The 288358-nt window shown below is 46.5% G+C and overlaps 3 protein-coding genes across 3 annotated transcripts in view; 2 read left to right on the top strand and 1 right to left on the bottom strand.

Annotated features, from left to right (window-relative positions):
* Window positions 1–10354: 10354 nt before the first annotated feature.
* Window positions 10355–46593, bottom strand: LOC309559876 (uncharacterized protein; the record flags this gene model as incomplete). Its single annotated transcript, XM_082263303.1, has 7 exons — window positions 46512–46593; window positions 38661–38766; window positions 35570–35764; window positions 32340–32418; window positions 19814–19875; window positions 16023–16167; window positions 10355–10471 (listed from the first exon to the last, which is right to left on the bottom strand). The coding sequence occupies exons 1-7, from the start codon at window positions 46579–46581 to the stop codon at window positions 10355–10357; spliced, it is 774 nt and encodes a 257-aa protein (XP_082119429.1). The 5' UTR covers window positions 46582–46593.
* Window positions 46594–103258: 56665 nt separating this feature from the next.
* LOC309559710 (sodium/hydrogen exchanger 2-like) lies at window positions 103259–239901 on the top strand. The gene is made up of 12 exons (XM_082263119.1): window positions 103259–103507; window positions 114657–115117; window positions 126342–126592; window positions 136585–136802; window positions 165591–165787; window positions 201805–201894; window positions 209098–209168; window positions 211310–211471; window positions 222982–223084; window positions 224268–224396; window positions 235412–235478; window positions 239644–239901. The coding sequence occupies exons 1-12, from the start codon at window positions 103273–103275 to the stop codon at window positions 239748–239750; spliced, it is 2091 nt and encodes a 696-aa protein (XP_082119245.1). The 5' UTR covers window positions 103259–103272; the 3' UTR covers window positions 239751–239901.
* Window positions 239902–273064: 33163 nt separating this feature from the next.
* LOC309559714 (transmembrane protein 182-like) overlaps window positions 273065–288358 on the top strand; it is a 22766-nt gene continuing 7472 nt past the window's right edge. Inside the window, exons 1-4 of the mRNA XM_082263129.1 lie at window positions 273065–273306; window positions 278345–278462; window positions 281655–281753; window positions 286493–286630. Of these exons, the coding sequence (XP_082119255.1) occupies window positions 273163–273306; window positions 278345–278462; window positions 281655–281753; window positions 286493–286630 (499 nt within the window). The 5' untranslated portion in view covers window positions 273065–273162. The remainder of the gene's footprint in view (window positions 273307–278344; window positions 278463–281654; window positions 281754–286492; window positions 286631–288358) is intronic.

Below are 288358 nucleotides of genomic sequence, written 5' to 3'. Positions count from 1 at the left end.
GTGGGGGTATAATATGATACACATGGGTTATTGATCAGTGAATTGAATGGAGGAGGGGTATAATATGATACACATGGGTTATTGATCAGGGAACTGAATGGTGGGGGTATAATATGATACACATGGGTTATTGATCAGGGAACTGAATGGTGGGGGTATAATATGATACACATGGGTTATTGATCAGGGAATTGAATGGAGGAGGGGTATAATATGATACACATGGGTTATTGATCAGGGAAATGAATGGCGGGGGTATAATATGATACACATGGGTTATTGATCAGGGAACTGAATGGTGGGGGTATAATATGATACACATGGGTTATTGATCAGGGAACTGAATGGTTGGGGGTATAATATGATACACATGGGTTATTGATCAGGGAACTGAATGGTGGAGGGGTATAATATGATACACATGGGTTATTGATCAGGGAAATGAATGGTGAGGGTATAATATGATACACATGGGTTATTGATCAGGGAAATGAATGGCGGGGGTATAATATGATACACATGGGTTATTGATCAGGAAACTGAATGGTGGGGGGTATAATATGATACACATGGGTCATTGATCAGGGAACTGAATGGTGGGGGTATAATATGATACACATGGGTTATTGATCAGGGAACTGAATGGAGGAGGGGTATAATATGATACACATGGGTTATTGATCAGGGAAATGAATGGTGAGGGTATAATATGATACACATGGGTTATTGATCAGGGAACTGAATGGTGGGGGTATAATATGATACACATGGGTTATTGATCAGGGAACTGAATGGTGGGGGTATAATATGATACACATGGGTTATTGATCAGGAAACTGAATGGTGGGGGGTATAATATGATACTCATGGGTTATTGATCAGGGAACTGAATGGTGAGGGTATAATATGATACACATGGGTTATTGATCAGGGAACTGAATGGCGGGGGTATAATATGATACACATGGGTTTTTGATCAGGAAACTGAATGGTGGGGGGTATAATATGATACTCATGGGTTATTGATCAGGGAACTGAATGGTGGGGGTATAATATGATACACATGGGTTATTGATCAGGGAAATGAATGGTGAGGGTATAATATGATACACATGGGTTATTGATCAGGGAACAGAATGGTGGAGGGTATAATATGATACACATGGGTTATTGATCAGGGAAATGAATGGTGGGGGGTATAATATGATACACATGGGTTATTGATCAGGGAACTGAATGGTTGGGGGTATAATATGATACACATGGGTTTTTGATCAGGGAATTGAATGGAGGAGGGGTATAACATGATATACATGGGTTATTGATCAGGGAATTGAATGGAGGAAGGGTATAATATGATACACATGGGTTATTGATCAGGGAACTGAATGGTGAGGGGTATAATATGATACACATGGGTTATTGATCAGGGAACTGAATGGTGGGGGGTATAATATGATACACATGGGTTATTGATCAGGGAACAGAATGGTGGAGGGTATAATATGATACACATGGGTTATTGATCAGGGAACTGAATGGAGGAGGGGTATAATATGATACAAATGGGTTATTGATCAGGGAACTGAATGGTGGAGGGGTATAATATGATACACATGGGTTATTGATCAGGGAAATGAATGGTGAGGGTATAATATGATACACATGGGTTATTGATCTGGGAACTGAATGGTTGGGGGTATAATATGATACACATGGGTTATTGATCAGGGAACAGAATGGTGGAGGGTATAATATGATACACATGGGTTATTGATCAGGGAACTGAATGGTGGGGGTATAATATGATACACATGGGTTATTGATCAGGGAACTGAATGGTGGGGGTATAATATGATACACATGGGTTATTGATCAGGGAACTGAATGGTGGGGGTATAATATGATACACATGGGTTATTGATCAGGGAACTGAATTGCGGGGGTATAATATGATACACATGGGTTATTGATCAGGGAACTGAATGGTGGGGGTATAATAGGATACACATGGGATATTGATCAGGTAACTGAATGATGAGGGGTATAATATGATACACATGGGTTATTGATCAGGGAACTGAATGGTGGGGGTATAATAGGATACACATGGGTTATTGATCAGGGAACTGAATGGTGGGGGGTATAATATGATACACATGGGTTATTGATCAGGGAACTGAATGGTGGGGGTATAATATGATACACATGGGTTATTGATCAGGGAACTGAATGGTGGGGGTATAATATGGTACACATGGGTTATTGATCAGGGAACTGAATGGTGGGGGTATAATATGATTCACATGGGTTATTGATCAGGGAACTAAATGGTGGGGGGGGGGTATAATATGATACACATGGGTTATTGATCAGGGAACTGAATGGTGGGGGGGTATAATATGATACACATGGGTTATTGATCAGGGAACTGAATGGTGGAGGGGTATAATATGATACACATGGGTTATTGATCAGGGAACTGAATGGTGGGGGGTATAATATGATACACATGGGTTATTGATCAGGGAACTGAATGGTGGGGGGTATAATATGATACACATGGGTTATTGATCAGGAAACTGAATGATGAGGGGTATAATATGATACACATGGGTTATTGATCAGGGAACTGAATGGTGGAGGGTATAATATGATACACATGGGTTATTGATCAGGGAAATGAATGGCGGGGGTATAATATGATACACATGGGATATTGATCAGGGAACTGAATGATGGGGGGGTATAATATGATACACATGGGTTATTGATCAGGGAACTGAATGGTGGGGGGGGGGGTATAATATGATACACATGGTTTATTGATCAGGGAACTGAATGGTGAGGGTATAATATGATACACATGGTTTATTGATCAGGGAACTGAATGATGAGGGTATAATATGATACACATGGGTTATTGATCAGGGAACTGAATGGTGGGGGTATAATATGATACACATGGGTTATTGATCAGGAAACTGAATGGTGGGGGTATAATATGATACACATGGGTTATTGATCAGGGAACTAAATGAAGGGGGGGGTATAATATGATCTTTGTGATTATGGGGGGGGGGGGTATTGTTTGTTGTGTATGGAGGGGGGAGGCATTATTTGGAGGTTATAGGGGGGGGCGAGGGGTTAATATATGGAGGTGATTGGGGGGGGGGGGGGGTAATATTCGTTGTGTAATGGGGGGAGGGGTATTATTTTGTGTGCAGAGGGGGGAGGGTAGGGGTATTATTTGGAGGGTGGGGGTAGTATATAGAGGGGAGAGGGTAGTATACAGAGATGATGGGGGGGGTAGTATATAGAGAAAATGGGTAGTGTATAGAGGTGAGGGGGAGGGTAGGAAGGGGTAGTATATAGAGGTGATGGGGGGAGGGGGTAGTATATAGAGGTGATGGGGGAGGGGTAGTATATAGAGGTGAGGGGGAGGGTAGGAAGGGGTAGTATATAGAGGTGATGGGGGGGAGGGGGTAGTATATAGAGGTGATGGGGGAGGGGTAGTATATAGAGGTGAGGGGGGAGGGGTAGTATATAGAGAAAATGGGGGAGGGTAGAAAGGGGTAGTATATAGAGGTAATGGGGGAGGGTAGGAAGGGGTAGTATATAGAGGTGATGGGGGGGAGGGGGTAGTATATAGAGGTGATGGGGGAGGGTAGGAAGGGGCAGTATATAGAGGTGATGGGGGGGAGGGGGTAGTATATAGAGGTGATGGGGGAGGGGTAGTATATAGAGGGGAGGGGTAGTATATAGAGGTAATGGGGGAGGGTAGAAAGGGGTAGTATATAGAGGTGATGGGGGGGAGGGGTAGTATATAGAGGTGATGGGGGAGGGTAGGAAGGGGTAGTATATAGAGGTGATGGGGGGAGGGGGGTAGTATATAGAGGTAATGGGGGAGGGTAGGAAGGGGTAGTATATAGAGGTGATGGGGGGAGGGGTATTATTTGGGTTGGGCAGTATTCGGTGTATTATCCAGTTTTCAGTGATGGGGGAGGGTCGGTGCTAATGTTGGGGTGTATGTAGATCCCGGTGACGGGTTGTAGAGGGGGTCCCGGTAATGGGGGAGGGTGTATGTAGGACCCGGTGATGGGGGAGGGGTGTAGATGGGTTTCCCGGTGATGTTCTCGTACCTCTCCCCTCCCCCAGGTTCTCCTTACACGTCACGCCCGGTTTCCGCCATCTTCCCCCGGTGTCCGGTCCCTCTCCGGTGTGCGGCCTGTTCCCGGACTCTCCCCGGAGCTCCTCCCCCTCCCGGTACGTCACCGCCGGGCAGTGCAGCCCCCCTCCCCGGGCCCGCGGCCTGCTGTACGGTGGGGTTCGGTCACCATGGAGACGGAGTACAGGCCGCACCGGGGATGATGGGAGTTGTAGTCTTTACGGCTATGTGAGACATGGTTGGGGTTGGGTTGCTATGGGGGGACACTGAGGCTCTCAGGCTTTATTGGGGGGTGCGGGGGGGGGGTTATGGTGCCCCCCCCCCCGGACATTCCTCGGTGTATATTCTGTATTGGAAGGAGCGCCGGGTGTTTATCTCCATCTGTGACCCCCTGAGGAGATTTCACCTCACTTCCTGTCCCTGGGACCCCTCCATCCATAGAGAGCAATACAAATACATGACAGGTTCTATTATTATGAGGGTCTCCATCAGGTTCTATTATTATGAGGGTCTCCATCAGGTTCTGTTATTATGAGGGTCTCCATCAGGTTCTGTTATTATGAGGGTCTCCGTCAGGTTGTGTTATGAGGATCTCCATCAGTTTCCAGTATTATGAGAGTATCTATCAGGTTCCAATATTATGAAGATCAGGTTCAACTAATATGAGGATCTCCATCAGGGTCCGATAGTATGAGGGTCTCTATCACGTTCCTGTCAGGGTGCCAGGAAACCGGACCACACGAAGATACAAGTAAAATAAAGCGATTTATTAATGCAACAATAATAATCGCAGAGCAAGAGAGAGGAACAAAATCAGGAACAGCCGGGGTCAAGTTCTGAAGTAGGTAGTCATCCAAGCCGGGATGGAGTCCAGGAACGAGTAGTCTGCCGAAGCCGGGTCGTCAACCAATGCAGGGTCGTCTGCCAATGCGGAATCCAGAGCCAGGAAGGTCGTAAGCCAAGCAAAGTCATGCACAGAGAAACTACAGAGGACTGCTAGCAGTGATGCACTTTGGAGCACAAACACAAGGGCAAGGTCTGAAAGCCATCAGGTGATAGATATATATATATATAGTCAGGTGTGCAACATCATCACTGAGCGACACCCAGGCAGCAGACAAGTGATAATGCAAAGAGTTTATTAGAGACACCTGACCTCGGACGAGACGAAAACCCAAGATGTTGCTAACCTCATACTCCTCATTTCAAAGATGGCTGCCAACAGGAAGGTAAGGTAAGACCTTGACAGTACCCTCCCCTCAACGGCCCCTCCTCCGCAGAGCAAAAAACGGTTTCTGAGGAAAGCGAGCATCGAAAGCACGAAGAAGGGCGGGAGCATGAACATCAGTGGAGGGAACCCAGGAGCGCTCCTCAGGACCATAACTTTTCCAGTGAACCAGGTATTGAACCTGACCCCAGAATAGACAGGAATCCAAGATGTTGCTAACCTCCTACTCCTCATGATTGCCCGCAGGAATGGGACGAGGGCGAGGAAGTGAAGTATAGCGATTGCAAACCAGTGGCTTCAAAAGTGACACGTGAAAGACATTGGAGATATGCATGCCAGGAGGAAGATCAAGGGCATAGGCCACCGGGTTCACCTTACGGAGGATGCGAAAAGGGCCGACAAAACCAGGTGACAGTTTGAGTGGGCACCTTGAGGTTGCGATTACGGGCCGACAACCACACCCTCTCCCTGGCCTGGTACGAAGGAGCAGCTAAACGTCTCCAGTCTGCCTGGAGCTTCTGACGCTTTGCAGAGACCCGTAAAGACTCTACAAGAGAACGGAGGGCACAAAGGCGATCCTCCACAGCCAGAATGTCCTGTGGCAAGAAGAACTCGGGCAACATAGCCGGTTGGAACCCATAATTGGCCAGGAATGGAGACATTCCGGAGGAGGAGTTGACGGCAGAGTTCCTGGCAAACTCTGCCCAGGGTAGCAGATCAACCGAATTGTCCTGATGGTCAGAGATCTAGCAGCGGAGAAATTGCTCCAAAGCTTGGTTGGAAAGTTCAGCGGCACTATTGGACTGGGAATGGTAAGCCGAGGAGAAGGAGAGTCAAGTACCCAACTGAGAGCCAAAGGCGCGCCAGAACCTAGAGACAAACTGACTCCCATGGTCCGAGACAATCTCCTTAGGCAACCCGTGTAGGCGAAAAAGCTCCCTGGCAAACACAGAAACAAGCTCCTGAGCGGTAGGCAGCCGCCTAAAAGGAACACAGTGGCACATTTTGGAAAAACGGTCGACAACCATGAGGATAACCGTGTAACCTCGAGACGTGGGAAGTTCCACAATAAAATTCATGGCCAGGTGAGACCAGGGACGCTCCCCATTGGGAATGGGATGCAGTAGGCCCAAGGGAAGGTGCCGCAGAGATTTGTTCTGGGCACAGACCGAACAAGCAGCCACGTACAGAGCAACATCAGTGCGGAGAGATGGCCACCAGAACTGACGGGAAATAGCCCAGAACATCTGGTTCTTACCAGGATGACCGGCAGTCTTGGAATTGTGGTACGTGTGCAACAGTCTGATGTGCAACCCCTCAGGTACAAAACATTTGCCAGCAGTGATGCACTTTGGAGCACAAACACAAGGGCAAGGTCTAAAAAGCCATCAGGTGATATATATATATATATATAGTCAGGTGTGCAACATCATCACTGAGCGACGTCCAGGCAGCAGACAAGTGATGATGCAAACAGAGTTTATAAGCAGTCTGCACATGTCCAAGATGGCTGCAAACAGGAAGGCAAGGTAAGACCTTGACACCATCATGGTCCAATAATGAGGGTCTCTATCAGGTCCCATTATTATGTGGATCTCCATCAGGCTCCAGTAATATGAGGATCTTATCCGGGTCCAATGTTATGAGGATCTCCGTCATGTTCTATTATTATGAGGGTCCCCATCAGATTCTATTATGATGAAAGTCTCTATCAGGTGTTATTATTATGAGGATCTCTGTCAGGTTCTATTATTATGAGGGTCTCCGTCAGAGTCCATTATTATGAGGGTCTCCATCAGGTTCTATTATATGATGAAGGTCTCTATCAGGTGCTATTATTATGAGGATCTCTGTCAGGTTCTATTTTTATGAGGGTCTCCGTCAGAGTCCATTATTATGAGGGTCTCCATCAGGTTCTATTATATGATGAAGGTCTCTATCAGGTGCTATTATTATGAGGATCTCTGTCAGGTTCTATTTTTATGAGGGTCTCCGTCAGAGTCCATTATTATGAGGGTCTCCATCAGATTCTATTATGATGAAGGTCTCTATCAGGTGCTATTATTATGAGGGGCTCTATCAGGTTCCATTATTTTGAGGATCCCCATTAGGTTCCAATGTTATGAAGGTCTCCATCAGGTTCCGATATTATGGTGTGTGCCTGGGGGACCCTTGGATTGGTCTTGTTTCTGATTCAAGTCTATGTCTCCCCAAAACACACAGACTCTGGGAATCTAGGTCCGGGATCCATACTTAGGGCCTAGATGCCCCAGCAATGGCTACTTAAGATTGTAATACTCAGAGCAGATGTTAATATCATCAGCTCAAAGCTACCTGATTTTTGAGGTCTTCTGCTATAATCTGTTTTTAGGTGTTATGTGTCTTTTTCCCATTGTATCATTTCCCCATTATGTGCCTCCCCAGTGTGCATTCCCATTGTTCTCTTGTCTGTCTGATCATCTCTTGTAGATGAGATTAATCTTGTGAACACTTTAACTTATTATGAAACTATTGTGTGATGTTATGTGTTTATACTTATGATAATGTGTAATGTTATGTGACCCCTATGACTCCTGTGTCACCCTGTGACCCCTCTTACTCCTTTGTCACCCTGTGACCCCGGTGACTCCTGTGTCACCATGTGACCCCTATGACTCCTGTGTAACCATGTGACCCTCTGACTCCAGAGCATCCTGTGACCCCCATGACTCCTGTGTCACCCTGTGACCCCTATGACTCCAGAACATCCTGTGACCCCCCTATGACTCCTGTGTCACCCTGTGACCCCTATGACTCCAGAACACCCTGGGACCCCTATGACTCCTGTGTCACCCTGGGACCCCTATGACTCCTGTGTCACCCTGTGACCCCTATGACTCCAGAACACCCTGGGACCCCTATGACTCCTGTGTCACCCTGGGACCCCTATGACTCCAGAACATCCTGTGACCCCCTATGACTCCTGTGTCACCCTGGGACCCCTATGACTCCTGTGTCACCCTGGGACCCCTATGACTCCTGTGTCACCCTGTGACCCCTATGACTCCAGAACACCCTGGGACCCCTATGACTCCTGTGTCACCCTGGGACCCCTATGACTCCTGTGTCACCCTGGGACCCCTATGACTCCTGTGTCACCCTGGGACCCCTATGACTCCAGAACATCCTGTGACCCCCTATGACTCCAGAACATCCTGTGACCCCCTATGACTCCTGTGTCACCCTGTGACCCCCTATAACTCCTGTGTCACCCTGTGAACCCCTATGACTCCTGTGTCACCCTTTGACCCCTATGATTTCAGAGCATACTGTGACCCCTCTGACTCCTGTGTTACCCTGTGACTCCGCTGACTCCTGTGTCACCCTGTGACTCCGCTGACTCCTGTGTCACCCTGTGACCCCTATGACTCGTGTCACCCTTTGACCCCTATGACTCCAGAGCATCCTGTGACCCCCATGACTCCTGTGTCACCCTGTGACCCCTATGACTCCAGAACATCCTGTGACCCCCTATGACTCCTGTGTCACCCTGTGACCCCTATGACTCCTGTGTCACCCTGGGACCCCTATGACTCCTGTGTCACCCTGGGACCCCTATGACTCCTGTGTCACCCTGTGACCCCTATGACTCCAGAACACCCTGGGACCCCTATGACTCCTGTGTCACCCTGGGACCCCTATGACTCCTGTGTCACCCTGTGACCCCTATGACTCCAGAACATCCTGTGACCCCCTATGACTCCTGTGTCACCCTGTGACCCCCTATGACTCCAGAACATCCTGTGACCCCCTATGACTCCTGTGTCACCCTGTGACCCCCTATAACTCCTGTGTCACCCTGTGAACCCCTATGACTCCTGTGTCACCCTTTGACCCCTATGATTTCAGAGCATACTGTGACCCCTCTGACTCCTGTGTCACCCTGTGACTCCGCTGACTCCTGTGTCACCCTGTGACCCCTATGACTCGTGTCACCCTTTGACCCCTATGACTTCAGGGAATCCTGTGACCCACATGACTCCTGTGACCCCCTATAACTCCAGAGAATCCTGTGACCCCCCCCCCCTATAACTCTAGAGCATCCTATGACCCCTATGGCTCCAGAGCATCCTGTGACCCCTTTGACTCCTGTGTCACCCTGTGACCCCTATGACTGCTGTGTTACCCTGTGACCCCTATGACTTCAGAGCATCTTGTGACCCCTATGGCTCCTGTGTCACCCTGTGACCTCTATGACTCCAGAGCTTCCTGTGACCCCTATGAATCCAGAACATCCTGTGACCCCTATGACTCCTGTGTCATCCTGTGACCCCCTATAACTCCAGAGCATTATGTGACCCCTATGACTCCTCTGTCACCCTGTGACCCCCATGACTCCTGTGTGATCCTGGGACCTCATGACTCCAGAGCATCCTGTGACCCCTATGACTCCTGTGTCACCCTGTGACCCCTATGGCTCCTATGTCACCCTGTGACCTCTATGACTTCAGAACATCCTGTGACCCCCCCCCCCCTATGACTCCTATGTCACCCTGTGACCCCCTATGACTCCAGAGTACCATGAGCCTCCTGTGACCCCTATGACTGCAGAGCATCCTGTGACCCCTATGACTCCTGTGTCACCCAGTGACCCCCGTAAATCTAGTGTGCATTGTGTCTTCCAGTGAGTGTTTTGGGTGCCCGGTGCTCGATGACGTCTCCATATACTGGTCTGGACATTTAAAAATCAATGCAGGATTTTTACCACCATTTTTAATTTTCAGAATTGGGTCCCCACATTACGTAACATTACTCACATATAAACTTCTTAGATTTACAATTATCAGTAATAAAATAATTTATTGATAACGATCGTCCATCCTGGATATATTCAGCAATGGTTTGATAAATCAATAGTTTATTGGAATTGTGTCGGGGGGTCCTAGTGCCCTGCCTGAGGTCACAGAGGGGACCGTTTCCTATTCGTAGCCGTAGTTGACTTGTGGACGCCTGAAGGAGAACGGTTGGTTCCCCCAGCCGGGGTTGGGACCGTCCTCTCCATAGTCAGCCCGGGGAATTGGAACTGCCGCAGATCTCTGCAAGAAGATGAAATGTGGACCATAGATAAGTATGACAACGTATGCATAGAACAGCTAAGAGACAGCAAACGGCATACAATGGGGGAGGATTTACTAAAACTGGAGGGTGCAAAATCTGGTGCAGCTGTGCATGGCAGCCAATCAGCTTCTAACTTCAGCTTCTTCAATCAAAGGGTAACTCCACTTTCGTGGGGAAAAAAATAGCAAATAGAGAAAAAACAATATAGCGTATACAACTGCGACACAAATCATATTGTGATTGTATGTTATTAAAAAAATATCTTTCCTTTTCAATCTGCAGCCGCTGAAATTTCCTGAAAATGCAATACAATATGGCCACCAGGAGGCGCTCTGTACATAGAATGTAAATTGACCACACCCCCAGAAACATCATTTCCTGCTTGTTAGACATGTGCGGTTCGTTTCGTTCCGAATAAATATTTGCACAAATTTTTTCTTTATTCGGATATATCCGAATACTCGAATTACAGTATAAAGGAAGTTTACTGAATGCTCTGAATAATGAAACAAAATCCGTCCGAATTTCAGAAATTCGAACCGAATTCGAACTGTAAACATATTTCTGAAATCAAATACTGTGCGTGTTATTAGAGCACCATTTCCAAATAAGAATGTTTTTGTTAAGCTAAAGATGATTTAAAGAACTTTATCACCGGAGGATTTTCCTGCTTAACGTCCAGGCCACTTTTTGCAACTTGGTACTGCGCGACTTTAACTGACAATTGCGCGGTCATGCAATGCTGTACCCAAACGAAATTTATGTCCTTTTTTCCCCACAAACAGAGCTTTCTTTTGGTGGTATTTGATCACCTCTGCGCTTTTCATTTTTGGCGATATTAATAAAAAAAGAGCAAAATTTTGTGAAAAAATTGACATTTTCTACTTTGAAAGTTAAAAAATATCCAATATATTACATTTTTTGTCATATATTTTGGCCAAAATGTATTTAGCTACATGTCTTTGACATAAAAATTCTCAATGAGCGTATTTTTAACCGCTTTAAGACCAGAGGATTTTACCCCCTTCCTGACCAGGCTATATTTTGCGATTCGGCACTGCGTTACTTTAACTGACAATTGCGCGGTCGTGCGAGGCTGTACCTAAACTAATTTGATGTCCTTTTTTCCCCACAAACAGAGCTTTCTTTTGGTGGTATTTGATCACCTGTGCAATTTTTTTGATCATGCGCTATAAACAAAAAAAGAGCGTCAATTTTGCAAAAATAACAATATTTTTCACATTTTTTTATATGAAATTCCCCCCAAAAAAAATGTAAAAATCAAAATCTTTTAAAATTTTCGGCCAATTTGTGTTATGCTACATATGTTCGGTAAAAAAAAAATCGCAACAAGCGTATTTTGATTGGTTTGCGCAAAAGTTATCGCGTTTACTAACAAAGGGAAAGATTTTTGTCATTTTTGTTGTTTTTTTTTAACGCGTAATGGCGGCGATCTGCGATTTTTTTTTTTGCGGGACTGCGACATTGCGGCGGACAGATCGGACCCTTGACTGACATTTTTGACACTTTTGGGGTTACCAGTGACATTACTACAGTAATCGGTGCTATACATATGCACTGTTACTGTAAAAATACACTGGCAGTGAAGGGGTTAACTTTATTTGAGAGGGAGGGGCTGTGTGTGTCCCTAGGGGCGTGATTCTAACTGTGATTGGCTGTGGCTTGAGCTGTAGAAACAGTGATCAACGGTCCTACATAGTAGAACCGTGTGATCACAGTTTCTACACAGGGGAGAATGACAGGCAGCTTGTTTACATCAGCCGCCTGCCTTTCTCCCTCTCCCCCGACGATCGCTGAGTGACCGGCAGACATCGGGTCCGCCGGTCACACGCGCGGGGGGGTCCGTGACCACGCGGGAGCGCGCCGCTGGCAGCGCGCACGCTCCCCAGAGCCTCACAGGCTAGTGATGTACCCCTACGTCACTCTGCCTGTGAGGGGCTGACCACCGCAGTATATCTACTTGCAGCGGTCGGCAAGTGGTTAACGTCCAGGCAACTTTTTGCAACTTGGCACTGCACGACTTTAACTGACAATTGCGCGGTCATGCAATGCTGTACCCAAACAAAATTTACGTCCTTTTTTCCCCACAAACAGAGCTTTCTTTTGGTGGTATTTGATCACCTCTGTGCTTTTCATTTTTGGCGATATTAATAAAAAATAGCAAAATTTTGTGAAAAAATTGACATTTTCTACTTTGACAGTTAAAAAATATCCAATATATTAAATTTTTGTCATATATTTAGGCCAAAATGTATTTAGCTACATGTCTTTGACAAAAAAATTCTCAATGAGCGTATTTTTAACCGCTTAAGACCGGAAGATTTTACCCCCTTCCTGACCAGGCTATATTTTGCGATTTGGCACTTCGTTACTTTAATGGACAATTGCGCGGTCATGCGACGCTGTACCCAAACTAATTTGATGTCCTTTTTTTTCCCACAAACAGAGCTTTCTTTTGATGGTATTTGATCACCTGTGCGATTTTTTTTTTTTTTTTTACTTTTTGCGCTATAAACAAAAAAAGAGCGACAATTTTGAAAAAATAACAATATTTTTCAAATTTTTTTATATGAAATTACCAAAATAAAAAAATCTAAATTTTTTAACATTTTTGGCCAATTTGCTTTCTGCTACATATGTTTGGTAAAAAAAATAGCAATAAGCGTATTTTGATTGGTTTGCGCAAAAGTTATTGCGTTTACTAGCTAAGGGAAAGGTTTTCGTCATTTTTAGTTTTTTTTTTTTTTAACGAGTAATGGCGGCGATCTGCGATTTTTTTTTTTTTGTGGGACTGCGACATTGCAGCGGACAGATCGGACCCTTGACTGACATTTTTGACACTTTTGGGGGTACCAGTGACATTACTACAGTAATCAGTGCTATACATATGAACTGTTACTGTAAAAATTACACTGGCAGGGAAGGGGTTAACTTTATTAGTGATCAAGGGGTTAAGTGTGTCCCTAGGGGCGTGCTTCTTACTGTAAAGGGGCGTGGCTTGTGATGTAACCACAGAGACATACAATCCTACATAGCAGGATCATATGATCTCTGCAGTTAGATCAGGGAGAATGACAGACGGCATTGTTTACATCAGCCGCCTGCCTATCTCCCTCTCCACCAGGAGGTCGCGAGTGGCCGGTGGACATCGGGTCCGCTGGTCACACATGCGGACTTGTCAGGGAACGAGCAGGGGCGGGAGCGCGCCTTCGGCGGCGCGCGGTTGCCCCCTAGAGGCTCACAGGAGAGCGACGTAGTACTACGTCACTTTGCCTGTACGGGGGCTGACCGCCGCAGTAAATGTACTTGCGTCGGTCAGCAAGTGGTTAAAGAGTCATTGGCACATTTGAATCGAAAAAAAAAATCTAAAGTTTTTTCGATTCGACCGATTCAAAATGTATCTATTCGAACGTTTCGAATAGAAAAAAAAAATCAGTAAATTTGAAAAAGACATAAAACAAATTCCAAATACGAATCCCGAATATGAATTGAATGTAATGAAACTAAATAACCAATCTAAACGAAACTAAACTAAACAAGTTTTTCCATCATGCACGTCTACTGCTTGTGTGATTGGCTCGCCAATTTTCCCAGAAGTCTGCACTAAGATACAAATCAGATTTCTGGCATCCCCTGCAACATAAATGTCATTTTTGGTGAGACACTCCCATTAGGAACCCGTCTAAAGGGATGCAGACCCAGCCACGTTCCTCATTGGTGCCCTGCAGGTGCACAGCTGATTGATAATTATGAAACCACTTCCATTAGATCAGGGGTCTCCAAACTATAGCCCTCCAGTTGTTCAGGAACTACAATTCCCATCATGCCTAGTCATGTCTGTGAATGTCAGAGCTTTACAATGCCTCATGGGCAGGGCTGCCATCAGGGGGGTACAGCCCATACACATGTAGGGGGCCCGGGGACTCTGAGGGGCCCAGCCACCCAGGTCCCAACAAACCAGATTGAGTTGTTGCTGTAGTAACTAGCAATTGCTAAAGCAGGGTGGCCGCAGAGTAAGCCGATGCAGCTGAAGGGATGTCTCTTTGCTGGATTGGGCTCTTTGCTGACTATTTGAGGCCATCTCTTTGCTGGATTGGGATGTCTCTTTGCTGAATATTTGGGGCTGTATCTTTGCTGGATTGGATTCATTTTCATATATTAAGTTGTAAGAGTGTTAAAATAAAAGTGTGTGGACTGAAGGACTGAATATGCAAAAAAAAAAAAAAAAAAATCATGGAGGGGGCAAATACTTTTTCAGAGCACTGTAGGTGATCAGACTATGATGTCTCGCCATTCTTTGCTGCATTCCCCTTCTGAAGCTGTTGTGGCCACCATGGGTGTCCGCAAGGGGGGGGGGGGGGCAAGTGCTCCCCCCCCCCGGAGATTTTCTGGCCTGCTCTGAGAGGGGAATCTATGGGGACCCTGCTCTAAAGGGGGATCTATGGGGGACTCTGGCCTGCTCTGCTCTAAAGGGGGATCTATGGGGGACCCTGGCCTGGCCTGCTCTGAAGAGGGATCTATGGGGACCCTGCTCTAAAGGGGGATCTATGGGGGACCCTGGCCTGGCCTGCTCAGAAGAGGGATCTATGGGGACCCTGCTGTAAAGGGGGATCTATATGGGGACCCTGGCCTGGCCTGCTCTGAAGAGTGATCTATGGGGACCCTGCTCTAAAGGGGGATCTATGGGGGACCCTGGCCTGGCCTGCTCTGAAGAGGGATCTATGGGGACCCTGCAGTAAAAGGGGATCTATATGGGGACGCTGGCCAGGCCTGCTCTGAAGAGGGATCTATGGGGACCCTTCTCTAAAGGGGATCTATAGGGGACCCTTGCCTGGCCTGCTCTGAAGAGGGATCTATGGGGACCCTGCTCTAAAGGGGGATCTATGGGGGACCCTGGCCTGCTCTGAAGAGGGATCTATGGGGACCCTGCTGTAAAGGGGATCTATATGGGGACCCTGGCCTGCTCTGAAGAGGGATCTAAGGAGACCCTGCTCTAAAGGGGATCTATAGGGGACCCTGGCCTGGCCTGCTCTAAAGAGGGATCTATGGGGACCTGGCCTGCTCTAAAGGGGATCTTGGCCTGCTCTAAAGGGGGTCATATTGGCTAAATATATATATATTCTTTGCAGGGAGTGCCTGGAGTACCTGGTGGTGCAGGAAAACCTGGTAGCATGGGGAATATAGGTGAAAAGGTAAAACTAAAGAGGGATCTATAAGGACCCTGGCCTGCACTAAAGGGGAATCTATGGAGGCAAAAAGAGGCGGAGCATAAGTGACCTTAAAATGATGCCCCCCCCCCCACCCTGAAAAAAGTTCTGCAGACCCCCATGTTTGCCACCATGTGGGCGGTGCAGAAAGCCGCCTTCTCTGTATTACCTCATGTTCTTTTATTGGTGTTGTGTAGTCACATGACTATCCTGCGGGAGGATAAATTGGCCAATCCTGCTTCACCGTCTTCCCATAACACCCGATGTTCGTGTTCTTACTCAGGGCTGTGCAGGGACTTACCGCGAACCGCTGGGGTGGGCGTTGGTCGATGTCATAGTCCTGATCCGGGTATCCATACGATGGTCTGCCCTCATTCCGGGACTGCTTACGTTTGACCTGGGCGTATAATGCATTATTACCAGCAGGGGGCGCCTCAGGGTAATAACTGCTGGTAAAAAGAGACACCATGGTAGTTGTAAATCAAGAAGATGATAAACAATGCAAATATTACAATTGTAAATGTTTCAATGAAGAGCTACAGAGCCAAAAATCTATTCAAGTTTCTATAAACCCGAACAATGAATGTCTCTTATTTGATCCCTTTGGCCTCTGAAATATCCAATCAAAAGCATTTTGTTAAATGTGTTCTGTGCTCCTCAGCATGCTGATACAATGTTAAAATAAAATCTCTGTTTACATTGTATACCTTATTCTAAACCTAGTGACATTATCGCTGGTCTCTGTGCTTCTCTATCCAATCAGTGTTCATTTTGGCAGCAAATTTCAATTTAGTTTTAGTTATAGTCTTTTGACTAAAATGCTTTTTTAGTTTTAGTCGTATTTTAGTCATCTGAATTGTTTTAGTCATATTTTAGTCGACTAAAATCAAATGGTTTTAAGTAAATTGTAATGCATTATTTAAACATTGCTCTAGAACTTCCAAACAAATGATATACTCCTGGAGTAAAAATGTAATAATATGTTATTGTTTATGGTATTAGAGGTTGAACACGCACTACAGACACAGATTTAGCCATTGTGATATACAGTCTCTCTCACAAAAGTAAGTACACCCCTCACATTTTTGTAAATATTTTATTCTATCTTTTCATGTGACAACACTGAAGAAATTAGACTTTGCTACAATGTAAAGTAGTGAGTGTACAGCTTGTATAACAGTGTAAATTTACTGTCCCCTCAAAATAACTCAACACACAGCCATTAATGTCTAAACCGCTGGCAGCAAAAGTGAGTACACCCCTAAGTGACAATGTCCAAATTGGGCCCAAAGTGTCAATATTTTGTGTGGCCACCATTATTTTCCAGCACTGCCTTAACCCTCTTGGGCATGGAGTTCACCAGAGCTTCACTGGTTGCCACCGGAGTCCTCTTCCACTCCTCCATGATGACATCACAGAGCTGGTGGATGTTAGAGATCTTCCCCTCCTCCACCTTCTGTTTGAGGATCCCCACAGATGCTCAATAGGGTTTAGGTCTGGAGACATGCTTGGCCAGTCCATCACCTTTACCCTCAGCTTCCTTAGCAAGGCAGTGGTCATCTTGGAGGTGTTTGGGGTCGTTATGTTGGAATATTGCCCTGCGGCCCAGTCTCTGAAGGGAGGGGATCATGCTCTGCTTCAGTATGTCACAGTACATGTTGGCATTCATGGTTCCCTCAATGAACTGTAGCTCCCCAGTGCCGGCAGCACTCATGCAGCCCCAGACCATGACACTCCCACCACCATGCTTGACTGTAGGGAAGACACACTTGTCTTTGTACTCCTCACCTGGTTGCCCCCACACACGCTTGACACCATCTGACACCAAATACGTTTATCTTGGTCTCATCAGACCACAGGAGATGGTTCCAGTAATCCATGTCCTTAGTCTGCTTGTCTTCAGCAAACTGTTTGCAGGCTTTCTTGTGCATCATCTTTAGAAGAGACTTCCTTCTGGGATGACAGCCATGCAGACCAATTTGATGCAGTGTGCGGCGTATGGTCTGAGCACTGACAGGCTGACCCCTCCCCCACCCCTTCAACCTCTGCTGGAAGCACTCATACGTCTATTTCCCAAAGACAACCTCTGTATATGACGCTGAGCATGTGCACTAAACTCCTTGGACTGTATGGTCTTGGCCACCGTGCTGCAGCTCAGTTTCAGGGTCTTGACAATCTTCTTATAGCCTAGGCCATCTTTATGTAGAGCAACAATTCTTTTTTTCAGATCCTCAGAGAGTTCTTTGCCATGAGGTGCCATGTTGAACTTCCAGTGACCAGTATGAGAGAGTGAGAGCGATAACACCAAATTTAACACACCTGCTCCCCATTCACACCTGAGACCTTGTAACACTAACGAGTCACATGACATCGGGGAGGGAAAATGGCTAATTGGGCCCAATTTGGACATTGTCACTTAGGGGTGTACTCACTTTTGTTGCCAGCGGTTTAGACATTAATGGCTGTGTGTTGAGTTATTTTGAGGGGACAGCAAATTTACACTGTTATACAAGCTGTACACTCACTACTTTACATTGTAGCAAAGTGTCATTTCTTCAGTGTTGTCACATGGAAAGATAGAATAAAATATTTACAAAAATGTTAGGGGAGTACTTACTTTTGTAAGATACTGTAGATGTTTACTTTCAAATAGTTCTTTCTCAGGTACAGAGAAAACCTGGGCAGGGGATTATTCTGTAACGTTGAGTCGGAAACCCCTTGTAGGGCCTGTTTCGGTGGTTTAGGGCCAGTTCACCCCCAGCATTCTGTCTGGACTGTCTGTTGGGGAAAGCTATACCCGCTATATCACTACTATACCTTTGGATTGTCGCTATTGGGAAAGTCTACTTGTTATTGCTACCGAGACCAGCATAACTTGCTACTATGGGGGAAAAGGACATTTCTAGCGGCGAGATCTGTGTTCCTACATGGTGGGCCGCCACAAGCAGTTTAAAGGGTTCTTTACTGTCAGAGTGGTAAGGATGTGGAATTCTTTTCCACAAGAAGTGGTGTCAGCAGGGAGCATCGATAGTTTCAAAAAACTATTAGATGGGCATCTTAACGACCACAACATACAGGGGTATACAATGTACAACATACAGGGGTATACAATGTACAACATACAGGGGTATACAATGTACAACATACAGGGGTATACAATGTACAACATACAGGGGTATACAATGTACAACATACAGAGGTATACAATGTACAACATACAGGGGTATACAATGTACAACATACAGGGGTATACAATGTACAACATACAGGGGTATACAATGTACAACATACAGGAATATACAATGTACAACATACAGGGGTATACAATGTACAACATACAGGGGTATACAATGTACAACATACAGGGGTATACAATGTACAACATACAGGGGTATACAATGTACAACATACAGAGGTATACAATGTACAACATACAGGGGTATACAATGTACAACATACAGGGGTATACAATGTACAACATACAGGGGTATACAATGTACAACATACAGGGGGTATACAATGTACAACATACAGGGGTATGCAATGTACAACATACAGGGGTATGCAATGTACAACATACAGGGGGTATACAATGTACAACATACAGGGGTATACAATGTACAACATACAGGGGGTATACAATGTACAACATACAGGGGTATACAATGTACAACATACAGGGGTATGCAATGTACAACATACAGGGGGTATACAATGTACAACATACAGGGGTATACAATGTACAACATACAGGGGTATACAATGCACAACATACAGGGGTATACAATGCACAACATACAGGGGTATACAATGTACAACATACAGGGGTATACAATGTACAACATACAGGGGTATACAATGTACAACGTACAGGGGTATACAATGTACAACGTACAGGGGTATACAATGTACAACGTACAGGGGTATACAATGTACAACATACAGGGGTAAACAATGTACAACATACAGGGGTATACAATGTACTACTGATACAAACACACACTCATCATTGGTTGAACTGGATGGACTGGTGTCTTTTTTTTTTCAACTTCCCTAACTATGTAACTTCCATATCACAGAAACAAAACTTACTTTGACCTCTGTGGTGCGTTCCAGGCCGTGGCTCTCTGCGGGGATTGTGGCGGGATATCGGACTTAATTAGGAAAGAGAGAAGAGAACACAAGATTAATATTCAGTCCCTAATCCAAACTCTGCTTTTCAGGAAGACCTGGAGACAGCAGGAGGTAATGAATGAGATCAAAAATGACCGATTCCTATAAAACACGATCTAAAGAAAAACTTCAGACTAATTTACCACTTCACCTCTGGAAGATTCTCCCCCCCCCCTCCCTTAACAGCTTGGACCACCCGCCGCAAAAATACTGCGGCTGGGTGGCCCTCCTGCGCGAACCGTCGTACGTCGGTGGCACGCCTGCAGCTAGGAGGCGAACGTGTGCCGCCCTCCCGCCCCCACTCAGCAGCGGGGACTCCGATGCACGGGGCTGGCGACTCCGATTGCCGCCTGCCACCCGCCATCGCTCCCCGCTGAGAGAGAAGGGCGGTCGGATGTTGTAAACACAGCTGACTGTTCTTCTCTCTGGAATGATCACAGAGCGCCTGTGATCCTTCTATATAGGATCACAGGTTTCTATGATGATTTCACAAGCCGCGCCCCCATACAGTTAGAATCACTCCCCTAGGCTCACATTTAACCCCTTGATCACCTACAGTGTTAACCCCTTTCCTGCCAGTGTCATTAGCACAGTGACTGTACATATGTTTAGCACTGATTACTGTAGTAATGTCACTGGTCCCCCCCTAAAGTGTCAAAAATGTCAGTTAGGGGTTCGATCTGTCCGCCGCAATGTCGCAGCCCCACTAAAAATCGCAGATCGCCGCCATTACTTGTAAAAAAAAAAAAAAAAACAATAAAAATGACTTACATTTTTTTCCCTAGTTTGTAGACGCCAATAACTTTTGCGCAAAGCAATCAATATACGCTTATTGGGATTTTTTTTTACCAAAAATATGTAGCAGAACACAAATTGGCAAAAAATAATGAAATAATTTGATTTTTACATTTTTTTTTTATTAGGAATGTTATATAGCAGAAAAAGAAAAATAGTTTTTTTTTCTTTTTCAGAATTGTCGCTCTTTTTTTGTTTATAGCGCAAAAAAATAAAAATCGCACAGGTGATCAAATACCACCAAAAGAAAACTCTGTTTGAGGGGGAAAAAAAGGACATCAATTTTTTTGGGGTACGGCGTCGCACGACTGCGCAATTGCCAGGTAAAGTAATGCAGTGCCGAATCACAAAAAAAGGGCCTGGTCATTAAGGGGGAAAATCCTTCCTGTCCAGAAGTGGTTAAAGTGCAAATCTATTTATAACTTTTTTGAAATGCGTTTTTCTGGATATTTTTGTTGTTATTCCGTCTCTCGCTGGTAAAATAAACCGACCAATAAAATTATAGATTGATCATTTCTTTGTCAGCGGGCAAACATACAAAATCAGCTGGGGGGGGGTCAAATACTTTTTTCCTCCCCTCATTGTAGACCCTCCAACACACATATAAGTCTTCCTGCATGCATGCTTCTCTGCATTGCTCCACCACAAGACCTCTTAGTGAATTTGAAAGTGGTGCCACAAAGCCCTGCCCCCGTTTTACTAATATGTGAATGGCTTCTCTGCTATAACATATAAACGGATTGAGCGTCTGAAATGTATTTCATCCCTTTTGTTGGTAGGATTGGCATTTCTTCATCTGCCCTAAGTTCCTGGGTTCCCCAGAACAAGGGAATTAAGAAACTAGGACTTCCAGGGTTTGGTACTTTAGGAATTAGTCTCTGAGATGGACAGGGCTTGACCACCTTGGCACCCCAGATGTTTTGGAACTACATTTCCCATGGTGCTCATCAGGACTTTTCTTCTCAGAGAAGAGGTGCAGGAACCCCTTCCATCTGAGCAATTTCTGCCCCTTACCCACCTCTGAGCACCATCCCTTGGTTCCACTCCCTATCCACCGCCCTGTACCGCCCCTTTTAAATAATAAGTATAATTTTGTGCTACTCGGTAATTTGTATGGAATTTAATAGATCCCACCTCAGCAGCAATAGATTCCCCCAGCAACAAAGTACAACCCCAGCAACAATAAACCCCCAGCAGCAACATCAGATCTCCCAGCAGTCAGCACCAATAAACCCTCCAGCGGTAATACACTTCTCCCTCAATGGTAGATCCCTCCCAGCAACAATAGATTCCCCCAGAAACAATGGATCCACAGCAACAAAGTACCACCCCCGCAACAATAAACCCCCAGCAGCAACATCAGATCTCCCAGCAGTCAGCATCAATAAACCCTCCAGCAGGAATAGACCTCTTCCTCAATGTTACATAGTTACATAGTTATTGAGGTTGAAAAAAGACATCAGTCCATCCAGTTCAACATATGATGTGTGTGTGTGTGTTTGCTTTTAACTGTACATTGTATACCCCCTGTATGTTGTACATTGTATACCCCTGTATGTTGTACATTGTATACCCCTGTATGTTGTACATTGTATACCCCCTGTATGTTGTACATTGTATACCCCCTGTATGTTGTACATTGTATACCCCTGTATGTTGTACATTGTATACCCCCTGTATGTTGTACATTGTATACCCCTGTATGTTGTACATTGTATACCCCTGTATGTTGTACATTGTATACCCCCTGTATGTTGTACATTGTATACCCCCTGTATGTTGTACATTGTATACCCCTGTATGTTGTACATTGTATACCCCCTGTATGTTGTACATTGTATACCCCTGTATGTTGTACATTGTATACCCCCTGTATGTTGTACATTGTATACCCCCTGTATGTTGTACATTGTATACCCCTGTATGTTGTACATTGTATACCCCTGTATGTTGTACATTGTATACCCCTGTATGTTGTACATTGTATACCCCCTGTATGTTGTACATTGTATACCCCTGTATGTTGTACATTGTATACCACTGTATGTTGTACATTGTATACTCCTGTATGTTGTACATTGTATACCCCTGTATGTGTGTACATTGTATACCCTTGTATGTTGTACATTGTATACCCCTGTATGTTTTACATTGTATACCCCCTGTATGTTGTACATTGTATACCCCTGTATGTTGTACATTGTATACCCCTGTATGTTGTACATTGTATACCCCTGTATGTTGTACATTGTATACCCCCCTGTATGTTGTACATTGTATACCCCTGTATGTTGTACATTGTATACCCTTGTATGTTGTACATTGTATACCCCTGTATGTTTTACATTGTATACCCCCTGTATGTTGTACATTGTATACCACTGTATGTTGTACATTGTATACTCCTGTATGTTGTACATTGTATACCCCTGTATGTGTGTACATTGTATACCCTTGTATGTTGTACATTGTATACCCCTGTATGTTTTACATTGTATACCCCCTGTATGTTGTACATTGTATACCCCTGTATGTTGTACATTGTATACCCCCTGTATGTTGTACATTGTATACCCCCTGTATGTTGTACATTGTATACTCCTGTATGTTGTACATTGTATACCCCTCTATGTTGTACATTGTATACCCCTGTATGTTGTACATTGTATACCCCCTGTATGTTGTACATTCTATACCCCTGTATGTTGTACATTCTATACCCCTGTATGTTGTACATTCTATACCCCTGTATGTTGTGGTCTCTAAGGTACCCATCTAATAGTTTTTTGAAACTATCGATGCTCCCTGCTGATACGACTGCTTGTGGAAGAGAATTCCACATCCTTACCGCTCTTACAGTGAAGAACCCCTTACGCATTTTAAGGTTAAACCGCCTTTCCTCTAGTTTTAGTGAGTGGCCACGTGTCTTATTGTATCTCCTTTCTCTGAATAGTTTGTTCCTTATGCTAGGGTCACCAGTACAGTATTTGTACATTGATATCATATCCCCTCTCAATGGTAGATCCCTCCCAGCAACAATTGATCCACCAGTATTTTAAGACCCCCCTGCCAGCAACAATAGATACCCCCCCCCCCCACAAAAAAAGATCTCTACCAGCTACAATAGATACCCCAGCAGGCAGCATCATTAGACCCTCCAGCACACCCCAGCACTCCTTGCCATAAAATACATTCAGTTCTGGAGGTTCCCCCACGTTCCCGCTGAAAAAAAAGCCCTGGTGCTCATGCTCTCTGCAATGTAGTTGAGCATCATGGGAAATGTAGTTCCAAAACAAGCCAAGGTTCGCCATCACTGACCTCAGGGCTGGCCCAAGGCATTGTGCTGTCTGGGTCCAAGAATTAAATGCTGCCCCCCCCCCACAAAAAAAAAAAAATCACACCCACCAAAAGGCCCTCACATCCATTATTTTATATAAATATAAAATTTTGAAAATATTATATATACAGTAAACCCTGCTCCATCGCGGTTCAGTTTTTGCGGTCCCGGTATATTGCGTTTTTTTTGGAATGTTATTTTACTATATAAATCATTAAAAATGAAATATTTTTGTGTTTTTCATAGCTCTTGCTATGTCTCTAAGTATCTTTTATGTGTTTAAATGAGTTTCTATTGTTTTAAAAGTGTGTTTAAAGACCTTAAAATGCTTTTAAAAGTACAGTGACAGTAAAAAAACTGCCTACAGTGTATTTTAATAGGGATTTCTATTTCGCGGATTTTCACTTTTCGCGGCTGGGTCCGGAACGTAACCCCCGCAATGGAGGGGGGGTTTACTGTACTGTATTCTTCCTCCATAACTCACCACTGTATCGGTCCACCAGCTGTCTGTCCTCAGTCCTGCTGTCACTACTGTGTCTGCCACCCAGAGATGTATAGTAACTAAGTAGAACTACTTCACTACTGTACTTAAGTACCGAAATGCGGTATCTGTACTTTCCTAGAGTAGAATTTTTTTCTCCTACTTCCACTTTTACTTCACTACATTTTTTCAATGATTTCAATACTTCTACTCCGATATTTTTTTTTTGTGCTGCATAGTTACTCGTTACAATTATAAAAATGACCACTGCCAGAACAGTAGATGGAAGTTTCATGAAGCTCAAAACATTGTGTATTATCAGCGCATACGAAAATAAATGCTACTGTATGTATAAATAAAAGCTGCGTTTGAAATAATAAAAAACAATATGATGTTCAAACTTTTGACTTCTTTCTTTAACCGGTTGCCGACCGCCGCACGACTATATACTGCGGCAGTCAGCCCCGGCCAGGCAGAGTGACGTAGGGGTACGTCACTCGCCTGTCACTGACTTGTGAGCTAATTGCAGGCGGGCACGCGCGCGCGCGCGCGCGCCCCGGCTCGTTCACTGACAAGTCAGTGCGTGTGACCGGTGGACCCGATCGTCCACCAGTCACACTACGATCGCTCCGGTGAAGGGAGAAAGGCAGGCGGCTTATGTAAACAAGCCGCCCGTCATTCTCCCTGGTGTAAAAATGAAGATCAGACGGTTCTACTATGTAGAACCGTTGATCTCTGTTTTTACACCAATAGCCATGTCCCTTTACAGTTAGAAACACGCCCCTAGGACACACTTAACCCCTCCCTCTCCAATACAGTTAACCCCTTCCCTGCCAGTGTCATTTTTGCAGTGACAGTGCATATGCATAGCACTGATTACTGCAGTAATGTCACTGGTAACCCCAAAAGTGTCAAAAATGTCAGTCAAGGGTCCGATCTGTCCGCCGCAATGTCGCAGTACCGCAAAAAAAATCGCAGATCGCCGCCATTACGCGTTAAAAAAAAAAACACCAAAAATGACAAAAATCTTTCCCTTTGTTAGTAAACGCGATTACTTTTGCGCAAACCAATCAAAATACGCTTTTTGCGATTTTTTTTTTTTTTTTTTTTACCAAACATATGTAGCATAAAACAAATTGGCCGAAAATGTTAAATTTTGATTTTTACATTTTTTTTTGGGGAATTTCATATAAAAAAATGTGAAAAATATTGTTATTTTTGCAAAATTGACGCTCTTTTTTTGTTTATAGCGCATGATCAAAAAATCGCACAGGTGATCAAATACAACCAAAAGAAAGCTCTGTTTGTGGGGAAAAAAGGACGTCAAATTCGTTTAGGTACAGCGTCGCACGACCGCGCAATTGTCCGTTAAAGTCATGCAGTAAAAAATCGCAAAAAAACCCCCTGGTCTTTTAGCAGCCAAATCCTCCGGGGCTTAAGTGGTTAATAACTACATAACACAGCACTTGTACTTTTACTTTCAGTACTTGAGTACCAAATTAAAAAAAAAAACTACTTGCAATACTTAAGTACAAAAAATGTTGAATACTTTAGTACTTCTACTCAAGTCACTTTTTGATCGAGCACTTGTACTTTTACTCAAGTATGGGTTTCGAGTACTTTATACAACTCTGCTGCCACCGCCCTAGAAGATCCAGCCTGCCCTGCGTGAGATGGAGTGCGCTGAAGTCGGACGTCATTGCGCACACCACAATCACGTGAGGGACGTTCCCCTGAGCAGATGCTCCGCCTCCTCATACTCATCAGTTTGCACTACGGGCGGCAGTATGAGATGGGGAAATGTCACCCGTAACGCAACGCAAACTGATGACACACAAAGCTGCTGGGAAAAAAATCCTGGGAGACAATTTGCTGCCCCACTCAAAGTTCTGTCCAATGGACCCAGGGGGGCCCATGGTAGGGCCGGCCCTGACTGACTTAGGCTGATCAAGGCTTGGCCTTTTAGAAACAGTTCCCTGTGCCAATCATGGTTTGAAGCCTAATAAATCAGCCCCTAGGCAGGCCAGGGCTTGGCCTTTTAGGAATCAGTCCCTTGACCTGTTGGAGCTTGGTCCTTCAGGATGTTGTCCTTTGGACAGTCAGAGCTTGGGCCTTTATGAGTTATAGGTTGTCTGGCTAGGGTTCAGTATTTCAGGAACAAGTCTCTTGGCAGGTCAAAGCTTGATCCCTCTGGATTTATTCCCTTAGCCAGCCAGGTATTGGTCCCTTGGCAAGGCAGAAATTAAACTTTCAGGATTTAGTCTCTTGGCCAGGCCTTGGTGCTTCAGGTATCAGTCATGAGCTCAAAGCTTGATCCTTAAAGAGTTAAGCTGGATACACACTATACAATTTTCTTTAGATGTTTTCCTTTAGATTTACCAAAACCATATAATATGAGGTCAGAGTGCATGTCAGAGCACAAACCAAGCCATGAAGTCCAAGGAATTGTCTGTAGACCTCGGAGACAGGATTGTATGGAGGCACAGATCGGGGGAAGGATACAGAAACATTTCTGCAGCATTGAAGGTCCCAATGAGCACAGTGGCCTCCATCATCCGTAAATGGAAGAAGTTTGGAACCACCAGGACTCTTCCTAGAGCGGGCCGCCCGGTCAAACTGAGTGATTGGTGGAGAAGGGCCTTAGTCAGGGAGGTGACCAAGAACCCGATGGTCACTCTGACAGAGCTCCAGTGTTTCTCTGTGGAGAGAGGAGAACCTTCCAGAAGAACAACCATCTCTGCAACACTCCACCAATCAGGCCTGTATAGTAGAGTGGCCAGATGGAAGCCACTCCTCAGTAAAAGTCACATTACAGCCCACCTGGAGTTTGCCAAAAGACACCTGAAGGACTCTCAGACCATGAGAAACAAAATTCTCTGCTCTGATGAAACAAAGATTGAACACTTTGACCTGAATAGCAAGTGTTATGTCTGGAGGAAACCAGGCACCGCTCAGCACCTGGCCAATACCATCCCTACAGTGAAGCATGGTGGTGGCATTATGCTGTGGGATGTTTTTCCGGAACTGGGAGACTAGTCAGGATGGAGGGAAAGATGAATGCAGCAATGTACAGAGACATCCTTGATGAAAACCTTTTCCAGAGCGCTCTGGACCTCAGACTGGGGCAAAGGTTCATTTTCCAACAGGATAACGACCCTAAGCACACAGCCAAGATAACAAAGGAGTGACTACGGGACAACTCTGTGAATGTCCTTGAGTGGCCCAGCCAGAGCCCAGACTTGAACCCAATTGAACATCTCTGGAGAGATCTAAAAATGGCTGTGCACCGACCCTCCCCCATCCAACCTGATGGAGCTTGAGAGGTCCTGCAAAGAAGAATGGGAGAAACTGCCCAAAAATAGGAGTGCCAATCTTGTAGCATCATACTCAGAAATACTGGAGGCTGGAATTGGTGCCAAAGGAGCTTCACCAAAGTATTGAGCAAAGTGTGTGAATACTTATTTATTTGATTTTCAATAAATTTGCAAAGATTTCAAACAAACTTCTTTCACATTGTCATTATGGGGGGGGGGGGGGGGTTGTTTGCATAATTTTGAGGAAAATAATGAATCTAATCAATTTTGGAATAAGGCTTTGAATACTTTCTGGATGCACTGTATAATCGAGTGTCCATAGATAATCCTTTGGATAATGTGCTATAGCAGTGATGGTGAACCTTGGCACCCCAGATGTTTTGGAACTACATTTCCCATGGTGTTCATGCACTCTGCAGTGTAGTTGAGCATCCTGATTCCAGGGAAATTTAGTTTCAAAACATTTGGCGTGCCATGGTTCACCATTACTGTGCTATAGACTTATATCCTTCCACACCATCTGAAATCTTCCACCGAGATGCCACCAAACACAGGGTCATCCCTGTGCCCAATCGTGTGTGTCACCTGGAAACGTGGACCCCTTAATTCCTTAAGCTGGTCAACAGTGCTTTGGTAACATAAGCCTTGGTCAGCAGCACCCCGTTCTTATTCAATTTCCAATAGTCCACAGTTCTTACACAGGTGGTTCAGAACATATATCCAAATATTGTAATATTGCCAAAATGATTTATTGATTAAAATAGAGTAAAATAATTGCAGTCACATTTAGAAGAGAGACATACTCGTGTCAGATAACAGCATGTACACGCACAAAGGCATTAGATGGATTTATCAATGTGGTGCCTGGCTCTGCCCAGCATGATGATGTCATAAAAAGTCCCGCCCATTTCCCAATGGTTTGTTAGGGACTGGTCTTTAAGGAGTTAGCACTTTTTATTGTCCTTCACAAGTTAATCCATTGTCTAGCCAGTCCCTTGGCAATGCAGGGCTTGGTCCTTGAAGAATTAGGCCCTTCAGCAATTCAGGACTTGGACTATTTGGTTCCAAAGTTTTGATCCATCAGAAAACCAAGCTCTTGCTGGCTATCACGTTCCTGGTGCTGGAGGCCAATGGAGAGAGGGCTTCCTTTGCTGCTGAGTTCCAGACCCCCCTTGGGGTTGAAACAGGAGAGGTCAGGCCCAAAGTGGCATGGGTCACCTGCTGGACTGTTAGCAGGGAGTTCCAGAGTACAGCTGATCTGCTGAAGTGGTCATGGAATCAGCAGACAGGTGGCACCAGTGAGACATGGCAGGTTTTTGGAAATGCAGAGACTGAAAAGTAGTCGTAGAAAGCCAAGGTCAGGAGCCAGGTGGGTTTTACAGCAGACATAGTCAGGTAGATAGCCGGGGTTAAACACAGGTTAAACACAGGAGGAGAGCAGGAGACAGGTCCAGAACAAGCCGGGTCAGTATGGCACTTTTCCACTGCATGGAACCGAATGGTTCGGCTCGCTTTTGTGCTTTTCTACTGCTGGTACCGCATAGTACGGTGTAGGAACGGTTCGGTACGGTACGGCTGTACTTTTCCACTGCATGGAACCGAACGGTACGGCTCTCTAAAACAGTACCACCTCGATTGTGGTTCCAAGAGGTACCATACTGGTACCATATCCCACAATCCTTTGCATGCAGTCACTACTAGCCACTGATTGGTTAGAGAATCGTTGTTATCCCACCCACTTAACTTTAGTACTACTTTAGTGGAAAAGCAAACCATACCAAACCGTACCGAACCGTTCCAACACCGTACCATGCAGTACCAGCAGTGGAAAAGCAAACCGGGCCAAGCAGTGCCGAGTAGAGCCGAGCCGGTACTTGCAGTGTAAAAGTGCCATAACAGGAAATCACAGGAACAAAGGAATCACCGGGATAACGCACGGGAAGAGCCGAAGATCAACCAGCAACTGTAGCGACTGATAGGCTTCCTTATAAAGGCCATTTAGTGCCAAACTACGTTGGGGGCATGCGTGATTGTGCGCCCCCGTTCGCCAGTACGCATGTGTGTGCCAATGGGCATTCTTGTGCGCATTTGTTATGTGTGAGTTCCTACAGACATGAAAGTTACTGGCAGGGATGCCAGGTCTTCGAGCAACTCTATTGCGGTTGGTGCCCTGACACAGGCATGGTTCTACCCAGAGGTAACCGTCCCTACCCTAGGTCATTGCTTCTATTGTCCGAGGTAGGAAGATACCAACACACATACCTTTACAGAACTTACAAATCCAGTTTAGGAATATTAAATTTCCACCCTGGTGCTGGATAACCTTTCATATAAAAGAAATATAACTTGAAGCGTCTACTCTATTTGTTCCAGCAGGGTGGGATCATATCCTGTATCTAGTCTGCTCATTGTCTCTCTATGGAAAATCACATTTCTCTATTGTTCTTTGATGGACACAGCTTCCTATCTTCATTGACCATTGGGTTTTGCTGCCCCCTACAGGAGTAGGACACTAGGTGGAAAAGAATTGACTGTGCTTATAGGGCAGTCCCAGGGGGTATACTGCCACTTCCTGCTATAGGAGCTCAGCCTTTGGCCACAAGGTTTTTGCAGGCCGCTGTTGCAGAGGTTACGGCCTCTTGAGGGTGTTTTTTTTTTCTGGTAAGCTGAGCTCCAGTTCTTGGTTGAGCTCCTGGTTTCCTGGTTAGCTACGTTTAGCCCTTTTTTGGGAATTCTGTCTTTTTGCTGTGTTTCCCATACCTCATGATGACACTGCTTTGGGACGTCCCAACCAAGGGAGGACTGGGCCAAGGGGGCAGTTGCCCCCCCCCCCCCCAGGCCACTCTGATGCTCCATAAAAAGGCTGCACCGCTTATGCTACAGACATGTCTAAAGAATTCCTGGTGACGAGAAGTAAAAAGTCCCCGCCGCTGATGTACTTGAAGCGGAGTTCCGGGCACAAAAACGATATTTTTTTTTTGTGCCCCTCCGCTAGTTCGAGATCACCTGAAAAGGAATTGGATAGTTATTTTTTTTTTTTTGTTTACTCACCTTTTTATTGAAGATCGCAAATACTCACCTCAGAGTACTTCCTCCCTCGGAGCCGCGGCTCACCCCATCACTTCCTGTCTCGCTATGATTCCTGGGAGCTGAACGTCATCCCAGGAATCAATGCGACGGCACCGGCCCCGCTCGTCACTTCCGGGCGATGCCGCATTCCCCTGCTAAACAGCTTCTGGGCATGCCCAGAAGCTGTTTAGGAATGCGGCGCCGCACCGGAAGTGACGAGAGGGGCCGGTGCAGGCGCATTCTGGGACAAGAAGACGCGGAAGAAGACACAGAAGAGGACCGCACCGGCTTCAGCTGCCCACAAGAGAGATGGAAACGCTGTGGAAGAAATTTTATAAGTAAGTATTTCTTCTAAAAGGTAAGTGCGAACCGGGACAGATCAGAGGCTAGCCATTGTGGAATGTGCTAGCCCTGACTGTCTTGGGGGTATGTTTATTAAAAAATGACTTCTGTGCCCGGAACTCCACTTTAATGAGGGATGAAGACAAGGACAGAGCGCAGGCCTCCCCCCCCCCAGCATGGATGGCGTAAACTGTGTCTGAACAGAGGCCGGTTCCATGCCCCACTGGAGACTCTCCTCCCCCATCCAGCCCCGACCGAGCTGTCCCAGCTCCCCCCAACTGCTCCCTGCTGGCAAGGTCAGGAACCCGGATTTGGCCAGTAAGTAGAGAGTACCTGGAGTGGAGCTTCAGCCTGGAATGGGGGTCAAGAGGAGGCCGGGAAGAGGGAGAGTGGGAGGGGGGCCGAGTCGCTGCACCATGGGCCTCTGGTTTGTACTTGTACCCTGGGCCAAAGGTTGCCAGTCAGCCCCTGGTCCCAATGATCAATGAAGATATGAAGCTGTGTCCGTCAATGAAGGAAAGAAAACTCGATTTTTGTCTTACCGTAAAATCCATTTCTCTGATGTTCATTGAAGGACACAGCTCCCGCCCCTCTGTGGAGTTGGGTTATGTATTCTTCTAACACTGCTTGTTACAAAAACTAAGATCCTATAGCAGGAAGTGGGAGTATACCACCTGGGACTGCCCTATAGGCGTAGTCAATTCTTTTCTGCCTAGTGTCCTACTCCTGTAGGGGGCAGCATAACCCAATGGTCAATGAAGATATGAAGCTGTGTCCGTCAATGAACATCAGAGAAAAGGATTTTACGGTAAGGCAAAAATCTAGTTTTTGCCCTTTGCGGTAAGCTGGACAGTTTAGCTTGATGCACTTCCATTACCAAACTCACAAAACAAGCACAAGCACAAAGACTTTATCTGCTGGTAGAGTGTACATCAGTTATGTCCAAACTATGGCCCTCCAGTTGTTCAGGAACTACAATTCCCATCATGCCTAGTCATGTCTGTGAATGTCAGAGTGTTACAATGCCTCATGGGAACTGTAGTTCCTGAACAGCTGGAGTGCCATGGTTTGGACACTACAGGTGTACATGATGTACAAGTTACATACCAGTGGCAGGTCCACAAAGCGGCTGTTTCGGGCTGGCTCTTCCTGGAAAGTCTCATTTTGGCGGGACTCACTCTTACTCCTGGAAAAAAGAGAATTAATGACATTTTACAGTTACATTTCTGTTTTTACATTTATGCTGCTATTATCAACAGTCTACTTGCCTGTACAGCAGTGTTTTCTAGCCTTTTATCAGTCCCGACACCCTTAAATGTAATGTCCATCAAATCGAGGGGTGCTCAGCCCGTGGCCTGTGGAGCCCCCTGATGTGGCCAATGACGTCAAACCAGGGAAGGGCATGCCCATGCTCTGGGATGGCAGGTTGTCAAGTTCCAAAGATGGTCAATGGCTCGCCAACCCGCCATTCCAGAGCATCAGGGTGCATGGAGCCAGCAGCGGCTCCTGTCCTAGGCGGAGTGATACCAAATGCACTTCACTTGGGACCTTTCTAGCAGCTTGGAGAGCAATGTCAGCAAAAGCTGGAAGAGGAAAAGTTCAGTGTAATAAACATCACAAACACTGCACCTTTACAAAGAGCATATTACCTGCAATGAGCCATAGACTTCTATTATATCCTGCGGGTTTGCTGCGTAGAGCCGCGGAGGGCGGGGGCAGGAAGTCGCTGGGATAACGGCCAAGCGGCTGCTGAGCCACATCGGTTGTTATTATCAGAAAGCCAACCGCCGACTCTAAAAAGTGGTACTGGGATGACGCCTGCAGCTGCAGATCATCCCACAACTACCACTTCTCCAAGCCGACATACAGGTCTGTTGGTTTGCGGGAAGTGGTTAACTCACCTTTGGCTTAACAAAAATAGCATTATTTTGAAATGGTACTCTACAGTATCTCACAAAAGTAAGTACACCCCTCACATTTTGTAAATATTTTATCTTTTCACGTGATAACACATACCCTGAGTAAAAATGTCCAAATTGGCCCCAAAGTGTCAAAATTTGGGTGGCCACCATTATTTTTCAGCACTGCCTTAACCCTCTTGGGCATGGAGATCACCAGAGCTTCACAGGTTGTCACTGGAGTCCTCTTCCCCTCCTCCATGATGACATCACAGAGCTGGTGGATGTTAGAGATCTAACAGATGCTCAATAGGGTTTAGGTCTGGAGACATGCTTGGCAAGTCCATCACCTTTACCCCTCAGCTTCTTTAGCAAAGCAGTGGTCATCTTGGAGGTGTGTTTGGGGTCGTTATGTTGGAATATTGCCCTGCGGCCCAGTCTCTGAAGGGAGGGGATCATGCTCTGCTTCAGTATGTCACAATACATGTTGGCATTCATGGTTCCCTCAATGATCTATAGCTCCCCAGTGCGGCAGCACTCATGCAGCCCCAGACCATGACACTCCCACCACCATGCTTGACTGTAGGAAGACACACTTGTCTTTGTACTCCTCACCTGGTTGCCCCCACACACGCTTGACACCATTTTAACCAAATAAGTTTATCTTGGTCCCATCAGACCACAGGAGATGGTTCCAGTAATCCATGTCCTTAGTCTGCTTGTCTTCAGCAAACTGTTTCTGGGCTTTCTTGCACATCATCATTAAAAGAGGCTTCCTTCTGGGATGACAGCCATGCAGACCAATTTGATGCAGTGTGCGGCGTATGGTCTGAGCACTGACAGGCTGACCCCCCACCCCTTCCACCTCTGCAGCAATGCTGGCAGCACTCAAACGTCTATTTCCCAAAGACAACCTCTGGATATGACGCTGAGCACGTGCACTCAACTTCTATGGTGGACCATGGCGAGGCCTGTTCTGAGTGGAACCTGTCCTGGTAAACGCTGTATGGTCTTGGCCACCGTGCTGCAGCTCAGTTTCAGGGTATTGGCAATCTTCTTATAGCCTAGACCATCTTTATGTAGAGCAACAATTCTTTTTTTTCAAATCCTCAGAGAGTTCTTTGCCATGAGGTGCCATGTTGAACTTCCAGTGACCAGTATGAGAGAGTGAGAGAGATAACACCAAATTTAACACACCTGCTCCCCATTCACACCTGAGACCTTGTAACACTAACGAGTCACATGACACCGGGGAGGGAAAATGGCTAATTGGGTCCAATTTGGACATTGTCACTTAGGGGTGTACTCACTTTTGTTGCCAGCGGTTTAGACATTAATGGCTGTGTGTTGAGTTATTTTGAGGGGACAGTAAATTTACACTGTTATACAAGCTGTACACTCACTACTTTACATTGTAGCAAAGTGTCATTTCTTCAGTGTTGTCACATGAAAAGCTAGAATAAAATATTTACAAAAATGTGAGGTGTATACTTACTTTTGTGAGATACTGTACCTGTCCCTTTTCTTATACCTGTCCCTGTCCCTCAGCTCAGAGGGACAGGTACAGAGAAGTGGTTGTAGCGGGATGATATGCAGCTGCAGGCTTCACCCTGGTACCGTTTTTTTAGTGCCGGCGGTTGGCTTTCAGAAGATAACAGCCGATGTGGCTCAGCAGCCTTTCATCCGTTATCCCAGCAAGTATAAGTAATAGAATAAGAATAAAATAAAATATTTACAAAAATGTGATGGGTGTACTTACTTTTGTGAGATACTGTAAGTGTCGGTTCACATATATGCGATGCGGGAACCCTGCCAATCCACTGCGGGTTCCCACATCGCATTCAAATCGCAGGCAGTACACACAGCCATATGTAAATCGCTGGGGGTGTCAATACAAAGTTAACGACACCCCCAGATCAGTTTTGCATATCCCAGTGTGAACTGTCAGTTCGGACATGAATCGGATCGCATAGGTGTGAACCACCATGCAATCCGATTCTGCTGCGGACCCAAAAAAGGGTCATAAATGCGATGCAAATTCAGCCATACAATCGCACAGACATCGTAATGTTATTTTCGGAGCTGTGCGCTGCAAATCACATGCGATGTCTGTCATCGCACTAATGTGAACCCGGGACTAATATCACACACAGTCTTTGATTTCAGAAATATGTTTACGGTTGGAATTCGATGTAAAATTTGATTCGAATTTCAATTAGAATTTCAGAAATTCAAACGAATTTTGTTTCAGTTTTCAGGGCATTCGGTAAACTTCTTTTATGCTGTAATTCAGATATTCGGACATATCCAAATCTCCGAATAACCAAAAATGTATCCGAATATTTAGTCGAAACGAAACAAATCGCACATGTCTGTAATCAACTGAACTGCTGAATGTTTTACTCTTCCTCCTATAAACGGTTCCCCTCGGCCACTTACTTTTTCGGCTTGCTAGTCTTGCTCTTAGAAGATGTTTTGCAGTGGTGAATTAATTGCGCTACGACAGCGACCACGAACGCCAAAGCGACTCCAGGAAACGCGACCATGATGACTAAGTCCCATGTACTCCACAGCAGGTCGCACTTCTCCCCCATGTACCAGTAATCAGTGTTGGGTCCTCTGTAGTTGGGGCAGCTGGAGGAAAACCAAGAGAATTGTCAGCACCTCCCCCAGGGGATGAATGAGAGTCAATATCGTTACAATGTAATTAAAGGATTAGAGATTTCATGTAAGATCAAAGCAGAAATTAGGCAACACCCTGCCCTGGGCAAATCTGGAGCCCCTTTTTTTTCCACAAGCTATGCACCTTTTTGTACCACAAACAATGATATTAATTTATTATAGCAGGTTAGTGGCGTCACTACGGGGGTGCAGGGGGGTACAGATCACATCCGGGTGACACCCACCAGAGGGGTGACACCATGGCCGGATCTAGAGAGGGTGCTGATTTTAGGGATTTTTACGAGGAGGGGGGTTTGTGCTGGGAGAGGGGATTGGGTGGATTTGTGCGAGGAGAGGGGATTGGGTGGATTTGTGCTAGGAGAGGGGATTGGGTGGATTTGTGCTAGGAGAGGGGATTGGGGAGATTTGTGCGAGGAGAGGGGATTGGGGGATTTGTGCTAGGAGAGGGGATTGGAGGGATTTGTGCAAGGAGAGGGGATTGGGTGGATTTGTGCGAGGAGAGGGGATTGGGTGGATTTGTGCGAGGAGGGGGGATTTGTGCTAGGAGAGGGGATTGGAGGGATTTGTGCAAGGAGAGGGGATTGGGGGGGGATTTGTGTGAGGAGGGCGGATTTGTGCAAGGAGAGGGGATTGGGGGGATTTGTGCGAGGAGGGGGGATTGGAGGGATTTATGCGAGGAGGGGGATTGAGGGATTTGTGCAAGGAGAGGGGATTGGAGGGATTTGTGCAAGGAGAGAGGATTGGGGGGATTTGTGCGAGGAGAGGTGATTGGGGAGATTTGTGCTGGGAGAGGGGATTGGGTGGATTTGTGCGAGGAGAGGGGATTGGAGGGATTTGTGCAAGGAGAGGGGATTGGGGGGATTTGAGAGAGGAGAGGGGATTGGGGAGATTTGTGTGAGGAGGGGGGATTTGTGCTAAGAGAGGGGATTGGGGGGATTTGTGCTAAGAGAAGGGATTGGAGGGATTTGTGCAAGGAGAGGGGATTGGAGGGATTTGTGCGAGGAGGGGGGATTTGTGCAAGGAGAGGGGATTGGGGGGGATTTATGTGAGGAGGGGGGATTTGTGCAAGGAGAGGGGATTGGGGGGATGTGTGCGAGGAGGGGGGATTTGTGTAAGGAGAGGGGATTGGGGGGATTTGTGCGAAGAGAGGGAATTGGGGGGATTTGTGCGAAGAGAGGGGATTGGGGAGATTTGTGCGAGGAGGGGGGATTTGTGCAAGGAGAGGGGATTGGGGGGGATTTGTGCGAAAAGGGGGGGATTGGGGAGATTTGTGCGAGGAGGGGGAATTTGTGCTAGGAGAGGGGATTGGGGGAATTTGTGTGTAGCACTGGCCCCTAGAGGACTGCTGAGAATTACACTTTCTGGATTCCCCTGGGTTACCCTTAGCAACTGATCGCAGATAAACAGCATTGAAAGTCCTTGGCTCAGTCAATAATCAATCCAGGGGATGTTGGTTTTTGTGTTTTTATTTATAACTGGGATAGGAGAAGGGATGAGTGGGATACTCCAACTATTAACTATTCACAGTCTTGAGGACATCTAACTGTAGAATGCGGCAAGGCCGCTGCTTCACCTTGCCACTGAAGTGAAGATAATTTTAAAGGTCCCTGCTTGGTTATACTCTTCAGGGTTCTAAACTTGGCACCCCCTTTACTTCCACTGCCTGTGTGCTGACATCCGTCCACTGACTCTATCCACTGGAGTGGTCCCCTTCCTGGGCAGACCCCCAGCAAGCTACTCTGTACTGAAGGACACTGTTTTTCCAGAGTCACTCTGCCTTCAACTCCACCAGTCCGCTTTCCTGGACCTCTGGATTCAGCACCATACTCCTGGCTCACAAGGCCGGCCGCCTGTGACCACCATCCACAGAAAACAGAAGGAGAGACAGCCATCACCCTCCTTCCGGGATCTGGCTTCTCGCCCAAAGACACCCTGCCACATGTGTCCCTGGCTTTTATACCCTATCCCATAATGCACCACTTTCAGTGCCAAACCCATAGGATAGCCTTTACACACATGAACTTTAATGGCCTCCCAGTCTTAGTCTGTAGTTGGCCCACCCTTTGCAGCTATAACAGCTTCACCTCTTCTGGGAAGGCCGTCCACAAGGTTTAGGAGTGTCTATGGGAATGTTTGACCATTCTTCCAGAAGAGCATTTGTGAGGTCAGGCATTTTCACACAACTGAGTGGGCTCAGGGCGCAGTACTCTGTGCTCCAAGCCCACCCTTTTTTTAAAGCAAATTAGAGCCTTAGGGTAAAAAAACATTAAAATCCATGTGTCCTGCACCCTGCATGTAGATTAGGGGCTGGGCGCATGGATTAGGGGGGCCAGCGCTCCTGCACCCCTAACAGAGTGGCCGCCACTGCCTGAGCCCCTACTCTATCCAGCGATGCTGCAGGAGAGAGTCGGCTGCCCAGGACATTCTCTCCTTATTGGCTGAGCCTTATTGGCTCCTACTGCTGTCAATCAAAGTTTAGTGAGCCAATGAGGAGAGAGAGGAGATGGGGCGGGGGCCTAGCCGCGACTTTGTGTCTGAATGGACACACAGAGCAGCGGCTCGGGTGCCCCCATAGCAAGCTGCAAGAGGGAAGGGCTGCTCTGTGAAAAACCATTACACAGAGGAGGTAGGTGTAGCACCCTACAGGTAGGTGCTGGGTAAATGTACAGAGGGCCTTGTCTGCCTAACAGCAGGGCTGTGATTTGTTAGGTAGGGTATCAGGGCTTCCAGATGTGCCTGCTGAGGGGAGAAGTATCCCCAGAGCTGATGCCCACAGAATGCAAACCGTTCACTTGATTTATCAAATATTGCCTAGAGTGCTCTTCTATTCACTAATAGTGAGGCTTACCTGCAGAACGCATATCCACCCTTGCAGCTACATTCGATGCCGCTGGGACAGAAGCCCGCCGTGTCTCCATTGCAGGATCCAAAGTCAGCGACACCATTGCAGCTCGCTGAAAAAAAATGAACACATTGCCTTTAATAAAGATTGCATTTGTCACAGCACGCAGCAGAGTGGATAAAAATCAATGATTTAAAAAAATAAATAAAAAAATTTGGATTTTTTTTTATTTAAATCTGATTTTTTTTTTCTTTAATCAAACTTATTTTGCTAAAATGTTTTTGGAGCAAAAATCTGTCTAAAGATAGTTTTCTATTTTATAATTGAGTTAATTCAGCATGAAATGGAGCTTAGTTATGTACAGGGACTGACTAGCAACTTTCGGCCCAGGGGGTAAGTACAAAGCAGTGGCCCATGGTGCAGCGATTCGGCCTCCCTCCCACTCTCCCTCTTCCTGGCCTCCTCCTGACTCCCATTCCAGGCTGAGGCTCCGCTCCGAGTACTCTCTACTCACCGGCGGAATCTGGATTTCCAACCTGGCCAGCAGGGGGCAGTTGGGGAAGCTGGGACAGCTCTGTTGGGGCTGGAGAAGAGTCTCCAGTGGGGCATGGAACCGGCTCCTGCTCAGACACAGCTTACACCATCCATGCTAGAGGGGGGGAAGGGGGGAGACCTGCGCTCTGTCATTGTCTTCATCCCGCACTCAGTAGGTCAGCAGCCGGGATTTTTTACTTCTCTTCTCCAGAAATCTTAAGGCAGAATTTGTGCAGCCTTTTTACAGGGCATCCTAAATATAGAACCATTTATCCAACTGCCCATCCAGAGCCTCTGGTTTATAGATCAGATACATCCTAAATATAGAGCCATTTATCCAACTGTCCATCCAGAGCCTCTGGTTTATAGACTGGATACATCCTGAATATAGAACCATTTATCCAACTGTCCATCCAGAGCCTCTGGTTTATAGATCAGATACATCCTAATATAGAGCCATTTATCCAACTGTCCATCCACAGCCTCTGATTTATAGTCCAGATACATCCTAAATATAGAACCATTTAGCCAACTGTCCATCCAGAGCCTCTGGTTTATAGACTGGATACATCCTGAATATAGAACCATTTATCCAACTGTCCATCCAGAGCCTCTGGTATATAGATTAGATACATCCTAAATATAGAGCCATTTATCCAACTGTCCATCCAGAGCCTCTGATTTATAGTCCAGATACATCCTAAATATAGAACCATTTAGCCAACTGTCCATCCAGAGCCTCTGGTTTATAGACCGGATACATCCTAACTATAGAGCCATTTATCCAACTGTCCATCCAGAACCTCTGGTTTATAGACTGGATACATCCTGAATATAGAACCATTTATCCAACTGTCCATCCAGAGCCTCTGGTATATAGACCGGATACATCCTAAATATAGAGCCATTTATCCAACTGTCCATCCAGAGCCTCTGGTATATAGATTAGATACATCCTAAATATAGAGCCATTTATCCAACTGTCCATCCAGAGCCTCTGATTTATAGTCCAGATACATCCTAAATATAGAACCATTTAGCCAACTGTCCATCCAGAGCCTCTGGTTTATAGACTGGATACATCCTGAATATAGAACCATTTATCCAACTGTCCATCCAGAGCCTCTGGTATATAGATTAGATACATCCTAAATATAGAGCCATTTATCCAACTGTCCATCCAGAGCCTCTGGTTTATAGACCGGATACATCCTAAATATAGAACCATTTATCCAACTGTCCCTCCAGAGCCTCTGGTTTATAGATGGGATACATCCTAAATATGGAACAATTTATCCAACTGTCCATCCAGAGCCTCTGGTTTATAGACTGGATACATCCTGAATATAGAACCATTTATCCAACTGTCCATCCAGAGCCTCTGGTATATAGACCGGATACATCCTAAATATAGAGCCATTTATCCAACTGTCCATCCAGAGCCTCTGATTTATAGTCCAGATACATCCTAAATATAGAACCATTTAGCCAACTGTCCATCCAGAGCCTCTGGTTTATAGACTGGATACATCCTGAATATAGAACCATTTATCCAACTGTCCATCCAGAGCCTCTGGTATATAGATTAGATACATCCTAAATATAGAGCCATTTATCCAACTGTCCATCCAGAGCCTCTGATTTATAGTCCAGATACATCCTAAATATAGAACCATTTAGCCAACTGTCCATCCAGAGCCTCTGGTTTATAGACCGGATACATCCTAACTATAGAGCCATTTATCCAACTGTCCATCCAGAACCTCTGGTTTATAGACTGGATACATCCTGAATATAGAACCATTTATCCAACTGTCCATCCAGAGCCTCTGGTATATAGACCGGATACATCCTAAATATAGAGCCATTTATCCAACTGTCCATCCAGAGCCTCTGGTATATAGATTAGATACATCCTAAATATAGAGCCATTTATCCAACTGTCCATCCAGAGCCTCTGATTTATAGTCCAGATACATCCTAAATATAGAACCATTTAGCCAACTGTCCATCCAGAGCCTCTGGTTTATAGACTGGATACATCCTGAATATAGAACCATTTATCCAACTGTCCATCCAGAGCCTCTGGTATATAGATTAGATACATCCTAAATATAGAGCCATTTATCCAACTGTCCATCCAGAGCCTCTGATTTATAGTCCAGATACATCCTAAATATAGAACCATTTAGCCAACTGTCCATCCAGAGCCTCTGGTTTATAGACCGGATACATCCTAACTATAGAGCCATTTATCCAACTGTCCATCCAGAACCTCTGGTTTATAGACTGGATACATCCTGAATATAGAACCATTTATCCAACTGTCCATCCAGAGCCTCCGGTTTATAGACCAGATACATCCTAAATATAGAACCATTTATCCAACTGTCCATCCAGAGCCTCTGGTTTATAGACAGGATATATCCTAAATATAGAGCCATTTATCCAACTGTCCATCCAGAGCCTCTGGTTTATAGACCGGATACATCCTAACTATAGAGCCATTTATCCAACTGTCCATCCAGAACCTCTGGTTTATAGACTGGATACATCCTGAATATAGAACCATTTATCCAACTGTCCATCCAGAGCCTCTGGTATATAGACCGGATACATCCTAAATATAGAACCATTTATCCAACTGTCCATCCAGAGCCTCCGGTTTATAGACCAGATACATCCTAAATATAGAACCATTTATCCAACTGTCCATCCAGAGCCTCTGGTTTATAGACAGGATATATCCTAAATATAGAGCCATTTATCCAACTGTCCATCCAGAGCCTCTGGTTTATAGACCGGATACATCCTAAATATAGAGCCATTTAGGAGGTGCTGTGGGCATGGTACAGGAGATGCAGAGGTGTGGGCATGGTACAGCATATGCAGAGGCTGCGGACATGGTACAGCAGAGGCAGAGGCTGCGGACATGGTACAGCATATGCAGAGGCTGCGGACATGGTACAGCAGAGGCAGAGGCTGCGGACATGGTACAGCAGAGGCAGAGGCTGCGGACATGGTACAGGAGATGCAGAGGTGCAGGCATGGTACAGGAGATGCAGGGGCTGCAGACATGTTACAGGAGATGCAGAGGTGCAGGCATGGTACAGGAGAGGCAGAGGCTGCGGACTTGGTACAGGAGAGGCAGAGGTGAGGGCATGGTACAGGAGAGGCAGAGGCTGCGGACTTGGTACAGGAGAGGCAGAGGCTGCGGACATGGTACAGGAGATGCAGAGGTATAGGCATGGTACAGGAGAGGCAGAGGCTGTGGACAGGGTGCAGGAAATGCAGAGGCTGTGGACATGGTACAGGAGAGGCAGAGGCTGTGGACATGGTACAGGAGAAGCAGAGGCTGCGGGCATGGTACAGGAGATTCAGAGGTGCGGACATGGTACAGGAGAGGCAGAGGCTGCGGACATGGTACAGGAGAAGCAGAGGCTGCGGGCAAGGTTCAGGAGATGCAGAGGCTGCGGGCATGGTAAAGGAGATGCAGAGGCTGCGGACATGGTACAGGAGATGCAGAGGCTGCACCCCCTCCTCCATCAATGAGCCTTCCCTCCCCACCTCCATCAATGAGCCTTCCCTCCCGCCCTCCATCAATAAGCCTTGGCCGCCCATGACCCTGTCACCAGTTGGCCGGTTTGTTTTATGTGAACCACTCTTGGTCGGTCCTGACCCCTGCAGACTGGGAACATCCCACAAGAGCTGACGTTTTGGAGTTGCTCTGACCCTGTCTTCTAGCCCAGTGGTCTCCAAGCTGTGACCCCGTCTTCTAGCCCAGTGGTCTCCAAGCTTTGACCCTGTCTTCTAGCCCATTGGTCTCAAAGCTGTAACCCAGTCTTCTAGCCCAGTGGTCTCCAAGCTGTGACCCCGTCTTCTAGCCCAGTGGTCTCCAACCTGTGACCCCCGTCTTCTAGCCCAGTGGTCTCCAAACTGTGACCTGGTCTTCTAGCCTAGTGGTCTCCAAGCTGTGACCAGGTCTTCTAGCCCAGTGGTCTCCAAGCTGTGACCCGGTCTTCTAGCCCAGTGGTCTCCAAGCTCTGACCCAGTCTTCTAGCCCAGTGGTCTCCAAGCTGTGACCGGGTCTTCTAGCCCAGTGGTCTCCAAGCAGTGACCCTGTCTTCTAGCCCAGTGGTCTCCAAGCTGTGACCCCCCTCTTCTAGCCCAGTGGTCTCCAAGCTGTGACCCCATCTTCTAGCCCAGTGGTCTCCAAGCTGTGACCCCGTCTTCTAACCCAGTGGTCTCCAAGCTGTGACCCCCGTCTTCTAGCCCAGTGGTCTCCAAGCTGTGACCCCCGTCTTCTAGCCCAGTGGTCTCCAAGCTGTGACCCCATCTTCTAGCCCAGTGGTCTCCAAGCTGTGACCCCATCTTCTAGCCCAGTGGTCTCCAAGCTGTGACATGGTCTTCTAGCCCAGTGGTCTCCAAGCTGTGACATGGTCTTCTAGCCCAGTGGTCTCCAAGCTGTGACCCGGTCTTCTAGCCCAGTGGTCTCCAAGATGTGACCTGGTCTTCTAGCCCAGTGGTCTCCAAGCTGTGACCTGGTCTTCTAGCCCAGTGCTCTCCAAGCTGTTACCCCGTCTTCTAGCCTAGTGGTATCCAAGCTGTGACTCCGTCTTCTAGCGCAGTGGTCTCCAAGCTGTGACCCCGTCTTCTAGCCCAGTGGTCTCCAAGCTGTGACCCCATCTTCTAACCCAGTGTTCTCCAAGCTGTGACCCGGTCTTCTAGCCCAGTGGTCTCCAAGCTGTGACCCCATCTTCTAGCCCAGTGGTCTCCAAGCTGTGACATGGTCTTCTAGCCCAGTGGTCTCCAAGCTGTGACATGGTCTTCTAGCCCAGTGGTCTCCAAGCTGTGACCCGGTCTTCTAGCCCAGTGGTCTCCAAGATGTGACCTGGTCTTCTAGCCCAGTGGTCTCCAAGCTGTGACCTGGTCTTCTAGCCCAGTGCTCTCCAAGCTGTTACCCCGTCTTCTAGCCTAGTGGTATCCAAGCTGTGACTCCGTCTTCTAGCGCAGTGGTCTCCAAGCTGTGACCCCGTCTTCTAGCCCAGTGGTCTCCAAGCTGTGACCCCATCTTCTAACCCAGTGTTCTCCAAGCTGTGACCCGGTCTTCTAGCCCAGTGGTCTCCAAGCTGTGACCCGGTCTTCTAGCCCAGTGGTCTCCAAGCTGTGGCCCCATCTTCTAGCCCAGTGGTCTCCAAGCTGTGACCCCGTCTTCTAGCCCAGTGGTCTCCAAGCTGTGACCCTGTCTTCTAGCCCAGTGGTCTCCAAGCTGTGACCCCTGTCTTCTAGCCCAGTGGTCTCCAAGCTGTGACCCGGTCTTCTAGCCCAGTGGTCTCCAAGCTGTGACCTGGTCTTGTAACCCAGTGGTCTCCAAGCTGTGACCCCGTCTTCTAGCCCAGTGGTCTCCAACCTGTGACCCCCGTCTTCTAGCCCAGTGGTCTCCAAGCTGTGACCTGGTCTTCTAGCCCAGTGGTCTCCAAGCTGTGACCAGGTCTTCTAGCCCAATGGTCTCCAAGCTGTGACCCGGTCTTCTAGCCCAGTGATCTCCAAGCTGTGACCTGGTCTTCTAGCCCAGTGGTCTCCAAGCTGTGACTTGGTCTTCTAGCCCAGTGGTCCCCAAGTTGTGACCCCATCTTCTAGCCCAGTGGTCCCCAAGTTGTGACCCCATCTTCTAGCTCAGTGGTCCCCAAGCTGTGACCAGGTCTTCTAGCCCAGTGGTCTCCAAGCTGTGACGCCGTCTTCTAGCGCAGTGGTCTCCAAGCTCTGACCCAGTCTTCTAGCCCAGTGGTCTCCAAGCTGTGACCGGGTCTTCTAGTCCAGTGGTCTCCAAGCTGTGACCTGGTCTTCTAGCCCAGTGGTCTCCAAGCTGTGACTCGGTCTTCTAGCCCAGTGGTCTCCAAGCTGTGACCTGGTCTTCTAGCCCAGTGGTCTCCAAGCTGTGACCTGGTCTTCTAGCGCAATGGTCTCCAAGCTGTGACCTGGTCTTCTAGCCCAGTGGTCTCCAAGCTGTGACCTGGTCTTCTAGCCCAGTGGTCTCCAAGCTGTGACCTGGTCTTCTAGCCCAGTGGTCTCCAAGCTGTGACCCGGTCTTCTAGCGCAATGGTCTCCAAGCTGGGCCCCGGTCTTCTAGCCCAGTGGTCTCCAAGCTGTGACCCGGTCTTCTAGCCCAGTGGTCTCCAAGCTGTGGCCCCGTCTTCTAGCCCAGTGGTCTCCAAGCTGTGACCCCATCTTCTAGCCCAGTGGTCTCCAAGCTGTGACCCCGTCTTCTAGACAAGTGGTCTCCAAGCAGTGACCCCTGTCTTCTAGCCCAGTGGTCTCCAAGCTCTGACCTGGTCTTGTATCCCAGTGGTCTCCAAGCTGTGACCCCGTCTTCTAACCCAGTGGTCTCCAACCTGTGACCCCCGTCTTCTAGCTCAGTGGTCTCCAAGCTGTGACCTGGTCTTCTAGCCTAGTGGTCTCCAAGCTGTGACCAGGTCTTCTAGCCCAGTGGTCTCCAAGCTGTGACCCGGTCTTCTAGCCCAGTGGTCTCCAAGCTCTGACCCAGTCTTCTAGCCCAGTGGTCTCCAAGCTGTGACCAGGTCTTCTAGCCCAGTGGTCTTCAAGCTGTGACCCGGTCTTCTAGTGCAATGGTCTCCAAGCTGTGACCCCATCTTCTAGCCCAGTGGTCTCCAAGCTGTGACCCGGTCTTCTAGCCCAGTGGTCTCCAAGCTCTGACCCAGTCTTCTAGCCCAGTGGTCTCCAAGCTGTGACCCCATCTTCTAGCCCAGTGGTCCCCAAGCTGTGACCTGGTCTTCTAGCCCAGTGGTCTCCAAGCTGTGACCCCATCTTCTAGCCCAGTGGTCCCCAAGCTGTGACCAGGTCTTCTAGCCCAGTGGTCTCGAAGCTGTGACCGGGTCTTGTAGCCCAGAGATTACAGTTTTTGCTCGGTGTCACAGTCACTCAGATCTTTACGATGACACTTTTTGCTGCTTTCAGCACTTCAACTTCAGGGAGAACATGTTCCCTCACTGCCTCACACCTCCCCCATTCACATTCCATTGTAAGCAGATGAACACTTTCCCTCTCAGTGGTCATAAAGTTCTGGCTGATCCGTGTGTACTGATAATCCCTCCAATGCTCCCTACACACCCCTCCCCTCTCCCTCCCGTCCGCTGGAAGTCTGTGCACATTTCTGCCACCTGGAAAATGCCAAACACCTGGCATCCGGGGTGACGATCAGCACAGACGACCTCAATCATCCTTCCCCAGCCCCTGATTGGACGGGAATCGTTCCTTGTAGGGGAATCCACTATCACAAATCTTATAAAAAAAATAATTTCTTACGTTCTGCGAATGTCGCCGTCACAAAGTAACAAATCCACGAGAAAACGAGACAAAGTCTCCCGGAGAACATGTTCACTGCGCTGCTGTGATCTCCTTCCCTCCTCCCCCTTCCTGATAACATTTATGAATCGTCTTCTATCAGAGATTACTGATTAACCCTCTGTGATAGCAAGACATCGATCGTTCCTCTCCCCCCCCATCACCCTGCTGTAGGAGTAGTCTGCAGGAGGTCGGACTCCACCCCTAACCAGGAGGTCACATCTCTTCCAAACTTATGAGAAAAATGTAAAACCGACCCCCCCCCCCCCGCCCCTGGGGGCTCAGCCTGCCCCCCCCCCCCCACACTACAACTCCCATGAGGCATTGCAGGGGGCTGACAGTTACAAGCATGACTCTCAAAGGCAGAGGCATGATGGGACTTGTAGTTCACCAACAGCTGAAGGGCCACCAGGTACCAGAAATCATTGCTTTTACCTTTTTCTCTTCCTTTGCTTTACCGCAATGCTGCGCATCTCCTCCGAACTCTTTGCAGCCACTTCCATGGCATTTCTCAGGGCGGCTTTCCTGATCTTGTCTGTGTAATGTGTGCTGATAAAGCTGCATGAAGTCTCATATACACATGGGTGACAACACAGGGGCCCCCACCAACACAGGGGGCCCCACCCTACTACAGGGGCCCCCGCCAACACAGGGGCCCCCACAAACATAGGGGCCACCCCACCCTACAACAGGGGCCCCCCACCATCACAGGGGCCCCCACCAACACAGGGCCCCCCCACCAACACAGGTTGCCCCACCCTACTACAGGGGCCCCCCACCAACACAGGGGCCCCCCACCCTACAACAGGAGCGCCCACAAACACAGGAGCCCCCACCAACACAGGGCCCCCCCCACCAACACAGGGGGGCCCACCATACTACAGGGGCCCCACCCTACAACAGGGCCCCCCCACCAACACAGGGGCCCCACCAACATAGGGGGTCCCCCCCACCCTACAACAGGGCCCCCCACCCTACAACAGGGCCCCCCACCAACACAGGGGCCCCCACCAACATATGGGCCCCCACCCTACAACAGGGCCCCCCCCTCACCAACACAGGAGCCCCCACCAACACAGGGGCCCCCACCCTACAACAGGAGCCCCCACTAACACAGGAGCCCCCACCAACACAGGGGCCCCCACCCTACAACAGGAGCCCCCACTAACACAGGAGCCCCCACCAACACAGGGGCCCCCACCAACACAAGCCCCCCCCCCACACACACAGGGGGCCCCACCCTACTACAGGGGCCCCCACCAACACAGGGGCCCCCACCAACATAGGGGTCCCCCACCCTACAACAGGGGCCCCCCACCCTACAACAGGGGCCCCCCAACCAACAACAGGAGTCCCCACCAACACAGGGGCCCCCACCAACACAGGGGCCCCCACCCTACTACAGGAGCCCCCACCAACACAGAAACCCCACCCTACAACAGGGGCCCCCACCCTACAACAGGAGAACCCTGAACTAGGACCCTCATGGCAGGATCACCAAATACTTCCTCCTTCTACAAAATCATAATGTACAGTCTGATCACTGGGGGAGGGGAGACTGAGGAAATACATCCTCCCCCTTCTACAAAGTTACAATGTACAGTCTGATCACTGGGGGAGGGGAGACTGAGGAAATGCCTCCTCCTCCTTCTACAAAGTTACAATGTACAGTGTGATCACTGGGGGAGGGGAGACTGAGGAAATGCTTCCTCCCCTTCTACAAAGTTACAATGTACAGTCTGATCCCTGGGGGAGGGGGTCAACACCTCAAATGTTGACTCTTTGCATAAATTTCATGTCATTGTCAGTAAAAGTCTGGGACATTCATGGAATGGAATTATATTTCAGTATCTCAGGAATATCTGACACAAAGATCTACAAACACCAAGACATCGGACTTTGTGTAAAATAACATTTGTGTCATTCTCTAAAATTCCAGTCGCGGCTGCGCAGTTATTGGGATTTTTTTTTTGCGGCAGAATACATTTTGGCCTAAATTTATGAAGAAATTTTCGTTTTTAATTTTTTTTTAATAAATATATTTTATTGCAGAATGTAAAAAAAATTGTCTTTTTTTTTTTTTGTTTATATCGCAAAAAATAAATAAAGAATAAAAATCGCAGAGGTGATCAAATACCGCCAAAAGAAAGTTTTATTTGTGTGAAAAAAATTATTATAGAAATGTTATTTGGGTGCAGCGTTACATGACAATTGCCAGTTAAAGTAGCGCAGTGTTGAAAAGCAAAAAAACGCCCTGGCTATGAAGGGGGGTAAAACCTTCTGGAAGTGAAGTGGTTAAAGTAGAACTATGGGTTAAACTTTTTTTACATTTTGGATAGAGTAAGGGAGGGACGGGGGGGGGGGGGGGGGGAGGGCAACGATTTGTGCTGAAAGGGGATTTGGGGGGGAGGGGATGTTTGCTAGGAGGGGACATTTTTGGGTTAGAGGATTTGTGCTTGGAGGGGTGAATTTTCTGTCAGTGATGAACACCGGGATCCTCCTATTTAGGAACACAGGTCTCTGTGTTCATGCAGCAAGCCCATCCCCCACACAGTTAGAAAGCACTGCGTAGGCACACGTTTAAACCTTTGATCGCCCCCTGGTGTTAGCCCCTTCCCTGCCAGTGTCATTATTACAGTGACAGTGCATATTTTTAGCACTGATTACTGTAGTTATGTCACTGGTACCCCCAAAAGTGTCAAAAATGTCAGTCAAGGGTCCAATCTGTCCGCCGCAATGTCGCAGTCCTGTTAAAAATCGCTGATCGCCGCCATTACTAGTCCAAAAAATATATAATAAATAAAAATGACATAAATCGTTGTAGATGTGATAACTTTTGCGCAAACCAATCAAAATACGCTTATTGGGATTTTTTTTTTTTATTACCAAAAATATTTAGCAGAATAAATATTGGCCTAAAAGGATGAAAATTTAGATTTTTACATTTTTTATTGGTAATGTTATATAGCAAAAAATGGAAAAATGTTTTTACACCGTGTTTACATCATCAGACCGCTGTTCTGTCAGTGCTAAAAATATGCACTGTCACTGTACTAATGACACTGGCAGGGAAGGGGTTAACACCAGGGGCGATCAAAGGGTTAGTTGTGAACCTAGGGGAGTAAGTCTAACTGTGGGGGGGGGGGGGGGGCGTGACTTGTGAAATGATCATAGAGACCTGTGATCCTATATAGAAGGAGCTCTGTGATCATTCCAGAGAGAAGAACGGTCGGCTGGGTTTACAACATCCGACCGTCCTTCTCTCTCAGCGGGGAGCGATGGCGGGTGTCAGGCGGAAATCGTCCCGTGGATCAGCATCCACACTGCCTAGTAGGGACGGGAGCGCTTGCGCGTGCTTGCCCCCCAGCGCCACGCGCCTGACTGACGTAGGACTATGTCGTTTCGCGCAGCTGAGCCAGTAAAACTGCGGCGGGCGGTCGGCAAGTAATTAATTACATTTATTAATTTATTTATTAATTTATTAATAATTTTTATTCACTTTGACTGTTTTACTTTTAGGAATTACAGGCTTACAATATAAAACGATTTCCATGGCATACAATGTATCGCTTTGACATTCAAAGATACTGAGATAATCAGACGGCGAGGGAAGATAAACCCAGAAGAATTCGGCCACCATTGCAGTCAGGAAACGATCGGGTAAATGAAAGTCTCCTGACTCAGCGATAACATCTTCTCCTGCTTATTGAGTCTCCTATCTGGTCAGGACTGCGGCTGCCTCTATCGCAGTATACGGCGTATTCTGTATAATCTGCAGGAGCCGTATCTCACACTGAAGTAGTCATATATTCAGTAGAATCCCAGATTAGAGGACTTTCCTATCTCCAGGACTTTGTCCTTTATCTCCATTCCTGAACCTTGGAACCAACAATGGATTATTATTTTCTTCTTCCTTCTTCTGTTTTAATGTCATTTCTTCCAAACCGGATTGTTCTGCGTGTTATTGGCTCTCTGAAGTATCAGACATTACACCTACATACATGACACATCCGTCCTCCTACCCAACCCACCATTCCCTATACACGGGTCTCCCACAAGGGCCACATCAGGCACTTTAAAGGAGTTTAGCCGGCCCACGGAAACTCTGATGTGATGGGGAAGGGGGGTCCTCTGATGCAAAAGGGGAGGACTCTTATGGAAGGGGACCCTAATGTGACGGGGGACCTCTGATTTGATGGGGGATCTCTGATGTAATGGGGGGACTTCTGATGTGATGAGGAGCTCTGATGTGATGGGAAGATCTCTGATGTGATGGGGAACTCCTGATGTGTTGATGGGGGCCTCTGATGTGATGGGGGACCTCTCATGTGATGGGGGGATCTCTGATGTAATGGGAAACCCCTGATGTGATGATGGGGGCCTCTGATGTGATGGGGGGTCTCTGATGTGAAAGGGGGGCTCTGATATGATAGGGGAACCTCTGATGTGATGAGGGGAGCTCTGATGTGATGGGGGAATCTCTGATGGGATGGGGGACCTCTGATATCAAAAGAAGAAGACTCTTATGGAAGGGGGCTCTGATGTGATGGGGGACCTCAGATCTGATGGGGAGACCTCTGATGTGAAAGGAGGGCTCTGATATGGGGGGGGGGGACTCCTGATGTAATAGGGGGACTCAGACTTGAAGGGGAGCTCTGATGTGATGGGGGAACCTCTGATGTGATAGGAAGGACTTCTGATGTGATGGAGGACCTCTGATGTGACGGGGGGACCTCTGATGTAAGGGGGGAATTCTGATGTAATGGGGACCTCTGATGTGATGGGGAGGACTTCTAATGTGATGGCGGGGACCTCTGATGTGATGGGGAGGACTTCTAATGTGATGGCGGAGACCTCTGATGTGATGGTGGGGATCTGTAATGTGATGGGGGGGACCTGTGATGTGATGGGGAACCTCTGATGTGATGGGGAACCTCTGATTTGATGGCGGGGACCTCTGGTGTAATAGAAAACCTCTGATGGGATTGGGGGACCTCTAAAGTGATGGGGGGACCTCTTGTGATGGCAGGGACCTCAGATGTGATGGAGAACCTAAGATATGATGGGGGAACCTCTGAAGTGACGGGGGGGCTCTTATGTGATAGGGGAACCTTTGATGTTATGGAGGACCTTTGATGTGATCGGGGACATCTTCTGTGATGAGAAACCTCTGATTTGAATGGGGACCTCTGATGTGATGGGGGACTCTGATGTGATAGGGGGACCTCTTATGCAATGGGGGGGGGGTCTCTGGTGTGTTAGGGGGACCTCTGATGTAATGCGAGGATCTGTGATGTAATGTGATGGGAGGACCTCTGATGTGATGAAGGGAAAATCTGATGTTATAGGGGACCTATGATGTATGGTGAGCCTCTGATGTAATGGAGGGACCACTGATGTGATTTGGGGACTTCCGATGTGATGGGGGAACCTCTAATATGATGGGGGGGGGGCCTCTGATGCTATGGGGGAATCTCTAAAGTGATGGGGGACCTCTGATATAATGGGGATATCTGATGTGATGGGGGAACCTCTAATGTGATGGGGACCTCTGATGGGATGGGGGACCTCTGATGTGATGGGAAGGGGCTTCTGATGTGATGGCGGGGACTTCTGATTTGATTTGAGGGTCCTCTGATGTGATGGGGGACCTCTGATGAAATGTGGGGACTTCTGATGTGATGGGTGACCTCTGATGTGATGGGAAACCTGTGATGTGATAGTGGGGACTTCTGATGTGATGGCAGGGACCTCTCATGTAATGCAGAACCTCTGATGTGATGGAAAATCTCTGATATGATGGGGGACCTCTGATGTGATAAGGGAACCTCTGATATGGTGGTGGGGGCCTCTGATGTATTGGCGAGGACCTCTGATGTGATGCGTAACCTCTGATGTGATGGGAGGACTTCTGATGTGATGGGGGGGGGGGGGGACCTCTGATGTAATGAGGGAACCTCTGATGTGATAAGGGTACCTCTGATGTAATGGAGGGACTTCTGATGTGATGTGGGGACTTCTGATGTGAAGGGGGAACCTCTGATGTGATGGGGGTGGAACCATGGGCGTCCGCAGAACTTTTTCAGGGGGGGCATCATTTGAAGGTCACCCATGCTCCGACCCTTTTCAACAATCTCATGAAGGGGAGGGGCTTAATCATTATACTTATTTTGAGTATTTATTTTTAAAAAGCAAACAGCAGCATTTATTTTTAAAGTATTTGTTAATCTAAAAAAAAAAATAATAATTGATCCTGTTCCCTTATGTTATACAGCACAGTGCATTGCTGTGTAATTTGGCCCCTTCTATCACCTAAAATACCTGGCTGATCCTGCCTGGCTATGTCCTCCCTTCTGTAAACTGACCATGGTATACCATGGCTGCTGAGCCCTGACACTGTGGTCAGTTTACGTGCTTCCGTCATCTGCAGCCCTCCTGTCCTCCTCTGTACTCTCCCCCCCCTCCCTCCCTCCCTGTCTGCTCCTGTGTAAGTGACCCCTCCTCTCCTGCTGCTGTAGTTTCATTTAAAGTTTCATATCCTGTCTACAGTCTGTTTAATAATCCTGTGTGCCCCCCGTGTCTGTGTTTTATAAAAATAAGCCGTTCTTTACCAGTTTTCAGAGTGCCGCTCGCCGCTCACGTGACCCGCCGCCTCTCTCCTCCTCCTCTGTCCCACCCGCTGCAGGCAGCTGTCAGACGGGGAGAGGAGAGAGCGGACGGATCACGTGAGCGGCGCTCGGCCATCTGAAAACTGGTAAAGAACAGCTTATTTTTTTAAAACCCATACACAGACACATAGTATTATTAAACAGACCAGACAGGATGGTATAACGTGGCTTAACAACCACTTGAAAGGGGAAGTTGAGATTCCGGGGGGGGGGGGCATTTGCTCCCCCTTGCCCCTACCTGCGGACACCCCTGGGTGGAACTCTGATGCTATGGGGGATCTCTAAAATGATGGGGGACCTCCTAGGTAATGAGGGTATCTCTGATGTGATGGGGGATCTCTGATGTGATGGGTGGATATCTGATGTGATGGGGGACCTCTGATGTGATGGGGGAACCTCTGATGTGGTGGGGGGGGACCCCTGATGTAAAGATGGGACCTCTGATATGATGGGGGACCTCTGATGTGATGGGGAACCTCTGATGTGATGGGGAACCTCTGATGTGATGGGGAACCTCTGATGTGATGGGTGGCCTCTGATGGGAAGCTATTTTATAATCATTTGTAAAGTATATGATCTAACCCTCTTACTGAAAATATTGGAAAACCTCTGATATGATAGGAGACCTCTGATGTGATGGGGGGACCTCTGATGTGATGGGGGACCTCTGATGTGATGGGGAGACCTCTGATGTGATGGGGAGACCTCTGATTTGATGAGGGGACCTCTGATGTGATGGGGGACCTCTGATGTGATGGGGAGACCTCTGATGTGATGGGGGACCTCTGATGTGATGGGGAGACCTCTGATGTGATGGGGGACCTCTGATGTGATGGGGAGACCTCTGATGTGATGGGGAGACCTCTGATTTGATGAGGGGACCTCTGATGTGATGGGGGACCTCTGATGTGATGGGGAGACCTCTGATGTGATGGGGGACCTCTGATGTGATGGGGAGACCTCTGATTTGATGAGGGGACCTCTGATGTGATGGGGAGACCTCTGATGTGATGGGGGACCTCTGATGTGATGGGGGGACCTCTGATGTGATGGGGGGACCTCTGATGTGATGGGGAACCTCTGATGTGATGGTAGGACTTCTGATTTGATGGGGAGACCTCTGATATGATGGGGGGGGGGACCTCTGATATGATGGGGGGGCCTCTGATATGATGGGGGGACCTCTGATATGATGGGGGGGACCTCTAATATGATGGGGAGACCTCTGATGTGATGGGGGACCTCTGATGTGATGGGGAGACCTTTGATGTGATGGGGGACCTCTGATGTGATGGGGAGACCTCTGATGTGATGGGGGACCTCTGATGTGATGGGGAGACCTTTGATTTGATGAGGGGACCTCTGATGTGATGGGGAGACCTCTGATGTGATGGGGGGACCTCTGATGTGATGGGGGGACCTCTGATGTGATGGGGGGACCTCTGATGTGATGGGGAACCTCTGATGTGATGGTAGGACTTCTGATTTGATGGGGAGACCTCTGATATGATGGGGGGGACCTCTGATATGATGGGGGGGCCTCTGATATGATGGGGGGGGGACCTCTGATATGATGGGGGGGGGGGGGAAACCTCTGATGTGATGGGGAACCTCTGATAAGAGGAGGGTACCTCTGAAGCTTTGAGGAACTTCTGATGTGATGGGGGACCTCTGATGTGATGGGGGGACCTCTGATGTGATGGGGAACCTCTGATGTGATGGTAGGACTTCTGATTTGATGGGGAGACCTCTGATATGATGGGGGGGGGGGACCTCTGATATGATGGGGGGGCCTCTGATATGATGGGGGGACCTCTGATATGATGGGGGGACCTCTAATATGATGGGGAGACCTCTGATGTGATGGGGGACCTCTGATGTGATGGGGAGACCTTTGATGTGATGGGGGACCTCTGATGTGATGGGGAGACCTCTGATGTGATGGGGGACCTCTGATGTGATGGGGAGACCTTTGATTTGATGAGGGGACCTCTGATGTGATGGGGAGACCTCTGATGTGATGGGGGACCTCTGATGTGATGGGGGGACCTCTGATGTGATGGGGGGACCTCTGATGTGATGGGGGGACCTCTGATGTGATGGGGAACCTCTGATGTGATGGTAGGACTTCTGATTTGATGGGGAGACCTCTGATATGATGGGGGGGGGACCTCTGATATGATGGGGGGGCCTCTGATATGATGGGGGGGACCTCTGATATGATGGGGGGGGGGGACCTCTGATATGATGAGGGGGGGAAACCTCTGATGTGATGGGGAACCTCTGATAAGAGGAGGGTACCTCTGAAGCTTTGAGGAACTTCTGATGTGATGGGGGACCTCTGATTCAATGGTGGGGACCACTGATATGAAGCTATTTTATAATAATGTGTAAAGAATACAATGTGACCCTCTTACTGAAAACATTGGATCTATAACACGCACATTCTCTGAAAACTCCCGGTCCCATCTGATCCTCCGGCTGTGCCGTATATAGAATACATTTTACCCGATTGTCATTTTCTGATGCTTTGAGGAGGAACACAACATACCCAGAGATCTGTGCCAGTGTTATGTCTTTATGACATGAAGGGCAAAGTCAAGTGGTTTGTGTGTTATTTTTATTACTTATTTTTTCCAGCAGATGGAGGAGAAATAAAAGATTGCACAGAGGAATAAAATGCAATAAAGTAAAGAGTAAAAGGATGATCAGTTTCCCGTCAAAGTCTCTATGAGATCACTGATGGTTTATACTGTATAATATAATAAGCAACATATTAACCAGATCTGGACCTCGGGCACCACTTCAGCAGCTCATTTCTGCCAATGATTTTCAGCTGTGGCCAATCACACACAGATTTCTGTGTTTACAAAAACACAGAACGTTGTGTGATTAGGAACAGGGATCTGGCTGTTTCTTCTCCATGCTTAACCACTTGCTGACCACTCACGTTGAGGGTACTGCGGCAAAGTGGCTCCTTATCGTCCAGCGACGTAGACCTACGTCGCTTGATCCCGCCCCCTCTCGGTGGCATTGGCGCCGCTGGAGGCCCGCTCCCACTGTATTCAGACACAGCGGGAGTCGGGCCAGGGGAGGAGAGGCGTCGATCACTGCCGCTCTTCCCCGATCGTCGGGGATCGAGTGAGGAAATCCGCCCACTTGTGTAAACAAAGCAGGCGGATCTCCTAAGTGACAGACAGGGACAGATCACAGGATTCAGCATAGCTTTGCGATCTGTGTCACACAATCCCCTCCCCCCACACATGTCAGTAAGCATGAGACATACATTTAACCCCTTGATCACCAATAAAGTTAACCCCTTCCCTGCCAGTGTCATTATTACAGTATCAGTGCATATTTATAGCACTGATTACTGTAGTAATGTCACTGGTCCTCCCAAAAGTGTCACAAATGTCAGTTAGGGGTCCGATCTGTCTGCCGCAATGTCGCAGTCCCGCTAAAAATCGCAAATCGCCGCCATTACTAGTAAAAAAATAAACAATAAAAATGAAAAATCTTTCCCTTAGTTAGTAAACCCGATAACTTTTGCGCAAACCAATCAAAATACGCTTATTGCGATTTTTTTTTACCAAAAATATGTAGCAGAAAACAAATTGGCCTAAAATGTTAAAAAATTTAGATTTTTACATTTTTTTTGGTAATGTTATATAGCAGAATGTAAAAAATATTGGGTTTTTTTTTTCAAAATTGTTGCTCTTTTTTCAAAAATTAAAAATCGCACAGGTGATCAAATAACACCAAACGAAAGCTCTATTTGTGGGGGAAAAAAGAACGTCAATTTCATTTGGGTACAGTGCTGCACGACCGCGCAATTGTCCGTTAAAGTAACGCAGTGCCGAATCGGAAAATATGGCCTGGTCAGGAATGGGGTAAAATCTTCCAGTCTTAAAGCGGTTAAAAATACGCTCATTGAGGATTTTTTTGTCAAAGACATGTAGCTAAATACATTTTGGCCGAAATATATGACAAAAATTGAATATATTTGATATTTTTTAACTGTCAAAGTAGAAAATGTCAATGTTTTCGCAAAATTTTCGCTCTTTTTTTATTAATATCGCAAAAAATGAAAAGCGCAGAGGTGATAAAATACTACCAAAAGAAAGCTCTGTTTGTGGGAAAAAAAGGACGTAAATTTATTTTGGGTACAGGGTTGCATGACCGCGCAATTGTCAGTTAAATTTGCGCAGTGCCAAGTTGCAAAAAGTGGCCTGGACGAAAAGCAGGAAAATCCTCTGGGGCTAAAGTGGTTAAAACAGCCAGATCAGAAAATAAAAGCAGCACATAATAGACATTGTTTGGCACACAGTTAACCCCTTGATTTCCCCTAGATCAGGGGTCTGCAACCTTTAAGACAAAAAGAGCCACTTGGACCCGCTTCCGAAGGGAAAAAAAAAAACTGGGAGCCGCAAAACCATTGCGACATTTAAAACAAATATAACACTGCATATATGCCCCCTTTCAAAGCAGTGACCAGTACATGCCCCTTTCAATGGTGGTGACCAGTACATGCCCCCTTTCAATGGTGGTGACCAGTACATGCCCCCTTTCAATGGTGGTGACCAGCATACATGCCCCTTTCAATGGTGGTGACCAGCGTACATGCCCCCTTTCAATGGTGGTGACCAGCGTACATGCCCCCTTTCAATGGTGGTGACCAGTACATGCCCCCTTTCAATGGTGGTGACCAGTACATGCCCCCTTTCAATGGTGGTGACCAGCATACATGTCCCTTTCAATGGTGGTGACCAGTACATGCCCCTTTCAATGGTAGTGACCAGCATACATGTCCCTTTCAATGGTGGTGACCAGCGTACATGCCCCTTTCAATGGTGGTGACCAGCGTACATGCCCCTTTCAATGGTGGTGACCAGTACATGCCCCCTTTCAATGGTGGTGACCAGTTCATGCCCCTTTCAATGGTGGTGACCAGTAAATGCCCCTTTCAATGGTGGTGACCAGCGTACATGCCCCCTTTCAATGGTGGTGACCAGCGTACATGCCCCTTTAAATGGTGGTGACTAGTACATGCCCCCTTTCAATGGTGGTGACCAGCGTACATGCCCCTTTCAATGGTGGTTACCAGCGTACATGCCCCTTTCAATGGTGGTGACCAGTACATGCCCCCTTTCAATGGCGGTGACCAGTACATGCCCCCTTTCAATGGCGGTGACCAGTACATGCCCCTTTCAATGGTGGTGACCAGTAAATGCCCCTTTCAATGGTGGTGACCAGCGTACATGCCCCCTTTCAATGGTGGTGACCAGCGTACATGCCCCCTTTCAATGGTGGTGACCAGCGTACATGCCCCTTTAAATGGTGGTGACCAGTACATGCCCCCTTTCAATGGTGGTGACCAGTACATGCCCCCTTTCAATGGTGGTGACCAGTACATGCCCCCTTTCAATGGTGGTGACCACCGTACATGCCCCTTTCAATGGTGGTGACCAGCGTACATGCCCCTTTCAATGGTGGTGACCAGTACATGCCCCCTTTCAATGGTGGTGACCAGCATAAATGCTCCTTTCAATGGTGGTGACCAGTACATGCCCCCTTTTAATGGTGGTGACCAGTACATGCCCCCTTTCAATGGTGGTGACCAGTACATGCCCCCTTTTAATGGTGGTGACCAGTACATGCCCCCTTTCAATGGTGGTGACCAGCATACATGCCCCTTTCAATGGTGGTGACCAGTACATGCCCTCTTTCAATGGTGGTGACCAGTACATGCCCCTTTCAATGGTGGTGACTAGTACATGCCCCCTTTCAATGGTGGTGACCAGTACATGCCCCCTTTCAATGGTGGTGACCAGTACATGCCCCTTTTCAATGGTGGTGACCAGTACATGCCCCCTTTCAATGGTGGTGACCAGCGTACATGCCCCCTTTCAATGCAGAGACCAGCGTGCGTGCCCCCTTTCAATGCAGAGACCAGCGTGCGTGCGTGCCCCCTTCAAAGCATCAGTTCACTTACCTGCCGTCACCGTGCTGCTGACGGGAGTCCGGTCTCGGTCGGACGTCTTCTTCTTCTTCCTCGACCTGCATTCGCGCCGCTGCCCTCCTCTCTGACGGCGGGCGGGAAGGGGACGTCGGGACGGTGCGTGACTAATGCACGCACTGCCCCCCACGCGATGTCACCCGGGATGTCCTCTATGATTGGTCCAGCCTGGACCAATCACAGCCAGGACAGCGCCACAGTGGGGGAGTGTCGGGGGGCGCGTTGCTATGCGCACCGATGACACCCAGAAGGCCGCCAATCAGCGGCTCTGAGTGATGCACAGTGCACCTCCTCCCCTCATTCGCCCCGGAGCCACGGCAAAGGTTTAAAGGAGCCGCGGGTTGCCGACCTATGCCCTAGATGGTGACCCCTTCCCAGCCAGTGTCATCAGTACAGTGTCAGTGTACAGTATTATCACTGATCACTGTATTGGGAACATTTTGTGGGTATACTTTATGGCTATATATGAGGTTGGACTGCCGATGTACAGTGCCTTGAAAAAGTATTCATACCCCTTGAAATCTCCCACATCTTGTCATGTTACGACCAAAAACGTAAATGTATTTTATTGGTATTTTATGTGATAGACCGACACAAAGTGGCACATAATTGTGAAGTGGAAGGAAAATGATAAATGATACAAATAAATCTGTGAAAAAAGTGTGGCTGCATTTCTATTCACCCCCCACCCCGGAGTCAATACTTTGTAGAATCGCCTTTCCCTGCAATTACAGCTGCAAGTCTTTTTGGGGATGTCTCTACCAGCTTTGCACATCTAGAGAGGACATTTCTGCCCATTCTTCTCTGCAGAATATCACAAGCTCTGTCAGATTGGATGGAGAGCGTCTGTGAACAGCAATTTTCAAGTCTTGCCACAGATTCTCAATGTGATTTAGGTCTGGACTGTGACTGGGCCATTCTAACACATGAATATGCTTTGATGTAAACCATTCCATTGTAGCTCTGGCTGGATGTTTCGGGTCGTTGTCCTGCTGGAAGGTGAACCTCCGCCTCAGTCTCAAGTCTTTTGCAGACTCTAACAGGTTTTCTTCTAAGATTGCCCTTTATTTGGCTCCATCCATCTTCCCATCAACTCTGACCAGCTTCCCTGTACCTGCTGAAGAAAAGCAGGCCCACACCATGATGCTGCCACCGCCATGTTTCACAGTGGGGATGGTGTGTTCAGGGTGATGTGCAGTGTTAGTTTTCCCCCACACATAGCGTTTTACTTTTAGGCCAAAAAGTTGAATTTTGGTCTCCTCTGAGCAGAGCTCCTTCTTCCACATGTTTGCTGTGTCCCCCACATGGCTTCTCCCAAACTGCAAACAGAACTTCTTATGGCTTTCTTCCACCAATGGCTTTCTTCTTCTCACTCTTCCATAAAGGGTAGATTTGTGGAGCGCACGACTAATAGTTGTCCTGTGGACAGATTCTCCCACCAGAGCTGTGGATCTCTGCAGCTCCTCCAGAGTTCCCATGGGCCTCTTGGCTGCTTCTCTGGTGAATGCTCTCCTTGCCCGGCCGGTCAGTTTAGGTGGACGGCCATGTCTTGGTAGGGGCTTGGCCGGTCAGTTTAGGTGGACGGCCATGTCTTGGTAGGGGCCCGGCCGGTCAGTTTAGGTGGACGGCCATGTCTTGGTAGGGTTGCAGTTGTGCCATACTCTTTCCATTTTCCCATGATGGATTGAACAGCGCTCCGTGAGATGGTAAAAGCTTGGGAGATTTTTTTATAACCTAACCCTGCTTTACACTTCTCCACAACTTTATCCCTGACCTGTCTGATGTGTTCCTTGGCCTTCATGATGCTGTTTATTCACTAAGGTTCTCTAAAAAACCTCTGAGGGCTTCAAAGAACAGCTGTAATTATACTGAGATTATATAACACACAGGTGGACTCTATTTACTAATAAGGTGACTTCTAAAGGCAATTGGTTCCACTAGATTTTAGTTAGGGGTATCAGAGTAAAGGGGGGTGAATACAAATGCAGCCACACTTTTCACAGATTTATTTGTATCATTTATCATTTTCCTTCCACTTCACAATTATGGCCACTTTGTGTCGATCTATCACATAAAATCCCAATAAAATACATTTACGTTTTTGGTTGTAACATGACAAAATGTGGAACATTTCAAGGGGTGTGAATACTTTTCTTCAGGCACTGTATATATGCTCTGAGTCTTCAGTACCACTATCAAGTCATTTATATCTGAGTCCCAATAAGACTTGGGCATTAACATATTTGTGCAGAGTCGGACTGACTCCCATACGGGGCCGCACATATTGGATAAAATTGTGCCAGTTCAATATACATATATAGATCTCTTTGGGGTGCTGGGTGCCCTTGGGTCATCTCCCGTGGGCCGGTAGGCATATGTGACCAACTTAAACCATCTTTATAATTGTGGACAAATTTTTTATTTTCTCAGCAGTGCCTGAGGAAGTATTTATATGATCACTTGTGTATTCCTGTGTGTGAAAAAAATCCTTGTGGGTCTTGAAGAAGCAATGTATCCGCGAAACGCGTAGACCTTTTCCAAGGACACACATTGGTGAATAAATTCCTCCACCTTAGTCTTTTACATGTTATATTTGGATTTTAAATGTATATTCAAATAAATGCGATGTTCTATAAACAGTATCTCACAAAAGTAAGTACACCCTCACATTTTTGTAAATATTTTATTCTATCTTTTCATGTGACAACACTGAAGAAATGACACTTTGCTACAATGTAAAGTAGTGAGTGTACAGCTTGTATAACAGTGTAAATTTACTGTCCCCTCAAAATAGCTCAACACACAGCCATTAATGTCTAAACCGCTGGCAACAAAAGTGAGTACACCCCTAAGTGACAATCTCCAAATTGGGCCCAAAGTGTCAATATTTTGTGTGGCCACCATTATTTTCCAGCACTGCCTTAACCCTCTTGGGCATGGAGTTCACCAGAGCTTCACAGGTTGCCACTGTAGCCCTCTTCCACTCCTCCATAGTGACATCACAGAGCCGGTGGATGTTAGAGACCTTGCACTCCTCCACCTTCCGTTTGAGGATGCCCCACAGATGCTCAATAGGGTTTAGGTCTGGAGACATGCTTGGCAAGTCCATCACCTTTACCCTCAGCTTCTTTAGCAAGGCAGTGGTCATCTTGGAGGTGTGTTTGGGGTCGTTATGTTGGAATTCTGCCCTGCGGCCCAGTCTCCGAAGGGATAGGATCATGCTCTGCCTGCGGCCCAGTCTCCAAAGGGAGGGGATCATGCTCTGCCTGTGGCCCAGTCTTTGAAGGGAGGGGATCATGCTCTGCCTGCGGCCCAGTCTCCGAAGGGAGAGGATCATACTCTGCCTGCGGCCCAGTCTTTGAAGGGAGGGGATCATGCTCTGCCTGCGGCCCAGTCTCTGAAGGGAGGGGATCATGCTCTGCCTGCGGCCCAGTCTCTGAAGTGAGGGGATCATGCTCTGCCTGTGGCCCAGTCTCCGAAGGGAGGGGATCATACTCTGCCTGCGGCCCAGTCTTTGAAGGGAGGGGATCATACTCTGCCTGTGGCCCCGTCTCCGAAGGGAGGGGATCATGTTCTGCCTGTGGCCCAGTCTCTGAAGGGAGGGGATCATGCTCTGCCTGCGACCCAGTCTCCAAAGGGAGGGGATCATACTCTGCCTGCGGCCCAGTCTTTGAAGGGAGGGGATCATGCTCTGCCTGCGACCCAGTCTCCGAAGGGAGGGGATCATACTCTGCCTGCGGCCCAGTCTTTGAAGGGATGGGATCATACTCTGCCTGCGGCCCAGTCTTTGAAGGGAGGGGATCATACTCTGCCTGCGGCCCAGTCTCCGAAGGGAGGGGATCATACTCTGCCTGCGGCCCAGTCTCTGAAGGGAGGGGATCATACTCTGCCTGCGGCCCAGTCTTTGAAGGGAGGGGATCATGCTCTGCCTTCGACCCAGTCTCAGAAGGGAGGGGATCATACTCTGCCTTCGGCCCAGTCTCTGAAGGGAGGGGATCATGCTCTGCTGCGGCCCAGTCGCCGAAGGGAGGGGATCATGCTCTGCCTGCGGCCCAGTCTCCAAAGGGAGGGGATCATGCTCTGCTTGCGGCCCAGTCTTTGAAGGGAGGGGATTATGCTCTGCCTGCGACCCCGTCTCCGAAGGGAGGGGATCATACTCTGCCTGCGGCCAAGTCTCTGAAGGGAGGGGATCATGCTCTGCTGCGGCCCAGTTGCCGAAGGGAGGGGATCATGCTCTGCCTGCGGCCCAGTCTCCAAAGGGAGGGGATCATGCTCTGCTGCGGCCCAGTCACCGAAGGGAGGGGATCATGCTCTGCCTGCGGCCCAGTCTCCGAAGGGAGGAGATCGTGCTCTGCCTGCGGCCCAGTCTTTGAAGGGAGGGGATCATGCTCTGCCTGCGGCCAGTCTCTGAAGGGAGGGGATCATGCTCTCCCTGTGGCCCAGTCTCCGAAGGGAGGGGATCATACTCTGCCTGCGGCCCAGTCTTTGAAGGGAGGGGATCATGCTCTGCCTGCGGCCCAGTCTCTGAAGGGAGGGGATCATGCTCTGCCTGCGGCCCAGTCTCCGAAGGGAGGGGATCATACTCTGCCTGCGACCCAGTCTTTGAAGGGAGGGGATCATACTCTGCCTGCGGCCCAGTCTCCGAAGGGAGGGGATCATGCTCTGCCTGTGGCCCAGTCTCTGAAGGGAGGGGATCATGCTCTGCCTGCGACCCAGTCTCCAAAGGGAGGGGATCATGCTCTGCCTGTGGCCCAGTCTTTGAAGGGAGGGGATCATGCTCTGCCTGCGGCCCAGTCTCTGAAGGGAGGGGATCATGCTCTGCCTGCGGCCCAGTCTCCGAAGGGAGGGGATCATACTCTGTCTGCGGCCCAGTCTCCGAAGGGAGGGGATCATGCTCTGCCTGCAGCCCAGTCTCCGAAGGGAAGGGATCATGCTCTGCCTGCGGCCCAGTCTCCGAAGGGAGGGGATCATACTCTGCCTGCAGCCCAGTCACTGAAGGGAGGGGATCATGCTCTGCCTGCAGCCCAGTCTCTGAAGGGAGGGGATCATGCTCTGCCTGCAGCCCAGTCTCCGAAGGGAGGGGATCATGCTCTGCTTCAGTATGTCACAGTACCTGTTGGCATTCATGGTTCCCTCAATTAACTGTAGCTCCCCAGTGCTGGCAGCAGTCATGCAGCCCCAGACCATGACACTCCCACAGAGGATGTTGTTACTCGGGATTTGGGAACGAGCCAACCTGCCACAGTATACAGTATTTACGGCGGCTGGTCGGCAAGTGGTTAATAAAGTTAAACCAAGAGATATCCATTATTATTTACCAGCAAACGAATCCCCAATTTGTCCTGAAAGAAAAAAAAACCCGTTATAATCAACCTGGATATACTAAGTCGGTAAAACCATATATACAGTTGCAAGGTCCGTAGCAGAAAAAAAATTGATAGTTCTGGTCCATAAGGGCTGTACAGGAGTGATAGATGAATTCATTAGGGAACAGACGGCTGGGGTTGCCTGTGTATGGGTCTCTTTATGACCAGCAATAAGCTTACCGCCTTCTGAAAAGTGATCTGTGCTGGATCGCTTTTCAGAGGGCGGTATAGCAGCGGCTGACAGGCATTCAGGAGGCACTGCTGCCGCCTCCTGACACCATCAGGGTTAGTGTTAGTAGTAGGGTTACCATTAGGGTTAGTATTAGTAGTAGGGTTACCATTAGGGTTAGTAATAGTGACAGGGTTACCATTCGGGTTAGTGTTAGCAGTAGGGTTACCATTAGTGTTAGTGTTAGTGGTAGAGTTACCATTAGTATTATTTTTAACGGTAGGGTTACCATTAGGGTTAGTGTTAGTGATAGGGTTACCATTAGGGTTAGTGATAGGGTTACCATTAGGGCTAGTGTTAGCAGTAGGGTTGCCATTAGGGTTAGTGTTAGCAGTAGGGTTACCATATGGTTAGTGATAGTGGTAGGGTTACCATTGGGACTAGTGTTAGTGGTAGGGTTACCATTAGGGTTAATGTTAGTGGTATGGATACTATTAGGGTTAGTGGTAGGGTTAGTATTAGGTGCAGGATTATCATTGGGTTTAGTGTTAGCACTAGGGGGGGAGGTTACCTTTAGGGTTAGCACTAGAACAGGCCCGGGATAGGTAAAAGGGGCCTCTGAGTCATAGTGCAGCCTTGTGGTGGTGGTGTGGTGGCGGCATTCCTCTTCTATTTTTTAGGCAAAGAATATTCTCAATAAAATACCTGTTGATCCTGCCAGAAATCCAGTGTCCTTGTAGCTTCCTGTGAACAGAACTGATATCTCAAACAACGGTATAAGCTTTCCCAGCCATCGTATGTGAACTACAAATCCCCCTCCCCCCACATGTAAGGAGAGTGGGAGGTGTTTGTAGTCCATATCTTGAGAACATCCAAGAGTGACCACCTTGCTCCTCCATAGATACAGCAGTACATACCAACCTCACAGGAAGAAATCCAGTGGCTTTCGGGGACCAACAATCCCCTTTCATCAGGGCTGAAACAAAACATGTGAATAATTATGATAAATATGAATGCAATGAGAATCAAAGTCACAATATTAACAATTAATAGTAAAAACCGGGGAATTGTACCGGTCCTAAAACAGAGGGAAATGAAATATTTAGTACAAGGCATACAAGCTGATAAGGTGACTGGACATAGGAATAAATACTGTATATGTATACTAAGTATATATCAGCTAAAGAAGCATGATATTGTACACATACAACTAAATCTGTATTTTCATGCTAAAGTGCCGTATACTGACAGATTGCTGTGAAATGCCTGAAAAGGGAAGAAAATCCGCATGGGGAAATCACACAAAGTGCTACACGGTGAGAGAGACTAGGAGGAGAAAAACCAAGAAGGCAAATAAATGTGAACCATGATGACCAATACAATATAAGTAGAAATAGGCCCATGTGCTATAAATATAAATTTTGTTTTTATTTGTTACATACAGTATCTCACAAAAGTAAGTACACCCCTCACATTTTTGTAAATATTTTATTCTATCTTTTCATGTGACAACACTGAAGAAATGAGACTTTGCTACAATGTAAAGTAGTGAGTGTACAGCTTGTATAACAGTGTAAATTTGCTGTCCCCTCAAAATAACTCAACACACAGCCATTAATGTCTAAACCGCTGGCAACAAAAGTGAGTACACCCCTAAGTGACAATCTCCAAATTGGGCCCAAAGTGTCAATATTTTGTGTGGCCACCATTATTTTCCAGCACTGCCTTAACCCTCTTGGGCATGGAGTTCACCAGAGCTTCACAGGTTGCCACTGTAGCCCTCTTCCACTCCTCCATAGTGACATCACAGAGCCGGTGGATGTTAGAGACCTTGCACTCCTCCACCTTCCGTTTGAGGATGCCCCACAGATGCTCAATAGGTTTAGGTCTGGAGACATGCTTGGCCAGTCCATCACCTTTACCCTCAGCTTCTTTAGCAAGGCAGTGGTCATCTTGGAGGTGTGTTTGGGGTCGTTATGTTGGAATTCTGCCCTGCGGCCCAGTCTCCGAAGGGATAGGATCATGCTCTGCCTGCGGCCCAGTCTCCAAAGGGAGGGGATCATGCTCTGCCTGTGGCCCAGTCTTTGAAGGGAGGGGATCATGCTCTGCCTGCGGCCCAGTCTCCGAAGGGAGAGGATCATACTCTGCCTGCGGCCCAGTCTTTGAAGGGAGGGGATCATGCTCTGCCTGCGGCCCAGTCTCTGAAGGGAGGGGATCATGCTCTGCCTGCGGCCCAGTCTCTGAAGTGAGGGGATCATGCTCTGCCTGTGGCCCAGTCTCCGAAGGGAGGGGATCATACTCTGCCTGCGGCCCAGTCTTTGAAGGGAGGGGATCATACTCTGCCTGTGGCCCAGTCTCCGAAGGGAGGGGATCATGTTCTGCCTGTGGCCCAGTCTCTGAAGGGAGGGGATCATGCTCTGCCTGCGACCCAGTCTCCAAAGGGAGGGGATCATACTCTGCCTGCGGCCCAGTCTTTGAAGGGAGGGGATCATGCTCTGCCTGCGACCCAGTCTCCGAAGGGAGGGGATCATACTCTGCCTGCGGCCCAGTCTTTGAAGGGATGGGATCATACTCTGCCTGCGGCCCAGTCTTTGAAGGGAGGGGATCATACTCTGCCTGCGGCCCAGTCTCCGAAGGGAGGGGATCATACTCTGCCTGCGGCCCAGTCTCTGAAGGGAGGGGATCATACTCTGCCTGCGGCCCAGTCTTTGAAGGGAGGGGATCATGCTCTGCCTTCGACCCAGTCTCAGAAGGGAGGGGATCATACTCTGCCTTCGGCCCAGTCTCTGAAGGGAGGGGATCATGCTCTGCTGCGGCCCAGTCGCCGAAGGGAGGGGATCATGCTCTGCCTGCGGCCCAGTCTCCAAAGGGAGGGGATCATGCTCTGCTTGCGGCCCAGTCTTTGAAGGGAGGGGATTATGCTCTGCCTGCGACCCCGTCTCCGAAGGGAGGGGATCATACTCTGCCTGCGGCCAAGTCTCTGAAGGGAGGGGATCATGCTCTGCTGCGGCCCAGTTGCCGAAGGGAGGGGATCATGCTCTGCCTGCGGCCCAGTCTCCAAAGGGAGGGGATCATGCTCTGCTGCGGCCCAGTCGCCGAAGGGAGGGGATCATGCTCTGCCTGCGGCCCAGTCTCCGAAGGGAGGAGATCATGCTCTGCCTGCGGCCCAGTCTTTGAAGGGAGGGGATCATGCTCTGCCTGCGGCCAGTCTCTGAAGGGAGGGGATCATGCTCTCCCTGTGGCCCAGTCTCCGAAGGGAGGGGATCATACTCTGCCTGCGGCCCAGTCTTTGAAGGGAGGGGATCATGCTCTGCCTGCGGCCCAGTCTCTGAAGGGAGGGGATCATGCTCTGCCTGCGGCCCAGTCTCCGAAGGGAGGGGATCATACTCTGCCTGCGACCCAGTCTTTGAAGGGAGGGGATCATACTCTGCCTGCGGCCCAGTCTCCGAAGGGAGGGGATCATGCTCTGCCTGTGGCCCAGTCTCTGAAGGGAGGGGATCATGCTCTGCCTGCGACCCAGTCTCCAAAGGGAGGGGATCATGCTCTGCCTGTGGCCCAGTCTTTGAAGGGAGGGGATCATGCTCTGCCTGCGGCCCAGTCTCTGAAGGGAGGGGATCATGCTCTGCCTGCGGCCCAGTCTCCGAAGGGAGGGGATCATACTCTGTCTGCGGCCCAGTCTCCGAAGGGAGGGGATCATGCTCTGCCTGCAGCCCAGTCTCCGAAGGGAAGGGATCATGCTCTGCCTGCGGCCCAGTCACCGAAGGGAGGGGATCATGCTCAGCCTGCGGCCCAGTCTCCGAAGGGAGGGGATCATGCTCTGCCTGCGGCCCAGTCTCCGAAGGGAGGGGATCATACTCTGCCTGCAGCCCAGTCACTGAAGGGAGGGGATCATGCTCTGCCTGCAGCCCAGTCTCTGAAGGGAGGGGATCATGCTCTGCCTGCAGCCCAGTCTCCGAAGGGAGGGGATCATGCTCTGCTTCAGTATGTCACAGTACCTGTTGGCATTCATGGTTCCCTCAATTAACTGTAGCTCCCCAGTGCTGGCAGCAGTCATGCAGCCCCAGACCATGACACTCCCACAGAGGATGTTGTTACTCGGGATTTGGGAACGAGCCAACCTGCCACAGTATACAGTATTTACGGCGGCTGGTCGGCAAGTGGTTAATAAAGTTAAACCAAGAGATATCCATTATTATTTACCACCAAACGAATCCCCAATTTGTCCTGAAAAAAAAAAAAACCCGTTATAATCAACCTGGATATACTAAGTCGGTAAAACCATATATACAGTTGCAAGGTCCGTAGCAGAAAAAAAATTGATAGTTCTGGTCCATAAGGGCTGTACAGGAGTGATAGATGAATTCATTAGGGAACAGACGGCTGGGGTTGCCTGTGTATGGGTCTCTTTATGACCAGCAATAAGCTTACCGCCTTCTGAAAAGTGATCTGTGCTGGATCGCTTTTCAGAGGGCGGTATAGCAGCGGCTGACAGGCATTCAGGAGGCACTGCTGCCGCCTCCTGACACCATCAGGGTTAGTGTTAGTAGTAGGGTTACCATTAGGGTTAGTAATAGTGACAGGGTTACCATTCGGGTTAGTGTTAGCAGTAGGGTTACCATTAGTGTTAGTGTTAGTGGTAGAGTTACCATTAGTATTATTTTTAACAGTAGGGTTACCATTAGGGTTAGTGTTAGTGATAGGGTTACCATTAGGGTTAGTGATAGGGTTACCATTAGGGCTAGTGTTAGCAGTAGGGTTGCCATTAGGGTTAGTGTTAGCAGTAGGGTTACCATATGGTTAGTGATAGTGGTAGGGTTACCATTGGGACTAGTGTTAGTGGTAGGGTTACCATTAGGGTTAATGTTAGTGGTATGGATACTATTAGGGTTAGTGGTAGGGTTAGTATTAGGTGCAGGATTATCATTGGGTTTAGTGTTAGCACTAGGGGGGGAGGTTACCTTTAGGGTTAGCACTAGAACAGGCCCGGGATAGGTAAAAGGGGCCTCTGAGTCATAGTGCAGCCTTGTGGTGGTGGTGTGGTGGCGGCATTCCTCTTCTATTTTTTAGGCAAAGAATATTCTCAATAAAATACCTGTTGATCCTGCCAGAAATCCAGTGTCCTTGTAGCTTCCTGTGAACAGAACTGATATCTCAAACAACGGTATAAGCTTTCCCAGCCATCGTATGTGAACTACAAATCCCCCTCCCCCCACATGTAAGGAGAGTGGGAGGTGTTTGTAGTCCATATCTTGAGAACATCCAAGAGTGACCACCTTGCTCCTCCATAGATACAGCAGTACATACCAACCTCACAGGAAGAAATCCAGTGGCTTTCGGGGACCAACAATCCCCTTTCATCAGGGCTGAAACAAAACATGTGAATAATTATGATAAATATGAATGCAATGAGAATCAAAGTCACAATATTAACAATTAATAGTAAAAACCGGGGAATTGTACCAGTCCTAAAACAGAGGGAAATGAAATATTTAGTACAAGGCATACAAGCTGATAAGGTGACTGGACATAGGAATAAATACTGTATATGTATACTAAGTATATATCAGCTAAAGAAGCATGATATTGTACACATACAACTAAATCTGTATTTTCATGCTAAAGTGCCGTATACTGACAGATTGCTGTGAAATGCCTGAAAAGGGAAGAAAATCCGCATGGGGAAATCACACAAAGTGCTACACGGTGAGAGAGACTAGGAGGAGAAAAACCAAGAAGGCAAATAAATGTGAACCATGATGACCAATACAATATAAGTAGAAATAGGCCCATGTGCTATAAATATAAATGTTGTTTTTATTTGTTACATACAGTATCTCACAAAAGTAAGTACACCCCTCACATTTTTGTAAATATTTTATTCTATCTTTTCATGTGACAACACTGAAGAAATGAGACTTTGCTACAATGTAAAGTAGTGAGTGTACAGCTTGTATAACAGTGTAAATTTGCTGTCCCCTCAAAATAACTCAACACACAGCCATTAATGTCTAAACCGCTGGCAACAAAAGTGAGTACACCCCTAAGTGACAATCTCCAAATTGGGCCCAAAGTGTCAATATTTTGTGTGGCCACCATTATTTTCCAGCACTGCCTTAACCCTCTTGGGCATGGAGTTCACCAGAGCTTCACAGGTTGCCACTGTAGCCCTCTTCCACTCCTCCATAGTGACATCACAGAGCCGGTGGATGTTAGAGACCTTGCACTCCTCCACCTTCCGTTTGAGGATGCCCCACAGATGCTCAATAGGGTTTAGGTCTGGAGACATGCTTGGCCAGTCCATCACCTTTACCCTCAGCTTCTTTAGCAAGGCAGTGGTCATCTTGGAGGTGTGTTTGGGGTCGTTATGTTGGAATTCTGCCCTGCGGCCCAGTCTCCGAAGGGATAGGATCATGCTCTGCCTGCGGCCCAGTCTCCAAAGGGAGGGGATCATGCTCTGCCTGTGGCCCAGTCTTTGAAGGGAGGGGATCATGCTCTGCCTGCGGCCCAGTCTCCGAAGGGAGAGGATCATACTCTGCCTGCGGCCCAGTCTTTGAAGGGAGGGGATCATGCTCTGCCTGCGGCCCAGTCTCTGAAGGGAGGGGATCATGCTCTGCCTGCGGCCCAGTCTCTGAAGTGAGGGGATCATGCTCTGCCTGTGGCCCAGTCTCCGAAGGGAGGGGATCATACTCTGCCTGCGGCCCAGTCTTTGAAGGGAGGGGATCATACTCTGCCTGTGGCCCAGTCTCCGAAGGGAGGGGATCATGTTCTGCCTGTGGCCCAGTCTCTGAAGGGAGGGGATCATGCTCTGCCTGCGACCCAGTCTCCAAAGGGAGGGGATCATACTCTGCCTGCGGCCCAGTCTTTGAAGGGAGGGGATCATGCTCTGCCTGCGACCCAGTCTCCGAAGGGAGGGGATCATACTCTGCCTGCGGCCCAGTCTTTGAAGGGATGGGATCATACTCTGCCTGCGGCCCAGTCTTTGAAGGGAGGGGATCATACTCTGCCTGCGGCCCAGTCTCCGAAGGGAGGGGATCATACTCTGCCTGCGGCCCAGTCTCTGAAGGGAGGGGATCATACTCTGCCTGCGGCCCAGTCTTTGAAGGGAGGGGATCATGCTCTGCCTTCGACCCAGTCTCAGAAGGGAGGGGATCATACTCTGCCTTCGGCCCAGTCTCTGAAGGGAGGGGATCATGCTCTGCTGCGGCCCAGTCGCCGAAGGGAGGGGATCATGCTCTGCCTGCGGCCCAGTCTCCAAAGGGAGGGGATCATGCTCTGCTTGCGGCCCAGTCTTTGAAGGGAGGGGATTATGCTCTGCCTGCGACCCCGTCTCCGAAGGGAGGGGATCATACTCTGCCTGCGGCCAAGTCTCTGAAGGGAGGGGATCATGCTCTGCTGCGGCCCAGTTGCCGAAGGGAGGGGATCATGCTCTGCCTGCGGCCCAGTCTCCAAAGGGAGGGGATCATGCTCTGCTGCGGCCCAGTCGCCGAAGGGAGGGGATCATGCTCTGCCTGCGGCCCAGTCTCCGAAGGGAGGAGATCATGCTCTGCCTGCGGCCCAGTCTTTGAAGGGAGGGGATCATGCTCTGCCTGCGGCCAGTCTCTGAAGGGAGGGGATCATGCTCTCCCTGTGGCCCAGTCTCCGAAGGGAGGGGATCATACTCTGCCTGCGGCCCAGTCTTTGAAGGGAGGGGATCATGCTCTGCCTGCGGCCCAGTCTCTGAAGGGAGGGGATCATGCTCTGCCTGCGGCCCAGTCTCCGAAGGGAGGGGATCATACTCTGCCTGCGACCCAGTCTTTGAAGGGAGGGGATCATACTCTGCCTGCGGCCCAGTCTCCGAAGGGAGGGGATCATGCTCTGCCTGTGGCCCAGTCTCTGAAGGGAGGGGATCATGCTCTGCCTGCGACCCAGTCTCCAAAGGGAGGGGATCATGCTCTGCCTGTGGCCCAGTCTTTGAAGGGAGGGGATCATGCTCTGCCTGCGGCCCAGTCTCCGAAGGGAGGGGATCATGCTCTGCCTGCAGCCCAGTCTCCGAAGGGAAGGGATCATGCTCTGCCTGCGGCCCAGTCACCGAAGGGAGGGGATCATGCTCAGCCTGCGGCCCAGTCTCCGAAGGGAGGGGATCATGCTCTGCCTGCGGCCCAGTCTCCGAAGGGAGGGGATCATACTCTGCCTGCAGCCCAGTCACTGAAGGGAGGGGATCATGCTCTGCCTGCAGCCCAGTCTCTGAAGGGAGGGGATCATGCTGTGCCTGCAGCCCAGTCTCCGAAGGGAGGGGATCATGCTCTGCTTCAGTATGTCACAGTACCTGTTGGCATTCATGGTTCCCTCAATTAACTGTAGCTCCCCAGTGCTGGCAGCAGTCATGCAGCCCCAGACCATGACACTCCCACAGAGGATGTTGTTACTCGGGATTTGGGAACGAGCCAACCTGCCACAGTATACAGTATTTACGGCGGCTGGTCGGCAAGTGGTTAATAAAGTTAAACCAAGAGATATCCATTATTATTTACCACCAAACGAATCCCCAATTTGTCCTGAAAAAAAAAAAACCCGTTATAATCAACCTGGATATACTAAGTCGGTAAAACCATATATACAGTTGCAAGGTCCGTAGCAGAAAAAAAATTGATAGTTCTGGTCCATAAGGGCTGTACAGGAGTGATAGATGAATTCATTAGGGAACAGACGGCTGGGGTTGCCTGTGTATGGGTCTCTTTATGACCAGCAATAAGCTTACCGCCTTCTGAAAAGTGATCTGTGCTGGATCGCTTTTCAGAGGGCGGTATAGCAGCGGCTGACAGGCATTCAGGAGGCACTGCTGCCGCCTCCTGACACCATCAGGGTTAGTGTTAGTAGTAGGGTTACCATTAGGGTTAGTATTAGTAGTAGGGTTACCATTAGGGTTAGTAATAGTGACAGGGTTACCATTCGGGTTAGTGTTAGCAGTAGGGTTACCATTAGTGTTAGTGTTAGTGGTAGAGTTACCATTAGTATTATTTTTAACAGTAGGGTTACCATTAGGGTTAGTGTTAGTGATAGGGTTACCATTAGGGTTAGTGATAGGGTTACCATTAGGGCTAGTGTTAGCAGTAGGGTTGCCATTAGGGTTAGTGTTAGCAGTAGGGTTACCATATGGTTAGTGATAGTGGTAGGGTTACCATTGGGACTAGTGTTAGTGGTAGGGTTACCATTAGGGTTAATGTTAGTGGTATGGATACTATTAGGGTTAGTGGTAGGGTTAGTATTAGGTGCAGGATTATCATTGGGTTTAGTGTTAGCACTAGGGGGGGAGGTTACCTTTAGGGTTAGCACTAGAACAGGCCCGGGATAGGTAAAAGGGGCCTCTGAGTCATAGTGCAGCCTTGTGGTGGTGGTGTGGTGGCGGCATTCCTCTTCTATTTTTTAGGCAAAGAATATTCTCAATAAAATACCTGTTGATCCTGCCAGAAATCCAGTGTCCTTGTAGCTTCCTGTGAACAGAACTGATATCTCAAACAACGGTATAAGCTTTCCCAGCCATCGTATGTGAACTACAAATCCCCCTCCCCCCACATGTAAGGAGAGTGGGAGGTGTTTGTAGTCCATATCTTGAGAACATCCAAGAGTGACCACCTTGCTCCTCCATAGATACAGCAGTACATACCAACCTCACAGGAAGAAATCCAGTGGCTTTCGGGGACCAACAATCCCCTTTCATCAGGGCTGAAACAAAACATGTGAATAATTATGATAAATATGAATGCAATGAGAATCAAAGTCACAATATTAACAATTAATAGTAAAAACCGGGGAATTGTACCAGTCCTAAAACAGAGGGAAATGAAATATTTAGTACAAGGCATACAAGCTGATAAGGTGACTGGACATAGGAATAAATACTGTATATGTATACTAAGTATATATCAGCTAAAGAAGCATGATATTGTACACATACAACTAAATCTGTATTTTCATGCTAAAGTGCCGTATACTGACAGATTGCTGTGAAATGCCTGAAAAGGGAAGAAAATCCGCATGGGGAAATCACACAAAGTGCTACACGGTGAGAGAGACTAGGAGGAGAAAAACCAAGAAGGCAAATAAATGTGAACCATGATGACCAATACAATATAAGTAGAAATAGGCCCATGTGCTATAAATATAAATGTTGTTTTTATTTGTTACATACAGTATCTCACAAAAGTAAGTACACCCCTCACATTTTTGTAAATATTTTATTCTATCTTTTCATGTGACAACACTGAAGAAATGAGACTTTGCTACAATGTAAAGTAGTGAGTGTACAGCTTGTATAACAGTGTAAATTTGCTGTCCCCTCAAAATAACTCAACACACAGCCATTAATGTCTAAACCGCTGGCAACAAAAGTGAGTACACCCCTAAGTGACAATCTCCAAATTGGGCCCAAAGTGTCAATATTTTGTGTGGCCACCATTATTTTCCAGCACTGCCTTAACCCTCTTGGGCATGGAGTTCACCAGAGCTTCACAGGTTGCCACTGTAGCCCTCTTCCACTCCTCCATAGTGACATCACAGAGCCGGTGGATGTTAGAGACCTTGCACTCCTCCACCTTCCGTTTGAGGATGCCCCACAGATGCTCAATAGGGTTTAGGTCTGGAGACATGCTTGGCCAGTCCATCACCTTTACCCTCAGCTTCTTTAGCAAGGCAGTGGTCATCTTGGAGGTGTGTTTGGGGTCGTTATGTTGGAATTCTGCCCTGCGGCCCAGTCTCCGAAGGGATAGGATCATGCTCTGCCTGCGGCCCAGTCTCCAAAGGGAGGGGATCATGCTCTGCCTGTGGCCCAGTCTTTGAAGGGAGGGGATCATGCTCTGCCTGCGGCCCAGTCTCCGAAGGGAGAGGATCATACTCTGCCTGCGGCCCAGTCTTTGAAGGGAGGGGATCATGCTCTGCCTGCGGCCCAGTCTCTGAAGGGAGGGGATCATGCTCTGCCTGCGGCCCAGTCTCTGAAGTGAGGGGATCATGCTCTGCCTGTGGCCCAGTCTCCGAAGGGAGGGGATCATACTCTGCCTGCGGCCCAGTCTTTGAAGGGAGGGGATCATACTCTGCCTGTGGCCCAGTCTCCGAAGGGAGGGGATCATGTTCTGCCTGTGGCCCAGTCTCTGAAGGGAGGGGATCATGCTCTGCCTGCGACCCAGTCTCCAAAGGGAGGGGATCATACTCTGCCTGCGGCCCAGTCTTTGAAGGGAGGGGATCATGCTCTGCCTGCGACCCAGTCTCCGAAGGGAGGGGATCATACTCTGCCTGCGGCCCAGTCTTTGAAGGGATGGGATCATACTCTGCCTGCGGCCCAGTCTTTGAAGGGAGGGGATCATACTCTGCCTGCGGCCCAGTCTCCGAAGGGAGGGGATCATACTCTGCCTGCGGCCCAGTCTCTGAAGGGAGGGGATCATACTCTGCCTGCGGCCCAGTCTTTGAAGGGAGGGGATCATGCTCTGCCTTCGACCCAGTCTCAGAAGGGAGGGGATCATACTCTGCCTTCGGCCCAGTCTCTGAAGGGAGGGGATCATGCTCTGCTGCGGCCCAGTCGCCGAAGGGAGGGGATCATGCTCTGCCTGCGGCCCAGTCTCCAAAGGGAGGGGATCATGCTCTGCTTGCGGCCCAGTCTTTGAAGGGAGGGGATTATGCTCTGCCTGCGACCCCGTCTCCGAAGGGAGGGGATCATACTCTGCCTGCGGCCAAGTCTCTGAAGGGAGGGGATCATGCTCTGCTGCGGCCCAGTTGCCGAAGGGAGGGGATCATGCTCTGCCTGCGGCCCAGTCTCCAAAGGGAGGGGATCATGCTCTGCTGCGGCCCAGTCGCCGAAGGGAGGGGATCATGCTCTGCCTGCGGCCCAGTCTCCGAAGGGAGGAGATCATGCTCTGCCTGCGGCCCAGTCTTTGAAGGGAGGGGATCATGCTCTGCCTGCGGCCAGTCTCTGAAGGGAGGGGATCATGCTCTCCCTGTGGCCCAGTCTCCGAAGGGAGGGGATCATACTCTGCCTGCGGCCCAGTCTTTGAAGGGAGGGGATCATGCTCTGCCTGCGGCCCAGTCTCTGAAGGGAGGGGATCATGCTCTGCCTGCGGCCCAGTCTCCGAAGGGAGGGGATCATACTCTGCCTGCGACCCAGTCTTTGAAGGGAGGGGATCATACTCTGCCTGCGGCCCAGTCTCCGAAGGGAGGGGATCATGCTCTGCCTGTGGCCCAGTCTCTGAAGGGAGGGGATCATGCTCTGCCTGCGACCCAGTCTCCAAAGGGAGGGGATCATGCTCTGCCTGTGGCCCAGTCTTTGAAGGGAGGGGATCATGCTCTGCCTGCGGCCCAGTCTCTGAAGGGAGGGGATCATGCTCTGCCTGCGGCCCAGTCTCCGAAGGGAGGGGATCATACTCTGTCTGCGGCCCAGTCTCCGAAGGGAGGGGATCATGCTCTGCCTGCAGCCCAGTCTCCGAAGGGAAGGGATCATGCTCTGCCTGCGGCCCAGTCACCGAAGGGAGGGGATCATGCTCAGCCTGCGGCCCAGTCTCCGAAGGGAGGGGATCATGCTCTGCCTGCGGCCCAGTCTCCGAAGGGAGGGGATCATACTCTGCCTGCAGCCCAGTCACTGAAGGGAGGGGATCATGCTCTGCCTGCAGCCCAGTCTCTGAAGGGAGGGGATCATGCTCTGCCTGCAGCCCAGTCTCCGAAGGGAGGGGATCATGCTCTGCTTCAGTATGTCACAGTACCTGTTGGCATTCATGGTTCCCTCAATTAACTGTAGCTCCCCAGTGCTGGCAGCAGTCATGCAGCCCCAGACCATGACACTCCCACAGAGGATGTTGTTACTCGGGATTTGGGAACGAGCCAACCTGCCACAGTATACAGTATTTACGGCGGCTGGTCGGCAAGTGGTTAATAAAGTTAAACCAAGAGATATCCATTATTATTTACCACCAAACGAATCCCCAATTTGTCCTGAAAAAAAAAAAACCCGTTATAATCAACCTGGATATACTAAGTCGGTAAAACCATATATACAGTTGCAAGGTCCGTAGCAGAAAAAAAATTGATAGTTCTGGTCCATAAGGGCTGTACAGGAGTGATAGATGAATTCATTAGGGAACAGACGGCTGGGGTTGCCTGTGTATGGGTCTCTTTATGACCAGCAATAAGCTTACCGCCTTCTGAAAAGTGATCTGTGCTGGATCGCTTTTCAGAGGGCGGTATAGCAGCGGCTGACAGGCATTCAGGAGGCACTGCTGCCGCCTCCTGACACCATCAGGGTTAGTGTTAGTAGTAGGGTTACCATTAGGGTTAGTATTAGTAGTAGGGTTACCATTAGGGTTAGTAATAGTGACAGGGTTACCATTCGGGTTAGTGTTAGCAGTAGGGTTACCATTAGTGTTAGTGTTAGTGGTAGAGTTACCATTAGTATTATTTTTAACAGTAGGGTTACCATTAGGGTTAGTGTTAGTGATAGGGTTACCATTAGGGTTAGTGATAGGGTTACCATTAGGGCTAGTGTTAGCAGTAGGGTTGCCATTAGGGTTAGTGTTAGCAGTAGGGTTACCATATGGTTAGTGATAGTGGTAGGGTTACCATTGGGACTAGTGTTAGTGGTAGGGTTACCATTAGGGTTAATGTTAGTGGTATGGATACTATTAGGGTTAGTGGTAGGGTTAGTATTAGGTGCAGGATTATCATTGGGTTTAGTGTTAGCACTAGGGGGGGAGGTTACCTTTAGGGTTAGCACTAGAACAGGCCCGGGATAGGTAAAAGGGGCCTCTGAGTCATAGTGCAGCCTTGTGGTGGTGGTGTGGTGGCGGCATTCCTCTTCTATTTTTTAGGCAAAGAATATTCTCAATAAAATACCTGTTGATCCTGCCAGAAATCCAGTGTCCTTGTAGCTTCCTGTGAACAGAACTGATATCTCAAACAACGGTATAAGCTTTCCCAGCCATCGTATGTGAACTACAAATCCCCCTCCCCCCACATGTAAGGAGAGTGGGAGGTGTTTGTAGTCCATATCTTGAGAACATCCAAGAGTGACCACCTTGCTCCTCCATAGATACAGCAGTACATACCAACCTCACAGGAAGAAATCCAGTGGCTTTCGGGGACCAACAATCCCCTTTCATCAGGGCTGAAACAAAACATGTGAATAATTATGATAAATATGAATGCAATGAGAATCAAAGTCACAGTATTAACAATTAATAGTAAAAACCGGGGAATTGTACCAGTCCTAAAACAGAGGGAAATGAAATATTTAGTACAAGGCATACAAGCTGATAAGGTGACTGGACATAGGAATAAATACTGTATATGTATACTAAGTATATATCAGCTAAAGAAGCATGATATTGTACACATACAACTAAATCTGTATTTTCATGCTAAAGTGCCGTATACTGACAGATTGCTGTGAAATGCCTGAAAAGGGAAGAAAATCCGCATGGGGAAATCACACAAAGTGCTACACGGTGAGAGAGACTAGGAGGAGAAAAACCAAGAAGGCAAATAAATGTGAACCATGATGACCAATACAATATAAGTAGAAATAGGCCCATGTGCTATAAATATAAATTTTGTTTTTATTTGTTACATACAGTATCTCACAAAAGTAAGTACACCCCTCACATTTTTGTAAATATTTTATTCTATCTTTTCATGTGACAACACTGAAGAAATGAGACTTTGCTACAATGTAAAGTAGTGAGTGTACAGCTTGTATAACAGTGTAAATTTGCTGTCCCCTCAAAATAACTCAACACACAGCCATTAATGTCTAAACCGCTGGCAACAAAAGTGAGTACACCCCTAAGTGACAATCTCCAAATTGGGCCCAAAGTGTCAATATTTTGTGTGGCCACCATTATTTTCCAGCACTGCCTTAACCCTCTTGGGCATGGAGTTCACCAGAGCTTCACAGGTTGCCACTGTAGCCCTCTTCCACTCCTCCATAGTGACATCACAGAGCCGGTGGATGTTAGAGACCTTGCACTCCTCCACCTTCCGTTTGAGGATGCCCCACAGATGCTCAATAGGGTTTAGGTCTGGAGACATGCTTGGCCAGTCCATCACCTTTACCCTCAGCTTCTTTAGCAAGGCAGTGGTCATCTTGGAGGTGTGTTTGGGGTCGTTATGTTGGAATTCTGCCCTGCGGCCCAGTCTCCGAAGGGATAGGATCATGCTCTGCCTGCGGCCCAGTCTCCGAAGGGAGAGGATCATACTCTGCCTGCGGCCCAGTCTTTGAAGGGAGGGGATCATGCTCTGCCTGCGGCCCAGTCTCTGAAGGGAGGGGATCATGCTCTGCCTGCGGCCCAGTCTCTGAAGTGAGGGGATCATGCTCTGCCTGTGGCCCAGTCTCCGAAGGGAGGGGATCATACTCTGCCTGCGGCCCAGTCTTTGAAGGGAGGGGATCATACTCTGCCTGTGGCCCAGTCTCCGAAGGGAGGGGATCATGTTCTGCCTGTGGCCCAGTCTCTGAAGGGAGGGGATCATGCTCTGCCTGCGACCCAGTCTCCAAAGGGAGGGGATCATACTCTGCCTGCGGCCCAGTCTTTGAAGGGAGGGGATCATGCTCTGCCTGCGACCCAGTCTCCGAAGGGAGGGGATCATACTCTGCCTGCGGCCCAGTCTTTGAAGGGATGGGATCATACTCTGCCTGCGGCCCAGTCTTTGAAGGGAGGGGATCATACTCTGCCTGCGGCCCAGTCTCCGAAGGGAGGGGATCATACTCTGCCTGCGGCCCAGTCTCTGAAGGGAGGGGATCATACTCTGCCTGCGGCCCAGTCTTTGAAGGGAGGGGATCATGCTCTGCCTTCGACCCAGTCTCAGAAGGGAGGGGATCATACTCTGCCTTCGGCCCAGTCTCTGAAGGGAGGGGATCATGCTCTGCTGCGGCCCAGTCGCCGAAGGGAGGGGATCATGCTCTGCCTGCGGCCCAGTCTCCAAAGGGAGGGGATCATGCTCTGCTTGCGGCCCAGTCTTTGAAGGGAGGGGATTATGCTCTGCCTGCGACCCCGTCTCCGAAGGGAGGGGATCATACTCTGCCTGCGGCCAAGTCTCTGAAGGGAGGGGATCATGCTCTGCTGCGGCCCAGTTGCCGAAGGGAGGGGATCATGCTCTGCCTGCGGCCCAGTCTCCAAAGGGAGGGGATCATGCTCTGCTGCGGCCCAGTCGCCGAAGGGAGGGGATCATGCTCTGCCTGCGGCCCAGTCTCCGAAGGGAGGAGATCATGCTCTGCCTGCGGCCCAGTCTTTGAAGGGAGGGGATCATGCTCTGCCTGCGGCCAGTCTCTGAAGGGAGGGGATCATGCTCTCCCTGTGGCCCAGTCTCCGAAGGGAGGGGATCATACTCTGCCTGCGGCCCAGTCTTTGAAGGGAGGGGATCATGCTCTGCCTGCGGCCCAGTCTCTGAAGGGAGGGGATCATGCTCTGCCTGCGGCCCAGTCTCCGAAGGGAGGGGATCATACTCTGCCTGCGACCCAGTCTTTGAAGGGAGGGGATCATACTCTGCCTGCGGCCCAGTCTCCGAAGGGAGGGGATCATGCTCTGCCTGTGGCCCAGTCTCTGAAGGGAGGGGATCATGCTCTGCCTGCGACCCAGTCTCCAAAGGGAGGGGATCATGCTCTGCCTGTGGCCCAGTCTTTGAAGGGAGGGGATCATGCTCTGCCTGCGGCCCAGTCTCTGAAGGGAGGGGATCATGCTCTGCCTGCAGCCCAGTCTCCGAAGGGAGGGGATCATACTCTGTCTGCGGCCCAGTCTCCGAAGGGAGGGGATCATGCTCTGCCTGCAGCCCAGTCTCCGAAGGGAAGGGATCATGCTCTGCCTGCGGCCCAGTCACCGAAGGGAGGGGATCATGCTCAGCCTGCGGCCCAGTCTCCGAAGGGAGGGGATCATGCTCTGCCTGCGGCCCAGTCTCCGAAGGGAGGGGATCATACTCTGCCTGCAGCCCAGTCACTGAAGGGAGGGGATCATGCTCTGCCTGCAGCCCAGTCTCTGAAGGGAGGGGATCATGCTCTGCTTCAGTATGTCACAGTACCTGTTGGCATTCATGGTTCCCTCAATTAACTGTAGCTCCCCAGTGCTGGCAGCAGTCATGCAGCCCCAGACCATGACACTCCCACAGAGGATGTTGTTACTCGGGATTTGGGAACGAGCCAACCTGCCACAGTATACAGTATTTACGGCGGCTGGTCGGCAAGTGGTTAATAAAGTTAAACCAAGAGATATCCATTATTATTTACCACCAAACGAATCCCCAATTTGTCCTGAAAAAAAAAAAAACCCGTTATAATCAACCTGGATATACTAAGTCGGTAAAACCATATATACAGTTGCAAGGTCCGTAGCAGAAAAAAAATTGATAGTTCTGGTCCATAAGGGCTGTACAGGAGTGATAGATGAATTCATTAGGGAACAGACGGCTGGGGTTGCCTGTGTATGGGTCTCTTTATGACCAGCAATAAGCTTACCGCCTTCTGAAAAGTGATCTGTGCTGGATCGCTTTTCAGAGGGCGGTATAGCAGCGGCTGACAGGCATTCAGGAGGCACTGCTGCCGCCTCCTGACACCTATTTTATTTATTTATTTTACATTTTACATTGCAGGAACGTGCCACAACTGCAAGCTAAGCGTTTGTTTCTCACGTCCAACGCAAAATCTACAAAAACAGAAATCTATAATGTGCAACAAAAGGAGGCGGACCGGACGGGTTTCTGAACTTCAGACGCGACCCGCAAAGTACAACTGATACAGAGAGAGGGAATTGTGTTATCATTTGTACTTTATAATTCTATACATTCTCTTCCTCCTTCCTAATCTCACATTGCTGGAGGTGGGGAAGGCGGTCAGTGATTGCACAATCCTCCCTGATATAATCATCTCCCCGTGTGACTACAACTCTGATTATACTCATAAAATACACCGAGATTAATGAGTCCAAATCACCTCAACCTTCCACTTCTGATGAAATGATTAGAAAATAAAAATATTTCCGCATTTCTCTGCTGTGTCTGCCAGGTCCGGAGTGCGCAGAGTACATGAGATTATTACTTTATTGTGCCAATATTTACCATCGCCTTTCCCAGAGATCTCCCAACCAATCACATCCCCTGCAACAGAGGAGCTTACACTCTAATGTCCCCCCACAGTCACACACTATTATTATACATTTATATAGCTCTGACATATACCGCAGTGCTGTACAGAGATCACTGAGCCAATCAAATCAGTCTCTGTACCAGAGGAGCTTACACTCTAATGTCCCCTCCCCCACAGTCACATCAGTCTCTGTACCAGAGGAGCTTACACTCTAATGTCCCCTCCCTCACAGTCACATCAGTCTCTTTACCAGAGGAGCTTACACTCTAATGTCCCCCCACAGTCACATCAGTCTCTGTACCAGAGGAGCTTACACTCTAATGTCCCCTCCCCCACAGTCACATCAGTCTCTGTACCATAGGAGCTTACACTCTAATGTCCCCTCCCCCACAGTCACATCAGTCTCTGTACCAGAGGAGCTTACACTCTAATGTCCCCTCCCCCACAGTCACATCAGTCTCTGTACCAGAGGAGCTTACACTCTAATGTCCCCTCCCCCACAGTCACATCAGTCTCTGTACCAGAGGAGCTTACACTCTAATGTCCCCCCCCCCCCACAGTCACATCAGTGTCTGCACTAGAGGAGCTTACACTCTAATGTCCCCTCCCCCCACAGTCACATCAGTCTCTGTACCAGAGGAGCTTACACTGTAATGTCCCCTCCCCCACAGTCACATCAGTCTCTACCAGAGGAGCTTACACTCTAATGTACCCTCCCCCACAGTCACATCAGTCTCTGTACCAGAGGAGCTTACACTCTAATGTCCCCTCCCCCACAGTCACATCAGTCTCTGTACCAGAGGAGCTTACACTCTAATGTCCCCCCCCCCCACAGTCACATCAGTGTCTGCACTAGAGGAGCTTACACTCTAATGTCCCCTCCCCCCACAGTCACATCAGTCTCTGTACCAGAGGAGCTTACACTGTAATGTCCCCTCCCCCACAGTCACATCAGTCTCTACCAGAGGAGCTTACACTCTAATGTACCCTCCCCCACAGTCACATCAGTCTCTGTACCAGAGGAGCTTACACTCTAATGTCCCCTCCCCCACAGTCACACACTATTATTATTATACATTTATATAGCTCTGACATATACTGCAGTGCTGTACAGAGATCACTGAGCCAATCACATCAGTCTCTGTACCAGAGGAGCTTACACTCTAATGTCCCCTCCCCTCACAGTCACATCAGTCTCTGTACCAGAGGAGCTTACACTCTAATGTCCCCTCCCCTCACAGTCACATCAGTCTCTGTACCAGAGGAGCTTACACTCTAATGTCCCCTCCCCCCCACAGTCACATCAGTCTCTGTACCAGAGGGGCTTACACTCTAATGTCCCCTCCCCCACAGTCACATCAGTCTCTGTACCAGAGGAGCTTACACTCTAATGTCCGCCCACAGTCACATTAGTCTCTGTACCAGAGGAGCTTACCCTCTAATGGCCCTTCCCCACAGTCACATCAGTCTCTCTGTACCAGAGGAGCTTACACTCTAATCACCCCTCCCCCACGGTCACATCAGTCTCTGTACCAGAGGAGCTTACACTCTAATGTCCCCTCCCCCACAGTCACATCAGTGTCTGCACTAGAGGAGCTTACACTCTAATGTCCCCTCCCCCCACAGTCACATCAGTCTCTGTACCAGAGGAGCTTACACTCTAATGTCCCCTCCCCCACAGTCACATCAGTCTCTGTACCAGAGGAGCTTACACTCTAATGTCCCCTCCCCCACAGTCACATCAGTCTCTGTACCAGAGGAGCTTACACTCTAATGTCCCCTCCCCCACAGTCACATCAGTCTCTGTACCAGAGGAGCTTACACTCTAATGTCCCCTCCCCCACAGTCACACACTATTATTATTATACATTATATAGCTCTGACATATACTGCAGTGCTGTACAGAGATCACTGAGCCAATCACATCAGTCTCTGTACCAGAGGAGCTTACACTCTAATGTCCCCTCCCCCACAGTCACATCAGTGTCTGCACTAGAGGAGCTTACACTCTAATGTCCCCTCCCCTCACAGTCACATCAGTCTCTGTACCAGAGAAGCTTACACTCTAATGACCCCTCCCCCACAGTCACATCAGTCTCTGTACCAGAGGGGCTTACACTCGAATGCCCCCTCCCCCACAGTCACATCAGTCTCTTTACCAGAGGAGCTTACACTCTAATGTCCCCTCCCCCACAGTCACATCAGTCTCTGTACCAGAGGGGCTTACACTCTAATGTACCCTCCCCCACAGTCACATCAGTCTCTGTACAAGAAGAGCTTACACTCTAATGTCCCCTCCCCCACAGTCACATCAGTGTCTGCACTAGAGGAGCTTACACTCTAATGTCCCCTCCCCTCACAGTCACATCAGTCTCTGTACCAGAGAAGCTTACACTCTAATGCCCCCTCCCCCACAGTCACATCAGTCTCTGTACCAGAGGGGCTTACACTCTAATGTCCCCTCCCCCACAGTCACATCAGTCTCTGTACCAGAGGAGCTTACACTCGAATGCCCCCTCCCCCACAGTCACATCAGTCTCTGTACCAGAGGAGCTTACACTCTAATGTCCCCTCCCCCACAGTCACATCAGTCTCTGTACCAGAGTGGCTTACACTCTAATGTACCCTCCCCCACAGTCACATCAGTCTCTGTACCAGAGGAGCTTACACTCTAATGTCCCCTACCCCACAGTCACATCAGTCTCTGTACCAGAAGAGCTTACACTCTAATGTCCCCTACCCCACAGTCACATCATTCTCTGTACCAGAGGAGCTTACACTCTAATGTCCCCTCCCCCACAGTCACATCAGTCTCTGTACCAGAGGAGCTTACACTCTAATGTCCCCTCCCCCACAGTCACATCAGTCTCTGTACCAGAGGAGCTTACACTCTAATGTCCCCTCCCCCACAGTCACACACTATTATTATTATTATACATTTAGAGTTGCGCTCTAAAGTTTGCCCCCCTTAGAGAATTGGTAATATACCGGATGTAGCGGGAAAACCCATTTCTTGTATCTCTTATGGGATTTCTATTCTGTTACTGGAGGTGATAACAGAATGGCCCAATCATAAAACAAAGCATGGCAACAAGTAAGCCAATGAAATCCCCCCCCCTCCCATTCAGAAGTCTGCACCCCCTTAGTACTTAATCCTGTGTTTTGCCCCCTTTAGCATCAATGACAGCAGTGAGTCTTCTGCATTAGTTGTCTTTGAGGCCCCCAAATTCTTGCAGGTGGTAGAGCTGCCCATTCGTCTTGGCACAATTTTTACAAGATTCCCCCCTGTGCCTTTAAAGCTCCCACTCCCCCAAAACATCAGTGTCTCACCACCATGCTTCACAGTGGGGATGTATTCTTGTCACTATAGGCCTTGTTGACCCATCTCCAAACATAGCGCTAATGGTTGTGACCATAAAGCTTTATTGTGGTCCCGTCACTCCAGATTGCATTGTGCCAGAATCTGTGAGGCGTGTCAGGGTGTTGTCGGGTATAATATAATCAGGCTTTTTGTGGCATTGGCAAATCAACCATGCAGCTTGTTCAAGTATTTTCATTAGTTCCTTGAAACAACCACACCATCTTTTTCCAGAGCAGCCGGTATTTCTCCTCAGGTTACCTGTGAGGCTTTCTTTGTATTCCAAACAATTCCTCTGGCAGTTGTGGATGCAATTTTTCTTGGTCTACCTGACCTTGGCTTGGTATTAAGAGATCGTCAAATTTTCCACTTCTTAATACGTGATTGAACTGTACTGACTGGCATATTCAAGGCTTTGGATATCTTTTTATCTCCTTTTCCAGCTTTATAAAGTTCCATTACCTTGTTACGCAGGTCTTTTGACAGTTCTTTTCTGCTCCCCATGGCTCAGTATCTAGCCTGCTCAGTGCATCCATGTGAGAGCTAATAAACTCATTGACTATTTATACACAGACACTAATTGCAATTTTTAAAAGCCGCCGATGTGGGAAATTAACCACTTAAAGACCGCCCACCACAGTTTTACTGCGGCAGGCAGCGCCTCCTGCGCGAACCGACGTAGGAGTACGTCGGTTTAGTGCCTGCTGCTAGGGGGCGAGCACGCGCCGCCAGCGGTGCACTCCCGCCCCCACTCAGCAGCGGGGACTCCGATGCATGGGGCAGGCGGCTCCGATTGCCGCCTGACACCCGTGATCGCTCCCCGCTAAGAGAGAAGGACGGTCAGCTATTGTAAACACAGCTGACCGTTGTTCTCTCTGGAATGATCATAGTGCTCCTGTGATCCTTCTATATAGGAACACATGTCTCTATGGTCATTTCACAAGCCACGCCCCCACAGTTAGAAACACTCCCCATGGCTTACATTTAACCCCTTGAGTGTTAACCTCTTCCTTGCCAGTGTCATTATTACAGTAACAGTGCATATTTTTAGCACTGATTACTGTAGTAATGTCACTGGTCCCCCCAAAAGTGTTAAAAATGTCAGTTAGGGGTCCGATCTGTCCGCCGCAATGTCGCAGTCCCGCAACAAATCGCAGATCGCTGCCATTACTAGTAAAAAAAAAAACAATAAAAATGACATAAATCTTTCCCCTAGTTTGGAGACGCGATAACTTTTGCGCAAACCAATCAAAATACGCTTATTGCGATTTTTTTTTTTTTTACCAAAACTATGTAGCAGAAAACAAATTGGCCTAAAAGTATGAAAACATTAGATTTGTTTTTTTTAAAAATGTTATATAGCAGAATGTGAAAAAAATATATATATATCGTTTTTTAAATTGTCATTCTTTTTATGTTTATAGCGCAAAAAAAATAAAAATCGCGCAGTTGTTCAAATACCACCAAAATAAATCTCTATTTGTGGGTAAAAAGGACATCAGTTTTATTTGGGTACTGTGTCACACGACCGCGCAATTGTCTGTTAAAGTAACGCAGTGCCGAATCGCAAAAAAATGTCCTGGTCATTAACCACTTAAGCCCCGGAAGATTTTACCCCCTTCCTGACCAGGGCCTATTTTGCGATTCGGCACTGCGTGACTTTAACGGACAATTGCACGGTCGTGCGACGCTGTACCCAAACGAATTTGACGTCCTTTTTTTCCCACAAACAGAGCTTTCTTTTGGTGGTATTTGATCACCTGTGCGATTTTTAGATCATGCGCTAAAAACAAAAAAAGAGCGTCAATTTTGCAAAAATAACAATATTTTTCACATTTTTTATATGAAATTCCCCCCCAAAAAAAATGTAAAAATCTAAATTTTTTAACATTTTCGGCCAATTTGTTTTATGCTACATATGTTTGGTAAAAAAAAAATCGCAAAAAGCGTATTTTGATTGGTTTGCGCAAAAGTTGTCGCGTTTAATAACAAAGGGAAAGATTTTTGTCATTTTTGTTGTTTTTTTTTTTAACGCGTAATGGCGGCGATCTGCGATTTTTTTTTCGGTACTGCGACATTGCGGCGGACAGATCGGACCCTTGACTGACATTTTTGACACTTTTGGGGTTACCAGTGACATTACTGCAGTAATGAGTGCTATACATATGCACTGTTACTGTAAAATTACACTGGCAGTGAAGGGGTTAACTTTTTTTGAGAGGGAGGGGCTATGTGTGTCCCTAGGGGCGTGATTCTAACTGTGATTGGCTGTGGCTTGAGATGTATGAACAGTGATCAACGGTCCTACATAGTAGAACCGTATGATCATCATTCATACACCGGGGAGAATGACAGGCGGCTTTGTTTACATCAGCCGCCTGCCTTTCTTCCTCTCCACCGACGATTGCGAGTGACCGGCGGACGATCGGGTCCGCCGGTCACACGAGCGGGGGGGTCCGTGACCACGCGGGAGCGCGCCTCCGGCGGCGCGCGCTCGCTCCTGAGACGCTCACAGGCTAGCGACATAGACCTACATCTACATAGTAGAACCGTATGATCATCATTCATACACCGGGGAGAATGACAGGCGGCTTTGTTTACATCAGCCGCCTGCCTTTCTTCCTCTCCACCGACGATTGCGAGTGACCGGCGGACGATCGGGTCCGCCGGTCACACGCGCGGGGGGGTCCGTGACTGCGCGGGAGCGGGAGCGCGCCTCCGGCGGCGTGCGCTCGCTCCTGAGACGCTCACAGGCTAGCGACGTAGACGTACGTCGCTCTGCCTGTGAGGGGCTGACCGCCGCAGTAAATATACTGTGAGCAGTCGGCAAGCGGTTAAGGGGGAAAATCTTTCCGGTCCAGAAGTGGTTAAAGTGACAGTAAGGCTTCTTTCACACGGTCCGCCTCCATGAGTAGGGGACTGAGAGGGGAGCACCTGGACGCACGAGCACCGAGCACTTTGATCATTTCAATGATGAGAGACAGCAGACAAGCACTGAGCACTTTTTGGATGAAGAGCAAATTCATTTATTTATATTTATCATCACTGAGCACTGGATACTTTAACATTGGAATGAATTATATGTTTACACAAATGAGCTATATAGCATTAATATACAGCACTTTATAATTTATTATAACATTTTTGGAGATTTTTTAGATTTTTGCATTTAAAGTTGTATACCAAGTAGCACTTTATCAATTATTTCACATGATATAGTATTTATTTTATAGTAATTCAAAGGATATTTTTGCACATATCGGAGTATATGTTGGCACTAGTCACATATTTATTTATTGAGCAGCGCTGATACCTATTTAACTTCTGTAAAAGGTTTTTCCTTTTTATCAGCAGCGGCTCATCTTCAATTATTTATATTTACTTACATATTGGCACTAGTTACACATTATTTATTTATTGAGCAGCGCTGAAACTTATCTAATTTATTAACCACTTGCCGACTGCTCACAGTATATTTACTGCGGCGGTCAGCCCCTCACAGGCAGAGCGATGTAGGTCTACGTCGCTAGCCTGTGAGGGTCTCAGGAGCGAGCGTGCGCCGCCGGAGGCGCGCTCCCGCTCCCACACGATCACGCCCCCCCCCCACGCGTGTGACCGGCGGACCCAATCGTCTGCCGTTCACTCGCGATCGTCGGTGCAGAGGGAGAAAGGCAGGCAGGTAATGTAACCAAGCCGCCTGTCATTCTCCCCTGTGTAGGAATAGTGATCATACGGTTCTACTATGTAGGACCGTTGATCACTGTTCCTACATCTCAAGCCACAGCCAATCACAGTTAGAATCACGCCCCTAGGGACACACACACAGCCCCTCCCTCTCCAAAAAAGTTAACCCCTTCACTGCCAGTGTAATTTTACAGTAACAGTGCATATTTATAGCACTGATTACTGTAGAAATGTCACTGCTAACCCAAAAAGTGTCAAAAATGTCAGTCAAGGGTCCGATCTGTCTGCTGCAATGTCGCAGTACCGCAAAAAAAATCGCAGATCGCCGCCATTACGCGTTAAAAAAAAAAAAACAACAAAAATGACAAAAATCTTTCCCTTTGTTAGTAAACGCGATAACTTTTGCGCAAACCAATACGCTTTTTGCGATTTTTTTTTTTTTTACCAAACATATGTAGCAGAAAACAAATTGGCCAAAAATGTTAAAAAATTTTGATTTTTACATTTTTTTGGGGGGGAATTTCATATAAAAAAATGTGAAAAATATTGTTATTTTTGCAAAATTTACACTCTTTTTTTGTTTATAGCGCATGATCAAAAAATCGCACAGGTGATTGAATACCACTAAAAGAAAGCTCTGTTTGTGGGAAAAAAAGGACGTCAAATTTGTTTAGGTACAGTGTCGCACGACCGCACAATTGTCCGTTAAAGTCACGCAGTGCCGAATCGCAAAATAGGCCCTGGTCAGGAAGGGGGTAAAATCTCCCGGGGCTTAAGTGGTTAAGAGGGTAAAACCTTCCAGTTCAGAAGTAGTTAATGTGTCCTGGAAATAAAGGGATGAGGTGGCTCATAGTTTGGAGATTTCTGTTCTGGATGTTTAGCAGTATGGACAGACCATAGATATCTGCTGTGCCAGGGTACACCTGTGCCCTCTAGTGGACATTTTGCTAATTGTCTTTTACATTTGGCCTATTTATCTCTGTGTTTTAGTGATCCTTGACGTAGATCTAAGTATTTACTGTATATGCAAAAGAAGGAGAATTTGGGACTTTAAATGAGGCACATGATGCCATGTGCCTCCATCCCTAATCATACGAAAAAGAGGGGGAGTTGTGGGACTTTATATGAGGTGTCACTAAAACTAATAGGTATCATATGCCAAGTGTATAATATCTACCAGAATACATAGTTGCCAACATTTAAATTTTTTTTCCAGGGACACTTTGCAGCACAGCTATCAATTACCACACCCACTTCCCCGAAGCTCCGCCCACTCTGCATAATTAATCCCGCCTACTTATCAGATTATAGAGTCTACTCATAATAAAGAGAATTACAGGAAATTAAAAAGGGAATTTGAAACTTAAGGCCACAGTAGCAGAGTTGGAATAATTCTCCCATTCAGCTGCACTACTTCTGCGTAACATTTATGGGCAGCCTGATTAACAGGGACAATATAAATTACCTGGGACAGGCTCCTATTTGCAGGGACTGTCCCAGGAAAAAAGGGACAGTTGGCAAGTATGAGAATATCATGTATAAAAAAACTGATGTTTATTTCAATAACATCAATAACAAATTGTAGACATTAATTATACATCATGGCTAAAGCAGTATAAATAACATCAGTCACAGATTATAAACATAGAATATACATCAAAGTTAGAGCCATGCATGTGAAAAAAAAAAAAAAAACATAGATATATTGATAAGATCATAACCCACTCACATGGGGATAATAATTATAGACTGTGAGCAAGATCTCGTTGAAAGATAGATATGGTACAGAATCTCACAAAAGTAAGTACACCCCTCACATTTTTGTAAATATTTTATTCTATCTTTTCATGTGACAACACTGAAGAAATGACACTTTGCTACAATGTAAAGTAGTGAGTGTACAGCTTGTATAACAGTGTAAATGTGCTGTCCCCTCAAACTAACTCAACACAGCCATTAATGTCTAAACAGCTGGCAACAAAAGTAAGTACACCCCTAAGTGACAATGTCCAAATTGGGCCCAATTAGCCATTTTTCTTCCCCAGTGTCATGTGACTCGTTAGTGTTACAAGGTCTCAGGTGTGAATGGGGAGCAGGTGTGGTAAATTTGGTGTTATCGCTCTCACTCTCTCATACTGGTCACTGGAAGTTCAACATGGCACCTCATGGCAAAGAACTCTCTGAGGATCTGAAAAAAAGAATTACTGCTCTACATAAAGATGGCCTAGGCTAGAAGAAGATTGCCAAGACCCTGAAACTGAGCTGCAGCACGGTGGCCAAGACCATACAGCAGTTTAACAGGACAGGTTCCACTCAGAACAGGCCTCACCATGGTCGACCAAAGAAGTTGAGTGCAGTGCTCAGCGTCATATCCAGAGGTTGTCTTTGGGAAATAGAGGTATGAGTGCTGCTTGCATTGCTGCAGTGGTTGAAGGGGTGGGGGGTCAGCCTGTCAGTGCTCAGACCATACGCCGCACACTGCATCACATTGGTCTGCATGGCTGTCATCCCAGAAGGAAGCCTCTTCTAAAGATGATGCACAAGAAAGCCCAAAAACAGTTTGCTGAAGACAAGCAGACTAAGGACATGGATTACTGGAACCATCTCCTGTGCTCTTAATGAGACCAAGATAAACTTATTTGGTGTCAGATGGTGTCAGGCGTGTGTGGTGGCAACCAGGTGAGGAGTACAAAGACAAGTGTGTCTTCCTACAGTCAGGCATGGTGGTGGGAGTGTCATGGTCTGGGGCTGCATGAGTGCTGCCGGCACTGGGGAGCTACAGATCATTGAGGGAACCATGAATGCCAACATGTACTGTGACATACTGAAGCAGAGCATGATCCCCTCCCTTCAGAGACTGGGGGGCAGGGCAGTATTCCAGCATATCGACCCCAAACACCTCCAAGATGACCACTGCCTTGCTAAAGAAGCTGAGGGTAAAGGTGATGGACTGGCCAAGCATGTCTCCAGACCTAAACCCTATTGAGCATCTGTGGGGCATCCTCAAATGGAAGGTGGAGGAGTGGAAGGTTTCTAACATCCACCAGCTCTGTGATGTCATCATGGAGGAGGGGAAGAGGACTCCAGTGACAACCTGTGAAGCTCTGGTGAACTCCATGCCCAAGAGGGTTAAGGCAGTGCTGGAAAATAATGGCGGCCACACAAAATATTGACACTTTGGGCCCAATTTGGACATTTTCACTTAGGGTGTACTCACTTTTGTTGCCAGCGGTTTAGACATTAATGGCTGTGTGTTGAGTTATTTTGAGGGGACAGTAAATTTACACTGTTATACAAGCTGTACACTCACTACTTTACATTGTAGCAAAGTCTCATTTCTTCAGTGTTGTCACATGAAAAGATAGAATAAAATATTTACAAAAATGTGAGAGGTGTACTTACTTTTGTTAGATACTGTATGTAACAAATAAAAACAACATTTATATTTATAGCACATTGGCCTATTTCTACTTATATTGTATTGGTCATGGTTCACATATTTTTGCCTTCTTGGTTTTTCTCCTCTTAAGGCCCGTACACACGTACCGATCGTCGGCATACAAACGTCGGTGGACGAAGGATCTGCCGATTGTACGCGTGTTAGTATGGTGCCTCCGACAGATGTCTGCGCACAATCCGCGGACAAAAGTCTTTCGTGCAAACATGAAAATATTTGTATGCCGACACCAGAACGGACGATTGTTCGCCTGTCAGTACACAATTCGGCCGACAGACCGCAGATTTGCAAGACTGGGCATGCTCAGAAAATAGAAAACACAGGGAAAGTTAACCATTACATGACATCACTTCTGCAGTCGGCGGACAAAATTCTTGTGCTGTCCTTGTGCTGTCTTTGCACTTTTCAGCAGACACCGACATCCCGGGGAGAAAAGAGGAACATTTGTAAGCCGACCATCGGTACGTGTGTACGGGCCTTAAGTCTCTCTCACCGTGTAGCACTTTGTGTGACTTCCCCATGCAGATTTTCTTCCCTTTTCAGGCATTTCACAGCAATCTGTCAGTATACGGCACTTTAGCATGAAAATACAGATTTAGTTGTATGTGTACAATATCATGCTTCTTTAGCTGATATATACTTAGTATACATATACAGTATTTATTCCTATGTCCAGTCACCTTATCAGCTTGTATGCCTTGTACTAAATATTTCATTTCCCTCTGTTTTAGGACCGGTACAATTCCCCGGTTTTTACTATTAATTGTTAATATTGTGACTTTGATTCTCATTGCATTCATATTTATCATAATTATTCATGTGTTTTGTTTCAGCCCTGATGAAAGGGGATTGTTGGTCCCCGAAAGGCACTGGATTTCTTCCTGTGAGGTTGGTATGTACTGCTGTATCTATGGAGGAGCAGGGTGATCACTCTTGGATGTTCTCCAGATATGGACTACAAACACCTCCCACTCTCCTTACATGTGGGGGAGGGGGATTTGTAGTTCACATACGATGGCTGGGAAAGCTTATAACGTTGTTTGAGATATCAGTTCTGTTCACAGGAAGCTACAAGGACACTGGATTTCTGGCAGGATCAACAGGTATTTTATTGAGAATATTCTTTGCCTAAAAAATAGAAGAGGAATTCTGCCACCACATCTGAAACCTGGAAGGCTGAACTGTGACTCATTTCTGTTTTTGCATTTAGATGTCCTTCACAGTGGCTTTTGGTGGTTTTTAAAAATAAAACAACATGTCCTGAAGGTTACAGAGCCCCCCTTTTACCTATCCCGGGCCTGTTCTAGTGCTAACCCTAAAGGTAACCTTCCCCCCTAGTGCTAACACTAAACCCAATGATAATCCTGCACCTAATACTAACCCTACCACTAACCCTAATAGTATCCATACCACTAACATTAACCCTAATGGTAACCCTACCACTACCACTAACACTAGTCCCAATGGTAACCCTACCACTAACACTAACCATAATGTTAATCCTACTGCTAACATTAACCCCTAAAGTAACCTTACCACTAACATTACCTCTAATAGTAACCCTACCACTAACCCTAATGGTAACCCTACCACTAACAATAACCCTAATGGTAATCCTCCCGCTAAGTGCTAAAACACTTACCTAAATTTACCTTTAATCCCAACACTAACCCTAATGGTAACCTTCCGCTAGTGCTAACCAGAATGGTAACCTTACCCCTAGTGCTAACCCTAATGGTAATCCTCCCCCTAGTGCTAACACTAAGCCCAATGATAATCCTACCCCTAATGTAACCATAATAATAACTCTACCACTGTCTCTAGCACTAATGGTAATCTTATCACTAACACAACCCTAATGGTAATCCTACCACTAACACTTAACATAATGGTAATCCTACTGCTAACACTAACCCTAAGGGTAACCTTATCACTAACACTAACCCTAATTGTAATCCCACCACTAAGCCTAACCCTAATGGTAACCCTACTGCTAACACTAATCCTAATGGTAACCCTACCACTAACACTTACCCTAATGGTAACCCTACTGCTAACACCAATCCTAATGGTAACCCTACTCAGTGGTGTATTTAGGTTTTGTGCTGCCCTAGGCCGGACTAAACTCGTGCACCCCCTAATTTAACTACGACCCACCCCTTCCTGTGAAGGCCACACCCTTTTATGTTTCAGACCCGCCCTGTCATCTGTAAACCCCACCCCTTCCTCATTAGGCTCCACCTTTTCCTCTTAGAGCTCCATCTCTTCCTCTCTGTACCTTAAAAGTGGGTACAAAGTGCCTACTTGTATATTTTGTGGTTTTGTATGGGTACGTCATTTTGGGGAGTGTTCCTGGGGGCCCCCGCTAGGCAGCGAGGATGCCAATCAAGAGAGAAATAAAGGAGGATGCCAATCCACAGGGCCGGTGGCTGCAATTGCCGCCGGGCCCCCGCGATCGCTCCACACTGAGAGAGAAGAGCGGTCCGCTGTTGTACACGCGGCAGACTGTTGTTCTCTCTGAAATGATCACAGAGCGCCTGTGATCCTCCTATTTAGGATCACATGTATCTGTGGTCATTTCACAAGTCCCCCCCCCCCCCCATACAGTTAGAAAACACCCCCTAGGCTCACATTTAGCCCCTTGATCACCCCTGGGTTAACCCCTTCCCTGCCAGTGTCATTATTACAGTAACAGTGCATATTTTTTGCACTGATTACTGTAGTAATGTCACTGGTCCCCCCAAAAGTGTCAAAAATGTCAGTTAGAGGTCCGATCTGTCCGCTGCAGTCCCGCTAAAAATCGCAATTGCCGCCATTACTAGTAAAAAAAAAAATGAAATAAATGAAAATGACATTTCTCCTAGTTTGTAGACGCGATAACTTTTGCGCAAACCAATCAAAATACGCTTATTGGGATTTTCTTTTTTTTAACAAAAATATGTAGCAGAAAACAAATTGGCCTAAAAGGATAAAAAAAAATTTGATTTTTTTAATTTTAATAACAAAATTAATAAAAATTGCAGAGGTGATCAAATACCACCAAAAGAAAGCTCTATTTGTGGGAAAAAAGTACATCAATTTTTTTAGGGTACAGCGTCGCACGACCACGCAATTGTCCGTTAAAGTAATGCAGTCCTGAATTGCAAAAAATGGCCTGGTCAATAAGGGGGAAAATCTTCCAGTCCAGAAGTGGTTAAAGCTTGGAGCACTTTGCAGTACATGAACTTTTACTGCCTGTGAACTGTTAAATGCATTTGCATTGATTTCAGCATGCATGGAGCACTTTGTACACGCTGAAACCAATGCAAACTCATTTACCAGTTCACATGCAGTGAAAGTTCATGTACTGCAAAGTGCTCCATATTTGTTAAAAATATATTTACTGCAAAAATGTAATGGAATTATTAATTTATAATTGTAGCAATAGCAGTGGGTGGTAACCTAAAATTGTGATTCCTACCTGCTGTCAGATGTCCTGACCTGGTTGGGGGTTCCCTTTTCCTCCTCTCTCTCCTCCTCCTCGACATAGATAGACCCTGCCCTGTGGAGAGGTTAGTCCCTCTTACATGCCGCGCGGAGGGTGGGTAGGTGGTATCCGCCCCCACCCACTCATTGAAGTGCATCCCGTCTGGCCACTCACTGCCGCTCTATGGGGGCAACAGTCCCTCCCTGCCTGGCAAGTATGTACGCCCCTCAGTGCTGGGACAAGGCCATCCAGATTCCAGCGCCCTGGGCAAACTGCGCCCCCCCATGTGTATTGACAGTTCACATCTCGATGTTAGTGTGACACTCGCTGGGAGTGAAGGCAGCTTCTCTTGTCTCCAGTCATGTGATATGTCACATGATAAGACAGTCTGCCCTCACTCTATAGTGGCACTGCGCTGAGACTGAGGCATTGCACGCAGTTCCGGGGAGTTTGCAGTGTGGCCCCATTCACTTGAACAGGTTGCCTTCAGCAGATGTTAGTGCATGCTGAAAGTGACGGGCGGTATAATTCCTGCCACTGCTGCAAATCAAAATATTACAGCAGTGGCATCTGTAAACCTCTAGCTGCTGCCTCTGGCAGGAGTGATAGGGAGCTGTATTATGAGGCTCAGCAGCATGTTTTATTGCCTGCCAACCGCAAGTGTAAATGAGCCCATGGCTAGGTTCACACTGTTACAGGTGGTTGCATGTGCGGGACAGCGTGTAAATGGCACCAATTCCCGCACCCACAACCACCTGCAGGAAAAATTCCCTGCTCTTTTACAGATGCCCAAGGCTGCCATTTACTCTTATTGGCACCCCCACACATCTGAAAATGCAGCACATTTTTTGGTGCGGGAAATTGCATGGTGCTTTTGCACCATGCGATTTCCCTGCGGCTGCGTTTTCCTAAAGGTGCAGGGACCTGTTTCCTGTAGGTACAGTAGTCTATTTAAATGAATTGGCTGCTGTGCCTGCGCAAATGTGAGTCACAGCAAACACATTAGTGTGAACATGACATAAAAGTCACCTAAAAGGAAAATACATACAGCAAAGTGACTCCAACATATTGTACTTACTAGCACAAAGTCACTTTATAAAATACCTCTGCTGAGTACTTCCCTAATTATCAATAATATACACAGTGCTCAGGTGAAAACAGCAGAATATCACTGCATTGTACCTGTAATTCTCAGAGTTCTCAGTGTCCCGCACATGCAACCACCTGTAACAGTGTGAACCTAGCCATGGGCTCATTTACACTTGCGGTTGGCAGGCAATAAAACATGCTGCTGAGCCTCATAATACAGCTCCCTATCACTCCTGCCAGAGGCAGCAGCTAGAGGTTTACAGATGCCACTGCTGTAATATTTTGATTTGCAGCAGTGGCAGGAATTATACCGCCCGTCACTTTCAGCATGCACTACCATCTGCTGAAGGCAACCTGTTCAAGTGAATGGGGCCACACTGCAAACTCCCCGGAACTGCGTGCAATGCCTCAGTCTCAGCGCAGTGCCACTATAGAGTGAGGGCAGACTGTCTTATCATGTGACATATCACATGACTGGAGACAAGAGAAGCTGCCTTCACTCCCAGCGAGTGTCACACTAACACCGAGATGTGAACTGTGAATACACATGGGGGGGCGCAGTTTGCCCAGGGCGCTGGAATCTGGATGGCCTTGTCCCAGCACTGAGGGGCGTACATACTTGCCAGGCAGGGAGGGACTGTTGCCCCCATAGAGCGGCAGTGAGTGGCCAGACGGGATGCACTTCAATGAGTGGGTGGGGGCGGATACCACCTACCCACCCTCCGCGCGGCATGTAAGAGGGACTAACCTCTCCACAGGGCAGGGTCTATCTATGTTGAGGAGGAGGAGAGAGAGGAGGAAAAGGGAACCCCCAACCAGGTCAGGACATCTGACAGCAGGTAGGAATCACAATTTTAGGTTACCACCCACTGCTATTGCTACAATTATAAATTAATAATTCCATTACATTTTTGCAGTAAATATATTTTTAACAAATATGGAGCACTTTGCAGTACATGAACTTTCACTGCATGTGAACTGGTAAATGAGTTTGCATTGGTTTCAGCGTGTACAAAGTGCTCCATGCATGCTGAAATCAATGCAAATGCATTTAACAGTTCACAGGCAGTAAAAGTTCATGTACTGCAAAGTGCTCCAAGCTTTAACCACTTCTGGACTGGAAGATTTTCCCCCTTATTGACCAGGCCATTTTTTGCAATTCAGGACTGCATTACTTTAACGGACAATTGCGTGGTCGTGCGACGCTGTACCCTAAAAAAATTGATGTACTTTTTTCCCACAAATAGAGCTTTCTTTTGGTGGTATTTGATCACCTCTGCAATTTTTATTAATTTTGTTATTAAAATTAAAAAAATCAAATTTTTTTTTATCCTTTTAGGCCAATTTGTTTTCTGCTACATATTTTTGTTAAAAAAAAGAAAATCCCAATAAGCGTATTTTGATTGGTTTGCGCAAAAGTTATCGCGTCTACAAACTAGGAGAAATGTCATTTTCATTTATTTCATTTTTTTTTTTACTAGTAATGGCGGCAATTGCGATTTTTAGCGGGACTGCAGCGGACAGATCGGACCTCTAACTGACATTTTTGACACTTTTGGGGGGACCAGTGACATTACTACAGTAATCAGTGCAAAAAATATGCACTGTTACTGTAATAATGACACTGGCAGGGAAGGGGTTAACCCAGGGGTGATCAAGGGGCTAAATGTGAGCCTAGGGGGTGTTTTCTAACTGTATGGGGGGGGGGGGGACTTGTGAAATGACCACAGATACATGTGATCCTAAATAGGAGGATCACAGGCGCTCTGTGATCATTTCAGAGAGAACAACAGTCTGCCGCGTGTACAACAGCGGACCGCTCTTCTCTCTCAGTGTGGAGCGATCGCGGGGGCCCGGCGGCAATTGCAGCCACCGGCCCTGTGGATTGGCATCCTCCTTTATTTCTCTCTTGATTGGCATCCTCGCTGCCTAGCGGGGGCCCCCAGGAACACTCCCCAAAATGACGTACCCATACAAAACCACAAAATATACAAGTAGGCACTTTGTACCCACTTTTAAGGTACAGAGAGGAAGAGATGGAGCTCTAAGAGGAAAAGGTGGAGCCTAATGAGGAAGGGGTGGGGTTTACAGATGACAGGGCGGGTCTGAAACATAAAAGGGTGTGGCCTTCACAGGAAGGGGTGGGTCGTAGTTAAATTAGGGGGTGCACGAGTTTAGTCCGGCCTAGGGCAGCACAAAACCTAAATACACCACTGCCTGCATTGCTTTAGTATCCTTAGCTCTGCCATGAGTCCCGACATTTTCTTCATCTTCTGCCGGCCTCTATCCCCGCCCACTGGCCCGCCCACCACGTATAGCACTTCCCTAGACCATAAACTACAGGTCTGATAGGAGGTGGGCGGGGACAGAAGATGCAGAAAACTTCGGGACTCAACCTGGACACAGAGCTAAGAATTCTAAAGCAATGGTGGTGGGCGGGCTGACGATCGGGGACAGAAGCAGAGAGAAGATGCTGACACTAAACCCGAGCCCTAAGCATACAAAAGGCTTGCAGGTGGTGCTCGCATTATCAGCACTTCACCTCCGCTGCGACCTCCCTCCCGCCCACCCCCTGGCGACGCCCCTTCACTAAAAGCTGGAGAGTGGAGACTGTGTGTGTGGGAGGAGGCGGTGACAGGCAGGCAAGGACCAGGGGAGCAGACAATGAGGCGGGACTCGGCACGCAAAGTGACAGGAGCACTGCAGGCGAGCCTCACAGAGCGGATCGTTTTTTTTTTTGTTTTTTTTATGCGGGGACGGCGGCTTTTTTGCCGCCCCCCCACAAAGTGCCGCCCTAGGCCTAGGCCTAGTCGGCCTAGGCCAAAATACAGCAGTGACCCTACTGCTAACACCAATCCTAATGGTAACCCTACCACTATCACTAACCCTAATGGTAACCCTACCACTAATGCTAACCCTAATAGTAACCCTACCATTAACACTTACCCTAATGGTAACCCTACCACTAATGCTAATCCTAGTGATAACCCAACAGAGATGTATAGTAACGAAGTAGAACTACTTAAGTACTGTACTTAAGTACCGAAATGCGGTATCTGTACTTTCCTAGAGTAGAATTTTTTTCTCCTACTTCTACTTTTACTTCACTACATTTTTTCGATGATTTCGATACTTCTACTCAAGTATTTTTTTTTTGTGCTGCATAGTTACTCGTTACTTTTAAAAAAATTACCACTGCCAGAACAGTAGATGGCAGGTTTCATGAAGTTCAAAAAAATGTGTATAATGTCATTTGTAAATCAGCGCATAGGAAAATAAAGGCTGTGTATAATAAAAGCTGCTATACCAAATCTTTCCAATAAAAAGAAAATATGAAACAAACAAATAAATGGTGCTACAGCGCTTAAAGTGCATCAAGAAACTACTAACAAACACAGGTTAATCATTTGAAATAATAAAAAACAATATGATGTTCAAACTTTTGACTTCTTTCTTTAATAACTACATAACACAGTACTTGTACTTCTACTTTCAGTACTTGAGTAGAAATTTTTTTTCAAAACTACTGGTACTTTTTACTTTTAGTACTTAAGTAGCAAATTTTTTGAAAAAACTACTTGCAATACTTAAGTAAAAAAAATGTTGAATACTTTAGTACTTCTACTTAAGTAACTTTTTCTGCGAGCACTTCCACTTCTACTTAAGTAACTTTTTGATCGAGCACTTGTACTTTTACTCAAGTAGAAATTTCGAGTACTTTATACAAGTCTGTAACCCAACTACTGTATCTAACACTAATGGTAACCCTACCACTATTATTAACCTTAATGGTAAACCTACCACTAACACTAGCCCCAATGGTAACCCTACTGCTATCACTAACCCTAATGGTAACCCTACCACTAATGCTAACCCTAATAGTAACCCTACCATTAACACTTACCCTAATGGTAACCCTACCACTAATGCTAATCCTAGTGATAACCCAACTACTGTATCTAACACTAATGGTAACCCTACCACTATCATTAACCTTAATGGTAAACCTACCACTAACACTAGCCCCAATGGTAACCCTACTGCTATCACTAACCCTAATGGTAACCCTATCACTAACACTAACCCTATTGGTAACCCTACTGTTAAAAATAATACTAATGGTAACTCTAACACTAACACTAACCCTAATGGTAACCCTACTGCTAACACTAACCCTAATGGTAATCCTACTACTAATACTAACACTAATGATAACCCTACCACTAACACTAACCCTAATGGTAACGCTAACTCTAATGGTAACCCTACCACTATCACTAACCCTAATGGTAACCCTACCACTAACACTAATGGTAACACTACCACTAACTCTAACCCTAATGGTAATCCTCCCGCTTAGTGCTAAAGCACTCACCAAAATTTACCTTTACTCCTAACACTAACCGATAATGGTAACCTTACCCCTAGTGCTAACCCTAATGGTAACTTCCCCCTAGTGCTAACCCTAATGGTAATCCTCCCCCTAGAGCTAACCCTAATGGTAACTTTAGCCCTAGTGCTAACACTAAGCCCAATGATAATCCTACCCCTAATGCTAACCATAATAACAACTCTACCACTGTCTCTAGCACTAATGGTAACCCTACCACTATCACTAACCCTAACGGTAACCCTAACACTAATGGTAACCTTATCACTAACACTTACCCTAATGGTAACCCTACCACTAACACTTACCCTAATGATAACTCTACCACTAACCCTTACCATAATGGTAACCCTACTGCTAACACTAACACTAATAGTAACCTTACCCCTAGTGCTAAAACACTAACCCTAATTGTAACCCTATTTCTACTACTAACCCTACCCTTAGCATTAACACTAACCATAATGGTAACCCTACAGCTAACACCGACCCCAATAGTAACCCTACCACTAACATTAACCCCAATGGTAAACCTAACACTAACCCTAATGCTAACCCTACCACTAACATTAACCCTAATGGTAACCCTACCCTTAGCATTAACACTAACTGTAATGGTAACCCTACACTTAATATTAACACTAACCCCAAGTTTAGAACCAAAGCCATGTGATGGACCTGTCAGCATTGTGGATGAACCTTCTGATCCCTGAATATAATATCCAATGAAGGAATTGATGATCTCACAGAATCCTGTACATTCTGTAAGGTAAGCTGTGATTTGTGAGAATATTTATAATTTTAGGGATAGGATGAAAGTGGAAATTTCCATTAGGAGGTGGAATGTCAGGACGGATTTGTGTTTTTGGCAGCCGCCTGTAATTCTTCATCTCAATTCCCCGAACAATGAGAAGCATCTCCAGTGTAGAATTTGCAGATCACACAGTCTGTGCAACGATTAGTGACGGGCGGACAGGATGAAGAACATTCCGAATATTGTCTCCATCTTCCTCTTCTCCCTCCTCTTCGCATCGTCTGTCCTGGGGGAGACCCTTCCTCAGAGGACGCACACCGACCCGGCACAGGAGGACCCCGGGGTCCCCCAGCACAATGCTACCTCCAGGCTGAGGATCATCTCTATGGACTACGGACACGTCAAAGTCCCACTGGAGATAACGCTATGGATTATGTTGGCATCACTCGCTAAGATAGGTGAGAGAACCAGAATGAGCACAAAGTCAACCCAACCTTTCCTTTTTCATATTATAAATTGGTATTGAAGAGTTTAGGCACTGTGCTGTAGTGCTGACTAAACCATGTGGGGATAGAGAGAGCAATGCGGGCGAGTAAGATTAGAGTATGGAAAAGAGAGGGGTTACAGAGAAGAGAGGGTGAGGACAGGTATTCCGGGGGCCACCAAGCCTAAAATGTTTAAAGTGGAGGTCTGGTTTGACAGGTGGTAGGTCTTGGTTAAGGATCCAGCACAGAAATATCAAGGTTTGGTGGGAGGAAGTGATCTACCAATGGTTGCCAAGTTTTGTATACAGTATCTAACAAAAGTGAGTACACCCCTCACATTTTTGTAAATATTTTATTCTATCTTTTCATGTGACAACACTGAAGAAATGACACTTTGCTACAATGTAAAGTAGTGAGTGTACAGCTTGTATAACAGTGTAAATTTGCTGTCCCCTCAAAATAACTCAACACACAGCCATTAATGTCTAAACCGCTGGCAACAAAAGTCAGTACACCCCTAAGTGACAATCTCCAAATTGGGCCCAAACTGTCAAAATTCTGTGTGGCCACCATTATTTTCCAGCACTGCCTTAACCCTCTTGGGCATGGAGTTCACCAGAGCTTCACAGGTTGTCACTGGAGTCCTCTTCCCCTCCTCCATGATGACATCACAGAGCTGGTGGATGTTAGGGACCTTGCGCTCCTCCACCTTCTGTTTGAGGATCCCCACAGATGCTCAATAGGGTTTAGGTCTGGAGACATGCTTGGCCAGTCCATCACCTTTACCCTCAGCTTCTTTAGTAAGGCAGTGGTCATCTTGGAGGTGTTTGGGGTCGTTATGTTGGAATACTGCCCTGCCCCCCAGTCTCTGAAGGGAGGGGATCATGCTCTGCTTCAGTATGTCACAGTACATGTTGGCATTCATGGTTCCCTCAATGATCTGTAGCTCCCCAGTGCCGGCAGCACTCATGCCGCCCCCAGACCATGACACTCCCACCACCATGCTTGACTGTAGGAAGACACACTTGTCTTTGTACTCCTCACCTGGTTGCCCCCACACACGCCTGACACCATCTGACACCAAATAAGTTTATCTTAGTCTCATCAGAGCACAGGAGATGGTTCCAGTAATCCATGTCCTTAGTCTGCTTGTCTTCAGCAAACTGTTTGCGGGCTTTCTTGTGCATCATCTTTAGAAGAGGCTTCCTTCTGGGACGACAGTCATGCAGACCAATTTGATGCAGTGTGCGGCGTATGGTCTGAGCACTGACAGGCTGACCCCCCACCCCCTCAACCTCTGCAGCAATGCTGGCAGCACTCATACGTCTATTTCCCAAAGACAACCTCTGGATATGACGCTGAGCACGGCACTCAACTTCTTTGGTGGACCATGGTGAGGCCTGTTCTGAGTGGAACCTGTCCTGTTAAACATGTATGGTCTTGGCCACCGTGCTGCAGCTCAGTTTCAGGGTCTTGGCAATCTTCTTATAGCCTAGGCCATCTTTATGTAGAGCAACAATTCTTTTTTTCAGATCCTCAGAGAGTTCTTTGCCATGAGGTGCCATGTTGAACTTCCAGTGACCAGTATGAGAGAGTGAGAGCGATAACACCAAATTTAACACATCTGTTCCCCATTCACATCTGGGACCTTGTAACACTAACGAGTCACATGACACCGGGGAGGGAAAATGGCTAATTGGATCCAATTTGGACATTGTCACTTAGGGGTGTACTCACTTTTGTTGCCAGCGGTTTAGACATTAATGGCTGTGTGTTGAGTTATTTTGAGGGGACAGTAAATTTACACTGTTATACAAGCTGTACACTCACTACTTTACATTGTAGCAAAGTCTCATTTCTTCAGTGTTGTCACATGAAAAGATAGAATAAAATATTTACAGAAATGTGAGGAGTGTACTTACTTTTGTGAGATACTGGATTTCGGAGTTTTAACCTGTAGGGTAGCTTCGACCTTGGCATGTGTTATGGCTTGGGTCATCTTGTTTCTAGTCACAAGCTGTAATGACCTGCAGGAATTTCAATTGGTCTGATGTGAACTCTGGTTGACGTTTATTCAGTTGGACAATCAATGGATTCGATCGAATTATAGTCTGGAAAAGGGTGGAGAACATTAACCCCTTCAATACCGAGAACTTTTTCCCCCTTCGTGCCCAGGACAACTTTCAGCTTTCAGCGCTGTCACACTTTGAATGACAATTGCGCAGTCATGCAACACATTTTGCTAATAAATAATTGTTCTTCATAAATTTAGCCCAAAATGTGTTTTGCAACATTTCGTGGGTGAAAATAACCTAAATCGGTGTTTTTTTTTTTTATTATTAAGTCTGTAGGAAATTTATAGAGTTTACAAACTATGGCATATACACTATATTACCAAAAGTATTGGGGCGCCTCTCTATATACACTATATTACCAAAAGTATTGGGACGCCTCTCTATATACACTATATGACCAAAAGTATTGGGACGCCTCTCTATATACACTATATGACCAAAAGTATTGGGACCCCTCTCTATATACACTATATTACCAAAAGTATTGGGACGCCTCTCTGTATACACTATATTACCAAAAGTATTGGGACGCCTCTCTATATACACTATATTACCAAAAGTATTGGGACACCTCTCTATATACACCATATTACCAAAAGTATTGGGACGCCTCTCTATATACACTATATTACCAAAAGTATTGGGACGCCTCTCTATATACACTATATTACCAAAAGTATTGGGACGCCTCTTTGTATACACTATATTACCAAAAGTATTGGGACGCCTCTCTGTATACACTATATTACCAAAAGTATTGGGACGCCTCTCTATATACACTATATTACCAAAAGTATTGGGACGCCTCTCTATATACACTATATAACCAAAAGTATTGGGACGCCTCTCTATATACACTATATTACCAAAAGTATTGGGGCGCCTCTCTATATACACTATATTACCAAAAGTATTGGGACGCCTCTCTATATACACTATATGACCAAAAGTATTGGGACGCCTCTCTATATACACTATATGACCAAAAGTATTGGGACCCCTCTCTATATACACTATATTACCAAAAGTATTGGGACGCCTCTCTATATACACTATATTACCAAAAGTATTGGGACGTCTCTCTATATACACTATATTACCAAAAGTATTGTGATGCCTCTCTATATACACTATATTACCAAAAGTATTGGGATGCCTCTCTATATACACTATATTACCAAAAGTATTGGGACACCTCTCTATATACACTATATTACCAAAAGTATTGGGACGCCTCTCTATATACACTATATTACCAAAAGTATTGTGATGCCTCTCTATATACACTATATTACCAAAAGTATTGGGACGCCTCTCTATATACAGTAAAACCTTGGATTGCGAGCATAATTTGTTCCGGAAACATGCTTGTAATCCAAAGCACTCTTATATCAAAGCGAATTTCCCCATAAGAAATAATGGAAACTCACATGATTCGTTCCACAACCATTTATTCATAAATCCTTCAGTTTATAGTCCATATAAAAAGATTATAGCATTGCGATAGGTTATATAACCATAAAATGTCCATCCACAAATAGCCGCTTCCACAAGGGGATTAGAAGCAAAATCCAGCAGGAGCTATAGAGTATCAAAGAGAAGAGAGGGCCTCTAAGTGTAGCAATATGGTTCCATTTAATGAAGGTACAACATCTAGCAACTCACATGGTTGATGAATAAAACAGGCACATCTAAGCATGCAGGCATCCGGGGTAAAGCTGTCCACATGGACTATCTTCTGCACCGCCGGCTGCCAGTCTGTAATCCTGACTGGGAAGACCACCCTGCAGTAAAGAGATCTGAAAGCGAGGGGCAGCATGGAAGAAATTATGTAGATGGCGGTGCAGAGGATGGTCCTATGTGGACAGCTTTAGCCTGGATGCCTGCATCCTTAGATGTGCCTGTTCCAATCATCAACCATGTGAGTTGCTAAATGTTGTACCTTCATTAAATTTAACCATATTGCTACACTTAGAGGCGCCTCTCTTCTCTTTTATACTCAGCTGTGACTTGAGGCTACTTGTGTATCAAGACATCGCTTGTATATCAAGACATCGCTTGTATATCAAGTCAAAATTTATTTGAAAATTTTGCTTGTCTTGCAAAGCGCTCTTAAACCAAGTTACTCTCAAACCAAGGTTGTACTGTACACTATATTACCAAAAGTATTGGGATGTCTCTCTGTATACACTATATTACCAAAAGTATTGGGACACCTCTCTGTATACACCATTTTACCAAAAAGTATTGGTACGCCTCTCTATATACACCATATTACCAAAAGTATTGGGACGCCTCTCTATATTACCAAAAGTATTGGGACGCCGGCCTTTACACACACATGAACTTTAATGGCATCCCAGTCTTAGTCCGTAGGATTCAATATTGAGTTGGCCCACCCTTTGCAGCTATGACAGCTTCAACTCTTCTGGGAAGGCTGTCCACAAGGTTTATGAGTGTGTCTATGGGAATGTTTGACCATTCTTCCAGAAGACCATTTGTGAGGTCAGGCACTGGTGTTGGACGAGAAAGCCTGGCTTGCAGTCTCCACTCGAATTAATCCCAAAGGTATTCTCTCTGTTTAGACACAGCAGGAGTCGGGCTGGAGGAGGAGAGGCGGTGATCACCGTCGCTCTTCCTCGATCGTCGGGGAAAGAGTGAGAAAATCCGCCCGCTTGTGTAAACAAAGCAGGCGGATCTTCTCTGTGACAGACAGGAAAAGATCACAGGATTCAGCATAGCTCAACCTGCGATCTCTGTGTCACACAATCCCCTCCCCCCACACACATCAGTAAGCATGAGGCACACATTTAACCCCTTGATCACAAACAGTGATAACCCCTTCCCTGCCAGTGTCATTATTACAGTGACAGTGCATATTTTTAGAACTGATTACTGTAGTAATGTCACTGGTCCCCCCAAAAGTGTCAAAAATGTCAGTTAGGGGTCCGATCTGTCCGCCCCAATGTCGCAGTCCCGCAGATCGCCGCCATTACTAGTAAAAAAAGAAACAATAAAAATGACATAAATCTTTCCCATAATTAGTAAATGCAATAACTTTTGCGCAAACCAATCAAAATACGTTGTTTTTTTTTCTCAGAATTGTCGCTATTTTTATGTTTATAGCGCAAAAAATAAAAATCGCACAGGTGATCAAATACCACCAAAAGAAAGTTCTATTTGTGAGAAAAAAAGGACATCAATTTTATTTGGGTACAGCGTCGCACGACCGCGCAATTGTCCCTTAAAGTAACGCAGTGCCGAATCACAAAAAGTGGCCTGGTCATGACGTGGTTAAATCCCAGAGTGGAGGATAACTGTCAGCACACAGTAAGGAGAGATCCGGCAAGGTGCGCACACCTGACAGTTCACCCCGAGGGGGGCGGGGTCATTTCCTATCTGATCAGATCTGATGAGGATCGGGTGGAACGGATTGGATTATTGTTGTTGAAGTCGTATTATTATAGATTGGGCGCTGCGTCGCTCTTCTAATGGCCAATTATGGAAACAGCTGGAAAACGGCTTTTTAATCCATTACCGGGCGCAGTCTGGGGAGAACGCTAATAGATTCGATTTATTATTCATGGCGGCCCCGAGCGACCTGAGACAACAATCCAGAATACGAAACATTGTAACAACTTCCAAAGAGATGTAACCATCGTGTCATCTGTCAGATATACAAACCATCAGCGTCTTTGTAATGGCAACATTTTTTTCATTCTCTCTTTTTGTCACTGGTATAGAAAATTATGGAAAATCCAAAATTTTAAGTTGTCGCCAGAACAGGAATAGTGGAGAAATCATACAATGGAGACACCTGTTCTGATGACTACTGAAGGAGGGGAAATCTCTCACTAAGTATTCTCTTCTCTTACTTCCTGTTGTGTCACCAAGGCAGGAAGGGAGGAAGATTCCCCTCAACGAGACACAGCAAACAAAAGCCTGACAGAAGATCTAACCATTCCCTACTCCATCCAAAATGGAAAAAAAAGTTTCGGCATTGTATAAAGAACAAGAACCTTCAGGGCCCCGGTGTAAGAAACCATGAAGGGCCCCCTGAACCCATCCAAGGGCTCTTTACAATAGTCCCAGGTTTCTTCCTACTGATCCTGTGGCCCTTTCATTGGACCCGAGCCGTTTCCATTGGTTCTAGGGCACTTACCATTAGGGATGATCGAACGGTTCGGGTCGACCATCGGTTCGACCCGAACATTGGCTGTTCGAGGTTCGGCCGAATTTAGAACGTTTTGCTGAAAAAGTTCGGAATTCGGCAACCAGAACCGACCAAAATGCAATAGGACAGGAAATGGGCTTTAAAAGCCCGTGATTGGACCAGAACCATTAGTAAAAGCCAATTGAGGGGGCAGGAGAATGCTAGGAATGTGATTGGAGTGACTAGGGGGACCCTAGGCCAATCATTAGTGAATACGCCCCCCAGTATATAAGATAGCCCCGGCAAATTCCTAGCATTGTAATACAGGGACATAGAAGAGAGTGGAAGCAGTTCTGTTAAATTTGCTTCAAAAGTGTCATTTAGCATTTATTAGTGTGAGGAAAGGGATATCTAGTGTAGTTAGGGTGCTATTTTACACTTTAGTTAGATGCAAAAAATTAGTTTCTGTAGGGAAAGTGTTAAGTGCCAGGGTGACCGTAATGTAGTGTAGGGTGAACTGACAGTGACTGCTATGGCAGGGTGACCAGACCCTTCCATGTCAGGGTGACCGCTATAGAGAAAACATTGTTTCTCTTAAGTCACATTCAGTGCAGGGATATGGCTTCTCAGCGGTCAGCTTGCTTTTTGGCTGCAGGCGTTGATAGGGATTTTTTGAGGACATGTTTGGAGTCAGGCATGACATCTGAACATGTGTATAGGGGGTATATATACACACCCATGTATGTATATATACACCTGCACATATATAGGTGTGAAAGGAGCAGAACACTATACTTGCGCTAATTAAATAATTAACAGGCATATGGCTCCGCTCCTATAACCAGTGCTGTATTTTGGCCTAGGCCAATAAGGCCCAGGCCTAGGGCGGCACTTTGCAGGGGGGCAGCAAAGAAACTGCCCCCCCCCTCCACCTGAGTCTCTTTTGGCCACTGGTTGCTAGAGCCACCTCTCTCATTCCCCCCTCTCTCTCACCGCCCCTCTCTCTCACTCTCAGGGCCCCTCTCTCTCTCATGGCCCCTCTCTCTCTCACTACCCTCTCTCTCTCACCCCTCCTCTCTCACCCCTCTTCTCTCTCTCTCTCTCACCCCTCTTATCTCTCTCACCCCTCCTCTCTCATCCCCCCTCTTGCTCTCTCTCTCATCCCCCTCTATCTGTCTCTCTATCTCTGTCTCTATCTATCATCCCCCCTTTCTTGCTCTCTCATCCCCCCCCTCTCTCTCAACCCCCCCTCTCTCTCTCTCATCCCCCCCTCACCCATCCCCCTCTCTCTCTCCCTCACCCACCCCCTCTCTCGTGAGATCTCAAGGGTTCATGCTGGGATTTGTAGTCCTTCAATTTTGGAGGGAGCCACATCCATTAAAAAAGAAGGAGTAAGGCAAAGTTACATAGGTGGGGGAGGGGGGGGGGGCTCAATTTTAGTCTTGCCTAGGGCAGCACAAAACCAAAATACACCACTGCCTATAACACCTATATATGTGTAAGTGTAAAATACATATAAGGGTGTGTGTACATATATACCCCTATACAGAAGTTCAGATGTTTTGCCTGCATCCAAAGAACCCCAAAAAATGCCCAAAAAAACGCTAGCGCCAAAAAAAACAACGCCCAGGTGTGTTGTTGCATTTTTTATGGGGTTTTTGGAGGCAGGCAAAACATCTGAACTTCTGTATAGGGGTATATATGTACACACACCCTTATATGTATTTTACACTTACACATATATAGGTGTTATAGGAGCAGAGCCATATTAATGTTAATTATTTAATTAGCGCAAGCATATATTTCTGCTACTATCACACCTATATATGTCTAGGTGTATATATACATATAAGTATGTGTGTATATATACCCGTATACACAAGTTCAGATGTTTTGCCTGCCTCCAAAGAACCCAAAAAAATGCCCAAAAAAACGCTAGCGCCAAAAAAAAAAAAAAACGCCCAGGTGTGTTGTTGCAGGCATTTTTTGGGGGTTTTTGGAGGCAGGTCAAAACATCTGAACTTGTGTATAGTGGTATATATACACACATACTTGTATGTATTTTTACACTTACATATATATAGGTGTGAAAATAGCGAAGCCATATCCCTGTTCTATAAGTGACATAATACAAAAAATCTTTTTTTTTTTCTGGTTCTGGACATGCTACAGAGCTGAAACTTCACAGGTACACTTTTTAGACCCCCCAGACACTAAATCCAAAGTCAAAATGAAAAAATCTCATTTTTTAATTTTTTTTTTTTTTTCAATAATTGGCTCCCTATCAAAAATGACAATTTTTAAGAACTTTTTTTGTGTGATTAATAGTCCCTGAGGCATGACCCAGAACCCTAGGCACTTTTTTAGGGGCATTTATTGGGTTTTAAGGCTTCAAAATTGTGTTTTTTGATAACAGAAGTTTGGGTCCCATTGATTTCAATGGGGTTCTGAAATCCGGTCCGAACTTTCGGGAAGTTCGGATGTTCTGGCCGAACCGAACTTTTGAAAAGTTTGATCATCCCTACTTACCATCAGTCCCAGGCCCTTTGCCATCATTCCCGGGGCCCTTTCCAGCAGTCTTAGAGCCCTTGCCACTGATCCCAGGTTTCTACCTCTTGGGGTCCTTTCCATTGGTCCCCTGGCCCTTGCCATTGGTTCTGGGGCACTTTCTATTGGTCCCAGGGCCCTTCCCACTGGTCCAATGTCCCTTCCTACTGGCCCTGGGGACCTTTCCATTGGTTCCTGGGCTCTTTATATCGGCCCTGGGGCCCGTGTCAGTGGTCCTGGTGCCCTTTCTAGCAGTCCTTGGGCTCTTTCCACTGGTTCCAGGGCCCATTCCACTGATCTTGGGGCTCTGTCCAGCGGTTCCAGTTCCCTTGCCATCATTCCCGGGGCCCTATCCAGCAGTCTTGGGGCATTTGTCACTGATCCCAGGTTAATTTCTACTGGCCCTGGGGTCTTTTCCATTGGTCCCTGGGTTCTTTCTATCGGTCCTGGGGCCCTTGTCAATGGTCCTGGGGCTCTTTTCTTTGGTCCCTGGGCTCTATCGGTCCTGGGCCCTTGCCAATGGTCTGGGTGCCCTTCCCACTGATCCCTACGGTAGCAGAACGCTAGAGCCAAGTCGCAAATGCGCCCTTTGCGACTCTTGTAGTTCCGCCACTGCCACTGATTGTATTCTCTTTTTAGAATATCTGGGCCCAGGGCTATTACCAATGATCCCGGGGCCCTTTCCACTGGTTTCGGGGCCCTTTCCACTGGTTCCAGGGCCCTTTCTACTGATCCTGGGGCTCTTTCCGCTGATCCTGGGACTCTTTCCGCTGATCCTGGGGCTCTTTCCGCTGATCCTGGTGCTCTTTCCACTGATCCCGGGGCCCTTACCACTGATCCCGGGGGCCCTTTATTACGGTCCCGCAGTAGGGCTTTTTCACATGTTCTGCAAAAAGCCCCCTTCCTGCCATCTCATGCCCCCCCCCATGGTAGCAGAACGCCAGAGCCAAGTCACAAATGTGCCCTTTGCGACAGTAGTTCTGCCACCGGTTGTATAAATTTTTTAGAATATCTGGTTACAGGGCCCTTTACACTGATCCTGGGGCCCTTACCACTGATTCTGGGGCCCTTTCCACTAATCTCGGGGGCCCTTTCCAGCAGTCCCAGGGCTTTTTCCACTGATCCTGAGGCCCTTACCACCAATCTCGTGGCCCTTTCCAGTAGTCCTAGGGCTCTTTCCACTGCTTCCAGGGCCCTTTCCACTGACCCTGGGGCCCTTTCCACTGATCCCGGGGCCCTTTCCACTAGTTGCAGGGCCCTTTCTACTGATCCTGGGGCTCTTTCTGCTGATCCTGGGGCCCTTATTACTGATCCTGGAGTCATTCCACTTATCCCGGGGCCCTTTCAACTGATTATAGAGCCCCTACCACTGATCCAGGGCCCTTTCCAGCAGTCCAGGGCTCTGTCTACTGATCCTGGAGCTCTTTCCACTGATCCCGGGGTCCGTTCCACTGATCACAGAGCCCCTACCACTGATCAAGGGGCCCTTTCCAGCAGTCCAGTGCTCTTTTCACTGATCCAGGGGCCCTTTCCACTGATCCCAGGGCCCTTTATTACGGTCCCACAGTGGGGCCTTTTCACATGTTCTGCAGAATGCCCCCTTCCTGCCATCTCTTGGCCCCACCATGGTAGCAGAACACCAGAGCCAAGTCACAAATGTGCCCTTTGCAACGGTAGTTCCACCACTGATTGTATACATTTTTTAAATATCTGGTTGCAGGGCCCTTTACACTGATCCTGGGGCCCTTACCACTGATTCTGGGGTCCTTTCCACCAATCTCAGGGGCCCTTTCCAGTAGTCCTACCTACGGCGGTTTGCACAGGAGCGGCTGCCTACCGCAGTACAACTGCGGCGGGCGGTCGTAAAGTGGTTAAAGGGAATCGCTGGCTGAAAAAAGCAAAAATACCGGGATGATGCCGGTAGCTGCAGGCATGACCCCGGTAGAACCACTATAACCCAAAGACATACGGGAACATCTTATGGAAAGGACGTGGTTAAAGCGAACCTGTCACTAAATTTTCAATTCTGTATCAATACCATTCTAACTTTGTAGCAAGTCACAAGGTGAGAGGCTGCAGGGGCTGATTTGTGTCAGACACACAAGAGCTGCACCAGGATTTACATAATTGTGTCATCTGTGAGCTAGCATCTCAGTCCAAGAAGTAGATGTGACTCTGGATAATGCCTAATGATGCCTGAATAAAGATGGTGCCTCCCTCTGGTGAGAAAAGCAGATTAAATATAGAAGTTTGTATTGTGAGGAGGAATTGTTAGGCGGGTGGGTAATCTAGCAAACTTCCAACCTCAGAAAGTTGAAGCTTTAACCATATGATCTTGTTCTTGTAGGCTTCCATTTGTCACGTCGGGTTGCCACGGTGGTGCCGGAGAGCTGTGTCTTGGTCATCGTGGGGCTGGTCATGGGTGGAATCATCATTGCGGTGGATAAGCAAGCTCCGGTCATGAACAGCGATATCTTCTTCCTCTACTTGCTGCCCCCTATTGTCCTGGATGCTGGTTATTTCCTGCCCATCAGGCCCTTCTTTGAGAACTTGGGCCCCATCCTGTGTTACGCGGTGCTGGGGACCCTCTGGAACGTGTGTGGTGTCGGCCTCTCTCTGTACGGTGCGGGCCAGGTGGAGGTGCTGGGTCTGCAGAACGTCTCCCTGCTCCATAATCTCTGGTTTGGGAGCCTCATCTCCGCCGTTGACCCTGTGGCCGTCCTGTCTGTGTTTGAGGAGATTCACGTCAATGAGAAGCTCTACATCCTGGTGTTCGGTGAATCTCTGCTGAATGATGCCGTGACTGTGGTGAGCCTCCGAGATATCAGCCAAAATACCCCCCTAGATACCGGGGAGTCCGGAGAGGGCCACACTGTCTTGGTATATAGTAGCCTTTCCCAACCAGGGTTCCCTCAGAGGTTGTGAGGGGTTCCCGGTGTGGTGCCAGGCTGACCTCTCATGTGATGGTCCCTGTTTACCATAGTTTCAGGGCCGAGGTCACTCAGCAGAATTAACAACATAGGACCAGTGAAGCCTCTGATCTCAACTTTTTGCCCACCAATGTAAGGAGCATTCTTCCCAATTTTTGTTTATTAAAAGTCTTGCAATCAATAAGCATAAAATCAATATACATAAATAAATATATACATATTTACATGAAAAGGGGGAAAAAAATACATAGCAAATTCTGCTCTCAAACAAAGACTGTCTTTACAGCAAAAACAAAACTCACATCATGAAACACATCATTACCGGGAAAAATAATCTTAGTAAGACTCACACCACCACACCAGACATCAAACCTGCAAGGTCAAGAAACAAAACCACCCCCATTATGCATGCAGCCCTTCTTCAAAAAAGAAGATATTAACCAACAAAAGCTAAGGGCATGAAAGAAATAGCATAGGAAATAAGCTTTTCACCCAGAGATGGACAGTTCACCAAAAGCAGGTCTGATATTCCTCCACGCCCTTATCCAGACCGCTCGAGGCTCCCTGCCCTTCTCAAGACCCCGAATCTTCCCAACCTCACCCAAAATATCGTACACCACCACCTCGGCAGGGAGGACTTTCTTCTGCAGGGTAATCTGGCACCGTGCATTCCACGTGAAGTAACGGACAACTATACTAACTAGAAAAAGTGTATCCAAATAAAAATCCCAGCGAGTCGGGAATGCCCCGTACACCCACTCCGCATAACTCATGCGATAGAGAAAGGGGATGCCTAGAGCCCTCCCCACCCTTTTATACACCTCTATGTTAAAGGGACACTAGAGCAAAAAGTGGTCCATAGACTCCACTTTACCAACACACTCCTCTCTAGGACAATCCCGATCATCCACAGGGCTATGCTTAAGGTTCCCTCTCACATAGAGCCTTCTACGGAAAGCAAGTCAGGCTTGATTCCTAAACTTCAAAGGGATTCTTCCCAAGTTAATTAAACGCAACTCCTCCCTCATCACGGGGCCTGGGCAATCCCTTAAGGTCAGCAACACACTGAAAGCAGAGCCCAAAATCCTCTTCTCCAGAAGCTTCCTGGGGAAAGACTTGATATCCCCCACTGTCACCTGCCACTGCCGAAGTATTTTCAGACACGGGGCAACAGAAGCTGGAAGCTTGCCATGTCAGACTCTCAGACTTTTCACTGGCCCGCCATCTTCCCGGCATCGCAGAAAAGGCCTTAACCAAGATTGAAACATTCCCACCCATCCCGGCGAGGTCTCTGCTAACTTATTACTAAGATTGTACTTTAAAAAGAGCAGAGAAAAGAAAACTATAGGGTTGACCATTCCTAGACCACCCTCCCGCCTGGACAGGTAAGTTACATTGCGTTTGATCAGGTTCAGCCTATTTCCCCATAACAGTTGGAAAAAGCAGCTGTGCACCCTTGCATAGAGAGATTTTGGCAAGATACAGACAAAGCTGACATATAAAAAGATTGGGATCAGGTAAGTTTTAATCAAGTCAACCCTTTCCCTCAAGGAAAGTTTCCATTTCTTCCAGCTTGCTACTTTAGCATTGGCATTCAACTACCTGCTTTCCCAATTTCGATGACCATAGTCACCAGGACCAAATTTGATGCCCAACACTTTAATTTCCTGCTGGGGCTCTGGGAAGGCATCCGGAAGTTCAAAGCTTTCACCCTGCTCACCCATCCAGAAAAATTCACTCTTTTCATGATTGACTTTAGAGCCAGAAGCCTCCGTGTACTGCTCTATCATAGAGACCACCTCCTGCGCCTCCCCTATCCCAGAGATAATAACAGACACATCATCGGCATAAGCTACGACCTTCAAAGGCGGCACACCAGCAATGCCCAAAGGCACCCCGCACAACGATCCACCTTCTAACCTTCTTATGAAGGGGTCAATTGCGAATACATATAGCAGGGGGCTCAAAGGACACCCCTGGCGCACACTAGAGCCAACCCCAAAATGATGTCCAACCCAACCATTAACAAGTGGGAAGCTCTCAGCCCCTTTATATAATGTTTTCAGCCAATCTATAAACCTCCCCTACAGGCCGTATCTACCAAGTAGCAAATACAGGTACTCATGATTGACTCGATCAAAAACCTTTGCCCGATCCAATGCCAGCAAGTACTTTCTCCATCCAGCAGCCCTGCATCGCTCCAAAGCCTCCCGGACAGCTAAAACTGCTGAAAAGGTACTTCTGCCCTGGACCGAGCAGTGCTGATGATTGGACAATAAATTGCCTGCTACTGACGACAAGCGCCAAAAAAGAATCTTCGCCAAGATCTTTTTATCAACACTGAGAAGACTGATGGGGCGCCAGTTCTCAATTATTGACGGGTCTTTACCTTTTGACAGAAGAATGACAGCCGATTGCCTCATGGAGGGAGGGAGAGAACCCTCTTCTAAACAGCTGTTATAAACCTCCGCTAAAAAGGGAGCCAGAATGGACTTAAAACACTTATGTAAGGGACATTCTTCCCACTGACCACCAATGTAAGGGACATTCTTCCCACTGACCACCAATGTAAGGAGCATTCTTCCCACTGACCACCAATGTAAGGAGCATTCTTCCCACTGACCACCAATGTAAGGAACATTCTTCCCACTGACCACCAATGTAAGGAGCATTCTTCCCACTGACCACCAATGTAAGGAACATTCTTCCCACTGACCACCAATGTAAGGAGCATTCTTCCCAATTTTGTTTATTAAAAGTCTTGCAATCAATAAGCATAAAATCAATATACATAAATAAATATATACATATTTACATGAAAAGGGGAAAAAAAAAATACATAGCAAATTCTGCTCTCAAATAAAGACTGCCTTTACAGCAAAAACAAAACTCACATCATGAAACACATCAGTACCGGGAAAAATAATCTTAATAAGACTCACACCACCACACCAGACATCAAACCTGCGAGGTCAAGAAACAAAACCACCCCCATTATGCATGCAGCCCTTCTTCAAAAATGAAGATATTAACCAACAAAAGCTAAGGGCTTGAAAGAAATAGCATAGGAAAAAAGCTTTCTACCCAGAGATGGACAGTTCACCAAAAGCAGGTCTGATATTCCTCCACGCCCTTATCCAGACCGCTCGAGGCTCCCTGCCCTTCTCAAGACCCCGAATCTTTCCAACCTCACCAAAAATATCGTACACCACCACCTCGACAGGGAGGACTTTCTTCCGCAGGGTAATCTGGCACCGTGCATTCCACGTGAAGTAACGGACAACTATACTAACTAGAAAAAGTGTATCCAAATCAAAATCCCAGCGAGTCGGGAATGCCCCGTACACCCACTCCGCATAACTCATGCGATAGAGAAAGGGGATGCCTAGAGCCCTCCCCACCCTTTTATACACCTCTATGTTAAAGGGACACTGGAGCAAAAAGTGGTCCATAGACTCCACTTTACCAACACACTCCGCTCTAGGACAATCCCGATCATCCACAGGGCGATGCTTCAGGTTCCCTCTCACATAGAGCCTTCCATGGAAAGCGAGCCAGGCTTGATCCCTAAACTTCAAAGGGATTCTTCCTAAGTTAATTAAACGCAACCCCTCCCTCATTACGGGGCCTGGGCAATCCCTTAAGGTCAGCAACACACTGAAAGCAGAGCCCAAAATCCTCTTCTCCAGAAGCTTTCTGGGGAGGGACTTGATATCCCCCACTGTCACCTGCCACTGCCTAAGTATTTTCAGACACGGGGCAACATAAGCCGGAAGCTTGCCATGTTGGACTCTCAGACTTTTCACTGGCCCGCCATCTTCCCAGCATCGCAGAAAAGGCCTAAACCAAGATTGAAAAATACCCACCCATCCCGGCGGGGTCTCTGCTAACATATTACCAAGATTATACTTTAAAAAAAGCAGAGAAAAGAAAACTATAGGGTTGACCATTCCTAGACCACCCTCCCGCCTGGACAGGTAAGTTACATTGCATTTGATCAGGTTCAGCCTATTTCCCCATAACAGTTGGAAAAAGCAGCTGTACACCCTTGCATAGAGAGATTCCGGCAAGATACAGACAAAGCTGACATATAAAAAGATTGGGATCAGGTAAGTTTTAATCAAGTCAACCCTTTCCCTCAAGGAAAGTTTCCATTTCTTCCAGCTTGCCACCTTGGCATTGGCATTCAACAACCTGCTTTCCCAATTTCGATGACCATAGTCACCAGGACCAAATTTGATGCCCAACACTTTAATTTCCTGCTGGGGCTCTGGGAAGGCATCCGGAAGTTCGAAGCTTTCACCCTCCTCACCCATCCAGAAAACTTCACTCTTTTCATGATTGATTTTAGAGCCAGAAGCCTCAGTGTACTGCTCTATCACAGAGACCACCTCCTGCGCCTCCTCCATCCCAGAGATAATAACAGACACATCATCGGCATAGGCCACGACCTTCAAAGGCGGCACACCAGCAATGCCTAAAGGCACCCCACACAACGATCCACTCTCTAACCTTCTTATGAAGGGGTCGATTGCGAATACATATAGCAGGGGGCTCAAAGGACACCCCTGGCGCACACCAGAGCCAACCTCAAAAGGCCGTCCAACCCAACCATTAACAAGTGGGAAGCTCTCAGCCCCTTTATATAATGTTTTCAGCCAATCAATAAACCTCCCCTGCAGGCCGTATCTACCAAGTAGCAAATACAGGTACTCATGATTGACTCGATCAAAAGCCTTCGCCTGATCCAATGCCAGCAAGTACTTTCTCCATCCAGCAGCCCTGCATCGCTCCAAAGCCTCCCGGACAGTTAAAATTGCTGAAAAGGTACTTCTGCCCTGGACCGAGCAGTGCTGATGATTGGACAACAAATCGCCTGCTACTGACGACAAGCGCCAAAAAAAAATCTTCGCCAAGATCTTTCTATCAACATTGAGAAGACTGATGGGGCGCCAGTTCTCAATTATTGAGGGGTCTTTACCTTTTGACAGAAGAATCACAGCAGATTGCCTCATGGAGGGAGGGAGAGAACCCTCTTCAAAACAGCTGTTATAAACCTCCGCTAAAAAGGGAGCCAGAATGGACTTAAAACACTTGTAAAATTCAGCTGTCAACCCATCTGGCCCAGGCGACTTTTTGGTAGCCAGCTTCTCTATAGCACGAACTACCTCATCCGCTGAAATTGGTTCTGTCAAATCCATCAAAGGCAATGTATCATTTCCCAATCCTGGAGTAGAATCCAGAAAGCTTTCCATCCTGTCCCGATTAAGGTCCTTTCTTCCCAGAAGGTCTGCGTAATATGACCTGAAGATCTCCAGGATCCCTGATCTGGACTTCACCAGGGAACCCGTACTATCCCTCAGACCTATGACCGTCTTAACTGCTATGCCTTGCTTACAGTTCTGGTAAGGATCAGGCGAGTGATATTTCCCATAATCTCTCTCCAGAACCAAGGAGGCATGCCGGTCGTATTGACACTTCCTAAGAAGAAGCTTTACCTCCGAGATCTCCCCTGGATCTCCTCCATACGAGACAAGACGATCAAGCTTCCTCCGCAAATGCTGGTAGGCAATATACATACCAAGCTGCATCTTCTTACTTATGGCCTTGAAAAGTCCAATCGCCCTTTGTTTCACAAGCTCCCACCACTCTGACTTACTGCTGCAAAAGTCCAGAATTGAAACCTGTGCCTGAAAAAAATCCTCAAAGGATTGTCTTACCTCTACATCTTCCAGGAGAGCCGAATTCAGTTTCCAGGTACCCCTTCCCCTGGGTGGAGTGTCCGAGGCATTCAGAGTCACAGACAGCATACAGTGGTCAGAGAACTCCACCGCCCTCAACTCAGGAGCCGAGAAAGCAGAGTTCTCCTTTAAAAAAAAAACCTATCTATCCTACTCTGACTATTCCCTCTCTGAAACGTGAATCCCGTGCTGCCAGGGCAGTGCTTAATGTGCACATCTACCAGGCCTGCTTGTCTAACCATATCTCTAAGAAAAACGCTATCATAACCCAGCCTGTCTATGGAGACCCTCCTGTCTTCAGGCCTAATTATGGTGTTAAAGTCACCTCCAAAGACAACCTGCTGGGATGTAAAAAGGAAGGGCTTGATCTTTGTGAAGAGGCATTTCCTGTCCCATTTTGACTGCGGTCCATAGATATTGATGAGGCGCAGGTCCTGCCCCCTAACAGAGACGTCTAAGACCATGCATCTCCCCATTTCTACCTCAATTATCCGCCGGCACGTTACCATATCGGTTTTAAAAAGAACCGCAACTCCGCTGCAAGGCTCAGCCGCAAGAGACCAAAAGGAGGGACCGCATCTCCACTCCCTTTTTGCTAGATGGACATCGGCCAAAGTATTGAGCCAGGTCTCTTGCAAAAATAAAATCTCAGCATCAAACTCACTGAGCAAAAATAAGGCAATATCACGAGCTCTTGCAGATTTCACGCTGGCGACATTAATGGTCGCCACCTTTATCAGAGCGGGCACTGCCATCAGGATGATTGGGGTAGTCGTTTCTTAACCTCCACCACACTCTCATCACCCGAAGCAGCTCTCTTTACACTATGTGACTCCCCCTCATCCATAGATGATAAAGAAGTAGATAAATCGGATACTAACTCCTCCCCTGATAAAACCGAAAATGTGTTGCCAAGAGGAACCCCTCCTGGCTCTAACTGTAAGGAGGAAACGACTGCTTTACTGGTCTTCCTCTTCTTCTTTTTCTTCCTCTTTGTCCTCTCCCACCCCTCATCATCCGAATCCTCCACAACAGAGGGTGAGACATGGGACATGGACACCCCTCCCTCAACCCCATCGACCCCACCACCATCCAGCACCCCTGCACCCTCTTGGCCGCGTTTGCGGTGTCGAGAGACAGGGACTGGAGATGGAGTAGGCCGAGGGGGAAGATCCACTATACCCGCCCCCCCAGCAGCTTCCGCTAGTCTGGAGGATCTACGCACAGAAGATGTAGGAACAACAGGAGGGACAGACACAGGGACCACATCACTAGGGGAAACAGAATCTGACACAACAGACACAGGAGGGACAGACTCAGGGACCACATCACTAGGGGAAACAGAATCTGACACAACAGACACAGGAGGGGCAACAACAATTTCCTCTCTAACTTCAGCTGCTTCATCTTCTTTATCAAGCCTCTGCAGCTCAGTCTCCAATCCTGGCAGGTTATGCAGTGCCTCTGGGCACTGGCTATATGGATGACCCAGCTGCTGGCACAAATTGCACCGAATCTGGGTGCATTCTCTGGCCAAATGGCCTAAATCCTGGCACAGTGAGCACTTCTTGTGGGTGCAGGACGATGCAAAGTGGCCTTTATCACCACATTTATTACATACCTTAGGCTGACCTTGGTAGAAAATGGTCAGCCTATCCCTACCCAGAAAGGCTGAGCAGGGAAGGTGCTGAACTACATCGCCCAGCACCCCCAATTTTAGTGACACTGTCCAGGCCCCTGTCCATATCCCATGCTCATCAAGGACCTTCCGCAGTGGAGTGAGGACCTCGCCATATCGGCGTAGCCATACTAATAAATCAGCCTCTGGTATGGATTCGTTACGCACCAAGATGGTCACCGACTTTATCAGAGGCTGTCTTGAGATCACCTTTGGCACCAAACCACTCCACTGCTGAAGGCCCTTGCACCTCCTATATCTCTCCCAAAAGAGATCCAAACTCTCAGGTTTTACAAACGATAAATCAAATTCATAACTTCCCACCGGGCAAATCAAAGCAAAAATGTCACAGGCTTTAAACCCCATTTCCAAGACCAACTCGGCCACTCTCCCCCTTACTGGCGGCGTTCCATCGCCCTCCCACCGCAACTGTACCACATTCCTCCTCCTATACCCACTAACCAACCCCCCAACAAACCTCCTTGAATTGCGATTATTAACCGAAACCCCACCACCCACCCTGGTGTGACTCCCCAAAACTGAAGCATAGCTTCCAACATTCCTCCCAGCAGAAAATCCATCAGTTTGTTTTGAAACATCCGACACAGACATAACAGATAACGATTGTACAGATCCGGGATTGATCTGTACAACCGATAAATCTTTCCTCTGCTGAGCAGGAGGAGAAATGTCATTTCTATTTTTCCCAGCAATATTATCCCCTTCACCACCACCCACCACATTCATTGCTTTATGATTATTGTCATTTTTAATACTTGCTGGGATATTTGTTGTCTTCACAGCAGAATCCATAGTTGGTGCTGCACTGGTAAGAGATTCAGCTGTCATCTTCTCTTCCACTGGGACAGGGTTTTCAGCTGTGGAAATGGAATTCTGTTCTAGCACAGCAGCAGGTGAAACACTGCAGGTAACTTCCATGGCTGCTTCCATTCCAAACACAGCAGCATGCTGATCCCCTCCCCCACCAGCAAACAGCTGGTCAATCAGCCCTGAAACACTGGGAAGCTCTGGTGAAAGTGAAACAGACTCCTTGGAGCTGGCAGCCATTTTGCTTTCAGAGGGACTACTGGTCTCAGCCAGACCAGCAAAATCCATGTCTGGGGTGTTAGATGCAGGTCCATCCACATTCACCTGATGGTCCGGGGATTTCACGGTCAGGGATTTTCCCTGCATGTCTGTACTGGTTGTGTTCACAGCAGAATCTCCAATAGGTAGCTGTAGGCAAAGCTCCTTCTCACCTGGGACACCATCCACTACAGCAGGTGGGGCAGACATGTTGGATGGCAGCATGGTATACTGGGATTTCTCCACCAGTACTGGCTTTGCTGGTTTGTATCTCCTCTGCCCATCCACAGGGATTTCTGATGGATCATCAGTGAATGCAAACTTATCTGCTCTCAGGGGGGACTCCATCTCCTGGATAAATGTCAGGGATCCATGCCCACTCTCAACCCCCTGGCTGGTTGCCGCTGGCGATTCCCAGTTCTGGCATGGGGGGAGAGGTGCAGAGGCAGATGGAGCCTGGTCATCCATTAACTGAGGCTGCTGATCCACAGAGCTTGCTGATGTTTGGCTGGCAAATCTCCTCTCATTATCAAATTTTTCTTTAAACACTCCGCTTCTATCTTTCAACTTTTCCAACAATAAAGATTGTTTCTTTACCTTATCTTCCAGATCCTGTAACTCAGGCTTCATGGCTGTGCGATTTTTACTCCAGGCCTGGCAGTATTTGGCTCTGAAGGATTTATGTTCAGCCTTCAAAACTTTAAGTTTTTCTTCAGCTCTCCCAATCGCCCTAAAACGATTGATAACCTTCTGGCTGAAGACATCCGCATTCTCACCAGGGCCTGGACCCACAGACAGGTCCTCCACCTCCTCCTCACTAGGCCCCGTGTCATCAGGGGGATCCCTCCCAGGGCCTCCCCCAGGATCAGGCATTGTTCCTGGGCCAAGCTAGCAAGCAAGGCCCAGGCTTGAAAAGGGCTGGTTCTCTGAGAGAGCTCTTTGGGTGTGTCCTCCTCCTTCTTCCCACTGACCACCAATGTAAGGAACATTCTTCCCACTGACCACCAATGTAAGGAACATTCTTCCCACTGACCACCAATGTAAGGAGCATTCTTCCCACTGACCACCAATGTAAGGAACATTCTTCCCACTGACCCCCAATGTAAGGGACATTCTTCACACTGACCACCAATGTAAGGCGCATTTTTCCCACCCTTTTTTTAAACAGAGGTTTTGCCTTTTTTTTTTTTTTTTTTTAGCAAAAAAGAAAAACCCAGTGGGGATTAACCACTTCTGGACCGGAAGGATTTACCCCCTTAATGACCAGGCCATTTTTTTTTGCGATACGGCACTGCGTTACTTTAGCTGACAATTTATGTCCTTTTTTTGCCCACAAATAGAGATTTCTTTTGGTGGTATTTGATCACCTGTGTGATTTTTTTATTTTTTTGTTATAAACAAAAACAAGAGCGACAATTCTGAAAAAAAAAAAACAATATTTTTTACTTTCTGCTATATAACATTCCCAATAAAAAAAAATTAAAAATCAAATTTTTTCATCATTTTAGGCCAACTTTTATTCTGCTACATCTTTTTGGTAAAAAAAAAAAAAAAATCCCATAAGAGTATATTGATTGGTTTGCGCAAAAGTTATCGTGTCTTCAAACTAGGGGAAAGATTTATGTAATTTTTATTTATTTATTTATTTTTATTAGTAATGGCGGCGATCAGCATTTTTTACCGGGACTGCGACATTGCGGGGGACAGATCGGACACCTAACTGACATTTTTGACACTTTTGGGGGGGGGGGGGGGACCAGTGACATTACTACAGTAATCAGTGCTAAAAATAATTCACTGTACTCTTGACACTGGCAGGGAAGGGGTTAACACCGGGGGTGATCAAAGGGTTAAATATGCTCATAGGGGGTGCTTTATAACTGTGTGGGGGATGGACTTGCTGAATGAACACAGAGACCTGTGTTCCTAAATAAGAGGATCCCTGTGTTCATTACTGACAGAACAGCGGTGTGCTGTGTTTACAGACCGCCGTTTTGTCTCCACGGGGAGCGATTGCAAGTGCCCGTTGGCAATCACGGGCGCCGGGCCCACAAATTGTCTACCCCTGTAAAGCATGGGGACGCGTGTGCACCCCCCCACTAGCGGTCCCGCAAAGCGACATACAGGTACGTTGTTTCGTGGGACAGAGCTGACCTGCCGCAATATATGTACAGCGGCTGGCTGGCAAGTGGTTAATAAAGTTAAACCAAGAGATATCAATTATTATTTACCACCAAACTAATCCCCAATCTATCGTAAAACAAAAAACATGGTAGTGTATGTACGGCGGCTGGTCGTCAAGTGATTATATACCACCAAAAGCTCTATTTGTGAGAACAAAATGATAAAAATGTTATATGGGTACAGTGTTGCATGACCGCGCAATTGTCATTCAAAGTGTGACAGCACTGAAAGCTGAAAATGTGGCTGGGCAGGAAGGGGGGTGAAAGTGTTCGGTAAAAAAGGGGTTACATTTTGATGGGGTTATTTACAATGTTTCCTTCCCTGTAATATAATACAATAACATAATATGATATAATGTAACACAATGTAATATAATGTATGATAAATATAATGACAGGACATCTTCCCGGCAGGCTCTATATAAGCTGTGTGAAGCGTTCAGTAAAATGTCGGAGATTCGGCCATCGGACATCTTCGCCGGCGTTGGGACGATCTTCCTGGTGGGGATTGGAGGAGTTCTGATTGGACTCGTATTTGGCTTTGTGGCGGCGCTGACAACAAAATTCACAGAGCACATCCGCGTCATCGAGCCGCTGTTCGTCTTCCTGTACAGTTACCTGGCGTACCTGACCGCCGAGATCTTCCATCTTTCCGGCATCATGGCGTAAGTGAGATCCCCAATTACATCTGTGAAAGAGCACCTGTCACCTCCAGCACTTTATATCTGCAGGTGTGTAATAATATGAGTGAGCGCTCCAAAAAAACAAAAAAAGCAGATAGCCCAAAGTAAGGTAATCAGCCAACCTTATATACAGATATAAAAAGTGACAGTGCAGCGTGGGAAATTCTACATACAGATAATAACATGCATAAATGCTGGAATCCCTTTCCCTGTACCTGTCCCTTTCCCTTTCCTTGTCCCTATCCCTGTACCTGTCCCTTTCCCTGTACTTGTCCCTTTCCCTGTACCTGTCCCTTTCCCTTTCCTTGTCCCTATCCCTGTACCTGTCCCTGTCCCTTTCCCTGTACTTGTCCCTTTCCCTGTACCTGTCCCTTTCCCTTTCCTTGTCCCTATCCCTGTACCTGTCCCTGTCCCTTTCCCTGTACCTGTCCCTTTCCCTGTACCTGTCCCTGTCCCTTTCCCTGTACCTGTCCCTTTCCCTGTACCTGTCCCTTTCCCTGTACTTGTCCCTTTCCCTGTACTTGTCCCTTTCCTTGTCCCTATCCCTGTACCTGTCCCTTTCCTTGTCCCTTTCCTTGTCCCTATCCCTGTACCTGTCCCTGCACCTGTCCCTGTCCCTTTCCCTGTCTCTGTCCCTGTACCTGTCCCTCAAGCCTGTACCTGTCCCTGTCCCTTTCCCTGTATCTGTCCCTTTCCCTGTACCTGTCCCTTTCCCTGTATCTGTCCCTTTCCCTGTCCCTGTACCTGTCCCTTTCCCTGTACCTTTCCCTTTTCCTTTCCTTGTCCCTATCCCTGTACCTGTCCCTGCACCTGTCCCTGTCCCTGTACCTGTCCCTATCCCTTTCCCTGTACCTGTCCCTGAAACCTGTCCCTGTCCCTTTCCCTGTACCTGTCCCTTTCCCTGTACCTGTCCCTGAAACTTGTACCTGGCCCTGTCCCTTTCCCTGTACCTGTCCCTGTACCTGTCCCTGTACCTGTCCCTTTCCCTGTACCTGTACATGTACCTGTCCCTTTCCCTGTCCCTTTTCTTTTTCCCTTTACCTATCCCTTTCCCTGTACCTGTCCCTGACCCTGTACCTGTCCCTTTCCTTGTCCCTATACCTGTCCCTATCCTTGTACCTGTCCCTTTCCCTGCCCCTGTCCCTTTCCCTGTCCCTGTACCTGTATCTGTACCTATCCTTGTACCTGTCCCTTTCCCTGTCCCTGTACCTGTCCCTTTCCCTGCCCCTGTCCCTGTACCCGTCCCTGTCCCTATCCCTCTACGTGTCCCTGTCCCTGAACCTGTCCCTATCCTTGTACCTGTCCCTGTACCTGTCCCTATCCCTCTACATGTCCCTATCCCTCTACCTGTATCTGTCCCTGAACCTGTCCCTATCTTTGTACCTGTCCCTTTACCTGTCCCTGTACCTGTTCCTGTACCTGTCCCTGTATCTGTCCCTGTACGTCGGCTCAGAGAAGTGGTTGTAGCGGGAAGATCTGCAGCTGCAGGCACCGGTACCATTTTTTAGAGCCGGCAGTCGGCTTTCAGAAGATAACAGCCGATGCGGCTCGGGAGCCGCTCAGCCGTTATCCCAGTGAGTGGGACCAGACGCCCCCCTCCCGCCACCTTCCACGGCTCTGCCCGGGTCTCCTGTCCCACCAGGAGACCCGAGCAACCGGCCAGCGCGTCCGACGGCTGGTTGGAGCCCCGAACAAAACTGTATTGGGCTTTGATCGGGTCTACGATGTATTAACTCGGAAGCGGCGTCATCGCATCACTTCCAGTTTACTCGGCTGCTAATGGCGCCAAATTTAAAAAATTGTCAGAATTCAAAAATGCAGATTTTGGCATTTTGAATACATTGAAGTGTAGTGGAGGGGTTTGGTGTCTTTTAGACCCCCGATCCCTCCATAAAGAGGATCTGTCACTCCTATTACTGTCACATTCCCCCGATCCCTCCATAAAGAGGACCTGTCACTGCCTATTACTGTCACATTCCCCCCGATCCCTCCATAAAGAGTACCTGTCACTCCTATTACTGTCACATTCCCCCGATCCCTCCATAAAGAGTACCTGTCACTCCTATTACTGTCACATTCCCCCCCGATCCCTCCATAAAGAGGACCTGTCACTGCCTATTACTGTCACATTCCCCCGATCCCTCCATAAAGAGTACCTGTCACTCCTATTACTGTCACATTCCCCCGATCCCTCCATAAAGAGGACCTGTCACTGCCTATTACTGTCACATTCCCCCGATCCCTCCATAAAGAGGACCTGTCACTGCCTATTACTGTCACATTCCCCCCGATCCCTCCATAAAGAGTACCTGTCACTCCTATTACTGTCACATTCCCCCCGATCCCTCCATAAAGAGTACCTGTCACTGCCTATTACTGTCACATTCCCCCCGATCCCTCCATAAAGAGTACCTGTCACTCCTATTACTGTCACATTCCCCCCCGATCCCTCCATAAAGAGTACCTGTCACTTCTATTACTGTCACATTCCTCCCGATCCCTCCATAAAGAGTACCTGTCACTCCTATTACTGTCACATTCCCCCGATCCCTCCATAAAGAGTACCTGTCACTGCTATTACTGTCACATTCCCCCCGATCCCTCCATAAAGAGTACCTGTCACTGCCTATTACTGTCACATTCCCCCGATCCCTCCATAAAGAGTACCTGTCACTGCTATTACTGTCACATTCCTCCCGATCCCTCCATAAAGAGTACCTGTCACTCCTATTACTGTCACATTCCCCCCGATCCCTCCATAAAGAGTACCTGTCACTCCTATTACTGTCACATTCCCCCCCGATCCCTCCATAAAGAGTACCTGTCACTGCCTATTACTGTCACATTCCCCCCCGATCTCTCCATAAAGAGTACCTGTCACTGCTATTACTGTCACATTCCCCCCCGATCCCTCCATAAAGAGTACCTGTCACTGCCTATTACTGTCACATTCCCCCCCGATCCCTCCATAAAGAGTACCTGTCACTCCTATTACTGTCACATTCCCCCCGATCCCTCCATAAAGAGTACCTGTCACTGCCTATTACTGTCACATTCCCCCGATCCCTCCATAAAGAGTACCTGTCACTCCTATTACTGTCACATTCCCCCGATCCCTCCATAAAGAGGACCTGTCACTGCCTATTACTGTCACATTCCCCCGATCCCTCCATAAAGAGGACCTGTCACTGCCTATTACTGTCACATTCCCCCCGATCCCTCCATAAAGAGTACCTGTCACTCCTATTACTGTCACATTCCCCCCCGATCCCTCCATAAAGAGTACCTGTCACTCCTATTACTGTCACATTCCCCCGATCCCTCCATAAAGAGTACCTGTCACTGCCTATTACTGTCACATTCCCCCCCGATCTCTCCATAAAGAGTACCTGTCACTCCTATTACTGTCACATTCCCCCGATCCCTCCATAAAGAGTACCTGTCACTGCTATTACTGTCACATTCCCCCCGATCCCTCCATAAAGAGTACCTGTCACTGCCTATTACTGTCACATTCCCCCGATCCCTCCATAAAGAGTACCTGTCACTGCTATTACTGTCACATTCCTCCCGATCCCTCCATAAAGAGTACCTGTCACTCCTATTACTGTCACATTCCCCCCGATCCCTCCATAAAGAGGACCTGTCACTGCCTATTACTGTCACATTCCCCCCGATCCCTCCATAAAGAGTACCTGTCACTCCTATTACTGTCACATTCCCCCCCGATCCCTCCATAAAGAGTACCTGTCACTCCTATTACTGTCACATTCCCCCGATCCCTCCATAAAGAGTACCTGTCACTGCCTATTACTGTCACATTCCCCCCCGATCTCTCCATAAAGAGTACCTGTCACTGCTATTACTGTCACATTCCCCCCCGATCCCTCCATAAAGAGTACCTGTCACTGCCTATTACTGTCACATTCCCCCCCGATCCCTCCATAAAGAGTACCTGTCACTCCTATTACTGTCACATTCCCCCCGATCCCTCCATAAAGAGTACCTGTCACTGCCTATTACTGTCACATTCCCCCCCGATCACTCCATAAAGAGTACCTGTCACTCCTATTACTGTCACATTCCCCCCAGATCCCTCCATAAAGAGTACCTGTCACTCCTATTACTGTCACATTCCCCCCGATCCCTCCATAAAGAGTACCTGTCACTCCTATTACTGTCACATTCCCCCCCGATCCCTCCATAAAGAGTACCTGTCACTCCTATTACTGTCACATTCCCCCCCGATCCCTCCATAAAGAGTACCTGTCACTGCTATTACTGTCACATTCCTCCCGATCCCTCCATAAAGAGTACCTGTCACTCCTATTACTGTCACATTCCCCCCGATCCCTCCATAAAGAGTACCTGTCACTCCTATTACTGTCACATTCCCCCCCGATCCCTCCATAAAGAGTACCTGTCACTCCTATTACTGTCACATTCCCCCCGATCCCTCCATAAAGAGTACCTGTCACTGCTATTACTGTCACATTCCCCCCGATCCCTCCATAAAGAGTACCTGTCACTGCTATTACTGTCACATTCCCCCCCGATCCCTCCATAAAGAGTACCTGTCACTCCTATTACTGTCACATTCCCCCGATCCCTCCATAAAGAGTACCTGTCACTGCCTATTACTGTCACATTCCCCCCCGATCTCTCCATAAAGAGTACCTGTCACTCCTATTACTGTCACATTCCCCCGATCCCTCCATAAAGAGTACCTGTCACTGCTATTACTGTCACATTCCCCCCGATCCCTCCATAAAGAGTACCTGTCACTGCCTATTACTGTCACATTCCCCCGATCCCTCCATAAAGAGTACCTGTCACTGCTATTACTGTCACATTCCTCCCGATCCCTCCATAAAGAGTACCTGTCACTCCTATTACTGTCACATTCCCCCCGATCCCTCCATAAAGAGGACCTGTCACTGCCTATTACTGTCACATTCCCCCGATCCCTCCATAAAGAGTACCTGTCACTGCCTATTACTGTCACATTCCCCCCCGATCTCTCCATAAAGAGTACCTGTCACTGCTATTACTGTCACATTCCCCCCCGATCCCTCCATAAAGAGTACCTGTCACTGCCTATTACTGTCACATTCCCCCCCGATCCCTCCATAAAGAGTACCTGTCACTCCTATTACTGTCACATTCCCCCCCGATCCCTCCATAAAGAGTACCTGTCACTGCTATTACTGTCACATTCCTCCCGATCCCTCCATAAAGAGTACCTGTCACTCCTATTACTGTCACATTCCCCCCGATCCCTCCATAAAGAGTACCTGTCACTCCTATTACTGTCACATTCCCCCCCGATCCCTCCATAAAGAGTACCTGTCACTCCTATTACTGTCACATTCCCCCCGATCCCTCCATAAAGAGTACCTGTCACTGCTATTACTGTCACATTCCCCCCGATCCCTCCATAAAGAGTACCTGTCACTCCTATTACTGTCACATTCCCCCCGATCCCTCCATAAAGAGTACCTGTCACTGCTATTACTGTCACATTCCCCCCGATCCCTCCATAAAGAGTACCTGTCACTGCTATTACTGTCACATTCCCCCCCGATCCCTCCATAAAGAGTACCTGTCACTGCCTATTACTGTCACATTCCCCCCCGATCCCTCCATAAAGAGTACCTGTCACTGCATATTGCTGTCACAAGGGATGTTTACATTCCTTGTGACAGCAATAAAAGTGATCAGATTTTTTTTTCTCTTTAAAACTGTGCTAAAAATAAAAAAATTTAATAAAATAAATAGGGGAAAAAAATGTTAAAGCGCCCCCCCGTCGCCGCGAGCTTGCGCACGATAGATAAAGCGTATGTAAGTCGTGCCTGAAAATAAAAACGGTGTTCCAACCACACATGTGAGGTATCGCCGCGATCGCCAAAGTGAGAGCAATATTTCTAGAAAAAGAACTCCAATGTTACTATAAACTGGTAACCGTTAGAAATTTTTAAAGCGTCGCCTATGGAGATTTTTAAGTACCGTAGTTTGTCGTCATTCCGCGAGTGTGCGCAGCTTTAAACCATAACATGTTGGGTATCTATTTACTCGGCGTAACATCATCTTTCACAATTTACAAAAAAATTGGGCTAACTTTACTGTTTAGTTTTTTTTTAAATGCAGTGAAATGTATTTTTTCACTGCATCTTAAAGACCTTAAAGACTGCTGCGCAAATACCGGTGGAACAAAAAATATTGCAACGACCGCCATTTTATTCTCCAGAGTCTTTGCTAAAAATATCTATTTATCTATCTATCTATCTATCTATCTATCTATCTATCTATCTATCTATCTATCTATCTATCTATCTATCTATCATCTATCTATCTATCTATCTATCTATCTATCTATCTATCTATCTATCTATCTATATATATATATATATATATACTGTATATAAAATACAAGTTAAAATCAGTATTTTTAGCTAGAAAATTACTTAGAACCCCCAAACATTTTATATATATATATATATATATATATATATATATATATATAATGTTTGGGGGTTCTAAGTAATTTTCTAGCTAAAAATACTGATTTTATCTTGTAAACAGCAAGTGTCAGAAATAGGCCCGGTCCTTAAGTGGGGAAAGTAACGCAGTGCCATATCACAAAAAATGGCTCGGTCATTAGGGGGTTAAACCTTCCGGGGCTGAAGTGGGGAAAAGCAATCCTGTTGCTAATCAGCTGCTAGTATTGCTTTTAGTCCCCGTTCACACTGAATCCGACTTTGAAATCGGCTTTGAGTGGGGATATCTGGATGAGGGGTGCAGCTGAAGGCATCATTCAGAAATCTTCTTTCTCAGCCGGCGATTCCCTGCATCGGAAGAACAATCATAGTGACTGTTCAGCCGCTTGATTTTTTTACAGGTGGCGGGAGGAGAAGTCCCCTCCCCCCCCCCCCCCCCTCACCCTCCGGTGCTTCTACCGGCTCACCCGTGCGATCGGTGAGCCAGAGAAGAAATCCACTGGTGGCAGAAGTTCCCCTGCAGTCTCTATGACTCTCAGAGGCCCGGGCGTGACGTTATGACGTCACGTCCAGCCTGGCAGTTGTAAATACTGCCCTGATCTTGGCTGAGAAGCAAAGATCTTTTTTTTTTTTTTTTTTTTCCAGCCTAGAGGAGAGATGTGGGATTTTATTGACTTCACATCTCTCTATAAAGGTGACCTGTCATGCCCTAATCCTACAAGGGATGTTTACATTCCTTGTAATAGGAATAAAAGTAATAAAAAAAATAAAAAAAAAGAGGGAAAGTATAAAAATAAAAGAAAAATAAACAAAAAAATAAATAAAAAAATAAAAAGTGCCCCCGTCCCCGCATACTCGCACTCAGAAGTGAACGCATAAGTAGGGTTGCGCCCATGTATGTAAACGGCGTTCAATCTACACATGTGAGGTATCACTGCGAATGTTAGAGCGAGAGCAACAGTTATAGCCCAAGATCTCCTCTGTGATTCTAAACAGGTAACCTATAAAAACTTTTAAAGCATCGCCTATTGAGAGTTTTAAGTAACAAAGTTTGGCCCTATTGCACGAGCGTGCGTAATTTTAAAGCATGACATTAGGTGTCTCGGCGTTGCTAAATTATACCAATAATTAATTACATTTTTATAAACAATGCTGGAACAAATAATAACATGACATATACTATAAAAAAAAAAAAAAAAGTATAGATAGTTAATATAATATAACAAATAATAATCATTTTTTTTGTTATTACTGTATATTATATGTCATGTTATTTTTTGTTCAAGCGTTGTTTATCAAAATGTAATCAATTATTGGTATAATTTAGCAGCACTATCACATACATTTGCCAATTATTATCTTGCAGATGTGGGAACACATTTAGGTAGCAGCAGCATTATTAGTTTATCACCGTTTGTCTTTGAATAAGGGTAGCGCACAATTACATTTGTTTTTTAGTTATTTACTCGGCGTAACATCATCTTTCACATTATACAAAAAAATTGGGCTAACTTTGCCGTTTTTGTTTTAGTTCATGTTTTTTTTTCACGTTTGAAAAATTGCTGCACAAATACCGCGTGGCATAAAAAGTTGCAACGACTGCCGTTTTATTCCTTAGGGTTTCTGCAAAAAAGAAAAAAAAAAAAACATGTATAACGTTTGGGGGTTCTGAGTAATTTTCTAGCAAAAAAAATGATAATTTTTTCATGTAGGAGCGGAGTGCCATAATTGCCCGGTATGGAAGTGGTTAACTTGAAATAGCACAATTTCAAAGCCATATGCCAGGCCAACTTCATATGCGATTTGGCTGACATGTGTGCGACTTCTTGCACCGATGTCTATGCAAGTCGCACCTGAAATCTGCAAAAATAATGCAAGAACCTTTTTTCAAATAGGTGCGGCACTCGCAAAGTCTGCAACGCACCAATTTGGACAGTTCCATTGCCGACAATAGGGTGCGATTTGCCATACAATTTAGACCTCTCAAATCACATGACAAGTCACACTGGTGTGAACAGCGACTTAGATAAAACAGAATCGCTGGCTGAAAAAAATAAAAAATACTGGTCTTACAGCATGCAGCTGCAGCCATAACCCCCAGTATAACCAGGTTCGGGACAAGGGGTGGGAAGAAGGGACGGCGGCCCTGGGCACTGTGGTATCATGTGAGGTGGTGGGGGGGGGGGGGGTCGTCACCATGAGGAGATGGGAGGGGGGATTTGAGTTGGGAAGGGGAAATTGGAGGGTGGCAGAGGATAAGAACTGTTCTAAGAGGAGAAATTAGGAGAGGTGCTAAGAATGGTGATTTGGGGGGAGGGGGGGGGGGATTTGTGTTGGGAGGGGGAAATTGGAGGGTGGCAGAGGATAAGAACTGTTCTAAGAGGGGAAATTAGTAGAGGTGCTAAGAATGGTGATTTGGGGGGAGGGGTGGATTTGTTTTGGGAGGGAGTATGGGGGAAGAGGATTTGTGCTAACAGGTGGAATTTTGGGGGTCTGTGCTAGAAAAGGAGATATGGTGGAGGGGGGGGGGAGGGAATTTGTGCTGGATAAATCTTTTTTTGTTGGGGGGGGGGGGGGGGGATCGGTGCTAGTAGGGATGATTGGGGATAATTTGTGCCGGGAGGGGAAATTTGGGGGGGAGGGGGAATTTGTGCTAGGAGGGTGGATTGGGAGTGGAAGGAGAGGATTTGTGCTAGGAGGGGGGATTTTTTTGGGAGGGGGGATTTGTGCTGGGGGGATTTGGTGAGGGAGAGGATTTAAGCTTGGAGTGGGGGGGGGGGCAAAGATTTTAGAAGGGTGGGAGATCTATACGGGGAGGAGGATGGATTTGTTCTTAAGGGGATTTGTTTTTTTGGGTGGGGGTTTGGATGTTTGCCTTAGGCTCTGGGTGACCATGTCCCGGCAGTGAGTATAACTACATGAAGCCAATCACGTACTGTACATGTATGGGATTCAGCGGCAAGCGGTTAAATTGTGCCTACTGCAGTTAGATTTGAACAGAAGGTTAAAAGTAATAATCCCGGGGACCATCCATTCTCAGGTGTGTGTAACCTCCGGCGTACTGGTCAGAACACGGTCATAGGATCAGGACTGGCTCTGCACCAGGACGATATTCCATGTCCACTGTCAATTGTAGCAAATTGTAGGCAATATAAAGTGCCCACACAATGCAATGATACACATACCAATCCTTCTATATGTGTGGGGAACCCCCTGTCCCCCAGGTGGTGATGTCTGTTGATGATGATTCATGGCCAAGATCTTTTATCTCTTCTTTCTTTTTGTGTTGTTAAGTTTGCTATTATTAAAGGATTGGTATTTTTATAATCGGCCTGGTGTGTAGACAGATATGGTTATGTAGTGTAGTGGGCGGGGTTAGAGTTTTTTTCTTATTTGTGTTGATGAATTAAAATCTCCCAATTTGGCTCCTCAGTACTCAGGATGTCTCCTTTGACAGTTTTGTGTTGATCGTTCCAGAATTGTCACCTGCGCCATGACTATGAAACGATACGTGGAGGCCAATATATCCCAGAAGTCGTACACGACGGTGAAATACTTCATGAAGATGTGGAGCAGTGTCAGCGAGACCCTCATCTTCTTCTTCCTCGGCCTCTACACAGTGGGGAACAACCATGACTGGAACTGGACCTTCATCATCCTGACCCTCTTCTTCTGCCTCTTCTGGAGGGCTTTAGGTAAGCCAACCACAACCAGACTATTCAGGGCTAGCTTCAATTTACTAACAATTTAGATGGAGTCCACCACTACCACCACCAGGCCATATCCACCCTCATCACCCAGAACAAACATAGACCACCCAATACAGACCACACATGACCAGGACATTTCAGATGGAGCCCACCACTATACCCACTATGCACCCTCATCACCCAGAACATAGACCACCAAATACAGACCACACATGACCAGGGCATTTCAGATGGAGCCCACCACTATACCCACTATGCACCCTCATCACCCAGAACATAGACCACCAAATGCAGACCACACATGACCAGGACATTTCAGATGGAGCCCACCACTATACCCACTATGCACCCTCATCACCCAGAACATAGACCGACCACCAAATAAAGACCACACATGACCAGGACATTTCAGATGGAGCCCACCACTACCCCCACTATCTGCCCTCATCACGCACAACACACATGGACCACACATGACCAGGACATTTTAAATGGAGCCCACTACTACCCCCACTACCCACCCTCATCACGCAAACCAAACATAGACCACACAATACAGACCACACATGACCAGGACATTTCAGATGGAGCCCACCACTATAACCACTATGCACCCTCATCACCCAGAATAAACATAGACCACACATGACCAGGGTACTTCAGATAGAATCCGCCACTATCCACCATTATCACGCACAACAAACATAGACCACACAATACAGACCACACATGACCAGAACATTTCAGATGGAGCCCACTACTACCATGACTATCAGCCTCATCACGCACAACAAACACAGACCACACCATACAGACCACATATGACCAGGACATTTCAGATGGAGTCCACCACTACCACCACCATCCACCCCCATCACACAGAACAAACATGGACCACACAACAGAGACGAGGCATGACCAGGGTATTTCAGATGGAGCCCACTACTACCATCACTATCCACCCTCATCACACAAAACAAACATAGACCACACAATATAGACCACACATGACCAGGGTACTTCAGATTCGGCCCACCACTACCCCCACTATCAACCCTCATCACCCAGGACAGAGACCACACATGACTATGGCATTTCAGGTGGAGTCCACCACTACCACCATTATCCACCCTCATCACCCAGAACAAACATGGACCACACAATACAGACCACACATGACCAGGGCATTTCAGATGGAGCCCACCCCCACCCCCACTATCAACTCTCATCACCTAGGACAGAGACCACACAATACAGACCACGCATGACTAGGGAATTTTAGGTGGAGTCCACCACTACCACCACCATCCACCCTCATCACCCAGAACAAACATAGACCACACAATACAGACCACACATGACCAGGACATTTTGAGATAGAGCCCACCACTACCACCACTTTCTTCCCTCATCACCCAGAACAAACATTGACCACACAATATAGACCACACATGACTAGGGCACTTCAGATAGAGTCCACCACTATCCAACCTCATCACCCAGACGAAACATAGACCACATAACACAGACCACCCATGACCAGGGCATTTCAGATGGAGTCCACCACTATCACCACTATCTACCCTCATCACTCAGAACAAACATAGACTGCACAATAGAGACCACACATGATGACCAGGGCATTTCAGATGGAGCCCACCACTACCCTCACTATCAACTCTCATCACCCAGGACAGAGACCACACAATACAGACCACACATGACTAGGGCATTTCAGGTCGAGCCCACCACTACCACCACTATCCACCCTCATCACTTAGAACAAACTTAGACCACACAAGTGGAGTGGAGTTAAATGAGCACAGTAGACCTTTATTATAAAATCTAGTCCAATAAATAAGAGGAATGATGGGATGACAGTCCTTGAAGGCACCGGAAAGGAACATCCAGAGCATTGTATCTGCAGCCCAATCTCTGTTACTTGGTCGGCCCCCAGCCACACTATGTACAAAGAAAAACAAGATTATTGCCAGGATTTGATTGGTTGATTGAAGTAAATACAGACTTGCCTTCTAAGCGTAATGAGCAATTACTTTGCAAAGTAAACCATCTCAACTCCTTCAGAAAACCAAATCCACTGTACGTAAAACTCAGTTCACAAATGTCTTTTGGGTTTTTTTACTCCTTAAAACCTTGGCATCGTAAGCTTCTCTTAGATATCTAGGGAGGAGAACAGAAAACGAAACCATTCCTAATGAGAATAAAATATTTCTTCATGAAGAACAAATACATAATGTGATTTATAGCTACAAAAAGAAGTAGGTCAAAGAAATGGGACCTTCCGTATGCTGAATCCGGAATTGTACAACATCAGCAGCGCCATGTTACCTCAGCCATTGTACTTTATACATTTATCATCTGCTCACATCTGTTGAGGTTATAATACAGCAGGTGAGCACGGCCGTGTAGCCTCACCTTTGGATTGGTGCACTTGGGAGGTCCATAGTACATCATCTCAGCCAGGGCATAATTGTATCCCTGCAGAGATCCGGGGTCAGCAGATGCAAGTCAGGCTTTAAACAGCGGAACTTAGTTCTTATATACCGGTTTGGAACTTTAGGCTACAATGGAGGTAGTCTTGATATCTTTATAATATGAGGACTCCAGGTCATGACATCTTTAGATTTGAGGACTCCAGGTCATGTCATCTTTATAATATGAGGACTCCAGGTCATGACATCTTCATAATATGAGGACTCTTGGTCATGACATCTTTATAATATGAGGACTCCAGGTCATGTCGTCTTTATAATATTAGGATTGAGGACTCCAGGTCATTGCATCTTAATAATATGAGGACTCCCGGTCATGTCATCTTTATCATATGAGGCATGGAGGAGCTTGGTTACGGGGGATGGAAGAGCCCATCTTTGTGTGACGGGGAAGCTCGGTTATAGGGGATGGAGAACCTTATCTATGTGGGATGGAGGAGCTCAGCTATGGGGGATGGAGGAGCTCAGTTATGGGGGATGGAGGAGCTTGGTTATGGGGGATGGAGGAGCTCGGTTATGGGGGAAGGAGGAGCTCGGTTATGGGGGATGGAGGAGCTCGGTTATGGGGGACGGAGGAGCTCGGTTATGGGGGAAGGAGGAGCTCGGTTATGGGGGATGGAGGAGCTCGGTTATGGGGGACGGAGGAGCTCGGTTATGGGGGATGGAGGAGCTCGGTTATGGGGGATGGAGGAGCTCGGTTATGGGGGATGGAGGAGCTCGGTTATGGGGGATGGAGGAGCTTGGTTATGGGGGACGGAGGAGCTCGGTTATGTGGGATGGAGGAGCTTGGTTATGGGGGATGGAGGAGCTCAGTTATGGGGGATGGAGGAGCTCGGTTATGGGGGATGGAGGAGCTCGGTTATGGGGGACGGAGGAGCTCGGTTATGGGGGAAGGAGGAGCTCGGTTATGGGGGATGGAGGAGCTCGGTTATGGGGGACGGAGGAGCTCGGTTATGGGGGATGGAGGAGCTCGGTTATGGGGGATGGAGGAGCTCGGTTATGGGGGATGGAGGAGCTCGGTTATGGGGGATGGAGGAGCTTGGTTATGGGGGACGGAGGAGCTCGGTTATGTGGGATGGAGGAGCTTGGTTATGGGGGATGGAGGAGCTCGGTTATGTGGGATGGAGGACATTAGCTATGGCGGATGAAGGACCTCCTCTATCTGGTATGGAGGAGCTTGGTTATGGGGGCTGGAGGACCTCGGCTTTGGGGGCTGGAGGACCTCCGCTATGAGGGATAAAGGACATCAGCTATGAGGAACCATTAGGAAAAATAATCTTAATTAACTTAAAGAGGAGGCACTTAAGAGGAGATGTACATCTATGTTGACTATACGGCTGGTGACAACTTCTTTTAACCTAGATCCCTGACAAGGACAGGTGGTCACATTTAAAGTGATTGTAAAGTCTCGTTTTTTTTCCCTAATAAATAACAAACATGTTATACTTACCTCTTCTGTGCTGTTGGCTTTGCACTGGGCAGTCTGGATCCTCCTCTTCTCGGGTCCCTGGGTGGAGCTCCTGGCCCTTCTCTCCTGTTGAGTGCCCTCACACCAAGCAGCTTGCTATAGCGGCACCTGGGCTGAGCTGCAGCTCTGTATGTCCATGCAGACATGAAGCTGCCTTCGGCCCCGCCCTTTCTCCCTCCTGATTGGCAAACTGAGTTTTTTGACAGCAGCAGGAGCCATTGGTGCCACTGCTGTGTCTCAGCCAATCAGGAGAAATGGCTGAGTCATTCTTGGACATCGCTGAATAGAGAGAGGTCTCAGGTAAGTATTAAGGGGGCTGAGGGGAGCTGCTGCACATAGAAGGCTTTTTATCTTAATGCATAGTATGCACCTTCTTCCTTTAAGCCTGGAGGACAGGAGGTTTAAATTAAACTTACATAGAGGATTCTTTACAGTCAGAGCAGCAACACTGTGGAAGTAGTGGAATCAGCTAAGAGTGCTGACAAAAAAAAAGTATGGGATATGTACTGTATACTCTTAGAAAACAAATTTAAAGTGTAAGCTCAACTTAACCAACATTTAAAAAAAATCCCCCTATGCATTTCCATACCTCCTGAATGATACATACCAACCATACCATCCCTCCATCCTGACATTTGCAGGACACTGCAAATGTGCGCCCCCTAGTGGCCATTTCGGGCTATTCAAACTGCTCACGTGTAGTGTGCTCTCTCCTTATCTGGGTGCAGCTGCTGAACCTCAGCTGGTGAAGCAGAGAGCACAGAGTGCATACACGCAGTTTCAATGGCCCGGAATGACCGCTAAGGGATTGCACAATTGTAGTGTCCTACAAATGGCAGGACAGGGGGGGATCGAAGGGCTGGGGGTTTTTGTGGAGAGCCCCCCCCCCCCCCACATCACCATCTTTTATATTTTTTGGAATAACAATATGAGGCATCGAATCAAAAAAGTGCTTAGTGCTAAATAATTAAATAGTGTTAATAAATAAAGTGATAAATAAATAATATAAATAATAAATATAAATTCCTATAATTCATAGAGTGCAAAAAAAATTCATCCAGTTCAAAAAAACTACATACGGTATAAATATATATTCAGTCCATAAATTCATAAAAGTGCAACAATATTTTTTCGTGCAGAAATTCCACCACAAACAAGTGACATAAGGTGCTGTGTAGGATCTTCTTATTTAGGAAAAGTGCTTGTGCTTGAAATGTTCCTTTACCCGACAATGTGAGGGTAACTCACCAGAAATCAAAGGGCCTCCAGGACCCGGCTTGTTCTATTTTTGTAGCAGGCTCCTTAGATGTGCAGTGGATGGGCGGTCTCCCTGGGTTCACTATGGATTGTTGTACACTTATCCCCTCAATCAGGATATTATTGCCGTTTCCCAAGAAAATTAAAAATATATGATTGCGCAATATAATTTTAAAAAGTTTATTAGACGCAGTAAATATCAAAGGATGGTACACTCACATTTTGTTGTGCCACTGTCGGCACATCCAAATAGCAGAGTGCAGAGTAGTGTGCGAACCCCGCTCGGTGCAGCGTGCATTCCACAATGCGTTCCAACAGCGGGCGGAAATGATGAACTAGAAGTGATCACCGAACCAAAGTCTCCACCAGACATGGGAGTAAGTCACACATGTGCAAGTCACAAGCAAGTCTCAAGTCTTAAAGCGGAGTTCCGGGCACAAAAACAATATTTATTTTTTGTGCCCCTCCGCTAGGTAGACCTCACCTGAAAAGGAATTGGATAGTTATTTTTTTTTTTTTTTCGTTTACTTACCTTGTAATTGAAGATCGAAGATACTCACCTCAGAGTACTTCCTCCCTCGGAGCCGCGGCTCACCCCGTCACTTCCTGTCTCGCTATGATTCCTGGGAGCTGAACGTCATCGCTCCCAGGAATCAATGCGATGGCACCGGCCCCGCTCGTCATTTCCGGGCGACGCCGCATTCCCCTGCTAAACAGCTTCTGGGCATGCCCAGAAGCTGTGGAGGAATGCGGCGCCGCACCGGAAGTGACGAGAGGGGCCGGTGCAGGGCATTCTGGGACAAGAAGACGCGGAAGAAGACACAGAAGAGGACCGCGCCGGCTTCAGCTGCCCACAAGAGAGATGGAAACGCTGTGGAAGAAATTTTATAAGTAAGTATTTCTTCTAAAAGGTAAGTGCGAACCGGGACAGATCAGAGGCTAGCCATTGTGGAATGTGCTAGCCCTGACTGTCCCGGGGGTATGTTTAGTAAAAAATGACTTGTGTGCCCGGAACTCCGCTTTAACCTTCAAGTCTCAAGCAAGTCCCAAGTTACTGTGGCGAAAAGCAAGCAAGTCAAGTCAGGTCCCTGCTAGAAGTCAAGCTTAATGACCCTCAAGCACCCATTGCACCTTTAACCACTTGCCGCTCACATGGACATTACTGCAGCAAAGTGGCTCTGCTAGGTCCAGCGACATAGACCTACATTGGGCGCGATCACGGCTCGCAGGGCGCGCTCCTGCGCCCTGCGAGCCAGTCCTGGTCTGATTCGGCTGAGAACCGATCAGTCACCAGATGCAGATCAATGATTTTTGGTCTGGATCTGGTGATCGGTTCTGGCCAATGGCATCATGTCCCCTGCCTGTGTAATGTAAACACAGGCAGGGGAAGTGATGTGGTTTTCCCTTCTGGAGCCCTTTCGGATCCAGGAGAAGAAGGAGAAGCATCAAAAACGGGAGTTCCACCTAACACTACACTGACACACCTCACATAGGCACATTTAACCCCTTGATCACCCCTGATCATCCCCCAAACCCCTCACAATGAACACTATATACAGTGGTATACAGATGTTTTACTGATCACTGTATTTAGTGTCACTTGTGACCCTAAATCACGCTTGCGCTAGGCCCAAATAGGTTTAGTGCACCCGCCATCTATCCCCTAATAAACTTTTAACCCCTTGATCACCCCCAGTTAACCCCTTCACTCCCTATGACACTGTGCACTAAAAAAGTTTATTAGGCGATAGATGGCGGGTGCCCTAACCCTATTTGGGCCTAGCGCAAGCGCAAATTAGGGTCACTAGTGACACCAATACAGTGCTCAGTATTTACCTATATACTGTATATCCCCTTGATCTCCCCCAGTTAACCCCTTCACTCCCTATCACACAGTGCACTAATATAAACAGTATATCAGCTAACTACTGATCACTGTATTAGTGTCACTTGTGACCCCAGTTTGCGCTTGCGCTAGGCCACCCGCCATCTATCCCCTATAAAGGTTTAACCCCTTGATCTCCCCCAGTTAACCCCTTCACTGCCCTGTCACAATGTTCACTATATGCAGTGATTACCGATCACTGTATTAGTGTCACTGGTGACGCTAGTTAGGCTAGTAAGCGTCATGGTCCCACCACATCACCGTTATTTAGCGTCAGTTAGAGTCAAGTACACTAACACACATACACACACACACACCTCCATTACTAGTATAGTGTTTGAACAGATCAATATCTGATCAGAACTATACTAGCGTCCCCATAGTTTAGGGTTCCCAAAACGCAGTGTTTGCACAATCAGCACTGATTCCGGCCAGCACCTGCCTTTAACCCCTCCGCCCAGCCCACCCTACCCAGGCAAGTGCAGTAATCAATAGATTACTGTCACTTTCAAAAAACACAAATCACACAAAACCGCTGCGTTAGCAGAGTCAGGCCTGATCTCTGCTAGCACTAGCAGATTTTTTTGTAGCGACCAAATAGTCCTTGACAACCAGGGGCTTTTATTACCTGTTAGTCACACTACTGTACCGGTAAATTTAGTTGATAAAATGTCCAAACGGTGGTACAGTAGTGCAGAGGCCTACAGTATACTGACCATATCAGATGAGAGCGATGGGGAAGCCTCACTGGCAAAATCAGGGTCAGTATACAAACCTAATGACAGCAGCGGCTCCCTGACAGACAGCTCAGATGACGGGTGGGTCCCTGCTAAGGTCAGGCGTACCCGACCCCATTCTGGAGTTGCTGAGATGCAAGAACTGGATGTTTCTCGTATGCAGCAGAGTGCCAGTACTAGTGCCGCTCACACTTCTCGTGATCTGGCAAGCACGAGCGGCCTAGTACACCCTGGACCTAGACATACGAGCACTGCAGTAACACTTGGTGATGTGGCGAGTCCCATAAGTGCAGTTGAAGCTGGTGCCGTGGGGAACACGAGTAGTGGCCCGCAGCCACCACGTATTTGAAGACAGGCCCATAGAGTCCATTGTGCCCTCCCTGGAGCACTGGCATATCCTAATTGGCAGCCCACAGATTCTACAGCGCCAGTACTTCCCCCATTCACTGTCCAACCCGGAATTCGAGTGGAAACAGCTGGTTTTAATCCCCTTAATTTTTTTGAGCTGTTTTTCACTGAAGATCTTTACAGATCTATTGTGGATCAATCAAATTTATATGCACGTCAATTCATCGCCGCCAACCAAAATTCAACCCTTGCCAGACCATTCGCCTGGAATCCTATAACGGTTTCAAGCCCCCCTGTCCCCCCCGTGCTTGCGCGCAAAGGCGCACGCAAGCGTTGGTCTAGTGTCATATGTAAACCGCAATTGCGGCATGCATGTGAGGTATCGCCACGAACTCCAGGTCGAGGGCAGTAATTCTTGCAGTAGACCTCCTCTGTAAGTCCAAAGTGGTAACCTGTAAATACTTTTAACCACTTGCCGACCAGTCACATTGACTGTACTGCGGCAAAGTGGCTTGTTATCGTCTGGCGACGTTGACCTACGTCACCAGACATTCCCCTCTCTCAGCTACAGAGGGAGTTACAGCTGGAGTCGGGCCAGGGGAGGAGCAGCGGCGATCACCGCTGCTCTTCCCCGATCGTCGGGGATCTAGTGTGGAAATCCGCCGACTTGTGTTAACAAAGCGGCGGATCTCCTAAGTGACAGGCAGGGTCAGATTGCAGGGTTCAGCATAGCTCAACCTGCGATCTGTCCCTGTGTCACTCAGTCACCTCCCCCCACACACGTCAGTAAGCACCAGGCATACATTAACCCCTCCCTCTCCAATAAAAATTAACCCCTTCCCTGCCAGTGTAATTTTTACAGTAACAGTGCATATTTATAGCACTGATTACTGCAGTAATGTCACTGGTAACCCCAAAAGTGTCAAAAATGTCAGTCAAGGGTCCGATCTGTCCACCGCAATGCCGCAGTCCCGCAAAAAAAAAAATCGCAGATCGCCGCCATTACTCGTTAAAAAAAAAACACCAAAAATGACAAATCTTTCCCTTAGTTAGTAAACGCAGTAACTTTTGCGCAAACCAATCAAAACACGCTTATTGCGATTTTTTTTACCAAAAATATGTAGCAGAAAACAAATTGACCTAAAATGATAAAAAATTTTGATTTTTACATTTTTTTGCGGGGGAATTTCATATAAAAAAATGTGAAAAATATTGTTATTTTTTCAAAATTGTCGCCCTTTTTTTGTTTATAGCGCAAAAAGTAAAAATCGCAAAGGTGATCAAATACCACCAAAAGAAAGCTCTATTTATGGGGAAAAAAAGGACATACTGTACATTTAATTTGGGTACAGCGTTGCACGACCGCGCAATTGTCCGTTAAAATAACGCAGTACAGAATCGCAAAATATGGCCTGGTCAGGAATGGGGTAAAACCTTCCGGTCATAAAGTGGTTAAAAATACGCTCATTGAGAATATTTTGTCAAAGACATGTAGCTAAATACATTTTGGCCTATATATATGACAAAAATTGAATATATTGGATATTTTTTAACTGTCAAAGTAGAAAAATATTGTTATTTTTTCAAAATTTTCGCATTTTTTTATTAATATCGCAAAAAGTAAAAATCGCACAGGTGATCAAATACCACCAAAAGAAAGCTCTATTTGTGGGAAAAAAAGGACGTAAATTTCATTTGGCTACGGCGTTGCATGACCGCGCAATTGTCAGTTAAAGTCGCACAGTGCCGAATCGCAAAAAGTGGCCTGGACGTAAGACAGCAAAATCCTCCGGTGGTAAAGTGGTTAAAGACTTTTAAAACCGTACATAGTTTGTTGCCGCTGCACGGGCGTGCAAAATTTTTAAAACATGTCATGTTTGGTGTCTATGTACTCGGCATAAGATCATCTTTTAAATTTTACCAAACAATTAGGAATTATATAGTGTATTTCTGCATTAATTATAAAAAAAGTGTTTTTTTTCCGCAAAAATTGCGTTTGGAAATCTGTGTGCAAATACCGTGTGACAAAAAAAATTGCAACATCCACCATTTTGTCCTGTAGGGCCTCTGCTTTGAAAAAATATATAATGTTTGGGGTTTCAAAGTAATTTTCTAGTAAAAAAAAAAATATTTTTCCATGTAAACAAAAAGTCACAGAAAAGGCTTGGTCTTCAAGTGGTTAGAAGAGTGGGTGATGTGTGGCTAAGATTGAGCATAAAATGCCGGGACTGTTCAAACATCCCCCAAATTACCCCTTTTTGGAAAGTAGACACCCAAAGCTATTTGCTGAGAGGCATGGTGAGTCCATGGAGTATTTTATATTTTGCCCTAAGTTTCAGGAAAATGACAATTGTTTTTTTTTTTTTTTACACAAAGTTGTCACTAAATGATATATTGCTCACGCATTCCATGGGTATATGAGAAATGACACCCCAAAATACATTCTACTGCTTCTCCTGAGTACAGGGATACCCCATGTGTGAGATTTTTTGGGAGCCTAGCTGTGTACGGGACCCCGAAAACCAACCACCACTTTTTGGGAGCCTAGCTGTGTACGGGACCCCGAAAACCAACCACCACTTTTTGGGAGCCTAGCTGTGTTCGGGACCCCGAAAACCAACCACAAACACTTTCAGGTTTTCTAATGGCGTAAATTGTGCATTTCACCTCCGCACTACCTGTCACAGTTTCGGAGGCTCTAAAATTAAAAAAAAAAAAAATAATAATTTTCCCAAAACTTGTGGCAAAATATAAAATATTCCATGGACTCACCATGCCTCTCAGCAAATAGCTTGGGGTGTCTACTTTCCAAAATGGGGTCATTTGGGGGGGGGTTGTGCTATCTTGACATTTCAGGGCCTCCGAAACCGTGATAGGCAGTGAGAAAGTGCAATGAGAAATTTACGCCCTTTGAAATTCTGAAGGTGGTGATTGGCTATTGGGGTCCCGTACACAGCTAGGCTCCCAAAAAGCCTCACACATGTGGTATCCCTGTACTCAGGAGAAGCAGCAGAATATATTTTGCGGTGTAATTACACATATACCCATGGCACGCATGAGCAATATATCATTTCAATTACAACCTTTTGTAAAAAAAAAAACTTTTTTTTTTTTTAGTCATTTTTCAAACACCTGTGACAAAAAAATTAAATATTCAATGAGCTCAACATGCCTCTCACTACATTCCTTAGGATGTCTACTTTCCAAAAAGTGGTAATTTTGGGGGGGGGGGGGGGGGGGTTGTACTGCCCTGCCATTTTAGCACTTCAAGAATTGAGATAGGCAGTCAGAAATTAAAGCTGCGTAAATTTCAGTATTTACACCATAGTTTGTAGACGCTATAACTTTTGCGCAAACCAATAAAAATACGGTCATTGAGAATTTTTTTTGTCAAAGACATGTAGCTAAATACATTTTGGCCTAAATATATGACAACAATTGAATATATTGGATATTTTTTAACTGTCAAAGTAGAAAATGTAAATTTTTGGCAAAATTTTCGCTCTTTTTTTATTAATATCGCAAAAAATAAAAATCGCAAAGGTGATCAAATACCACCAAAAGAAAGCTCTGTTTGTGGGGAAAAAAGTACGTAAATTTCGTTTGGGTACAGCATTGCATGACTGCGCAATTGTCAGTTAAAATGGCGCAGTGCCAAGTTGAAAAAAGTGGCCTGGACTTTAAGCAGGAAAATCTTCCGGTCTTAAAGCGGAGTTCCAGCCTAACACACTCACCTGTCCAGCGATGCGGCCGCCCAAAGCCTCGCTCTTCTCTCTCTCTGTCTGTGGCGCCGGCATCACTGGTGTGGGCACCCGGCTGTGACAGTTGTCGGCTTCACAGCTGGGTACGCACTGCGCATGCGCGAGTTGCGCTACGTGTCGTGATTGGCCGGCAATCTTCTGGGACCTCTGACATGTCCCAGAAGATTGCAGGGAGGGAGGGGGAGAGGAGAACTTCCGCTCAGGGCGCGGAGGCGCTCCGAGTGGAAGTGGGAGCGGGTACCTGTCAAAACTAGGTACCCGCTCCCCCCCCCAAAAAAAATGACATGCCAAATGTGGCATGTCAGGGGTTTAGAACTACCTAAAGTGGAAGTTCCACTTTTGGGTGGAACTCCGCTTTAAAGTGGTTAAAAACGGTGAAATGCCAAATGTTTAGACTTTTGAAGATATTTTGGTCAAGTGAAGACTCTCCACTTCCCTCATCCCTAATCCAGACACATAACACTGGCAAAGTGGAACTGAGATCCAGCGATCTGATACAGGCCGCCATGCACCGGCAGAGTTTTTGGAGAAGTTTTAGTTGGCAGTAAGTTGCCCCTGAAGTCTCCTCCGCCCCCAAAACATGTCAATGACTTCTTAGCTGCCTATAAATCTCCATTTCAATCAGTCTCAAGCAGCAAGCTCTTATACTTTGTTTTTCCAATACGCCTCTTTTAAAAAAATGCGTCCGACGGGGAGCGTACCGAGAAACAGACGAGCTGATGAATAAATTGTAACCGAACAAGACAATGCAGATTAAAACACATCAAGCGCATTATTTAATAGTTTGATTTGTCTTCATAAAATTAGTCTGATTGCAGAGAGCGGCCCCCCCGGGGGCCGGAGTTACTACCAAGTATCATGTTTTATGAATAAATTACCCCACGAAGCATCATTTACAATTTATAAACGTGGCAGTAATGAGGCGATACAAAATTAAGGGCCCTAATAATATGTTTTTGAAAGATGCATCAATGCTAAAGATCTCTCCAGTCTCCAATTTAGAACCGAGACGTCTCAGCGTCACGCTTTGCCCTGAAAAATACCGCCCACCTCCCGAAAGGACGCTAGGTAGCAGAGGGTGGGCGAGTGGGTGACAATAGTCAGTGGCAGCCGAGTTATGGGGCTCATAAATATTCAAAAACTGAGATTTCCATACGGTGATAAATACACAACGATACAGGAGACGTTTCACTAGAATGATGAACTCTTCTAGAAAATAACAACTATAATACTTTCTGAGATGATCGGTGTTCCTAAAACAAATAAAAGTTATATCGCCCTGACCTCTTTCATTGGGCACTCTGGGCCCAGGAGGTCAGACAGCCATTGTCAGATCCCAGGTGACCTCTCTGACCCCTGATTCTCAAGCTGACGAGTCTGACTCTTATAAAGCAATCAAAGCTAAATAAGGAGGAAATACACTTTTCATGAATAATTCTGAACAATTATAATAATTTGAGGTTGAATATTAGGATTCTTTCAGAAGTCATGATTGATTATTTTTAGGCTGAAATGGATTGTTTAAATTTTTCTATGGGATGTCTGGAAATCAGCGGTGTGTACAGTATTAGCATTATAATGCCATTGAATAAAACTTGTGTTCCTGCTCAATCATAAGTTATGAATATGTTTATATTCAGTGGTAATACTGTAACGTCTCATAATGTAATGAGGTATCATCGTATGTGATTTCTTGGATGATTATGCAGGTCACCAGTTGGTGTATTCTAGGATCTTTTTTCAAGACACCAGTTTGGTGTGGTCTAGGAACTTTTTCTCAGGTAATTAGTTGATGCGGTCTAGGAACTTTTCTCAGGTCACCAGTTAGTACACTCTAGGATCTTTTTTCAGGTCATTAGTTTGTGCAGTCTAGGATCTTTTCTTGGGTCACCAGTTGGTGCGGTCTAGGATCTTTTCTCAGGTCACTAGTTGGTGCTGTCTAGGATCTTTTCTCAGGTTACCAGTGAGTACACTCTAGGATCTTTTCTCAGGTCATTAGTTGGTGTGGTCTAGGATCTTTTCTCAGGTCACCAGTTGGTGTGGTCTAGAATCTTTTCTCAGGTCACCAGTTGATGCAGTCTAGGATCTTTTATCAGGCCACTAGTTGGTGTGGTCTAGGATCTTTTCTCAAGTCACCAGTTGGCGCAGTCTAGGATCTTTTCTCAGGTCATTAGTTGGTGCAGTCTAGGATCTTTTCTCGGGTCACCAGTTGGTGTATTCTAGGATCTTTTTTCAAGACACCAGTTTGGTGTGGTCTAGGATCTTTTCTCAGGTAATTAGTTGATGCGGTCTAGGAACTTTTCTCAGGTCACCAGTTAGTACACTCTAGGATCTTTTTTCAGGTCATTAGTTTGTGCAGTCTAGGATCTTTTCTTGGGTCACCAGTTGGTGTGGTCTAGGATCTTCTCTCAGGTCAATAGTTGGTGTGGTCTAGGATCTTTTCTCAGGTCACCAGTTGGTGCTGTCTAGGATCTTTTCTCAGGTTACCAGTTAGTACACTCTAGGATCTTTTTTCAGGTCATTAGTTGGTGCAGTCTAGGATCTTTTCTCAGGTCATTAGTTGGTGTGGTCTAGGATCTTTTCTCAGGTCACCAGTTGGTGTGGTCTAGAATCTTTTCTCAGGTCACCAGTTGATGCAGTCTAGGATCTTTTATCAGGCCACTAGTTGGTGTGGTCTAGGATCTTTTCTCAAGTCACCAGTTGGCGCAGTCTAGGATCTTTTCTCAGGTCATTAGTTGGTGCAGTCTAGGATCTTTTCTCGGGTCACCAGTTGGTGTGGTCTATCTTTTCTCAGGTCACCAGTTGGTGCAGTCTAGGATCTTTTCTCAGGTCAATAGTTGGTGTGGTCTAGGATCTTTTGTCAGGTCACCAGTTGGTGCAGTCTAGGATCTTTTCTCAGGTCACCAGTTTGTACGGTCTAGGATCTTTTCTCAGGTCGTCAGTTAATGTGGTCTAGGATCTTTTCTCAGGTCACCAGTTGGTGCAGTCTAGGAACTTTTCTCAGGTCACCAGTTGGTGCAGTCTAGGATCTTTTCTCAGGTCACCAGTTGGTGTGGTCTATGATCTTTTCTCAGGTCACCAGTTGGTGCGTTCTAGGATCTTTTCTCAGGTCGTTAGTTGGTGTGGTCTAGGATCTTTTCTCAGGTCACCAGTTTGTGCAGTCTAGAATCTTTTCTCAGGTCATTAGTTGGTGTGGTCTAGGATCTTTTCTCAGGTCACCAATTAGTGTGGACTAGGATATTTTCTCAGGTAATTAGTTAGTGCGGTCTAAGATCTTTTCTAAGGTCATTAGTTGGTGCAGTCTAGGATCTTTTCTCAGGTCATTAGATGGTGCGGTCTAAGATCTTTTCTGAGGTCATTAGTTGGTGCAGTCTAGGATCTTTTCTCAGGTCATTAGATGGTGTGATCTAGGATCTTTTCTCACGTCACCAGTTGGTGCAGTCTAGGATCTTTTCTCGAGTCAATTGTTGGTGCAGTCTAGGATCTTTTCTCAGGTCACCAGGTGGTGAGGTCTAGGATCTTTTCTCAGGTTATTAGTTGGTGCGGTATAGGATCTTTTGTCCGGTCACCAGTTGGTGTGGTCTAGAATCTTTTCTCAGGTCACCAGTTGATGCAGTCTAGGATCTTTTAACAGGCCACTAGTTGGTGTGGGCTAGGATCTTTTCTCAGGTCACCATTTGGTGCAGTCTAGAAACGTTTCTCAGGTCATTAGTTGGTGTGGTCTAGGATCTTTTCTCAGGTCATTAGTTGGTGCAGTCTAGGATCTTTTCTCAGATCAACAGTTGGTGTGTGTCATGGACATGCAATAGTGTCTGGCACCTTACCTTCTCCATGTCTCCATTAGAGGCCTGACTCTCTTTCTGGCTGTCTTTTATCGTCTCTCCTCCCTGTATGGTTCCACCCCAAGCCATTCCAGGAAGTCTCTATTAACTAGTGCACTGCAGGTCTGCTTTGCTGTTCAACTTTGTTTGTTAGCTTGTGTTGCTGTCTGCCGTGTGCTACGTCTACCTTGCTGTGTACCGATTTTGGCTCGTCTCTGACTACTCCTGTTTGCCTGTGACCCTGACCTTTGGCCTGTCTCTTGGTTACCCTCGTCTGCCTGATTGCCCGACCTCGGTTTACCCATCACTATCCTTTGTGTCCTAAGTGGCTGCTTCCCCTCTCTCCCTACGGAGCAGGACCTGGGGGACCCCAGGGGCCGCGACCTGGGTTCAGCTGCAGCGAAGGCCATCCTCACCATTAGAGGCTCTGGTGAACACCTTCTGGGCCTTAGACTCCACCCTGGGGAATCTTGGGCTCATGTTTCCTGTCCATCCGCAGCAGTCAGCTATTGGGTTCACTACCTTGTGGTGCACCCCTGTCCCCAACAGGGTGCAGTTGTCACCTGGCCACAGGTGACCTGACAGTGTGATCTAGGATCTTTTTTTTAGGTCACCAGTTGGTGCGGTCTAGGATCTTTTCTCAGGTCACCAGTTGGTGCGGTCTAGGATGTTTTCTCAGGTCACCAGTTGGTGCGGTCTAGGATGTTTTCTCAGGTCACTAGTTGGTGCAGTCTAGCATCTTTTCCCAGGTCACCAGTTGGTGCCTTCTAGGATCTCTTCTCAGGTCACTAGTTGGTGTAGGCTAGGATCTTTTCTCAGGTCATTAGTTGGTGCGGTCTAGGATCTTTTCTCAGGTCATTCATTGGTGGGGTCTAGAATCCTTTTTCAGGTCACCAGTTGTTGCAATCTCTGTGATCTGATTGCCTTCAGGGGATAAGGATGATTTTTTTTTCTCTGCTGGTGCAAATCTGACCATGCCTTTTATAGAAGAGTCTTTTGTCTTTTTTCAACCTGACAAACTGCCTAACTATGTTCTCGGATTCCAGGATCATCAGTTGATTCAGACATAGTTCCCCAATCATCATTTGGTGCATTCTTGCTTCACCAAGAATCTGTGTGATCTAAGTACTTAGGTCATCAGTTGGTGCAGTCTTTGTTCTTGGGCCATCAGTTGATGTGCTCTATGTTCTCAGTTCATCAATTGATGTGGTCTTAGTTCTCAGCTCATCAGTTGATGTGGTTTCAGTTTTCATACTGTTGGCTGGTGCAATCTCAGGTTTCATATCATTGGTTTGTGCAGTTCCAGTTCATGTGTCATTAATTGGTTTGATCTCAGTTCTTATGTCTATAGTTGATGTGGCCCCAGTTCTCATGTTGTTGGTTGGTGCTGTGTCAGTCTTCGTGTCATTGGTTGATGTGGCCTTAGTTATTTTGTCATTGGTTGGTGCTCTCTTAGTTCTCAGGTGATCAGCTTGACACAGATAGAAATTCAGTTCTTTTTTGTTTATTGAGGCCCTGCAGTGCAGTAACCAATGCTGTGCCAACATTCTTCATGCTTTTTTTAGGAGTTTAGGAAATTCTTCTCTAACACTGTTTCCAGGAGTCTTCAAGTCATTGATTGATGTCGTCTAAGTCTTCATGTCATTGGTTGGTGTGGTCTCATTCCTTGTGCCATCGGTTAGTGCAGGTCTTTGTGCCATTGGTTGTTTTGGTCTCACTCCTCATGTGTGTGGTTGGTGCAGTCTCAGTTCTCATGTCATTGGTTGGTGCGGTCCCACTCCTCATGTGATTGGTTGGTGTGGTTTCAGTTCTCATGTCATTGGTTGGTTTAATCTCAGTACTCCTATCATTGTTTAGTGTGGTCTTAGTACTTAGTAATTAGTTGATGTAATCTCAATTTATGTGTTATTAGTTGGTATGGTCTCAATTCTCGTGCCATTGGTTAGTGAGGTGTTGGTCCTCGTGTCTTTGGATGCTGTGATCTCAGTTCTCGCACCATTAGTTGGTACCTTAGGTCTCATGTCACTGGATGGTGTGGCTTCAGGTCATCGGTTCAAAAGAGTGGAAGCTTCTTTTTCAAATTTTGAGCTCAGTGCCTGGCAGAATAGTAGCCAACGTTGTGCCAACATTCAATGTGCTTGTTTTATGAGCTTAGGAAGTTCTGCTATAACATTGTTCTCAAGAGCCCTGGTATCATTGGTTGATGATGCCTCAGTTCTCATGTAATTAGTGTGGTCTCAGTTCTCATGTTAGTGGTTGGTGCGGTCTTAGTCCTTGTATCATTGGTTTATGTGGTCTCAGTTCTCAAGTCATTGGTTGGTACAATCTCAGTTCTCATGTCATTGGTTGGTGTGGTCTCAGTTCTCAAGTCATTGGTTGGTACAATCTCAGTTCTCATGTCATTGGTTGGTGTGGTTTCAGTTCTCATGTCATTGGTTGGTACAATCTCAGTTTTCATGTCATCGGTTGGTGTGGTTTCAGTTCTCATGTCATTGGTTGATACAATCTCAGTTCTCATGTCATTGATTGGTGTGGTCTCAGTTCTCATTTCATTGGTTGGTACAATTTCAGTTTCCATGTAATTGCTTGGTGTGGTCTCAGTTCTCATGTCATTAGTTGGTACAATCTCAGTTCTCATGTCATTGGTTGGTACAATGACAGTTCTCATGCCATTGGTTGGTCTGGTCTCAGTTCTCATGTCATTGGTTGGTACAATCTCAGTTCTCATGTCATTGGTTGGTCTCAGTTCTCATGTCTTTGGTTGGTACAATCTGAGTTCTCATTTCATTAGTTGGTACAATATCAGTTTTTATCATTAGTTGGTACAATATCAGTTTTTATCATTAGTTGGTACAATATCAGTTTTTATGTCATCAGTTGGTACAATCTCAGTTCTCGTGTCATTGGTTGGTTCATTCACAGTTCTTATGTCATTAGTTGGTACAATCTCAGTTCTCATGCAACTAATTTGTACAATCTCAGTTTTCATGTCATTGGTTTGTACAATCTCAGTTTTCATGTCATTGGTTTGTACAATCTCAGTTCTCATGTCATTGGTTTGTACAATCTCAGTTCTCATGTCATTGGTTTGTACAATCTCAGTTCTCATGTCATTGGTTTGTACAATCTCAGTTCTCATGTCATTGGTTGGTTCATTCACAGTTCTCATGTCATTGGTTGGTACAGTCTTAGTTCTCATGACATTGGTTAGTACGATCTCAGTTCTCATGTCATTAGTTGGTACAATCTCAGTTCTCACGTCATCAGTTGGTACAATCTCAGTTTTCATGTCATTGGTTAGTACAATCTCAGTTCTCATGTCATTGGTTGGTGTGGTCCCATTTCTGATGTTGATGGTTAATGCAGTGTAAGTAGAAAAGAAAGTGGCACTTCCAGACCCAGGAACTTGGAAACTTGAGTTTTATTCTTCAAATCAAAGGTACAACATCAGACAGGAACACAAGACAAACTGGACAGCAGACGCGTTTCACACCTTGTGCTTATTCATTGCTGATGGTTAATGCAATGTCAGCACCAAACAAAACCATGGGAAATGAGAACTGATTTCATAGATTGCAGCAAATTTATAAAACCAATCATCCTTTTTGGCATGATTTTTTCTAGGTGAAAATAGTTGTGTAATTCCCAATTTGTGAAGAGTTGAAACTAAAATATAAAGATTACCAACTCCTTTTTTTTAGGGAAGAATTTCTGTAATAACCAGATATTGAACAAGAGCAGCAATTTTCCTCCAGGTGCCAAGATTAATTATTTGTCATATAAACCTGAAATGTCCTAAATGGGCAAAGATTAGCTTTTTTATATGGGAACTCCCATAAACCAGCCCCTAGTGTCACACAGATATAGTTTGTTAAAAAATGATAAAAAAGCATTTATTAGTTATTAAATCCAAATTTGTATACATAAACAAAGAAAAACAAGGGCGATATAAAGCCCATAATACATTGTACACAGAGTGACATCAGACGTAGGTATAACATCCAATCATGCAGAAAATACCAACATGTTGCGTGGTATATACATCCCGCTTCTTCAGGACTTTTTGTTGTCCACATGTAATCCACAGATGTCTAGTATGTGTATAAGAGAAGAAAGTCAACACAAATGAGTATATAAACAAGCATAACAACCATACATTTATTTACATAACACATCAGATAAATATGAGAAAAAAAAACAAAACACCAGCGTAATTATGTACCATATACCTACCACAGCTGGCGTTGGATATGTTCCAGTTAGGGAGAGACTTAACAGTATTTACAGTGCCTTGCAAAAGTATTCGGCCCCCTTGAACTTTGCGACCTTTTGCCACATTTCAGGCTTCAAACATAAAGATATAAAACTGTAATTTTTTGTGAAGAATCAACAACAAGTGAGACACAATCATGAAGTGGAACGAAATTTATTGGATATTTCAAACTTTGTTAACAAATAAAAAACTGAAAAATTGGGCGTGCAAAATTATTCAGCCCCTTTACTTTCAGTGCAGCAAACTCGCTCCAGAAGTTCAGTGAGGATCTCTGAATGATCCAATGTTGACCTAAATGACTAATGATGATAAATAGAATCCACCTGTGTGTAATCAAGTCTCCGTATAAATGCACCTGCACTGTGATAGTCTCAGAGGTCCGTTTAAAGCACAGAGAGCATCATGAAGAACAAGGAACACACCAGGCAGGTCCGAGATACTGTTGTGGAGAATTTTAAAGCCGGATTTGGATACAAAAAGATTTCCCAAGCTTTAAACATCCCAAGAAGCACTGTGCAAGCGATAATATTGAAATGGAAGGAGTATCAGACCACTGCAAATCTACGAAGACCTGGCCGTCCCTCTAAACTTTCAGCTCATACAAGGAGAAGACTGATCAGAGATGCAGCCAAGAGGCCCATGATCACTCTGGATGAACTGCAGAGATCTACAGCTGAGGTGGGAGACTCTGTCCATAGGACAACAATCAGTCGTATACTGCACAAATCTGCCCTTTATGGAAGAGTGGCAAGAAGAAAGCCATTTCTTAAAGATATCCATAAAAAGTGTCGTTTAAAGTTTGCCACAAGCCACCTGGGAGACACCAAACATGTGGAAGAAGGAGCTCTGGTCAGATGAAACCAAAATCAAACTCTTTGGCAACAATGCAAAACTTTATGTTTGGCGTAAAAGCAACGCAGCTCATCACCCTGAACACACCATCCCCACTGTGATACATGGTGGTGGCAGCATCATGGTTTGGGCCTGCTTTTCTTCAGCAGGGACAGGGAAGATGGTTAAAATTGATGGGAAGATGGATGGAGCCAAATACAGGACCATTCTGGAAGAAAACCTGATGGAGTCTGCAAAAGACCTGAGACTGGGACGGAGATTTGTCTTCCAACAAGACAATGATCCAAAACATAAAGCAAAATCTACAATGGAATGGTTCACAAATAAACATATCCAGGTGTTAGAATGGCCAAGTCAAAGTCCAGACCTGAATCCAATCGAGAATCTGTGGAAAGAACTGAAAACTGCTGTTCACAAACGCTCTCCATCCAACCTCACTGAGCTCGAGCTGTTTTGCAAGGAGGAATGGGCAAAAATTTCAGTCTCTCGATGTGCAAAACTGATAGAGACATTCCCCAAGCGACTTACAGCAGTAATTGCAGCAAAAGGTGGCACTACAAAGTATTAACTTAAGGGGGCTGAATAATTTTGCATGCCCAATTTTTCAGTTTTTTATTTGTTAAAAAAGTTTGAAATATCCAATAAATTTCATTCCATTTCATGATTGTGTCCCACTTGTTGTTGATTCTTCACAAAAAATTACAGTTTTATATCTTTATGTTTGAAGCCTGAAATGTGGCAAAAGGTCGCAAAGTTCAAGAGGGCCGAATACTTTCGCAAGGCACTGTACATATCCCAGAACACGGGTGTGCAAGCACTCACGCTGGCCAGAGAGACACAGCTAGAGCTTCAATATGGGAGATATATAATGTCCTTTACAGCACTGAATACATGCAAGAAACAAAAAAGAGAGACATTTTTATATGTATGTAGCATTGCCCCCCGCAGGAACTGCTGGACATTGTCTTGACAGGCTCCCCTGGTTACCAGCACACGGTTATAATTAGATAAAGTTCCTGAATCCCTCCTTGCTCCCATTGGTTCTTCACAGAAATAAAAAGTCTAGGGGTGTTGGTATTTTTGTTGTTTATTTTGTAATTGGGATAGGAGAAGGGAATAGTGGGATACTCCAACTGAACTATTCACATAGATGAGGACTTCTACCTTCAGAACTTCTTTGGTACTTAGGAACGGCCAGGCTGTTAATCCGCACTGCCACAAGTGTAGATGGGGTTAAGTCTCTTGCTCACATCACTCTCTGACAAGATGACTTGGTGAACTGATATCTTATCTTCAGGACACTCTCACTAGCATCCCCTTTCAGTTGAAACCCGTCCACTGACTATCCTAGGAGCAGGGGTGCCCCCCCTCAGGTCAGGCCCCTTGACACAACTTACTTTACTCACGATACTGCAGAGACACTATCTCCAGTGTCTCCCTCTCAGTCAGATTCCCTGGACCTCTAGGTTCAGCTTCTCACTGCTATTCTTCCGCCCCTTAGGATGACCCCCTGAGGCCGCATGGCATCTCTACATAGGAGGAGGCAGCCGCTCTCCCACGAAAGACCTCGAGCACATGTGCTCCTGGCTTTTATACACTATCCCTACATGCACTGAGGCAACTTTCCCTCTGCCAATTGTCAGGACTGTATCAAAAGCCTATGCACCCAATTGTCAGGTTTCCTCCCACTGTCCAACATGCCTCCCTATTGGACCAGTGTGAAACACTCACTAGACAGAAGGAGATACACTCTGAGCACACTGAGCATACCTCACTAACAGATCCTGCTCTCTGGTAGGCAGAGAACAATATAGATTTACCTGGTAAGCAGACAGAGCACAAACTATGGTTTCTCACTAGCACCTACCTAGGAGGGTGCTACATGTATATAAGAGAATTGTTCTAGCAATAGGTATATCATTAAAGGTTTAAAAACATAGCCTAGCCATATAGTATGTATAACCAGGCCAAATGAATCACCATGAATCAAAAGTCATGGCAAGTAACACCCCATAATAATAACAACAGCGTGTTCCTCCGCAGTGGGGTGTCTGGATCTCCCGATTAATTAAATAAATGAATTTATTATTTATTAGTTTATTTATTTAATTTTCTCAGCGCTTAACTAAGGTTTAATTTCTTTCCCAGCCTGTCAGATCTTCACTGTTACATCACAAGGTGGAGTAGATCTGGGGGAGTCCATAGTGGAGAAGGATCTGGGGGAATCCATAGCGGAGAAGGATCGGGGGGAATCCATAGCGAAGAAGGATCTGAGGGAATCCATAGCGGAGAAGGATCTGGGGGAATCCATAGCAGAGAAGGATCTGGGGGAATCCATAGCGGAGTAGAACTGGGGGAGTCCATAGTGGAGAAGGATCTGGGGGAATCCATAGCGGAGTAGAACTGGGGGAGTCCATAGTGGAGAAGGATCTGGGGGAATCCATAGCGGAGAAGGATCGGGGGGAATCCATAGCGGAGAAGAATCTGGGGGAATCCATAGCAGGGAAGGATCTGGGGGAATCCATAGAGAAGAAGGATCTGGGGGAATCCATAGCAGGGAAGGATCTGGGGGAATCCATAGCGGAGAAGGATCTGGGGGAATCCATAGCGGAGAAGAATCTGGGGGAATCCATAGCAGGGAAGGATCTGGGGGAATCCATAGCGGAGAAGGATCTGGGGGAATCCATAGCGGAGAAGAATCTGGGGGAATCCATAGCAGGGAAGGATCTGGGGGAATCCATAGAGAAGAAGGATCTGGGGGAATCCATAGCGGAGAAGGATCTGGGGGAATCCATAGCGGAGAGGAATCTGGGGGAATCCATAGCGGAGAGGAATCTGGGGGAATCCATAGCAGGGAAGGATCTGGGGGAATCCATAGAGAAGAAGGATCTGGGGGAATCCATAGTGGAGAAGGATCTGGGGGAATCCATAACGGAGAAGGATCTGGGGGAATCCATAGCGGAGAAGGATCTGGGTGTTCTGGTAGATCATAAGCTTAATAATAGCATGTTCCAAAGCAAGCAAAGTCCTTTCTTGTATTAGGAGAGGTATGGACTCCAGAGAGAGATACATCATCTGTACAAATCATTAGTAAGACCTCATCTGGAATATGAAGTTCAGTTTTGGGCACCAGTTCTCAAAAAGGATATCGGGGAACTGGAGAAAGTGCAGAGAAGGGCAACCAAACCGATAAGAGGCATGGAGGAGCTCAGCTATGAGGAGAGATTAGAGGAACTGAATTTCTAGAGAAGAGGAAATTAAGGGGGGATATGATCACCATGTATAAATACATAAGGGGGGATATGATCTCATTGTATAAATACATAAGGGGGGATATGATCACCATATATAAATACATAAGGGGGGATATGATCTCATTGTATAAATACATAAGGGGGATATGATCTCATTGTATAAATACATAAGGGGGGATATGATCTCCATGTATAAATACATAAGGGGGGATATGATCACCATGTATAAATAGATAAGGGGGGATATGATCATCATGTATAAATACATAAGGGGGATATGATCATCATGTATAAATACATAAGGGGGGATATGATCACCATATATAAATACATAAGGGGGGATAGGATCTCCATGTATAAATACATAAGGGGGGATATGATCATCATGTATAAATACATAAGGGGGGATATGATCTCCATGTATAAATGCATAAGGGGGGATATGATCTCCATGTATAAATACATAAGGGGGGATATGATCATCATGTATAAATACATAAGGGGGGATATGATCTCCATGTATAAATACATAAGGGGGATATGATCTCCATGTATAAATACATAAGGGGGGATATGATCACCATATATAAATACATAAGGGGGGATATGATCTCCATGTATAAATGCATAAGGGGGGATATGATCTCCATGTATAAATACATAAGGGGGGATATGATCACCATGTATAAATACATAAGGGGGGGGGTATGATCACCATGTATAAATACATAAGGGGGGGATATGATCGCCATGTATAAATACATAAGGGGGGATAAGATCTCCATGCATAAATACATAAGGGGGGATATGATCTCCATGTATAATTACATAAGGGGGGGATAAGATCACCATGTATATATACATAAGGGGGGGGGATATGATCTCCATGTATAAATACATAAGGGGGGATATGATCTCCATGTATAAATACATAAGGGGGATATGATCTCCATGTATAAATACATAAGGGGGGGGGATATGATCACCATGTATAAATACATAAGGGGGGATATGATCTCCATTTATAAATACATAAGGGGGGGATATGATCTCCATGTATAAGGGGGGATATGATCTCCATGTATAAATACATAAGGGGGGGATATGATCACCATGTATAAATACATAAGGGGGGGATATGATCACCATGTATGAATACATAAGGGGGATATGATCACCATGTATGAATACATAAGGGGGATATGATCACCATGTATAAATACATAAGGGGGGATATAATCAACATGTATAAATACATAAGGGGGGGATATGATCTCCATGTATAAATACATAAGGGGGGGATATGATCTCCACGTATAAATACATAAGGGGGGGATATGATCACCATGTATAAATACATAAGGGGGGATATGATCTCCATTATTAATACATAAGGGGAGATATGATCTCCATGTATAAATACATAAGGGGGGGATATGATCACCATGTATAAATACATAAGTGGGGGGATATGATCACCATGTCTAAATACATAAGGGGGATATGATCACCATGTATGAATACATAAGGGGGATATGATCACCATGTATGAATACATAAGGGGGATATGATCACCATGTATAAATACATAAGGGGGGATATAATCAACATGTATAAATACATAAGGGGGGATATGATCTCCATGTATAAATACATAAGGGGGGGATATGAACTCCATGTATAAATACATAAGGGTGGATATGATCACCATGTATAAATACATAAGGGGGGATATGATCTCCATGTATAAATACATAAGGGGGGGATATGATCACCATGTATAAATACATAAGGGGGGATATGATCTTCATGTATAAATACATAAGGGGGGGGATATGATCACCATGTCTAAATACATAAGGGGGATATGATCACCATGTATTAATACATAAGGGGGGATATGATCACCATGCATAAATACATAAGGGGGGGGGGATATGATCTCCATGTATAAATACATAAGGGGGTATAGGATCTCCATGTATAAATACATAAGGGGGTATAGGATCTCCATGTATAAATATATAAGGGGGGATATGATCTCCATGTATAAATACATAAGGGGGATATGATCACCATGTATAAATACATAAGGGGGGATATGATCACCATGTATAAATACATAAGGGGGGGATATGATCTCCATGTATAAAAACATAAGGGGGGATATGATCTTTATGTATAAATACATAAGGGGGGATATGATCACCATGTATAAATACATAAGGGGGGATATGATCACCATGTATAAATACATAAGGGGGGGATATGATCACCATGTATAAATACATAAGGGGGGATATGATCTCCATGTATAAATACATAAGGGGGGGATATGATATCCATGTATAAATACATAAGAGGGGGATATGATCTCCATGTATAAATACATAAGAGGGGGATATGATCTCCATGTATAAATACATAAGGGGTGATATAATCACCATGTATAAATACATAAGAGGGGGATATGATCTCCATGTATAAATACATAAGGGGTGATATAATCACCATGTATAAATACATAAGGGGGTCCATATAGTGAACTTGGTGTTGAGTTGTTCACTTTAAGGTCAACACAGAGGACAAGGGGGAACTCTTTACCTCTGGAGGAAAAGAGATTTCATCTCCAAATAGGGAAAGGTTTCTTCACAGTAAGAGCTGTGATAATGTGGAATAGACTCCCTCCAGAGGTGGTTCTGGCCAGCTCAGTAGATTGATTTAAAAAAAAGTCCTGGATTCTTTCCTAGGTGTACATAATATAAATCAGTACTAATATTCACAGGTAAAGTTGATCCAGGGAATATCTGATTGCGTCTCGGGGGATCAGGAAGGAATTTTTTTTTTACCTGCTGTAGTAAATTTGATCATGCTTTGGGATTGTATAATTGGGTTTTCTGTACTGTTTTTTTTTTTTTTTGTTTTCTATTGGTTGAGCCAGATGGACTTGTGTCTTTTTCAACCTGACTAACAGTGTCGGCTTGTCAATAGGGGGCACCGCCCTCCCCCATCCTAACATCAGCATTTAAAAAAAATGTGTACCTTTAAATGTGAGTGGGGCTCCGGACACACTGCTGCCTATGGAGAGGGGTGGGGGTTTTTGCATCATGTGCTTTTTTATGTGGCTCTGATTGGCGTCCTTCAGAGTGTCCTCGGGGCGCAGAGCAATGCCCCCCGGACACTCCCACTGTACCACTGCCATCCTGTGATTGGTCCATAGGACATCCGACGTCATAGGGCGGTGCTTGGGCGTCACTCGGTAGAGCCATTCCACTCAGTGTCTCTGCTGAGGACGGACCGGAGAGGACAACAAGCAAGCAAGCAAGCCAGCCAGCCAGGAGGAGGAGGAGGGCGGCAGCTTTCCTGGGCCGGACTCATATGAGTGTTGACTCAAGTTCAACACTCTGCAAACACAAAAGGTGAGTGCCTAACACTGCCCACTCTACATTGATGGGGGCACGCTGTGGTTCTTCTACATTGATGGGGGCACCCTGTGGGCACGCTGTGGGCACTTTACATTGAAGGGGGCATGCTGTGGTCACTCTACATTGAAGGGGGCACGCTGTGGTCACTCTACATTGAAGGGGGCATGCTGTGGTTCTTCTACATTGAAGGGGGCAAGCTGTGGTTCTTCTACATTGAAGGGGGCACGCTGTGGTCACTCTACATTGAAGGGGGCACGCTGTGGTCACTCTACATTGAAGGGGGGCACGCTGTGGTTCTTCTACATTGATGGGGGCACCCTGTGGGCACGCTGTGGGCACTCTACATTGAAGGGGGCATGCTGTGGTCACTCTACATTGAAGGGGGCATGCTGTGGTTCTTCTACATTGAAGGGGGCAAGCTGTGGTTCTTCTACATTGAAGGGGGCACGCTGTGGTCACCCTAAATTGAAGGGGGCATGCTGTGGTCACTCTACATTGAAGGGGGCACGCTGTGCTTCTTCTAAATTGATGGGGGCACCCTGTGGGCACGCTGTGGGCACTCTACATTGAAGGGGGCATGCTGTGGTCACTCTACATTGAAGGGGGCATGCTGTGGTTCTTCTACATTGAAGGGGGCACGCTGTGGTCACTCTACATTGATGGGGGCACACTGTGGTCACTCTGCATTGAAGGGGGCACGCTGTGGTCACTCTGCATTGAAGGGGGCACGCTGTGGGCACGCTACATTGAAGGGATCACGCTGTGGGCACTCTACATTGAAGGGGGCACGCTGTGGGCACTCTACATTGATGGGGGCACTGCTCACTGGTCACTCTACATTGATGGGGGCACACTGTACCTTAATTACTGAAGGCCCCTTTCACACTTGTGTGACCTCAAAGTCACGCAATTTTTTACAGCGTTTTTTTGCCGCGAAGCAATGCCTATTAGATTTTTCTGTTTGCGCCCCCCCCCCCCCCAAAAAATTTTGAGCACCAGCCGCCACTGCTGACTAACTATGTAATAACTTTCTGCGTCAAACCTGTATTAAAATGTAGCAGCCAAATAGAGTCAAATAGGTGAAGTGCCATGAAACCAAAAAAAACAATAACTTTGTGCGTCTCTATAAACAGGCCTGGTGGTGGTTTTTGCCATAACGGTGTATTTTGTGTGTTTTAGGTGTCGTGGTGCTGACCAGCTTTTTGAATAAGATCTCCCTGACCTCCATCACGGTGAAGGATCAGTTCATCATCTCCTACGGTGGTCTCCGTGGCGCCATCTGCTTCTCCTTGGTCTTCCTTCTTCCAGACTTTCCGCAGAAAAGGCTTTTTATTGCAGCCACCACTGTGGTCATCCTCTTCACTGTCTTTGTCCAGGTACGGTCAGTATATTCAGATTGGTGATTTGATGATATAAAAGGACAGTTTGTAGGTTCCTCGTCTGTTATTGTTCTGCAGAGTGAAGGGGTTAGTAGTATGTTACAGGGTTCAGTGATTAGGAGTAAGTAATGCAGACTAAAGGGGTTAATAGTATGTAACAGAGTTCAGGGATCAGGAGTAAGTAATGCAGAGTGAAGGGGTTAGTAGTATGTACCAGAGTTCAGTCGTCAGGAGTAATTCATGCAGAGTGAAGGGGTTAGTAGTATGTAACACAGAGTTCAGTCGTCAGGAGTAAGTAATGCAGAGTGAAGGGGTTAGTAGTATGTTACAGGGTTCAGTCGTCAGGAGTAAGTAATGCAGAGTGAAGGGGTAGGTAGTATGTAACACAGAGTTCAGGGATCAGGAGTAAGTCATGCAGAGTGAAGGGGTTAGTAGTATGTAACAGAGTTCAGTCGTCAGGAGTAATTCATGCAGAGTGAAGGGGTTAGTAGTATGTAACAGAGTTCAGTCGTCAGGAGTAAGTCATACAGAGTGAAGGGGTTAGTAGTATGTTACAGGGTTCAGGGATCAGGAGTAAGTAATGCAGAGTGAATGGGTAGGTAGTATGTAACACAGAGTTCAGGGATCAGGAGTAAGTAATGAAGAGTGAAGGGGTTAGTAGTGTGTAACACAGAGTTCAGGGATTAGGAGTAAGTAATGCAGACTAAAGGGGTTAGTACTATGTAACAGAGTTCAGGGATCAGGAGTAAGTAATGCAGAGTGAATGGGGTTAGTAGTATGTTACAGGGTTCAGTGATCAGGAGTAAGTATTGCAGGGTGAAGGGGTTAGCAGTATGTAACACGGAGTTCAGGGATTAGGAGTAAGTAATGGAGAGTAAGAGGTTTAGTAGTATATAACGCAGAGTTCAGGGGTAGGGAGTACATAATGCAGAGTGAAGGGGTTAATAGTATGTAACAGAGTTTAGGAGTAAGTAATGAAGACCCACAAACCTCAGATGAAGCAGTACCTACAGAGTGAAGGGGTTAGTAATATGTAACAGAGTTCAGGGATCAGGAGTAAGTAATGCAGAGTGAAGGGAATAGTAGTATGTAGCACAGAGTTCAGGGGTCAGGAGTAAGTAATGCAGAGTGAAGGGGTTAGTAGTATATAACAGAGTTCAGGGATTAGGAGTTAGTAATGTAGAGTGAAGGGGTTAGTAGTATATAACAGAGTTCAGGGATCAGGAGTAAGTAATGTAGAGTGAAGGGGTTATTAGTATGTAACACAGAGTTCAGGGGTCAGGAGTAAGTAATGCAGAGTGAAGGGGTTAGTACTATGTAACAGAGTTCAGGGGTCAGGAGTAAGTAATGCAGAGTGAAGGGGTTAGTAGTGTGTAACAGAGTTCAGGGATCAGGAGTAAATAATGCAGAGTGAAGGGGTCAGTAGTATGTACCAGAGTTCAGGGATCAGGAGTGAGTAATGCAGAGTAAAGGGGTTAGTAGTATATAACAGAGTTCAGGGATTAGGAGTTAGTAATGTAGAGTGAAGGGGTTAGTAGTATATAACAGAGTTCAGGGATCAGGAGTAAGTAATGTAGAGTGAAGGGGTTATTAGTATGTAACACAGAGTTCAGGGGTCAGGAGTAAGTAATGCAGAGTGAAGGGGTTAGTACTATGTAACAGAGTTCAGGGGTCAGGAGTAAGTAATGCAGAGTGAAGGGGTTAGTAGTGTGTAACAGAGTTCAGGGATCAGGAGTAAATAATGCAGAGTGAAGGGGTCAGTAGTATGTAACAGAGTTCAGGGATCAGGAGTAAGTAATGCAGAGTGAAGGGGTTAGTAGTATGTAACAGAGTTCAGGGATCAGGAGTAAATAATGCAGAGTGAAGGGGTTACCAGTATGTAACAGAGTTCAGGGATCAGGAGTAGGTAATGCAGAGTGAAGGGGTTAGTAGTATGTAACAGAGTTCAGGGATCTAGAGTAAGTAATGCAAAGTGAAAGGGGTTAGTAGTATATAGCAGAGTTCAGGGATCAGGAGTTGGTAATACAGAGTGAAGGGGTTAGTAGTATGTACCAGAGTTCAGGGATCAGGAGTGAGTAATGCAGAGTGAAGGTGGTAGTAGTATGTAACACAGAGTTCAGAGGTCAGGAGTAAGTAATGCAGAGTTAAGGGAATAGTAGTATGTACCGGAGTTCAGGGGTCAGAAGTAAGTAATGCAGAGTGAAGGGGTCAGTAGTATGTAACACAGAGTTCAGGGGTCAGGAGTAAGTAATGCTGAGTGAAGGGGTTAGTAGTATGTAACACAGAGTTCAGTGATTAGGAGTAAGTAATGCTGAGTGAAGGGGTCAGTAGTATGTAACACAGAGTTCAGGGGCCAGGAGTAAGTAATGCAGAGTGAAGGTGTTAGTAGTATGTAACAGAGTTCAGGGGTCAGGAGTAAGTAATGAAAAGTGAAGGGGTTAGTAGTATGCAACACAGAGTTCGGGGGTCAGTAGTAAGTAATGCAGAGTGAAGGGGTCAGTAGTATGTAACACAGAGTTCAGGGGCCAGGAGTAAGTAATGCAGAGTGAAGGTGTTAGTAGTATGCAACACAGAGTTCAGGGGTCAGGAGTAAGTAATGAAAAGTGAAGGGGTTAGTAGTATGCAACACAGAGTTCAGGGGTCAGTAGTAAGTAATGCAGAGTGAAGGGGTCAGTAGTATGTAACAGAGTTCAGGGATCAGGAGTAAGTAATGCAGAGTGAAGGGGTCAGTAGTGTGTAACACAGAGTTTAGGGGTCAGGAGTAGGCAATGCTAAATAAAGGGGTTAGTAGTATAACACAGAGTTTAGGGGTCAGGAGTAGGTAATGCATAGTGCAGAGTAACTAACACACCTCCTCCTCTCCCCCACAAGCAAAAATAACCCCCTTCAAGTACAAACATTCCTCCATCCTAAGCAAAAGTCACTCATTCCTCTTCTTGTACAATCTACCCACAAACCTCAGATGAAGCAGTACCTGGCAGACTGAGGAAAGTCCTCCCAGGTCTCCCCTTGGCATATGATAGATCAGAGCTGAGGAGGGGCCAAGGACTTCCCTGGTTCTCTGCATATACTTTGTCCCTCCAATCCGAGGCCTGAGAGGAGTCACTGCGGGTTCAGGAGCTGGTGGCATGGCAGAGTTGGTCATGCTCCACCCATCACATACCCAATCAATTGGTAGATCGGGATTGATGGGTTGGCAAACACCCCAGCTATACTCATTCATAATCTGACTATGAATGCATTAAGACTGAGCTTGTTTGAATATCCACTTGATCTGTGGAAGATTTACCTCCCTTTGTGACCAGGCCATTTTTTGTGATACGGCACTGCGTTACTTTAACTGACAATCGCACAGTAATGCAACGTTGTACGCAAATTCAATTAATATTATTTCCCCCCACAAATAGAGCTTTCTTCTGGTGGTATTTGATCACCTCTGCGGTGTTTATTTTTTGTGATAAAAATTAAAAGAAGAGCGATTATTTGGAAAAAAAACTATTTTTTTTACTTTCTCCTAAAAAACACATCCAATAAAAATGTATAAAATGTATTTTCTTCATAAATTTAGGCCAATATGTATTCTATTTCCAAAAATATAAATACAAAAATAGTGCAGCGCAATCACAAATAAAACATAAGACATAAACAAAGTCCCATAGCTCAAATAACTAATGTAGTATCAACAGTGTAACAGTCCCAATACCAGGATTCCAGAGTCCTAAAAAAACATCCAATGCGTTCGGTGCCCAACACCTCCAGATAAAATGCCTGCTCTCCTCCAGGGTATGACCCTACCACAGAGTCACAAAGTGACCTGCTGAAGAAGCCCATGAGGAGGACGTAACGCGTATGGGTGGGAGGAGCCGTTACCCGTGAAGTCACTATTCACCTTAGTATCGGTGTGTAGAGCTGAACACATGCTTGTTTTACACATATTTATGGAGGTGATTTGGCATTTTATGCGGAGGAGGTGGGCATAACTAATGTAGTATCAGCAGTGTAACAGTCCTAATATCAGGATTCCACTGTATTGAGATTCTCAAAGTGACAGTCCTAAAAAAAACATCCAATATGTTCGGTGCCTACCACCCCAGGATAAAATGCCTGCTCTCCTCCAAGATATGACCCTACCACAGAGTCACAAAGTGTCCTGCTGAAGAAGCCCATGAGGAGGATGTAACGCGTATGGGTGGGAGGGGCCGTTACCCGTGACATCACTTTTCACCTAAGTATCAGGGTGGGAAAATTAACTTATGCTTGTTTTATACATATTTATGTAAATGTTTTTAATCCCTTGATCAAATTTTTAATAAATTTGTATCAGAGAGCACTATGGTTTCCCCATTTCTATTTCTTGGTATGATATAAGTTTGATTGAGATTCAAGAAGTGGAGTAGCGGGACTCAGGGACGCCATGTGAGGAGTGTTCCAGTACAATCCTGGGTGTAGTCCATTGAGGCCTTTGTGACTTTGTGGTAGGGTCATACCCTGGAGGTGAGCAGGCATTTTATCCAGAGGTGGTGGGCATAACTAATGTAGTATCAACAGTGTAACAGTCCCAATATAAGGATTCCACTGTAATGAGATTCTCAAAGTGACAGTTCTAAAAAAACATTCAATATGTTCGGTGCCTACCACCCTAGGATAAAATGCCTGCTCACCTCCAGGGTATGACCCTACCACGGAGTCACAAAGTGACCTGCTGAAGAAGCCCATGAGGAGGACGTAACGCGTATGGGTGGGAGAAGCCATTACCTGTGAAGTCACTATTCAGCTTAGTATCAGTGTGGTGAGCTGAACACATGCTTGTTTTACACATATTTATGGAGGTGATTAGGCATTTTATGCGGAGGAGGTGGGCATAACTAATGTAGTATCAGCAGTGTAACAGTCCCAATGTCAGGATTCCATCGTTCCATCGTAGTGAGATTCTCAAAGTGACAGTCCTAAAAAAACATTCAATATGTTCGTGCCCACCACCCCAGGATAAAATGCCTGCTGACCCTACCACAGATTCACAAAATGACCTGCTGAAGAAGCCCATGAGGAGGACGTAATGCATATGGGTCGGAATAGCCGTTACCCGTGACGTCACTATTCACCTTAGAATCAGCATGGTGAGCTGAACACATGCTTGTTTTACACATATTTAATGGAGGTGATTAGGCATTTTATGAGGAGTAGGAGGGCATAAATAATGTAGTTTCAACAGTGTAACAGTCCCAATATCAGGATTCCACTGTAGTAAGATTCTCAAAGTGACAGCCCTAAAAAACTTCAAATGTGTGGGTGCTCACCACCTCTGGATAAAATACATGCTCACCTCCAAGGTATGACCCTACCACAGAGTCACAAAGTGACCTGCTGAAGAAGCCCATGAGGAGGACGTAACGCGTATGGGTGGGAGGAGCCGTTACCCGTGAAGTCACTATTCACCTTGGTATCAGCGTGGTGAGCTGAACACATGCTTGTTTTACACATATTTATGGAGGTGATTAGGCATTTCATGAGGAGGAGGTGGGCATAACTAATGTAGTATCAGCAGTGTAACAGTCCCAATGTCAGGATTCCACTGTATTGAGATTCTCAAAGTGACAGTCCTAAAAAAACATTCAATATGTTCTGTGCCCACCACCCCAGGATAAAATGCCTGCTCACCTCCAGGGTATGACCCTACCGCAGAGTCACAAAGTGACCTGCTGAAGAAGCCCATGAGGAGGACGTAACGCGTATGGGTGGGAGGAGCCATTACCTGTGAAGTCACTATTCAGCTTAGTATCAGTGTGGTGAGCTGAACACATGCTTGTTTAACACATATTTAAGGAGGTGATTAGGCATTTTATGAGGAGGAGATGGGCATAACTAATGTAGTATCAACAGTGTAACAGTCCCAATATTAGGATTCCACTGTAGTAAGATTCTCAAAGTGACAGTCCTAAAAAACAATCAATATGTTCGGTGCCCACCACCCCAGGATAAAATGCCTGCTCACCTCCAGGGTATGAACCTACCACAGAGTCACAAAGTGACCTGCTGAAGAAGCCCATGAGGAGGACGTAACGCGTATGGGTGGGAGGAGCCATTACCCGTGAAGTCACTATTCACCTTAGTATTGGGAGGAGGCATTACCCGTGAAGTCACTATTCACCTTTAGTATCAGTGTGTAGAGCTGAACACATGCTTGTTTTACACATATTTATCGAGGTGATTAGGTATTTTATGCGGAGGAGGTGGGCATAACTAATGTAGTATCAACATTGTAACAGTCCCAATATTAGGATTCCACTGTATTGAGATTCTCAAAGTGACAGTCCTAAAAAAACAATCAATATGTTCGGTGCCGAGCACCCATGGATAAAATGCCTGCTCACCTCTGAGGTATGACCCTACCACAGAGTCACAAAGGCCTCAATGGACTACACCCAGGGTGGTACTGGAACACTCCTCACTTGGCATCCCTGAGTCCCACTTCTCCATTTCTTGAATCTCAATCAAACATTTATCATACCAGAAAATAGAAATGGAGAAACCATTGTTGCTTTCTGCTACAAATGTATTAAACATTTGATCAAGGGATTAAAAACACATAAGGGTACAAATACTTATTATCAGGGGGATCACACATATTGTATTTACCATTCTTTCAATTTTAAGTGCTGTTTGACAAATTCTGCATGATAACTATTTTTTCTTGTACAAATTATCCAGAAAACAATAAAAATTATAGAAAAAAACCCCCACATAAATATGTGTAAAAAAAAAAGCATGTGTTCAGCTCACCACGGGACTGTTACACTGTTGATACTACATTCGTTATGTGAAAAGAGTGGAATAAATTGCGCTCAACACTTAACACAACCAAAAAGTGCTTGTGTGCATAAATATGTGAATAAATGGTTATAAATAAATAAATATATACAAAATCCTAAATGTGAAAAGGTCCTTGGTAAATAAATATCAACAGTCTTTAAAGTGCCCAGTGCAATACAGATCTCTCAGCAATGACTGAAAATCACTCCAACTTCAAGTGAGGGACCTCCACCTTAAGAAACTTTTCTCCACCCAGTGCTCGGGGTAAATACTTCTTACCAAAGCTGATGGACCCCTTAATTACAGGGGGTCTAAAACAGCGTAGATGGTCCACAAATGCCTCCAAGCTATCCTTCAGGTCCCTTGATATAAGACTCAGCTCGCATAAGGAACTCCAAGTATTTCAGGATATTTGTGGGGAGAAAGATAAGGAAACTCCGATAGTGTAGTATGTTCTGGTAATTAGGGTTTATTAATGAAATTGCACTTACTCAAAACATTAGATTCAAATGCCTTCATGCAGTAAATGCAGCATGGGTTCGGTGTACGGGACGCTCCTATGCTTCTGCGTATCACCAACCCGGAACTCCACGGTCTCACGTTCCCGACGCACGTTTCGTCAGACGCGCTGACGTCATCAGGGGATCATGTGACCGTACGTTTCCATTCACAATAAATAGAGGTATCTAGCTGACAACATCCAATCGCTGGCCGGCGGTTTCAGAACCGCCCATTCCTTTCGGGATGCTAGGTTCACTCCCATGCCCGGAAGTGCTCCGCGGCCATTTCTTATTTGGGCAAATCGCCAGTGGTTTAATATAACAAGCCCGAATAGACAATCGGCAGTATTATACTAATACAAAAAAGGGAAAAAAGAGGGTCCGATTGCCATACTAAAGATTGAAGGAATAATTAAATGCCAATCAATGTATAACAAATTAAGGCGATGGGATGCTGTTTACAATAAATGAATGTTGTATATAGATATAATACCCTCAATGCGATATTTAATACCATATTACATAAACTATATTTTAATAAAATCTTAAATAAAATTTATTGGTTTAAACATATCCCTAAAAAATATTAATGTGTAGTAAAAATTCATTAAAAAATTGTTAAAAAATATTTTATTCTTATTAATATTAATAATGGTATGGAAAGATAAAGTGCACTATATTTTCCTATAATTTATGAAATTGCTCAAAGGTATGTTTTTACAAGTATTTTATAAAGTATTTTTAAAATTACATTTTTTAAAAATTGGAAATATAACAATTTAGGTCGATGTCAATATTCATACCTGACGGCTGTAAAGTCTGCATTTTGTAGATCCATTGGGTCTCATTCATTGAGATCTTTTTAGTCATGTTTCCCCCTCTCCAATGACGATCTACTCTGTCAATACCACAAAAGGTCATCTGAGATGGATCCTTATTGTGATATAGACGGAAATGGTTGGAAAGGCTATGCTTGGGAAAGCCTCTCCTAACATTTCCTACATGCTCGTTAATCCGGATAGAAAGCTCTCGTGTGGTCCTGCCTATATATTGTAGTCCACATGGACAACTTATCAAGTAAGTCACATGTGTAGATCTGCATGAAATGAGCTTTTTGATTGCAAATTGTTGTCCTGTGACTTTCGACTGGAAACTGGTAATTTTCCTAGGGTTTTTTCTTGTCATAAGGCAGGCATTGCACCTACCACAAGGAAAAAAACCCTTTACATCCAGAAAGGTCGGTTTGTTTTTTGGGGGGTCAGGTATATTTGGTGCCAGCATATGTCTCAGATTTGGGGCCTTCCTGTAAATAAAATGCGGTCTTTCAGGGAGGACTTTATTCAGAGTTTTGTCTTTCAATAAAATCGACCAGTGCTTACGCACAATTGCTTCAACCTGTTTATAATTCCTGCTAAAATCTGTTAAAAACGCTAATTCCCCTTTTGTCTCTGCTTCCTTCTTTTTAGTTTTCAGTAACTCACTCCTAGGCATCCGATGTACCTGGTCTCTAATTTTAGTAACCTCTTCTTGTTTGTAGCCCTTTTCTACAAATCTTTGTGTCAATAACATTATTGACTAAAAAGAAGGAAGCAGAGACAAAAGGGGAATTAGCGTTTTTAACAGATTTTAGCAGGAATTATAAACAGGTTGAAGCAATTGTGCGTAAGCACTGGTCGATTTTATTGAAAGACAAAACTCTGAATAAAGTCCTCCCTGAAAGACCGCATTTTATTTACAGGAAGGCCCCAAATCTGAGACATATGCTGGCACCAAATATACCTGACCCCCCAAAAAACAAACCAACCTTTCTGGATGTAAAGGGTTTTTTTCCTTGTGGTAGGTGCAATGCCTGCCTTATGACAAGAAAAAACCCTAGGAAAATTACCAGTTTCCAGTCGAAAGTCACAGGACAACAATTTGCAATCAAAAAGCTCATTTCATGCAGATCTACACATGTGACTTACTTGATAAGTTGTCCATGTGGACTACAATATATAGGCAGGACCACACGAGAGCTTTCTATCCGGATTAACGAGCATGTAGGAAATGTTAGGAGAGGCTTTCCCAAGCATAGCCTTTCCAACCATTTCCGTCTATATCACAATAAGGATCCATCTCAGATGACCTTTTGTGGTATTGACAGAGTAGATCGTCATTGGAGAGGGGGAAACATGACTAAAAAGATCTCAATGAATGAGACCCAATGGATCTACAAAATGCAGACTTTACAGCCGTCAGGTATGAATATTGACATCGACCTAAATTGTTATATTTCCAATTTTTAAAAAATGTAATTTTAAAAATACTTTATAAAATACTTGTAAAAACATACCTTTGAGCAATTTCATAAATTATAGGAAAATATAGTGCACTTTATCTTTCCATACCATTATTAATATTAATAAGAATAAAATATTTTTTAACAATTTTTTAATGAATTTTTACTACACATTAATATTTTTTAGGGATATGTTTAAACCAATAAATTTTATTTAAGATTTTATTAAAATATAGTTTATGTAGTATGGTATTAAATATCGCATTGAGGGTATTATATCTATATACAACATTCATTTATTGTAAACAGCATCCCATCGCCTTAATTTGTTATACATTGATTGGCATTTAATTATTCCTTCAATCTTTAGTATGGCAATCGGACCCTCTTTTTTCCCTTTTTTGTATTAGTATAATACTGCCGATTGTCTATTCGGGCTTGTTATATTAAACCACTGGCGATTTGCCCAAATAAGAAATGGCCGCGGAGCACTTCCGGGCATGGGAGTGAACCTAGCATCCCGAAAGGAATGGGCGGTTCTGAAACCGCCGGCCAGCGATTGGATGTTGTCAGCTAGATACCTCTATTTATTGTGAATGGAAACGTACGGTCACATGATCCCCTGATGACGTCAGCGCGTCTGACGAAACGTGCGTCGGGAACGTGAGACCGTGGAGTTCCGGGTTGGTGATACGCAGAAGCATAGGAGCGTCCCGTACACCGAACCCATGCTGCATTTACTGCATGAAGGCATTTGAATCTAATGTTTTGAGTAAGTGCAATTTCATTAATAAACCCTAATTACCAGAACATACTACACTATCGGAGTTTCCTTATCTTTCTCCCCACAAATATCCTGAAATACTTGGAGTTCCTTATGCGAGCTGAGTCTTATATCAAGGGACCTGAAGGATAGCTTGGAGGCATTTGTGGACCATCTACGCTGTTTTAGACCCCCTGTAATTAAGGGGTCCATCAGCTTTGGTAAGAAGTATTTACCCCGAGCACTGGGTGGAGAAAAGTTTCTTAAGGTGGAGGTCCCTCACTTGAAGTTGGAGTGATTTTCAGTCATTGCTGAGAGATCTGTATTGCACTGGGCACTTTAAAGACTGTTGATATTTATTTACCAAGGACCTTTTCACATTTAGGATTTTGTATATATTTATTTATTTATAACCATTTATTCACATATTTATGCACACAAGCACTTTTTGGTTGTGTTAAGTGTTGAGCGCAATTTATTCCACTCTTTTCACATTTATGCGTTTTATACGTTTTTATTGCAGCTTGCACTATGGAAGCAATTCCTCTTATATATATTTAATTAATTTATGACAATTTGATTGATTAATTTATTATCGAATATCACCAATTTTGCGCAGTTTCTTTTGGGCCACCAAAATTCTTTTTACTACATTCGTTATGCCCACCTCCTCCGCATAAAATACCTAATCACCTTAATAGATATGTGTAAACAAGCATGTGTTCAGCTCACCACGCTGATACTAAGGTGAATAGTGACATCACGGGTAACAGCTCCTCCCACCCATACGCGTTACGTCCTCCTCATGGGCTTCTTCAGCAGGTCACTTTGTGACTCTGTGGTAGGGTCATACCCTGGAGGTGAGCAGGCATTTTATCCTGGGGTGGTAGGCACGGAACGCATTGGATGTTTTTTTAGGACTGTCACTTTGAGAATCTCACTACAATGGAATCCTGATATTGGGACTGTTACACTGTTGATACTACATTAGTTATTTGAGCTATGGGACTTTGTTTATGTCTTATTTGTGAGTGGGGTGCACTATTTTTGTATTTATATTTTTGGAAGTCGAGTGGACACATCTTTAGGATTTGCCCCCTTAATGACCAGACCAGTGCGATTCGGCTCTGTGTTATTTTAAACGGACAATTGCGCGGTCATGCAACGCTGTACCTAAATAAATTTGATATCCTTTTTTTCCCACAAACAGAGCTTTCTTTTGGTGATATTTGATCACCTGTGAGATTTTTTTTTGTGCTATAAACAAAATAGGAGCGACAATTCTGAAAAATAAATAAATAAATAACATTTTTTCACATTCTTTTTTTTTTTTATAAATTTATTTTATTGCTTGATTTTCAAAAAATACAGAATGCATATAAAAAAGAAAACCATCAAATTACATTTTTATTTTCACATTCTGCTATATAACCTCCCCCCCCCCCCCAAACTAAAAAATAAAAATACATTTTTTTCATTAATTTAGGCCAATTTGTATTCTGATACATATTTTTGGTAAACAAAATCCCAATAAGGCCCCTTTCTCACTTATGCGACGCAATTTTACCGCGACTTTGCAGAAATTTTGACGCGATTTTGAAAGCAATGGCAAGGCTATATGCCTCAAAACGCATTAAAATCGTGGCAAAGTAGTGCAGGAACTACTTTGAAGTCGGTGCGACTTCAAAACGCACTGATATGAATGGGGCTCATTGAAAATAATGGAGAACGACCTGTCATGCGATTTTGCGGTCCAAAATCGCGGGACAAGTCGCACTAGTGTGAAAGGGGCCTAAGAGTATATTGATTGGTTTGGGCAAAAGTTATCACGTCTACAAACTACGGGAAAGATTTATGTCATTTTTTTTTTGTTTTTTTACTAGTAATGGCGGCGATCTGCAATTTTTAGCGGGATGGCGACATTGCGGCGGACAGATCGGGCCCCTAACTGACATTTTTTAACACTTTTGGGGGGACCAGTGACATTACTACAGTAATCAGTGCTAAAAGTATACACTGTCACTGTACTAATGACACTGGCAGGGAAGGGGTTAACACCAGGGGTGATCAAAGGGTTAAGTGTGACCCTATGGGGTGTTTTATAACTGCGTGGGGGATGGACTTGTGAAATGACCATAGAGACCTGTGATCCTAAATAGGAGGATCACAGGCGCTCTGTGATCATTCTAGAGAGAAGAACGGTCAGCTGTGTTTACAACAGCTGACCATCGTTCTCTCTCAGCGGGGAGCGATCGCGGGGTGCCTGGTGGCAATTGGTGCCGCCGGTCCCGTGGATCGGCATCCCCGATCCCTAGTGGTTAGGCAATTCGCCCTGCCGAGCCAGCCTGCAGCAGTATATACAGTTGGAAACTGGTTAAAGCATCTACAAACTATGGGATATATTCTGGAATTTGTATTTATTTTTATACTAGCAATGGCGGCGATCAGCGACTTATAGCGGGACTGATATTGCGGCGGGCGTTGTGACACTTTTGACTCTTTGTGGGAACCAGTGACACTTATGGCACTGCAAGTACCGGCTCGGCTCTACCCGGCCCTGCTTGGCCCGGTTTGCTTTTCCACTGCTGGTACCGCATGGTACGGTGTCGGAACGGTTCGGTACGGTACGGTATAGGTTTGCTTTTCCACTAAAGTAGTACTAAAGTTAAGTAGGTGGGATAACAACAGGGTGGGTGGGATTCTCTGACCAATCAGTGGCTAGTAGTGACTGCATGCAAAGGATTGTGGGATATGGTACCAGTTTGGTACCTGTTGGAACCACAATCGAGTAGGTACTGTTTTTTCAGAGCCGTACCGTACCGTTCGGTTCCATGCAGTGGAAAAGCAAACCTATACCGTACCGTACCGTACTGAACCGTTCCGACCCTATACCATGCGGTACCAGCAGTGGAAAAGCACAAAAGCGTGCCGAACCGGTGCGGTTCCATGCAGTGGAAAAGCGCCATAATACAGTGATCAGTGCTAAAAAAACACATTGTCACTGTACTAATGACACTGGCTGGGAAAGGGTTAAACCTCTAGGGCAATCAAAGGGTAAAATGTGTGCTCGGTGTGTTTACTAAGGGATGAGCTTTGCAGGGAAACAAAATTTGTCACATCCCTGCTGACAGCACAGAGCTCTGTATTGTTTACATTGATAGAGCTCTGTCCTGCGTTCCTCCTCCCTGATTAGCGGGTGCCGGTGGACATCCATTGGCTGGCACCCACTGATTGGCTTCTGCTGTAAATAATTACAGAAGAAGCGGCGCATGGGCGACGCACAAGGGCTCTCTATGCGGAAATGCAGAATCACATTTATTTAAGTGATTCTGCACTGTACATCTGCTATGGGATGGTCGGGAAGTGGATATTGTGCTTCCTGCGCACACAAATAGCTCTTCTAAAGGTTGGAATTGTCAGTGTCAAACAACCTCCATACCTTATGGTGTGATTACATGCTTAGAATATCGCCCGATCATTCGACCACCGACTTTTGAAAAAATATTTGTCGGTCGAAAACGTTGCCAACATACACGGCCCGAATATCGCCCGACCGGTGCCCGCCGACTATCGAAACAGTGTTCGTCGGTCGAAAACGTTGCCAACATTAACGATCCAAAAAAAAACCGTTACAGACCAATCGATTAGATACGTAATATTTTCGGGCATGCGTGATGAGGTTAAACTGAACGACCTCAACACCAACGTATAGAATATCGTTCTTTCGCAAACGAGATGACAGAATTTTTCGGGTTTTTCAAACGGTATTTTTCGTTCACAATATCGATATCGCTCATTGATGGCTGGACATTAACGAGTAGAATATCGGCCGATCGCTCGCTGAACGGAAATTTTCGTCCGATATTCTTATCGTGTATTCCGGCCATTAGTCTGGGGACATGGAACCCTGATTACAGTGAGGGGAAAAAAGTATTTGATCCCCTGCTGATTTTGTACGTTTGCCCAATGACAAAGAAATGATCAGTCTATAATTTTAATACAAAAGAGAAACACATTACCAGTCCCTGCGCAGATCCTGGAGATTAATTCTCAAGCTGGGGAACCTTGTAGTTTGGCCAGTGGTGAAACACATGAGTAAAAGCGTGGCAGCTCTCTTAACCCTCCATGGGATATGAGGCAGAGAAACTAGGCAGAAAACAAAAGAAAGAGAGCGCACACCGCCCTAGTGTAACACCATTTAATGAAAATAATTAGAGCCATAAAAACAGGTACTCACAAACAAGTATAGTGTCATGCATGGAAATAATATCCCCCGATCTGATGTGTGGGGGATATAATTTCCATGCATGACACTATACTTGTTTGTGAGTACCTGTTTTTATGGCTCTAATTATTTTCATTAAATGGTGTTACACTAGGGCGGTGTGCGCTCTCTTTCTTTTGTTTTCTATAATTGTAATAGTCGGTTTATTTTACCAGTGAAAGACAGAATAACAACAAAAATATCCAGAAAAACACATTTCAAAAAAGTTATAAATTGATTTGCAGTTTAATGAGTGGAATAAGTATTTGATCCCCGATCAATCAGCAAGATTTCTGGCTCCCAAGTGTCTTCTATACAGGTAACAAGCTGAGATTAAAAGGACTCTCTTAAAGGGAGTGCCTCCTAATCTCAGCTTGTTACCTGTGTGACGGGAGTCACTATGGTTTGAGGAGCCGGTGGAACCCAGCTTACCTTTGAGAGCTCTGGAAATCCATTTTCCAGCTCCCCCGGCCCCTCTTAGGTGACAACTCAGGTGGCTGCAGCGGCGCTCCCACTCCCAAATCCCTCCCGGCTCCCCCTCCAGTAATTCATAATAGGTGCCAAGGGCAAAAGCATGTCACTGCTCCCCTGCCCCCCCCCCCCCCATCCAGACCTGCCCAAGCCCGGCTGGCTTTAGAACTGCTCATGTGCAGTTGCTCAAGTGTCCTCCTATCACGGTTCAGCATTCTGGAGTATCCCTCAGCTCCCTCGTTCAGCAGGTCACTGGGTAGTACAGCCAAAATCTTTTCTTGCAGTTTGGAAAAACTTGGTTGAAAATGTTTCAAAACGCATATAGGGAGTCGGTCATTAATAGAGATGGTGAGAGCAGCAGGTGCATTTGTTCCAAGCCAGGGCGAATGTGGCAAAGGATTCTGGGAGGGAAGGCCACCCTCTCTGCCCTCTCCTTAAAGGAACATTCCAGGATGATGTAATGTGCTGCAGTGCAGATTGCCGCCAATGTCACTTCTGAGCTCGGCATACATTAGATCCAGGCCATCTCCAGGGGGCACCTACCCCCCCACAGCTGCCGTGCTTAAATACATTTTTTATTGTACAGTGGAACCTGCGTGGCTGGGAATTGTTAAATTAAGTCTGTGAATTTAGGAAGTAATTTAGTGATTCGGCCTGGGGGGAGCTCTTGTTTTCTGCTTGGAGATCACAGAGAAAAGATTACACAGAGAATCCTTCAGAAGTGTGAGTATGTTTTACTGGTCCCCAGCTGCATCACACATGTTAATGACTTTTTAATGAAAAAAAAAATCAATCAAAGAACCACTCTAAGAAGTAAGAAAAACAATCACTGAACTGATATTGCTCTCCAGGAAGAAATGCTGCAATGAAAATGTCACAAAGCCCACTTATTATCTTTGATTAGGGACGAGCATTCACCCATTCAGTGAACACAATCTAATCCACTCATCTGCCAGTAATTAATACCAATGGGTATTTTATATACTGTATATAATGTGTATGTTTACAATATATGAGCAGAAGTTGGTCACACTCCTCCCAATGATGGAGTTCAGGGGTCTCCAGTGAAGGGTCTTGGCAATACTCCCTCATACAAAGACATTGTACCAGCTCCATAAAGACATGGGTTGACCAGCTTAGACTAGCTCTATAAAGACATGGGTTGACCAGTTTGGACCAGCTCCATAAAGACATGGTTTGAACAGTCTGGTGTGGAGGAAATCAAGAGCCCTGATCTCAACCCTACTGAACACCTTTGGGCTGAATAGGAAAAACTATTGTGAACCAGATCTTCTCATCCAATATCAGTCCTGCCCTAGCAGACTCATGATTAAATAAATCTATATAGCTTCATAAAGACATGGCTTGGCCAGTTTGGACCAGCTCCATAAAGACATGGCTTGACCAGCTTAGGCTAGCTCTATAAAGACATGGGTTGACCAGTTTGGACCAGCTCCATAAAGACATGGTTTGACCAGTTTGGACCAGCTCCATAAAGACATGGTTATACCAGTCTGGTGTGGCGGAAATCAAGAGCCCTGATCTCAACCCTACTGAACACCTTTGGGCTGAATAGGAAAAACGATTGTGAACCAGATCTTTTCATCCAATATCAGACCTGCCCTTGCAGACTCATGATTAAATAAATCTATATAGCTTCATTAAGACATGGGTTGATCAGTTTGGACCAGCTCCATAAAGACATGGGTTGGCTAGCTTAGGCTAGCTCTATAAAGACATGGGTTGACCAGTTTGGACCAGCTCCATAAAGACATGGTTTGACCAGATCGGACCAGCTCCATAAAGACATGGTTTGACCAGTCTGGTGTGGAGGAAATCAAGAGCCCTGATCTCAACCCTACTGAACACCTTTGGGCTAAATAGGAAAAACGATTGTGAACCAGATCTTCTCATCCAATATCAGTCCTGCCCTTGCAGACTCATGATTAAATAAATCTATATAGCTTCATAAAGACATGGCTTTACCAGTTTGGACCAGCTTCATAAAAGACATGGGTTGACCAGCTTAGGCTAGCTCTTTAAAAGACATGGGTTGACCAGTTTGGACCAGCTCCATAAAGACATGGGTTGACCAGTTTGGACCAGCTCCATAAAGACATGGTTTGACCAGTTTGGTGTGGAGGAAATCAAGAGCCCTGATCTCAACCCTACTGAACACCTTTGGGCTGAATAGGAAAAACTATTGTGAACCAGATCTTCTCATCCAATATCAGTCCTGCCCTAGCAGACTCATGATTAAATAAATCTATATAGCTTCATAAAGACATGGCTTGGCCAGTTTGGACCAGCTCCATAAAGACATGGCTTGACCAGCTTAGGCTAGCTCTATAAAGACATGGGTTGACCAGTTTGGACCAGCTCCATAAAGACATGGTTTGACCAGTTTGGACCAGCTCCATAAAGACATGGTTATACCAGTCTGGTGTGGAGGAAATCAAGAGCCCTGATCTCAACCCTACTGAACACCTTTGGGCTGAATAGGAAAAACGATTGTGAACCAGATCTTTTCATCCAAAATCAGTCCTGCCCTTGCAGATTAATGACTAAATAAATCTATATAGCTTCATAAAGACATGGGTTGACCAGTTTGGACCAGCTCCATAAAGACATGGGTTGACCAGCTTAGGCTAGCTCTATAAAGACATGGGTTGACCAGTTTGGACCAGCTCCATAAAGACATGGTTTGACCTGTTTGGACCAGCTCCATAAAGACATGGTTTGACCAGTCTGATGTGGAGGAAATCAAGAGCCCTGATCTCAACCCTACTGAACACCTTTGGGCTGAATAGGAAAACCGATTGTGAACCAGATCTTCTCATCGAATATCAGTCGTGCCCTTGCAGACTCATGATTAAATAAATCTATATAGCTTCATAAAGACATGGCTTGACCAGTTTGGACCAGCTCCATAAAGACATGGGTTGACCAGCTTAGACTAGCTCTTTAAAAGACATGGGTTGACCAGTTTGGACCAGCTCCATAAAGACATGGGTTGACCAGCTTAGACTAGCTCTTTAAAAGACATGGTTTGACCAGTTTGGACCAGCTCCATAAAGACATGGTTATACCAGTCTGGTGTGAAGGAAATCAAGAGCCCTGATCTCAACCCTACTGAACACCTTTGGGCTGAATAGGAAAAACGATTGTGAACCAGATCTTTTCATCCAATATCAGTCCTGCCCTAGCAGACTCATGATTAAATAAATCTATATAGCTTCATAAAGACATGGCTTGGCCAGTTTGGACCAGCTCCATAAAGACATGGCTTGACCAGCTTAGGCTAGCTCTATAAAGACATGGGTTGACCAGTTTGGACCAGCTCCATAAAGACATGGTTTGACCAGTTTGGACCAGCTCCATAAAGACATGGTTATACCAGTCTGGTGTGGCGGAAATCAAGAGCCCTGATCTCAACCCTACTGAACACCTTTGGGCTGAATAGGAAAAACGATTGTGAACCAGATCTTTTCATCCAATATCAGACCTGCCCTTGCAGACTCATGATTAAATAAATCTATATAGCTTCATTAAGACATGGGTTGATCAGTTTGGACCAGCTCCATAAAGACATGGGTTGGCTAGCTTAGGCTAGCTCTATAAAGACATGGGTTGACCAGTTTGGACCAGCTCCATAAAGACATGGTTTGACCAGATCGGACCAGCTCCATAAAGACATGGTTTGACCAGTCTGGTGTGGAGGAAATCAAGAGCCCTGATCTCAACCCTACTGAACACCTTTGGGCTAAATAGGAAAAACGATTGTGAACCAGATCTTCTCATCCAATATCAGTCCTGCCCTTGCAGACTCATGATTAAATAAATCTATATAGCTTCATAAAGACATGGCTTTACCAGTTTGGACCAGCTTCATAAAAGACATGGGTTGACCAGCTTAGGCTAGCTCTTTAAAAGACATGGGTTGACCAGTTTGGACCAGCTCCATAAAGACATGGGTTGACCAGTTTGGACCAGCTCCATAAAGACATGGTTTGACCAGTTTGGTGTGGAGGAAATCAAGAGCCCTGATCTCAACCCTACTGAACACCTTTGGGCTGAATAGGAAAAACTATTGTGAACCAGATCTTCTCATCCAATATCAGTCCTGCCCTAGCAGACTCATGATTAAATAAATCTATATAGCTTCATAAAGACATGGCTTGGCCAGTTTGGACCAGCTCCATAAAGACATGGCTTGACCAGCTTAGGCTAGCTCTATAAAGACATGGGTTGACCAGTTTGGACCAGCTCCATAAAGACATGGTTTGACCAGTTTGGACCAGCTCCATAAAGACATGGTTATACCAGTCTGGTGTGGAGGAAATCAAGAGCCCTGATCTCAACCCTACTGAACACCTTTGGGCTGAATAGGAAAAACGATTGTGAACCAGATCTTTTCATCCAAAATCAGTCCTGCCCTTGCAGATTAATGACTAAATAAATCTATATAGCTTCATAAAGACATGGGTTGACCAGTTTGGACCAGCTCCATAAAGACATGGGTTGACCAGCTTAGGCTAGCTCTATAAAGACATGGGTTGACCAGTTTGGACCAGCTCCATAAAGACATGGTTTGACCTGTTTGGACCAGCTCCATAAAGACATGGTTTGACCAGTCTGATGTGGAGGAAATCAAGAGCCCTGATCTCAACCCTACTGAACACCTTTGGGCTGAATAGGAAAACCGATTGTGAACCAGATCTTCTCATCGAATATCAGTCGTGCCCTTGCAGACTCATGATTAAATAAATCTATATAGCTTCATAAAGACATGGCTTGACCAGTTTGGACCAGCTCCATAAAGACATGGGTTGACCAGCTTAGACTAGCTCTTTAAAAGACATGGGTTGACCAGTTTGGACCAGCTCCATAAAGACATGGGTTGACCAGCTTAGACTAGCTCTTTAAAAGACATGGTTTGACCAGTTTGGACCAGCTCCATAAAGACATGGTTATACCAGTCTGGTGTGGAGGAAATCAAGAGCCCTGATCTCAACCCTACTGAACACCTTTGGGCTGAATAGGAAAAACGATTGTGAACCAGATCTTTTCATCCAATATCAGTCCTGCCCTTGCAGATTAATGATTAAATAAATCTATATAGCTTCATAAAGACATGGGTTGACCAGTTTGGACCAGCTCCATAAAGACATGGGTTGACCAGCTTAGGCTAGCTCTATAAAGACATGGGTTGACCAGTTTGGACCAGCTCCATAAAGAGATGGTTTGACCTGTTTGGACCAGCTCCATAAAGACATGGTTTGACCAGTCTGGTGTGGAGGAAATCAAGAGCCCTGATCTCAACCCTACTGAACACCTTTGGGCTGAATAGGAAAACCGATTGTGAACCAGATCTTCTCATCCAATATCAGTCCTGCCCTTGCAGACTCATGATTAAATAAATCTATATAGCTTCATAAAGACATGGCTTGACCAGTTTGGACCAGCTCCATAAAGACATGGGTTGACCAGCTTAGACTAGCTCTATAAAGACATGGGTTGACCAATTTGGACCAGCTCCATGAAGACATGGCTTGGCCAGTGTGGACCAGCTTCATAAAGACATGGTTTGACCAGTTTGGACCAGCTCCATAAAGGCATGGGTTGACCAGCTTAGACTAGCTCTATAAAGACATGGGTTGACCAGTTTGGACTACTAGCTCCATAAAAACATGGTTTGGCCAGTGTGGACCAGTTCCATAAAGACATGGTTTGGCCAGTGTGGTCCAGTTCCATAAATACATGGTTTGACCTGTTTGGACCAGCTCCATAAAGACATGGTTTGACCAGTCTGGTGTGGAGGAAATTGAGAGCCCTGACCTCAACCCTATTGAACACCTTTGGGCTGAATAGGAAAACCGACTGTGAGCCAGATCTTCTCATCTGATATCAGTCCTGCCCTTGCAGACTCATGATTAAATAAATCTATCCTTAAGGGTAATAGGGTCATGCATCTTCAAAATGACACACTATATGGCCCAAAGGCTGTGAGCTCCCCTTTAGAATATAGAGTTTAGGTGCCTCCAGTGATGGGTCCTGGTAATACTCCATCATAAAAAGACATTATAGACAATTGTACTCTTCCAACCTTGTGATAACAGTTTGGTGAAAAACCCTTTCTGTTCCACCCTGAATGTGCCCCGGTGTACAAAGCCAGCTCTATAAAGATGTGGTTTGGCCAGTCTGGACCAGCTCCATAAAGCCATAGGTTGACCAGGTTTGAACAGTTTGGACCAGCTCCATAAAGACATGGTGTGACCAGCTTTGGCCAGTTCCATAAAGACATAGTGTGAGCAGCTTGGATTAGATCCATAAAGACATGGTTTGACCAGCTTAATAATGACATGGCTTGACCAGTTTGGGCCAAATCCATAAAGACATACGTTGACCAGTTTGGACCAGTTCCATAAAGACATGGGTTGACCAGCTTAGACTAGCTCTATAAAGACATGGGTTGACCAGTTTTGACCAGCTCTATAAAGACTAGATTTGGCCAGTGTGGACCAGCTCCATAAAGACATGGCATGACCAATTTGGACCAGCTCCATGAAGACATGGTTTGACCAGTTTGGTGTGAAGGAAATCAAGAGCCCTTACCTCAATCCTACTGAACACCTGTGGGCTGAATTGGAACACTGATTGTGAGCCAGATCTTCTCATCTAATATCAGTCCTGCCCTTGCAGACTCATGAATAAATAACTATCCTTAAGGGTAATAGGGTCATTCATTCTCAAAATGACACACTATATGGCACAAAGGCTGTGAACTCCCCTTCAGAGCATAGAGTCTAGGTGCCTCCAATGATGGGTACTGGTAATACTCCATCATACAAAGACATTGTCGACAATCTTACTCTTCCAATTTTGTGGCAAGGTTTTGTAAAGACCATTTTTTGTTCCACCATGACTGTTCCCCTGTGTACAAAGCCAGCTCCATAAAGACATGGTGTGACCAGTTTGGTATGGAGGAACTCCAGTGTCCTGCACAGAGCCCTGGCCTCAACCCTTCTGAACTCCTTTGGGATGAATTAGACACTGAAGCACATTGGCATGATATGGTTGCTTCCTAAGGCGTCTGCCCATGCACAGGGCACAATGTACCTTCTAATAGCCATTTAGTGGCCAGCACTCTGCTCCCACGGTGATCTTCCTGCTGGGCAGTCTAGTGCCTGCCATTAATTAAGACAAGTGGCGGACACAGAATTAACAAATGCTGCATAGCCTACTCTTAAAGGCATTATAGGCCCCCAGGCAATGAAGTGCATTTGGGCCCTGCCTACACAATCACCCTCGAGAACAAAAATTAAAATTATCGATAAGGCTATATTTATTGGTACCTCCAACAAAATTAGTGTTTAAACATTAAATAAATAAATAATAAATAAAAAAAAAAAGGCTAAAAAAAATTAATAAATCATTTTAAAAACGGATCCGGAACTATGCAGGTGTAAGATTCTGGTACCTTCGGTACCCTTCCAGCCCATTTCTTCCGCATATACCTGCCTATTTCTTTAAGCCGCATGACGTCATCACTAGGCGCTGCTCTGAGCGGCTATTTCAATCGCCGGCTTTCACTCACAAGGTGTTCGTGCAACCCGCTTGTTATACAGCCTCGTCTGATGCTGCCGAAGCCTCCAGCTATTTCCCCAGTATCTGGATAGACCGGAGTCTCGCTACTTGATCCTGTATCTCGCTACTGATCCTGTATCTCGCTACCTGATCCTTATCTCACTACCGGACCCCTCATCTCTCTAAACCAACTAGTGATAAGTACCCCACAGGGGATTCCTTCCTATCAACTTACACTATCTACTCTTGCATACTAAAGACTGTTGCTATCTATGCATTACTATTTCTATCATCTGCACTGTTACATAGATTGCTAGCTCTTGGGTCTACTACCATCTATATCCTTGCACTGAGTTAACAATTCCTGTACACTTCATCTGCTGTCCCCTACCACCTGTTATTTGTACATGATTGCTAACCTATCTGCATACTACCTATCACCATCTGCTAACACTCCTGAACATTACTATTGAGTGCCTATCATTGCTATCACTACTCACGCCTGTCCTTTCAGCACATCACCTCTATACTATCGTATACAACCTATCACTCCAGGAACATCTTATCTGAGTGTCTGTATATTTGCATGCTGAGACAGGCTGGGCCACAATGATGAGTCTGGAGAGTTGGATATGGTAATTCAACACATCTCTACATGACTACTGAGTGGAAATTCTGCAGCTGCAAATCCAGTTCACTAAACAAACGCCGGAGCGTTACAGATTGCACAAACCTGAAAAAAAAAATGGATTCAGCAGAATTAGCCACTCATGTGATACAACTAACACAAAAAGTAGATGTATTAATCCTTTCCCTTGCCGAAGTGAAAAATGAAAATCAGACTTTGAGACAGCAGATAGCCCGTGTCTCACAGCTCACTGCTGCTCCACCTCGTGAGCCCAAAAAAAAACCCTCCTCTAGTGTTTACAGGTGATCGGAAAAAATTTAGTGAATTTAAAAACGCATGTCAATTGCTTTTTAATTTAAAACCTCGTACTTACACTACAGACCAAATTAAAGTCTGCACCACTATCTCATATTTGTCGGGTGATCCACGGGCTTGGGCAGACTCTCTCTTTGAGAAAAATGACCCTCTTCTTAACTCCTATCCTTTATTCTTAGCAGAACTCGCTAGCTTATATGAAGATCCAAATAGGCAGAGTACTGCTGACAGGGCTGACAGGGCTTTAAAACAAGGAAGGAGACCTGTTGAAGACTTCGTAGCAGAGTTCAAAAGATGGACCCTTGATTCAGGGTGGAATGATGCATCTTTGCGAACCCAGTTCAGACTCGGGTTTATCAGAAGCCGTTAAAGACGAGCTCGCCCGAGCGGATTTACCTGGCACTTTGGATGCCTTAATATAACTCAGCATCAATATTGACAGGCGACTGCGAGAAAGAAAGGCTGAGAAAATGGGAGTACCATTATCCAATCCTTCTCGGGTTTCGCCTGTTGACCCTACTCCTATGGAGGTAGGAACCATACGCCCACCATTATCGTCTACTGAACGAGCCAGGAGACGATCTGAAAATCTCTGCATGTACTGCGCCTCCCCGGATCATTTGATAAGCGTCTGTCCCCTTGTCCGCAAAAAAGAGGGTGAGTGTTCACATGTCTTGCTGGGGGGATTAACGACTTCTTTTTCTAATCCCTATCTTTTTATTCATTTGACCTTACAGTGGGACCAGAATAGGATCACCACCAAGGCTATGATCGACACAGGATCTTGTGGGAACTACATTGACACTAGTTTTGTTGCTTTAAATAAAATACCTATTATTTCAAAATCTAAACCTGTCTCTGTTAGTTTTATTAACGGTATTCCGTTATCTTCTGGTCCAATTACCAATCAGACACAAGCACTCCTTGCTACTGCTAACGAGTCTCATGCTGAGACCACCACTTTTGATGTATTACCTTCACCACATTTTCCCATTATTTTGGGACTTCCCTGGTTACACATACATCAACCAACCATTGATTGGAAAACACGGACTCTAACCTTCCCCTCTCACTACTGCGAGACCACGTGTAACCTCCAATCATATAAAAAAATCCTGTCCATGGTGTCAGATGAAATTTCACCACCACCATGTTAGCAGGATCTATCAGAAGTCTTCCTTGAGAAAAATGCTCAAGTATTGCCTCCCCATAGGGACTACGATTGTTCTATTGATCTACTCCCTAATAGTAAACTACCTTTCGGTCATGTTTATCCTCTTTCTCAGGATGAACTTTCTCATCTCAAGGAATACTTGGATGAGAATTTAGCGAAAGGGTTTATTAGACCCTCTACTTCTTCCACAGCTGCAGGACTTTTCTTTGTCCGCAATAAGGATTTAAGTCTCAGGCCTATTATTGACTATAGGCAATTAAATACCATTACGATAAAGGATCGCTATCCTTTACCTCTCATTCCCGAGCTTATTGAACAAGTGCGCGGAGCTACCTACTTTTCAAAATTGGACCTAAAAGGGGCATACAACCTCATCCGAATCCGTAATGGGGATGAGTGGAAGACGGCATTCAGAACTAGATACGGACTATTCGAATATCTAGTGATGCCTTTTGGGTTGTGTAATGCTCCCGCAGCATTTCAGCGATTCATAAATGACATCTTCAGAGACTTACTTGATGTTTGTGTTGTGGTATATCTGGATGATATACTCATTTATTCTCAGTCCTTGTCCGAACATGTAAGACATGTAAGACTTGTGTTATCCAGATTACTCGCACACAATTTATACGTAAAATTGAAAAAATGCCTATTTCATAAGGAAGAAGTACTATTCCTAGGATACATCATAAGAACGGTATCAAGATGGATATGAGCAAGATATCGTGTATACTGGATTGGCCTGTACCAACAACTCATAAGGCATTACAACGTTTCCTTGGATTTTCAAACTTCTATAGGAAGTTCATCAAGAACTTCTCTTCTATTGTGAGACCGCTCACACAACTTACAAGTGTAAAGAAACCATTCAAATGGTCTGAAGAAGCAAATAAAGCTTTCCCCTTGTTAAAATCAACCTTCACTTCTGCTCCCATACTACGCCATCCAGACCCATCCCTCCAATACATCCTGGAGGTAGATGCGTCAAATATGGCAGTAGGAGCAGTTCTTTCCCAACGACCAACGAATACTTCACCACTCCACCCAGTTGCTTTTTTCTCTAAATCACTAAGTAGCCCAGAGGTGAATTACCCAGTGGGTGAAAAAGAGTTGCTTGCCATAAAACTGGCACTAGAAAATTGGCGACATTTACTTGAAGGTACTCGATTGCCAATACTCATATATACAGATCATAAGAATCTCCAATACCTTCAGACCAACAAGACTCTTTCCCACCGGCAGGTACGTTGGTCATTATTCTTCCTAAGATTCAACTTCCTAGTGACCTACACACCCGCAGACAAAAACAAAAAAGCGGATGCGCTATCACGGCTAACCGAAGATAACTGCGCCGAAATCCCTTCACTTCCTATAATACCCCATGATCGTATCATTGGTGTTGTTCGTTCCTTGAAGGAAGAGATTCTGCACAGTATAGGACTGGATTCACCACCACCACAACTAAGTGCTGATGCAGAAGGCTTCCTCTACTTTAACGACAAACTCTACATACCTCCTGGTATGCGTACCAAGATCTTGGAATTATCACATGACGTACCTATGGCAGGACATATGGGTATGACTAAGACATTCAATTTGCTCACCAGGCAATTTTGGTGGCCTGATATGAAGACGTCTGTACAAAAATTTGTTTCCTCATGTGACATCTGTGCAAGGTCCAAAATTGACACTACAAAACCATCTGGTCTACTTTGCAGTCTACCAATACCCAAAGTTCCATGGGAAGTTGTGTCCTTAGACTTTATAGTAGAATTACCACCTTCCAAAGGATTTACTACCATTCTAGTGTCAGTGGACCATCTGACAAAGATGGCACATTTCACTTCTATTCGCAGACTACCTTCATCTAAGGAAACAGCGGAATTACTAGTGAAACATGTGTTCAAGCTACATGGAATTCCAAAGACTCTTTTATCTGACCGAGGTTCACAGTTCATCTCCAAGTTTTGGCAAGCTCTATGTTGTATACTACGAATTAAGCGAAAACTTACTTCTCCCTACCACCCTCAGACCAATGGACAAACTGAAAGAGTCAACCAGTGCATTGAACAATATTTGCGTTTCTACACCCCATATCTACAGGATGATTGGGTGGACCTCCTCCCTCTGGCAGAATTTGCTTACAATAACGCAACCCACAGTACTACTAAGCAAAGTCCATTCTACCTAAACTCTGGGTTTCATCCCACACTTCTTCCACCACGCATCCTACCATCAAGTAACCCAGTAGCCTCTGACTATCTTACCCAAATAAAAGACTCTCTGGGTTTACTTAACACCACCATCTCACATGCTCATAGCCAACAAAAAAGGTACTACGACCTCCGTAGAAGACCTTCTCCTCAATATGCTATTGGGGATCTCGTTTGGCTATCTACGAAAAACTTAAGGTTAAAGATCCCCAGTAAAAAGCTTGGGCCTTTGTTTCTAGGACCTTTCCCAATTGAGAAGCTCATTGGGAGAGCTGCAGTTCAACTCACCTTACCGGCAGATCTTAACCACTTAAGCCCCGGAGGATTTGGCTGCTAAAGGACCAGGGGTTTTTTTGCGATTTTTTACTGCGTGACTTTAACGGACAATTGCGCGGTCGTGCGACGCTGTACCTAAACGAATTTGACGTCCTTTTTTTCCCACAAACAGAGCTTTCTTTTGGTGGTATTTGATCACCTGTGCGATTTTTTGATCACGCGCTATAAACAAAAAAAGAGCGTAAATTTTGCAAAAATAACAATATTTTTCACATTTTTTTATATGAAATTCCCCCAAAAAAAAAGTAAAAATCAAAATTTTTTAACATTTTTCGGCCAATTTGTTTTATGCTACCTATGTTTGGTAAAAAAAAAATCGCAAAAAGCGTATTTTGATTGGTTTGCGCAAAAGTTATCGCGTTTACTAACAAAGAGAAAGATTTTTGTCATTTTTGGTGTTTTTTTTTTTTAACGCATAATGGCGGCGATCTGCGATTTTTTTTCGGTACTGCGACATTGCGGCGGACAGATCGGACCCTTGACTGACATTTTTGACACTTTTGGGGTTACCAGTGACATTACTGCAGTAATCAGTGCTATACATATGCACTGTTACTGCAAAAATGACACTGGCAGGGAAGGGGTTAACTTTATTGGACAGGGAGGGGTTAAGTGTGTCCTAGGGGCGTGCTTTCTACTGTGTAGGGACATGGCTATTGGTGTAAAAGCAAAGATCAACCGTTCTACATAGTAGAACGGTCAGATCTTCACTTTTACACAGGGAGAACTGACAGGCAGCTTGTTTACACAAGCTGCTCTGTCTTTCTCCCTTCACAGGAGCGATCGTAGTGTGGCCGGCGGACATCGAGTCCGCCGGTCACACGCACTGACTTGCCTGTGAACGAGCCGCGGCGGGCGCGCGCCTCGGCGGGCGCGCGCCCGCCCGCGATAGGCTCGCAAGTCAGTGACAGGCGAGTGACGTACCGATACGTCACTCTGCCTGGCCGGGGCTGACCGCCGCAGTATATAGTCGTGCGGCGGTCGGCAACCGGTTAAAATACACCCCATCTTTCACGTGTCGCTACTGAAACCACATGTTCCCAACCAAGGAATAAGACCTACCATCTCGCCTCCACCTCCAGTACAAGTTGAGGGCGGAGAAGAATTTGAGATTAAGGAGATTTTGGATTCTCGTATCCACAGAGGGAAACTCCAATATCTCATAAGATGGAAAAACTATGGATCCCAAGACGACACCTGGTTGGACACTTCTGACGTTCACGCTCCCAGGCTTATACGAAGGTTCCACTCCAAATACCCGGAGAGACCAGTGCTATAGGCCTTCCGGAGCCGGCCTTAAGGGGGGGGGGTACTGTAAGATTCTGGTACCTTCGGTACCCTTCCAGCCCATTTCTTCCGCATATACCTGCCTATTTCTTTAAGCCGCATGACGTCATCACTAGGTGCCGCTCTGAGCGGCTATTTCAATCGCCGGCTTTCACTCACAAGGTGTTCGTGCAACCCGCTTGTTACACAGCCTCGTCTGACGCTGCCGAAGCCTCCAGCTATTTCCCCAGTATCTGGATAGACCGGAGTCTCGCTACTTGATCCTGTATCTCGCTACTGATCCTGTATCTCGCTACCTGATCCTTATCTCACTACCGGACCTCTCATCTCTCTAAACCAACTAGTGATAAGTACCCCACAGGGGATTCCTTCCTATCAACTTACACTATCTACTCTTGCATACTAAAGACTGTTGCTATCTATGCATTACTATTTCTATCATCTGCACTGTTACATAGATTGCTAGCTCTTGGGTCTACTACCATCTATATCCTTGCACTGAGTTAACAATTCCTGTACACTTCATCTGCTGTCCCCTACCACCTGTTATTTGTACATGATTGCTAACCTATCTGCATACTATCTATCACCATCTGCTAACACTCCTGAAAATTACTATTGAGTGCCTATCATTGCTATCACTACTCACGCCTGTCCTTTCAGCACATCACCTCTATACTATCGTATACAACCTATCACTCCAGGAACATCTTATCTGAGTGTCTGTATATTTGCATGATGAGACAGGCTGGGCCACAATGATGAGTCTGGAGAGTTGGATATGGTAATTCAACACATCTCTACGCGACTACTGAGTGGAAATTCTGCAGCTGCAAATCCAGTTCACTAAACAAACGCCGGAGCGTTACAGCAGGAAGCATCGGCTCAGTTCTGACAGCCGACACACACAGCCGGGATATCGCATGGCACTTGTGGGAGACTTGGGATGTCTGTTGCCACCTGCTAAGTTCGGCGGCGGGATGCACACGGGAGTCGGGACTAATGCTTGGCTGGGGCTGAGCCACTGGGCAGGTGGGGCTCCCCGGGCAAGTAGGGTCCTTGAGCAACTGCCCAGCATGCCCATACGGTAAGACAGCCCTGCCTACACTCACTTGCCAAGATGGCGCACAGTACCACAGTGGACGATTCTGCCTCCAGACACTGAGCAAATTCCAAGGACAGTCAGGAACTCTCTACTGATGATCTCGCAGGCAAATATGCATAATAAGGCAACTTATTAACACAAGAGACATTGTGTAATAAACAGCGCATACTCAGACTGGTCTGAGGTAGTAAGCGGGGTGCCCCAGGGCTCAGTCCTGGGACCAACCTTGTTCAATTTATTCATAAACAGCATTGAGGACGGGATCAGTAGTTCAATATCAGTTTTTGCAGATGACACAAAATTGGGCAGGGCAATAACTGCACAGCATGAAGCAGATATCCTACAGAATGACCTGGACAAAATAACAGAGTGGGCAACGACATGGCAAATGAGGTTTAGCGTAGAGAAGTGTAAGGTTTTGCACTTGGGGACTGGAAACATAAAAACACAATACACGTTAGGAGGGGAACCCTTGGGGGAATCGAAAATGGAGAAAGATCTGGGAGTCTTGGTTGATGATAGATTAGGCAACAGCATGCAATGTCAAGCGGCAGCTTCCAAAGCCAACAGAATATTGGCATGCATAAAGAAAGGGATGTATTCCAGAGATAAGTCTATAATCCTTCCACTTTATAGAACTCTGGTCCGACCGCATCTGGAGTACTCTGTCCAGTTCTGGTTGCCAGTCCTCAGGAGGGATGTGTTGGAGCTGGAGAGAGTCCAGAGAAGGGCAACTAAACTGATTAGGGGGTTGGAGGACCTTAACTATGAAGAGCGGCTGCAATCGCTCGATTTATTCTCCCTGGAGAAGAGACGTCTGAGGGGGGACATGATAGCAATTTATAAATATCTTAATGGGGATCTCAGCTTAGAAAAAAAGCTGTTCATTCGAAGGAATTGCATGAGGACTCGAGGGCATACAATGCGATTAGAGGAGAAGCGTTTTAACCTCAGGCAACGTGGGGGGTTCTTTACTGTTAGGGCTACAACTGTGGAATTCTCTACCACAAGAGGTGGTTTCTGCGGGAAGTATGGTGGCTTTCAAAAGACTCTTAGATGTACATCTCAAGGATCAGAACATTCAGGGCTATGTGAGATGAGTACAGCCACACACACCTACACAGGTTGAACTGGATGGACTATTGTCTTTATTCAACCTCACCTACTATGTAACTATGTAACTATGTGTAAAAGGAACTATCTATCACTATCATGTCTAAGCTCTGGCAGGAGATCTGCGACATACAGTAGGTCATCACACCCCCTCACTGGAAAGGAGGATAAATAATGGGACAATAGTTCTTGAGGACCAGGAGAAAGATCCGTGAAATGATTAGGAAGACCCAGCTCCCCGTGCGAGACCAACTAGAGAATTTAGAGAACAGAACCTGGCATAGCATAGGGTGATCAGGCATCCCTGGATTAAGGACACTGTCCCTGGTCCAAGTCTGTCCCTGGTTTTGTCCCCGGATTCAGGGCTGGATTAATGTAGACAGGGCATTCCATGCTGGCTGAGAAACAGCCTGGTGGCTCAGATGCAGATGCCCCCTGCTGGAAGTTCTCACTGCCGGTCCTGATGTGAACAGATGGGGGGGGGGAGTCTGTTTATACACAGGTGAGGGCAGTGGGGGAGAAGAGGTCAGAAGTGATGCAGCTGCATGGAGAGATGGAGAGTTTAGCTGTTGTGGGGGAAGGGCTAAGAGGTGGCTGCAGAGATAATCTGTGAGAGAAGGGTGCAGAGGTGAGCTATGGATGTGGGGGCAGAAGTGTCCTCTGTGCATAGCAAACCTCTGAACCCTGCACTCTATACCTTACACCCTCCTGTATATTATGTAGTCCTGTGCCCAGCGTTCTGTGTATTATGTAGTCCTGTGCCCAGCGCTCTGTGTATTATGCAGTCCTGTGCCCAGCGCTCTGTGTATTATGTAGTCCTGTGCCCAGCGCTCTGTGTATTATGGAGTCCTGTACCCAGCGCTCTGTGTATTATGTAGTCCTGTGCCCAGCGTTCTGTGTATTATGCAGTCCTGTGCCCAGCGCTCTGTGTATTATGGAGTCCTGTACCCAGCGCTCTGTGTATTATGTAGTCCTGTGCCCAGCGTTCTGTGTATTATGCAGTCCTGTGCCCAGCGCTCTGTGTATTATGTAGTCCTGTGCCCAGTACTCTGTGTATTATGCAGTCCTGTGCCCAGCGCTCTGTGTATTATGGAATCCTGTGCCCAGCGCTCTGTGTATTATGGAGTCCTGTGCCCAGCGCTCTGTGTATTATGTAGTCCTGTACCCAGCGCTCTGTGTATTATGTAGTCCTGTGCCCAGCGCTCTGTGTATTATGCAGTCCTGTGCCCAGCGCTCTGTGTATTATGCAGTCCTGTGCCCAGCGCTCTGTGTATTATGTAGTCCTGTGCCCAGCGCTCTGTGTATTATGGAGTCCTGTGCCCAGCGCTCTGTGTATTATGCAGTCCTGTGCCCAGTGCTCTGTGTATTATGCAGTCCTGTGCCCAGCGCTCTGTGTATTATGCAGTCCTGTGCCCAGTGCTCTGTGTATTATGGAGTCCTGTGCCCAGCGCTCTGTGTATTATGTAGTCCTGTGCCCAGTGCTCTGTGTATTATGGAGTCCTGTGCCCAGTGCTCTGTGTATTATGCAGTCCTGTGCCCAGTGCTCTGTGTATTATGCAGTCCTGTGCCCAGTGCTCTGTGTATTATGTAGTCCTGTGCTCAGCGCTCTGTGTATTATGTAGTCCTGTGCCCAGCGCTCTGTGTATTATGCATTCCTGTGCCCAGCGCTCTGTGTATTATGCAGTCCTGTGCCCAGCGCTCTGTGTATTATGTAGTCCTGTGCCCAGCACTCTGTGTATTATGCAGTCCTGTGCCCAGCGCTCTGTGTATTATATTGTATTATATTACTCGTGGAAATGCGTCAAATTACGGTCCTTAACCACTTCTGGAAAGGAAGGTTTTTCCCTCTTAATGACCAGGCCACTTTTTGCGATTCGGAACTGCATTATTTTTAACTGCCAATTGCGCAGTTGTGGGACGCTATACCCAAATTAAATTGATGTCCTTTTTTTCCCCCACAAATAGAGCTTTCTTTTAGTGGTATTTGATCACCCGTGCAATTCCGATTTATTGCGCTATAAACAAAAAAAGAGCGACAATTCTGAAAAAAAAAAAAATCACAATATTTTTGACTTTCTGCTATATAACATTCCCAAAAAAAAAAATTTTAAATCATATTTTTTCATCCTTTTAGGCCAATTTGTATTGTGCTACATATTTTTGGTAAAATCGTATATTGATTGGTTTGCGCAAAATTTATCGTGTCTTCAAACTGGGGGAAAGATTTATGTAATTTTTATTTTATTTTATTTTTTTCACAAGTAATGGCGGCGATCAGCAATTTTTAGCGGGACTGCGACATTGTGGCGGACAGATCGGACCCCTGACTGACATTTTTGATAACTTTTGTGGGGACCAGTGACATTACTACAGTAATCAGTGCTAAAAATATGCACTGTCACTGTAATAATGACACTGGCAGGGAAGGGGTTAACCCAGGGGTGATCAAAGGGTTAAGTGTGAGCCCAGGAGAGTGTTTTCTAACTGTATGGGAGGGATTTGTGAAATTAACACAGGGACCTGTGATCCTATATAGAAGGGGCTCTGTGATCATTCCAGAGAGAAGAACGGTCAGATGCGTTTACAACATCCGACCGTCCTTCTCTCTCAGCGGGGAGCGATCGCGGGCGCCCGGCGACAATTGCGGCTGCCGGCCCCGTGGATCAGCATCCCCGCTGCCTAGTGGGGGCAAGCGCGTGTCTCTGGCGCACGCTCGCCTCCCAGGAGCGCTTCCTCGAACCGGCGTACTCATACGTCAGTTCACCCAGCCGAGCCAGCCTGCCGCAGTATTTTTGCGGCGGGTGGTCGGCAAGTGGTTAAAAATCTCCATAGGTGACACTTTAACATTTTTTAATGGTTACCAGTTTAGAGTTACAGAGGAGGTCTAGGACTAGAATTATTGCTCTCGCTGTAACGATCGCGGCGATACCTCACATGTGCGGTGAGAACACCGTTTACATATGCGGGCGTGACTTACGTATGCGCGAGCTTCTGCGCACAAGCACAGAGGGACGAGGCCACTTTAAATTTTTATGTTTTTTTTTTTTTTTTGCACTGTCTCTTTATTTATTTATTTTTTGATCACTTTTATTGCTGTCACAAGGAATATAAACACCCCTTGTCACAGCAATAGTCCCGTATCAGGTATTTTGTTTGGAGGACATTTTATGGGAGGGATCTATAAGACCCCAAATCCCTCCTTTGCACTTAAAAGCATTCAAAACCCCAAGTTTGGATGTTTTGAATGATGACATTTTTTAAAATCTGGCTCCAGTAACCGGAAGTGATGTCATGACGAATTTGGGAAGCAAGTTACTCTGTGGGATGATACAATGTTTCTATAATGTCAGGGCAGGGACAAGGGGTGGGCGGCAGGGACAAGGGGCGGGAGGGAGGGACGGCTGCCCTAGGCACTGTGGTATCATGTGAGGTGGGGGGGGGGCCTTATGAGGAGTTTGCAAGGGAGGGGATTTATGTTGGCAGATTGGGAGAAGGAATTTGGGGGCAGAAGGGGGGTAAGAATCGTTTTAAGAGAACCAATTTGGAAAGTGTGCAGGGAGTGTTGGTTTGGGGAGATTTGTGTTGGGATGGGGGAAGAGGATTTGTGCTAGGAGAGGGGATTTGGGGGGTTTGTGTTAGAAGAGGTGATATGGTAGTGGGGGGAGGGGGGTGGTAGGGAATGTGCTAGGAGGCTTGGAGGTTTGTTTTTTTTGGGGGGGGGGGGAACTTGGAAGGGGGTGGATTTATGTTAGGAGGGGGGATTGGGAGGGGATTTATGCTAGTAGGGATGATTGGGGGGTATAAATGTGCCAGAGAGCGCAATTTTGGAGGGGAAGGATTTATGGTAGGAGGTGGGATTTGTGCTGGGAGGGGGATTTTGAAGGGTGGGCAGGATGAAATTTGACCAGTAGAGGATTTGTTGATTTGTGATTTTTTTTTTTGGGGGGGGGGGGGGGGGGGATTGTGCTAGGGTTATTTGGGGAGAGAGAGGATTTGAGCTGGGAGGGGGATGGGGGGGGGGGGATTTTTGTTGGGAGGAATTTATGCTTAGAGGGCAAGCATGCAGATTAGTGCTCAATTTTTTGCTTACACTGTACATTGTGCGGGTGACCTGTATTCTGTGGGAGGCGGCCTGTGTTCTGTGGGGGAGGATACACTGTGCATTGTGGGGGGGGGGCGGTCTGTATCCTGTGGGGGGATACACTGTACATTATGGGGAGGGCCTGTATCCTGTGGGGGGGATACATTGTACATTGTAGGGGGTAGCCTTTATCCTGTGGGGGAGGGGAGATACAATGTATCCTAGTGGGGGGAAAACACTGTACATTGTGGGGGGGGGGGGGCGGCATGTATCCTGTGGGGGGATACACTGTACATTGTGGAGGGGGGGGGGCGGCATGTATCCTGTGGGGGGATACACTGTACATTGGGGGGGGGCGGCCTGTATCCTGTGGGGGGATACACTGTACATTGTGGGGGGCGGCCTGTATCCTAGTGGGGGGGATACACTGTACATTGTTGGGGGGGCAGCCTGTATCCTGTGGGGGGGATACACTGTACAATGGGGGGGCGGCCTGTATCCTGTGGGGGGGATACACTGTACATTGTGGGGGTGGCCTGTATCCTATTGGGGGGGATACACTGTTCATTGTGGGGGGGGTGGCCTGTATCCTAGTGGGGGGATACACTGTACAATGTGGTGGGCGGCCTGTATCCTGTGGGGGGATACACTATACATTGTGGGGGGGTGGTCTGTATCCTGTGGGGGGGATACACTGTACATTGTGGGGGCGGCCTGTATCCTAGTGGGGGGATACACTGTACATTGTGGGGGCCGGCCTGTATACTGTGGGGGGGGGGATACACTGTACACTGTACATTGTGGGGGGGGGGCGGCCTGTATCCTGTGGGGGGGATACTCTGTACATTGTGGGGGGTGGCCTGTATCCTGTGGAGGGGGATACTCTGTACATTGTGGGGGGTGGCCTGTATCCTGTGGAGGGGGATACTCTGTACATTGTGGGGGGGGGGCAGCCTGTATTCTGTGGGGGGAGGGGCAGTGACATTGCACACAGTTGCTCGGTGTCGCATCGATCGTCATTCTCATTGTACAATGTAACAGAGATTTTGACTCCATCTCCAACATCTTCTCTCTCTGTGCCTTGTGTAGGGAATGACCATCCGACCTCTGGTGGAGTTACTGGACGTGAAGAGGACGAACGAGCGCCTTTCCACCGTCAGTGAACAGGTGAACATTCGGGTAAGGAATGCAGACATTTCCAACACTTTCTTCTTCAATTTTTGTATTTTTTTATTTAATATGCTGGGGATGGGTTTTACTGCATGTTAGTACCAGGTCATGGTCCTCGGGAACCCCCCACCAGGAGGTAAGCAAGCCAGGAACCAATAGCAGATACAGCAGGTCGGGATCAAGCATAGTCAGTAAACAAGCCAAAGATTGGAAACAAGTTATTGAAGGTTGGGATCAAGTGGAAACATAGTCGGGAAACAAGCCAAAGGTCGGTAACAAGTGATAGCAAAGATATGGATGGCAGATAGGGCCGTAACTGCAGGGGCTGCAATTGCAACTGGGCCCCATGCTCCAGGGGGCCTATGCGGCTCCCCTGTACACCTGGATAGGAGGGGTGGCGGGGGCAGCATGTAGAGAAATGACTGTCCTCCTTTTTCCTCTTGTAGCTGCAGGAGTAAAATGTAGGAGATTGGTTCCTCTGTCTGCTGCCCCCACCACTCCTCCTATCCAGTTCACTTGTGTTCTGCTGTCTCTGGGCCCCTGTGTGCTCCCCTGGTCCTCCCCCCCTACAGTGCTGCCCCCCCTCCCCCCACCGTGGTCCCTTCCCTCTTCTGCCGGCTGCTGCAGGGGATGTGTCACAATAGAGAACCAGGAAGTGGTCAGTAAATATGTAATTTACCAGCTCCTTCCTTTTCTGAATGGACAGAGTCATAGTCAGTCACATTGTAAAAAAATAAAATAAAATGATCAAAAAATAACACAATTAAAATACCAAAAAATAAAAACTACTGAGACCAGTGGGGGGAACTTCCAGGATCGCAAAGGTCACACTTGCGTCCGGGCGCTGGCATTCCACCACCGTGGGGGAGGGCCCCAAGATGGCAGGAAGGAGGCCCACTGCAGAACTTGTGAAAGGGTCATAATAAAGGGCCCCAGGATCAGTGGGAAGAGCCCCAGGCTTGAAGGGAAGGGCCCTGGCCAGGGGTCTGGGGGGCCCTTCATGGTTTCTTGCACCACGGAAGGTTCTAGTTACGCCTCTGTACTGCGTATTCTGACATCTGATGTTTCGGATGGACTTTTGTCAAAACTGTATTCTGTTCTTTCGAAAAATGTGCAGGAGTGTTAGAGAAGAAGAGATCCATCATTTTGTACAAAAGGACTGTGTCTGCTTTACAGTGATCGGTGCAAGTGTGGACGGAGAAAGTGGCGGCCCAGGGCACGTGGATCGGTGTGCCTGGGGCCATGCCTTGACATGCACTATGGAGAAAAATGTTGACCGTGCAGTTTACGTCAGCGGGACAATTTTCCTTAATAGTGGGGAGAGAGATACCGAAGGAGATGCTGTAAAGAAAAGTGTTGACCGTGCATTTATGACAGCGGGACAATTTTCCAAGACAGTATGGCGAGTGTTGTCTGTACATGTGCTATGAAGAGAAATGTCGGCCATGCAATGTCTGACAGTGGGACAATTCTCCAAAATAGAGATCAGTTGGCCTAGCGAGATGGAGGTGCAACTGAGGCCCAGGTACAGACAAGGATGGTTGATGCATGCCGATTGAGGAGCACGATCTGCTGTACAGTGATCTTCATGCTGGCTGAGCTGAGTTGGAGCGGCAGTGAAGAGGTTACTGTATCACGCAGGAAAGCTCATGCTAGAGAGATCTGCCTAGCAGGAGGAGCCCCCGCCAGAGAATCAGCTAATCTGGAGTTGGGGGCGGAGACGAGTCCTGTCGGTTTCTGAACCGGGAATCCCTGTAGGCAGAAGAAGAGGAGTACTCAAGATGTTGCTAGGGCCAGGACGAGTAGTACCTGCTTGTACTACAGTGTGCCAAGCAACGGAGACCCGCACTACAGACATGGGCGTAGGAACCGGGGGGGAAGGGGGGGCACATCCCCCCCAGGAAATAATGCGGGGGGGACAGGTATGGTGAAATCCCCCCCAGTTTAGCAGGGCCGTCTTTTCCACTGGGCATGCCCGGCGGTTGCCAAGGGGCCCCACATGGATGGTGGCATGTCCCTGGTGGTCTAGGGCCCCCCCTTATTGCTTTCGCCCGCCGCCGGCGGCGGCTGTGGCTTGAGTCTGACTGCAGTGTACACTGGTTGCTAAGGCCAGCCCGATTGGCATCTAGCAACCAGTGACGTTAGCAGAGCAGACCCAGGATGCACGGCGCCGCAGCGGAGGACTCGGAGGAGGATCCTCCTCCTCGTCGGCTAGTCCTCCTCTCCTCCCACAGACTCCGTCTCGACCCGACTGGCTCCGCCTCCACCCACCTCCTCCCATGTGCAGCTGAGCCGTTGTAAAGATAAGGCTGCCACGGCCCACAGCCTGCCAGGCTGAATGCAATGAATCTGATGATATATATTATTTTTTTAACTCTCTCATCATCATGGCTGGCAATGATAACGAGGGGATCGATGACACAAGAGACAGACAACTCTGTGCTGGAGGATATACCTTTCTATATATATATTGGTCCCTGTAATATGTATATAGTAAGGTATATATCCTCCAGGTAGTAGTTGTACTCTCTTGTAGTATAGTGTTCCCTGTAATGTGTATATAGTCTATATACATATTACAGGGACCGATATATACTACAAGAGAGTACAACTACTACCTGGAGTATATACCCTACTATATACATATAACAGGGACCAATATATACTACAAGAGACAACTACCTGGAGTATATACCTTACTATATACATATTACAGGGACCAATATATACTACAAGAGACAACTACCTGGAGTATATACCTTACTATATACATATTACAGGGACCAATATATACTACAAGAGACAATTACCTGGAGTATATACCTTACTATATACATATTACAGGGACCAATATATACTACAAGAGACAACTACCTGGAGTATATATCTTACTATATACATATTACAGGGACCAATATATACTACAAGAGACAACTACCTGGAGTATATACCCTACTATATACATATTACAGGGACCAATATATACTACAAGAGACAACTACCTGGAGTATATACCTTACTATATACATATTACAGGGACCAATATATACTACAAGAGACAACTACCTGGAGTATATACCTTACTATATACATATTACAGGGACCAATATATACTACAAGAGACAACTACCTGGAGTATATACCTTACTATATACATATTACAGGGACCAATATATACTACAAGAGACAACTACCTGGAGTATATACCTTACTATATATATATTACAGGGAATCCTATATACTACAAGAGACTCTTGTAGTATATAGTGTTCCCTGTAATATGTATATAGTAAGGTATATACTCCAGGTAGTTGTACTCTCTTGTAGTATATATTGGTCCCTGTAATATGTATATAGTAAGGTATATACTCCAGGTAGTTGTACTCTCTTGTAGTATATATTGGTCCCTGTAATATGTATATAGTAAGGTATATATCCTCCAGGTAGTAGTTGTACTCTCTTGTAGTATATAGTGTTCCCTGTAATGTGTATATAGTTTATATTTTTTTCATGCACACGCACACGCATGCACACACACACTGTCTCTCTCGCAGTTTACTGAAAAAGCATATACCTGGCGAGTAAAAATGCTGTCCCCCCCAGATTTGTGTGGGTTCCTACACCCTTGACTACAGAGGCAATGTGCATGCAGGTAGTGACGGCTGAGGAGCGGCCACCTGATGCACGGAAGACAGCAGTGGCAAACACCAGTACCGTTCAAACAACGGCAGAGGGGAGTCGATGGCCTGCGGTGGGAAAGACTGTGAGTGTAAGCAGTGAGGAAGAGGCCGGGGCCATTGACGTAGGGTCTCCTAGCTTTCAACATCGCTGTGGATCCTGGGAGGAGGGGATTGATGTCTGGAAGTCAGAGGAGGAGACAGAGTGGGACTGGGGAATGGATGAATGGAGCAGTTCAGCCAGTCCTAGCATTCCTGATGTGGAGACGAGGGATTCAGTGGTACATGGTCAGTGTGCCAAGAATCTGGGGTTCTGCAAGGCCTACACTACACGGGTCCCAGATCTATCCCCACCTCGAACCTACGCCCAGGCTCGTGAGCAAAACGAGGCATATGCCTCCCTCATCATCAAAAAGGAGACCCTGTATTCCTTGCCTGGGAGAGGCAACAGACAAACCCTCCCCAGGTTCTCTAGACTGCAACGGCTGATACAGAGAAAGGTGGCCTTGGAATATGGATACGACTATGCTTATGCTCCCAGGGAGATAATGTTAGAGATAGAGGCCAGGAGAGAGGCTTGGTGTGACGAGGCTGTGTGGGACTTTACATCCCAAAACCCCACCGCAACCAGTCTAAGCCTGAACTGTGGAAAACCTCTCAGTCTGTAAAGGCCAATTGGAACTTGGGGCGGGCTATCTACATTGATCGTGTGGAAGTCCGCCGCCCAAACGGATCTGACCAGGCTTGGTCCATCCATGTCAGAGACTCTGAGGGGAAGGTTGTCCAGATTATGCTTCCCGACTACTATTGCTGAGGATGTAGGATGTCCCCCTTTTTCATAGACTGTGTACAAAGTTTGTTAAAGAAAAAGAGGGGCTGGAGAGCCTGAAGTTAAAGTGTACAATTACAGTTTAGGATTCAAATCTTTTGCTAGGGCCCAAGCCCTATTCCCAATATCCCTTTCCCTTCTATCCTTGCAAAAGGGATTGGGAAATATACAAATTGCCACCACTGGGTGGTTCCATCAAAGGGGGTCAACCCTCCAACTTTACAAAGAGACTCTTGTTAAAGAAGGACTCTAGTGATTCTATAACCCTGCTGTAATGGAGATCCTTTGGGCCATTGGGCCAGGATCACTCACCATCTCAGAGTTAAAAGGACACTCTGTAAACAAGTTCGGGCCATCGGGCCAAAGAAGAGGATCTTTTACAGAGAAACTTTTTCTGAAAAGACACTTTGTGAAGATTCTGTTGGGCCAGTTAAAGGAACTTTGTACAGGTTGCTACCTCGGAAGAGCAGGAAGTGGCCTGAAGTCTCTTTGGTGGGGGTTGCCCGAATGTAAGGGGCCCCTGAATAGACTGATAACCCCACAAGTCGGACAAGTTTGCTCAGGCTCCAGCAAACAACTTGTCACAAAGAAGACATGTTGCCTCGGTGCTACAGGTGGGAAGGACACTGTGAGCATCAATCGGATGGACTCCGCATGTCTTCATGAACTTGTGGGCTTGACTGAAATAGAGAAGAGTCAGTGCCCGGGTGCTAAAGGGACTGTGCCTATTTCAGTCACAAATTGTGACATAAGAAGGTAGATAGATACTTAGCTTGATAGGGTTTGCCTGGAGCCAGTGAGGACATGGCTCGTTTGGTGTGGAGGTGAGTGTAGCACCCTCCTAGATAGGTGCTAGAGACTGAGTATTGTTTTTGGCTGTCTGTCTATCAGAGGAGCAGCAGGTTAATTCTATGTTCTCTCTACTTAACAGGGAGAAGGATCTGTGAGTTAGGTCTGCTCAATGTGCTCAGTGTGTGATTCATAGGGAGTGTCCCCACTGATCCAATAGGGAGGCACATTGCACAGTGGAGGAACCCTGACCAATGGGCACACAGGCTTTGATGCAGCCCCAGTGATTGGCACAGACTGCTGTCTTGGTGCATTGTGGGGTGTAGTATATAAAGCCAGGTGCACATGTGCTCGGGGTCTTTGGCTGGTGAGCAGAGTCCCGGAAGGAGGGTGGCGGCTGCCTCCTCTTCTACAGTGGTTGGTGAATGGTCACAGGCAGTCAGCCTGGTGAGCCAGAGGTGTGGAGCTGAACCCAGAGGTCCAGGAGAGCTGACTGAAGGAGTTGAAGCACTGGAGAACCTGGAAAGCAGTATTGTGAGTACAGAGGATTGTGCCTATGGGCCTGACCAGGAAGGGGGCCACTCCGGAGTAGAGTAGTCAGTGGACGGGTGTCAGCTGGTGGATAGAAAAGGGGATACTAGCTGTGTGCCCTGAAGAGAAGTACTAAAAGGAACATCACCTCAGATTCATCTAGTGGCAGGATGAAGCTGCGGCCTTGCCGCATTCTGAGATAGAAGTCCTCAGCATTGTGAATAGTTCAAGTGTTGGAGTATCCCACTCATCCCTTCCCCCATCCCAATATTAAATAAAACAACAAAAACAACAACCCCTAGACTGTTCAGGAAGTAAAGTGTTAAGATTCTGCATGCAGTTGCTACGGGTAACCCAGGGGAAAAAACCAGCAGCCCTCAAGGGGGCAGTGTTACATATACATTAGTGGTGCAGCACTTTTTTGATCACACAGCAGGTGTACAGACCCGGGAACTCAGCACAGGGATGGTGAGAACCCCTTATAATGGGCACAGCAGGTGTACAGACCCAGGAACTCAGCACAGGGATGGTGGGAACCCCGTATAATGGGCACAGCAGGTGTACAGACCCGGGAACTCAGCACAGGGATGGTGGGACCCCTCATAATGGGCACAGCAGGTGTACAGACCCAGGAACTCAGCACAGGGATGGTGGGACCCCTCATAATGGGCACAGCAGTTGTACAGACCCAGGAACTCAGCACAGGGACGGTGGGAATCCCTCATAATGGGCACAGCGGGTGTATAGACCCCGGAACTCAGCACAGGGATGGTGGGAACCCCTAATAATGAGCACAGTGGGTGTACAGACCCGGGAACTCAGTACAGGGATGGTGGGAACCCCTCATAATGGGCACAGCGGGTGTACAGACCCGGGAACTCAGCACAGGGATGGAGGGAACCCCTCATAATGGACACAGCAGGTGTACAGACCTGGGAAGAAACTGAACGAGATTTTATTTAAGAAGGGACTCTGATGGGGACCCCGAGGTGAAGAGGGGTTCAGATGAAACCCTGATGTAAGGGGGGACTCTGATGTAAGGGGAGACTCTGAAGAGGACCCTGATGTAGGTGAGGGAATTTTGATGGGAACTCTGATGGGGATCTGAAGTAAGGGGTGAGACTAAAGTTGACTATCATTTAGGGGGAACTCTGATGGGGACTGTGATGTATATGGGGGGGCTCATGTTTATTTAGAAATTCTTTGCTTTGTTTTACTGAAGTTTTTTTTAATCTATAAAACTGAATATTTGTGAATATTTGTAAAGTATTGGATGTGTCAATCAGATTGAACAGTGTGGCGCCCCCCGGTGTTAGAGTCGAGAAGTATCTGATGGGAGGAGATGATCGCTCTCAGCTGACTGATGATTCCTCTTCTGTATTTCAGCTGCTGGACCATGTGGTGGCCGGGATGGAGGACGTGTGTGGACATTGGGGACAGTTCTACTGGAAGGACAAGTATTCATCCCCTTCTAGAATAAATATCTGTGATCAGAACCTATAAAAAGCCCATCAAGATGAATATTTCCCGTATCCATAGAAGGAATGCTTAGTGTGTCTGCAATAAAGAGAACCCGTTACTTTGTTACTTTGTCTATGATGGGTAGAAAAAGTAACACCTTGAAGCCCAACTCCGGGTTCAGCAATCCCCCTCCCCGTGCTCCCCACCTCTGGAACTCCTTACCCCCCCCCACTGTATTTTTTTTTTTTTTTTTATACTTAACCCTTTTGTGAAGTGTTCAGGCCGGTCACAGGACTTCTCCTCCTCTGAGGACCGCATTGATATCTGTGAATGAAGAGCCCCTTGGTGACACTCCCTCAGGGGGGCGGGTCCATGACACCCTGCACACACAGTGTCTCCTCATTTCTGGGTACCTTTTCGAAAACCAGAAGACTGAGGACATCTTGTGGCTGAAAAAGATACTGCAGAGGACAGTTTAGGATTGAAGTACTGCGGCCTAAACTGCTTTTTGTAATTTTCTTTAACGCCTGCTGGGGATTGATGTTAATTTAAGCACATTTTACCCGGAGTTGGTCTTCAGGAACTTAGAAAATGTTGCTGAAAACTTGTTTAATGCTTAATAAATTCTTGCAGATTCGGATGTTTTTTTAAATGAATGTTTGAGTGACACTTAGGCCAGATTCACACCTCCGTGTTCCAAAGTGCTGCATGTGTGTGATGTCATTTCTCGGAGCCACGCATGCTGCGCTCTGCACTGACTGGTGAGGGGGGAGCAGTGTAGCGGAGAATGAGGGTGAATGGCGGTCTCTGACAATGCACCTGGCTCCCACCTATCTACCATTCCAGTGATATTTACAGTACACCTGGCTCCCACCTATCTACGATTCCAGTGACCTATACAATGCACCTGGCTCCCACCTATCTACGATTCCAGTGATATTGACAATGCACCTGGCTCCTATCTATCTACCATTCCAGTGATATTACAGTGCACCTGGCTCCTATCTATCTACCATTCCAGTGACATTTACAGTGCACCTGGCTCCCACTTATCTACCATTCCAGTGACATTTACAGTGCACCTGGCTCCCACCTATCTACGATTCCAGTGACCTATACAGTGCACCTGGCTCCCACTTATCTACCATTCCAGTGACCTATACAATGCACCTGGCTCCCACCTATCTACGATTCCAGTGATATTGACAATGCACCTGGCTCCTATCTATCTACCATTCCAGTGATATTACAGTGCACCTGGCTCCCACTTATCTACCATTCCAGTGACATTTACAGTGCACCTGGCTCCCACCTATCTGCTAATCCACTGACATTTACAGCGCACCTGGCTCCAACCTACAGGTACAGGCAACCTGAATAGTAGATAGGCTGGAGCCAGGTGCACTGTCAATGTCACGGTAATGCTAGATAGGTGAGAGCCAAGTGCACTGTATATGTTACTGGAATGGTAGATAAGTGGGAGTCAGGTGCACTGTCAGTGTCACTGGAATGGCATATAGGTGGGAGTCAGGTGCACTGTAAATATCACTGGAATAGAAGATAGATGGGAGTCAGGTGCACTGTCAGTGTCACTGGAATTGTGTGTAGACGCCTCGGACCTGTCCTTTAAGCCCCTCCCAATTTGTCCTCAACAAAAGCTTGGTACACTATTAATAGCTCCACCCCTTCTTCTCCTCCCCTAGTCACAGAAATTCCAGTTTGCAAAAGTTCCCAGCAGCAACAGCATGATGTGATTGGGAGCCTGGTGTCATCCCAGCAAAGTGATTGGACTCTGGCACTGTTTGAATTCTGGGAATGTGGCACAGGAACTAGTCCTCATCAGGAGGGGAAGAGAGAAAAGAAAACAGAAAGGGGGTTGATTTGGATGACCTGAAGATATGCATTGAGTTTACCTAGTCAGTTCAATCAGGCATTAGGGAATGTTGAGTGGCTTGCCAAAGTGCAGCACAACACATGCCAATGTGCATGCAATGTTTCACAGCAAAGGTGTGAATCCGGCCTTATGATATCGCCCCTCTCCCATCACCCACATTGACCTGCACTGTGCTGCAGGTGGTGTTCCCGGCTGTGTGACCCCCCCCCTCCCCCTTAACGCTTCATCTTCTTCTCCACCCAGGTTCGAATATTTCAACAATAAATATCTGGGGAGGATTCTGCTGAGAGACAACCGGCCCAAATCCAGCATCGTCCTCCTGTATGAGAAGCTGGAGAAGAAGCACGCCATCGAGCTGGCCGAAGCCGGACAATTGGCTGAACTCTCCGCCCTCTCTGCCCAGCGGTGAGTATCGTCCATCGGCCACTTACCTCCAATGTGACTTTGTCTGCTGTCTGTCCCCAGAGGTGGGCTGGCCACATCCCACACTACCAGTCCCCACATTTCCCATCCGTCCCCCCATCCTTCCCCCATCCTCTCCCCATCTTCCCCCCATCCTCTCCCCATCTCCCCCCCCCCATCCTTCCCCCATCCTCAGAGGTGTTGGGACTTAGAGGTTATGTGTGTCAGAGAATTAATTTAAAGGTTAGTGTAAGAGGTGAGGGGTTCAGGGGTAATAGGTCAGAGAATGGGGATCAGAGATTGAGGGTTCAGAGGTGTTTGGGTTTAGAGAATGAGGGTCAGATAATAGGGGGTCAGAGATTAGGGGTTCAGAGGTAAGGGGTTTAGAGGTTATGATGTCAGAGAATGAGGGTTAGAGGTTAGGGTCAGGGGTGAGGCATTATGAGGACATGGGTCAGAGAATGGGGGTCAGAGGTGAGAGGTTCAGAGGTAATGGGTCAGAGAATGGGGGGTCAGAGATTAAGGGTTTAGATGTGTTGGGGTTTAGAGGTTATGGTGTCAGAGAATGAGGGTCAGAGGTGAGGGGTTCAGAGGTAATGGGTCAGAGAAGGGGGGGTCAGAGATTAAGGGTTTAGAGGTGTTGGGGTTTAGATGTTATAGGATCAGAGGTAGAGGTCAGAGATGAAAGGTTCAGAGGTTATGAGTCAGAGAATTGTGGGGGGGGGGGGGGTCAAAGATTAAGGGTTTAGAGGTGTTTTACTTGAGAGGTTATGGTGTCAGAGAATGAGGGTCAGAGGTGAGGGGTTCAGGGGTAATGGGTCTGAGTTTAGGGTCAGAGGTGAAAGGTTCAGAGGTAAAGGGTCAGAGAATGGGGGGTCAGAAATTAAGGGTTTAGAGGTGTTGGGGTTTAGAGGTTATGGTGTCAGAGAATGAGGGTCAGAGGTGAGGGGTTCAGAGGTAATGGGTCAGAGAATAGGGGTCAGAGGTTAGGATCAGAGGGGAGAGGTTCAGAGGTGGGTCAGAGATTAAGGGTTTAGAGGTGTTGGGGTTTAGAGGTTATGGTGTCAGAGAATGAGGGTCAGAGGTGAGGGGTTCAATAGTAATGGGTCAGAGATTAAGGATTTAGAGGTGAGAGATTTAGGGGTAAGGGTGTCAGAGGTTGGGGGTCAGAGGTGAGGGGTTTAGGGGTAATGGTGTCAGAGGTGAGGGGTTTAGAGGTTATGAAGTCAGAGGTTAAGAGGTAAGATTAGGGGTTAGGGTCACTGAGAGGGAAAGATTTAATTTTGGTCTGTCTCTGCCTCACAACACCGACTTACTGCAGAGCCTCTGACTATTCTCCAATAAATACAGCCTTGAAGAAGGGGGAGTTTATTCCCTGAAACGCGTTGGCTCTACTTTTATCTTCGCTAAAACTATAAAAAATCTTTAAGTGAGACTTTTTTTGGACATTGGGGTCTCCTTTCCAATCACCCGAGTGTTTCTTGCAGTACCGCCCTCATTGTCATTATCAGAAAGGTAGCAGTCCTGGACCCCAACGCAGTCTGACACCGACCACCCACAATCGGTATACAACCCATCGGAAGCCATTCCCTCCACACAATAATCTGCTGCTTGGCTTCCACATAACTAGATTTAATTTTTAGGACGAACTGTCAGGGTGGATGGGAGGCCTGACATAGAACATGCACAGTACTTTGTGCATCATAAAAAAATTGCTTTTTTTTTTTTTTATCACGTAAATTCTGTTTTCACATTTTTTTTTTGAACACAGCTGGATGACCGGGACAGAGCACTGCCAGCCAATCACAGGGATTGTTTCATTGAAACAGGCAAAAAATTTGGGGGAGCATACCCATGTATTTCTAAAGCTGCTGCAGCTATGAACCAAAAGACATGTATATTAAAAAAGAATAGCGCGCAAATGCAAAAGAAATAACTACCAAATCTGAAGACAATCCATAAATAAAAATGGGGGTTTGGTCTCACCATATGGCCATATCGTGCTCAAGCCCACTACTATCTCCAAGGGTTAGGCTGGATTCATCTCTTGTTCATGGATAGTGTAGGACCCACTGATAATGGGGTACTTTGACGCAGTGGTGGGCTTGAGCACGATAAGGCCATATGGTGGGACCAAACCCCCATTTTTATTTATGGACTCTCTTCAGATTTGGTAGTTATTTCTTTTGCATTTGCGCGCTATTCTTTTTTAATATTGTTTCATTGAAAGTTGTAGATATTACAGAGGATAGAAAATTACTTCAGTGGGGTTTTATGATCGGGATTATTTCTTTTAGTCCCGGTTCACACTTGTGCGATGCGGGAAGGCTGCAAATTCGCAGCCTGTTCCCGCATCGCAAACACACCCCTGGCAGTTCACACTGCCATATGCGATACGCAGGGGGTGTCAATGAAATCTTAACGACACCCCCAGTTTGGTCGCATATCGCGGTGCGATTTGACAGTTCGCACAGGATCGGATTGTACAAGTGTGAACCACTGTGCGATCCGATCCTGATGCGACTGGAAAAAAGGGTCATGTGCGTGTTTGGCGCGGATACAAAGTGTATGGCTGAATTTGCATCCGCACCTCCGATCGCATGTAATGAAGGAGCCGTGCGCTCCAAATTACATGCGATCGGCGCACTCGCAGAAGTGTGAACCGACCCTCAAGGTTGATTTTTAGATTCAGATTAGAAGTGGAGGACAAAAAAATGTTATACAATGTTTATAAAAAGGTTTTTGTTGCTTTTTTTTGTTTTTGGATAGCCAAGCCTGATCCTTGATAATCCCTTCTTATTTTTTTTACTATTGTTATTATTTTTACTTTATATATTATTTTTATTTTTGCTGTCCTATTGGATTAATTTCCTCTATCTTCCTGTCCTGAAGACTCAACGAGAAATGAGCTAAATGCAGCCACACTATTCACAGATTTATTTGTATCATTTATCATTTTTCTTCCACTTCACAATTATGGCCACTTTGTGTCGGTCTATCACATAAAATCCCAATAAAATACATTTACATTTTTTGGTTGTAACATGACAAAATGTGGAAAATTTCAAGGGGTGTGAATACTTTTTTAAGGAAATGTAGCCATGGACAGTCTATGCCCACAGAACGCAGTTTTTGGGAGAGCGCTTCATAGACAGGTGCAGCCATCTTCATTATACGAGATGTGTCTAAAAAGTTGGGTGAATATTATCAGAAAACAAACAAAACAGAAGATACAAACAAATGACCTTCATTGGCCTTCAAAATAATCGCCGTCCTTCACAAAACACTTTTGGCAACGTTCATAAAGCTTCTCGAAATCGTCAGCAAAAGCCTCCTTAGGAATCGATCTCAGAACCTCTGTCACACGTTCTTGGGTTGCTTCCAATTCCGCAAAATGTGCGCCTTTCATGACGCTCTTCAGGAGGAGAATTTTTGGGTCGTGGGGAAGACGGTGAACACCACTCCATCACATGCCGCTTGGATTCCGGTTGGAACTTGGAGCACCGGGTCTCATCCCCTGTGATGACGGATGGTAGAAGGGATGGATCCTGGTCACACATGGTAATGAATTCTCCAGAGGTTTCCATCCATTTTGCTTTCTCTTTGTCTGTCAGCTTGTGCGGCACCAACCAGGAACAGATCTTCTGTTACCCAAATATTCACAGACGATGGTGCGCACGTGTCCATGCCAATGCCCAATTCCTCTGTCAATAAGTCTTCGACCTCTCACACTGACTACCTTCCACTGCCCACAGTGGGTTTACCCTGACGGTCATGTGTACTCCTCCATGCTATGTGGCGCTTCTCTTCCTCTATAGCAGGGGTGTCAAACGAATGTTCATCGTCGGCCACATCAGCATTATAGTTGCCCTCAAAGGGCCGGTTATATCTGTAAGATTAGATGTCTTATAAAACTCTTTAAAACATTCCAGCACAGTACCTTTCTCATTTAGCCGGGTACTGCACTGTAGGGGGAAACAGAGAGCACAGCACACTTAACCCCCCCCCCCCCCTTTTACTTTTGAGGCTGACGGCTCCCTCACAGTGTCAATGTAAAGTTCGGCAAGGGACCGGGAGATCGTCCTCACCCGACAGCCCTTCTCTCCCATGATCCTGTGGCACACCTCTTCTAAAGTATCTCTTCTATACTAACTCTTTTTCTATAGTAACTCTACCTCTATAGTAACTCTTCCTGTATAGTAACTCTTCCTCTATAGTAACTCAAAGGACGGAAGGTATGTAGAAGAGAATAAAGGGCTAGCCGACTGCCTTAATGAATACTTCTGTTCAGTTTTTACAGAAGAAAAAGGAGAAGGACCTCCACTTGAAAGGATGACTAATGAATCGTTTGATGCATGTGTCTTTACAGAGGAAGACGTTCTAAGATTGCTGTCTAAAGTGAAGACAAATAAGTCACAGGGTCCTGATGGGATACACCCAAGATTATTAAAAGCGCTTAGTGGTGAGCTGGCAAAACCATTAACAGATTTATTTAACCAATCATTAGTAACAGGAGTCGTCCCGGAAGATTGGAAATTGGCAAATGTCGTGCCCATTCACAAGAAGGGTAGTAGGCAATGTTCCCCCTAAAGTGCGCGCATGCGCGGACGCGCAGTGAAATTTATGGTCCCGCGCAAGCAGCTATGTAGACCGCGCACCTATTTAGACAGCACAGAAGTGGCGGCTGGGGAGCAGAGCGTGCGCCCCGAGAGCACGCCCATTGTGTGACAATAGCGAATGAAAATTCGCTATTGTCACACGGATCCTCCTCCTGGCCAATCAGAGAGCGGGTCCTCCCGCTTCCTGATTGGCCGAAAGGCCAACTTCATGCCATTGGCCGAGGAGGAGGCGCCGGGACTCAGGAGGACGGAGACGCGGGAAGCCGGGGACTAAAGAGTGACCGGACCGTTCTTGAGGTAAGTGCACTGGGGGGGGGGGCTCGCAGGGGCCAAGTCACTCACGGCTGGTGGTCAAACACCAGAAGATCCACTCAGCGAGGAGGCATCGCTGGAAGTGCTGGGGAGAGCGGAGGATCGCTGCCATCATACCCAGGGAAATCAGAGCTCTCGCTTAGAACGTCCTACTCCTCACTCCATGCAGGTCAGGCAATGCCACGTCCCCCTCATCTTTTTGCAGTACTGTAATGTAGCCCAATTAATATTATTTTAAACAAAAACAGTTCCACAATAGATGAGGTAGCCTAACCCTATTAAGGGGCCAGATGGCATTTCATGCTGTGACTTGTAGTTCCACAATAGCTGAGGTTCCCTTCCCCTAGTATAGGGCTAGCTGGCAAGTCATGCTGTGACATGTAGTTCCACAATAGCTGAGGAAGCCTCCCCCTAGTATAGGACCAGCTGGCAGGTAATGCTGTGATTTTTAGTTCCACAACAGCCTAGGTAGCCTGCCCCTGGTAAAAGGCCAGCTGGCAGGTTAAGCTGTGACTTGTAGTTCTACAATAAATGAGGCTGCCTACCCTAAGTATGGGGCCAGCTGGTAAGTCATGCTGTGACTTGTACTTCCATAATGGCTGACGTAGCCTACCCCTGTATAGGACCAGCTGGTAGGTTATGCTGTGACTTGTAGTTCCATAATGGCTGAGGTAGCCCATCCCTGCTATAGGACCAGCTGGCATGCTGTGACTTGTAGTTCCATGGCAGTGGGCTAGTCCAGCAATGAGTGTCACCTATTGAACATTTATTATTACTATTACCTTTAGACTGAGCAATTTCATCAAAAATCGTATATTGTCACAAAAAGTGCATGTTGCCATTAACTATGGGCTATATAGTTTGATAGAATATTAGTAAATCGTATTAACTGTTCACAACCAATTTTACAGTATAGTATACTGTAAATTGGTTGAACAGTTAATACGATTTACTAATATTCTATAAAACTATATAGCCCATAGTTAATGGCAACATGCACTTTTTGTGACAATATACGATTTTTGATGAAATTGCTCAGTCTAAAGGTTTGCGCTCAGAATTTTTTTTATTTGCTCAGCACAGTGCACAGTAAAAAATTAGAGGGAACATTGGTAGTAAGGAGGAATCGAGCAACTATAGACCAGTGAATCTGACATCAATAGTAGGCAAATTAATGGAAACCCTATTAAAGGATAGGATTGTGGAACATCTTCAATCCCATGGATTGCAAGATGAAAAACAACATGGGTTTACTTCAGGGAGATCATGTCAAACAAATCTTATAAAGCCCCCCTAGAGCCCTCTTACCAGTGGCGGCTGGTCAATAGGGGAGCGCAGGGGCGCCGCCCCCCCCCCCCCCCCCAAGAATAGTCACTGTAAAATTCAGCATTCCCATAGCCGGACACATTGCTGGCTATAGGAGGGGTGGGGGTTTTGGCATCATGTGCCTCTTTTCTTTTACGGTGATTGGTGGCCTTTAGGAGTGTCCTCGGGGCACAGAGCAATGCTCCCCGAACACTCCCACTCACAATTGCCATTCTGTGATTGGTCCAGCCTGGACCAATCAGGGCGTCCAACTTCGTAGGGGCGTTGCTTGAGCTGGGCGTCACTCTCTGCTTCCCGCCGCCTGACTGAGCCTCACCCCGGAGCCCAGACGTCTTTGTCACAGTGACAGTCTCTCTCATCATCTGCTAGCTAGCCTGCTACGGACCTACGGTGCTGAGGACGGGTCAGACGGACCGATTGGACAGGATAGGAGGACAGCGCTACCAGCCAGTCAGCCAGGACAGCAAGAGAGTGGAAGGGAGCCCTCAGCCCAGTCGATTCCTAGAGTTCACAAAAGGTGAGTGGAACTTGGCAACCCCCCATCACCAGCTTGCCAGGGAAGGGAGGGAATGGATCATGTAATGGCCCATATTGGAAGAATTTAGCAGGAGTTTGGAGTTTGTTACCACTCCTGTTAAATCCTTCCAGTATGGGCCATTACATATGAATAGTTAAGGTGAAGGCGCCTTGCTTTTTTGTTCAACAGCCGCCACTGCCTCCCACCATTAGAAGTCAAGAGTCCCTCACTTTCCCTTACATCACAGTCCACCGCCTTACCTTGTGGTACTACCGGGCAGAAGCTGGGAAGCAGAAAGTGCAGGGTCTGGAAGAAGACCAGAGGAGGACTGGAGACAGCTGAATGCTGAGATCAGGGGAGGCAAAGATGAGGAGGTGCTGCGGCTGCACAGAGAGGAGCATGATCTGTAGGAGGAGTTCTGGCTCCTCTCTGCTGCCAACTGCTAAGACAAGGTGGGGACGGAGACAAGGTGGTGGTAAAGATGGGGTGGGGCGCCACATTTGCAGGAGAGGTGCAAGGGCCACATGAAATGACCTGGCGGGCCGGATTCGGCAAGTGGGCCTTGTGTTTGACACATGTGCTCTATAGTAACTCTTCTTCTTTTTCTTTGCAGGTAAATAATCGATTTCAAGCAGAAGCAATGTGCCGTCATTGAGTTGTTGATGAAGGAGGGGTGCAGGCTGTGTGACATCCAGAGAAGGTTACAGAATGTTTATGGAGATGATACCATTGTCGGGAGCAATGTCTGGTCATCGGTGACTCTTGTCAATGACAAGACCCTTCTGCTTCTGCTTGGAATCCATTATTTACCTGCAATGAAGGAGAAGAAGTGTTACTATAGAGGAGGAGTTACTATAGAGCAGGGGTGGGGAACCTTTTTTCTGCCAAGGGCCATTTGGGTATTTATAAAATCCTTCGGGGGCCCGTACAAAATTATCAACTTAAAAATGTGCCTGTTATATTTGGTCAAACATTTAATTAACTCACCCCTAAAGCGATGGCTGCAACTGCTTCTGTTTTGTGAAAAGTGTGATGTTAGCTGGTATTGATGATGTTGCTACTCGCAACTGGTTTTCCAGGTTTGCGTCGGTCAGTCTGGAGCACAGTCGACTCTTTGTGGTGGTAAGTTTTGAAAATAACTGCTGATGGGTACTGCTGGTTGGTACTGCTGGTGGGTATAGCTGGCTGGTACTGCTGGTGGGTACAGCTGGCTGGTACAGCTGGCTTGTACTGTGCTGTGGGTACTGCTGGCTGGTACTGCTGGCTCAGGATGGTACTGCTGACTCAGGCTGGTACTGTGCTGTAGGTACTGTTGGCTCAGGCTGGTATTGCTGGCTGGTACTGTGCTGTGGGTACTGCTGGCTGGTACTGCTGGCTCATGCTGGTACTACTGGCTAGTACTGCTGGCTGGTACTGCTGTGGGTACTGCTGGCTCAGGCAGGTAATGCTGTGCGTACTGCTGGCTCAGGCTGGTACTGCTGGCTGGTATTGCTGTGGGTACTGCTGGTTCTGGTTATTACTGCTGTGGGTACTGCTGGTTCTGGTTATTACTGCTGTGGGTACTGCTGGTTCTGCTGTGGGTACTGCTGGCTATGGCTGGTACTGTTGTGAGTACTGCTGGTTCTGCTGTGGGTATTGCTGGCTTTGGCTAGTACTGCTGGCTCTGGCTGGTACTGCTGTGGGTACTGCTGGTTCTGCTGTGGGTACTGCTGGCTCTGGCTGGTACTGCTGTGAGTAATGCTGGCTCTGGCTGGTACTGCTGGTTCTGGCTGGTACTGTTGTGAGTACTGCTGGTTCTGGCTGGCACTGCTGTGGGTACTGCTGGTTCTGGCTGGTACTGCTGGCTCTGGCTGGTACTGCTGGCTCTGGCTGGTACTGCTGGATGTGCTGCTGGTCGGAAATGCTGGCTAGGAGAAGTGTAGCGTGTAGCGTGCAGCGGCGCTGCACTAGAGGAAGAGGCGATGTTTCCTGTATTGGTCACAGGCACAGTGCATTTGATATCACTCCGCCTGTGACTCACTCAGACTGTCAGAACGGAGCTGGAACTATACAGGAAGCATCGGCTCCATTCTGACAGACCAGCTGAGACACAGACTGCACGGGGGGCCGGACCAGATGACTTCGGGGGCCGCATACGGCCCTCGGGCCATAGGTTCCCCACCCCTGCTATAGAGGAAGGGTTACTATAGAGGAAGAGCTACTATAGAGGAAGAGATACCATGGAGGAAGAGATACCATGGAGGAAGAGATACCATGGAGGAAGAGATACCATGGAGGAAGAGATACCATAGAGGAAGAGATACCATAGAGGAAGGGTTACCATAGAGGAAGAGCTACCATAGAGGAAGAGATACTATAAAAGAAGGGTTACTATAGCGGGAGGGATACTATGGAGGAAGAGTTACTATAAAGGAAGAGTTACTATAAAGGAAGAGTTACTATAGAGGAAGGGTTACTATAGAGGAAGAGTCACTATAGAGGAAGAGTTACTATAAAGGAAGAGTTACTATAGAGGAAGAGTTACTATAGAGGAAGAGTTACTATAGAGGAAGAGTTACTATAAAGGAAGAGTTACTATAAAGGAAGAGTTACTATAGAGGAAGAGATACTATAAAGGAAGAGTTACTATAAAGGAAGAGATACTATAGAGGAATGGTTACTATAGAGGAAGAGTTACTATAAAGGAAGAGTTACTATAGAGGAAGAGTTACTATAGAGGAAGAGATACTATAAAGGAAGAGTTACTATAAAGGAAGAGATACTATAGAGGAATGGTTACTATAGAGGAAGAGTTACTATAAAGGAAGAGTTACTATAGAGGAAGAGTTACTATAAAGGAAGAGCTACTATAAAGGAAGAGCTACTATAAAGGAAGAGCTACTATAAAGGAAGAGTTACTATAAAGGAAGAGATACTATAAAGGAAGAGATACTATAGAGGAATGGTTACTATAGAGGAAGAGTTACTATAAAGGAAGAGTTACTATAGAGGAAGAGTTACTATAGAGGAAGAGATACTATAAAGGAAGAGTTACTATAAAGGAAGAGATACTATAGAGGAATGGTTACTATAGAGGAAGAGTTACTATAAAGGAAGAGTTACTATAGAGGAAGAGTTACTATAAAGGAAGAGCTACTATAAAGGAAGAGCTACTATAAAGGAAGAGCTACTATAAAGGAAGAGTTACTATAAAGGAAGAGATACTATAAAGGAAGAGATACTATAGAGGAATGGTTACTATAGAGGAAGAGTTACTATAAAGGAAGAGTTACTAGAGAGGAATGGTTACTATAGAGGAAGAGTTACTATAAAGGAAGAGATACTATAGAGGAATGGTTACTATAGAGGAAGAGTTACTATAAAGGAAGAGTTACTATAGAGGAAGGGTTACTATAGAGGAAGAGTTACTATAAAGGAAGAGATACTATAGAGGAATGGTTACTATAGAGGAAGAGTTACTATAAAGGAAGAGTTACTATAGAGGAATGGTTACTATAGAGGAAGAGTTACTATAAAGGAAGAGTTACTATAGAGGAAGAGTTACTATAAAGGAAGAGATACTATAGAGGAATGGTTACTATAGAGGAAGAGTTACTATAAAGGAAGAGTTACTATAGAGGAAGGGTTACTATAGAGGAAGAGTTACTATAAAGGAAGAGATACTATAGAGGAATGGTTACTATAGAGGAAGAGTTACTATAAAGGAAGAGATACTATAGAGGAATGGTTACTATAGAGGAAGAGTTACTATAAAGGAAGAGTTACTATAGAGGAATGGTTACTATAGAGGAAGAGTTACTATAAAGGAAGAGTTACTATAGAGGAAGGGTTACTATAGAGGAAGAGTTACTATAAAGGAAGAGATACTATAGAGGAATGGTTACTATAGAGGAAGAGTTACTATAAAGGAAGAGTTACTATAGAGGAAGGGTTACTATAGAGGAAGAGTTACTATAAAGGAAGAGATACTATAGAGGAATGGTTACTATAGAGGAAGAGTTACTATAAAGGAAGAGTTACTATAGAGGAAGGGTTACTATAGAGGAAGAGATACTATGGAGGAAGAGAGATACTGTAGAGGAAGAGTTACTTTACCAACATAGTTACATAGTTACATAGTTAGTCAGGTTGAAAAAAGACACAAGTCCATCTGGTTCAACCAAAAAAAAAAAAAAAAAACAGTATTGAAAACCCAACCATACAATCCCATATACACAATCCTATATCCGCAGTTGATCCAGAGGAAGGCGAGAAAACCCCAGCAAAGCATGATCCAATTTGCTACAGCAGGGGAAAAAAATTCCTTCCTGAACCCCCGAGAGGTAATCGGATATTCCCTGGATCAACTTTACCTAAAAAAATTATTTAGTAACCATTTAGATTATGTACACCTAGGAAAGAATCCAGGCCTTTTTTAAAGCAATCTAGTGAGCTGGCCAGAACCACCTCTGGAGGGAGTCTATTCCACATTTTCACAACTCTTACGATGAAGAAACCTTTCTGTATTTGGAGACGAAAAATCTGTTTTCCTCTAGACATTTGTTTGATTTATGGGAGTTAATAAAAAATTCTGCCCAGTTTTGCATTACCTGGTACAGCCCTGGTACAGGGAATGCCAAGCATGGAGGAGCATTCTATAGACCGCTGTACAGAACTGCAGACTGGATGGCAACAAACACAATCTGTATTCTTCTCATAGAGCCGCTATTTATCTGTCTCTGTACTTTGTACTTTTTCAGTAAATATCACAAGTCATCATCCAGCAAAGAGAACCTGTCTGTCCAACAGCTGGAGAACATCAAGAAAATATTATCCCGGAACTTGTACCAGATCAGGAAAACGGTGAGCGAGTCCTAATGTGAAGGTAACAAGCTGGGATCACACCGGTCAGGGGGTGTTGGGGCTGGTGGGGACAGGTATTGGATTGGTAATTCGCTTGAGCCGCTTCTGAGGTCATTCAGAATTTAGTGACGGGAGAATCGGGCCGGCTTCAAGCGGGTTTTACCGTCCTAAGCCCCCCGACACAGATACATAAAAAGATGTTACAAAAATCTATGAATGGATTGTACATGTTTGCATTTAAGATGTTACTATGCATGCAACTAAATGCTGCTTGTAAAATTTGCTTTGTAGACATACTGAGCATTTGTGTTCCCTCCAGTAGCTTCCCTGCAGTAGTTTGTGTCTCTGCCCCTCCCACATTTGCCCCTCCCACAATAGTGAGATTTTCCTGCAGTAGTTTGTGTCTCTGCCCCTCCCACAATGCTGAGATTTCCTGCAGTAGTTTGTGTCTCTGCCCCTCCCACAATGGGGAGATTTCCCCCAGTAGTTTGTGTCTCTGCCCCTCCCACAATAGTGAGATTTCCTGCAGTAGTTTGCATCTTTGTCCCTCCCACATTTGCCCCTCCCACAATAGTGAGATTTTCCTGCAGTAGTTTGTGTCTCCGCTCCTCCCACAATGGTGAGATTTCCCTGCAGTAGTTTGTGTCTCTGCTCCTCCCACAATGGGGAGATTTCCCTGCAGTAGTTTGTGTCTCTGCCCCTCCCACAATGGGGAGATTTCCCTGCAGTAGTTTGTGTCTCTGCCCCTCCCACAATGGTGAGATTTCCTGCAGTAATTTGTGTCTCTCCCCCTCCCACAATGGTGAGATTTAGCTGCAGTAGTTTGTGTCTTTGCCCCTCCCACAAAGGGGAGATTTACCTGCAGTAATTTGTGTCTCTGCCCCTCCCACAATGGTGAGATTTTCCTGCAGTAGTTTGTGTCTCTGCCCCTCCCACAATGGTGAGATTTCCCTGCAGTAGTTTGTGTCTCCGCCCCTCCCACAAAGGAGAGATTTACCTGCAGTAGTTTGTGTCTCTGCCCCTCCCACATTGGGGAGATTTTCCCAGTGGTTACCCAGAGCTGGGAATTCCTGCAAGGAGAAAGGTACACGAGGTAAGCTTGGGATAACATTGTATTGTATGTGACTGATGTCAAAGTTTTGGTTGGAGTTTTATCCTCTGCTGTCATTTATCCTCTGAACAGACTCCATCGTACAGCAGACACACTCTGAGTGCGGACCCCGGGGCCCAACAAGCTAAAGAGATTCTGATCCGGAGACGAGAGAGCCTGCGAGTCACTCTCAGCAAGTACGAGCACCCGTACAGGAAGCAGGTACTCCGCCCCCACTTACTGCATCCCTCCCAATCAGAAACAGGGTCCCTTCCAACTCACTAATCCCACCCCCAAATTTATACCTTTTCCACCCCCACTTATATACCAATCCCACCCCCACATATACACTGATCCCAACCCACATATATACCAATCCCACCCTCACATATATACCAGTCTCACCCCCGCATATATACCAATCCCACCCCCACATACATACCAATCCCACCCCCACATATATACCAATCCCACCCCCACATATATACCAATCACACCCCCACATATATATCAATCCCACCCCCACATATATACCAATCACACCCCCGCATATATACCAATCCCACCCTTATTTTACACCAATCCCATTCCACATATATACCAATCCCACCCCCACATATATACCAATCCCGCCCCCCTTATTATACACCAATCCCATTCCACATATATACCAATTACACCCCCACATACTGTATATACCAATCCCAATTCCGAGTTTATACCAATCCCAGCCCCGTATATATATACCAATCCCACCGTCAAATATATACCAATCCCACCGCCAGTTATACGCCAATCCTACCCCCCACATATATACCAATCCCACCCCACTTATATACCAATCCGATCCCACATATATACCAATCCCACCGCCCACATATATACCAATCACACCCCCATTTATATACCAATCCCACTTATATACCAATCCAATTCCACATATATACCAATCCCACCCCCACATATATATCAATCCCATTCCACATATAAAAAAATCCCACCCCCACTTATACGCCAATCCCAACCACACATATATACCAACCCTACCCCCACTTATATACCAATCCCACCTCCGCATATATACCAATCCCCCCTTATTATATACCAATCCCCCCCTTATTATACACCAATCCCATTCCACATATATACCAATCCCACCCCCGCATATATTCCAATCCCACCCCTGCATTTATACCAATCCCACCCCTGCATTTATACCAATCCCACCCCAGCATTTATACCAATCCCACCCCAGCATTTATACCAATCCCACCCCAGCATTTATACCAATCGCACCCCAGCATTTATACCAATCCCACCCCAGCATATAAACCAATCTGACCCCCACTTATAAACCAATCCCACTCCCACATATATACCAATCCCAACTCCGCTTTTATACCAATCCCAGGCCCGCATATATACCAATCCCACCCCCACTTGTATACCAATCCCACCCCCGCATATATACCAATCCCACCCCCCGCATATATACCAATCCCACCCCCATTTATATACCAATCCCACCCCCGCATATATACCAATCCCACCCCAGCATTTATACCATTCCCACCCCAGCATTTATACCATTCCCACCCCAGCATTTATACCATTCCCACCCCAGCATTTATACCAATCCCACCCCAGCATATAAACATGTTTTTGATTTTAAAAAATAAAAAATATTCCAATACATGTAGCAGAATATATTTTGGCCAACATTTATAAAGAAATTCGATTTTTAAAAAAAATGTTTTATTTTTTTGCATATGTTTTATAGCAGAAAGTAAAAAAAATATAGTTTTTATTTTATTTTTCGAAAATTTTTTTCATTTTTAATCGCAAAAAAATAAAAACCTAGCGGTGACCAAATAGTAACAAAAGTAAGCTCTAATTGTGTGAACAAAAAAAAAAATATATAAATTTTGTTTGGGTACAGCATTAGCACACATTTAGTAATTAAAGTAGCGCAGTGATAAATAACAAAAAAATGTCCTGGTCATAAAGGGGGTAAAACCTTCCACAGCTGAAGTGGTTAATTTTCATAAACAATCAGACACATAAATACAAATATGAAATATAAAATAAAAAAATATATATTTTTTTCTCATGTATTTTATCTTTTCTCCACTAGATGGTGACACAGCACCATATTTCTACGAATGTAAAAAGCAATTAAGAGTGCAATTAATTGCTTTTTACATTTTTAAAACAGATCTGACGCCTGGATTGGTGGAAGGGTGCCGCAATCTTTCCAGTTGAATTTGATTTTGTTATCACATAGCGGAGGTGTACAGAACATCCGGAAAGTATTCCCAGCGCTTCACTTCTTCCACATTTTATGTTACAGCTTTATTCCAAAATGGATTAAATTCATTATTTTCCTCAAAATTCTACAAACAATCCCCCATAATGACAACGTGAGAGAAGTTTGTTTGAAATCTTTGCAAATTTATTCAAAATAAAAAATGAAAAATATCCCGTGTACATAAGTATTCACACCCTTTGCTCAATACTTTGGTGAAGCTCCTTTGGCACCAATTCCAGCCTCCAGTATTTCTGAGTATGATGCTACAAGCTTGGCACTCCTATTTTTGGGCAGTTTCTCTCATTCTTCTTTGCAGGACCTCTCAAGCTTCATCAGGTTGGATGGGGGAGGGTCGGTGCTCAGCCATTTTCAGATCTCTCCAGAGATATCCAATCGGGTTCAAGTCTGGGCTCTGGCTGGGCCACTCAATGACATTCACAGAGTTGTCCCATAGCCACTCCTTTGTTATCTTGGCTGTGTGGTTAGGGTCGTTGTCCTGTTGGAAGATGAACCTTCGCCCCAGTCTGAGGTCCAGAGCGCTCTGGAGAAGGTTTTCATCAAGGATGTCTCTGTACATTGCTGCATTCATCTTTCCCTCCATCCTGACTAGTCTCCCAGTTCCTGCCGGTGAAAAACATCCCCACAGTATGATGCTGCCACCACCATGCTTCACAGTAGGGATGGTATTGGCCAGGTGATGGGCGGTGCCTGGTTTCCTCCAGACATGACGCTTCCCATTCAGGCCAAAGTGTTCAATCTTTGTTTCAGCAGACCAGAGAATTTTGTTTCTCATGGTCTGAGAGTCCTTCAGGTGCCTTTTGGTAAACTCCAGGCGGGCTGTCATGTGACTTTTACTGAGGAGTGGCTTCCATCTGGCCACACCCATACAGGCCTGATTGGTGGAGTGCTGTAGAGATTGTTGTTCTTCTGGAAGGTTCTCCTCTCTCCACAGAGAAATACTGGAGCTCTGTCAGAGTGACCATCGGGTTCTTGGTCACCTCCCTGACTAAGGCCCTCCTCCCCCGATCACTCAGTTTGGCCGGGCGGCCCGTTCTAGGAAGAGTCCTGGTGGTTCCAAACTTCATCTATTTACAGATGATGGAGGCCACTGTGCTCATTGGGACCTTCAATGCTGCAGAAATGTTTCTGTACCCTTCCCCCGATCTGTGCCTCCATACAATCCTGTCTCCGAGGTCTACAGACAATTCCTTGGACTTCATGGCTTGGTTTGTGCTCTGACATGCACTGTTACCTGTGGGACCTTATATAGACAGGTGTGTGCCTTTCCAAATCATGTCCAATCAACTGAATTTACCACAGGTGGACTCCAATTAAGTTGAAGAAACATCTCAAGGATAATCAGTGGAAACAGGATGCACCTGAGCTCCATTCTGAGTGTCATGGCAAAGGGTGTGAATACTTATGTACATGGGATTTTTTTCATCTTTTATTTTTAATAAATTTGCAAAGATTTCAAACAATTTCTTTCACGTTGTCAAAACATTTTTAAATGTTAAAATCTTTGATTAAAAAAGACAGTTTTCATTTGCTAATGATAATATCACAAACATTCCTCGACATGTTTCGCTATACGTGGCTTCTTCAGGAGAATAGTCTAGATTGTGTTCACATAAAAGTAGCTGGGTCCATAAAAGGAACATAGCACCCCCTCTGGTCACTTTACATCCCAGAAACTTCAAAAAAAAAAAATATATTTTTCAATAAAGATTAACCACTTCCCCTTAGGTGGAGGTCATATGACGTCCTGGGCTTTAAGTGGGGATATCTGATGATGGGTGCAGCTGCCGGCATCATTCAGATGTCATTTTTTTCCCCTGGCAATTCCCTTCACTATAAGATCAATCATAGCTGCCGAACAGCCGCTTGATCGTTCTTACAGGCAGTGGGAGGGGACACCCTTCCACGCCGCCCTCCGGTGCTTCTACCGGCTCGCTCGTGCGAACGGCAAGCCGGAAAAGGAATCGGCCGTCGGCAGAAGTGTACCATAGAGACTACAAGGACCAGATGGTCCCCGTCAGTCTCTATGGCTCTCGGAGGCCCAGGCGCGACGTGATGACGTCACGCCTGGCCTGACAGTTTCAATACAGCACAGATCTCGGCTATTCAGCTGAGATCATTTTTTTATTTTTATTTTTTTATTTCAGTCTTATTGACACCAGGACCTGACATTCAATGATCCTATTACAAGGGATGTTTACATTCCTTGTAATAGGAATGAAAGTGATAAAAAAAAAATTAAAAATTAAAAGGGAAAGTGTAAAAAAAATAAAAAAAAATAAAATAAACAATGAAAAAAAAAATAATTCAAAGTGCCCCCGTTCCCGCGTGCTCGTACGCAGAAGCGAACGCATGCGTATGTTGCGGACACTCATGTAAACGACGTTCAATCCATACATGTGAGGTATCGCCGCGAACGTTAGAGCGAGAGCAATAATTATAGCCCAAGACCTCCACCGTAACTGTAAACTGGTAACCTGTAAACATTTTTAAAGCGTCGCCGATGGAGATTTTTAAGTACCGAAGTTTGGCGTCATTCCACGAGCGTGCGCAATTTTAAAGCGTGACATGGTAGGTATCTATTTACTCGGCGCAACATTATCTTTCACATTATACAAAAAAATTGGGCTAACTTTAGTGTTTTTTTTTTTTTTTAATTCACAAAACATTTTTTTTTCCACAAAAAAAAAAAAAACGCGTTTGAAGAATTTCTGCGTAAATATCGTGTGACATAAAAATTGCAATGACCGCCATTTTACTACCTAGAGTCTCTGCTACAAAAAAAAAAAAAAAAAATATATATATATATATATATATATAAATATAATGTTAGGGGGTTCCGAGTAATTTTCTAGCAAGAAACATTATGATTTTTACATGTAGGAGTGGAGTGCCAGAAATCACCCGGTATGGAAGTGGTTAAAAACCAATCTTGAAACCCCATAATGTCAATTTTCACGGGGATTGTTTGTAGAATTTTGAGGAAAATAATGAATTTAATCCATTTTGGAATAAGGCTGTAACATAACAAAATGTGGAAGAAGTGAAGCGCTGTGAATACTTTCTGCATGCACTGTATATAGGTTTGGGTTTATATATTTCTATGAATTTTCTTTTTTTTTTTTCTTTAATTTACCTGTTGGAGGCACAGATTCCACCAGTGCACCAAGGACCTTACTCATCTCACGTCACTATAGATGTAATCCAGGCACTGGAGGGGCATATTGGTTAGAAGTCAGTTGACCCACTAGTATGTTTCTGGATGACCCAGAGAAAACAAACACAGGGTGGGAAACATACAAACTCCATGCAGACAACATCAAATAAATTAGAAAAAAAAAATTGATTTATTACATGTGTTTTAATTTTTGTCCACTAGATGGTGACATAACACCATATTTCTATATATGTTCATTTTTTTTTTTTCCTTTACCTATTTACCTGGTCAAGAAAGCCAAATTCTACAGAGTACAGCTTCCACCAGTGCTGGTGCACCAAGGACCTAACTCATCTCACGTCACTATAGATGTAATCCAGGCACTGGAGGGGCATATTGGTTAGAAGTCAGTTGACCCACTAGTATGTTTCTGGATGACCCAGAGAAAACAAACACAGGGTGGGAAACATACAAACTCCATGCAGACAACATCAAATAAATTAGAAAAAAAAAATTGATTTATTACATGTGTTTTAATTTTTGTCCACTAGATGGTGACATAACACCATATTTCTATATATGTTCATTTTTTTTTTTCCTTTACCTATTTACCTGGTCAAGAAAGCCAAATTCTACAGAGTACAGCTTCCGCCAGTGCTGGTACACCAAGGTCCTTACACCGCTTTTATGTCGCCGTTGGTGTAATCCAGGCACAGGAGGGGCAATTTGGTTAGAGGGCAAGTAACCCTCCTGTATGTTTCTGGACTGTGGGAGGAAACAAGCACAGGGGGAGCATTTACAGGTATATCTCATAAAATTAGAAGATTATTATTATTATACAGGATTTATCTAGCGCCAACAGTTTGCGCAGCGCTTAGATCATCAAAAAGTTAATTTATTTCAGTAACTCAATTCAAAAAGGTAAACTCCTATATTTTATATAGATTTTATATATTTTTATACCTTTACATTTTCTATATTATATATATATATATATATATATATATATATACACACACCTATTATATATTTTTATATATTTTTTTTATATTTTTATATTTTATATATATTTTTTCCCCCTTAATGACCAGGCCATTTCTTGCAATTCGGCACTGCAGTACGTTAACAGACAATTGCGCGGTCGTGCGACGCTGTACATAAATAAAATTGATGTCCTTTTTTTCCCCACATACAGAGCTTTCTTTTGGTGGTAATTGATCACCTGTGCGATTTTTATTTTTTGCGCTATATACACAAAAAAATAGCGACAATTCTGAAAAAAAAAAAAAAAACTATATTTTTTTACTTTCTGCTATTTAACATTCCCAATAAAAAAAAAAATCTATTTTTTTTCCCTCATTTTAGGCCAATATGTATTCTGCTACATATTTTTGGTAAAAAAAAAATCCTAATAAGCGTATTTTGATTGGTTTGCGTAAAAGTTATCGCGTCTACAAACTAGGGGAAAGATTTATGTCATTTTTATTTCTAGTAATGCGGCGATCTGCCATATTTAGCAGGACTGTGACATTGTGGCGGACAGATCGGACCCCTAACTGACATTTTTGACACTTTTGGGGGTACCAGTGACATTACTACAGTAATCAGTGCTAAAAATATGCGCTGTCACTGTACTAATGACACTGGCAGGGAAGGGGTTAACCCAGGGGTGATCAAAGGGTTAAGTGTATGCCTAGGGGGTGTTTTCTAACTGTGAGGAGGAGGAGCTTGTGGAATCAACACAGAGATCTGTGTTCCTAAATAGAAGGATCACAGGAGCTCTGTGATAATTCCAGAGAGAAGAACGGTCAGATGTGTTTACAACAGCTGACCGTTTTTCTCTGTCAGTGGGGAGCGATCGTGGGTGTCAGGTGGTAATCGGAGCCGCCGGCCCCGTGCATCCGAGTCCCCTATGCCGAGTGGGTTTACAACAGCAAGCTGATGTTCTCTCTCCATGGGGAGCAATCGTGGCCACCGGCTCTGTGGATTGGCTTCCCTGCTGCCTAATGGTGGTGTGCGCGCGCCACTAGGAGCACTATCCTGATCCGCTCAGCCAAGCCAGCCTGCCGTCGTATATCTGCCGTGGGCGGTCGGCAAGTGGTTATTACAGAAATGTTGGCTTAGTGAAAAGTCTGTCCATGTACAGTATAGGATGCACTCAATACTTGGCCGGGGCTCCCTTTGCATGAATTACTCAGACTTGTATAAAGTATTCAAAATTTCTACTTGAGTAAAAGTACAAGTGCTCGATCAAAAAGTGACTTGAGTAGAAGTGGAAGTACTCGCAGAAAAAGTTACTTAAGTAGAAGTACTAAAGTATTCAACATTTTTTTTACTTAAGTATTGCAAGTAGTTTTTTCAAAACATTTGCTACTTAAGTACTAAAAGTAAAAAGTACCAGTAGTTTTGAAAAAAAAATTCTACTCAAGTACTGAAAGTAGAAGTACAAGTACTGTGTTATGTAGTTATTAAAGAAAGAAGTCAAAAGTTTGAACATCATATTGTTTTTTATTATTTTAAATGATTTATTCAAATGATTAACCTAAAGGACAATCACAATTCCTTAGGCTGTAACTTTTTGTAAACAAAAAACAGATAAAGTCCCTCCCTTCCCCTTTTAAAGCCAGGGGTGGTCTCCTTCCTGAGCTTCGTCACTCTCACAGCCAGGCAGATCACTTGAAGTTGAAGGGCCAGGGGTGGAAGGCGGTGTTTTTGGTTCGTCCATCTTTTCAGCTGATCATAAGGCAGAACAGGAGCATGAGCAGTCTTCTTAATCGCGGTTTGATTTGATTTGCTCAATTGATGATGATGTGCCAGGCCAGCTTCATCAAACCTACAACGCTTAAAGTGAAAAATGCATCGAAAACTACTAACAAAGTTGCTGTGCTAAAAATGCTAATAAAGTGCCTGCAATTTTATATATATTCTTCTTTTATTCAAAATCATCGCCCACAGTATCAAAAATAAAGTGACATGTCTGTGCTAAATGCAGTGCAAATTATTCCCACAATGTAAATTTAATTCATATAAAATATATATGACAATACCACAATAAAATAAGTTGTGATTGTGAATAAGTTAGGTGCAAGTTTAAGTGTGTAAACTAAACTTTATAAGGAAAAGTCCATAACTGAATTCCAGTGTGCAATCTAAGAAGTGCTGTCACTTGCTGTCAGATGCTTCCACCTTTCTTCTGTGATCTGCTCAAGTAAAGTGGTGGACTGGATAGCCTCTCTCTCTGCCTCTCACCTTAGTAGCACTGGCACTGCACTGGTTCAAAAAGCTGTCTATATTATTTTCATTATAAGAACTTGTCAGAACATGCTTCCAGCACCTGTCCTTCACACTAGTAGTGCTCATTTGCTTTGCTCAAGTCAAGTGCCACTGCCAGTGGCCACTGCAGTGCAGGCCCAGCCGCACAGGCAGAGGCAGGCCGCAGGAAGCACAGGCAGAGGCAGGCCGCAGGAAGCACAGGCCGCACCACAACACAACACTTATGGTCCATGGACCATGGATGGTCGGATAATCATCATAGCCGTCAGTCTCACTCTTCTTGGTTCAAAAAAGCCACCCATGACCCGTGTGTATATAATATATTAATATTTTATATTGATTATTTGATTCTCAAATGGCACATTTGCCATGGCAAGGATTAGGCCCTCTCCACGGTCCACCTCACTCACCTCATAGAGAAGAAGATGAGATAATGAAGAAAATGCTCCGAGTCCCGCCGCCCGTGTCACAACTCCTCTCAGTAAGGGCCCTAAGGGGTGGAGTCTGAGTGACACACAACACGTTTAGAGGCGGAGACCTCGAGCGGGAAGATGGCAGCACGGCTCCTCCAGTGCGGTCTTAACTTGATGATCATGACAGTGATTCCGCGGGCCGCGGCGCGAGCGAGGCTGTGGGATTGATTGAATTGAGTTGTGCTGCCTACTGCTACACGCTACCTACTACTAAATTGTGAGTCAGTATATTTTATTTCATTTTTATATATAAAAGCGGTATTGTTGAGCACTACTAGCCACTAGATCTCCTGGCTGTCACTTTGTCACATGTTGGGGAATCACAGCGGCTCGGCTCCAGAAGTGGCGGGTGTCCCCGTCATCCTGCCAGGGCCGCCAAGAAGTTCATCACCTAATCTTAAATTATTAATATCTTATGAGGAGAGGACCTATGGGATTGAGAATTGAAATAATTAAATATATATGGCTTTTTGAACCAGTGCAGTCAGTGCAGTCAGTGCCACAGTGCCACCCAGACGCTATCCACCAGTGCCACCACCATTAGGTGTGTTGGTCGGTCACTCGAGCACTGAAGGAGGTGGAAGCATCTGACAAGTGAAGTGACACTTTAGATTTGCACACTGGAATTCATTTATGGACTTTTCGTTATAGATAGGTTTACACACTTCAACCTGACCTAACTTATTTCATAACTTATTTTATTGTGATTTATTGTCATATTTTATATGAATGGAATTTACTGTTACATTGTGGGAATAATTATTTTCACTGCATTTAGGCTTTAGCACATTCATGTCACTTTATTTTTGATACTGTGTGGAGTGTGGGCAGGGCACTGGGGGCAACGATGATATTATATCGATTGCACAGGCACTTTATTCGCACAGCCAAGTTGTGTTTGTTAGTAGTTTCTTGATGCACTTTAAGCGCTGTAGCACCATTTATTTGTTTGTTTCATATTTTCTTTTTATTGGAAAGATTTGGTATAGCAGCTTTTATTATACACAGCCTTTATTTTCGTATGCGCTGATTTACAAATGACATTATACACATTTTTTTGAGCTTCATGAAACCTCCCATCTACTGTTCTGGCAGTGGTAATTTTTATAATTGTAACGAGTAACTATGCAGCACAAAAAAAAAATACTTGAGTAGAAGTATCGAAATCATCGAAAAAATGTAGTGAAGTAAAAGTAGAAGTAGGAGAAAAAAATTCTACTCTAGGAAAGTACAGATACCGCATTTCGGTACTTAAGTACAGTACTTAAGTAGTTCTACTTTGTTACTATACATCTCTGGAATTACTGCATCAATGCGGCGTGGCATGGAGGCGTGGCATGGAGGCGTGGCATGGAGGTGTGGCATGGAGGTGAAAAGCCTGTGGCACTGCTGAAGTGTTATGGAAGCCCAGGTTGCTTTGATAGCGGCCTTCAGCTCCTCTGCATTGTTGGGTCTGGTGTCTCTCATATTCCTCTTGACAATCTCCCACAGATTCTCTATGGGGTTTAGGTCAGGTGAGTTTGCTGGCCAATTAAGCACAGTGATCCCATGATCATGTGACCAGGTATTGGTAGATTTGGCAGTGTGGGCGGTGCCAAGTCCTGCTGGAAAATGAAATCAGCATCTCCATAAAGCTGGTCAGCAGAGGGAAGCATGAAGAGCTCTAGAATTTCCTGCTAGAGAGCTGCACTGACTTTGGACTTGATGGACCAACACCAGCAGATGACACGGCTCCCCAAATCATCACTGACTGTGCAAAGTTTGGAAATGAAGGTCCCAGAGTCTGGAGGAGGAGCGGAGAGGCACAGAATCCAAGTTGCATGAGGTGCAGTGTGAAGTTTCCGCAGTCAGTAAAACGATTGGACATTCACTATCATTGGGCGAATTGCTATGCAATTTATTTTTTAAATAAAACCTCAATGTGTTTGTGGAAATGTCGTCACTAAGAAGAACTCTTTCTGATTTGTATTTAATACTTTTATTAATTTTTTTTTTTTTGTCATTTCAGAGTGTTGACTCGGCTTTGCTGCTCGGTGGGCCACGGAAAAATACAAAACTATTCCGTTCATTAACTGGTGAGTCCAGGGATCTGCAGAGGGCAGCAAACAGTGGAGTTCCCCTTTATTGAAATCAGTCAGAAGTAGATAGAAGATCACTGGAGGATCGGATCATAGAGATGGATGACGGGAGGATCAGATCATAGAGGTGGATGACAGAAGGATCAGATCATAGAGATGTATGACGGGAGGATCAGATCATAGAGGTGGATGATGGGAGGATCAGATCATAGAGGTGTATGATGGGAGGATCAGATCATAGAGATGTATGACGGGAGGATCAGATCATAGAGATGTATGACGGGAGGATCAGATCATAGAGATGTATGACGGGAGGATCAGATCATAGAGCTGTATGAAGGGAGGATCAGATCATAGAGGTGGATGATGGGAGGATCAGACCATAGAGCTGTATGATGGGAGGATCAGACCATAGAGATGTATGATGGGAGGATCAGATCATAGAGGTGTATGATGGGAGGATCAGATCATAGAGGTGGATGACGGGAGGATCAGATCATAGAGGTGTATGACGGGAGGATCAGACCAAAGAGGTGGATGACGGGAGGATCAGATCATAGAGGTGGATGACGGGAGGATCAGATCATAGAGGTGGATGACGGGAGGATCAGATCATAGAGGTGGATGACGGGAGGATCAGATCATAGAGGTGTATGACGGGAGGATCAGACCATAGAGGTGTATGACGGGAGGATCAGATCATAGAGGTGTATGACGGGAGGATCAGATCATAGAGGTGGATGACGGGAGGATCAGACCATAGAGATGTATGACGGGAGGATCAGATCATAGAGATGTATGACGGGAGGATCAGATCATAGAGCTGTATGACGGGAGGATCAGACCATAGAGATGTATGACGGGAGGATCAGACCATAGAGATGTATGACGGGAGGATCAGATCATAGAGGTGGATGATGGGAGGATCAGACCATAGAGGTGGATGACGGGAGGATCAGATCATAGAGGTGGATGATGGGAGGATCGGATCATAGAGGTGTATGACGGGAGGATCAGACCATAGAGATGGATGAACGGAGGATCAGATCATAGAGATGTATGACGGGAGGATCAGATCATAGAGGTGTATGACGGGAGGATCAGATCATAGAGCTGTATGAAGGGAGGATCAGATCATAGAGGTGTATGATGGGAGGATCAGATCATAGAGATGTATGACGGGAGGATCAGACCATAGAGATGTATGACGGGAGGATCAGATCATAGAGGTGGATGACGGGAGGATCAGATCATAGAGGTGGATGACGGGAGGATCAGATCATAGAGGTGGATGACGGGAGGATCAGATCATAGAGGTGGATGACGGGAGGATCAGATCATAGAGGTGTATGATGGGAGGATCAGATCATAGAGATGTATGACGGGAGGATCAGATCATAGAGGTGGATGACGGGAGGATCAGATCATAGAGGTGGATGACGGGAGGATCAGATCATAGAGGTGGATGACGGGAGGATCAGATCATAGAGGTGTATGATGGGAGGATCAGATCATAGAGATGTATGACGGGAGGATCAGACCATAGAGATGTATGACGGGAGGATCAGATCATAGAGGTGGATGACGGGAGGATCAGATCATAGAGGTGGATGACGGGAGGATCAGACCATAGAGATGTATGACGGGAGGATCAGATCATAGAGGTGGATGACGGGAGAATCAGATCATAGAGGTGGATGACGGGAGAATCAGATCATAGAGGTGGATGATGGGAGGATCAGATCATAGAGATGTATGACGGGAGGATCAGATCATAGAGGTGGATGACGGGAGGATCAGATCATAGAGGTGGATGACTGGAGGATCAGATCATAGAGGTGGATGACGGGAGGATCAGATCATAGAGGTGTATGATGGGAGGATCAGATCATAGAGATGTATGACGGGAGGATCAGACCATAGAGATGTATGACGGGAGGATCAGATCATAGAGGTGGATGACGGGAGGATCAGATCATAGAGGTGGATGACGGGAGGATCAGATCATAGAGGTGTATGACGGGAGCATCAGATCATAGAGGTGTATGATGGGAGGATCAGATCACAGAGGTGTATGACGGGAGGATCAGATCATAGAGATGTATGACGGGAGGATCAGATCATAGAGCTGTATGAAGGGAGGATCAGATCATAGAGATGTATGACGGGAGGATCAGATCATAGAGATGTATGACGGGAGGATCAGATCATAGAGCTGTATGAAGGGAGGATCAGATCATAGAGATGTATGACGGGAGGATCAGACCATAGAGATGTATGACGGGAGGATCAGACCATAGAGATGTATGACGGGAGGATCAGATCATAGAGGTGGATGATGGGAGGATCAGACCATAGAGGTGGATGACGGGAGGATCAGATCATAGAGGTGGATGATGGGAGGATCGGATCATAGAGGTGTATGACGGGAGGATCAGACCATAGAGATGGATGAACGGAGGATCAGATCATAGAGATGTATGACGGGAGGATCAGATCATAGAGGTGTATGACGGGAGGATCAGATCATAGAGCTGTATGAAGGGAGGATCAGATCATAGAGGTGTATGATGGGAGGATCAGATCATAGAGATGTATGACGGGAGGATCAGACCATAGAGATGTATGACGGGAGGATCAGATCATAGAGGTGGATGACGGGAGGATCAGATCATAGAGGTGGATGACGGGAGGATCAGATCATAGAGGTGGATGACGGGAGGATCAGATCATAGAGGTGGATGACGGGAGGATCAGATCATAGAGGTGGATGACGGGAGGATCAGATCATAGAGGTGTATGATGGGAGGATCAGATCATAGAGATGTATGACGGGAGGATCAGATCATAGAGGTGGATGACGGGAGGATCAGATCATAGAGGTGGATGACGGGAGGATCAGATCATAGAGGTGGATGACGGGAGGATCAGATCATAGAGGTGTATGACGGGAGGATCAGATCATAGAGATGTATGACGGGAGGATCAGACCATAGAGATGTATGACGGGAGGATCAGATCATAGAGGTGGATGACGGGAGGATCAGATCATAGAGGTGGATGACGGGAGGATCAGATCATAGAGGTGGATGACGGGAGGATCAGATCATAGAGGTGGATGACGGGAGAATCAGATCATAGAGGTGGATGATGGGAGGATCAGATCATAGAGATGTATGACGGGAGGATCAGATCATAGAGGTGGATGACGGGAGGATCAGATCATAGAGGTGGATGACGGGAGGATCAGATCATAGAGGTGGATGACGGGAGGATCAGATCATAGAGGTGTATGATGGGAGGATCAGATCATAGAGATGTATGACGGGAGGATCAGACCATAGAGATGTATGACGGGAGGATCAGATCATAGAGGTGGATGACGGGAGGATCAGATCATAGAGGTGGATGACGGGAGGATCAGATCATAGAGGTGTATGACGGGAGCATCAGATCATAGAGGTGTATGATGGGAGGATCAGATCACAGAGGTGTATGACGGGAGGATCAGATCATAGAGATGTATGACGGGAGGATCAGATCATAGAGCTGTATGAAGGGAGGATCAGATCATAGAGATGTATGACGGGAGGATCAGATCATAGAGATGTATGACGGGAGGATCAGATCATAGAGCTGTATGAAGGGAGGATCAGATCATAGAGATGTATGACGGGAGGATCAGATCATAGAGGTGGATGACGGGAGGATCAGACCATAGAGGTGGATGACGGGAGGATCAGATCATAGAGCTGTATGAAGGGAGGATCAGATCATATAGATGTATGACGGGAGGATCAGATCATAGAGGTGGATGACGGGAGGATCAGATCATAGAGGTGGATGACGGGAGGATCAGACCATAGAGGTGGATGACGGGAGGATCAGATCATAGAGGTGGATGATGGGAGGATCAGATCATAGAGGTGTATGACGGGAGGATCAGATCATAGAGGTGGATGACAGGAGGATCAGACCATAGAGGTGTATGACGGGAGGATCAGACCATAGAGGTGGCTGTTGGGAGGATCAGATCATAGAGGTGGATGACGGGAGGATCAGATCATAGAGGTGGATGACGGGAGGATCAGATCATAGAGATGGATGACGGGAGAATCTGATGACATCACCGATATCTGACATTGTATCTCCTGATTGGCAGTTGGCGCTCCGGACACTCCGGTGAAATTCTCCAGGAGGAAGGTAGACGGTGGCGGGGTGACTCTGCCGTGTGAGAAGTCGGAGGAGACGATCGAGGAGGAGGATTGAAGCTCCTCACAGATCAGCCGCAGAAATCCCAGCAATATCCTGAAGCTTAGCCGCCGACTCCCAGAACCTTAGAGAGGCTTGTAGATGCCGATGTCCAAATGGTGGATAATCACCGAACAACGTGCGCCACATGGAGGGATATCCCCTGCAGGGGCCCCGGGGACCTGAGGGGACCCTCCACCCATCCCCCAACCTGAAGAGAGCAATCACAGACTGTACATTAAAGAGGACCTGAAATATACACTCCCAGCCTGTATATTAAAGAGGACCTGTCCTATACACATCCCAGTCTGTACATTATAGAGGACCTGTCCTATACACATCCCAGCCTGTACATTAAAGAGGACCTGTCCTATACACATCCCAGCCTGTACATTAAAGAGGACCTGTCCTATACACATCCCAGCCTGTGCATTAAAGAGGACCTGTCCTATACACATCCCAGCCTGTGCATTAAAGAGGACCTGTCCTATACACTCCCAGCCTGTACATTATAGAGGACCTGTCCTATACACTCCCAGCCTGTACATTAAAGAGGACCTGTCCTATACACTCCCAGCCTGTACATTAAAGAGGACCTGTCCTATACACATCCCAGCCCGTATAATAAAGAGGACCTGTCCTATACACATCCCAGCCTGTACATTAAAGAGGACCTGTCCTATACACATCCCAGCCTGTACATTAAAGAGGACCTGTCCTATACACATCCCAGCCCGTATAATAAAGAGGACCTGTCCTATACACATCCCAGCCTGTACATTAAAGAGGACCTGTCCTATACACTCCCAGCCTGTACATTAAAGAGGACCTGTCCTATACACTCCCAGCCTGTACATTAAAGAGGACCTGTCCTATACACATCCCAGCCCGTATAATAAAGAGGACCTGTCCTATACACATCCCAGCCTGTACATTATAGAGGACCTGTCCTATACACTCCCAGCCTGTATAATAAAGAGGACCTGTCCTATACACTCCCAGTCTGTGCATTAAAGAGGACCTGTCCTATACACTCCCAGCCTGTACATTATAGATGACCTGTCCTATACACTCCCAGCCTGTGCATTATAGAGGACCTGTCCTATACACATCCCAGTCTGTGCATTAAAGAGGACCTGTCCTATACACTCCCAGCCTGTACATTATAGAGGACCTGTCCTATACACTCCCAGCCTGTATAATAAAGAGGACCTGTCCTATACACTCCCAGTCTGTGCATTAAAGAGGACCTGTCCTATACACTCCCAGCCTGTACATTATAGATGACCTGTCCTATATACATCCCAGCCTGTACATTAAAGAGGACCTGTCCTATACACTCCCAGCCTGTGCATTATAGAGGACCTGTCCTATACACTCCCAGCCTGTATAATAAAGAGGACCTGTCCTATACACTCCCAGCCTGTACATTATAGAGGACCTGTCCTATACACTCCCAGCCTGTATAATAAAGAGGACCTGTCCTATACACTCCCAGCCTGTGCATTAAAGAGGACCTGTCCTATACACTCCCAGCCTGTGCATTATAGATGACCTGTCCTATACACTCCCAGCCTGTGCATTATAGAGGACCTGTCCTATACACTCCCAGCCTGTACATTATAGAGGACCTGTCCTATACACATCCCAGCCTGTACATTAAAGAGGACCTGTCCTATACACATCCCAGCCTGTATAATAAAGAGGACCTGTCCTATACACATCCCAGCCTGTATAATAAAGAGGACCTGTCCTATACACTCCCAGCCCGTATAATAAAGAGGACCTGTCCTATACACATCCCAGCCTGTACATTAAAGGGGACCTGTCCTATACACTCCCAGCCTGTACATTAAAGGGGACCTGTCCTATACACATCCCAGCCAATATAATAAAGAGGACCTGTCCTATACACTCCCAGCCCGTATAATAAAGAGGACCTGTCCTATACACATCCCAGCCTGTGCATTAAAGAGAACCTGTCCTATACACACTAGGATCTAAAACACGCCCGGGCCCATCTCTAAAGTCATTTAATCTGCGAGTGCTTCTGCTGGCCAGTGACTCGCTCAAGGAAGTAATGTGAGGATGAAGATGACAGCCCGGGAACCGACACCTTTTAAAAACAAGTCCTTGGTGGTGCAAAACCAAGAATGAAAAAACCCGTAAGTGAACAAAAAAAGGTGCATGTGCAACACCCACACACTAAAAAGTGCACTTAACCACTTGCCGACCGCTCACTGAGCTGGTACTGCGGCAAAGTGGCTCGTTATCGTCCATCGACGTAGACCTACGTCGCTGGACTCCTCCCCTTGTGGGCGGCGCGTGCGCACCGCCGGAGACTTGCTCCCGCTGTATTCAGACACAGCGGGAGTCGGGCCAGGGAAGGAGAGGAGGTGATCACCGCTGCTCTTCCCCGATCGTCGGGGATCGAGTGAGGAAATCCACCCGCTTGTGTAAACAAAGCAGGCGGATCTCCTCTGTGACAGGCAGGGACAGATCACAGGATTCAGCATAGCTGACGTAAATTTAATTTGGGTACAGCGTCGCACAACTGCGCAATGGTCCGTTAAAGTAACGCAGTGCCGAATCGCAAAATATGGCCTGGTCAGGAATGGGGTAAAATCTTCCGGTCTTAAAGCGGTTAAAAATACGCTCATTGAGAATTTTTTTGTCAAAGACATGTAGCTAAATACATTTTGGCCTAAATATATGACAAAAATTTAATATATTGGAGATTTTTTAACTGTCAAAGTAGAAAATGTCAATTTTTTCGCAAAAGTTTCGCTCTTTTTTTATTAATATCGCAAAAAATGAAAAGCGCAGAGGTGATCAAATACCACCAAAAGAAAGCTCTGTTTGTGGGAAAAAAAGGATGTAAATTTAGTTTGGGTACGGCATTGCATGACCGCGCAATTGTCAGTTAAAGTCGCACAGTGCCAAGTTGCAAAAAGTGGCCTGGACGTAAAGCAGGAAAATCCTCCGGTGGTAAAGTGGTTAAGGGCTGTGCTTTTAGCCCACCCGCAGAAGAGGTAGGACCTCTACCCTGATCCCCCGGGGTGCAAGGCTCCTGACAGGGACATAGGATTACATGGTCTGTCTAGCCAGAAGGTCTGGCAGACCCTGTTCTTCAAGGCCAACGAAAGCTGAGCATTGAATACTAGGTCAGGGGAGCTCCCCCCCCGAAGAGAGACCCCCCCAGATGCAGGGGAGGAAGGGCCACACATCCTCCCCATAGACATTAGGATAAGCCAGAGGACTCACATCCTTCATCCAGTGAAAAAACGCACACAAAAGTGAAAGAGTGACAAACGTGGGAGAAAATAAAATAAAGTGGCCCTGCAATGATGCACTGGTCGGGCCCCGAGGCCTGGTAGACAAAAATTGCCCCAGACTTAGCCAAAAGGCTTAGCTCATAGAGGCGCAGTGCAGAAAGAAAGCACTTTAGTGCTGTGTCCATGTGATCTGTTAGGGGGGTCCCATACCCAAGAGCACCCCTAGGGCGACCACTCCCAGGGGGCACAGACAACACGGACTTTCTGCCTAACCAGCCCATGGCTAGACAAGGTAGAACGTTCAACTCAGGAGGTAATGGGCTCTTCCAGCTTTCCTGGGGGAAATACCCCCGTGCCTCAACTGCCTGTGGGCGCCCCGATTTCTGTTCCAGCCGGTACCAATCTTCCAAGCCCCCATCATTCCAGCAGGTTTGCATAGCCGCCACCCCAACCTTGGTCAGGTCAGCATGATAGCACAGCGCCCCCACTGGACCACTGATAAGAACAGATACTTGTAACGCTCTGGGTTTGTTTTAGTGAACTGGATTTGCAGCTGCAGAATTTCCACTCAGTAGTCCTGTAGAGATGTGTTGAATCACCATATCCAACTCTCCAGACTCATCATTGTGGCCCAGCCTGCTTCAGCATACACATATACAAATACTCAGATAAGATGTTCCTGGAGTGATAGATCTGTATGCAATAGTGTTGAGGTGTTATACTGAAGGATAGGCTTGAGTAGTGATAGCAATGATAGGCACTCAGGTAGTAGAGTTGCAGGAGTGATAGCAGATGGTGATAGATAGTATACAGGAAGGTTAGCAATCATGTACAAGTATCAGGTGGTAGGGGACAGCAGATGGAGTGTACAGGAGATGCTAAGTTAGTGCAAGGATATAGATGGTAGTAGGCTCAAGAGCTAGCAATCTATGTAACAGTGCAGATGATAGAAATAGTAATGCATAGATCCTAGAGATAGCAACAGTCTTTAGTATGCAAGAGTAGATAGTGAAAGTTGATAGGAAGGAATCCCCTGCGGGGTACTTATCACTAGTTGGTTTAGCGAGGTGAAGGGTCCGGTAGTGAGATAAGGATCAGGTAGCGAGATACAGGATCAGTAGCGAGATACAGGATCAAGTAGCGAGATACAGGATCAAGTAGCGAGATACAGGATCAAGTAGCGAGACTCCGGTCAATCCAGGTATTGGGGAAATAGCTGGAGGCTATTGGGGAAATCGCCCCCCAAGACAAGGCTGTATAACAGGAGGTTTGCACGAACCCCTTGTGAGTGCACACCGGCGATTGAAATAGCCGCTCAGAGCGGCGCCTAGTGGTGACATCATCGGTGTTTAAAGAGACAGGTAGCTATATGCGTTCCACCTACCTGAATGGTGGAACGCAATGCGGAAGTAAGAGGCTAGAAGGGTACCGAAGGTACCAGGATCTTACAATACTACACTTGATCTTGGCCAAAAGGCCGACATGTAAACCATATTTGAAGCCGAGTCCGGGAACCCGTATGTGAATGCCGGGACAGAGATTGGGTGTACCGAACATTTTGTGGTAACATTATTTCTAAAAAGACTTGTCAGGCGGGATGCCGGGATGTGTATTGAGGGGCAGAAGAGCAACAATTGCCTGCAAAGTATCAGAACTGCAAGCAACTCAATTTCAGGTTACTGATTTTCCAGGGTTTTCTCAAAGAATAGGTGCAGGAACTCCCCCCTTCTGAGTCACACCTTGGCTCCGCCCCCTACCCACCTCTTAGCAGCGTCACTTGGTTCCACCCCTTCCCAGTACCGACCCTTTTAGAGAATACATAACCAAGTATTTTGTGGTGCTAAATAATTTGTGTGGAATTTGTTAATGATAAGAAAAGCAGTAAAATAGATTTCCTGTGGCCAGCAACAATAGCCCCCCCCCCCCCAAGCAGCAATAGATCCTTCACACAACAATAGACTCCCCGAGCAACAATGAACTCCACCCCAGCAACAATAGACCCCACACAACAATAGACCCCACCCTAGCAACAATAGATCCCTCACACAACAATAGACCCCACCCTAGCAACAATTGATCCCTCACACAACAATAGACCCCACCCCAGCAGCAATAGATCCCTCACGCAACAATAGACCCCACACACTGCACCAATGGACCACCTATAACAAAATACCACACCCAGCAACAAAAGATCCACCCCAGCAACAACAGATTCCCCAGTAGCCAGCATCAATAGACCCTCCAACAGCCAGCAACAATAGACCTCTCCCTCAACAGTAGATCCCCTATCAGCAACAATAGACACTCATACAAATAGATCCCCTAGCAGGCAGCATCAATAGACCCTCCAGCACACCCCTTGCTATTACATACATTCAATGCTGAAGGTGCCGGAACTGCGTTCCCGCTGAATAAAAGCCCTGCTGATATTTAACCCCAACAGAAATCAGAGTCACATGGTGGGAGATTTAATAAAACTGGAGCATACAGAATCTGGTGCAGCTGTGCATGGGAGCCAATCAGCTTCCAGGTTTTATTGCCATAGCTTAATTGAAGAAGTTGAAGTTAGAAGCTGATTAGTTACTATGAACAGCTGTACCAGATTCTGTGTGCTCCAGTTTTAGCCTTGGTTCACACTGAATGCAGGTTGGAAATCGTGCGGGTTCAGCTGAACTCTCACTATTTCAAACTGGCATTTTAGTGAGAGAGACATCTGTGCGGGTTCTTGCTCAGATGTCTATTAAAATCGCCCCCGAAGTCACCAAAAGTAGTGCAGGAACTACTTTTAGGAATCAGTGAGGCAGAATTCCAACATAAGGGCCCCAAACACACCTCCAATACGACCACTGCCTTGATAAATAGAGGTATGAGTGGTGCCAGCATTGCTGCAGAGGTTGAAGGGGTGGGGGAGGGGTCAGCCTGTCAGTGCTCAGACCATACGCCGCACACTGCATCAAATTGGTCTGCATGGCTGTCATCCCAGAAGGAAGCCTCTTCTAAAGATGATGCACAAGAAAGCCCACAAACAGTTTGCTGAAGACAAGCAGACTAAGGACATGGATTACTGGAACCATCTCCTGTGGTCTGATGAGACCAAGATAAACTTATTTGGTGTCAGATGGTGTCAGGCGTGTGTGGGGGCAACCAGGTGAGGAGTACAAAGACAAGTGTGTCTTCCTACAGTCAGGCATGGTGGTGGGAGTGTCATGGTCTGGGGCTGCATGAGTGCTGCCACCACTGGGGAGCTACAGATCATTGAGGGAACCATGAATGCCAACATGTACTGTGACATACTGAAGCAGAGCATGATCCCCTCCCTTCAGAGACTGGGCCGCAGGGCAATATTCCAACATAACGACTCCAAACACCTCCAAGACGACCACTGCCTTGCTAAAGAAGCTGAGGGTAAAGGTGATGGACTGGCCAAGCATGTCTCCAGACCTAAACCCTATTGAGCATCTGTGGGGATCCTCAAACAGAAGGTGGAGGAGCGCAAGGTCTCTAACATCCACCAGCTCTGTGATGTCATCATGGAGGAGGGGAAGAGGACTCCAGTGACAACCTGTGAAGCTCTGGTGACCTCCATGCCCAAGAGAGTTAAGGCAGTGCTGGAAAATAATGGTGGCCACACAAAATATTGACACTTTGGGCCCGAATTTGGAGATTGTCACTTAGGGGTGTACTGACTTTTGTTGCCAGTGGTTTAGACATTAATGGCTGTGTGTTGAGTTATTTTGAGGGGACAGCAAATTTACACTGTTATACAAGCTGTACACTCACTACATTACATTGTAGCAAAGTCTCATTTCTTCAGTGTTGTCACATGAAAAGATAGAATAAACTATTTACAAAAATGTGAGGGGTGTACTTACTTACCCTTTTTTATTCCATGTACAGACCGAAGTTTGTTTGTATCACTATTCTCTTTCCTAACCAATAAAATAGTTGAACAAGGAAGTGTTTAGGTTTGACCTCATATTATACGGTTTTTGGTAAATCTAAAGGAAAATTGTACAATGTGTAGCCAGCTTTAATCTCCCCCATGTGTGAGATTTGCTCTATAAAGAATATTTTCTGTTGATTTGATCTGTTATTGCTAAAATTAAGTCTGCTTATATTTTGCCTTTCCTGACATACTAATGACATTTTTAAATAAAACCTTTCCATTTTTATTACATACCTTATTTTTGGACCTGCTGTTGTCATAACTGTATCTTTGTGCTCCTCTATGCAATGTGAGCAGATCATGGCTGGTGGGAGGAGCTGGCGGGAGGGGCTGTCAGGGTGCTGTATATCGCTTTCTTAAAAAACATCACAGCCCCCCACCTCATTACTCCAATCTATAGCCTGCTGTGTACAGCATAGCCAAGGTTGGAACATAAGGGAGGGGGGATAGGAGGGGCAGTCGCCCCCAGGTACCATCACACTGGAAGAGGGCACCATGCAGCAAGCTGTGCTCCCCTCACCACATGCACGTGCCAAAACAGTGATTGAGAACCAACCAGCATGTCTGCTCAGACAGCTACGGCCATGACACTGTGCTCCAACATGCCCACTCACCACACAATGGTGACCCTGGATAATGCCTGAACAAAGATGGTGCTGTCCTTATGGAGAGAAAAGCAGATGTAACCATTTTCGGGGGGGGGGGGGGGGGGGGGTGAGAGGTAGTAAACACCTGGAGGGGTTACATTGAAGCAGAATGAGATGATACATATGATGACAGGTGCTCTTTAACCACTTGCCGACCAGCCGCCATAGTTATACTGCAGCAGGTCAGCTCTGTTACGCGAAACGGCGCCTACCTGTACATCGCTTTGTGTAGCAGATAGTGGAGGCGTGCACACGCGCTGATTGGCTAGAAGGGGAGCCAATCAGCGGGTCCGGCGGACTCCATGTCCAGCGGGCACTGGCGATCACTCCCCATGGAGACAGAACAGCGCGTCTGATGACGTAAACACAGCAGACCGCTGTTCTATCAGTGATGAACACAGGGATCCACTTATTTAGGAACACAGGTCTCTGTGTTCATCCAGTGAGTCCATCCCCCACACAGCTAGAAAGCACTCCCTAGGCACACATTTAACCCTTTGGTTGCCCCTGGTGTTAACCCCTTCCCTGCCAGTGTCATTAGTACAGTGACAGTGCATATTTTTAGCACTGATTACTGTAGTAATATCACTGGTCCCCCCAAAAGTGTCAGTTAGGGGTCCGATCTGTCCGCCGCAATGTCGCAGTTCAGCCATTACTGGTAAAAAAAAAAAAATTAAATAAATAAAAATGACATAAACCTTTCCCCTAGTTTGTAGACGCAATAACGTTTGCGCAAACCAATCAATATACACTTATTGGGATTTTTTTTAATCAAAAATATGTAGCAGAATACAAAAATTGGCTTAAAAGGATGAAAAAAATTAGATTTAAAAAAAAAAAAAAAATTAATTGGGAATATTTTATAGCAGAAAGTAAAAAAATATAGTTTTTTTTTTTTTTCAGAATTCTCGCTCTTTTTTTGTTTATAGCGCAAAAAATAAAAATTGCAGAGGTGATCAAATACCACCAAAAGAAATCTCTATTTCTGGGAAAAAGAGACATCAATTTTATTTGGGTACAGCGTCGCACGACCGCGCAATTGTCAGTTAAAATAACGCAGTGTCGTATTGCAAAAAATGGCCTGGTCATTAAGGGGGGCAAATCCTTTCCGGTCCTTAATTGGTTAACTCAATAGCCAGGCCATCAGTCTGAGTGAGTCAGCATGGCCGCCTCCTTCCCTCTCAGGCTCCTCCCATGATTTGTGGACACACCCAGCTGAAGATTGCCGCAGATATGAAAAGTTCTGTAAGCTTCTATCTCAGAACTCGCCCCGCCACCGTTCGCTCGCAGAACTTCCCGCCATCATTAATGAAATATGGGCGCCATCGCCAGAAAATGGAAAATAAATAAAAATGACTCATCTGCGCGTTGCGTCTGTGATGTCAGCCGCCGCGGCGGGCTTGTTAATGGCGTATTCCTCTAACAACGCCGTAAATGATCGAGCGCCAGGAAGATGCGAGTGAACTGTAAACACAGCAAGACTGTAAAATAAAACGTATTGCTTATTAACACCTAATTAGCAGAAGCCTCGTTTGTTTTCTTTATGAGGGGAGCGGAAAGACGGCCTATAAGTCTGATTTATTTTATCGTTAATTTGCAGCGAGCGGCGACAAATCTGATCATTTCCTTGTAGTTTTCCGCCGAGTTCTGAGGAAAGGGCAAAGCCGAGCTGCAGGTTAGCGGTCTGGCTGGCTCGCCAAATAAATGTCGTTCTGAGTCTGATGTGACAACATACACTATATTACCAAAAGTATTGGGACGCCTGCCTTTACCATATGAACTGTAGTGGCATCCCAGTCTTAGTCTGTAGGGTTCAACATTGAGTTGGCCGACCCTTCGCAGCTAAACCAGGTTTAACTCTTCTGGGAAGGCTTTCCACAAGGATTAGGAGTGTGTTTATGGGAATGTTTGACCGTTCCTCCAGGAGCACATTTGTGAGGTCAGGCACTGATGTTGAATGAGAAGGCCACCGTTCTAATTCATCCCAAAGGTGTTCGATCGGGTTGAGGTCAGGGGTGCAGCCCAGTCAAGTTCCTCCACCCCAAACTCGCTCATTCATGTCTTTATGGACCTTGCTTTGTGCACTGGTCCAAATCATTTGGTGGAGGGGGGATTATGGTGTGGGAGTGTTTTTCAGGGGTTGGGCTTGGCCCCCTACTTCCAGTGAAGGGAACTCTTAAGGCGTCAGCATACCAAGACATTTTGGACAATTTCATGCTCCCAACTTTGTGGGAGGAGTTTGGGGATGGCCCCTTCCTGTTCCAACATGACTGCACACCAATGTACAAAGCAAGGTCCATAAAGACATGGGTGAGCGAGTTTGGGGTGGCCTGCATGGAGTCCTGGCCCTCTGAACACCTTTTGGCAGTGGCGGCTGGTGCATGAAAATTTGGGGGGGGCGGCAAATCCCCCACTCCCCACGGGACAGCCAGTCGGTAGGCAAATCCATCCCCCCCTCCCTGGGACGGCCAGCCGGCAAGCAAATCCACCAGCCCCCCCCCCGGGGAACGGCCGGCCGGACTGCTAGCATTCTTACCTTCTCCTTGCCGGATGGCTGAGATTCTCCTCCGGCCGGTCGTGCGTCTTCTCCCTCTTCATGGCCAATGGGCAGTAAAATCCCTTCTCTTTTCAGCCAGTCGGGAAAGGGGTCTAACAACCCGCTTCCTGATTGGCTGGGAGGAGAATCAGTGTGATAATAGCGAATATTCATTCGTTATTGTCATACAACTGGGTGGGCTCAGGGCGCAGTGCTCTGCGCCCCAAGCCCAACCTTTTTTGAAGCCTATTAGAGCCTCTGGCTCTAATCACGTGCTTCAGAAGAAAAAAAAAAAAAAAACCCATTGGAATCCATGCGTCCGGCGCCCTGCATGTAGATTATTACACTCCAAACTGGTCATGTCTGTTATTAGTCGCTAAGATTTTATTTTTGTGTCACATGAATGTGTACCTACCCTTTCAGAACTCCCCGTTATTTTTCTTATTTTGTACTAATAAAATTATATTCTATTACATTTATCTCAGTGTGATGCCCGTTTAAAGTCCCGACAAGAGGGTTCTTTGTTGCATGTAGATTAGGGGGCCAGATGCATGGATGGGGGGGCACCGCCCCTGCGCCCCCAATGGACAGGCCGCCACTGCCTTTGGGATGAATTAGAGTGGAGACTGTGAGACAGGTCTTCTATCTAACATGAGTGCCTGACCTCACAAATGTGCTCCTGGAAGAATGGTCAAACATTCCCATAGACACTCCTAAACCTTGTGGACAGCCTTCCCAGAAGAGTTGAAGCTGTTATAGCTGCAAAGGGTGGGCCAACTCAATATTGAACCCTACGGACTAAGACTGGGATGCCATTAAAGTTCATGTGTGTGTAAAGGCCGGCGTCCCAATACTTTTGGTAACATAGTGTATATGCCTTACACAGTTGGCAAGAGGTTAATATCTCACTGGAACTGATCTGTGCCGTGCGCCCAGTCATGGTGGATCTAATGACACTTTGTTACGGTTTACAACATCTCAGGATGTTCATTGTGGAATCTGGAAGTAGCTCCAAGGATGGGGATCAGTCAGCAATTCAGAGCTGATCTGCTATGGGATTTCTTCATCTTCTTTCAGGGCGAAGGTTAAAAGTTAGTGAGGTGTCAGAGCTGCCGGTTCTCCAAATAATGCAACGACTCATCGAAAAGAAGAAACTTGCAAGCCCAGGCCTTCTCGTTCAACATCAGTGCCTGACCTCACAAATGCTCTTCTGGAAGAATGGTCAAACATTCCCATAGACACTCCTAAACCTTGTGGACAGCCTTCTCAGAAGAGTTGAAGCTGTTATAGCTGCAAAGGGCGGAGCCAACTCAATATTGAACCCTACGAACTAAGACTGGGATGCCATTAAAGTTCATGTGTGTGTAAAGGCAGGTGTCCCAATACTTTTGGTAGCATGGTGTATAATTATAATATGGAGAACACAGACCTAAATACACTGCACTGGACTTCCCGAACCCGAGGGAAAGTTTGATGAATTGCCACCAGACGTCAATAGGCAAATCAGCAAAATTAGCATCTAAACCTGGGGTGTCCAACTAAAATTCATCTCAGCTTTATGGTCACCCTCAATGGGCCAATTGTGTCTGTAAGACTGGATTTCCAGAGCACCCATCCCCCCTTACATCAGATGTCAAGAGCCCCCCCACCATCAGAAGTCGAGTCCCCCACCCTCCCTTACATCACAGTGTACCCCCCTTACTATGCGCTGCTGCCCGGAAGAGGCTGGGGGCTGGGATGAAAAGTAAAAAGTGAAGGGTCTGCAGGAGGACCAGAGGAGGGCTGGAGTTTCCTGCCAGAGTGTGCTGAATGCTGAAACCAGAAGAGGACAAGACAAGGGGGGGTTTTGCAGCTGCACAAAGAGGTGCATGGTCTGTAGGAGGAGTTCTGTCTTCTCTGCTGCTGACTGCTGAGATGGGAGGGTGGCAGAGATGAGCTGCACGGAGAAGTGCAGGATCTGGCAGAGGAGTTCTATCCTCATTTCTGTTGCCATCTGCTGAGACAAGGTGGGGGTGGAGACGAGGGGGGTGCCACAGACGTTCAAGGGCCACATGAAATGACCTGGAAGGCCATATTTGGCCCATGGGCCTTGTGTTTGACACATGTGATCTAAAGAGTTCCCCTTTAATAGAGTGCTGTTAACATGGGGAGGTAGCTTCCTGGTCATGCAATTGTTGTGATTGGCTGTCACAGCATCACATGATCGTGACCTGGTCCTGCTGGGTCCTAATTGAAAACAGTGACTCAGAACTGCCAGTAACATCTCGGTCATCATGGCTCTCTGTCCCACTTGTCCTGGGCCATGTCTGTTTCCCTCACTGAGGGCTCACCTGTTCTTCACAGGTAGGAGGGGGAGGAGACTATTTCGCACACACTGCAGGGAGGGTCCTGTGCCACGAGAAGCAACCTTTGTAACAAGCGTTAGGAAATAGGGTAGTGCACCAGACATCCCCGGTTTGAGGACACTGTCCCGGGTCCAAGTCTGTCCCCGATTTGAGGACACTGTCCCCGGTTTGAGGACACTGTCCCCGGTTTTGTCCCCGGATTCAGGGCCGGATTAATGTAGACAGGACATCCTATGCTGGCTGAGAAACAGCTTGGTGGCTCAGATGCAGACGCCCCCTGTGCCCAGCGCTCTGTGTATTATGTAGTCCTGTGCCCAGCGCTCTGTGTATTATGCAGTCCTGTGCACAGGGCTCTGTGTATTATGTAGTCCTGTGCACAGTGCTCTGTGTATTATGCAGTCCTGTGCCCAGCGCTCTGTGTATTATGCAGTCCTGTGCCCAGCGCTCTGTGTATTATGTAGTCTTGTGCCCAGCGCTCTGTGTATTATGCAGTCCTGTGCACAGCGCTCTGTGTATTATGCAGTCCTGTGCACAGGGCTCTGTGTATTATGTAGTCCTGTGCACAGTGCTCTGTGTATTATGCAGTCCTGTGCCCAGCGCTCTGTGTATTATGCAGTCCTGTGCCCAGCGCTCTGTGTATTATGTAGTCTTGTGCCCAGCGCTCTGTGTATTATGTAGTCCTGTGCCCAGCGCTCTGTGTATTATGTAGTCCTGTGCCCAGTGATCTGTGTATTATGTAGTCCTGTGCCCAGCACTATGTGTATTATGTAGTCCTGTGCCCAGCACTATGTGTATTATGTAGTCCTGTGCCCAACTCTCTGTGTATTATGCAGTCCCATGCCCAGCACTCTGTGTATTATGTAGTCCTGTGCCCAGTGATCTGTGTATAATGTAGTCCTGTGCCCAGCACTATGTGTATTATGTAGTCCTGTGCCCAGCACTATGTGTATTATGTAGTCCTGTGCCCAGCGCTCTGTGTATTATGTAGTCCTGTGCCCAGCGCTCTGTGTATTATGTAGTCCTGTGCCCAGTGATCTGTGTATTATGTAGTCCTGTTCCCAGCACTCTGTGTATTATGCAGTCCTGTGCCCAGTGATCTGTGTATTATGTAGTCCTGTGCCCAGCGCTCTGTGTATTATGTAGTCCTGTGCCCAGTGATCTGTGTATTATGTAGTCCTGTGCCCAGCACTATGTGTATTATGTAGTCCTGTGCCCAGCACTATGTGTATTATGTAGTCCTGTGCCCAACTCTCTGTGTATTATGCAGTCCCATGCCCAGCACTCTGTTTGTTATACAGTCCTGTGCCCAGCGTTCTGTGTATAATGTAGTCCTGTGCCATTTGCCAATAAAAAAAAAAAATATATATGTCCCCGGATTTCATTTAAAAAATCCGGTCACCTTAAAATATGGGAGAGAAAATTTGGAGGACGCCTAGAGCCACTGTCATTCTATGGTGTTCTCTCTTATTCCTAGTTTCAGCTGTGATGTGTAGATGCTCATTTATGTTCTACTATAGAGAGAGTGGAGTCTCCCTTGAGGTTACTAATGATGGGAAGATGTGGCTTCGGCCTGACACTTCATGACGGAGGAGCTTAGCAACCAATCAGGAAGAAGCAACTTTGTACAAAGACAAAACAGAAAAGAAAACGGCAATGGTAAGGGTGCATCAACCCACAGCAGCCAATCAGCAACCATTTATGATACCCATACTCCATAAAAGGGGGATGGGCAACCCTACTATGGAGTACTGATATGGGTGGAGTCGGCTGGGCTGAAGTACTTTGTGGTTTCTTCTTGGGTGCTCCACTGGTACCAAAATGCCAGAACTGTGAACTGGACATGGAGGTGTATAAAAATACAGTCAACGTGAAAGAACCTCTGGTGAACTTGGCCTTATTCCCCCAGTTAGGATACACACAGCCAGGCACATAGCTTTTTTTAAATTGGTTTAAAGAAATAGTCTAGGGGTGTCTTTTTTTTTTTTTAAACATGGAACTTGGTTGCGGTGACGGAGCATTGGATACTCCAGAACCTAATGTTCTGAGGACTCTTATCTAGCTTGTTGAGCTATACAAACATGTCCCACTGAACAAATTGCTGGAAGGAGACTAGGACTTTTTCCCAGTCAACAGAACAGAGCTGCACACAGTCACCAACTTCCAGGACTGGGGTCATTTACTCACGTGGCCATAGAATCATGGGTCGCCTACTTCCGATATCCACTAGGCCGTCTCCCGTGAAGGAGACACAAACTCACAGCACCATAGGACAGCTGGACACGTCTCCCCAAACTTCCTCCTGGTACTCTCTCCTGTGAGCTTCTCCAGACCCAAATGAACATGTGGACTAATCAATTCCGAATTGGACCCCCCCAACTGAAGCCTCAGTTGGGACTTCAATGTCTTCTAGATGGCACCTTCAGAAGTCCTGCCCCAGGGGCAGAGCCTCTGCAAAGGTGTCTCCTCCAGAAGAACTGGACAGAGGAACTCTGCCTCAGGCCCCCATCTATTATTAGGCTCTTCCAACACCTTCTGGGCACACCTCCCCAAGGATTGGCTGGGGGTCCATAAACATTCAGGCTGCTTCCTCGGTTCTTTCTCCCACTATGGTTCTAGAATCCTTTAAAAGACAGGGGAAAGTAATCAGAGCAGCAGACTGTGAGACTCTAAACAGGCCTAAACAATCAACTCCTTCTCCATTGAATACAGAGAAGCAGAGGACCCATTTATGGATCTGTATTATTACAGACTGTTTAACGCACAGGAAATAAACGTCATTGGCTCCCTTGGCACGCTACGCTTGGCTCTGCCGACAAGTTGCGGGATTCATGAAGCAAACACAAAGGGCGCTGACATTCCTCCGCCCTTTCATCTATTACGAATAGGACCCCCCCAACTGAAGCCTCAGTTGGGACTTCAATGTCTTCAAGATGGCACCTTCAGAAGTCCTGCCCCAGGGGCAGAGCCCCTGCAACGGTGTCTCCTCCAGAAGGACTGGGCAGAGGAACTCTCCCTCAGGCCCCCGTCTATTATTAGGCTCTTCCACCACCTTCTGGGCACACCTCCCCAAGGATTGGCTGGGGGTCCATAAACATTCAGGCTGCTTCCTCGGTTCTTTCTCCCACTATAGTTCTAGAATCCTTTAAAAGACAGGGGAAAGTAATCAGAGCAGCAGACTGTGAGACTCTGAGCAGGCCTAAACAATCAACCCCTTCTCCATTGAATACAGAGAAGCAGAGGACCCATTTATGGATCTGCATTATTACAGACTGTTTAACGCACGGGAAATAAACGTCATTGGTTCCCTTGACGCGCTACGCTTGGCTCTGCCAACAAGTCGCGGGATTCATGAAGCAGACACAAAGGGCGCTGACATTCCTCCGCCCTTTCATCTGAAGAAGAATTTTCCATTCATCCGAAATGTTGATGGGCTTACAAGTCTCATTTTTTTTTTCTGTCCTCTGCCAGTGAAAGTTTTGGTGAATCTGTTCTGAAAATAGACCGTCTGCACGTGTGCGCCACATCCGGCAGGGCGTGTTCAGCACCATCATGGCAGCAAAGGCGAACGATGGAAGGAAATATGCGAAGCATGTAAGATTCTCAGGCCTGAGATGTTGGGGAAATTGAATCATGATGTGAGGTCACGAGTGGCGAGGACACGGAGCTGGCGTAGAATCAGCCGGGGAGGAAATGAATAATGCGAAAAGGAGCGCTCACTTTCCAGCTCCATACGGATGGGACAACGTGTGAAATTCTTTAGCTGATTGGCTGGTATGGAGGATTTTTCCACTGATGATGAAGTACATGTGTACAGCAGGATGCGGCGAAGATCAGAGAAGGACGCCAACCTTTTTATGTCCTTTCGGCTCCCAAACTTGTGATATGTTATATGTACATTCATAAGAATAATTCCACTTGGAAACAAATAAAAAAGATGTGGGATATATTTGCTCACTTCTTGATCTTCTGATATTGAAAAGAAGAGACCATTTTGCATTAATTATTGGGAAAAGATTAATTTGTCCCAAATACGGAAATGTACTTAAAATTAGCAGAGGTGGAGGTGAGACGGTGGATGCAAACCTGTGAGAGGGAGTCATTGGTCATGAGGTAGAGGATGTAGACCCATAAAAAAGGGTAATTTGTTGTGGGATGGTGGATGAAGACCCAAGAGAAAGGGTCATTGGTTGTGAGGTGGTGGATGCAGATTCTAGGGAAGGAGTCACTGGTTGTGGGGTCGTGGATGTAGACCCATCAGAAGGCATCATTGGTTGGGAAATGGTGATTGTAGACCCACGAGAAGGGGTTATTGGTTGTGAGCGGTGGATGTAGACCCAGGAGATGGAGTCATTTGTTGTGAAGTGGTGGATTCACACCCAGGAGAAGGAGTCATTGCTTGTGAGGTGCTGGTGTAGACCCAATAGAACGAGTCATTGGTTGTGAGGCTGTTGATGTAGACTCAGGAGAAGAAGTCATTGGTTGTGAGATGGTGGATGTAGACCCAGAAGAAGGAGTCATTAGTTGTGGGGTGGTGGATGTAGACCCATGAGAAGGGGTCATTGGTCGTGAGGTGGTGGATGTAGACCCAGGGGAAAGAGTCTCTGGTTGAGAGGTGGTGGATGTAGCCCCATCAGAAGGAGTCATTGGTTTTAAAATGGTGGATGTAGATCCAGGAGGAGTCATTGATTGTAAGGTGCTAGATGCAGACCCAGGAGAAGGAGTCATTAGCTGTGAGGCGGTGGATGCAGAACCATAAGAAGGAGTCACTGGGTATGAAGTGCTAGATGCAGAAGGAGTCATAGATTGTGAGCGGTGGATGTAGACCCAGGAGAAGGAGTCATTGGTTGTGAGGTGGTGAATGCAGACCCAGGAGAAGGAGTTATTGGTTATGAATTGCTGGATGCAGAAGGAGTATTCGATTGTGAGCAGGGGATGTAGACCCAGGAGAAGGAGTCATTGGTTGTAAGGTGCTAGATGCAGACCCATGAGAAGGAGTCATTGGTTTTGAGGTGGTGAATGTAGACCCAGGAGAAGGAGTCATTGGCTGTGAGGTGGTTGGATGCAAAACCATGAGAAGGAGTCATTGGTTATGAAGTGCTAGATGCAGGAGTCATTGATTGTGAGGTGGTGGATGTAGACCCAGGAGAAGGAGTCATTAGTTGTGAGGTACTAGATGCAGACCCATGGGAAGGAGTCATTGGTTCTGAGGCCCTGGATGCAGACACATAAGAAGGAGCCATTGGTTTTGAGATGTTGGTGCTTGTTCAGCAAGACAATATATAAAAGCTGATGAGTTTTGGGTCTTCTTCAGGGCTACAAAAAAGAAAAATGGGCACTACCCTACAGTGTGCCTGGAAGTGATCAAGCACCTTGTTTATATTTTCTAAAGAGTGTAATGTACCTGGTTATATCCCGAAGTGACAAGAAGGCATCCCTCGCAGTTTTGGCCTTAACACCCTTAGAAGTGGTGACAAGGAGTGAAAGCTCTCTAGCAGGAAGATGGGCGTCTTAGAGGGAACATGAAGAGACACTGGAGGAGCAGGTTGGGCCCAGCAGCTGGCAGAATGTTGACACCCACCTTAGGAGGAGATGAAGCAGAATAGGGATAGCAGAGTAAAGCTGGAGGATAGAGGTGTCAAATTCAAGAGCCAAGCCAAAGTCATGCACAAGTGAGCAGTAAGATGTAAATGAGAGAACTGAGACCTGGAGCCAAGCCAAGATCACAGACAGATGGTCAGTAGGCTGTAGATGAAAGAGTTGAGGCCTGGAGCCAAGCCAAGGTTGTAAAGGAGTGGTCAGTAGGTTGTTGAGCAGAGAGTCAAGGTCTGGAGCCAAACCAAGGTCCTAGACAGGTGGTCAGTAGGGTGTATATTAGGGAGTGGAGGCCTGGAGCCAAGCCAAGGTTGTAGACAGGTTGTCAGTAAGATGCAGATGAGAGAGTCAAGGCCTGAAGCCAAGTCAAGATCATAGACGAGTGGTCAGTTGGATGTAGATGAGAGTATCAAGGCCTGGAGCCAAGCCAAGATCATAGAGGGATGGTCTGTAGGATATAGATGAGAGAGTCGAGGCCTGGAGCCGAGATCGTAGAAGGATGGTCAGTATTGTAAGATGCAGATGACGGGTGGCAAGGAGGATGTAGATGAGAGTGTCAAGGCTTGGAGCCAAGCCAAGATCATATTGGGGTGGTCAGTAGGATAAAGATGAGAGAATCGAGGCCTGGAGCCAAGCCAAGGTAGTAGAGGGGTGGTCAGTAGGATGTAGATCAGAGAGTCAAGGCCTGGTGCCAAGCCAAGATCACAGACGGGTGGTCAGTAGGATATAGATGAGAAAGTCAAGGCCTGGAGCCAAGCCAAGGTTGTAGAAGGTTGCTCAGTAGGATATAGATGAAAGAGTCGAGGCCTGGATCCAAGCCAAGGTTGCAGAGGGGTGGTCAGGGGGGATGAAACTGAGTGTCAATGCTCAGGCTGCAACGTCCAGATGTATGCAATTGCTTCCAGGTAACAAGAAAAGCCAGCACACGAATGCTTCGTTTTGATGCAATTTATTCAAGCATGACAGTAGTATGCAACATGGCAAAATACTAATGCGTTTTGGCCATAGCCTTACTCATGCTAAATGCATTTTGCCATGTTGTATACTGCTGTCATGCTGGAATAAATCGCATCAAAACAAAGTATTCGTGTCCGGCTTTTTTGTTACTTGGTTGCTAGAATGTAGATGAGAGAGTCTTGGCCTGGAACAAAGCCAAGATCATAGTGGGGTGATTAGTAGGATATAGATGAGAGAGTCGAGGCCTGGAGCCAAGCCCAGGTCGTAGAGGGTTGGTCAGTAGGATGTGGATGAGAGAGTAGAGGCCTGGAGCCAGGCAAAGATCATAGATGGCTGGTCAGTAGGATATAGATGAGAGAGTCAAGGCCTGGATCCAAGCTAAGGTTGTAGAGGGGTGGTCGCTAGAATGTAGATGAGAGAGTCGTGGCCTGGAGCCAAGCCAAGATCGTAAACGGGTGCTCAGTAGGATATAGATGAGAGAGTCGAGGCCTGGAGCAAAGCCAAGATCATAGAAGGGTGGTCAGTGGGATATAGATGAGAGAGTCGAGACCTTGAGCCAAGCCCAGGTCTGGAGGGGTGGTCAGTAGGATGTAGATGCGAGAGTTGAGGCATGGAGCCAAGAAAAAGTCATAGGGGGGAGGGGTTGGAGATAACGGAGTGGTCAGGAGCAAAAGCCAAAGCCATATATGATTGATCATTAGAAACAAAGTCCATACTGAGCTGAGATCACAACCAGGAATCTGAAATCTGAGAAATCCAGGGGCAGGCCGAGCTGGTAAGAGGAAATCAGAATAAACAAGATTGGGAACTGGCTGAAGATCAACCAACTGCCACTACTCCTTCTCTTTCCAAAGAATAGGGCGTTTGGTGCCAGTTCTGGAATTGGATGCTCACAGGTGTGCCTGTACATGCTGATATCTGCCCAACACGCCTGTGCGTGTCTTTGTGCAAACGAGTGCGCCCACGCAGACTACTGGTTGAAGTTCCTAACCTGCATATTGGCGCACACTCACCTCTGTTCTGGATGGTGTCCTGACATGTAGCCTCATTGGAACCTTTGTGCCTCATGTGAACTTGTCTGATCTTCTCCAGTTATGGCTCATGGCTGGGAAGAATCCGCAGCCTCCGTCACACATATTCCAGGAGATTACAGAGAAATCGGACTGAGCGGAATTTCTGATTTTAGCACAGCTGCGGTATATACTGGAATGTATTGGTGGCTCACTGACTGAATTCAGATATAAAGAAAGTTTCCAATAAAATATTAATTTCAAAATCTTCGTAAACAATTTATAATCCAGAAGAATTGAACACGTAGGATCTGAAACCTGACGAATAAGATTCCAGAGAACATTCTGGATCATTCGCTGCCTGGGGAATAAACAACTCTCCCCCCTTGTGCGACATCAGTCACTGCGCGGTGGAGAGGTGGCCGCGGCTGGCAGTGTGTTGGGCACACAACGCCGATGATTTTTGCTATAAATTTTATGGGGAGAAATGTTTTCTGGGGGAAGACTTCCATCCCGGGACAAGTACGAGTTTAATGAGAACATAACTCACCGCAGCTGGGCTCCGAACGGTCCACCAGGGGCCCAATTAATGAGCGCTCACCCTCCTATATTTAATGCTCCGGTCCCTACAGGTCCAATGTGACGTTATTTATTTCCTTTATCTGCACCGTCCCCAGACTTCAGACAACAAATTCTGAGAGCCATAAAAGAAGGATGAAAACTGGAAACTTCAGGGGCTCGGAACATCCGGAGATAGGACTGAAGATCAGGGGGACATCAGATGAAATGGACACAAAACGCCGACATCGTAATTGGATGGCCAGGGGAGAGGGGTGAGGTCTGACCCAGGTTAAGGACTGCTTGTCTATATATACCAAAACTACATAGAAGCTTTACCTAAAACAATCGGTACAATCTGTATGCAGGCCGGTCTAAAGTAGATAAGTAGTAAGAACTGTGCTCTGAGTTCACCCACTGTGCCCATTATGAGGGGTTCCCACCATTCCTGTGCTGAGTTCCCGGGTCTGTACACCTGCTGTGCCCATTATGAGGGGTTCCCACCATCCCTGTGCGGAATTCCCCGGGTCTGTACACCCGCTGTGCCCATTATGAGGGGTTAATTTTGTTTATTGAAAATTCTTACAAACAACAACTTATATACAATAAAACCATAATAAATAAATTAATAAATAACATATTTAAAAAATAATTGAATATAACTATACAAAACAAGAACATAATAAATAAAACTAAATTGCGCACAGCATAAACCCTACGAGAGAGCCAGACTAAGGAACATCACCGTCACCATGCATGTAGCCTTTTATCAAAAATATATTTCATCAGAAAATCTAGGGGAGTGAAGCAAGGACAGAAAGAAAAGCTGCACCCCGAGATCAACAGGCAGCAGCTACAGAGTCCTGATATTCCTCCACGCCTTTATCCAGGCCTCCTGCTGCCACCTGTCTTTCTCAAGACCCCGAATCTTCCCAACCTCACACAGGATGTTCTGCACCACCACCTCGACAGGGAGGATTTTACTCCGTAAGGATACCTAGCACCGTGCACTCCACGTGAAATAACGGACTACTAGGTTAACTAAAAAAAGTGTTTCCAAATCATAATCCCGGCGAGTCTGGAATGCCCCATATACCCACTCTGCATAACTCATATGGGGGAGGAAGGGTACACTCAGAGCCCTCACTACCCTCTTGTACACCTCTATTTTTTTTTTATATAATCTTTATTTAAGAAAATAGCATACAATAAAAACAAACATACATCAAAACAGGGATCAAAGGGAAAACACAAAAAGGGGAATCAGGTGTGCATAGTGTAGCAGATACACGAGGGGAGAGACACATTAAGGCACTAGTTATTGAAGTACGGAGCAAACTGGTTGATAAAGTCCCAACCTGAAAACAAAAGTGCAACTAGCGCTGCCTGAGGAGCCTACTCCAAAGGCATAACAGAAATCCCTGTCATCCCCATCTTACCCAGGCAGTCCATTATCAAAATAACAGTAGGAACTAAATGAGGTTGCAGGGCAAGCGGGGAAGGGGGAGAGGCATCCCCTCTGCACCGTACCGAGGACAAATTCAGTGTAACTGGAACGGGGGGAAAACAGGGACGGGGTAGGAAAGGAATGCGGGTAGATCAGAAAGTGTCACTATCACAGCGAATCTTCCCACCCAGCGCCCAGGTCCCGATGAAGGACACCTCCTCCCCAGGTGGGAACCAAGTGTACTCCCCCAGGGGCGCCAGTGGGGAGATCCGGGTGGACAGCTGGAGCCTCTTGTTGACCTCATCCCACACCTGTAGGGTATGGACTGTGGCAGGGGATACCAGCGGGGAAAGTCCCCTGTCGGGCGCCAGCAGCCACGGAGCGTGAGACAAGTTCCTGCCCGCCATGAATTTCTCCATGGGGACCCAGAGTTTGCCACGGACGTGGTGGTGCCAGTCCAGAATGCGCTGCAAGGCAATAGCCTTATAGTATTTCCTAACCGCCGGGATCCCCAAGCCCCCCGTACGTTTAGAGCGCTGCATGTGCCTGAAGGCCAGGCGAGGCTGCTTACTGCCCCCAGATGAAGCGTATGAACAGACTGTTGAGGCTTAAGAAGAAGGACCTTGGCAGGCGCACAGACAGCATCTGTAGGTAGAACAAGATGCGGGGTAGGATATTCATTTTCAATACATTCACCCTACCAATCCACGTCACAGACAGTTTAGTCCAGCTGGCTAGGTCCCTGCGGATCGTTGTCAGTAGGGGTACATATTTTTGCGTAAAATCATCTGCAGCGCAATCCGGCAGGAAGACCCCCAAATATTTAAGTATGGAGCTGCACCAGGCGAACGGGTACGAGGAACGGAGCGAGTCACCCATTCCCTGCGGGACATTAAGGGGCAAAATCTCGGATTTGTCTAAATTAATCTTAAAGTTCGAAAGTATATGGTACTCTTGGAATTCCGTCATGAGAACCGGTAGTACACCTCTATATTAAAAGGGCACTGAAGCAGAAAATTATCCATGGACTCCACCGCTCCTCCACACTCTACTCTCGGGCAGCCCCGATCACTCACAGAAAGAAACTTCAGGTTGCCCTTCACATATAGTTTTCCATGGAAAGCGAGCCAAGCCTGATCCCTAAACTTCATTGGGATTCTCTCCAAATTAATCAAACGCAAACCCTCCCCCAAAACCAGGCTTGGGCAATCCCTTAAGGCCAGTGATTCACAAAAAACAGAGCTCATGATCCGCTTCTCAAGAAGTTTCCTTGGAAGAGATCTGACCTCCCCTGCCGTTACTTGCCACTGCCGAAGTATTTTCAAACACGGGGCAACATAAGCCGGGAGTTTATCATGCTTGACTCTCAGGCTTTTCACTGGCCCACCATTTTCCCAGTTTCGCAGAAAGGGCCTAAACCAGGACTGGAAAATACCCACTCACCCAGGCGGTCTCTCTGCCAACAGGTTACCCAGGTTGTACTTTACAAACATCAGAGAGAAAAAGACTACAGGGTTGATCATTCCTAGACCACCCTCCCACCTAGGAAGATAAGTCACACTCATTTTGACAAGGTTTATTCCATTCCCCCATAACAGCTGGAAGAAACAACTATAGATCCTGGTATAGAGAGACACTGGCAAAACGCAGACAAATCTGACATACAGAAAAATTGGAATCAGGTAACCTTTGATCAGATCAACCTTTTCCCTTAAGGAAAACCGCCAACTTTTCCAGCTCGCCACCTTGGCATTGGTATTCTCCAGCCTGTTCACCCAATTTGCATGACCATAGTCACCTGGGCCAAATTCAATGCCTAGAACTCTAATTTTTTGTTGGGGCTCCCGGGAAGTCATCCAGGAGAACAAAGCCCTCACCTTCCACGCCCATCCAGAAAGCTTCACACTTGTCCTGGTTGACCTTTGAACCTGATGCTTCCACATACTGCCTTATCACTGAGACCACCTCCTGCGCTTCCCCAGTCCCAGAGACAAAAACAGAAACATCATCAGCATAAGCCACAACCTTCAAAGGAGGCTCACCAGCGATGCCTAAAGGTACCCCACACAATGGTCCACTCTCTAGCCTTCTAATGAAGGGGTCGATTGCAAATGCATATAGCAGAGGACTCAAAGGACACCTTTGACGCACACCTGAGCCAACCACAAAGGGCTGTCCAACCCAACCATTAACCAGAGGAAAGCTTTCAGCCCCTTTGTACAAAATCTTGAGCCAATCAATGAAACCCCCCTCCAGGCCATACTTGCCAAGAAGGAGCCATAGGTACTCATGATTAACCCTATCAAAGGCCTTAGCCTGATCCAATATCAGCAGATTTTTACCCCAACCAGCAGCCCTACAACGCTCCAAGGCCTCCTGGATAGCTAACACAGCTGAAAAAGTGCTTCTACCCTGGACCGAGCAGTTCTGGTGATGGGATAACAAACCGCCTGCCACTGATGATAATCTCCAGAAAAAAAATCTTTGCCAGTATCTTTCTATCGACATTAAGAAGGCTAATGGGGCGCCAATTCTCAATCATCGAAGGATCTTTGCCCTTTGACAGAAGAACCACTGCAGATTGCCTCATGGAAGGAGGGAGAGAACCCTCATGCAAACAGCCATTAAGAACCTCCGCAAGGTGTGAAGCCAAGATCGTCTTAAAACATTTATAAAATTCGGCTGTCAGACCATCTGGCCCTGGCGTTTTCCTGATGGCTAGTTTATCAATAGCCTGGATCCAAAAAACTCAACATCCCTGCCCAATCAAGGTTCCTTCCTCCCAGGAGATCAGCATAGTATGACCTGACGACCTCCAGGATCCCTGACCTAGACTTCGTCAGAGAGCCCGTACTGTCCTTCAGGCCATTGACCGTCTTAACTGCTATGCTCTGTTTACAGTTCTGGTAAGGGTCAGGCGAATGGTATTTCCCATAGTCCCTTTCCTGAACCAAAGAGGCGTGCCGGTCATATTGATGTCTCCTCAGGAGGAGCTTCACCTCAGAGATCGCCCCAGAATCTCCTCCATTCGAAAACAAGGCGGTCAAGTTTCCTCCGCAAACGCTGGTAGGTGATATACTTATCTTGCTGTCTCTTTCTCCCTATGGCCTTGAAAAGCCTAACAGTCCGCTGTTTTATAAGCTCCCACCATTCTGACTTACTGTTGCAAAGGTCTAGGATAGTTACCTGTGCTTGAAAAAATTCCTCAAAGGATTGTCTTTCGTCCTCGTCATCCAGGAGGACCGAATTCAATCTCCAGATACCCCTCCCCCTAGGTGGCATGCCTGAGGCATTCAGAGTCACAGATAGAATACAGTGATCGGAAAACTCCACTGCCCGACACACAGGTGCCGAAAAAGTAGAGTCCTCCTTTAAAAAAAACCTATCTATCCTACTCTGACTATTACCTCGCTGAAAAGTGAACCCCGTGCTCTCTGGGCAGAGCTTAACCACTGACTGGGACTGTACTGCGGCAAAGTGGCTCGTTCCCGTCCAGCGACGTACACCTACGTCGCTGGACTCCTCCCCTTGTAGGCGGCGCTCGCGCGCCACCGGAGGCGCGCTCTCGCTGTTTTCAGTCACAGCGGGAGTCGGGCCAGGGGAGGAGCGGCGGCGATCGCCGCTGCTCTTCCCCGATCGTCGGGGAATCGAGTTTGGAGATCCGCCCGCTTGTGTAAACAGAGCGGGCGGATCTCCTAAGTGACAAACAGTGACAGATTGCAGGGTTCAGCATAGCTGAACCTGCGATCTGTCCCTGTGTCACTCGGTCACCTCCCCCCACACACGTCAGTAAGCACCAGGCATACATTAACCCCTCCCTCCCAAATAAAATTAACCCCTTCCCTGCCAGTGTCATTTTTACAGTAACAGTGCATATTTATAGCACTGATTACTGTAGTAATGTCACTGGTACCCCCAAAAGTGTCAAAAATGTCAGTTAGGGGTCCGATCTGTCCGCCGCAATGTCGCAGTCCCGCAAAAAAAACCGCAGATCGCCGCCATTACTAGTTTAAAAAAAAACAATAAAAATGACATAAATTTCCCGTAGTTAGTAGCTGCGATAACTTTTGCGCAAGCCAATCAAAATACGCTTATTGCGATTTTTTTTTTTTTACCAAACATATGTAGCAGAAAACAAATTGGCCTAAAATGTTAAAAAATTGTGATTTTTACATTTTTTTGGGGGGAATTTCATATAAAAAATGTTAAAAATATTGTTATTTTTTTCAAAATTGTCGCTATTTTTTTTGTTTATAGCGCAAAAAGTAAAAATCGCATAGGTGATCAAATACCACCAAAAGAAAGTTCTATTTGTGGGGAAAAAAATAACATAAATTTAATTTGGGTACAGCGCCGCACGACCGCGCGATTGTCCATTAAAATAACGCAGTGGCGAATCACAAAATATGGCCTGGTCAGGAATGGGGTAAAATCTTCCGGTCTTAAAGCGGTTAAAAATACGCATATTGAGAATTTTTTTGTCAAAGACATGTAGCTAAATACATTTTGGCCTAAATATATGACAAAAATTGAATATATTGGATATTTTTTAACTTTCAAAGTAGAAAAATATTGTTATTTTTTCAAAATTGTCGCATTTTTTTATTAATATCGCAAAAAATGAAAATCGCACAGGTGATCAAATACCACCAAAAGAAAGCTCTGTTTGTGGGAAAAAAAGGACGTCAATTTCGTTTGGGTACAGCGTTGCATGACCGTGCAATTGTCAGTTAAAGTCGCGCAGTGCCGAATCGCAAAAAGTGGCCTGGACGTAAAGCAGGAAAATCCTCCGGTGGTAAAGTGGTTAATCTTTGTAAAGAGGCATTTCCTGTCCCATTTAGTCTGGGGACCATAGATGTTAATCAGGCGCAGGTCCTGCCCCCTCACAGAGACATCCAAAATCATGCATCTCCCAATCTCTACCTCAATTACCCGTCGGCACGTTACCATACCGGAAAAAAGGACCGCAACCCCGCTGTAAGGCCATACAGACAGAATATTGGCTCAAATCGCACTGCTGAAGATTCGCATGTGATTTGAACAGGAGTGCGGTGCGATCCCTGTTCAAAAATGCATGCCGTTCCCCACACCACATCAGTGGGAACCTTGGCAAAAACATGCAAAGCGCAAATCGCAACAATAACCATAGGCGTGCGCAGCCTATTGCATTAGGGTGTGCACCCCAAAGCTCAAACACGCATGCGTGTATATATATATATATATATATATATACACTTTGTACACATACACACACACTATATATATATATATATATATATATATATATATATATATATATATATATATATATATATACATACACACTTGTCAAAAGTATTGGGACACCTGCCTTTACACACACATGAACTTTAATGGCATCCCAGTCTTAGTCCGTAGGGTTCAATATTGAGTTGACCCACCCTTTTGCAATTATGCCAGCATCAATTCTTCTGGGAATGCTGTCCACAAGGTTTAGGAGTGTGTTTATGGGAACGTTTGACCATTTTTCCAGAAGCGAATTAGTGACGTCAGGCACAGATGTTGGACGAGAAGGTCTGGCTCGCAGTCTTTGCTCTAATTCATCCCAAAGGTTTTCTATCGGGTTGAGGTCAGGACTCAGGCCAGCCAAGTTCCTCCACCCCAAACTCGCTCATCCGTGTCTTTATGGTCCTTGCTTTGTGCACTGGTCCAAATCATTTGGTGTAGGGGGGGATTATGGTGTGGGGTGTTTTTCAGGGGTTGGGCTTGACTCTTAGGGCGTCAGCATACCAAGACATTTTGGACAATTTCATGCTCCCAAATTTGTGGGATGGCCCCTTCCTGTTCCAACGTGACTGCGCAACAGTGCACAAATCAAGGTCCATAAAGACATGGACTTAGCATGGGGGGGTGGAAAATTAACTTCCAGTGCAATAATTTACATTATAATAGTAACTAAAACATTTAAAATTAAGTGTAACAATCTAAAAAATAAAAATTATAAAGTGCTCTACTGGTGTAAACCTTCCAACTAAAAAGTTTTTGCACTTAAGTTAAATTGTATGGCAAATATCTGTAGAGGGGTTCCACCATCCCTGCTAAGTTTTGAAAAAGATGTATGCCTTATTTTCCTTTTGATGTGTATTACATGTGAAATTACATGTGAGTTACTGAAATGGACTGATAGGCAGCACTAATAGGCACTTGTTCTCAGCACTGACTGGCACTGATGAGGCTGCACTGATGGGCAGTGATTTGGCAGCACTGATAGGTGGCACTGATAGGCAGCACTTCTGGGCACTAATAGGCATCACTGATGGCTACTGATAGGCGGCATTGGTGGGCACTGATTGGTGGCACTGATAGGAAGCACTGGTAGGCACTGTTAGATGTCACTGATGGGCACTGATGAGGCAGCACTGGTGGGCACTGATAGGTGGCACTGATAGGCACTGATGAGGCAGCACTGCTGGGCACTGATAGGCACTGATAGGCACTATTAGGTGACACTGATGGGCACTGATGAGGTGGCACTGGTGGGCACTGATAGGTGGCACTGGTGGGCACTGATGAGGTGGCACTGATAGGCACTATTAGGTGACACTGATGGGCACTGATGAGGTGGCACTGGTGGGCACTGATAGGTGGCACTGGTGGGCACTGATGAGGTGGCACTGATAGGCACTATTAGGTGACACTGATGGGCACTGATAGGTGGCACTGATAGGCACTGATGAGGCAGCACTGCTGGGCACTGGGCTGAGGCGGCACTGGTGGGCACTGATGAGGTGGCACTGATAGGCACTATTAGGTGACACTGGTGGGCACTGATAGGTGTCACTACTGGGCACTGATAGGTGTCACTACTGGGCACTGATAGGTGACACTACTGGGCACTGATAGGTGACACTACTGGGCACCACTTATGGACACTAACAGGGGAGAGGGGGAGTTTCACATTCAGCAGACAGTGAGACTTGCAAGAAGCGCTCAGTCTGCCTGCGAAAAGAATAGGGAAATATGAATTCCTCTATATGCAGCTTCCCCATCCCCCTCCTATCCAGCACACACACTTGGGCAATGGGCATGCACTCACCTTCTTCCCGCCGAGGCTCCGTCCCTTCTTCCCGCTGAAGCTCCGCCCCCTTCTTCCCGCCGAGGCTCCGCCCCCTTCTTCACGCTGAGGCTCCGCCCCCTTCTTCACGCTGAGGCTCCGCCCCCCCCGCTAGCAGCACGGAATGAAGGAGCTGCCACTGCAGCTGCCTTCACACTGCGATGCGGGATCTCAGAGCATGCCGGCTGACACCCCCCAGTGCTTGCCCCCCCCCCCATTGGTACCCCACTGTGTGTGTGACACTTTCATGTATGTAGCTGCTTTCAGGGAGAAAGACCAGCTGTCAAAACTGAGCGGTGATGTCGGGGGTGGGCGGGATGAGCAGCTGTCAAACACCAGCCAATGATTGGGCTGCTTAAGAAAGGGGCGGAGCCACATAAACGAAGCGGCCGCCCAGACCCCATCCCATTGGCTGGTGTTTGATAGCTGTTCGGTCCCGCCCACCCCCGACATCACCCCTGAGTTTTGACAGCTGATCTTTCCCCCTGCAAGCATTAACATTACCTGACAGTGTCACACACACACTGAGCGGCTCTGACAAGCCTCACTATCTGCTGGAGCCAACAGCACAGCCACCTCTCCACCAAGTATCTCACTACCCTCAGTGCCAAAGATGGAGATCTGGCCCTACACTAACAGACACAGGGTGATTAGGGTGTGCCCAGGCACACCCGGCACACCCCGTGCGCACTCCTATGACAATAACGCGCTACTTAAGCTTCTCCATTGAAATCTATTGAACCAGAAAATGCACCAATTTGCTTTAAAAAAAAGTCCCCGACCCTTTCCAAAAAACGCAGCGGCGGAAAAAAGCATAAATGTGAACGTGTCCCATAGGAAACCGTGTTATATGGACTGTAGTGTGTTTCTGCAAATAGCAATAAAAGACGCACAGGTGAGAACCGAGCCGAATTCTTCCCTTCTCCCCACAGGGATCTTTTTTATTTTCTTTATTTTTGTTACTTTATTAAACATTTTTTGTTTTTGTTTGCTTAGCATTAAAAAAAGTACAAACATTAATAAAGGAATCTTTATTTCCTCCATTAGACCCCGTTCACACTGGGGCGAGTCGACTTTGCCGGGCGACCTGTGAAGTTGCGGTGCGCAGCTCGCATCGCGACCTCGGAGCGGCCGGCACGGACTTCATATACTTGAAGTCTATGCAGGTCGCTCCGGGTCGCCCCAAAGAAGCTCCGGACCCTTTTTCTAAGTCGGAGCGACTTGTGTCGCTCCTATTAGAATGGGTCCGCAGCTTCTCTATGGCAGGCGACCTACGGCGACCTGTAAGGCGACCAGGTCGCCTGACAGGTCGCCCCAGTGTGAACCGGCTCTTAATACCAACGATGCAGGAAATGAGACCTGTTTTTGTTTCTTATTTTTGCCTTCAGATTGCATAGAAAAGTAAAAAAGAATTCCATCCAATGAAAAGCCGTCTTTGTTCTACAAAAATAAACTTTGCAGACGACGAGTCCCTTCTGTCCCGGAGATCTCTCCCAATACACCGACCCATGGTGGGAAGATGGACACAGGTGATGGGTAACATTGTTATGTCACATGATCCTCCTGAGGGGGGCCCCATAGTGCCTGCATGATAGCCCCCCCATCCCCCATACAAGCCCCCCCCCCATCCCACCCCATACAGAGAAGAGACTTTAAATATCTTATTCTGCAAACACAACAACCACACCTCCCCCGAACCCCATCACATCTATCTGTCTGTCTGCCTGTCTGTCTATCCATCTATCTAATCTATCTATATATCAGGCGTGTCATTGGATGCAGCAGCAGGACTCGGGAAAGCACCCACATGGGTGCCCCCATGGAAAGCGACTCTCCGTGGGGGCACCCGATGAAGGGGAGGGGCCAGGAGTGCCGTTGGGGCACCCCAGAAGAGGAGGATTGGGACTGCTCTGTGCCAAACCCTTACACAGGGGAGGGAAGGGTAACGTGTTTGTTATTTTTATTTAAAAAAAATTGAACCTTTACAATCACTTTAAGGGGTAATATAAAGGGGAATGGAGTCCATGTAAAGGAATTTTATGTCCACAGTTTTTCATGTCCTCTCAGTCTGTGTCCTGGTGTCATTTATTCTCCCCATAGAATTTGGACTTTCCTCTTCTCTTCTATAGCATTGAAGTCCGGGTCCTTGTCTCTCCATCTCTCTCTCTCCCCCTCTCCCCCATCTCTCTCTCTCTCTCTCCCATCTCTCTCCCCCTCTCCCCCATCTTTCTCTCTCTCTCCCATCTCTCTCCCCCTCTCCCCCATCTCTCTCCCCAGTCTCTCTCTCTCCCCCATCTCTCTCCCCCTCTCCCCCGTCTCTCTCTCCCCCTCTCTTCATCTCTTTCGCTCCCCTGTCTCTCTCTCTCTCCCGTCTCTCTCACTCCTTCTCTCTCTATCCCCCGTCTCTCTCTCCCCTTCTCTCTCTCTCCCCCCTGTCTCTCTCTCTCCCCCTGTCTCTCCACCCCATCCCTCTCTCTCCCCTGTCTCTCCCCCCCATCTCCCCCCCTCTCTCTCTACCATCTCTCTCCCCCCCTCTCTCTCTCCCATCTCTCTCTCTCACCTTCTCTCTCTGTCCCCCCGTATCTCTCTCCCGTCTCTCTCTCCCCATGTCTCTCTCTCTTGTCTCTCTCCTGTCTCTGCCCCCCGTCTCTATCTCCCGTCTCTCTGTCCCACATCTCTCTCCCCCATCTATCTCTCCCTGTCTCTCTCCCCGATCCCTCTTTCTGCCCCCATCTCTCTCTCTCCTGTCTCTCTCTCCCCCATCTCTCTCTCCTGTCTCTCTCTCCCATCTCTCTTTCTGCCCCCATCTCTCTCCCCCATCTTTCTCTGCCCCTGTCTCTCTCCCCCTGTCTTTCTCTGCCCCCTGTCTCCCTTTTTCCCCCCATTTCTCTCTCCCCCTTCTCTTTTTCTCCCCCGTCTCTCTCTCCCCGTCCCTCTCTCTCTCCCCGTCCCTCTCTCTCTCCCTGTCCCTTTCTCCCCGTCCCTCTCTCCCCCATGTCTCTCTCTCCCTGTCTCTCTCTCCCCGTTCCTCTCTCCCCATCCCTCTCTCCCCCCTCGTCTCTCTCTCCCTGTCCCTCTCTCTCTCCCCGTCTCTCTCTCCCCGTCCCTCTCTCTCCCCGTCCCTCTCTCCCCCCATGTCTCTCTCTCCCTGTCTCTCTCTCCCCGTCCCTCTCTCTCCCCGTCCCTCTCTCCCCCCATGTCTCTCTCTCCCTGTCTCTCTCTCCCCGTTCCTCTCTCCCCATCCCTCTCTCCCCCCGTCTCTCTCTCCCTGTCCCTCTCTCTCTCCCCGTCCCTCTCTCCCCCCGTCTCTCTCTCCCCATCCCTCTCTCCCCCCGTCCCTCTCTCCCCATCCCTCTCTCCCCCCGTCTCTCTCTCCCCGTCCCTCCCCCCCCCGTCTCCCTCTCCCTCCCCGTTTCTCTCCCCCATGTCTCTCTCTCTGTCCCCTCGGTGTCTCCTCTCTCTCTCTCCTGTCTCTCTCTCCCTGTCCCTCTCTCTCTCCCCGTCCCCATCCCTCTCTCCCCCCATCTCTCTCTCCCTGTCCCTCTCTCTCTCCCCGTCCCTCTCTCCCCCCGTCTCTCTCCCCCCGTCTCTCTCCCCCGTCCCTCTCTCCCCATCCCTCTCTCTCCCTGTCCCTCTCTCCCCGTCCCTCTCTCTCTCCCCGTCCCTCTCCCCCCCCCCCGTCTCTCTCTCCCTCTCTCTCCCCCATGTCTCTCTCTCTGTCCCCTCGGTGTCTCCTGTCTCTCTCCTGTCTCTCTTTCTCTCCCCCCATGTCTCTCTCTCTCTGTCCCCTGGGTGTCCCCCCATTCCGGGGGCTCTCCAGTGTTTGGTGACATTCCTGCGTCCAGCCACAACTGTTGCGTGCGGTAAGGTCATGTGCTGAGAATAGTCCGTGTTCCGCGGCTCTCAGAAACTCACACCCGTCATTAAGCTGCAGCCCAAAATAGCAGCGGCCCCGTGTGCCGGCCCGCGCCCCCTCTGCATCTGTCCCTCTCGGCTCTCAGTCTCCTCGCTGGCTGGCAGGATGAAGGTCGGGATCGCCGCGCTGATCGCCGGATTGATCGGAGGAGTCGGGGTTCTCCTATTCCTCGTGGCGTTCGGAACAGACTATTGGCTGCTGGCGACTGAGAACTGCGGGGGCCGAGAGGGGCCGATCACCCTGAAAGAGGTAAAGGGATCGGGGCGCTGCGTACACACCGCACAACATGTCTGTCTGTGACACCATTGGGGGACATCTTCCCTCACTTCCTGTCTCTATGACACCAATACAAAAAATGGAGGGATTGCCACCAGGACAGGAAGTCGCAGACAGAAAATAAATACATTGTCACAAATTGTATCTCAGCTCAGATCAGCTTTAATCCCCTCCCCCCCCCCTTCAGTCTTACACAGGTGTAGCGGCTCCTCTCCTGGACGAAACTACATCCTCTGATTTCACCGCACACTGTGAGCTTCTCACCATGTGCATTAGAAGCTGCAGCCAGTCAGATAGAGCCCCGCCCCATTTCCTGGCTGGAGGACATCCAGTATCATCTAGCTCAGGGGTCTCCAAACTGTGGCCTGGGGGCCAGGATGTGGCCTTTGCTTGGTTTGATCCAGTCCTTGGGGCACTATTTCATCCACTGACACCAACAACGGGGCCCAATGACACCACTGATGGGGCACAGATCCTTCCAATGACACCAACAACGGGGCCCAATGACACCACTGATGGGGCACATTTCCTTCCAATGACACCAACAACGGGGCCCAATGACACCAATGATGGGGCGCAATTTCTCCCAAAGATATCAACGATGGGCAAGATTCATTGATGGGAGTACAGTTCCTCCCAATGACACCAACAACAGAGCCCAATGTCACCATTGATGGGACACAGTTCCTTCCAATGACACCAACAATGGGGCCCAATGACACCATTGATGAGGCACAGTTCCTTTCAATGACACCAAAAAACGGGGCCAAATGACACCATTGATGGGGCACCAATCGTCTCACTGACACCAACAGTGGTGCACCATTCCTCCCAATGACACCAACGGTAGGGCACAATTTCTTCCAATGACACCAACAAAGGGGCCCAATGACACCATTGATGGGGAGAGTTCCTTCCAATGACACCAACAACAGGGCCCAATGACACCATTGATGGGGCACAGTTCCTTCCAATGACACCAATAAAGGGGCCCAATGACACCATTGATAGAGGCACAGTTCCTCCTAATGACACCAACAACAGGGCCCAATGACACCATTGATGGGGCACATTTCCTTCCAATGACACCAACAACAGGGCCCAATGACACCATTGATGGGGCACCAATCGTCTCACTGAAACCAACAATGGTGCACCATTCCTCCTAATGACACCAATGGTGGAGCACAATTTCTTCCAATGACCCCAACTATGGGGCACAAGCTCTTCCAATGACACCAACGATAGGGCACAATTTCTTCCAATGACACCAACAAAGGGGCCCAATGACACCATTGATGGGGAGAGTTCCTTTCAATGACACCAACAACGGGGCCCAATGACACCATTAATGGGGCACCAATCGTCTCACTGAAACCAACAATGGTGCACCATTCCTCCCAATGACCCCAATGGTAGAGCACAATTTCTTCCAATGACCCCAACTATGGGGCACAAGTTCTTCCAATGACACCAACAACGGGGCCCAATGACACCATTGATGGGGCACAGTTCCTTCCAATGACACCAAGAACGGTGCCCAATGACACCATTGATGGGGCACCAATCGTCTCACTGAAACCAACAATGGTGCACCATTCCTCCCAATGACACCAATGGTGGAGCACGATTTCTTCCAATGACAGCAACGATAGGGCACAACTTCTTCTAATGACCCCAACAACGGGGCCCAATGACACCATTGATGGGGCACAGTTCCTCCCAATGACACCAACAACAAGGCCCAATGACACCATTGATGGGGCACCAATCGTCTCACTGAAACCAACAATGGTGCACCATTCCTCCCAATGACACCAACGATGGGCAAGATTCCACTCACTGACACCAAAGATGGGGCATTGTTTACTCCCACTATGGCCTCAATCCAGCCCCCCTAAAGTCTGAAGGACAGTAAACGGGCCCTTTGTTTACTAATTTTGGAGCCCCCTGATTTAGCCCTTTCTTCCCCCGCCTGACTGTCCCTGGCCCTGCCCCTTTCATTGACTGGTTTTCAGTTCTTTCAATCATGGAAGCTCGCCATCACATGTGGGAGTTACCTATGCAAATAACGCTCCCTCTGCCACACCCAACCCATCTAGGCATTTTGATATTTGCATAACTCCTCCCACAGATTGCATCAGGGCTGAGGGCTCCTGGGAGGAGTACTGAGGCCGGGGGCTGGGATGTATGTAGGAAGTTATGTACAGCTCCTCCCACCAGCCCTGATCTGCCTTCATTGCATAGAGAAGCACAGAGAACTGATAATGACTGATAATGTGGTATGTAATAAAAAAGGTAATAATTTTTTTTCAAAATATTATTATCGTGTTAATGATGGGGGAGGGGGGAAGCAGAATTTAAGCAGATTAAACTTCAGATTTAGGTTCTAACACAGGAGACGTACAATGAGTTTTTTTTTTTAATTTTGTTATTTTTGCAGCATTCACCGTAAATGAATTCTTTATGTATCTCACGCATTTTTTGCAAGCTTGTTCTGTTTTACAATTGCATTTAATGTTAAGATTTGTTGATTCACCACTAGAGGGAGCTCTGCGTTTCACTGCAATCACTCAGCCTCCTTGATTCCCTCAGTGAATGTGCGTTTCAGGATGTGAGCATTGGCTTTCCTTGTGTAGATATTCTTCATTGGTTTAGTACATAGAGCACTGCTGGGAGTAGGAGCAGCAAAGTGCAGTCAGTGCAAAGTCAATGCTCTCCTATTCACATTCAGATACTCCGGTGAAATTCCGACCAATCCCTGTATAATACAGTATGATGTCATCACACATTCTGCGTCATACAGGTGGGAGGTACTCCGGGGTAATCCCGACGAATCCCTCTATGATACAATATGATGTCATCAAGCTTTCTGTGTCATACAGGTGGGAGGTACTCCGGGGTAATTCCGACCAATCCCTGTATAATACAATATGATGTCATCAGACATTTCGCATCATACAGGTGGGAGGTACTCCGGAGTAATTTCGACCAATCCCTGTATAATACAATATGATGTCATCAGATATTCTGCGTCATACAGGTGGGAGGTACTCAGGAGTAATTCCAGCCAATCCCCACTCAGCAGTTTTCGGCGCCCCTCTGCTGCCCATGTGATGCGATTTAATGTGTGTTTTGGTGCTAAAAGGTTCCTCCGCTGAGATCTGTTTCTGTGATTGGTGGATGTCAGAGAAGCCGGCCACATACATGACAACTGCGTTATAACATACGTGTCACCCAACGCACCGTACAGCGCATCAAGAAAATATTCACAGAGCTTCACTTCTTCCACATTTTGTTATGTTACAGCCTTATTCCAACATGGATTAAATTCATTATTTTCCTCAAAATTCTACAAACATCCCCATAATGACAACGTGAAAGAAGTTTATTTGACATCTTTGCAAATTTATTAAAAATAAAAATCCCATGTACATAAGTATTCACACCCTTTGCTGAATACTTTGGTGAAGCTCCTTTGGCACCAATCCCAGCCTCCAGTATTTCTGAGTATGATGCTACAAGCTTGGCACTCCTATTTTTGGGCAGTTTCTCCCATTCTTCTTTGCAGGACCTCTCAGGCTCCATCAGGTTGGATGGGGGAGGGTCGGTGCTCAGCCATTTTCAGATCTCTCCAGAGATGTTCAATCGGGTTCAAGTCTGGGCTCTGGCTGGGCCACTCAAGGACATTCACAGAGTTGTCCCGTAGTCACTCCTTTGTTATCTTGGCTGTGTTCTTAGGGTCGTTATCCTGTTGGAAGATGAACCTTCGCCCCAGTCTGAGGTCCAGAGCGCTCTGGAGAAGGTTTTCATCAAGGATGTCTCTGTACATTGCTGCTTTCATCTTTCCCTCCATCCTGACTAGTCTCCCAGTTCCTGAAAAACATCCCCACAGCATGATGCTGCCACCACCATGCTTCACAGTAGGGATGGTATTGGCCAGGTGATGAGCGGTGCCTGGTTTCCTCCAGACATGACGCTTGCCATTCAGGCCAAAGAGTTCAATCTTTGTTTCATCAGAGCAGAGAATTTTGTTTCTCATGGTCTGAGAGTCCTTCAGGTGCAAACTCCAGGTGGGCTGTCATGTGACTTTTACTGAGGAGTGGCCTCCGTCTGGCCACACCCATACAGGCCTGATTGGTGGAGTGCTGCAGAGATGGTTGTTCTTCTGGAAGGTTCTCCTCCCTCCACAGAGAAATGCTGGAGCTCTGTCAGAGTGACCATCGGGTTCTTGGTCACCTCCCTGACTAAGGCCCTCCTCCCCGATCGCTCAGTTTGGCCGGGAAGTGTCCTGGTGGTTCCAAACTTCTTCCACTTTAATGGAGGCCACTGTGCTCATTGGGACCTTCAATGCTTCAGACATTTTTCTGTACCCTTCCCCCGAGGCACCTGAGCTCAATTTTGGGTGTCATGGCAAAGGGTGTGAATACTTATGCACATGGGATTTTTTTCATTTTTTATTACATTTGCAAAGATTTCAAACAATTTCTTTCACGTTGTCATTATGGGGGATTGAAGGAAGTGTTGTCACCCTGTCTGTGCTGGGGAGATTCACTCTCTGCGCCTGTCCTGGTCACTATTGTCCCTTGGATGGAAAGTGACGGGAAATGCAATATGTTACAGTTGTCACAAGAACAGAGGGGAAATCTTACAATGGGGACACTAGGGCTGGTGACAACTTTGAAGAGATTTCCTTTCACTTCCTGTTGTGTCTTTTGGACAAGAAGTGAAGGAAAATCTCTCCAACGCTCTATCTGACTTGCTGCAGCTTCTGATGCACATGGTGGGAAGCTCACAGTGTGCAGTGAAATCAGAGGAAGCCGTTTCAGTCCAGGAGAGGACTGTGCATCACTGGAGGGGGGGCGGAGGGAGGATTGAAGGTTCTCCTACAGATCTCCGCACTCTCATCATAGAAAATAAATGAGTGTCGGCTGTTCCGTTGTGTGGGGAGAAGGATGTTGGGAGGGATCGGAGATTTCCTTATATTACCATTGTTTCCTTTTCTTTGAAGAATGAAACCCAGACGGAGCTCGGCCCAGTGCCCCTCTACTTCCACCATGAGGGATTCTTCTGGAGATGTTGGTTCAACGGCGAGGACTTCCAGGAGACCATCTGGAACTTCTGGTTCAGTAAGGTTCAATTTTATTTCAGTTCCTTGATAATTTGTCACCCGATTCTCATTATACTTCATACAAAGTATCCGAGGCCGGATTCCTCCCGAATTATCCACCTGTCATGAGTAGAAATCAGTGTCAGACCTGTATTATACCAAGGTCCTGAACTGCCCCATCTGGTCGCCCATGTAGGGACCATGCCATAAGCTACAGTGTAGGGACCATGCCGTAAACTGAAGTGTAGGGACCATGTCATAAGCTGTAGTGTAGGGACTAAGTCATAAGCTGCAGTGTAAGCATCATGCCTTAAGATGGAGGGTAGGGACCATGCCTTAAGCAGGATAGTAGTGATCATGCTATAAACTGGAGTTTAGGGACCATGTCATAAACTGGAGTGTAGGGACAATACCATAATCTGCAGTGTAGGGACCATACCATAAACTGGAGTGTAGGGACCATGTCATAAACTGGAGTGTAGGGACCATGCCATAAGCTGCAATGTAGGGACCATACCATAAACTGGAGTGTAGGGACCATGTCTTAAGCTGGACTTTAGGGACCATGTCATAAACTGTAGTGTAGAAACCATACCATAAACTGGAGTGTAGGGACCATGCCGTAAACTGAAGTGTAGGGACTAAGTCATAAGCTGGAGTGTAAGCATCATGCCTTAAGATGGAGGGTAGGGACCATGTCTTAAGCAAGATAGTAGTGATTATGCTATAAACTAGAGTGTAGGGACCATGCCTTAAGTTGAAGTGTAGGGACCATGCCTTATGCTGGAGTGTAGGGACCATGCCATACACTGGAGTGTAGGGACCATGCCATAAACTGGAGTGTAAGGACCATGCCTTAAGATGGAGTGTAGGGACCATGCCATAAACTGGAGTGTAAGGACCATGCCTTAAGATGGAGTGTAAGGACCATGCCTTAAGATGGAGTGTAAGGACCATGCCTTAAGATGGAGTGTAAGGACCATGCCTTAAGATGGAGTGTAGGGACCATGCCTTAAGATGGAGTGTAGGGACCATGCCTTATGATGGAGTGTAGGGACCATGTCTTAAGCAGGATTGTAGTGATCATGCTATAAATTGGAGTGTAGGGACAATGCCTTAAACTCGAGTGCTGGGACCATGCCTTATGCTGGAGTGTAGGGACCATGCCATAAGCTGGAGTGTAGGGACCATGCCATAAGCTGGAGTGTAGGGACCATGCCATAAGCTGTAGTCAGCCTGAGCTCTGATTGCTATTTTTCTGCATTTGTTGGGTAGCCGGGAGCATTGATTACTTCTGTCTGCTCCTGGGAAATGCTCTTCAAGATACAATGTTATGGGTTATGAATCTCTATCTAACTTTGGCCAATCACTGGGAGGTTTGTTGTCAATGATTTGAGCTGGGGGAGGGGATAAACAGTCCAGAAGGTCTTCTAGAATAGTCCTTAGTCTTCCAGGCTTTGCTTTATGTAGTGTTGCATAGTCCTTTGCCTACTAGCTCTAGTGCCTGAGTTGGAGGCAGCTGGTGAAGAGGCCACTTTGTCCCCCCTGGGCCTGGTGTCTGGGGAGGTGGTAGATGAAGTAGAGGCCTTTTTGACCCCTAGTCCTGGTATCTGGGGAGGCCATAGATGAAGTAGAAGCCTCTTTGCCCCTTGGGCCTAGTGTCTGGGGAGGAGGTAGTGTCTGGGGAGGAGGTAGATGAAGTAGAAGCCTCTTTGCCCCTTGGGCCTAGTGTCTGGGGAGGAGGTAGATGATATAGAGGCCTCTTTGCCCCTTGGGCCTGGTGTCTGGGAAGGAGGTAGATGAAGTAGAGGCCTCTTTGCCCCTCAGGCCTAGTGTCTGGGAAGGAGGTAAATGAAGTAGAGGCCTCTTTGCCCCTCGGGCCTAGTGTCTGGGAAGGAGGTAGATGAAGTAGAGGCCTCTTTGCCCCTCGGGCCTAGTGTCTGGGAAGGAGGTAGATGAAGTAGAGGCCTCTTTGCCCCTCGGGCCTAGTGTCTGGGAAGGAGGTAGATGAAATAGAGGCCTCTTTGCCCCCGGGCCTAATATCTGGGAAGGAGGTAGATGAAGTAGAGGCCTCTTTGCCCCAGGGGCCTAGTGTCTGGGAAGGAGGTAGATGAAGTAGAGGCCTCTTTGCTGCCTGGGCCCAGTGTCTGGGAAGGAGGTAGATGAAGAAGAGGCCTCTTTGCCCCAGGGGCCTAGTGTCTGGGAAGGAGGTAGATGAAGTAGAGGCCTCTTTGCTGCCTGGGCCCAGTGTCTGGGAAGGAGGTAGATGAAGAAGAGGCCTCTTTGCCCCAGGGGCCTAGTGTCTGGGAAGGAGGTAGATGAAGTAGAGGCCTCTTTGCCCCCGGGCCTAATATCTGGGGAGGAGGTAGATGAAGTAGAGGCCTCTTTGCCCCAGGGGCCTAGTGTCTGGGAAGGAGGTAGATGAAGTAGAGGCCTCTTTGCTGCCTGGGCCCAGTGACTGGGAAGGAGGAAGATGAAGTAGAGGCCTCTTTGCCTCTTGGGCCTAATATCTGGGGAGGAGGTAGATGAAGTAGAGGCCTCTTTGCTGCCTGGGCCCAGTGTCTGGGAAGGAGGTAGATGAAGTAGAGGCCTCTTTGCCGCCTGGGCTTGGCCTCTTCTTGCCCTATTTACCCGAAACCACATCTCTAGAGATCCTAAACAGACTGCATTGAAGCTCTACCATCATTATATACTGCCAGGGGGCCTTCCGCTGCTTTTTTATAATTTCTTCAGCTATGTAACCTAGATGTGACAAACACAATGAAAACGATGAAAGCCATGTTTGTTACAAATACTGGGCTTCCTGTTTTCCTAAGGGAACTTCACTGTTCGTCCCACTCGGTGTTAGCATGGCAGTCTTTAAGAATTAAGTGGTTTACCCAGTTATTGGTTTTTATCTCAGCACTTTATTCAGTTATTGGTTTTATCTCAGCAGTTAACCCAGTTGTTGGTTTTATCTCAGCACCACCTCATTTATAAATGAATATCCTGCATTTCAGTGAAGGCCATAGATCTTCCGTACTTTATACACCCCAGGTAAATTCCCAGGAGTCCAATGGAATCATTTTGTCTCAGGTTTGTATCCAGACTCCGCCATTCTAGAGACACCTGACATTAGGATAGGAAATCTTTCTGGGTGTGGCCAGTAAGGGTCAGGTATGGGATCATTTATTTATCCATTTATTCAGCTTTATTATCTGTTTTCTTCCAGCCAGCCAGGGACACCCTAAACACTGCATAGAGGGCTACCTGTTCCCCATGCCCATCGCCCCGGGGCCCGTCCCACATCCCTCCTATGACCCCACCGCAGGTAAGTGGCCGCAAACCAAGATTGGCAATATAGATAAGATTGTGTCCTCTGCTGATTCTACAGTATATATAGTATGTGATCCCCCCTCCAATGATGGAGTTCAGGGGTTTCCATTGAAGAGTCCTGGCAATCCTTCATCATACAAAGACATTGTAGACAATTGTGCTCTTCCATCCTTGTGATAACAGTGGGGTGAAGACTGTTTCAGTTCCAGCATGACTGTGACCCCCCCCCATGTACAAAGGGTTGACCAGTTTAGGCCAGTTTGTACCAGATCCATAAAGATATGGGTTGACCAGTTTAGACTAGCTCCATAAAGACATGGTGTGGACAGTTTGGACCAGCTCCTTAAAGCCTTAGGGTGACCAGTTTGGACCAGCTCCATAAAGACATGGGGTGACCAGTTTGGACCAGCTCCATAAAGACATGGGGTGACCAGTTTGGACCAGCTCCATAAAGACGTTGTGTGACCAGTTTAGACCAGCTTCTCAAAGACATGGTGTTACCAGTTTAGACCAGCTCCATAAAGACATGGGGTGACCAGTTTGGACCAGCTCCATAAAGAGATGGGGTTACCAGTTTAGACCAGCTCCATAAAGAAATGGGGTGACCAGTTTGGACCAGCTCTTTAAAGACATGGTGTGACCAGTTTAGATCAGCTCCATAAAGACATATGTGGACCAGTTTTTGAACAAATTTCATAAAGACATGGTTTGACCAGTTTGGGCCAACTGTATTAAGTCATGGGTTGACCAGTTTGAAACAGATCCATCCTTGTCATAACAGTTGGGTGAAGGCCGTTTTCTGTTCCATCATGACTGTCCCCCCCCCCCCCTCCCTGTACAAAGCCAGCTCCATAAAGACATGGGTTGACCAGTTTGGACCAGCTCTTCAAAAAGACATGGTGTGATCAGCTTAGACCAGCTCCATAAAGACATGCGGTGACCAATTAAAACCAGCTCTACAAAGACATGCGGTGACCGGTTGATACCAGCTCTATAAAGACATGCGATGAACAGTTTAGACCTGTACCATAAAGACATGGGGTGACCGGTTGAAACCAGCTCCATAAAGACATGGGGTGACCAGTTTGTTTTTTCCATTGCATAACTCACACTATTCCCACCTTCCTTCCCTCTTCTAGAAGGGAGAGGATCGGAGCTGGAAATTCTCTGGGAACGCTATGTAGGGTTTCTGATAGGGGAGATATAGACCGGAAGACATCGTAGCCCTGAACATCCTGATCCTCACCTGAGTGTCGTATCAGAGATTAGAAGGAAAATTTTATTCATGATTAGGGGTATAGGAGAAGTCATGAGTCCTGAGAGCTCTTTTAAAATGGCACTAGGAATCAGCAGCTCTGTGCTGGCATGTGGCCTGGAGGAGCCACCAGCTGTATACATATATATTTATATATACATATAATTATAGGAGTGATCTTCGCCAAGGAGAGGCAGGGAAGGGCTGCTTGGCTTCACTTCAAAGGTCTGGACAGCACAGTAGCTCAGTGATTAGCCTTGCATCGATGACGTTCTTGGATAACATCTGCATGGAGTTTGCATGTTCTCCCTGGGCATCCATGGGTTTCCAAAGACTTGCAGGTAGATTAGTTAGCCCCCTGTCTATTATTGCCCCCTAGTATGTGTGTGTGGCCTGCAATGCCGACCCTGATATCACTCTGTTGGTAGATGCATCGTTGCTACTCGTTTCCAACATGGAGCCAGGAAGAATGAAGGTTTGCAGTTCTCTGAAGAGCAATGGGATGAATGGATATATGTTATATGTAGCACCCCACTGACACCCCAAAGGCAGGATAGCACCTCCAGAGGCCAGGTGCAGGCTAGCATTTCACCTGAGGGCCCATGGCTAAAACCAGGACCTTCAATGTCAGCACATTCCCAAATTTCAGTGCGTCCTCCGAAGGAGTCACCCGGACCTTCTGAGAGACCAGACTTCTTCCTGGCTCTCTCCAGTAAGGGGCCTCCCCTGGGTCTCCTCTCCTTGGCACAGCTTCCTCCAGTCTAGGCAGGACTGCTTCAGCACACGTTAGGTTCCACAACAGACTATTGGGTCTAACAGCAGAGCTCCACCCAGCAGCACCTCCCTAGGCCTCAGCCCAGGAAAAGAGAGTGAGCACATGGCCTGTCCCACATATTTATAACCTCCCCCAGCATGCACCAGTGGCCTAAACCTCCTACTGGATTGGCTGAAGGAAATATTAATATTCATAACTTAGTTTTGTTTGTAAAATCTCATACTATGACCAGTGATACCCGTGACATCTACTGGTGACAGTGAGAAATTACAAGCCAACTTAAAATTGGGGAAAATCCAGGTGAAAAACTATACAATCAGTCTGAGAAAACTGCAGCCCAGCCAAAGAATACATTGACATAGAAGACCCCGTTTAGGACAAGGGAGCTACACACACATATATATATATATATATACATGATCTCACAAAAGTGAGTACACCCCTCACATTTTTGTAAATATTTTATTCTATCTTTTCATGTGACAACACTGAAGAAATGAGACTTTGCTACAATGTAAAGTAGTGAGTGTACAGCTTGTATAACAGTGTAAATTTGCTGTCCCCTCAAAATATCTCAACACACAGCCATTAATGTCTAAACCACTGGCAACAAAAGTGAGTACACCCCTAAGTGACAATGTCCAAATTGGACCCAAAGTGTCAATATTTTGTGTGGCCACCATTATTTTTCAGCACTGCCTTAACCCTCTTGGGCATGGAGTTCACCAGAGCTTCACAGGTTGCCAGTGGATTATGAGTGACAATGTCCAAATTGGGCCCCAATTAGCCATTTTCCCTCCCGGTGTCATGTGACTCATTAGTATTACAAGGTCTCAGGTGTGAATGGGGAGCAGGTGTGTTAAATTTGGTGTTATCGCTCTCACTCTCTCATACTGGTCACTGGAAGTTCAACATGGCACCTCATGGAAAAGAACTCTCTGAGGATCTGAAAAAAAGAATTGTTGCTCTATATAAAGATGGCCTAGGCTATAAGAAGATTGCCAAGACCCTGAAACTGAGCTGCAGCACAGTGGCCAAGACCATACAGCGGTTTAACAGGACAGGTTCCACTCAGGACAGGCCTCTCCATGGTCGATCAAAGAAGTTAAATGCATTTGCTCAGCATCATATCCAGAGGTTGTCTTTGGGAAATAGACATATGAGTGCTGCCAGCATTGCTGCAGAGGATGAAGGGGAGGGGGGTCAGCCTGTCAGTGCTCAGACCATACGCCGCACACTGTATCAAATTGGTCTGCATGGCTGTCATCCCAGAAGGAAGCCTCTTCTAAAGATGATGGACAAGAAAGCCCACAAACAGTTTGCTGAAGACAAGCAGACTAAGGACATGGATTACTGGAACCATCTCCTGTGCTCTGATGAGACCAAGATAAACTTATTTGGTGTCAGATGGTGTCAGGCGTGTGTGGGGGAACCAGGTGAGGAGTACAAAGACAAGTGTGTCTTCCTACAGTCAGGCATGGTGGTGGGAGTGTCATGGTCTGGGGCTGCATGAGTGCTGCCGGCACTGGGGAGCTACAATTCATTGAGGGAACCATGAATGCCAACATGTACTGTGACATACTGAAGCAGAGCATGATCCCCTCCCTTCAGAGACTGGGGGGCAGGGCAGTATTCCAACATAACGACCCCAAACACCTCCAAGATGACCACTGCCTTGCTAAAGAAGCTGAGGGTAAAGGTGATGGACTGGCCAAGCGTCTCCAGACCTAAACCCTATTGAGCATCTGTGGGGGATCCTCAAACAGAAGGTGGAGGAGGGGAAGGTCTCTAACATCCACCAGCTCTGTGATGTCATCATGGAGGAGTGGAAGAGGACTCCAGTGACAACCTGTGAAGCTCTGGTGAACTCCATGCCCAAGAGGGTTAAGGCAGTGCTGGAAAATAATGGTGGCCACACAAAATATTGACACTTTGGGCCCAATTTGCACATTGTCACTTAGGGGTGTACTTACTTTTGTTGCCAGCGGTTTAGACATTAATGGCTGTGTGTTGAGTTATTTTGAGGGGACAGTAAATTTACACTGTTATACAAGCTGTACACTCACTACTTTACATTGTAGCAAAGTGTCATTTCTTCAGTGTTGTCACATGAAAAGATAGAATAAAATATTTACAGAAATGTGAGGGGTGTACTTACTTTTGTGAGATACTGTGTAGAGGTAACCGGGGGGGGGGGGGGGGGGGAGTTACTCTTCGAATGCAAAAAACACACAAAAATCTGAGGGGTGTACTTACTTTTGTGAGATACTGTATATATGATACATTGGGGGCGTGTTCACACATCGCATTGCGGCTAAATAAACTTAACAAAACGTCACTTTGTAACATTTTTAATAAAGTTTATATATAAAGTTACTGATGTGAACCCTAAAAAAGTTCCCTCCATGGATTTCCTCCAATGGCGTCCGCTGACCTGAATGACGCGCGTTTCCTGCGTCCAAATCTCACGGGAAGGAAAGCGCCGTCATTGGAATTTTACCTGTAAAAAAAAAAAAAAGTTGAATTTGTGTCTTCGCGTCCCGACCGGATTTATCTGACTGTTATGCTAAGAATTGTATTTTATTTTTGCTGTGTGCGTCACAATGTAGCGTCAGATGGGGGAGGGGGGGGGGCTGATTTCTGATTGGCTGTCAATTCTTCCATATGAAATAACACAATGAAATCTTCTCCTTCTGATTGGCAGTGTACCGAGGCTTCTGGACGGCGTTCATCATCCTCGCCGTGGCTGCCAGCGTGGTGGGCGGGCTCCTGCTGGTGTGCGCTGTGCCCTTCACTGCCGCCCACCTCTATAAAGTAGGAGGAGGATTCCTCATCACTTCTGGTAAGAGGACAGCTGTGCGGGGGAGGGGCTGCGAGCAAAACGCTGAATTCTGAGAACGTCTCCGGTCATTGCTCAGATTTAGGAGTGAAATGTATCTATTGGGGGAAATCCCAAAATGTTACAGTTGTCACCGGAACAGGAAAGGAGGGGAAATCTTCCTGTGGGGACACCTGTTCCTGGAAAATATTCCCCTCACTTCCTGTTGTGTGAAATCTTCACAAACAATGAAACAAAATAAAAAGTTTGAGATTTAGATACAAATGAATAATAAATACAATGAATTGTCTCCATCTCCCACTGACTCCACCCAGAACTGCTGGAGGGAACGCCCACCTGCAGGATTCTGATATGTCCATCACTCCAAGGGGAGGAGCTCTGTGCTGAGTCTCTACATCCGCCCACCTGCTTTGGGCATTTCTATGGGATTTTTATTATAATAGATCCAGGGGCGATTTTCCTGAGCCATCAGAGTCCTCCTTACATCAGAGTGCCCAACAGAGTCCCCCCTTATATCAGGGCCCCCATCAGAGTCCCCCCTTACATCAGGGTCCCCATCAAAGTCCCCCCTTACATCAGGGTCCCCATCAGAGTTCCCCCTAACATCAGGGTCCCCATCTGAGTCTCCCCTTACATCAGGGTCCCCATCAGAGTCCCCCCTTACATCAGGGTCCCCACCCTAGTCTCCCCCTACATCCAGGTCCCCATCACAGTACCCCCTTACATCAGGGTCCCCACCCTAGTCTCCCCCTACATCCAGGTCCCAATCAGAGTCCCCCCTTACATCAGGGTCCCCATCATAGTCCCCCCTTACATCATGGTCCCCATCTGAGTCTCCCCTTATATCAGGGTGCCAATCAGAGTTCCCCCTTACTTTAGGGTCCCCATCAGAGTCCCCCCCTTATATTAGGGTTCACATCAGAGTTCCCCCTTACATTAGGGTCCCCATCAGAGTTCCCCCTTACAGCAGAGTGCCCATCAGAGTCCCCCATTACATTAGGGTCCCCATCAGAGTTCCCCTTACAGCAGAGTCCCCCTTATATCAGTGTCTGCATCAGAGTCCCCCCCTTACATTAGAGTCCCCATCAGAGTCCCCTCTTACATCAGGGTCCCCATCTGATTCTCCCCTTAAACCAGGGTCCCCATCAGAGCCCCCCCTTACATCAGGGTCCCCATTAGAGTAACCCCTTACAGAGTCCCCCCTTACATCAGGGTCCCCATCTTAGTCTCCCCTTATCAGGGTCCCCCTCAGAGTTCCCCCCCCCTTACATCAGGGTCCCCATCAAAGTCCCCCCTTACATCAGGGTCCCCATCAGAGTACCCCTTTACAGATTCCCCCTTACATCAGGGTCCCCTTCAGAGTCCCCCCTTACATCTGGGTCCCCATCAGAGTTCCCCTTTACATCTGGGTTCACATCAGAGTCCCCCCTTACATCAGGGTCCCAATCTTAATCTCCCCCTACATCAGGGTCCCCATCAGAGTCCCCCCTCACATCAGGGTCGCCATCAGGGTCTCCCCTTATATCAGAGTCCCCATCAGAGTCCCCCCTTACATCAGGGTCCCAATCTTAATCTCCCCCTACATCAGGGTCCCCATCAGAGTCTCCCCCAACATCAGGGTCCCCATCAGAGTCCCCCCTTACATCAGGGTCCCCATCAGAGTCCCCCCTTACATCAGGGTCCCCATCAGAGTCCCCTCCTTATATCAGGGTTGCCAAACAAGCTGCTGCA

The sequence above is a fragment of the Pelophylax lessonae genome, assembly GCF_965119305.1.
Source record: "Pelophylax lessonae genome assembly, chromosome: 7".
In the NCBI taxonomy this organism is placed as follows: Eukaryota; Metazoa; Chordata; class Amphibia; order Anura; family Ranidae; genus Pelophylax; species Pelophylax lessonae.
The sequence above is the reverse complement of the archived record's forward strand: the minus strand, read 5'-3'. Positions and strand labels throughout refer to the sequence as shown.

Bases quoted from the DNA above. Each gene is read 5' to 3' on its own strand.
- LOC309559710 (XM_082263119.1), top strand. From the start codon at position 103,273: ATGAAGAACATTCCGAATATTGTCTCCATCTTCCTCTTCTCCCTCCTC. The intron at 136,803-165,590 runs GTAAGCCAACCA...TGTGTGTTTTAG, and splicing joins CCTCTTCTGGAGGGCTTTAG to GTGTCGTGGTGCTGACCAGC. The intron at 201,895-209,097 runs GTAAGGAATGCA...TCTGTATTTCAG, and splicing joins GTGAACAGGTGAACATTCGG to CTGCTGGACCATGTGGTGGC.